At 41.3% G+C, this 287,612-nt stretch overlaps 12 protein-coding genes across 17 annotated transcripts; 3 read left to right on the top strand and 9 right to left on the bottom strand.

The window, feature by feature from the left end:
- Nucleotides 1–41,837: 41,837 nt before the first annotated feature.
- CARTPT (CART prepropeptide) lies at nt 41,838–43,423 on the bottom strand. The gene is made up of 3 exons (XM_050329074.1): nt 43,277–43,423; nt 43,105–43,188; nt 41,838–42,856 (listed from the first exon to the last, which is right to left on the bottom strand). Exons 1-3 carry the CDS (start codon nt 43,418–43,420, stop codon nt 42,749–42,751), a joined length of 336 nt encoding a protein of 111 aa, XP_050185031.1. The 5' UTR covers nt 43,421–43,423; the 3' UTR covers nt 41,838–42,748.
- Nucleotides 43,424–50,007: 6,584 nt separating this feature from the next.
- MCCC2 (methylcrotonyl-CoA carboxylase subunit 2) lies at nt 50,008–87,632 on the bottom strand. Of its 3 annotated transcripts, none has more exons than XM_050329139.1 (17): nt 87,438–87,629; nt 83,329–83,395; nt 79,929–80,013; nt 79,568–79,669; nt 78,820–78,947; nt 76,669–76,781; nt 71,617–71,730; nt 65,709–65,773; nt 64,703–64,802; nt 63,605–63,700; nt 62,350–62,422; nt 62,055–62,131; nt 59,927–59,993; nt 59,500–59,656; nt 58,604–58,718; nt 57,315–57,400; nt 50,008–50,433 (listed from the first exon to the last, which is right to left on the bottom strand). In XM_050329139.1, exons 1-17 carry the CDS (start codon nt 87,567–87,569, stop codon nt 50,316–50,318), a joined length of 1,695 nt encoding a protein of 564 aa, XP_050185096.1. In that variant the 5' UTR covers nt 87,570–87,629; the 3' UTR covers nt 50,008–50,315. The 3 variants fall into 3 exon arrangements, with proteins under 3 accessions (XP_050185096.1, XP_050185098.1, XP_050185097.1); XM_050329141.1 differs by lacking the exon at nt 87,438–87,629 and adding an exon at nt 87,100–87,150; XM_050329140.1 differs by lacking the exon at nt 50,008–50,433 and adding an exon at nt 57,070–57,151 and having other exon boundaries at nt 87,438–87,632.
- A 1,379-nt stretch (nt 87,633–89,011) lies between these two features.
- On the bottom strand, nt 89,012–144,308 carry BDP1 (B double prime 1, subunit of RNA polymerase III transcription initiation factor IIIB). Its single transcript, XM_050328905.1, has 43 exons — nt 144,001–144,308; nt 138,495–139,047; nt 137,791–137,897; nt 136,716–136,775; nt 136,233–136,373; nt 135,229–135,362; nt 134,145–134,239; nt 133,510–133,564; nt 132,678–132,821; nt 130,823–131,104; nt 130,322–130,496; nt 129,163–129,322; nt 126,339–126,415; nt 124,833–124,977; nt 124,594–124,670; nt 123,848–124,001; nt 123,340–123,422; nt 122,295–122,526; nt 121,069–121,256; nt 120,155–120,371; nt 117,941–118,128; nt 115,719–115,920; nt 114,247–114,362; nt 113,276–113,495; nt 112,084–112,268; nt 108,829–109,024; nt 107,609–107,826; nt 105,888–106,278; nt 102,940–103,038; nt 102,607–102,643; nt 102,102–102,185; nt 101,413–101,439; nt 101,209–101,329; nt 100,121–100,251; nt 99,314–99,455; nt 98,543–98,729; nt 97,219–97,279; nt 95,514–95,697; nt 94,786–95,002; nt 93,838–93,880; nt 92,741–93,035; nt 91,672–91,906; nt 89,012–91,321 (listed from the first exon to the last, which is right to left on the bottom strand). Exons 1-43 carry the CDS (start codon nt 144,306–144,308, stop codon nt 91,193–91,195), a joined length of 7,095 nt encoding a protein of 2,364 aa, XP_050184862.1. The 3' UTR covers nt 89,012–91,192.
- A 465-nt stretch (nt 144,309–144,773) lies between these two features.
- SERF1B (small EDRK-rich factor 1B) lies at nt 144,774–149,200 on the top strand. The gene is made up of 3 exons (XM_050329585.1): nt 144,774–144,907; nt 148,043–148,151; nt 148,693–149,200. The coding sequence occupies exons 1-3, from the start codon at nt 144,901–144,903 to the stop codon at nt 148,763–148,765; spliced, it is 189 nt and encodes a 62-aa protein (XP_050185542.1). The 5' UTR covers nt 144,774–144,900; the 3' UTR covers nt 148,766–149,200.
- A 1,677-nt stretch (nt 149,201–150,877) lies between these two features.
- LOC126647173 (survival motor neuron protein-like) lies at nt 150,878–155,990 on the top strand. Of its 2 annotated transcripts, none has more exons than XM_050329137.1 (9): nt 150,878–150,950; nt 151,047–151,118; nt 151,209–151,334; nt 151,616–151,789; nt 152,216–152,371; nt 153,362–153,433; nt 153,912–154,022; nt 154,685–154,764; nt 155,389–155,990. In XM_050329137.1, the coding sequence occupies exons 1-8, from the start codon at nt 150,912–150,914 to the stop codon at nt 154,739–154,741; spliced, it is 807 nt and encodes a 268-aa protein (XP_050185094.1). In that variant the 5' UTR covers nt 150,878–150,911; the 3' UTR covers nt 154,742–154,764; nt 155,389–155,990. The 2 variants fall into 2 exon arrangements, with proteins under 2 accessions (XP_050185094.1, XP_050185093.1); XM_050329136.1 differs by having other exon boundaries at nt 151,616–151,816.
- Nucleotides 155,991–158,702: 2,712 nt separating this feature from the next.
- On the bottom strand, nt 158,703–170,227 carry GTF2H2 (general transcription factor IIH subunit 2). The gene is made up of 15 exons (XM_050329138.1): nt 170,050–170,227; nt 169,861–169,938; nt 168,912–168,948; nt 168,237–168,323; nt 167,348–167,398; nt 166,827–166,881; nt 165,950–166,055; nt 164,917–165,007; nt 164,672–164,759; nt 164,004–164,111; nt 162,736–162,799; nt 161,757–161,860; nt 159,810–159,912; nt 159,501–159,540; nt 158,703–159,108 (listed from the first exon to the last, which is right to left on the bottom strand). Exons 1-15 carry the CDS (start codon nt 170,103–170,105, stop codon nt 158,989–158,991), a joined length of 1,188 nt encoding a protein of 395 aa, XP_050185095.1. The 5' UTR covers nt 170,106–170,227; the 3' UTR covers nt 158,703–158,988.
- Nucleotides 170,228–172,879: 2,652 nt separating this feature from the next.
- Nucleotides 172,880–182,355, bottom strand: MARVELD2 (MARVEL domain containing 2). The gene is made up of 6 exons (XM_050329521.1): nt 180,992–182,355; nt 179,436–179,468; nt 177,837–177,973; nt 176,816–176,987; nt 176,063–176,113; nt 172,880–175,326 (listed from the first exon to the last, which is right to left on the bottom strand). The coding sequence occupies exons 1-6, from the start codon at nt 182,063–182,065 to the stop codon at nt 175,210–175,212; spliced, it is 1,584 nt and encodes a 527-aa protein (XP_050185478.1). The 5' UTR covers nt 182,066–182,355; the 3' UTR covers nt 172,880–175,209.
- Nucleotides 182,356–198,779: 16,424 nt separating this feature from the next.
- On the bottom strand, nt 198,780–199,802 carry LOC126647047 (E3 ubiquitin-protein ligase Topors-like). Its single transcript, XM_050328903.1, has one exon. It carries the CDS (start codon nt 199,800–199,802, stop codon nt 198,780–198,782), a length of 1,023 nt encoding a protein of 340 aa, XP_050184860.1.
- Nucleotides 199,803–206,126: 6,324 nt separating this feature from the next.
- On the top strand, nt 206,127–214,748 carry LOC126647178 (uncharacterized). Of its 2 annotated transcripts, none has more exons than XM_050329147.1 (7): nt 206,127–206,197; nt 208,574–208,694; nt 209,247–209,555; nt 210,384–210,472; nt 213,115–213,195; nt 213,886–213,966; nt 214,559–214,748. In XM_050329147.1, exons 1-7 carry the CDS (start codon nt 206,156–206,158, stop codon nt 214,610–214,612), a joined length of 777 nt encoding a protein of 258 aa, XP_050185104.1. In that variant the 5' UTR covers nt 206,127–206,155; the 3' UTR covers nt 214,613–214,748. The 2 variants fall into 2 exon arrangements, with proteins under 2 accessions (XP_050185104.1, XP_050185103.1); XM_050329146.1 differs by having other exon boundaries at nt 213,886–214,006.
- Nucleotides 214,749–218,162: 3,414 nt separating this feature from the next.
- Nucleotides 218,163–220,343, bottom strand: LOC126647024 (acrosin-like). The gene is made up of 5 exons (XM_050328873.1): nt 220,273–220,343; nt 219,739–219,942; nt 219,351–219,610; nt 218,918–219,066; nt 218,163–218,438 (listed from the first exon to the last, which is right to left on the bottom strand). The coding sequence occupies exons 1-5, from the start codon at nt 220,341–220,343 to the stop codon at nt 218,163–218,165; spliced, it is 960 nt and encodes a 319-aa protein (XP_050184830.1).
- A 4,737-nt stretch (nt 220,344–225,080) lies between these two features.
- LOC126647023 (acrosin-like) lies at nt 225,081–227,458 on the bottom strand. Its single transcript, XM_050328872.1, has 5 exons — nt 227,388–227,458; nt 226,854–227,057; nt 226,466–226,725; nt 226,033–226,181; nt 225,081–225,553 (listed from the first exon to the last, which is right to left on the bottom strand). Exons 1-5 carry the CDS (start codon nt 227,456–227,458, stop codon nt 225,278–225,280), a joined length of 960 nt encoding a protein of 319 aa, XP_050184829.1. The 3' UTR covers nt 225,081–225,277.
- A 4,372-nt stretch (nt 227,459–231,830) lies between these two features.
- LNPEP (leucyl and cystinyl aminopeptidase) lies at nt 231,831–287,059 on the bottom strand. Of its 2 annotated transcripts, XM_050329066.1 has the most exons (19): nt 286,943–287,058; nt 265,583–265,689; nt 262,335–263,175; nt 260,128–260,266; nt 257,446–257,577; nt 254,758–254,878; nt 253,972–254,126; nt 253,531–253,644; nt 251,362–251,493; nt 249,297–249,428; nt 244,461–244,621; nt 241,218–241,306; nt 238,791–238,971; nt 237,902–238,058; nt 236,330–236,514; nt 235,522–235,683; nt 234,556–234,696; nt 233,532–233,613; nt 231,831–232,508 (listed from the first exon to the last, which is right to left on the bottom strand). In XM_050329066.1, the coding sequence occupies exons 3-19, from the start codon at nt 263,150–263,152 to the stop codon at nt 232,377–232,379; spliced, it is 3,033 nt and encodes a 1,010-aa protein (XP_050185023.1). In that variant the 5' UTR covers nt 263,153–263,175; nt 265,583–265,689; nt 286,943–287,058; the 3' UTR covers nt 231,831–232,376. The 2 variants fall into 2 exon arrangements, with proteins under 2 accessions (XP_050185023.1, XP_050185022.1); XM_050329065.1 differs by lacking the exon at nt 265,583–265,689 and having other exon boundaries at nt 286,943–287,059.
- Nucleotides 287,060–287,612: the final 553 nt, after the last annotated feature.

Below are 287,612 nucleotides of genomic sequence, written 5' to 3'. Positions count from 1 at the left end.
ACAGTGAAAACAAACCACAGTGAGAGGAACCAGAGGGATGCCCACTGTAGTCTTTCAGGATCACTTTTAATGAGAATAATTGCTGTCAATAAGTCCCTTTCACCACTACTTTCCCACTTCCATCACTGACTCTTCAAATTGCAGAAATGCCTAGAAAACACAGGGAGAGCACCAGAAGTAGCATTGCTAAGGTCTGTAAGTCTCCAGAACCATTTTGTTACATTCTGCTTTTTATAGGAAGCTGCAAGCCTTGAAATACATGAAGCAATAAATAATCAAAATTAAATATTGGGTATCAGCTATTTATTATAACCCCTGATCTCACTCACAGATTCATCCAGCAACTATTTATCATAGCATGTTGTTAATATATTACAATAAATTGTGAATTAATTAATTGTTTGAATTTATTTTCTCTGATCTGCAACCATCACACCTAAAGTGCTATTGACGGTACAAAACTCTGTTTACTTTTCAATTCAATCTCCATTAAAGGGAGACTATGGGACACTGAGGAAAATCAATATGTGACTGGAAGTTTTCAGTGTGACTTTAAAATAAGGACAAGTCAGGCAGGAGGAGGTATTCCTCATTCAGTCATTCCATCTGAAAAAGGAACATAGGGATCATGAATGAAGAAAACATTATTAATGATTAGTATCAGACCTAGTGGTTGGTTAAAAAGGTAAGAAAATTAGATAAGACAGAAAAATCAGGTTATTGGAAACAGAAAATATGTCACAGGAATTATGAGAAATTATTAGGATAATGTTAAGTGCACGTTGTATATTAATATTAGTTTTCATGCTTTCAGATAATACTTCTGTCTCCTTTTCTTTTTAATAGTTTAATCTACATTTCACAGGCTTTCTTATGAAACAAATTCATACAGTCTTTCACACATGCTTTTTTCTATAATTAATTCAAAATAAACCCCGATGTTTCTTTGTTACACACATATGTTTATACATATAGAAGTACATTCTATAAGTTAAACAGTGCTCATGAGGAATCTGTATCTCTAATTGCTCCTGAACACTTATTAAAACAAGAATGGCAAGGAAAGCTACAATATTTCTCCAAATAAAAATCTCACTACTTTAGTTCCGCTCATCTAAGAGAAATCTGACACTTGACATGGACTCCTTTCATTTTTATTTAAATTAAAGCAGGTCTTTGGCAACAAATACATAGAACGCAGTCAGACCCCAGTGTTTTCTAGAAGGTTCACATAGATTTACTCCAACTAGAACAAATCATGGGCATCTTAACCAAGGGTCCTTTGACTTCTAAAGGTGTGACACATTGCATAAGGAACAAGCCACCAGATGCCCTCATTTTTCAAAGATTTGCAGAAGAAAAACTATTCAGACAGGAAAGGGTTGTGTTCACCACAATTGTCTTGCATTCATATCTAGCATATTCCAATGACCTATGAAGTTCAGGTACTAAATTCTCATAGGTACCACGAAACAAATGTTTCTGGGTTATACAATGTGCTTACCTAAGTGTCCACAGCATATTTAATAAATGTCTTGACTACAATTGAATTCATTTATTTATTATATTCTTATATATTCTTATATATTCTTAGAATATCACCCACTTTTGTGTCAGTCCTGGGCCACTGTTTGAAGCAGGTTCTGAAAGCAAGCTGTCTGATGTTTATGCATCAGACCTTCATCAAGCATGTGTCTTTGTAAATCAACTCCACTGTAAATGTGGTTTTTCATTTTTTCCACACTGCAGTTTGAGAACTCAGAGCTGTATAATGATAGCACAGAATACAGACAAAAGGATGTCCCAAATGTGTTTTTCAGAATAAACAAAATCTAAATCAGTTGAAAGATCTCAGATTTCATAAGGACTATTGATTAAGAAAGTGAATACACTTTACCCAAGTACTAGTGATGCCAGGGCCGTCCTCCCATGACAAGTAGTTCTGTCCTCCTTAAACCCCTACAACCCAAACCAATTTCAAAGATTAGAACGTGCACACTAATAATTATTTCTCCCACCAAACTTGGGAGTGGCTACAATCCCGGAGATGTAATCTCTCCATTCAGTGATACAATTCTATAAATGTTTGTTTTGGCACTCACCCGTGGAAGCCACATTGATATTGAAAAACTGAATTGCTTGCTCCCACAGTGGGTGTAGACGTCACGAGACCAGTAGATTCCGCCTGTTAAAAGAGATTGCAAAATGCTGTTTTCTGTCTTTTGGAGTCACGTTGAACACAATGAGAAAATGGTAGAATTTTTTATAACTTTCACTTTAAAATTTAAATCTACTAGGGTGCACCACAATTTAAATTCTGCTTGACAGGTGCTACCACTGCAGAGGAAGTAGCCGCTTTCAAAAAGTTACAAAAACAGCATTTACTGGAGCACTCAGCTACTTTGCAGCTATTCTACATAAAATCACACTGCAGTCTGTCAGAGGAAGCAAGATAACTATCAGCTCAAAAGTATATTAGTCCTTGAGATTAGGCATTAACTCAGGTCTCAGAAGCCGTATTATTCCATTTATCACCGTTACCTTCAACTAACCCATTCCCTCTCTCAGAGTAATTGCCAGAAGGGCTGTGTCCCACAGAGGTAGCTTTATGCCCAACTAGTTCTGAAATTTGATCATTCAGTGCCACTTGGAAGATCTTTGCAACTCATTTAATGCCCAGTTTCAACATCTCCACAATCTCTGAAGGAGATCAGAACAGTTTAGTTGGACAGGGTTTGTGCATCCACATCCCTTAACACATTTGCATACTAGTGACAGTGGTAGCATGAAACTCAGCAGACTCTAAACCTTGCACTCCAACAGCTGAGTAAATATTCATGCAGTGGCCTGCACCACACTCCGTGCTGCCACAGCGACTTTGCCAGCAGCTTCTATTTCAATAGCTCAGCTCAGGTGTTTCCACAGAAGCTGCAGTGACCACAATGTAAACACACCTACCAGCCTTTCTCAGAAGTCCACTTTCCCTGAACTAACTGACATGCTCAATCAGAAGCAAACCAAATTGCACACTGATGCATAAGACTACTGTGTTTATTATAAGCCAGGCAGCTCTCTTAAGGGTGCTGGTTCCAGTTGCTCTCTGCACACACATGCACACAAAGTTCAGGCCCTGCCTTTCTCTTCTAGATTTTTAAAAACAGAGACCCAGTTCACTAAGGCAATATTCTTGAAACTGCTACTGACAATTTTTCAAACATCTGCTTCCTTTAAGACTTTGTAGAATAATCTAAACAGATGCAGCATCTATATTGCCTTATAAATGCAGTCCTTCTTTCCCAGCAAAGTTGTATAATTGAAATAAAAAACCTTCCTTCACATAAAATGTGAAGCTTCCCCACTATAATAAAGAAAAACCGCACACTTATTCTGGTCATTTTTATTTCCCTGTTCTTAAGTGTTCTTAAAGGTTCTGTTCCAAAAAATGCACACGTGTATGGCTAGCTACATGTATGTGTGTAGTCTGTCAAATTAAATGTGTGCTTAGACAACACAATTTTGAAATAGAGAGTCTGTAGAAAGAACCCTAGGATAGCATGAGTAGGCATGGAAGCACTGGTTCTGTTCTTGAGCATCCAGATACAGAATATTATTAAGGTATCAAAATTAAAAGAAAAAAAAGGCAGTTTATGCAGTTTAGATAAACTAATTCTTTCTACGTCTATCTCTCTCATTAATGATTTATCATAGCCATACCACGGGATCTCATGCTACCCTATCATTCAAAAGCCTTTCTGTGCCAGATAATTCTGTCCCTTACAGTGCAAAGTTATGGAGAGGCTCTGGGTTGATACTCTGTGACTTTTAGCATTCACATCTCTCATTTAAGTCCCATATTAGAATTTAAATGTATAACCGAACTGCTGTAGAGTAAGAAACTCCATAGTATTCAGCAAAATTCTAACTCTCTGAAGAGACAGAATGAATGCACAGAAAATGTATCAGAACTAGTAAATGTCTGCTGCCCCAGAGGCCAAACAAAAATTTTAGGACAAGAATCACGGGCATATATAGAGGGAAGATGGAGAAGAGGGAAATAATCTGATTCTTATTTCATGAAAATAAATGGAAAAGTCCTTTCTAATTTCTTGCATTCTTAAGCATCATACTTTTAGTAACATACTCCTATTGAAATTACCAAATATTAGAAACCGAAAACAAGAATATTAAATGACCTTTCTCACACAGTGCCTTTGCAGGACTTTTAGAGAGTACCTCTTCGTTTGGATGTCAGAGTTCTCCTGCTCTCCAAGCAGCAACAGGGTCTCGTTCAATGTCTGTTCTGTTACATACACCAAATTTTAATAAATATGCTGTCAGGAAATCTATGAGTAAACATGAGCAACTAACAAAGCTGATCGAGTATCACCAATGCTGAAGTCTGTGAGGTCACTTCAGGAGTAAATATGGTTGTAGGTCTGATTCTGGGAGCTCAAACTGCCACATCTTCACAATGAAGTACTAAGTGACCTTGCTCAGCCTTTGCAAGAAATCTCAGGTTTGGCTGAACAGCCCTTGAGCTGTTCCCAGCTATGGCCTTCTCCCCTTTCTGCACAAAAAGAACACTTTAATGTTTGGACACATCTGTTATGACACCCTGCCCAAAGCAGGGCCACTGAGATCAGCTCATTCTTGGCCAGGAATCACGAACAAATATGAGGAAAAACCCAGAAACAAAACCAAAACTTCGAATCCCCCAATGCCAACCATCCAAATTAAAATACAGTCTATGAGATCTGAAACCTCATTTAAGTCAGCAGCACTCCCAAGTTTTTGTTCAGCTCTGACTTAATTCATTACCCTTATTAAAAATACATGAGATAAGGTAGAAACCAATCACTTGTAAATTCCCAGCTATAAGAAGACAAGTTTAAGGGGAGTAAAGAAAAGAAAGGTGGATTCTAACTAAAAAATGCAATCTAAGCTGTCTGGATTTTTTGTGTTTTTTTGTTTTTTTTTTTTTTTTTTTTTTTGGGGGGGGGTTTGGATTTTTTTAATACTGGTTGGCTGCAACAATAACATAGGTCAAAAGTAGTCTAAATGAGATGAAACAATTTGAGCTCTCAAACAACACCAACACACTGGAGAAAAAGTAAAGGAATAATTCTAAAGCAGTGCAAATGAAGTAATCTGACACAACACTACCTGCTATATTTTTAAGCGTCAGCATTTTATTCCTTGTAGCTTTGAGAGCTTTGCCTTCATGATCCTTTACAATGCTGCTAAATCTACAACAAAAATTACTTACATATATATATATACATATATGTTACATATTCATACACATGTAGCTTACAGACATATGGAGGTGATATTGAAACTACTCCTGTTCATTCATGGACATCAAATTTTGACACTGACAAAAAAAAGACTCTGCTCAGACGTCAAAGTGCGGGGCACTCAGACTTTTATTTTTTCTTCCATTCATTCTTAAAGACAAGCCTGTCAATATTTAGAAGTGAATATAATTTTCTCAATCAAACAAGTTGTTCATCCGTTTCATGTTTCTTTGTGTAATTTTCATAATATACAAGATAATAGGTTGTTTCAAAATAAAAAATATATTTCTGTTTTAGAAAAGCTATCCAGGAAAAATCTAGTACAAACACATAAAAAGCTTTCTCCCTTTCGTTTCTACGATAGTCTGCCTAAAAATTGACATTTAGGGACTGAACAGCTCATTACTGACAATAGGCCTGGGACATCACAGAGCTTCTGTCTTTTATTCATCTAGGGCCAAGAGGAGATGACTCAATCATTTGGAAATTAATCATTCCTATCAACACCAATAAAAAAAATCTTGGGGGAAAAAAGGGTAGCCTAACATGTGTTGAAATGATGAATTGACTTGTAAATGGTCATGAATTGAGAAAACCTAACCCACATTCAATAAAATTCAAATGACGCTTCTGTACTGACTTCACATGATGACAGTAGTGTAGAGCAAAATACCCTCTCCTATTCCTCTCCACAACACCTACAGGTTTTGTGTATCAAAACAACTTTCTGACTGTTGTTAACCGATTTGCCTCTTACCTGGTGTTGCTCTCCAAAAGAGTTTTAGCTATTCCTCAGAAGCATCTGATTAGAAACTTTGTGTATCTCAACATGCTTTATTCAATGCAGTTCCAGACAGATGCAGTATTAGACAGATACAATTTAGACTGAGTTTTCAAAAGCAATCTCATAAGTTGAATGTGCAAGTGTATAATGAAGTTATAAGGTGAATAACAAATTTAGCACATCTAACTGCATACAAAACAAGGATTTTGATTATTGTAGTAAGTCCCTCTCCTTACAAATTTATTTCAGTAATAGAGAGTAAAAAGCAATCTCTAAATGTCTTTTCATCAAATGCTTGCAGGTTACACAGTCTTCCCTTGTAACAACTCACGTTTGCTAGGAATGGCTAGTACCTGAGTAGACAGAGAAAATACTTGTCCAAATAGGAAAGTTAAATTGATGTCTTAAAGCAAGGGTTCCAAGGAAACAGATCCAAGCCTAAAGACAATTAGGTCGAAATATACAAGCACTCACACTGAAAGTTTAGGAATGAAAAAATTACCACTCCAATCTACTAGAAATAACTAGAGAACGATAAATAACTTGTGCTTAATTAGCTTTCATGTTCCTAATTGAAATCACGTATCCTTTCAGTCTCTGACTGAGAAAGGACATCTCTATGAGCACACAACAGTTACTCAAACACGACAGAAAGGCAACAAAAATTTCCTTCCAGTGCTGCAAAGTATCTCACCTGCTTCTGCACAACCCATAAGGCACAGATGCAAATCTGTGTATTCTTTTTCATGGATGTCCCCTCTTATTGCTGCTTTGAGGACAGAGCTAAGAGGGAAGGGACAAACATTGACAGCAGTACAAATCCTGGGGATTCCCAGAAGGAAGCATCTGGGGACAACTATTTCCCAAATCCAACGGCTGTGCTATCATTCTGCTTCCTTCTTTCTACACCGTGAGAATCCCATATAAGACAAGCTTGATCATTGCAGCAGATCAGTCCCAGCTGTGGTATAAAGCCTGGATTTCTTCATTCTTTCCTGACCTTGATGTTTCCTGTAACACCATCTGCACAAAGCCCTGAAGGAGAGCCAGCCACGACATCCAAAGAACAATTATCAGCTTTTAGTCTGTCAGACATTCACTGGGTAGCTATGGAGGGAAAAGGGAGACCAATAAGGCACGGATACTACACTCAGACTTTTTAAAGCAGGCAAAGCCTAACATAAGCAAAGATGGCAAATTTGTTCTGTAACTGACTTGGTTGAAGAAACAGGCAAATCTTGCATGATATCCTTCTAGGAAGTCTTTGCCTGATTAAAAATGAACAGGACTTCCCAAATCAGTTGTGCTGACAGGCTGATGAAGCCCATGCAGTTAAATCAAGTGACTTGGATAAAAGTCTAGCATTCTTTTTTTCTCAAATCAGAGGGATTCCTGTATTACATGATGCCCCTTCTAACACCAGAAGGGGTCTTCTAAAACTGCCTCTGTGTCTGTGTGTGTGTGTGTGATACACACAACAGTGTTGCTGAAGTAGGGAATGCTATTTTAAACCACAGTTTCAGTTCCATACAATACCAAAAATCACTGACTTATCAATCTTATTTACTTGTTACTATTATTTTGTTGCTCATTTTCAGTGGTCATCAAGTGCAGACCAGTTCACACCAGCTATAAGAGTCACACTCTGACTCACACTATGTCAAAACTTCTGTCCCTTAAGAAGGCAAGACCTGGTTTCTGTTTTAATGCAGAAAATAGAAGTGATGTTTTTATGACACCGTATGTCCTCACACAAATTACCTGTGTTGTCTGATCCTAATCTTTCTCATTGGTAAAATGAGGCCATAATACCTACCTACTTATTGTCACTTTGTCTGTGAAAAGTACTTAAGGCTAATACAGGTGAAAGAGAAACACTGTTCCTTCCGATTTCTGCCTTCACACACTGGGCACTGGAGTTTACAGCAGCTAAAATTTCAAAAATTGCAGAAAACTGATACCAGAATTTTTCAGAGACCTGGATAGTGAAAACTTCTGTAGGACCTGTTTGATTAACAGCCTGGTAACCCACAAGTTCCTCACTGAAGTCTGTGAGGAAGCTAATACATACTCCAGTCTTGCTTTGTGGCATCTTAGCGGTCAACCTCAAACACATCATGTTACTACATTTGACACATCTGCACTATCTCCTAATGCTTCTGAAGGAGTACTGTGAAAAATGTATTTACAAGGGTTTTAAACTCTTAATTAAGAATCAGTTGGTAGATGTGAAGACGAAACTTCTGCTTTTGACCTCACTGAACTCCTTCACCTTTTAATGTAAAGCAGAGTAAACCAAATGAATGCTAAATGCTACAGCACTTAGGAGAGGCAAAACACCTAGCAGAGGGTATTAATCAATATGTGTATTACCCGAGTAGTAACTAGAAATGACACAGATCCCCTCTGAACACAGAAACAGGGAACAAAAAGGGCAATCAAGTGGCCAGCCTGTCTGCTGGCCTTTTGTCCTGCTACCCCAGATGACGAGCACTGCCATTTCTCCCTAGAAGCCCAACTGGAAAACGTCTCTTTTCTAAGCTCACAGAGGTCAAAAGTGCCTGCCTGCTATGCTATGCTAGAGAGAGAACTCTAGGATAGAGCACATCCCTTTTTGGTCATCTCTTTAGGGGCAGAGCTGGCAGCTGTTCCATCCAGTGGTTTGCCCACACTAGAGGAAGCACTGATACCTGTTCAGGGCAGATTAATGAACCCTTTGAGGAACCAGGGAGGTTCATATGAGCCATGGCCTTGTTTGGAATTGTGTCCCCTTCTCCAAGCAAGAGCCCATTTGAAGCAAACACAGCATTCATTAGTGCTTCTGAAAAGACCCCAAATTCTAGAAGCTGCAGATTTGCTAATTAAGTTTTTTTGTTGGTTTTTTTTTTTGGTTTGGTTTGGTTTGGTTTGGTTTGGTTCGGTTTGGGGTTTTTGTTTTTTTGGGTTTTGTGTGTGTGTGTGTGTGTTTGGTTTTTTTTTTTTTGGTTTTTTGTTTTTTTAGGATTTTATTTCCTACAAGAAGGGAATACTTTCATTTTAGCAACTTCTTTTATCCGTGTGGCTTTCTAGGTCTTGTTACCTTTTAAAGCACTAGAAATTTTCTCTATTTCAGGTATCCAGTAAAAAAGAAAGGAAAAGCTTCACTGCATTCCTCCTGCCATGCAAAATTTGGTAGTCAGACTGTTAGTGGTTCTTAGAAGTTGACAAGAGAACTGCCTTACACACATTTAAAGAGGGGGGGAAAGCAGGAGCAAAACGGTCTGTGTTTACTAAGTTCAATGCAATACTGCTTGTCAGGCAAGAGGCATTTCAGCCTTATTGAAAAGCTACCTTTCAGAAATCACCTGCCACTCTGCAGACTGTCAGGAGGTCTAGTTCAGATTTCCATTGCTGCAGTGAGAATTAACCCACGGAACATTGGGCATTGAGAGCTGGGTGGTATGTGCTATTCATGCCTTTGTCTGACAGGTAGAATTAACAAATTTCACAAAGAAAGTCTCTTTTACCTAGAAAGGAAAGGCAGAGAATCAAAGAGCCACAGCCAAACAAATATTTTAGCAAAACAGCCTGTACAGGGTTGAGCAGCACTTTCATGCTCTCTGTGTCTCCTCACACATCTTCCAGATTTCCTGAGGAAAGTTGTGAGTTTGCAAGTTACTCACTTTCTCTTGAACTCACTTCTTTTTTTGCATGTCTGCAGCCTCTGTGGTCTGTCTGAAGGTAAGGGAGAAGGGAGGTGGGTTGGTGTAAAGGAATAGGGAGGGTAAGCTGGCCTACAAGACACCTCATACTGCTTTTATCACCTACTATTGCCTCAAATTGGACTAGTATTTCCACAGAACTCAGGGTTTCTGGTAGAGATTTGCAACTTTGCTTTATATTAGTGTTCTGTCTATACCACACTTTTTATCACTTTCTGTTTTTCCCAATAAACGGACAAAGTGAGATATTAGAAAGAATTAATTTTTGTAAAAAAAAATTCCAGAAAAAAAATCTCATATACTTTTTTGCTAATCCAGGGATTTCAAAAATCATAACCCAATTGTTCTTTCCCTCTCCAAATCATGGGGTTAGTTTAAAAAAGCTTATACAAGGTAAAGAAACACTGTATTTTCCTTCTCAAGAAAAGTTCTTAGTAACTTTCCGTTCCCAGACATTACTGCTATTGAAATCCTTTAATATAGCAGCACAGTTGGTTAGAAAAGTGGTAGAATTTTCAGGTCAAAAGAAGAGAAATGCTCTCTAAAAAATGAATTAAAACTCTAAACAAATTTTTCTTCTCTGATAAAACTAATCAAATGTTCCTGACAGATAATTTTAATGAAAAATATAATTTAATCACATACTGAATCACATATCAAATTTTAAGGGGAAGTGAGTCCTGGTACTAGGGGATAAAACTGGCAGTGTCACAGAGTAGCTAAACTACTTATAAGTTTTCTGTACCATTCTGGGCTGCCTTCTTTCTTTCAAGGGAGACATAAAATAAAGTCAAAGTTCGTTTTGTGTGATATGTTAGTAAAACAACTACTTACAAATTACAGAAAAGTAACTGGAGAAATTTTTCCACCTGTTCCATGTTTGCCTTGCCCATGAGAAAATAACCAGAATTTAGGAACTGTGAGTGAGGTCCTTACCTCTACTTTGCATTGCAAAGTTAGTGGAAAGGGTCAGAACTGTGTAAAACTCCCAGTTTTGCCTAAGAGGACAGTGTCAGTGGCTTCCCCTGAACCGTCTCAGATCCTGATGCACAGGAGATGGATTCTTGCAGAGAATTCAGGCAACCGAGGGGAAAAGCTGTAATCTACAATGCCATTCCCTCCACCGTCCTCCCCACCCAGAAGTTTCCAAATTTGACCAGGGAACTTTTGTGTCTTTAAAGGAGGTCAGCATAGAGGGAAGGCAGCGTTCTCAGCTGAGCTGTCCCCTTCTCCCGGGCTGCTCTTTGTTTCTGAGCTGAGGACAATATCATCTTTCTACGGTTTCTGCCCAGGCACACTCCTGACACTTTGCATTACTTCAGCCAGCTCACTGTTTCTTACCTGCACAACACAGGCAGTGGGTGACATTTCAAAGAACTGTTTTCTTCCATGGTTATTTCCTTGAGTAAAAACTGTTGCATGGGTGTGAAAAAGTTGCATTAATACAAACCCACCAAACCCAGAGACTGGAATTCAGGTTTTAGAGTTTTAGCTTTCAACAGAAAAAGGTAGGAGGAACTATGTGCAGCATTTCAAGCCACAAAATGTATACCAAGATAAAGGATTCTGTCAGTGGACTGGTATGTGCTTCTAAAAATAAAGTGGTCTGGAAAATTAGATCTTTAAAATATTAGGTGGACATACATGGCACTCAGCTTATTGACATTTCTTGAAGTCAAATTCAGGTTTACAGCATAAAAATTCAGTTATCCTTTTAGTATATTCATAGATTCATAGGATATTAAGGGGTTGAAATACGTCTTAAGGATGACCTAGTTCCAACACCCACTGCCATAGGCAGGGACATCTCTAACTAGACTAGGTTGCTTAAGGCGTTATCCAACCTGGCTTGGAACACCACTAGGGTTGGGGCATCCACATATTCTCTGGGCAACTTGTTTCCTTGTCTTATCACCCTCATTGTAAGAAATTTCTTCTTAATATCTAACTTAAATTTTCACTCTTACAATTCCTTTTGTTCTTTCCCATTTCATCCACAGTTTTAAGTAGTCTTAAAGCTTTCAGGTGTTGCCAGATGGGGAGAAGGACTTACAGAACTGAGTGTAGTTTTAGTTCAGAGTTTAAGATGTATCTTTAAAATATTTGAAAGGTGAGAAAGCTGTGCTCTCACACACTTCTGAAATAAACTCAGAAAAAAAAAAAAAAAAAAAAGTAAGCACTCCTGGTCAATAGAAATGTCAGAATAACTACTAAAAAATCTCATTGATGTCTGCGAAGTGCTTTATAATCCCTAACACATCATCATATCTTGTGAATCAAAAAGCAGTTATGGTTCCAACTTTACTAGGATTTACTTAGGATTAGGTTTGACTGGACTAGGTGCATCAGTATCACAGAATGCATAGATAATAAAAAGTGTAAAATTAATGCACACACTTCTTTATAAACCCACGGAATCTGCAACCACTTCCCATTATGTATCAATTTACTAAGCATAAACAATACTCTGGGAAATTATGATATCAACACATGACACTTTGCAGCCTTGGGTTGTTGTTGTTGCTTTTCTCTTCAAATAACCCTACTGATATCTAAAAGGTATGACTATAATTCAATCATTAAAATAATTACAATGCCCCTCCTGCTAGGGGTCAGAAACTGCAATAAGCTCTCTGTACTCAACCATCTTTGCAGAAACTAACTACTCTTAAGGGCAGAAGGCTGTCTGGCATTAGTATGTACTTCAGAAAAGCACTTGGTAGTCAGCAGAGAGTCGGAAGGAAGATGGTCTGGTTTGGTGGTCCTTTTTTCTGTCCCAGAAAGTTTTGCCAAAGGACCCTACAGTTGCAGCCCTGCACGTAGAGCCAGGATATTTATAGACTACTCCTCTAACGCTATTTTTAAAGCCAAACAATTTCTGTGTTTCTCGCAATGTTGTGCTGTATTAACAATCATGATTGTAAGCAGAGGAAGCCTGCTCAACACATGTGAATATTGTTCAAACACCTGAGCAACAGCTCCCACAGCCAGAAATTAACGGAGTTGTATGTAATGCACTGACATAGGTGAAAAGGGATTTCACATGTGCTGGGCAGCCTATTCAAGCCTTGCTTGGTAATGGACTAAACTGGTGAGGGACTGCTTTTGTAACATCTATTGCTTTCATCAAGCAGAAGGTGATTAAAATTGACCTAACTTTTTGGAGTTGGTAAAAAATCTACAGCCAGTTGTTTTGCAAGGCAAAAAGTAGGAAACTAATGCCTATCTCAAGTCAGTAAACTTTCTCCTGGAAGACCACTATGCCATCTCTTTCAAAGGACACTAAGGAAAAGCACTCTCAAAGCGTGTAACTGAAAATCCTCTTAAGGAGGCACCTGAGATTTTATCTCACTGGCTGCTCCGTCAGTTTTGCGGGTTTACAATTGCCTTCTCTTAATTTCAAAAGAATGCTTCAAATTGCTGTGAGAACACTATATAAAAGAAGATGGCACTATGCAATTAAATGGGCAGAGGAGGAAATATTGCAAAATTACTCTATGCAAAGATTTTTGATAAGAGAACAAACCAGAACTGGAATAAAGAAAAATAAATCTGCCTAATCACTGCTTTGTAAAAGCATGTATTGGAAGTAAATGTAGTTAAATTTAGAAATTAGCGTGATTTTTAATTAACATCATGCTTCTCTACGGTGTATGCCTGTATTCTTCTTGGAACAAAAGCTCAGAGTTGACTATCCTGTATGTGAATGTTACTTTAAAGATCAGACTTCAAATGAGTTTTTAGCTGTTTTCTAGCCAAAACTTCCCAACTCCGACTGTGAATAAAACACTACCAGAGTGAAATCATGAGAGTTCCATTTTCCTAAATAACAGGATACAAAACCCACCTATCTCCCTGCTCCACAATATCAAAGTTCTCTACCTTTATTCATTCTCAAGCAGAACAACGGATTACTTACAAATTTTTTCACTTTGTTTTTAATCTTGCATTTCGCTGCTTCTTTTTTAGCCATGACAAGGAGCTAGGTCCAAAAATTTGGTTGTGTTTCCCAGCTGTACTTTCAGGTTGGGTAAGCAATATTTTTTTCTACATATACAAAAGCTAAGACGTTTGAGATTTAAAAAAAAAAAAAAAATCAAAATAATTGTGTTTGTCCTCCTACTATAAGAAGAGCAGAAAGTATCAGTGGTGTCATTCTGTGTAAGCTACGATATCTTGCAGGTTGCTCTAAAATAAACAGAAAGTGGCGAAAGCTGGTGAACATTCAACGTTGGAAGGCTGGTGTTTGAGATGTATGGTTTTGAAACGGTGCATACAGTAGACATATCCTTGTGGGTCTGCACGTGTATACCGCCCACGTGAACAGTGTGTAAGCCCACACGGGGAGATCTGCTCTCGCCTGTCGTCGGCTGCTGTCGCGACAGGGCGCTGTCGCGGAGGCGTTCGGGCCGAGCCGCGGTGCCGAGCGATGGGCGGGCAGGACCGCACCGTGCTGGCCCCGCCGGCAGCTCCGGGGCGGCTCTGCGGCCGGGAGGACACGATCCCGGCCAGCAGCCGGTGCCAGTCGGGTGCCGGCTCTCGGAGGGGGTGACTCCAGGCTTGGCTGCCCCGCGGGCGCCGTGGCCGCCCCCCGGTCTGGGTGCACCGCGCACCGGGGGCAACACCTGCGTTGTGAGGGGAGTGGGCGAACGCACCGACAGCGGGGCCGGCCCCGCGGGGGCGAAGCGGCGGGAGCGGAGCGGGGGCCGACGGCGCGGCGAGGCCGAGGCGCCGCTGTCGGGGCTGGCCCCCGGCCAGGCCGGAGCCCGCCCGGCCCGGCAGGGCGAGGCGCGGGCCCCGCGGGCGCGGGCAGAGCGCGGGCCGGCGGCGGCAGGTGTGAGGGGCGGGGGATGGCGGCGGGCACGGCCGCCCGCCCAGCCCCGCAGAGCCCGGCCCAGCCCCGCCGAGCCCAGCTCTCTCGGCTCTCCCGCCCGCCGCTGCAGGGACGGACGCGGGTGGCGGATGTGCTGACGCTTGGGATCCCCCGCGGGGGGCCCGGGGGGCTGCGCGGAGCCCTCAGACACCGTGGGCGGGACCGCTCTCCCTTCCCGCGGCCGGTGGCGAGCCGTGGCTGGGAGCCCTCCCGTCGGGCGGCCCTGCCGCGGTCCCGCTTGGTTTGGAGGAAAGGGAGTGCGGTGTCCCCGGAGGAGCGGCGATCTCCGACGCCGGTGCCCCTCGTCAGACCCGTGGCCGCAGGCGACGGGCACGGAGGTTTCGTGTCCCGCAGCCCGCAGAGCGGTTGCGGGGAGCCGGCAGCAGGGCCCTGCCTCGGGAACCGGCTCCTCCGGCGGGAGAAGGTACGTGGGGAGGGACACGGGTCTCCCGGGCCCGCTGTCGATAGCGGCGCTGGGCTCCCTCCCGGCCGCGGGGGTGGTTCCCCTCGTCGCCGGAGAGTCGAAAGTACTTTGAACAGTAGTTGCGCTAACGTGAAATAGTTGCCGTGTTAGCTGGAATGTGCTCGAGGAGTGACTGGTAGGGAGCAAAGAACACGTTTCCCTCACGCAAATAATGGGGAAAGGCATAAAGCCACAGGTAGACCTGCCGTGGTGCTCAGGTGTGGTTTAAGGTAAATGCTTTCATAGGGCAACTATGAAAAAAAGTACAGTTTTACAACTGGCCACTTGTAAGACGTACTGTCTGATCACATACTTAGTTACCTTTAGCCCTCTGCAGATCTCTGACATATCTGCTCCTGTAGATACTGTCAAATATTCTGCTTATTATCCGCACAAGTTACTCCGCCAGGATGTTTAGCTGAAACTTTGAATTCCAGTGACTGGAGCTGAGCTACAGTACGAAGGATTTCTGAAGGCTGTGATCTTACTGAGCAAAATCCAAAATTTTTTATTTTTTTTCTAATTTTTTGTCTATGAGCTACTTTAGTTTTGGGGGTTTTTTTTGCAAGCCAGTAATTATTCTGTGCAAGTGAGTTTGAGACATTTCTCATACAGACTTACAGAGTGCTGCTGACACTTTCATCAGATGACGTCTCTAATTCAGCAAAAAAGGTGACTGAAATCTATGAATTTTTTTTTTAATGTATTTTAAAGGAACTTCTGACCATGGTGAGGTTACGCTGCTAAGCTTAACTTCCCTTTGGCAGTGCATCAGTTTAACTCCACGATTTCATTGAGTGATTTCCCAGATCATCGTCTTTTGAATGGACAGTATGAGGTAGAAAACTTTTGAAAAGATCGGAAATGAGCCAGTAAATATTTATAATACAAATTTCTGTAAGAAAATGAAGTAAAAAACTAATTTTGTATTTGGCAGTAAATAATTGTCTGTTGAGACTTGATCTGGTAGAGTACTATGCACCCACTGGTCATTTCCACAGAGTTGGTTATCAAAATGAGCTTTGATATTCAGAGGAATTCAGCAAATACTTCATGTAGCAAAATATAAGAAGCAGTTGTTCTTGCAAATAGTATTCACAAATTTTCAAGATAATCAGGAAATGATAGTTACAGAGGGTAAAATATGTAAGATTTTTTTAAATGAAGTAAGTAAGCAGTGAACTATTACTCTCTGAATGCATTTTAAAGCTTCTTTGCACAAGACAGTACGTATACGTTACCACTTAAAATTAGTAAAAGAGAAAAACCCCCACCCCCTAAGACTAGAGTCTAATTTAAATATTTGTAGTATCTTAAATAGACACAACGTGGTTGGCAACTAGTAAGATGCCTTTTTTTCTTGAATGTGTGACTGTGTGACACAAAAGCTGTGTTTAGAAATCTGTTTATGGAGATCTGTGGAGCACAAAATCCTGTTTTAATTAACTAGTATGATTTAGGAAAAAAAAAAAGGCGTTTCTTCCTGTGACTGTGTACATGTATATGACCCACTTTAATACATGGAAAAGTTAATGAGAAAAATTTCAATTCATTGCAGTTGTTTTTGTTGTTTTTTTTTTTTTTTTTAATATAAACTATATACCTAAAATGATTCTTTCATAGGTTTCATTCTTTTATCTTAGATTTCAAAATTTCAGATAATGGTAACTCCCTGAACTTAAAAAAAAAAAAAAAAAATCAAGCAAATTAACAAAGACTAAGTTAATATATTTTCTGTTGATTTTTCTCTAGTAGACTGAAAAAGAGGAGGTAGCTCCATATAAGCAATAAAACACCATGGGATTATTTTCAAAATCCACTTAGACTTAATGTTCCCTGGGAGTAGCTGTGTACTCGTTCTCCAGTGGGCTACTGTTTAAGTGAATCTTTCTGCTGCTGAGTGCAACAAATAAAGCAATTCATTACTCTGGCTAAATCAGTCGTGCTCAGATATTTGGAGAAATTGAACTTAATTTGGAGCTTATTGAGCATAAAAAAAAGAAAAAAAAAAAAAAAAAAACCAAAAAAACCCCAAACATTTTTCTTGCGTTACTGTGTTGGTCTTGACATCAGTTACCTCTCAGAGGCCAGTTCATCTGGCCTTCTCCAGCAGTGACTGCCTAAGGAATCCTCCAGTAGAAACGATTGTTCCCTCTGGTTCTTCTGTAGTGATGCCTGTTGCATCACAGATAAATGTGTATCCACCAGTCACGCTACTTGTGCAGCCCAGAAACATAAATTTTTAGAGGTGGCTGCATTTAACAAGTTATACAAAGTGATTGGTTCTTTAACCTCTTCTGCATGAAGAATGTAATTCCTATGTGCTATCTGAACACTTTTTATTGGCTAATCATGGTGAACCTTTCCTTTTTCCTGTGATTATGCTTCAGAATTGCCAATCTATTTATTTCCTTTGAAAATTCCACAGAATTAAATAAACAGAAAATACAAGAAAATGCACAATTTCTGCAACAATTGCTGTGTCCCCAGCATATCATCACTGATTCACCTAAACTTCCAAAAACAAGTCGTATCTTTACCAGCAGTGTCTGCAGTGTGGGTCAGTGGATGAATGGGGAGAAAGGCAGTACTGTAGCAGACATTAGACAACTTTCTGTGCAGCAAACTGAAAAGGTCTCGGCCCAAAATTGGAAAAACAAAACTTGGTTTGCCCTGGAGCAGGATTAAACCATACTTAAAAGTCAGATATCCAGATCAACCCTGGTTAATTTGCAAATTTCTTTCCAGTAAAGATGTTCTTGACACAGTAGGGAGCTTTACTTAATCAGTGTTTCTCAGATCTACTTAGGAACATGCTGCTCACAACATGCTATTTTAAGAACATTTTAAATTGCACGAACACATTTGCGAGACACCTGCCCCTGTAAGAAGTTACCCAGGAATAGTAATTAACAACTTTCTTTAAAGTGCAAGGGAGAATTTCAGATAGATAGGGTCAGGAATAGTAAAGTGAAACAGCAAAGAGCACAGAATAATTGATTTCATAAGTAGATTAATTAAAAAAAAAAAAGTGGTTGTTGCAAAATCACGGAGGAATAATGATGTTTTCAGATGTCCAACTCCTTATAAGATGGATAGGTAGATGTCTGCATCATGTTTTTTGTATTTATTTGTAGCCTGGTGTAGTTTTGGAAATCCCAGTCTGTAAACTGGAAAATTATTGTTGTGACAACAATCGTTTGGTGGATTTCAGTAATGTTATAGCTAATATGAACCAGTCATAATGCAAAGGTAAGGATGGATATTGTATACCTCCCTGAGGACTGCACTGCAATAATTTCTCTTGCAACTTCTGGGCTTTCGAATATTGAGGAATCAGTGTCTGGGTCCCACACTGAGTGGAAAAAATGGGAGGAATAATTTGGACATCTGACAATCTGTGAGCTGCAGAGCAATTTATACCTCATGTTGTTGTACCTGATTTATTTTGGAAGACTTACTGGTCATTTGTTAAAGTGGGGAGAAGCACAAGGTCAGTAACCAATGCCACTATATGCCAGCAATTCTTTTTTTATCTGCCTTACCATGCAGTCCAAGTGAAACACGCGAGGTAGAAGTGACAAAAGGCATATCGTCATTCTTAACAAATCACTTATTGTGATCTGCTTATTGTCTCTATGCATCTTTTGTTAGTTATCATGACTTACTGATGAGAGAGAGAGTTTGTTACATGTTTGTTACATGTTCGTTCAGACCCAGTTGAGCCCTTAGTTCAGCGGATGATGGTGCAGTTAAACATAATTTTACGCACCAAAGTCGTCGTCATTACCATATCCCATGGCCATTCAGCATATGCATCCTACACCATCTCATACAAAGAGGAGATTTCATTTAAGGACAGTAGTAGTAACAAAGCTATTTGGATGAACAGGACCATGTTGGTAACACATGTTGCTACAGCCCATCTGCATTTTTAGGTTGTGCCTTGAGAACGGCTAATGTGTTTGAACAAATAAAGAAAGTAGCCAAGGCAAAGTAGCTCTTTGCAAATAGAGAATATACAAGTATTGGTTGGCTTACAGTTTCACAAAAGAGCACTTTCCCTTGTTGTTCCACTCAAGAATATTATCTGTCATTTATATCAAAATGTGTTCCAAGCTGAAAGGGAAGATGATTATCTTACCAAACAATGGGTTGAGACACTATTCATTACATCCCCTTCACTGTGGAAGTCTGTACTAGCAGTATACAAGATACTCCTGAAAAAAAGTTGCACCCATTATTTTCACTATTAAAATAGTGTTAATAGACTGTTAAAATTAGTCCTCAAGGGACAAAGCAAAATTTACTATGAGCTTACAGAATGCTCCGCTCCTGTTTAAAGATTGTAGAATTTCCCATTATCACTGACCTCTATACTAGCAATTTTTTTAAGATATGTTTTATTGCATCTGGCTACATATTAGCTAACTGACTTAATCAGTTCTCATTGGAGAAAGAGAAATATTCAGAGGATCTGAATTACTTCATGGGGGTTTTTTTATTGTGGTGGTTTTTTTGTTTGTTTGTTTGATTGTTTTGTCTTGTTTTGTTTTGTTTTTTATGACAACCTATTATTTTCCATGGCATAGTAATGCCTCACAGAGTGTGTTAAAAGGGCTGAATTCACACGGGAGAGTGGAACACTCTTAACCTCATTCTGGTTTCATTCACATTCTGAACTTCCAAATGTAAGCATTAGTCTGTCCATGCTTCCACCAAGTCAGTGGAAAAGTCCCATTTACCCAGTTTACCCAGAAGAATAAATTGTCAGCTGTTAACTGATGTTGATTTTTGGAGTTTTTACTGCCAGCAAGGAAGAGAGATGTTCATGTTACACTGATTTGGGATATAGGGTTGAGAAATCTCGGAATCATGTATTCCAAACTTCTTCCTGCTGTATAAATTTTTTAATCTTAAAGGCAGGTAAGAAGTTTAACAGAATTGGGATAGGCACCTTTACCAGGTTTACAAATGGCAGTCATCACTGTTCTTGATCTTCAAAAAATTACTGATTTAATTTTTTCAAAAAATACCTTTATGTTTACTCTCCTGCTTATTCATGTGAGTTAGTCTTTCATATAAGTTTGTATTCATTTTTTGATAGCAGATACAATGACTTTCTAACTAAATGAAATCAAATATATGAAAGTGTATAGTATCACTTTTAACTTTTAAAAATTGACATAATTAGTGGATTTTTTAGATAAAATTGAAGAGTTATTTGAGGAAATACACGCATCCATCACCCACAGCGAAGTTTCAAACTTGGGGCTTTAGTCCAAGTATTTTTTTAATGCAGAGTCTGACATTAAAATCAGAGGGATTTATTTTAAAAATAAGGACTGGAGGAATACTGGTGTATCTGTAGCATCGAATATTTTAGCAAGTTGTATCTGTCGCTATCCAGTTCTGTCGGATTGCATTGGAATTGTTCTTGTTTACATCTAACTCATAAGCAATGGTGTTTGGAGTTGCTACTCATGTTGCAGATTTTACTGTTGGAACACGCAAAGTGTATTGCTTAATTCTAATTGTGACAAAATGTGTATTTTATTTGTATCTGCGTAAATACGAATGTGAACGAATGAAATGAAGTTACACTTTCTTTAAACAAACTCACAGACCAGTACTTTTTGAAAGTGAATTGTTGGAATCACACACCTGCATAAGAGCCACAGCTTATTCATTATCGGGTAAAGTCACCAGTTGTTATCTGGCCAGAGCTCAGTGACGTGTAGTTAAATGCTCAGACAAACCCATTCCACTCACACACTCTAGTTCCTTGGCACTGGGGCCACCTTAGAGATTGCTGATTCTCCCAGTGACTTGGAATTCAGCAAAATCTGAGAAACTATGGCTCCATGGGATTCTTCAGTCTGGGATTTTCCAAATAATCTTCAATTTTCCCCCTTTTTTTCAGTGTACAGATCATTCCTCAGAAGATGCAGCCTGTACTATGTTATTCCCACAGCCATCTGCAAAAAGTTAGGTTTTGGGTGGGTTTTTTTTTTAAGGGCAAAAATGACAATTTGAAAAAGACCAGTTCAAAATTGAAATAATGTCCAATGCAGAGGAACAGTGTCAAAGGAGCTCAGGAAAATTTTGTTTAAAGTAATTTTAATTTTTTTTTTTTTAGCTTGGGCTAAAAAATCATCATATGGATGGATGCATTCATTTGTGGGGGAAGATGAAGGTCGGCCATATCCTAGCCTACTTCAACGTGGAGATGTAAAGATCCACAAAAATTTATACAATGGGCAATCTATTCCTTTTTATTATTTTTAGAGGCTAAAATAAAACATGCCCTAAAGAGAGCAGAACATGTAGGCCTAATAGGCTCAATTCAAAACACAATTAACTAGAATCTTTTCAACAGGTTTTGTAATGTGGCGCATTTTTTGAGACCATGCGAAAAAAATCATGTGGAATAGGTTGTGGCATAATTTCATAGGTTTTGGGAGCAAGGAAAAGAAGAAAATAATTTTTTAATTTAACCACAAGAACACCCATGGAAAACTTCGTATGGAAGAATCCTTCAGTTGCTGGAAGAGGACAGTTTTATGCAGTTAAATCCAGTCAGAATGAATAACATTTTGTACTGTAATAGGTGAATAAATACTTCTGGATAAATAATTTATAAAATTTTCCAGTGGTCCAATAATGTGGTGTGAGGGAGGAATATGTGCGGACCTTTTTAAAAGAAATATGACAAGGTTTTTGTCCATGGGTATTTCAATTGGCTGTACATTTTTCTGTTTCCAGCTGCCGCTTCTTTATTGTTGATGTATTCCCAGCTGAGAATTTTCATGCAAACTGGAATTGCAGAATCTGTTAGAAGGTGGTTGCCTGCTTATTCCTTTCATCTTCTTCCCAGTGCAGAATGTTTTCAGATTTTCAGAAATCTACCAAATGTTCTTTGGGAACCCAGTCCATAGGAGAGTTGACGTGTGCTTGCCCTAAGTCTCCCTACAAATTGGAGCACCTCCTGTTTGTTCACCAGTCCTGTAGGATTAAGTGTGTTACTCTTCATCAGCGTTGTGTCTGCATGTTGGGTTGGTCTCCTTGAAGTATTTCTTTCCTTCAAAAATTTGCTTATTCTGCATTTAATGGGAAAAAACACTTTAGCCAGTGCAATAAATGAAAATTAATTAAAATGTGATTAAGTCAATTTATGATAGACTCTTATCTATAGAAATTTCAGGGTATTATTCTGAGGAAATTAGGCGTAGTCTCTCTGTAATTAGTGAGAAAACATATTGAAATGGATAATGCATGTCAGAGGCTGCCAAAATACTTGTTTTAAAAAACAAAGATCCTTGAGGGAATGTCCCAAAACCCAGTTATATAAAGCTTCAGAATTCATTTGCAGACCTTTACATTACCATGTCTGCATAATTACAGGGATTAAAATGTGCCCGTAAGGCTGTCTGTTTTCTCCTGGTGCTTTCCGTCACACACACACTGCTAATGCCAGTGCAGCTGCTGGTTCTGATAGTGGGAGTCCTATAATAGAAGAATCTTCAGGGAGTTGCCAGCACTTTAAATATTGGATGTCTAGACCCGGAGCAGGTCTATACACAGTAACCATGTGATGCTGGGGATTGGAAGGCAACTCTGTGTTTTCTACTGCAAGGTTCCTCCTAGTGAATCAGTATCAACATTGATTATTTCTCCCTTCCTTTTTCCCCTCCTGAAAGCTTAACCTCCACTGGTCATGTGAAGTTTTGCATTTATTTCAAAATCCTTCTAAACCTACAGCTTTGCTTCAGTGAGGTGCTGATTCTTTGTCTGATTCAATAACTTTTCATAGAATCACAGAACCATTGAATGGTTTGGGTTGGTAAGGACCTTAAAATCATATAGTTCCACCCCCCCTCCTCCTCCACCAGATCAGATTGCTCAGAGCTCAATCCAGGCTGGCCTTGAGCACTGCTAGGGATGGGGCATCTGCAGCTTCTCTGGGCAACCTGTGCCAGTGCCTCACCACCGTCACAGTAAAGAAACTCTTCATGATATCTAGTCTATATCTGACTTCTTTCAGTTTAAAGCTATTACCTCTTGTCCAGTTTCAACATGCCCCTATAAACAGTCTCTCTCCAGCTTTCTTGTAACCCCTGTTGAGTACTAGAAGGCTGCTATGAAGTCTCCTGAGGGTAGCATTTCTCTCCAAGTTGAACAACCCCAACTCTTTTGGCCTGTTTTCATAGGAGGGGTGCTCCAACCCTTTAATAATTTTTGTGGCCTTCTGCTGGACTCTCTCCAGCAGATCCACATCCCACTTATGTTTGGGGCCCCAAACTGGATGCAGTAATTCTGGTGAGGACAGAGTGAAGTAGAGTCGTGGAATCACTTCCCTTGCCCTGCTGGCCACGCTGCATTTGATGCAGCCTAGAATACAATTGGCTTTCTGGGCTTCAAGCACACATTGCCGGGTCATGTCAAGCTTCTTGTACACCAGCACTCCCAAGTGCTTTTCTCAAGTGTTATTCTAAATCCATTCTCTGCCCAGCTTGTACTTGTGCTCGGGATTGCTCCAACTCAGGTGCACTTGGCCTTCTTGAACTTCAGCTGTATTTGCAGAGGTCCTCTCAAACCTGTTCAGGTCCCTCTGGATGGCATCCCTTCCCTCCAGGACATCAACTGCACCACACAGCTTGGTGTGTCAGTGACCTTGCTGAGGGTGCCCTCAATCCCACTGTCTGTGTCACTGACAGAGATGTTGAGTGGTGCCAGTCCCAGTACTGACCCCTGAGGAATGCCACTTGTCACTAGTCTTCACCTGGACATCAAGCCACTGACTACAGCTCTTTGAGTGTGATCATCCAGCCAATTCCTTATCCCCTGAGTGGTCTGTCCGTCAAATCCATGTCTCTCCAATTTAAAGATAAAGATGCTGTGTGGTTCAGTGTCAATTGCTTTGCAAAAGCCCAGGCAGATGACACCATTTGCCTTTCCCTTGTCCACCACTGCAGTAACCCCACTGTAGAAAGTCACCAAATTGTCAAGTGCAATCTGTCTTTAGTGAATCTATCTTGGTTATCACAAATCACATCTTTGTTTTCCATGTGCCTTTGCATAGCTTCCAAGAGGATCTATTCCATTATCTTGACAGACACAGGGATGAGACTGACTGGCCTGCAGTTCACCTCGTCTTCCTTTTTTCACTTTTTGAAAATGGGGATCATGTTTCCCCTTTTTCAGGCAGTGAGAACTTTACCAGACTGTCACAACTTCTCTAATTTGATGGATAGTAGCCCCTTAATCTGCCAGTTCCCTCAGGACATGCATCTCATCATGTCCCATGGAGTTGTACACCTTTAGGTTACTTAGATGGTCTCAAGCCTGATCCTCTCCACAGTGAGTGGTTCTTCATTCTCCCAGAATGTCACTGCTTTGACCTTTTGCAACTTCGCTGGAACACTTGCTGGTAAAGACTGAGGAAAAAAAAAAGTCATCATGTGCCTTGGCCTTCTCCATGCCCTGGATAATCAGGTCTTCTATTTCCTTCCAGAGAGGACACAAATTTTCCTTAGTCTTCCTTTTATCACTGATGTACCTATAGAAGCTCCTTTTGTTGCCCTTGAACATCCCTGGCCAGACTTAATTCTATCAGGGATTTAGCTTTCATAGAATTATACAATCTGGCTTCTTGGACAATTTCTCTGTATTCCTCACAGTCTACCTCTCCTTGTTTCCACCCTCTGTAGGCTTACTTTTTGTGCTTGAGTTTGTCCAGGTGCTCCTTGTTCATCCATGACAGTGTCCTGCTGATTTTGTCTGACTTCCTCTTTGTTGGAATGCATCACTTCTGAGATTGGAGGAGGTGATCCTTGAATATTAACCAGCTTTCTTGGGTGCCTCTTCCCTCCAGTGCTTTATCCCATGGTACTCTAACAAGCAGATCCTTCAAGAGGCCAAAATCTGCTCTCTGAAGTCCAGGGCAGTGAGCTTGCTGTGCACCCTCCTGGCTGTGCACCCTCCTGGCTGGCAGGAATTCAAGTATCTTGAATTCCGCAATTTATGGTCACTGCACCAAGCCTACCCTGGAGCTTCCCATTCCCCATCAAGCCCCTCTTTGTTGGTGAGAACAAATTTGAGCACAGCACCTCTCCTCATTGGTTTCTCTGTCAGTTGGACAATGAAGGTATCACCAGTGCATTCTAGAACCTGCTGAGTTGTTTGTCTCATCTCTCTGACAGGTATCGGATGGTTGAAGACCTCCATGAGGAGCAGGCCTTGTGATTGTGAGGCTGCTCCCATCTATCTATAGAGGACTCATCTGCTTGGTATTCCTGGTTGAGTGGCCTGTAGCAGACTCCCACTATAATTGTCACCTGTCCCTGCCTTCCTTTTAATCCAGACCCATAAGGTCTCAGTTGGCTCCTCATCCATCCCCAGGTAGAGCTCCATCCACTCCATCTGATCACTGGCAGAGAGGACGAAATCCCCTCCTCTTTTTCCCTCCAGTCATAGGAGCCATCTCACCATGTCTCAGTGATGGCAGTAAAATGATAGCCCTGTAGGTTCGAGTGCATCCCTTAGTTCCTCTTTATTTATTTCCCACTGTGTTCTTGTACAGAGGCATTTCAGTTGGGCCCGCAGTGAAGACAACTTTACTGGCTAGAGTGTCAGGAATTGCTTTGTAATGCTTTTCAGATGCTCTCCTGCTGACCTGCAATCCCTCTCCAAGCTCTGGGCATCTCTCACTGGCACTGGCATCAAACTGGTAGGAGTGGGATGGACTGAGGTTCTCCTCCCACAGCACCTTGAGTTTAAAGCCCTCTTCACCAGCCTGGCAAGCCTATGGCCGAAGATGCTCTTCCCCTTCCCTGACAGATGGACCCCATCAACCCCCCCGTAGACCCCATTTCTCAGTGTGAATCCCATGGCCCAAATAGACTGTAGCACCAGTCCCACAACCATTTTTTGGTTTGCCAGATTTGATTGTCCCTTTCAAATACCTTCTCTTTGACCATGAGGACTGATGAAAAAACAACCTGCCCTTCAGAGTGCCTTACTGTCACCCCCAGGGCACCGGAATCCTTCTCAGCCTGCCCTGGCTCTATCACTGTTGCTGTATCATATGAAACAGCAGCAGCAGGTAATAGTGGACTGTACAAGGCTCAGTAGTCTCTTGGTGACAGCCCTGATATGACTCCCCAGTAAGAAGCACCTCTCTAGAGAGTGTATCAGGTCAGCAAGGGGGGTAGCTCCACACCTCTCAGAAGAGAGTCACCTACTGCTATCACACGTTGTCTTCTCTTGTGGTGGTTGTGATACAGGGAGCAGATGGAGCTACCTCACTCAGCTCCAGGGTCTCTCCTGGTATGGTGGGTTGTTCTTCAATCTACAGAGTGTTGAAGTGATTCTGCAAGGGCACCTCAGGTTTCAGGGAATTCTCTTCTTTATGCATGTCCTTGCCCTTGCAAGCTTCCATTCTTCTGCATTATCATCCCCCTTCCTTCTGTGTGTGTTATGTCTCCTTTTGCTGTCTCTCTTCCCTGCTCCCCCATTGCAGTGTGTTTGAAAACTGTGAAGAGCAGTTTGAGAGTGGGAGGTGCTTTTCATGAAATGAAGTAAGCCTGTAGCCTGCTTGCTTTCCCCTTTCATATTCTTACCTGGCCATACTGCACAGAAGTTGTGTGCTGCTACTGAACTTTATCACAGGGAGAACAGATGAAGTTGGCAAGTCATGAAGAAACATGCACTATCCCACCTCTGGTTTTATCAGTTTGATTTTTCTACTTTGTCAGAAAATAGTGCTTTCAGCAGCTGGTTTGCTTTGTGCATTTGGTAGCATTTAATGTATTGGCAGATACTTAAGCTGTTGGTCTTTTTAGCTTGTAGGGTCTGTGGAAAAATCTACAAAATATACAAAACTCATTAATTATATTAGATTATTTACAGCTTCCTTTATTCTTTTACAGTAAACTTTGTCTAAAATGAGTTGTGGTCTCAATGGTACTTTACCAGCAGATTGTCAGAATCTTGTCCTGCAAGTTCCCTGTGTTAGTCTGCAAGCTCTACACATCTCTGCTTTCAGTTTTAGCAATGGATTTGTCAAATGGGATGTTAGCTTCCAGCAGCAGCCCATTACTGCTGCAAAGCATAGTCTCGCTGGGGGTTTGAACTGATTAGATTTTGGGTTATCACAGCATGCCAAATCCAGACTCTCTGGTTTAGTGGCACAGCTAGGATATGCAGCTTTGAAATAACACCTCCCTTGGCCTAAGTCCAGACTGAGCTGCAGTTCATACACTGCCCTCCAAAAAAACAGGCTTTGTTAGGATAGAAGTGATTGTATGAAACATCAGATTGGCAGGTCAGAGAACATCAGTGTTAACACACCCTGATCTTGTCTGCTGACGCTGCTGTTTAATTTAATTCTTGTTTGTTATATGCCATGTCAGAGTATAAAAACACTCTACTGATGTGAGTACACGTACATGCAAAGATTCTGCAGAATCAGATCCCAAATATAAGCAGTTTTCAATTCAGAAAAAAAGTACTGGAAACGTTGTTATCTTAAGCATATGCAGAGACATTGCAAAAGTTTTAACATAACCAGAATCACTTACAAGACATCTGTAAGAAAATGGTGAAGAAAAGTTGTATATGAATATACCACTTTCATACATATTTATAAACTAAATTCTAATGGCAGAAAGAAAGGCTCAGCAAACACAAAATAAACAAGTAAACATTTTTTTTCTGTACATCCACTAATTTTTATGAAATAAGTATTTGAAATTTACAACTTACTTTCCATTTTGAAGAATAGAACGTTTTCCCATCCTGGGGTATCTGAATGGAAGATTCTAACATAATTCACTGATCATATTCCCAAATGGCAGTTTTAAGAGCTTTTCCATAAGTTGGATTTAAAATTAATTCCAAAGGGACTCTTTTAAATGTAATGTCATTCACATGTCTTTAGCTCCGCACTGTTTTCTTAGAAGAGACTAATTGGTGGACAAACAAGCTTTCAATGGTGTGAGACAATTGTGCCTCAATTGTGTGAGACAGCTTGCATGCTAATGGTAGTGGTACTTAAAGACGAAAGTGTTACTAGAACAACAAAAGGTCCTCTCTTGTGGTGTTTTGAGATGTGATTAAGTGCTGGTTCCATAATGCTTTTTCTATTCTATTCATGTAATATGGAAAAATATGCCTTCCTATCTTCACTGCTTTCTTTGGACGGTTCTGGGTTGTGTATTGTTGAGTGACTTGATGATTGATAGCACTGTAACACCCAATGGAGTGTGCAACAACCACAGCTTTAAAAGGTTTTACCGTAACCCAGCTTCTTCAAAGGTTACTTACAAAATTTTGTGCTGCCAGGGTGTGTCTGGTGACCGTGAATACACTTGCCTTATTTTAAAGATGTTGCAAAAATGTAAACAAACAACTTTTTCTTTGCTTTTCTCCTCATCCTCAAAAATCTGGAGGGGAGTGGGGAGCGGTGGGGAACCAAACCAAAGCCCTACAATGCTGATATAGCATTAGTGGTGTCAGGTTTGAATACAGGATTTGAAAATGAAAATTAAAGGTACAGTTGACAGTTTCCATAAATGACAACATAATCTGTTCAGTAACATATGTTTGGTGTTGAATGACTGACCTAATCAGTGTGCCCTAGATAGTTACCAAATATCTTTAAACTTAGGAGACTCTGATGTTTTACCATTTTGGCTACTGCACAGCACCAGATACATGATAAGAGAAATTTATTAAAATATCCCTCCCTCTTTTGTTTAAAATAAATTAAAAGAAAACACAAACCAACCAGCAGACGGCGGAAGTGTGGCCCTGTGGGCAAAGTAAATTGCATGAGTCTGTCTCCAGTTTTGTTACTGTGGCTACCACTTTCCTCCTGAAAATATGTCTCCTTGGCAAACCTGCTGCCCCCCAAAAAAAACCCTCTGCAAATGTTTGTGCAAATGGAAATAGATTACCAGAAGGTGGCAATGTGATTTCTAAGTATGAATGAAACTGCTGATGTATTTTTGTAACAGCAAATGTTTGTGTTTTAGATCTCCTCCTTTGGCATCACCTTTCTGTTTATGTGAATCTAGGAAAAAGAGACTGACCACAAACACAGAAAATAAGTTTAAAACGAAGTCACTTGAGAACATGATTCTGCTGTGGTGTATAGGATACATCTCCAGATCGACTACCCCCTCCCTTGGATTTTATTCATGCTTTGGTAAGGAAAGTCCTGAATACCTTATTGCTTTAAGAAAAATAGTTAAGCAAACACTGTCTCTGCTCTGTAGCTGTTCTAGGCACAGAATTAAAAACTTTGCTTTTGCCAGGAATTTTTTTTAGATCTTACAGCCTAAGGGGTAAAAACCAACTCACATTAGCATTACTGTACACTGTACTGTGAGATTGATATTCAGGTGTTTTACATAACAGAGTGAAGCTTCTACCTACATTTTGGTTTTCTGTTTTAGATCAAAAATATCACAGTAGAAGATTACACAATTCGCACAGATGCCTTTCGAGGAAGTTCCTTTATGCAGAGCTGGAGGGGAGGCAAGATGTTGGCATAGCTGTTGACCTAAAAACCTGCTATGCCAACATATTGTCATCTTTCCTGTCTGTTTGCGGCAGAGGGAAGTTATACATTGTAATGGGCATTTGGAACAGCTTTAATCTTTATAGATAACTTGAAATGTCATTTCTCTGGCCCTGCTTTCAAGTCAATGTGGCATGTGATTATTAGTTGCATAACAATCAAATGAGGGGCAGGATTGACTGGATTTTTTTTTTCTTTTTGTTACTCAAATGACAAACTGCTCACCTTGCTGTGAAAAAAGTTACTGCAGAGGTGCAGTGACCTTGAGGAGACCATCAGCAGACAGGACAGGAGTTGTCTGACTTGCTGTCTGACCTATAGACCTTTGCAGAGAGACTATGAGTTGTCACTTAGCAGACTGCATATGAGTATTTCTATTTGCATAACTTTCCCCCTTCTGATTATATTCTCCTTCCCTATGTACTTTCAATGTTTGTACTTTCTGTTAAGAGTCGTCCAGTAAAGGGTTTTGAGCAACAAGAATATGGTGGTAGTCAAAAAATGAATGAACACCCGCTAAAGAAATGTTGTAGCTGCATTTCACTGCTCTGTTTCCAATATTTAATTAAGAACAACAAAACAGTAAAGCTTAATCTTGAAGAAAGTCTCATGATTGCTGTACAGGGATCCTCTTGAAAAATATGAAGTGCATGTAGCAATTTCATCATTCGTGCACTTACTCTACATAAGATGTTACCCCACAAAATTAGAGTTTCTCTTAGATAATCTAAAATTAGAAGCTTGATCAGGAGTAATAGCACTACTTTAAAAAAGTGTAATGAAGCAGAACTTGTGTACATTTGCGGTAGTTCTTTTATGCTCACAACACTTTCTGTCACTCAAGTATTGAGTTTGACCCATGTATCAAAGTACCATAAAATAGTCCATGAGAGGTCAGTTACTCATCACCATCATGCCCAAAACAGACTCAAAGTGGGGATATTACTTCAATTTATTACTAACAGAATCAGAGCATAAGAGTGAGAAGTAAAATAATCTTAAAAACACCTTCCTCCCACCCCTCCTTCCTTCCATGTTCTCCCACCTCCCCCCCAGGGGTACAGGGCGATGGGAATGGGGGTTGTGGTCAGTTGTTGTTTCTGCTGCTGCTGCTCAGGAGAGGAGTCCTTCCCCTGCTCCTGTGGGATCCCTCCATGGGAGACAGTCCTTGATGGACCAGCGTGAGTCCATCCCTTGGGCAACAGTTCTTCCCAGTCTGCTGTCCCATGGGTCACTCCTCCATGGGGTGCAGTCCTTCACCAATGAGCTGTACAGATGTTGGTCCCCACAGGAGCTATGAGTCCTACCCGGGAAAAACCTGATCCAACTTGGGCTTCCCTCTCCATGGGCTGCAGGTCCCCAACAGGACCCTGCTCCATTTTGGGCCTCCCACGGGGTCACAGCCTCCTTCCTGCATCCACCTGCTCCAGCGTGGGCTCCTCCATGGGCTGCAGGGGGGTCTCTGCACCCTGATGGTCCCCCATGGGCTGCAGGGGCACAGCTGCCCCACCATGGGCTGCACCAAAAACTCTGATCTTTTTGGTAGGTTTGCTGATGTTTAAAAGTTTAAGCTTTTAAATTTAAAACATAAGTTCGTTTTTCCAGCACTCATCAAAACTAAATGCTTCTCTGTTCAGAAAGCTCTTTTCCTGTGCTTTTCACAACAGCTAGCAGCACTGTGCCATTGACTCTTGTCTTAAGCCAAGGTATGACTGTGTTTCTGGCAATTGCAGATTTGCCTGGAATGTAATTCCCTGATGAATAGTTTCTAGGCAATAACTTCTAGCTTTTGTTCTAATAAGCAAGGAATATAGAATCACATGTACCAGGAAAGCCCAGCTTTTTAGTAACCATTTAAATAACAGGTCCTGGGTCTTTCAAAATAAAAGTTTATTCTTAGTTTGCTGGTCATGAAACAGTTTTCCTCAGAGTTTTTAGGTGTGACAGATACTCACAATATTTTTACTTACCCTCCTTTCCTATAAACTTGAAAGATTTTCAAAAACTATTTCCTTTTTTTAAAATGTATGTTGACTAAACATGTTAAACTGGAATGGTTTCTGTATTTTTGTCTCAATTTATATGCAGATAGAAATCTGTAAAACTCATAGCACCATTTAATAAAGTAGTTACTTTTTTCCCTTACTTTGTGTTTATTAAGAGGGAAGAAGTTGTTTTACACTTGAATACTAATAGATTTTCATTCTACATGTTTCATGGCAGCTCTTTCATTTTGAGCTCTGTTTGTGGTTATGTTGCTGAATTATATGGTCTATATTAGGATAAAGCAGTGACCTCAGAATAGTCTTGCAGTTATGTGCAGGCAGCCTCCTTTCATACCAAAACTGCTGCAGAACCTGAAGTCTAAGGTGTGCCGTCTCATGAACCAACTCAAATAGAATAGGTCTCAAAAAACCCCTGGAAAACTCAAACCCACAGAAAGCTACAATTTTGAATTTAAGAGGGAAAAGGTAATATAATTCCATTGGAGAGTCCTCAAGTATTTAGTAACAGGCTGAAGAAAGAGAGATGAGCTTTTTCTTTTCAAATTTGGAGTAGCATTAAAAAAAACCCAAACAAAAAACAACCACTCCATGAATCAAACACTGTTTGTCCCTCCTTCCAAATATATGTCACTGTCATATGCAAACCTGTTACTCCTACCCCATCACTTCAAGGTTTTGAAAACATGAGTATAAATAAAACAACACAGGTAAGACAAACTTGCACTTGAACTGATGTGCAGTGTTCTTAGACCTTGAAAAAATAAGGGATTTCAACAGCAGGTCATGAAGAAGTTTTGGTGTGGTATTGTCTGAAGTGGCTGAAGCCTTGACCAATTAATTAGAATTCATTACAAACAACAGCATGTCATAGGATGGTTTTGATGGGAATATGACATCAGAGAATATTATAAATTCCCAGAGATTATCAGAAGAGGCAACTTTTTAGTTATTTATTTTAGTGTGTTAAGCATTTCCTTTTGTCTGCTGCTTTAAACTGGATTTCATTCAAATTAAAAAGGATTGGAAACCAAAATTCTCATCTTCTGAAGCATTCAGAATTTTCTGAGGTTTGCTGGACTGGGACAAGAAGTTGAATTTTTTTTAAACATTCTGAAAAGCTTTGACTTAGCATTTCTGAAAAAATGCATTTCAGCTGCACCGAAACTTTTTGTTTCAGCTCCAGCTTTATATAATGCAACGTCTCAGTAAAAAAACACATAGAGCCTAAAGAGCCTAAACAATACTAAGCTTTGTCTTCAACAAACTGCATTGAAATAAGCATATTCTGTGAAGAGAGATGAGTTATGGCAAAATCTTATTATTTCTGTAGGAAGCAACTGTGCTGTAGAAACAGTATGTCTGCTACACAGCCAATAATGTAAACTGTGTCTACTACATCATAAGAAGCATAATAAGTGCACTTCAACTAAAGTATAACTGGTTTACTTGTGTATAAATGTGTGCATATAAATTTAAAATTTGTGTTAAAGGTGATCTGATATGTTCAGAAGAATGAGAAATGGTGCAGAAAAGAGCTGAGCAAGAACAAGGAAAATTATCCATCTCTTTCTTGCCAAATACAAGACTGGGCAGAATTGTAAGGAAAGGGAAGGCAAGGGCCTGGGGTGAGATTCTGACCTTGCTGGTGTCAGCATAACTGTTGTTCCAATCTTGTTTAGGATGAAGATACAGCCGTGGAATAAGTTTGCTGTTAGCAAGGTCTGGTTTAGTACATCTTTTATTTACTTCAATCCTTAACAGTGGCCAAGTACTGTACTTTACTTATCATCCTAACAGATTCCTTAGCACTTACATACTCTGCTCCTGCTTTAATACAGCAGTAGAGGGAACTTGGAGGCCTCTTTGTGTTGCGAAAACATAAGAGAGTTTGTCCAGGAGGAAAACAGGGAATGCAATATGTAATTACTCCACCAGGCAGCCCAGTGGGTGACCTTTATTAGTCATCAAGATTCAACAGAAGTTGGCCAGCTTGGCACCTGTGACCATGGAACTACACTGTGAATATAACATATGTCCAGAATAGGAAAATAGCATTAATTGTGGGGATTGTAGGCAAAGTATCTTAAGAAATAAGTGAAAGAGGAAGCAAAGAGACTGTATTTCCACTGATCCAATTATCCCCTTGTCTGGATCTGGCACTTGAAAACTCTATCTGATTTCATGTGACTACATGTTCTGTACAGCACTGATTTTACTCTGCCCTGCTACCTGATAATTGTTAACACAACTGAGATATGCAGTGAGGCAAGAAAAGGCACAGAACAAATGTTTCTGTTGTTTCGTACTGTGGTGATCATGGCACAAGTAAAAACAAACTGCTTATTTCAGTCTCTTGACTTGTCTGAAGAGCAGCTGTCAAAGTTATTCTGGAAGACAAAGGCCTATCCTCACCCAGAATAACTGCAAAACATCTTTCCCGGAGGGAGGTTATAACTGTTCTCTCACAGCACACACAGTCCTACTGCATAAGTCAAAAGAAGAAGTAGCCCACAAATGAAGCACTGAATTGAAAGCTGTTTGTCAACAGCTTGTTGCTGTTTGCTTCTTACCTTGTATTTTTTTTGAGTAAATGACAAAGGCCTACCTTATTGAGTGAAATTGGAAGTAGAGAAGACAAAAACGTGAAGTTACATCTCGAATCAAAAATCAATTTGAATCTAGGTTGACTGCTGCTAACAGTTTCTTAAAATATCCTTTTTCACAATCAAGTGATTTCTTAGATTTTTTTCCTAGAGCATACTCATGCTAGTGCTTGATACATACTTGGTTTTCAATAGCTCCATTGTCCCTAGCATTAAGTATTGTGGATGCACTTAGAACAGTTTCATTTATGGCTTCTGCCAGCTCTGTAGAGCGTTTCTGATCTTCAATAATTCAGTGATAAATTGCATTATATTTGTTATATGGTTTCTACGCTATTAAATGATTATTAAGATTAGTTACCTCTTTGAGTTGTGGGAGGTCACTTTTTATATTCGCTGCTGTATTTGTGTTCTTTTAGAACACGAAAGTTTTCCTGTTGTGAAATACATGCCTAACTGGAGAATAAGAAAAAGGGACATAATAGAGTAGGAAATGGAATGAAACTGTCTATTTACTACCATTCAAGGAGGAAGAGGTATGCTTATTGGGTAAAGACAGGACAAGGTTAATAATTGTACTAAAGAAAGTAGTTCTGCTTTCTCAAGAACAAGAAGGGACTGGATGAAAGTTGGCATGTGCAGAAGGAAAACTATTGCAAATCTCTTTCCTCTTTTTCCATCACCTGATGAAACTTGCTTATGTCTTCTGCTGACCTGTATGCACGCATGCACACAGAAAGATTTATTGGTTGATTCATAGGTAGATAAGTATGAGTGTGTGTGCACAGTAGCAATTCTGAAATATATTGCTAACAATCTGCTTAAGGTATTTTAAAATTAACACAGCACCAAGTCATTTCTTTGTTAACTTTTCCACCTCAAAACCAGTCTTCCCTGAACCACAACAGGCACAAAAAAAAGCACAACCACAAATTCCCTTAGACACCACCAAAAAAAAGAAGCTAAAATTTCTGTGAATAAAGTCCATGTTTCTTACACCCCTGTTTTACAGTCATAAAGCTGGTAAATAAATTCCTATAATTCATAAGAAATTATCATTAAAAGCATAAGATATATCTCATTACTATCTTCAAATAGTTATTATTCTTCTCCAAGTGTGTATCTGAAGTAATTTTAATTAATGTGGTACTTTTTCATGAAATACACTGGATTTACTTGATGTAACCATCGTGCGGATAGTTGCTAATCCGGGCTCTTGCCTACTCATTTATGTAGACATCACATTTCCAGGCATAATATACATAATACAGCAAATTGATGTGATCGTTTCTCTACCAAGTGCTAAACTATTTTCCAGCTATTTGCCAGCAAACACTGTGCACACTTCTCTACTTCCCTCTTCTGCTGAATTTATAGAATAGGGTATAAGAATTAATCTGTGTATACATTTAACAGTGCTTGGGTGGCATATTCTCATAATAGGGTCATAAAGCCGGTCAAAAGTGAGTAAAAAAGCCCATCCAGAAAGATATCTCCTTACACCTTTTCCATTCCAGAACAGGCGGACAAAGTTATTTCCTAAGGGAAATCTGACACAACAGCGAGAACCTGAAGTCTCACACATTTACACATGGTCCTCCAACAGCTGCTGGCTATTGCCCAGACAGGAAAGCAGTAATGAATACCTCACGTGTTAAGTTTCTCAAACACAATCAGAAATACTCAATCTGAACAAGTTTTGCCCCAGTATTTCTTTGGAGCTACCACCACCTTTCCAAGAAGCGGGAATGTTTCTCAACGCAGAGTTTATGCTGTATCTTCAACAAAAGCCAGAAAGTCTTCAGTGGCTCTTCAGATATCCAGTGCTTTACTGTTAAGGATTTATGAGACAAAAATAGCAGAAGAAATAGCACTATAGCAATGAAATGACATAAATCCAGATCAGAACATATACATAGTTTTACAGTACTGGCATCTAAATAAATGAACTATGGATGCAGCTACCAATTTATCAGTTCTCCAGCCCTAGACTGTCCTTAAAGTTTGGAGATTTTTTTGGTTGTTTTTTCCTATTTGGATTACTTCATACAGAAAATCAGAATTGCATATCGTTTGTAAATAGTTCTTGTGGAAACTACTCAACAGGTATAGAGCTTAATTCCTGAGGGAATGGCCTGGAGTTGTGCCCGGGGAGGTTTAGACTGAATATTAGAAAGAGGTTCTTCACCCAGAGGGTGGTTGGGCACTGAACAGTCTGCCCAGGGAAGTGGTCACAGCACCAAGCCTGACAGAGTTGAAGAAGTCTTTGGACAACACCCTCAGGTGAATGGTGTGATTGTTGGGGAAGTCCTGTGCAGGGCCAGAGTTGGACTCGATGATCCTTGTGGGTCCCTTCCAACTTAGGACATTCCATCACTCTGTGATTCATAGAAAGCTGCATAGTTTTGCAGTCTTTCAAAATCCTCCTTCAGAATTCCATAGTATACACTGCTCTTGTTGCACAGCAGTGATTCTCCGAGAATCTTCCAGTATGATCACCATTTTCTGTTTTATTCTATTGTCCTCTCTATGAACAAATAAGTCAGTCCAAGTATTTTGCACATGAATATAGCCCTATTCTCTCACACTTGTATCTTACGTAGAATTTTGTCGTCTTTGCAAAATGAGTCTTGAATAAGTTTTCCACATAAGAATACTAGTAAAACTAGGTAAATTTGAATCCAATTTAAATCCACAAAGCGCCAGATATAAAAAGATGCCTGAGTCTGCAGTAGGTGAATTGTAATACATATAAAATATATTCTGAAGAACATGAGAAGCAACAATAGTACTGAATGCACTCATGAGGATATATCTAAAGAAAAAAAAAATACTTCTGGCCACAATAGGTAATTCATCTCCAGGCAAAAGACTTCAGTGAAATTTCTAGACCTGTCACTATGTCATGATTACAGTCAAAAGTGATTAAGACATCTCAAAAAAGACAGCTTTGTCTCCTTAACCACAGTGTTCCTTATGTCTGTAATGAGGGTGAAGTGTTACATACTAAAAACTGTTAGATCAGCTCAGGTTAGGGCATGACATACTCAAAATTCCTGTCCTCTGATGTGTATCAGGAATACAGCAATGTATGGGTAAGAAGGGGATTCAGCCCTTACAGCCTTGGCAAGGCACAGTGCACCATCCTGGGTGGTGTGCCTTCACATTTACTGCCATCCACTGGCTCATTTTGGAGCACTACCAGTACCACTAGTGTTTATAATATACCTTCAGGAAAAAGAAAAGTCCCCTTTTTTTTTATTTTGTGTCATACCTACTGATACAAATATATCAGTTAACCCCTCTTTGATTCTGCAGTTTAAGAAGATATATATTTACCATCTTGTGCCTACTAGTCTTAAGGAAAGTTTAGTGTTACAATTTAAATAAAACAAAAAATTCTCTGTTCACATGCAGCAAGATATCTTCCCCTGATGTGCTTTGTAAAGATGACTGTTAATTCCATCAATACAAATGAGACGTGAGGTTATAATAAAATTATGGTTTGTACAGTATCCTCCACGGATATGTCACACAAAAAGTGATGATTTCTCATTTGCCTTTACGCTTTTCATTAGGGTCCTAGTGTTAGCTGCATTTTGTTTAATGCAGCAGCACATTGTCATCACTAATCTCATTTCTGTGGTCTCTGTTTGGCAAGGAAGTGCACACTGGTGTGAAGTGCTACCTGTTTTATGGAAAAATGCAAGCAGACAATTGTTAATGTTGTCTCCAAAGGAACATGAGCTGGGAGACAAGGTGGACCCCAGCACAGGCAGTGCCCTCACCAATGGGGCAGACCTGGGTGCTTGTAACAGGGTCCCAGAGATGGCAAGTAAGGAACCAGATCCAGAAATCATCAGAGGAATGCAAAGGAGATGGGGCTGAAGATACGACTGGAGTCAAGCTACAACATCAGGATGAGGGAAACAAGGTGCCTACAGCATAGGCCCAAGCTTCCTCCAAGAGACACAGCTGGTGACCGAAGGCCCATGCCTGAGCTGAAAAGGGGCTCGCACAAGTGGGGTGAGGAACTGGAGGGGGGGAATGAAGGCCCCAGGTAAGGCTGCTTAGGTCCCTGAATCCCTTTTTGTGCAGCCCCCTTCCCAGCAAGAGGTGTTGTCACACCTCTCAGAGATGTAGTACTGAAGGATGACTTGCCAGGAGTTGTAAGGGGTCACAGATCCTCCAGACAGGCAAAGTATAGCTGCATGCTCCAGCTTGCTCTATTGCAGAAATAAAATCACATAAATGAAATCCCCAAAATCCTGTTAAGCTAACACACTCATTTAGGCAAGAGGCAACTGCTTGCCGAGAATGTAATTCTGTTACAACACTGCCACCTCTTGTTCTTCTGCTTGTTTTATTTTTACCCAACTCCAGTCTGCAGGGGATCCACCAAAAGCACAAAGGCATAAAGTCACCACTACTTCTCTTAAACTAAAACCTTACAAGGAATAGCAAATGACTGGATGCAGCACTGTATTTTTCCATATGAGATACAAAAAGGTAGAAAGCTTGAAAACATCACAGACACATTCTGTCAGTGTTGACTGGTGCACAACTTTTTTCTCTGCTAAGAAGTCAATGAGCTACTAAAAGAAAGGGGGGCAGGGGGAAACAAACAAAAACCCAGAGCCCAGGCAGCAGCAAAACCCACCACAGCAGAAAATATCATGGAATTTGTCCAAGGGCTATGAAATATACTGTGTCCATGCAATGTTATCTCCAAACTCTGTGACTTCTGATGTGAACCTCAGTTGTCCTTTCAGTACTTGCCCCATCTGCCACCCCAGAACCTGTTACCCACAGAGGGATATATTTTCCAGATGCTGGTTAATGAAGAGCACTGTGGGCATCCACCAGAGACACCAAGTCTGAGGATTATGTGGAGCCTCCTGGAGAAGACTCTGCTGCAGAAAAGCAATGTAAATTTATCATCTTTGAGTTTTGACCATGTAGTCTCTAGGAAGAGGTTTGATATGTTCTAAAAGGTGGATCACACTGCACTTTCAGGTACGACATGGGGAAAGTCCACAAACAGCAAGGGGAAGAGACAAACTGGACAAACAGGTTGGGCCTTTGTCCTGCTGCTTGTTATTCAACTAACTCTTTGATTGGTTTCACTAGTGACAGAGATGGGTTTTCTGCGTGGGTTCCTTGATTTCTAGCATTATATTTCATCTTCATTTCTTTCAGGCAGCTTTGGAGAGCAGTTAAAAATAACATCCCCTTTAATTAACACTTTTTTTGCTATGCCTTTTCATGATGTCTCCTTATGTTTCAGTCTTGGTGTGTAGAGTAGTTGAGAAGGGGTGTAATGTTTTAGCCAAACCTATGAGCCCAGGAGTTGCCAGAAGCCTGGTGAGGTAGACCTATAGCAGTGGTCCCCTGGGCTGTGGGGCCAGCAGAAAGTGCTGGCCAACCCACTACACAGAAAGAAATTACCTACCAGGCGGTCTGTCAGCAGCAGGTTTGACATCTCCTTCTGGTTAGAAGATCCAGTCAAAAATAAAATTTTTGTCTTGAATTGGAGTTGCCAGTAGGCAAGCAGATGTACCGTGGTTGGGTCCTGATGGGCTGAGACTTGAGGCAATTGGAGTTTTTTTTACTTCATACTCAATAAACACATTATTTCTGAACCACAGGATTAGTCCAAACTTTCTTGCAACCCTTGCTGGTGTCTAAACCCAAGATGACTGTTCAAAAGCTGTGCTGCTTGTTTTCGGCACTCAGTTGTGTGTAGGGCCCACCTTTTCACTCCTAATTTTAGGAGTGAAAAATATGCAAATGGCAACTCTATCCTGACTGTTACAGCACAAGTTTACCTCCCACACTATTTTTTTCTTAATCTGTACAATAGAAATAACTGTAGTGCAATATGTGTCATCTGTTTAATCAATGTGCTTAGAGTCCTCAGGTTAATGCACACAACATTGCAGAGAGTATTGTCATAATGGCAGTATCATGCAAGTAAACCAAAAATGCCAGTTCCCTTAGGTTAGGTTTTAGATTTATCAGTTTGATTGTTATGTAAACCACATTTATAATTTTGAGCACTATGATCAGGCAAAACAAGAACTGTAAAATTAACATGTAACCTGAGTAATTCTTGATATGTTTTAGTCCAATATTTCATGTTTCAGTCCAGTTTTGTGTAAACATCCTTCAGTAAATATGTTACATGTTGAAACTTGGGGCTGGACAAGGTGCTGAGAAGACCATCAAACAGCCAGCATATGTGGTCTGTGCCTGAAAGCATCTGGTACCTAAATGTAAGTCCTTGTTATTGTTCGTATGGGAACCAGACACAGATGCTACAAAAAATATTTCATTATTCCACAAGAAATCGAGAGCTAATGCTTACTGTTTGTCTGGGAAATACCATAAAACCTAAATCCACGAGCACAGTTACCTGTTTGCAAAACCTGACACTTGCTTCCAGCCCTGTGAATGCACTATCACACCTCTCCCCCACAGGCCAGCAGTCATCCACAGTCACAAAACCTTTAGTCACATTTGGTTACCATCCCCACCTGGAAAATCCCACTGTTCTATCCCTGCTCACTCCATATCCTTTCTGTCTGTAAGGTCCTCCCTGAACAGTGTTCTCACCATTCGCACCATGGCCCTTGCTCTAATTTAACATTCCCCTCCTGTCCTCCCCCAACATACACAGCCCCCAGACTAGTACAACTAATGAATGGCATCACCAAGTCTTGTGGGCCCACCTGCTACAACAGCCTTCAGACTCTGGATGTTTTCAGATGCTGTTTATTTTCTCTTTCTCTGGGCTAAGAAGTGCTTGTCTCTGTCCTGGAAAATAATAACTAATAATAACAAAAGCAATACCAGCAATAATAATAGTAGTAATACTGATAAAATAATGAATAGTGTTGCACTCAGTTTCTCTGTACCTGTTTCAGCCAGAATTGCTTACATGCTTTTACTCTTCAGGAGTAAAGCAAATGTCTTACAGAAATCTCTTCTTTTTCTCACACAGTTCTGGGTTTCTCATATAAATTCCTGCTCTCTTCAGCACCAAGGATGAAACCTGTTTGTTTGAAAGAGGCATCTTTCCCCTGTGTCTGCCCATGCAGCCCCTCATCTCCATGCTGATATAAGTAACAGCTGATTCTGGCAAACACACCCGCAGATGAATTGTGATAAAGGAGAGTCAAGAAGTTCCTTCAGTGATCCACCTTTTATGGGAATCAAAAATGAAGCAACACCAGCTTATGATGGCTGACGCCCCTGCATTGCCTCCCCAGCCCAGGGATGAACTCTGTCCTCTTCCAAAGGAAAAACTGAGGTCCAAAGCCTCTGCTATTGGCCCAATCCCTCTGGGTGCCGGTGGAGAGGGAGGAACCGTCAGCTTAGCAGCACCAGAAAACGTGAACCTCGGTTTTCAGTCCTGATAGCCTGGCTAAAGCACACAATTGAAATAGTTTTGAAGAAACCCTTAGCATCTCGCTCTGAGTGCTGGGGATTCCCGTGTCTGAATTAAAACTTCCAAAACACCATAATCAGAACATTGACTTTATTAATAGAGACAAACAAAGGATTGAAACATGTTAGGAGTTTGCTGAAACACAGAGTGTACCTGTGGAGGACAGACATATTTATATACATCAGTTCATTGTAGAAATGTGAGCCATTTGGTCTAGATGACTAGGTATATCCCCAGGTAATTTGCAACGGATCCAGACAGCTTTCTCTCCGTGGTGGCTCCAGTAAAGCAACTGATTTCCCCCCAGCCCCACCCCAGCCAGGCTAGTGCCGGACCCCTGAACACCACCAGTATCTCATGCAGGACTTTCTACGGCACAGGGTGAGCACAACTGGATTTGGCCTGAAGCCAGTGGTGCAGGCAAAACCCACCGCGGGCTGCGGGCCTCTCGCTCTGGGGCGTGCCGAGCTCGGACCTCTCAGCTGCGAGGTGTTTTGGACACACACGCTTCCCTCTCCCCCATCTTACCCCCAACCACCCAGAGGAATCCCCTGGCCCCGGCTCCTCCAGCCGGCAGTGGGTGGATGTTTCCCGCCCGAGGAAGGAGCCGAACAGCCCGGGACGCGGCACGGGGCCAACCTCGCTTCCCGGCACGGCTCGGCACCACTCGGCTCTGCACCGGCACTGCAGCTCCCGGGACCGGCACCTCTACTCGCCGAGGCGCGGCCCGGGATTTTCCTGGACGGACAAAAACAAGCGGGGGAGGAGGAGAGGGAGGGCAAGGAGTGGGACGGGGGAGAGAAAGAAAACAGCTCCACGGATGTCGGATGTCACGGACGGCGTTACATGGACGACGCGGGGGCTTCTCGCTGCGTTTCTCGGGCGAAAGAGCTGCGAGAAGTCGTCGCGGTCAGCCCGGGCCGGCACGTCGGGGCGGCCAGACGTCGGTGCCTGCGCTCCCGGCGGCTTGTCCCGGGGCGTCCCTGCTTACAGGCACTTGAGGAGGAAGGAATTGCACGAAGTCCCCCAGGGGCAGTCGCAGAGCTTCCCGATGCGGGCCCCCTTCCTCACGGCGCACTGCTGCCCGGCGTGGCACTGCGGGCACCGGCCGGCGGTGAGGAGAGGGGTTCTATTCCGTTCCGTCCCGTCTCGTCCCGCCCTTCCCCTTCCCTTTCTTTCCCTTCCCCATCTCGGTCTCATTCTGTTCCATTCCGTCAAGCCTCATTCCGCCTTGTCCCCTTACTTTCCCTTCTTTTTCCTTCCCCGTCCCGTCCCGCCGCCTTCCTTCCTCTCTTCCCTTCCCTCCCCTTCCCGGTCCCTTCCCATCCCGCCGGGACACTCACCATGGGCACTTGCCCGAACTTCTTCTCGAAGTGCGGTCCCCTCTTGCTCTTCAGCTTCTCCAGCACCTCCTGCAGCGCCTCGATCTGCCGAGAGACCCCCGCAGCCCCGGTCAGATCGCGCCCAGCCGGGCCGGGTCGCGCCCCCCGCCCCAGCCCCGGCCCCCGGCCCCACCAGCTCCTTCTCCCTGGAGGCGCCGCCGCCGCCGGGCGCTCCCAGGTCTCGGGCGCGGCGCGGCGGGGCCGAGCCCTGCCCGCGGGCGCTGAGCAGCAGCGCGGCCGCCACGGCGCAGAGCGCCAGGGCCCGGCAGCTCTCCATGGTGCTGCCGCCCCGCCGCCGCCGCCGCAGCCTTTATAGCGCCGCGCCCGCCCCGCCTGCGTCAGCGCCCACCGCCAGCCCCGCGCCCCGGGGCGGCCGCGACCGCTGCCCCGCACATCCCGCCGCCCAGCGGGTGCCCCACAACGCGGCCGCCCGGGCAGGAGGCTGTCCCTCGCCCTCGGGCCAAACAGCGGCTCCGTCCCCGAGACAGAGCGAGGGGGACGCGGGCAGCCCGCCTGCCCCCTGCCCGCACCCCTCTGTGCCCTGTCCGCGGCGGAGGAACGGGTCGCCCCCGTGCTGTGTGAGTCGAGCAGGAGAGGGTGGCCATTGGGCACAGGAAAGTGCGAGTGGAGGCTGGGCTATCGGGGAGACTGGGCTGCGAAGTCCTCACGGGGATCTGAGAGGAGGGAGAGTTGGCAGCTTGTGGGCTATGGAAAAGCACGATGTGGTGGAAGAAAGAGAAAGAATGCGCGGATTAGCCTAAGGGAGTCTGGGAGGAGGGAAAGATAGAGATGATGAGCAACGAGATGATGAGGATGGGAACGCTTGAATGAGGACAGATGGGAAACAACAGGATGGGGAGGCTCAGGGCCACAGGGCAAGGTAAGATGCAGCATCAAAACACTCAGGATAAAAGTTACTGCTAATATTTCACAGAGAACTGTGAATGGTGCTTGAGACCAAATATCAGATTACAGAGCAGGTGCTTGGGGAGCATCATACACCCTGTGTGTCAAATGTAATGGGAGAGAAAAAGTGCAGTTGCCAAAAGGAGACCTATCATCACTGCACACATCTCATTCAGGCCTTCCCACTGACATTTAGCTCTGCAAGCCCAGTGGTCTTCACGTTGCTGAATACTGTCACCGAAAGCGTCCCTGGCAGGCTTGAAACTGCCCAGGCCTCACAGTCATGGCGGGGGCAGGAAGATGACGGGAGCAGCTTCCCCCATAGAGAAAGGCAGTGGTGTGCCCACAAGAACATGCAAGATGAGGGACAGTGCTCAGCCCTTTCCAGGCTCATCTGGGCCAATGCTGGGGCAAAACAGGGTTAATGAGCAGCAGCTTTGCTGGCGTGAGACATTTGGCCAACTGGCACGTGGGTTGTGGGGACAAGGAGACAGGGAACAGGTCTGCCTGTGAGGAGGCTCCACTTCCAGCTGCAAGCTCTGCAATGGCACGGGGATGTTCCTGCCCAAAAGCCAATGGCAGCAGGAACTGGGCTGAGTCTCCTTAGGTGTAGGATCATCTGGAGAAGGAAGAATTTGGAACCTCCTTAACAAAACTCTCCTTGCTCCTCATTTGTAGGGGACCTAGGAAGGGGACCTATGAACCCAATGTGAGTACAAAAGAAAACAAAACAAAACAAAAAAAAGAAGTTGTTTAAAGGAAAATTAAACAACCACAATACAGAGATGTATTTTTCCAAGTAGGCAGACAGTGTTTTAAGGGAACAAAAGGAGTTTAACAAGTCATTTCCAACAGCACTATTTTGTTTGAAGCAATAAAAAGGCTCTGATCCGACTATCACGTTGCTTGCCTCCAGAACTGCGTGTTCACCTCTTGCTGTTACCTCCTCCCACACACTCCGATTGATCATCACATTCAGCAAAGGTCTCATTTGTAATTGCTGGTCAGAGGAGAGATCCTCTGCCTGTTTGCACGAATCCTTGTTTCATTTTACCACCAGGAAAGCTAAGATTTCAGACACCACGCTGGTGGTGAACCAGTCATAGCAAAGCCCAGGCTTTGGAACAAAAACACAAACATGTGCAGGTACTGAAAATGATGGGTTTGCCAAAACAAAGTTTCTTAGGCTATGAAAAATGCAACACTTCATATGGAGAGGCAGATATATGGCCTATTCAGCCTTGATAGCAGCATCTGTGAAGCCTGACCAAAAATTCAAGCTGTATTTTATAGTATGAGGATTACTCATGCAGTTTTGAACACAGACATGCTCAGAAAACATGATTGTTTTCTTTTGAACTTGCATTTCCTGTAAAAAGCTGAATTTAATGTTAGTTAACCCCGGTAAAATTATTCTTTAACGTGGAAGCAATTACAAATTTCTGTTTCCAAAAGTGGTTGTATCTGTCTGGTTACAGACACCCACTGAACTGTATGTTTCTGCTTGTTACTGCCTGCATTACACTGTCTCTGCAAACATCACTGTCCCTCCTTCCCCATTCACCTGTTCTTGTGGACTTTGTCTCTAGCACTAGTGGGTAAAAAACCAGCAGGATAAATATCAGCAGGACAGCTGAATATTAAATAAGAGTGTCAGAAGTTACCCCGTAAGGGGGAAAAAAGGGTAAAGGTATAGAAGTGCAAGATCACTGTTCACAGTTACAAACAGGCAGGCACCTTTTGACTGTGTCAGTAACCAGTCATATGAAAGGATGTTAGGGGAGCCTGCAGCACTACAGAGCTCAGGTCCAGACAATCTACACGAAATGCCATCAGACCTCAGAGACGGACAGCCGTGTTGTACTAATGCTCTGATTCAATTTACTAATTCAAGCTTCTCACAGCTAACTTTCTCCATGTGAATGTTACTGCAAATGAGGTACAAACAGAACACAATCAATGTGCATTAGCATCTCCACCTCTAATGGATAATTTTTAAAGTCATACAGGGTATATGCTTTTCATAATCACACTCTTCCATCATGATCAATTAATTAAGTGTACTTCTAAAAGCGGGAAAATAATGGAGGTTTATATTGATGCTGCTGAGTATTTCTGTGGCATTTATGTGTTCTAGTTTTGGCTTGACACAGACATAAGAGTTGGATGGATTTTAGGATTACTAGACTGTAGAGATTAGTGAGAAGCATTTGAACAAGTGCTTTACTGAATCAGAGACATGAAAATGGACATCTGGCTTTAAGTGGATGCTTTGAGGCTTCGCTGAAAAGCAGCAGGCTTTTATAAGCGCCTTGTTAAATTGCCTTAATTTATAAACCACAGTTAAAAAAATTAGATAATATACCATTATTGGTTTTCTGAATCAAGACATCTTTGAGCAGCAAGGAAAATCTAAGTTAAATCAGAGTTCTGCCACATTTGAAGCAATAAGAGTCCAGAGGCATACTTGAACGATAACATCTATTTCAGCAGGAGATAGCAATTCATCTTGATGAGTAATAGATTGGAAAACAGCCACTAAAATAAAAGATGGGTTCTCAGAAGAGCAGTACATACACAAATGCCCACACAAATACTGAGGCTACAAACTCTCCATTAAACTAACCCCAAAATGGGTGGAAGAATAGTGGGAACAGGTACCCAGTGGCTTCCCCATTTCTGCAGGCAGAGCTGTCACAGAGACTCTGGCCACCCACATCTCATTTCAGCCATGGAAGCAGGCTCACAAGCCTTGCAATGATTGTGTTCCTGAGGCTCTACCTTGATGTTTGTTAAAAAAACTGCCAACTGAAGTTTTGATTGAAGACAAAATTGTGGCTCCCAGTGGTTCCCAGCATCTTCCTAGCTGGAATGAGAATAAAAAGAAAATGGCAACAGGTACATTTTTATGATCCATCCTGAATTCACCACCTCAGCCCAGGCAATTTGAGAAGGTAACCCCTGGTTACTGCAACAGTCTCCAGGGACACGATGAGCAGCTTAACCCACCTCATTCACAGCTTCCCATTTCCTTAGACAGAGGTGTTTGAAAACCTCAAGGTCACAGTATCGACTTTTAAACTAACGGTAGTCAAGTGCTGACCTCTCTTAAACTGACCATTGTTTAGCTATCAGAGAGAACTGGAACTAGATAACCTCTTGGCCTCTTTCCTCTTCTCTAAGGCCAGAGTGGGGCACACAGCTTAGAACTATGCTGAAAGTAAGACCCGATGGGAGCAGAAAGGTCCCCTGGAAGTCTAGAGCACCGAGTCTGATGTCGTAGTGCACCACAGCTAGTGCTCTTGATATGGCACAGCCATCTCCCTTGTTCCTCAATTTCCATCTGAAAAATCAGTGTCATCCCTGGAAAGTATCATCCTTTCCAGCACGGGAACAGATTAGTGGTTGTGATGTGCTCCAGTACTACAGTGAATAGCTGACATGTACCAGAGACGAGTAGGACAAGTCTTCATACAGTCACCCACAGCTTTCACATTGCCTCTGCCATTAGGCATATTATGCCCCTGCAGTGGCAGCTACCTTTTATTTAAGTTTCCTTGCAATTCGCTTTCACCAAACATCCATAAGAGGTCCTGTGGTACACAATGCCAATGGAAAGTGAGAATGACTGTGGTAATGGCATCCATGTTAAACCTAAGGCAAAAGCATGAGATTACTGGTGTTGGAGGCAACCTAAGAGACATGAGTGATTATTTTGAGACAGCATGAATAGATCTACTGACATCACCACACACAGTACAGGGTCCAACTCCTCGCTCCTGCTGGATCCACAGAAAACAAATTTTTCCAGCAAACCTCCGGGTGGCAAGAGGCCATCTCTGCAATCAGTGCCATCACACACAAGTGCAGTCAGTGCCTACATACGAAACACAGCACATTAACCTGCAAAAGCTTTTCCAAAGTGCAGGAGTGACAATCACAAGTGATTCTCTGAATTGCTGTTCTGCAGGGAAGGTCCCGCTCTGTAATCGCCGCTCACAAGAACATGCTGATGGGATGCTAAGCCTATGCCGATTAACTTAATTTGTGTAACGTTTCCAAAGCTAACTGTTATTAAGGTAGAACATTCCTATTTATTCAGAGACGTGTTTGACTTGGCATACATATTCAGAGGAAGAAATTTTGACAACTGTAAATAACTGCCTTTTTACACACAACAAGTGATAGGGAGTAACCATTCACAGAAACATGAATCCTTCCTAATGTATCCTCTTCTATTATTTGTATCCCAGGATTATTTGTTACTGTCTCCAACTTGGCATTATTTAATTACCAGTCTCGTCAAAAGAGTATATTTAAAGCAAAAAAATTCTGCAGAAACAGGCAAGACTCTTACAGCTTTGGGAGTGACAGATGGGGAAAGTGACCCCCATAATTTAGAACAAAAAGACAAAAAGTGCCTGAACTAACTATTAAATACAATGTCTCTTCTTACTCTAAGCCATGAACAACACTCATTTCAGGGTATGAAATTTCTTTTCTCCCTCGTCATATTTTATAAATACATATTTAAAAGCAGGGTGTTTTAAAAGGCATTCAGAAGTCCACTAACCATAAGTAATTTCACTGTACTTTTAGGATAAAGAAATCCTGGGTCTATGCCCAACATGTTCACAAATCCATGTACAGAGATGTGAACAAAAATCAGTGGCGCAAAAGCACAGCTCTGGTTGCCAGTATTTTAAACTATTACTCTCTGCTAAGTATTTATTGAAAAAGAAGAGATATTTGAGCATGACAGTGAGATTACGTGTGTGCAGACCTACAGAAGTAATCCTTCTAGAGGTGCAGAACACACCAGGCTCTGGATACCTTTAATCTCAGTAAAATGAGAGGAAAAACTGGTCTTGTTAGTGCAACATAGAGGTGTGCCAGAGACCACACAGTTTGACACATGCTAGTCTGTCTGTATTCTACATTGAAGATACCCATTCCAAAGAATTATTTCAATTTCTCTTTTGCATCTGCCTGAGACACAGCTGAGAACGCTGGTAGACAGCAGACCTTCCATCCCCTCCGTGAGTCCAAGGGGAACTCCTCTACCACACCAGCCTAGGAAGACTACAGCTAGCATCTTACCCAGGATGATCACTCCTACTGGCAATCCTTCCTCTCCCCACGGGCCAGCACAGGATAGGACCTCCATTCACGAACATTAATTGTTCTTGGATTTGACTCTTCCTGGATTTTGACTCTCAGTTGAGAATATTTCTGCCAGTGGTTATCTGGGCACCCATGGAGCAAAGCTACCTAAAATCACCTTCCTAGTCCCAGCTACCACCGTTTTAGGCACACTACTTGCCAAGCATTTAGTTTCTACAAGGTGCAACGTTCCTAAAGGAACAAATTAAATTACAGACACTGGATTTTTGACAAACATTACACTGCAACAAGCTACAATAAATAACTCAGAATAACCAAAGCATTCCAGCACCTCAATACCTTATAAGTCAGTGGATTTCAAGCTTCTGCTCTCAGTGAAGCATTGATACTTGTGGGGAGAATGCTCTTTGTGAAACTAAAATCACCATCAGGACCACACAGCAAGATGTTTCAACACCTTTTCAGCCAACCCCCATCCTCAGACATGCACTCAGCAACCTCCTCCTTCCACAGATACTCCCATACACTCCCCAGCTCTTCTGGGAAACACTAAGCATCCATCAGGTTGTCTTGTTGCTTTGACTTCAGGGAACCACATAAACCATGTTTGTTTGGATGAAAACCAGAGAAAGGACAGGATGCCAACAACTGAGTGAAATCTGTACTTTCATGCTGTGTTGAACTTCCTAGTTGTCCTTACAGCACTTCTATTTGCAAATATTGTTTACTAGCAGATACAGATTTTTTTTTGTTGGATTGCAAAAAAACATTTTGCATTTTAGGAGACATAAAAACAGAATTTAAAGAAATAAAGGATCTGAGAAACACCAAATATGTAGCACATTTTGCAGATTTATTTATATGAGATAGTATCAATGGTTTCTTGTCAAACATGAAATATAAGGCTAGAACCTGCAGTTTATTAATGCAATGCAGTTACCCAAGCACTGTGACTGTGATCTCAAATCACTATCAAAACACTGAAGCACTGTGTGACAATTAGCGAAAATAATTACAAATTTTTCGGTAAAAATAGCATTATACAAATCTTTATTTTTTCATCACTGCAACATTGTAGTTAGTTTGCTGTCCATCCCCAAATAAAGTATACAGAGGTAATTCTGACGGTTGTACTTTTAAGATCACATCCTGAAAACTCCAAATTCTGTCTTCTTCGTAGGTGCATTTAATGCTGCGCTGAGACTGAGTCCCAAAACCAGTCTTGTGTCAGCTGGATCAATAATTCCGTCATCCCACAATCTAGAAAACACACAAAAAACCACAATAAACCAATAATAACTGAAGGGAATTAACATATGCAGCCGGTAGATTTTCAAGACCGTGGAAATGGAAATGGTTATGCTAAAAAAAAAAAAGAGGAGTAAAGAGCTAAATTATACTTAAAGCTATGGACTCAATTCACCTTGACCATCAATGCAATAGGTAGGTGTGTATTATTCCATGGAATTTGTTTTCTAGAACAAAGTATACGTTTTAGATAAATGAAGAATGTCAGGTTTACACATTTCAGATGAGATTCTTAATACTTACTCATCACCTTCAAGAAAACAACCTTCTTTACTTGTTAATATTCATGTGGAAAATGACCTTCTGTGTATGACTTATCTTTTCCTATTAAGAATGCTTGCATTTTAAGGATTATGTCACATCATTATTTACACTATTCAGGTTAACTCAGAAGTCAGACGAGGATGATACAAGTGTGTATTCTTTCCTAATCCAAAAAAGTCAGAGTAAATTCCAAGTATTTCCAGAATTTCTATTGTGGGTGACCTTGGCTAGACGCCAGGTGCCCCCAGGTTGCTCTATCACTCCCTTTCCCACGTGGATGGGGGCGGAGAAAATAAGATAGAAAATGACTTGTAGGTTGAGATAAGGACATTTACTAAAGCAAAACTGAAAATTTGCACATGCACAGACAAAGAGAAAAAAAACCCCAATAATTTTATTCTCTACTTCCTCTCAGTGATGTCCAGCCGTTTCCTGGGAAGCAGGGCTTCAGCACACACGGTGGTTGCTCACGGCAGCAAACGCTGTTAATAACAAAAGCCCCCCTCTCCTCCTCCTTCTCTGTGCTTTTATATCTTAGCTGACATCATATGGTATGGAATATCTCTTTGGATAATTTGGATCAGCTGGGCTGGTAGTGCCCCCTCCCGGGATCTTGCCCACCGCAGTGATGGGGGGGAGTGCTGAGAGACGGTGCTGACGCTCTGCCAGCACTGCTTGGCAGCATCCAAAGCACTGGTGTGTTATCAACACCTGTCTAGCTACCAATGCAAAGCACAGCACTGTGAGGGCTGTTGTGGGGATGTGAACTCCAGCCCAGCCAGACCCAATGCAATTTCTTATACTTATTTTTTAATGACGTCAATTTCTGAACAACTGGAAGATAGTACCTTCCTCAACCCAGGTCTGAAGGCAATCAAATTATAAATGAGCAATTACCAAATTCCCAAGTCCCCAAAATCACCAACACTTGTAAATAGCCCCTGATGTTATCCAAAAATTAAAATCTTTGTAGCATCAGTTCTCAAGAATAGCTCCATCCTGCTCAAAATAAAATCCATGTTGAAAATCTCAGCAGGCCACAAAACTGTAAATATTGTTATTTTCCTGGCAAGATATTTAAACAAGAAAACAACATACCACCCTGCTCATTGCAAGCCCAGTCTCACTTAAACAAGCATGTACTTTAATCAGCATCTGCTAAATATATGCACAGTATCTCTGGTTAAGACAAGGATGCTCCTCCTCCATCCCACCTTTCGTAACAGAGACTTTACATTATTTTTGAACATACTTCAGTGTAGGTTAATGGTTAATTCTTTGTCTGTGGAAAATTTAAAAATATGAGAAACAGCCATGAATAGGGAGCCAAAACTGACTCTACCAAGACAAGGCACAGCCCTTCCTTTCTAATTGAAGTTCCATCTGCAAATTTCTTATTGTTTGGAGATTAATTGAAAAGAAATCTGTTAGACAAGAAACAATGTATTTTTTACTTTTCTTTAAATACTAAATGTGCCAACTTAACTCCCAAAAGGAAGAGGACTGTGAACTATACATAAATACATGCCAATAAGCTCAAGGCAGCAGCAGACACTTCTGCGTATCTCCCATCTTTGCTTTACTTCACCATTTGCTGTGAAAGCAATATCCATCAAGTCAGATACAAATATTAAGAGACTGATAACGCATGTTTTTTATTTTACAACAAGGATGTGCATCTCCCATATGATGCACAAAATGGAATTGCAGTAAAAGACCCCTCTAACAAGACCAGGCCCAAGGGTTCTGATTCATCTTAGGACCATGTTCTCCAACTAGAAGAGAGAGAAGAAGAAGGATACCCAGCTCATAAAGAATGCTCTGCTATAGCTGTGGCACTCACTGACCTGGCTGCCAGTTTCCAAGCAGCAGAGAAAGAAGTCTGGAAAAAATCACAGAAAGGTTTGGGTTGGAAGGAACCTTAAAGACCACCTAGTTCTAATCTCCCCACTGTGGGCAGGAACACCTCCCACTAGATCAGGTTGCTCAGAGCCCCCATCTAACCTGGCCTTGAACACTGCTCGGGATGGGGCATCCACACCTTCTCAGGACAACCTGTTCTAGTGCCTCACCACCCGTTCAGTAAAGAATTTCCTCAAATGTAAAAAAAAAACCCACCAAAACACAAAAAAAACCCCCCAAACCCTCTTTCAAGGCAAAAAAAAAATTGCTATTAACCCAAATTACAAATATAAGAAAACTGTAGCTCTATCTAATTTCTTCTCATTTTAGGATTCTCAGTCAGTACCTCCTCTCCATTGGGCTAATAAACCATGCTTTGGAATAGCCCCGTGCTAGTGGCTGGTGGTTAGTACCACTTCCATCTGTATGCAAGTGGCACTAACAGCACATTCTGATGCAGATGACAGACCAGAGTGTTTTATATCACGTTCCGGATAACGTGCATTGTCTAAGCTCTTGCTGTCTGGTTCCTGTGAATAATCCCTTTCCTAACTGTAGCTTGAAATTTTAATTGACAACCATAAAGATTTTTTTGTTGCCTGGTAGTCAAGCTGCTTTCATATGGTCACCCCTGGCTTCTTCTTTTTTTTGTTTAAAGAAAACTACATTCTCTACTGGCATGTAACATTAATAATTAAACTATCTATTAAAACCCCATTGCTGGAACATGAGTCACAGCTACACTCATAAAATATCTCTAACTGAGACAGTGTGAGTAAAAGAAATGAAGTCGCCAAAAGTAAAATGCTCATGTAATTCGTTAAGATGCAAACTGCTGAAATCTCTTTAGAAACCTGTGAGCAGATTAATATAACTCATTAAAGAGGGTGCTGCCTAATGACCACCATTAATTAAGACTGCTCATTGTAAAAGGTTCTAATCCAGTAATCAGTTAAAGTCTGATTAGAAAATACAACGGCAGGGAACAGTACTGACTGTACACATAGCAAATTATCATTTATAAGCAAAATTACATAAACAGATTAAATGATTAAACAGGGATATTTGCTTGTATTTTAAGATCATCAGGGTATTTTTCCTTCTCTCTCCTTATTAATGCTAAAAGCTTGATTGAAAGCCTAATGAAGTCAGGTGGAAGGGTTACACCAATCTCAGTGGACATTAAGGGTGAGGCAGACATTAAGCAAGAAGACAGCACGAGGGAGCCTCCAAACTGCTGCACATGAGCAGCAATGCAGACAACAGCCTTTGTGCCCGCCTGCTGGTTTTTTTCTGTCAGTAATGAAAAGCTGTTCATTGGAGTCTTCTTGTAGGTCTTTTGTAAGGTCCCAGAGGAGAGACCTTACAAAGCCAAGGCTATCCAGACTCAGTCTCAATACAGCACCCTGACATTTAGTTGACAGTCAACTGGTTTTGTTACCACGCTTGGAACCAGACTGGAAGCATCCTTTAGTGCAAAGGGAACAGGTTACCTCTCCCTGATTTATGGCAAATGCTTGCTAACAACCAGCTGCTGATGCTGGCTGAGAAATGGGTGGTCTACAAGGTGCAAGGTGGCTACATCCCTCCCCTAAGTACATTACTTGCTGCAAGGACTGCAATCTTACTGCATCTCATTGTTTCTGCTTAGGCAGCCTACTCCACACTAATGAAACGTTCTGAGCTATTGATCTGAGATGTTGCATAGGAATTAGACAATATTGGCAAAATAGCAAGAAATTAGGGCAGAAAACATGAGAACATCCACCAAAATGCCCAATTATCTCTACAAAACAGCAGAGAGCAATTAAGAGCTCCTAGACAATGCAGAATGCACCTACATGAATTAAAGAGTGAGAGAAACCAGCCTGGACTGTTTTGACCTGAGCCACTCACACACTCTTGTCAAAAGCCCTCCTCTGTGAAAAGAGGCATTTCACTTTTGTTGCTTACAGCCAGATGAGCTTCAGCAGGATTTCAACTCTGACATTTGACTTCATGCCTCAGCTGGGCTTATTATCTGGAGTGCAGCATTACATGAATCCCACCACCAGACCCACGCTAATTCCCAGGCAGCTCACACCTGTGCACGTCACATTTCCCTTCCAAGCTACAGGCACAGTAAGAAGCACGTAACTACCCTGCTTTTTCATCAAATGACAGGCCGCTTAGCATTAAAGCACTTCTTACTTCCTAGGCTGGACATATTCAGGCTATTTACCGAGGTGACTTCTGGATTTGCAACCGAACTTCACAGAAGTTGGCCAGATATCCTGGAAACATAAACTGCCAAAAGTTGTCCAGTAGAAAGCACAAAGCTGGTATTGAATACTTGAGTCACTGGACATTATTAAGATCAATTTAATATTTTTTTTAATGCTAGTCTTAATGTTACATGTAGAACTACTTTCTTACAGATTAGTAACTTTCAGTTGTAAATACTGACAACTGTCAGTTTCTGGAAGACGACAGGTTTTTATATTGCTAATATACTTAATATATTGAATGTTAAATAAATCAAATTATTTTCAATCTTGAGTACAAGGAGTCTGACTGTGTTTCCAGTGAACATACAAAAAAAAGCAAACGTGAAAAAAGCAACCAACTATTCATCTTCTCCTCAGGGGTAGGGATTAATTTTAAATACAGACAGTTTGACTCATTTTTTTAATGTCATTATATGAGAGGAAAATTCTTCTTCTTAAAAGCCAGTTATAAAAAATGATGACAAATGTTTTCATTTTTCCTTCCTGCCTCAGAGCTCAAGGTTTTGTCACACAGGTACTAGGCTTAATCTTTAAAGGGTAATAAAAGAGATAGCACAAAAGTTTTTAACAGCTGACATAGTTTCTCAATTTGGGGGAAACCCCATGAAATTTAAATAGACTAAAACTATTTAAAAAAAAAATCAAAACCAGTGCCACTGGGAAGTCCATATTAACAATAATTAACTATTTCACAAAAGTATTCTCATTAATTATATATAATACCCTCAATAAACTGCAACTTAATAGTAGTGGGGGTTATACACATGCATAAAACCTCGAGAAGGTGAGAATATCTATGATAACATTACCACACAGACCTCTACCAGAATCACAGAACACATTGATGAGGTCAAAACCCTCCCTTAATCTGTGACCTATGTGCTATACAAATGAACTACTGAAACATGCCTATATATGACAGCACAAACCCTGTGCTACACATCCTACTGAGAATATCTATTCCATCAGAGCAAGGCAAAATAGCAGAAGCTTCCATTTCCAGTATTCATTTGATTAAACAATAAAATTTTTACAGATTCGCCAGGTATGATTACTTCAGCTAAGTATATTCCACTATCCCAACAGAAAACAGAGTAAAAGTTAACATTAATTTCCTATCTTCCTTCAGATCATGAAGAAGGAGTTCCTCCCAGGACCCTGACTCTGTTTCCACTAAGTGTAAATTGCCTTTTTACTCCTCAATTTTATGAGCAGGTCCTTGTTCAGCCATCCATGTTTGCAGCCTGCCCTGCTTGAGTTTTTATACATAAAGCTGGAGAGCTCCTGCACTGTAAGAAAAGTGGCCTTAAAGAGCTGCCAGCCTTCTCTGTCCTTTGTACTTGAAGACAGCTTCCCCAGGGATCTCATCCAATAGCTCTTTAAACATCTCGAAGTTCACTCTTCCAAGGTTCAGCAGCCTGACTTGGCTCTTTGACAGGTTCCCTCCCATTCCTTGTGACTCTGGACTCAACCAGGGTGTGGTCATTACAGCCCAGTTTGTTTCCAGCTCTCACATCTCACCTCTGGTTGTCCTCTACACACTCCAGGAGTCTCCTGCATTGCTCACAGCCAGCTGCACTGCTTACCAAGCTGATATCTTGGTTGTTGAAATACGCTACCCTCTACCATCGCTAGCAGCTGAGAGCCTGCGGAAAATTAGCTTTTGGATACCACAAGACAAAAAATGTGCAGGACCTTTAGCACAGCCAGAATGAAACTAAAGCAGAATAACAATCAGAGGCCAAGAAAGCCCCCAGGCTACTTTCCAGAGGTATCACTGCAGAATGGCACCTTGCTTCATTAACCTAACTAGTTCCTGGGCATTAGCACAAAATGCTGCAAAGACTTCTCAGCAAACACGAGTATGCTGCACCCATCAGCTAATGCCCTGTACAACTTGCTATTACCCAATACAATCACCCACCGTGATCACGACCTGAGATTTCCAAATGGCTTCAGGTCTTCCTCAGGCTGCTTTCCCCTTTTCCACTGGCCTCTCCCACTTGCAGAATCCCACTAAAATGAATTCTTCCTAACACACATGCAGTCATTCATTAAACTGTTCAACAGGCTTTAGAAAGGTGACCACATACTACATGGGGTAGAATGATAAAAAACTTATCCAGAATAAAATACATAACATATAAACTCCATGCTACCATATCATTACTTACAGAACCAGCAGAATAATTCCTGCAAGTGCATGCTCCCCTCTGAAACAGTTCACACCACAAAGGCTGAGACAAGACACACAAAATATTGATTTAAAGCTTGTTGTTTTGTACTCCTGCACATCAAACACAATCTTTGTTTCTGATTGCTTTCTTCTGCTGTTCTTCAATACTGAGATTTAGATCCTGTGCTTACAATTAAGTTTTGGAACAGCTATTTATATGTTACCTTGCACTGGAATAATAAGGGTTTCCTTCCTCTTCGAACCTCCTAATGATTGGCTCCTTCAAAGCTGCTTCATCTGCCTCAGATAACTAAAAAACCGGACAAATAAACAAAACCAGATAAAATACTCTTTTAATATTTTCTTCTACAATGACAGCAGAGCTTTACATGCAGCATCAACCTGAAGAAACTGCCTAAATGATCTCCCCAAAATTTTTCATTCTTTGCACACAATTACCAATTTAGCATATCTGACAATAAAATTAAAATACTTTTAAAGAGGAAAAAGGAGAATAAAAATATACTTAACTGAGTATAAGAATAATTGGGGATTGGCATCTTAAAAATTACTGAAGCTACTGTATTAAAAAAGTGCTGTTGAGTTGCCTTTGGCAAGACTTAAGTAAGTCTGTGCTATTACAACACTGTGATCTGAAGTGGTCACCACTAATTCAGAAAATTTTCAAGTTTCTAACACATTTTACTGACATTAACTACAAATATTTTTCTTGAACTTCTTTTTAAGTATCAGGGATTTGGGAAATTAAGACAGACACAGATGAGGGTGAATATATTCTAACCACAGAAAGCACAAATAATGTATAGAAAATGGAACTGCTGAGATAACACGTTAATACTCCTTCCCTATTCTGATTAACTACTCATTATAAACAATTTTAAGACATCACAATAAAATAACTTCTTATGGAATCAAGGCATTAGTATAAACATAAACCTCCGTTAAAAAAATCAGCAGAAAAGAGTGTACAGAGAAACTAGAAAAGTGTTAAAAAAAACCCCACATTAATTTTCAATTAAAATGTTGAAATGAGTCAGAAACTTTTCCAAACTTCTACAGACTTTTTTCACAATTCTCAGGCACTGAATCATTTGAAGATTAACTTCTATGAAACAGCTGCCTTCAAAACAAGTGAAAAGACACTTTATTTTGACAGATTTCTCTTCCTCCTCCCAAACCAGGGAGGATCCTGGCTGCTCACCTTGGGCAGAACTAATAACTCAGTGCACAAAGGACAAAAACACGATATGGGAAACACTCCTCTTTTTAAGCAAAGACAAGGAATGTCACAAATGATCTTCACCTTTCAAAGACGCAAACAGCAACGCTTCATAAAAGCTTCACGTTTGTCAATGCACTAGGTGGCATTGGGAGAACGGTAGTTCATTGGTGTCTCACCCTCTAACACCCTTTCCTAGCTCGCAAAGTTAGCAACTCTAGTGAAAGAGTAAGCCACAATGTCTTTACTGGAAATGGAAAAAGGAAGATGTACCTGTTTTCCCTCCCTTGCTTTTTGGTCCTTAGCTATTGTAGCCAGAACAGTTGCAGCCTGTTCCCCTCCCATCACCGATATGCGAGCATTTGGCCACATATATAGAAATCTTGGACTGAAAAAAAATACAGATTAAACATTAAGGTAAGACATCGCCTCACTTTCTAGTAAAGAACTAATTCTCACTTAGCTAAGAATTCATTTTCATGCATGACAGTATTACAATACATCGTTTTTTTAAACATGCGCATTAACATACTTCAATGTTTTCAGCATTATCTTTGAAAATGCAAAAATTCTGTTCATTTCCTGTATTCAAGCACCTTAATAATTTATTTCTCTTTCTTTAGTCTCTTCAGCTCACCTCCCCAACCCCCAGGAATTTTTCTCTTAAACATTCCAAACAACTTCGTTAATATCAGGAACCTTGAAAACTGAAATTAGAAAACTACGTGAGTCATGTCCAAAGGGTCAAAAGAAAAAAATCTCTAGGGATTCTGAAACTTTACACACAGAAAGCGATAAGGATAACGGATTTTTTGCACAAGCTGGTATTCCTCCTATGAATTCAGAATAATGGACCAGCGTCTACTGCCCAGTGATTGCTTAGGACTGTATAATTTTTCCTCCAGTAACTGAAATGGGAGAAAAGGACATCAACACATTCACATGTTAGAAGGTCTCTTCTGTCACCTAATTCAAGGTGAATCATGAGCCTATGAATCTCTACAAGTTTATCAGGTTGTTATTTACTTGTGAACATATTCACTGAGAACTGCTGTTTTCCAAATAGCACAACCTCTGCAAGAATTTAGAGAGTTTTTCAGAATGGTACTTCCAGGTTATGCTCTCTTAACTTACTCCTATCTGCTGTCATAATGTGAAGCAAAACTTACCTATATGCCCTTCCACACATCCCATAGTTTCCAGCTCCATAAGAACCACCGATAATCACGGTTATTTTAGGGACGTTGGCACAAGCAACAGCAGTTACCATCTTGGCACCATCTTTTGCTATCCCTCCAGACTCATATTCTTTACCAACCATGAAACCTAAGGAATTACAACATGAAGAAAAGGCTTACCAGCTTTGTATTACTACACTGTGGTACATGTCATACTTTGTGCTCCATAGCACAGGCAGAAGAACCTCAAGAGCAAACTGTAAAACAAGGCCTTCACCAGCTGCTGACAGCCTGATTTCCAAACAGGCTGGAGATGTAGGTACTACAAACCACACAGGAGGCTTTCTAAAACATAGCCCCGAGAGTTAATGGCAAAGCCTACAAGTTAGTGAAACATCAAAATAATGATCTTACTCACCTGTAATATTCTGCAAAAACACAATGGGAATATTTCTCTGGCAACACAGCTGGATAAAATGTGTACCCTGTGGAGAGGAAAATATAAAAAAAAAAAGGAGTAAGCCACTAAAATTTGGACAACTGAAGCCACCACTACCAGCACTCTGAAGTCTGTGATAAATCCTCCCACTGAAATCCATGAGTGTCATGAAGTTTATGCTACTTCTCCTTCATCCAAAGGCAAATGCAAAACATGCATTCTCTCTAGCAGAAGTAAAAAAACTCCAAAGATGTGTGAGTTCATGGGCAAAGCAGAAACAATATCCTTAAAAAGCATTACTACTGATACTGAAAAACTAAACTGCTTTGACTCAATCAGTATGTACAGACAGCTAAACAGAGTGGCGCCTGACATCGAGTTTTGTAAGACTTCTGTAGGAGTTGTGTGTCATAGAAATTACGACAGTCAGTCAGAAAAAAATATCTCCCCATTTTCTGCATAAAATAGAAGTATTCTCTGAAACTGCAAAAGGCCCACAAGCGTTATTTGCTCTTTGTTCTGCCAATTGCTGTAACATTCACTCCTTTTCCTGAGGGTAGATTCCCTCTCTCCCCATTTTCTAGGAAAAGACCAATTTCCTAGCAAAGTTACAAATATTAGATTCCAAGCCCCTGTTTCAACTAGAAATAATCTAAATCAATAAAGTTCCTCAGGTTATTTATACACTGCTGGTAAACAAAACCAAGCAAAAAAGATTATGTAGCAGAGCAACTGAAAAAACACCTAATCTCTTCAGTATATGAATCCAGCAAGAGTTACAAAAAGAAAAAAAGAGAGAAAAATAATAAAGTATAACCTTTAGCTTGCTTTTTCAGAGAACAACATGAAGTGCATAGTGATGACCACGGGAAAAGTGTGAAAGAGCTGATTTACAAAAATGCAAAAGAAAAAAAAGGAATATTGTGAGATTATGATACTCATAGAAGCAACATCATGGACAAAGGTTTCTCTAGAATTGAAACAACTGAAACCTGTCCATCTCCTTTTACAGTACTGACATGCCAGCAAAAGTCAGCAGACAAAGATTCCTTATGTTTTTTTGTATTGATAGGAAAAAAGGTTGTAGCATTAAATTATTTAGAAAAATAATGGAAATATTAGAAATACTGCAAGAGTTATTTTCTACTTGGAAATAACTGTGTTAAAACAAATGTTAGGTGAAAACAATGTAATTTACTGCTCTCCAAGTTGAAAGTATTCTTTTAGTACATGAAACTCAATTTCATGTATTATTTTATTACAGCAATAAATCAAGTAAAATTACTTCCTTTCTCGACATCTCTCATCAATCCTTCCTTTTTTCTATAGATTCTCAATAATGATTCCTCACCCCTAGTTTGAGAAGCCTGCTAGAATAAAACTACCATATATATCTACAATTAAAAAAATTCAACTGACAGTTGTTACTTGAAAAAATAAAGAACTAAAGCAAACAACACGGACCAAGGTGAGTAAACACTCTGCCATATCCAGATACCCTCCAGCATCACCAATCCCCCAACAATCTGTAAAGGACTGTTAACTGTAATACTATCACAATAACCCTTCAGAGATGTCCTTTCATTCACAAGACAGGTATTTTGAGACAGATTTTTTGAGACAGCACAGGTTTTCACTCATTATTCTAAGCCCGTAGCAAAGCACAAAAATTAACGCTCTGGTAAACCAATGAACTGAGTACTAGAATCCGGGTTTGAAATTTTCCAATAATTAGGAAAACAATTACATTATCTAAAGCAGTACTATACAGTTCAGAGTTTAGGAATACCAATAGGGCATTTGATGCAATCAGCATGGACTTGTCCTGTAAAACCTGTAAGTTGCAGGATACTATTTCAATTGTGCTGTATTCACACAAATTCAAATGCTGTTCTTCTATTGACCTCATTTCTTCACATCAGAGAGATCTACAGAACATTGTTTCTAAAATATGGTCAATTGTGTTTATAGCTTTTGAACCTGTTTCACATTTACATGAAAAATGTGGAGCCAGATCGCTTTTATTATTTAAAAAAGTTTTTAATTTCAAGAGCAAGTTGTCCACCAGAAGTTTTGTTTCTCAACGGCAAAGAAGTTATCTGTTTACCTTTTTTGCTGACTCTGAGAAAAGAACTCCATTGTTTCCAATAATTCCAACTGGATAACCAAAAATTCTTGCAAATCCTAAAGCAGAAAGATTAATTTGTAAATTTCCACATATATATACATATACATTTTTTCCCATTGCATATAAAGGCAACACTTTCTCCTGGTAACAGAAACTGCTATTTTTCTGAAGACAAACATCATTAAAAATATTGATGGGTGAGCCAAACAGAGTGAATCTAACCATAAAACCAGTGGGAACATTTACAGCACAATTATAATATATTTCTAAATACCTGTTATTAACGTATCCCCATACAAGGCTTTGAATTCATCAAATCTACTTCCATCTACAATTCTAGCAATGACCTTAAGAAAAAACAGAAAAATTAAGTTAAATTCCTAATCCTTCATAGATTTTAATTTGTTTAGAAAGAAGAACATATAATTTAAAAGACAACCTTTCAATTTTTAGAACATTAAGCAACCCACCATATGAACAGTCTGGATGGCAGGCAATGCCCATTTACTTTTTTAAGTGTGATTTATCTATATGTTTGTAAAAATGGGATTTCAAGATTAAGAATATCCTAATCAAATAGTTAAATTATAAAGGAACAAAGTTTTCCTGATTAGTGGAATTTCAAAGAAAAACTGATACCTCTAGTTATATTAGACATTGATCAACAGACTCTCATTTATAAAGAAAAAAACATATAAAGACACGAGTCACTTTCTTAGAGATACAATTATTTTTAGCTTTGCTTGAATTTGTGACATACAAAAATAATGAAGATCTGAGCTGAGGTTTCTCTGAAATGCAAAGGGGGCATTTTTTATAAATACAGATCCACTGCTAGCAAGATATTTGCCAGAAGACACTTATTTCAACTTTAAAAAAACACAAGTCCAAATTATTCCAATACTTTTCAGAGTGTAATGTGAGGCTCAATACAAGTGTTCATCTCTTTTTCCCTTAATGCAAAGCATAAACATGCCCTAGTAATTTAAACATTTTAAGACAGGTATGTATTAAAGACTCTTGATAAAACACATACTTGTCTGGTAGTGAAAAATATGGGATCTGAACAAAATATGAGATAGGATGTGGGCTCAGATGAAGGTACCAAGGTAGATAAGGACACTAGAACTGCAGTAGAGTACCAGATACTCCATACATGGCTGGGAGAACTCTCTGGTGTGCTTTTACTCCGTAAGTCTTTAAATATTTGATCTTTCACAGGATTAACAGAAAAAGAAAGCCATTATATCACTCAGCAAGCCTACTGAATGCTCTGCCAATGTAAAGTTATTATTTTTGTCAGCTTTTTCAGAATGTTATCAATCAAACATCCTTCTTAAAAGTAAAGCCAAAAAGTATTATATTTTCAACAGGTCATTGCCATTGCAATGGATTTGGTAGACAAAATTATAAAAAAATAAGCACCCAAATCAGATGTTATCAACTATGATGATATAAAGAGTGATTTCTTGAAAGAAAACTGGGTGCATTCATGTATAGGCATGGGGATCTTGCATTAATACTCATACCTCTTTGACATCAAAATTCCTTTTTAGCTGGTCGCCAACTATTCCATATATTTCATCGGCTGGAAATAAAGGCTCTTCTGATGGTTCTATAGTCACCTACAGTGATTTAATAAAACAATGTACACAAAAAAGGAACTGTCAGTCCACATTATGACTTTGAAGTTCAAACAACAATTAATTTGCCAATTTCTTTGAGCACAGACTTCATCAACCACATCCAAATGACTATATTGGCTTGTCCTCATTTTGCATAAAGATCAGATTTCTTAAACTGAAGGCTGATAACATCATTCTCACTTACTGTTACCCTTTTTCTACTCCTGCATTTACCTTCACATGTATTCTGTTTCTTCCATGTTATAAAAATATTAAGCATGTGCTCCCATTTTCTTACTTTCCCCTGTGTCCCATAACGCAGGAATTATTCTGAAAAACTGATGAAGACTTTTGTCACACAACTGAATAAAACATCTTGCCTTCCTTCAGCTGTCTATTCACCCTCTCACATCTCCACTAAAATAAAACAGGGTCATTCCCCACCATATGCTACCCATCCCGTTTTCTACAACAAATTTCTAAACCAATACCACAGAATGACACGATTTACATCTGTCCCCTCAGTTTTGGAAATGCTCATTAATAAGGACAGAAAATGTCTGTTCAAAAAGATGCTTTAGTAGGTATCTAATTTTAAGTCCATGGAAATGATCATGTGGGTTTAAAGTTCAATTGAGCATCTTGCAAAACCAGATTAACTTAAAAGTGCAATTCTGTGACTCTGAAGCACTCTTCTAGTTGCTTCACTCTTCCATTTAAGACCAGTGATTTTATTGGGAATAATACACCTCTGCCAATGCAAAGTTACTATTTCTGTCAGGTTTTTCAGAATGTTATCAATCTTGGAATGCAACTGGATTGGAATATCAATTGGAATGCAACTGCAGAACTGACACAGTAGAGAAATCTTTAAGGAAAAGAAGTGCAACTTTCATTTTCAAAATGCCTGAAGTCATAGACAAAAAATGTGTTATATAAATCAGGCTAAGAAAAGTGTAACTAATTTCAACAGTGCAGTGTTTTCAGATTCTATACACTTACGTCTATTTTCTTCTGGAGATTCAAACTTCTTACAACTTTCCTAGCTAGATGAAGTGCATGATTGTCATCCAAAGCATAATGATCTGTTACACCAGATTTTCTGTATGGAAATAACAACAGCAATATGAATACTTAGGAAGAAACCACAAATCCGCCAATGAGAACTTGAAGTTTTAAAACATCCAAAACCTTTAAAAATTTATTTTTAAGTTTAAAACATAGATGCTACCATACAGCTCTCTGTGCTTTGTTACGAAATCACTTTAAAAATAAAACCCAAGCTCGACCTTTTCTTTGAAATAGTACATTCAAGTTATCAGACATGACATAAAATAGCAACTCCGGGAAGTAAAACACCTAAATGACAATATAAATTATTATAAGCATTGTTCAAATAAAATAAAAATTCATTTGAAATTACAAAGAAAAACATGTTCACAAAAACGGCCTGAATTGCCTTTCAAAAGAATTCTTTATTCACTTCAGTAAACGGAAATAAAAAATAAGCAGTTATTGTACAACAGTACCTAAGTTACTGTGCAATAATATCTAATTTGGTCTACTATTAATTTTAGAACTTCAAAGTGTGTGAAATGTTCTGTTTTGCTGACAAGCATTCTCTTATAAAAAACACAAGCTATTCTGATCTTGCTTGTAGTAAGTTCTGACAGTAAGATATGATATGCAATATGTATTATCAATCTCAATATCTATTACTCTATTAACAACTAGCATTAAACAGTAAAGTCCTCCATATTATGCATGATGCTGCAGTATACTATACATGTATTTTAAAATAGTAAACTAAGGAAACAGCATCTTTAGTAACTAGAGAATAACAAGGTAACTATGCTAGTCTAACAGTAAAATGATCTGTCTGCACCACATACGCACACCAAAAATCTTAATTTTCAAAATCTAAATGCAGTTAAAAAAGATCTTAAAAAAAAAAAAAAGCTGACGTCTCAAATATGGAAGAAATTACTGAGAAAATATTTCTTTAAACCTGCAGTGAAGATCTGCCCCTCCAAGATCCTCTGCTGATACCTCTTCACCTGTTGCTGCTTTAACCTACCGCAAGAAAAGGAAAATGAGCTTCAGAGTAGACACCTGTCTTGCATTAATATTTACATTGGCTTAGTTACAGTGATAAAAGAGACCTTTGCAAAATGCTTCTTTATTAACAGCATTTGCCCAGGTAATCTCCCACAGAGCATTCAAAATGGGACAACACAGAATCTTGCCAAAATTACTTACTTTCTTTGACTTTGTATCCTTATTTTAGCATTAACATGGTGTTTGGATGGACAGTTACTTAGTACTGATTTACTGCTGTGTCCACTATTAGTGTGAATACACCTATGCATCCTTTAGATTCATAAACATGCATTTTCACAAAAATTTTCTTAACAAGAAAATTCAAATGTATTTTTCTGCACTGTTTCAAACAAACAATACCTCAGTTGAAACTTAGCATTCTTCACTTTTGCTTTCTTTACACAAACTCTTCTGTGAATTTTAACTTACTTAAATATTAACCACAGAACAACCACTAGCAGTTTTTATTTTCTTAACCTTCCAGTAAACACACATTTAGTAACAATAATTTTCTTTAAAAGAGCATATCAGTGGCATATAACTGTTCAGATCAAGTATGATGTCTCCATAAAAGTACCTGGAATTACAGTCTAAATCCTAGATCTGTGAAATCTTAGACCTGAAAGGGTAATTCAAGAGTGAATATCTCCTAAAACAAAGCAATATCATTTACTGCACAGTTAAAAAAAAAAACCAAAAGACTTCCTGATGCATTTCAGCTCTACAGTAACTGCTTTGAAAAGGATTCCTTGGAAGCTGGTGAAACCATTATTCATCACACATGGACAGTACAGAGGAAGAGCACGAGACAAGGAAAGGTAAGACTATCACCCCTTCCAAAACAGACTTCAGTTTTCAAGTTTCATGTCTAAAAATGATGCACACTAAACATGTAAATATATACATATACAGATACATAAATAAGTAAATATATATTCTCACACACACACACTTCCAAACTGTCAGGTTTACAGAATTATATATAGATATCTATATCTCTTCAGCAGTAGAATTTTTGCTTTGAAATTTGAATTACCCATGCAATATGAAGGTGTGGCATTTTGATACTAATTAATGGAAAATTTATGTCAGAGACATAATTAACTTATGTCTTCATTAAACAAGGAACAGAAGAACATACTTTAAAGAGAAATTGGGAAGATTTCTTCACTGAAAGGACTATGCAGCATTGGGGCAGGCTGCCCAGAGAATTGGTTAAGCTGTCATCCCTGGAGGTATTTAAATGCATACAGGTGTGGTGCTTCAGGGACATGGTTTAGTGGTGGACTTGACAGTGTCAGATTAAGGGCAGACTCAATGATCTTTAGGGTGTATTCTAACATAAGTGATTCTATGATTTGATTATATGATTTTATTCTATGATTCCATGAAATAATTACATACATCTCTCGTTATGCAAACGGTTACAACATGTTAACTACTCTAGAACTTGGCACAAATATGAATACAGCACTGATTTCTTTCAGCACAGAAATCCAGAGACTAATTTTAATACATTTCACAAAAATATTTTTTCCTCTTTTCCACAGAGGTGAAGTATTCCTTCTTCAAATCACAGAACTGGAGCTGTGGACTCTGTCAGACACGCTGAGAGACTGTCAAATTACCTTCCCTGCTCAAAGCAGGGTCAATCAAAGAAGGTTGCTGATGACCATGTTATGACCACAAATTTTGAGTGTCTCAAGGTCAGAGACTCCACAACCTCTCTGGACAACTTGGTTTGGCACGACCACCCTTGCAACAAAAAGGTGTTTTACTACAACTAAACAGAATTTCCTATATTTCAGTCTGTGCCCTGTAGCCTTGATCTATCACTGGGTATCAGTGAGAAGTTTGGTTCTATTATCTTAACTTCTCACTGCAAGGTATTCGTACACATGGCTAGATTCACTCTGAGATATCTTTTGACCAGGCTGAAAAGTTCCAGCTCTCTCAGACTTTCCTCATTTTAGAGATGTTCCAGTCCCTTCATGATCTTCATGGACCCTCACTAACTCACTGAAGCATGTCCATGTCTTTCTTGGTCTGGAGAGCCCAGAGCTGGAGCTAGCAGTCCAAATGCATCTCAGGAGGGCTGAGTAGATGGGAAGGATTATTTGCTCCAACACCTTCCCAGGTTCAGCAGTGCAACAGAGCATTCTACAAACTGTAGTTTAAGTAATGATTAAAGTTATTTAAAGTGAATGGTTGAAGTTGTCTTAAAGTTTATTAAATTCTAACAGACTGCAAGTAAGAGCCTTGGCAAGTGGGTATTTTCAAAGAAATCCTGTTCAAGGTATTTCAGTTAGAAATTATCAGGAGTAATGAACACAAATTTCAGATATAATGTGCATTTCCCACAAGAGATGAGGCTGACATGTAGAAAAGTCTCTAGTACATAAATACACATGAATTTCACAAACTTATTTGTCAAATAAGTTTTTTTACCAGACTTTTCTTCACCTCTGAGCACAGAAAGTAGCAAATTTTCCCTTGGGAAGGAAGAATCGGAAGTTTCTGGAAAGAGATGACGAAGCCTGAGCTACCAAGCTATACTGCCAAAGATGAGGATATAGATACCTTCAGCCTGGGGAAGTGCAGAAGAACAGCCCTAAATATTACTACTATTGTGACACTTCTCCTCTTCAAGTTCTATCTGTTTACGGAGTCATTACCTACCCTGCTAAAAAGAAGAGCAAGCAAACTTCCATTTTAGATGGTGGACTAATTGTACCTGCAATTCATGTTTTGTTATCATACACATCTCAAGACTAACTACAACTAACATCAGGGATTTTCTTTCACTTCCTTAGAATGTTCTGTTTTACGCAGGCAAGTGATAAAACTCATCCAATTTTTTTTATGGAGGAAAGACATTTTGGGGAACAGAGCTCACACAGTAATGGCTACAATATCTGCTACAGCGTGGAACGGCAGTTTCTGTGGGAGTCTGAAGTAATTTTGATGCTTAGAAAAGGCAAGTAAAATATTTTCAGGGAGAATATGAAAAGCTCTACAAAACAGAAAAGCTGACAGGTAGTGATATTAAAGTTTGATCTATACGCACGAAGATAAGGATCATTACATCTGCAGGTTGCTAAGGAACAAATTAAATTGGAGGGCAGTTGTGAAGTGTTCCTCTGAAAATGGTGAAAAGTTTTCGACATGTCTAACTTCATGACACCCTTGCAGTCACTGACTTGCCTAGCCAAGTCTTCCCTTGGAGGTCACTCAGCTCACTCAGGTCACTCAGCTGCCTATACTGGCAAAAGTCTCATGTGCTACATCTCAGTAATACACATGTATGACCTAAATTTCCTTGTGAAGTTAAATGATTGCCAACCAGGACAGCTTCCTGGGTAGTACGGATATTAGCTGTCTCATGAACCTGCATAACGCTGGAGCTCGAAAGAAACTGGCTCTGAGTAAGTTCTCCAGGACACATTATTTCGTGCATGCACTGGGTCTCCCAGGATCTGAAGAACATTTCCAGCTCTAACACAGCTCCAAGCAGGAGTGTAGTCCCCAGCAGTCTTGCCAATGGACATGCCACAGCAGAAGAGCTGTCCTTTCTCGGGTTCTTTAGATTTCTTAGCTGGGCTTCTGCAACAAATTACTCTGTACCTGAGCAAGCCCCAGAGGCAGTGCTGGCCCTTTAGATACCACTGGCTTTAAGCTGATGAGCTACCCTGAACCTAGAAAAGGTCAGTACTTAGACAGCTCAGGTGCTCCTGCAACACGGTAATTATTCTTAACACAATAACCAAGCTATTAACAGTCTGCTGTAAAAAGTTCCTTTCTTTCATCACACTAATTTTCTTATCTCAATAAAAAGATATATGAATCACACAGTGTTACTCAGTCAGCCTATACTATTCTCAGCTAATATCTTCATTCATGTTTATACCACTTTTCACCAAGAAACTCCAAATACCTAAAGCGATAAATTTATAAAAAATTACTTAATTTTCAGGAGGATTTGTCTTTATACAAACAACAAGCTGAAAAAGACTAATACAAGATAAAAAGGAACAGAAACCGACATAAAACATTTGAAACCATTACTGCCAAAGGAATTCCAACAGCTAAAGTTCTAATGAGCTGTAAATGAATTAGCATTATATTACATAATTGCTATTAATCACTTCGTCTGCTTTTGCTGACTACTTTTTTCTTCTTGTCAACTTAGAAAGCCTCTGCTGAAACAATAAATTACTTCAAACTAAGTGCTTTGTTTTATCAGGGTAGACAACAAAGTATCCTTGTAATTAAAGGTGTGTTTCCCATGTCCCTGTTTTCCATATGCCAGTTACATTCTGAATTTATTTAAGACATTCTGGAACAGTAAATCACATTTCCCAGCCACAGGGAAGAATCTCTGCAGTTATGGTAAGACTTTTAGGTTTTTCTTTTAACTTCACAAGAATTTAAAAGCCATCTATACACTGAACGTTGGAAGGGAGAAGAAAAAAAAGGTACGAAATGCCAAATCCACTTTTATCATCAAGATGACACAGTGGGGAAAAAAATTCACTCTGAAGTAAAGGAAAAGAATGGAATGTAAAAATGTGCTGTGGAAATGGGAGCAATGCTATACAAATAAACACTAAATGACATTACAGGGTAAGTTTTTCATGCTTTCAATGAAATGAACACAATCACACCTTAGGAACTGGTCAACAAATAAATCTGTCAGTGATTGTCCTCCCATAGTTTAAAGGGACATGCTGTATTTTCCCAGCATCTTAAGTGGTGAAGGAAGTGAATTCCAACAGATTTCACCTCCCCACAGGAATCAGTGCAGGCAGCAGTATCTTCATTAACAATGCTGTTACCAAGTGATTTCTCCATTTAGGCCTGCTCAAGTTGGAAGGACTCTGGAGAGACACTTGATTTGCACTTGGCTCTGTCACATAAAGTCTTGTAACCAAAACAGAGCCATCGTGCTGCCTCAGAACAGTTTATACAACAGGACAAATACCTGACTATTCCAAAAAAGCAACTTTTTCCAGTCATGATTCATTGAGACTGGAACAGTTGTGGTGGGTCATGCTCTAGTTGGTAGTTCTAGCACTAACGTTTATTACTGTAAATTCATTTCTTCTCATGAAGCTTGTGTTAAATAATCTCTGTCAGCAAAGATTATTACTTGTACCAGTATAAAACTGAGCCTACACTTGAACATATAGCTGTTTCTGAAATAATAAAATCCCTTCAAGCACTCCTTTCTTTTGGAACCAAGCTACTGTAATTTTAAAGCTCTCTTATACTGCAGTATTTTGCAGTCACAAATTCCACTCCAAGTTCCACAATAAAGCAAGTTTTAATTCACAAAAGTTCTTCAGGTCAGTTTCCTTAGAAACAATTTCCTTACTAAGAAAGTAAGAAAACTATGACAAACTCCATCATAAGTGCATCTCCTTTGTCTGGAAAACAACATAAAATATAGCTGATCAGTTATGCTTCTGAAGTTCTCTGATCTTGATGGCTGTATTTTTTTTTAATCTCACGTCATACCTAGAGACTACAAAATTAAATACAGAAACCACTTTTATCATTTAAAACATGCATAGCGATCTAAAAGCACTAAAAAACACCTTAACACAGTCCGACTTACATATATACATCTAACAGACAGAAGAAATTTATTTTAGGATATAAACACTCAGATATACTTTGCAAACTAATCTACAGAATATCTGGAAATATCTCACCAAGAAATGTGACAGTTGTTTAAGCTCTACAATTATCACAGCACAATTTTGGGTGGAGTGGGGGGAGGAGGGCTATGTCACTAGAAACTTATGTGTTCTTACCAGTGGTGGCCCTCCCAGGAATATTGTTCCCTGTTTGCCAACAATAATACTTTCATCAGCCATTGCAGGTACGTATGCTCCTCCTGCAGTACAGGATCCCATGACTACTGCTATCTACAAAGGAAAAAAAACCCCACAAGTTAATGAATTGTTCAACCCTTAAAACCAGCAAATGTTTTGTACAAATTTTTCTCTGCGGGATTATTTTTGCCTGATAGAGCAAGTTATTTTATGTTCTAGATTTTCTTTAAAAAATAGGGAATGTCTCTAGTGTCTAGCAGTCTTTCAAGCTCTGATCTTCAGGCCACCCTGCTGGAAAATTGATACATGATGTACCACAAGGTACGTACATGATATGTTTGAAGAGACACATATTCTACCATGAAATTTGTTTTTACTGATGAATGGTAAAAGGTTGAAACCCAGAGGCTGTTCTTGGTATTTACGCTTAAGCCAGAGCTTCAGTTGCTGCTTACTGGCATAGTTTCACCAATGTTAATACTCTTTGAAGGAAACTCCTCACATCTACTAGTTTATAACTTTAGTTCCTCAATGGATCTACTAATTAACTCTGCCTCTTCAAGGCAGGAGTATTTTGTTACAGGTTTCAACAAGAAAAATCTCTGCTTCATCCATTTGCCTAATTTTGACACGAGCATCTCCCTAATGGACATCTTCTACCAGTAATATCTTTGTGATACTGTAACAAAACTGACTTGACCCCAGATGTGATGAATACTATAACATCACACGGTCACGAAAGTGAAGTTTCTCACTTAATTTCTCCTTCAGGAGAACAGCTCCAAAGACCCTTCCAAACCACTTGTAGAGTGGAAGAAAAGGAATACTCATTGAAAAGGTAGACAATAAGAAACACTTTTTTTCACAATCACACACATACATGCAAAAAAAAAATCTAAAAAACCTCCAGTAAATACTGTTATTTTATGTTGTTTCAAGATATTTCTAAGATGACATCAAGTAGTGTTCTGTGTTAAACAATAATTTAATGTTTGCCCTTAAAAGAAAACTGTACACAGAAAAATGACACTTCCAAATCACATTATCCAAATCTAAAGCAGGAGTAAACGAGCTATGTTGACCTGCTATCATCAAAGCAAACAGCTTTTTCAGCAAACAGTTTCTCAAACAGTATCTTTAACTATATTCAGTCACATGATTAATCTGCAGTATTTCTGTTGTGCATTCAATAAATAACTCCTGGTGAATACAAAAATAACCTAAGTCTCTAGAAATGGGAGAAACTTGGGCGACAAAGGTTAGTTTGATATTTTTCCCCAGGATTTGTGTTTTTTTCCTACTCTTAATTTTGCCGTGCTTATTTTGAAAAATGTGCCTGCATTTAAACTTTAACTCGGGTGTTATTTTTTTCCACCATAAAAAATGGAATATGTATATACTGGAAAAAATAAAACCTACCCGTTAAATAGCACAACTCCAAATTCTCAAATAATGTCTTACTTCTCAACTTCATTCTCTGAATTATGGCATAGGAAATTATTGGCAGGTGCAATAAAAACCAAGAGTCCTAACTGCTCATCCAGTATTTCATATCCACTGATCAGGTTCCCATTTTATCCATGCAGCATATGAGTGTGAGAGAACTCAGGAAGCAGCAAATGAGAAGCTAATCACAGCTTTCTGATTCACAGCCATACAGAAAACAACACAATTTAAACTGTATTAGGTGTATAACAAATTAGTCACAAGTAAAAGTGGAGAGGGAAATTAAAAGTACCATCGGCAACTGGAAAATAAAAAAACAAAAAAAGCAAGCACTTTAAAGGGCAAAATTGAGAAGAGCTAATGAACTGATAAAACAGACCTTCAGGCAGGTCACAACACAGAACAGCAGGTAGAAAACAAACAACATCCAGACTCTCATATCAGAAGAATTAACCAGAGTGGAAATTAAGAGAGAGCATAACTTCCCAACTCCTATTTTCTAATGAAATATTCTCTCAGACAGGTAAGATGGGTCTAGCTACCACAGTCAGTTACCACAGGATCAATAATAAATTTACAAATGTTAATAGTGCCTTTTTGGAATGAAACAAAGGATAGATCCATCTCCCAAACAAAATGCACCCTTATTATATCCTTTAAATAAAGGAAGTATTTCAGTAAAACATGTTTCCCACTCTTCAATAAATATTTAGAGAAAGATAAACTCTCATCATAGAGAGTCATGCCTAGAAAATTTAACTTTCATCAGTGTTGTAACAAAGAGAAATGTGTTTTATTAAAAGGCAAATCTTTCTTACATTTAGGTTTTATTGTATAGGAGAATAATTACTACTAATACAACACTATATGGTAACTGAAAGAAAAGCAAATTCAACTTTTTATGGAACTTTACACATACATTAAATATGTTTCAAGATATTCCAGAAAACACCAGTATGACTTTAGGGCCAGGCATTTCTAGAAAGGTCCTGCCTCACAAACATCAGTAATTTCAGCCTTGCAAATTGGGTATACATATTCATCTTTGACATAACATCTAAAAATCATTACTCTTAAGATCATAAATGAACTCTCTAGCAAAAATAAGGTTTTCAAAACTTCTCCTAAAAAACTTCTCCATCACCTCCTCCTTATCACTTTGTGACGATCTCTTTTGATACTTGCTGTTCTACAAAAACACTAGGAACAATTTTAATGCCACGTATAAATGCACAGGACTACCTAGATTAAGCAGGAACTCTGCAGGATGACCAGCTTATAAAGTGTCTTTTTTCCTAAATATTTTTGCTCTAACTAAACACTGCTCTTCTCTCGAGACTTACCTAATCACTACAATTTCTCTACTGCTATTATTGGAAAAAACTGCAGAATGTATGTCACACCTCCTAAAACAGATTTAGTGTGTTGTTAGAATCTTCAGCCTTGGATTTCTCTGAAAGCAATGGATTTCAGGATTCTTTGGCAGAGGAAAAGATGGTTGAAGATGTGAAGTCTGACTTGCTTCCAAAATGTGCCAAAAAGGTTTCAAGGTAACAAAAAAAAAAAAAAAAAGGAATTTTTAAGCATTTTTCCTTAAAAATCCTGCAAAGCCAATGTACATAGTCAGATGAAACACACGTATCCTTGACTGGTGCTTATGCTTCACTCTGATAGGAAGTACTGGCTTCAACTACCTCCTTCCCACATGGAGAAGCTCCTGTCTAATGCCCCAGTGGAGTCAGTTGTGCAAGTGACTGGAATTGCATCACCCCAGGTCCCCAGGGCAGGTGGAAAAGAACACTAGATAGTGGGGTTATGGTGGGTTTTGTGTCATAGCACTGCCAGGGGTACTGGGTGTGTGACAGCCCATCCTCAGACAACGTGAGGTGAAGTAACTGCTATGACCCATAATTTAGGAGAACCTCAAAGCAGATTGCAGGCACCCAGAAATTAAACTGTAACTCAGCCCTTTGGAAGGACAATAACTGGCTTTTCCAGGCTTTCAAAATATGGTTGAGAATTTCTTTTTCTTGAAAATAAATATTGCCATCTCGAGTTCCACAGTATGTGTGACCTAATTCTCACTCAGAATAGATTTTGCTGTTTTTATTGTATAGGGAACAGAAGTTGAAAAATTTTTTAATGTTCTTCATTCCTCAGCTCATTGTAATTAGCCATAGGTTAATCTGTAAGGATTGTATATGTCACTGTCAACCCCAAAAGGGAACCTGGATTTATGATCATAACTTCTTTTTGCTCTGAGCACTTGTAGATGTCCATAAAGAATGCAAGCTTCAAACAATACCTTTTTTTTTATTGTTGCCATTGGAAAGTTTTTTGTACTTTTCCCTGGTAAACAGAAAGAGTTCTGCAGGATGAAATGAACTTTGCTGTGAGTCAGTGCTGCAAGTGGGAAGCTGTCTGCTCTCCCTCGGGATCAAAGAACACTAGTTCTGAGAACTGGCGTTCAGAACTGGAAGTTCTGACAAGTCCATCACAATTTCCCTTTTCTGACTTGTATTAAGGACTGCTGCTGCAGTCTGTCTCCTTCATGTCAAAAAAAATACAACGAGATCTCAAAAAGATGACAAACTAGGATCACCAAAGGTAAGGAACACTTTCTGCAGGAAGAACAGCTAAGTAAGCTTGAATTTTTTTGGTCTGCAGAAAGGAGTATGAGACAGGCATCGGAGGGGTCTACAGAACCATATGAAGAGGCCAGGAGTTGACTGATTAGACAGCAATTCTGTAGGAACTACCTGGTTGTTTGTTTTTCTGCAGTGTTCCTTTATTTGGGTGAGGTTATCTCCAAAGACCACGGATTCCTCCCTGGCAGCTTCTCACAGGTCCTGGCTGACAATTCCCTTACAGTCTTTATCCTGCTACCTGCCCTCCTCAGCTCCATTGGGACCTCACACTCTGCCCTCTACTTTCACCACAGTCATGGCTGCCCATCAGCTGTCACATCCTCAAACACTTTACACTCTTCATGAGTAACAGATCCAGAAGTGCACTTCCCCTAGCACACCCCCTACATCAAACAATTAATCCCTACGTATTCCTGAAAGAACCATGACATAAAATTGCTTCTAAATCCAGAACTGTGACTTACAGTCATTCTATGCATCAGAAAACTAACCTCACTGTTAGGGTAGTTTTATCATAAAGCGTATCAGTGTACAAAAAAAATACATAAATATATCCATACCCCTATTAGTTGAAAGTATGTCTCATTTACCAGCCATCATCAAAGGGGTCCTCACCTTTACAACACTGATGCAGGATAATCAACTCTTCCAAGAGCTTTCCTAGTGCTTCCTCAAATGGCCCTACATACCATGCTGTCAAGTCCATTTCTCTCCTACTCCAACACAGGAGCAGGTAAGTCAGGTCATTAACACTAAGAAAGAAGACAGTTTCTCCAAAATTATAATGACTTCTTGTGGACAGTTACAGCACTTCCAATGCCCAGGTTAGCACAACACAGTGCTGCCAAAAATAAAGCACTGGTACAAGCCTTGAAAACAGATAATGGTAACAAGCATGAAAATTAGTATATGTAATTCTTAGGTAAAAGCAAATTACCTGTGGAATTCCTTGAGAGGACATGACTGCTTGATTATAGAAAATACGGCCAAAGTGATCTCGATCTGGAAATACTTCTGCTTGACGAGGTAAATTTGCTCCTCCTGAATCAACTAGAGTGAACAAAAATATATTATAATATAATAAATAATAATGGCCAGTCTTCACGAGCGAAGATCCGGGGAAGGTCTTTCCACCTTCCAGCCTGCGCATTGGATTTTTTAGGTGAGACACAGTGTGCGCGGAACTGAGCCCACCCTTTAATCCTAAGGTTCATCTGCCGGGGCCAAGCGAGCTTGGACGGTGGCAGCGAGGTCCTTAGGACGTAGGTGGGTTGCCTTTAAGGGCTAACGAGCCCCACCTGCCCGGGAGTGGCCCTGACCGGGAATCGAACCCGGGTCTCGGCGGCGATAGCGCCGCACCCTTACCACTAGACCGCCAGGGGCTCCATATTAACATGTCTTTGAACAGTGTTATATACTTAAGTTGTTGGTAAAGTTATTTAAAAAATACAGCAATTACTAACACTACACATATTTCCATGAATCTAGGTATGTTAGGACATTCTTTGGGGGAGGAAAGGGAGGGGAGAAGAAAAATAGCAAACACTCCCTTCCAAAATCACATCCATCACAATCATTTTCATGGAAAATAAACTGAGATGTGCTTAAAGATGCAGTTGTGCCTCCCTATACAAACTTTTAAACTCATCTTAGTGTAAAACTTTTAAACTAAGAACACTTTCAATGTACAATTGTAACTCAATTATTCTATTGCAATTCTGTCACAAGTTCCAGAAAAAAAGCAAGACTAACCACTAGTGAGTTCAAAAGGTGCAGCGTATGTACTTTCATACCTTGATTACACTTCATACCGAAGACCTTAAACTATCTTTAGGAAGATTCATTTATTATATGTCCCTGCCTTATGATGTGCCCTTCAGCTCACAGGTTTCCAACAGCAGCTACCTCTCTACTCCCAATTACTGAAAATACCTCCTGTCATGAGATGTATCCAGAGAAGGATACAAGCAAAGTTTCTTCATGTTTTTTAACAGCCAAGATAAAATTTAACCCTCCCCTTTCCTTCAAGACTCCTTCTGTGGCAATGCCACAAAATCTACACCCCATGTCCCTGTATCCACCTCACGAATAGTTTCAAGTTTGCACTTCTCCTAATCCTTCTCTTGGTATTATTTGCATGCCTGGCCTGCCAGCAGGCCAAGACACTACAAACTCGAACACTGTACAGGACCTACATTTATTTTGACTTTTTAACCAGTACAAGCATCCAGACTGGAAAACTGATTACTGCCCCTCTGCTGCTTTGTCAGCTGCTAGGCTAAGCCAAATAGACAAGGAATAACCCACCCTACTTTTATTAATGGAGACAGTAGAGGGGTCTTTCTCCTCTGATGCTGACGTACATAAAATCCACAGGAATACACACTCTCTTACCACTGTCTGTCAAATTTGAATGAAATTGGCTAATAAGTTCAAAAGTTATTAGATTGGGAATTGAGGCTGAAACCTCTTGGATTTGTACAAAAACAGGCTAAGAAAATACAGCTGGTAATATACTAAAGATATTTGGTACTCTGATCTTAATCTTTAATAAAAGTATACATACATAACACTTACAGGAAGGTCTGGTTAAATATTGATGTAATAGCCTAAACTCAAACCGAAAAATAATATACAATTAAATTTCTACTTTGGTAAAATTAATCCCAAATTCTAAAGACCTGTTGATCTAAACTGTTATTGAGGCTATTTTTATTTGTTCGGCATGTTCTCTCATACAGCTACATGCTCCACCAAAATGTACTTTTTAACTGGAATTTAAATTAACTGGATGAGACTACAGGAAAGATTGTTCCTTCACTACAGAAGGAAAAGAACTAAGAAAGAAGTTATACAGTGTTAACAGTTACATCTGTTATCTTATGAACTCAACCCTACAGCAGTGCAGAAGATAGTGCTGAGAACCTATAAACAGTTAAGATGTGCCACCGATCTGTAGAGGTAACAGAGCACTAATGAAAGCAGATTTGAATATGTGTGTCTAAAATACATTCTTGGTTAGTCAAATCTGAGGAAAAATGAGCTGCCCTTAACACAGGACATTTGCTATTTCTGCAACAGGACTTACCCAAATAAAGGCAAGGGAGATGATTTTGCATTGCAATTTCTTGAGCACGTAAATGTTTCTTAACAGTGATGGGGTAATAGGTGCCACCTTTGACAGTTGCATCATTAGCAACAATCAAGCATTCCACTCTAAAAATAAAACAAGTTTATGAGAGAGTAAAATATTTCTAATGAGTAGGTATGTATGTTGTTTAAGAACTCCAACATGCCAAGGACTCTTGAAGCCCTGATGCTCTAAGAGAGCTCTTCTCACCTGTATTCTATCAACTGCACTCTGTAACAACAGCCTCAGAACTAAGATGCCCTGTTCCATTATGCTGTATAGTACCATAATTAATTTCAAGAATAGTCTTGGAGGTGCTTTGAGTAAGCAAAACTACTTTTTAGACTAAAATAACCCCCTGTTTTTCAAAAATTCTTTACAAATGCACTAATCTCTTTCCTTCATTGCATACCAGAAACTCTATATGTTTTAATATGGGATACACTAAACACAAATAAAACAGAACCACAAATAAATAAACCCCAAAACAACACAGAAAAAAAAAACCCTAACAAAAATAAACTCACTTTCTTTTAGCCAAGACTATACTGAGATACCAACTTTGTTGATTTTTTGGGTATCAGAAACGAAACGCTAAAAATGCTAACAGATTAATATTGGAAACTGAGTAAAATTACACCTTTTTCTCTTTCAGTAATGAAAGATTTTCAGATCATCAGTAATGTAGATGACTGGAAGTTCTCACCCAGATACTCGTCCAATGCCTGTGATAATGCCTCCTGCAGGTACCTCCTCATTTCCGTACAACTGGTAACCAGCAAACTGGGAAAACTCCAAGAATGGAGAGCTGAATAATGACAAATAAAACAAAATTTTAAAAACTAATTGGCTGTATTTGCCATTGGATCTCACTTAAAGGGTTAAACTTTTAAAATTATGTTTGTGGGTTTTCTTTTAAAAAAGAGATGAGTATGTCAAAGAACACCTCTTTGTTAAAACAGTGTTGTTTGCCAGTGCTTATGGAAACTAAAGAGTAAGGAAGTTTGTTGCAGTATTTACCTGCAAAAGAGAACCTGAAGAGTTTAAGAAAAAGACAAAGTACCCACCCAGGATCAATAAGCTTGTCAATTCTCTCTCTGGGTAACAGCTTTCCTCTTGATGTGTGAAGCTTACGAGCTTTTTCTCCACCTCCTGTGATATAACAGTAAATTGTCACATTTTCTACGGACACACATAGATAAATCACCACTTATATTAAAACTTAAAATGGAAGTGCTGACGAGTTCCCATTTTTTGGAGCACAGACCTTAATAACGAATTTAATAAATAGTGGGTTTCACTTCAAACAGATTCAAGGTATTGATAAAAATGCTTGCTTTTTAGAACGTACTCTATTTCCCCCCTCATTTTTAATGGTTAGTCTCAAGGTGAAGATTTTAATAAACATAGTTGTCTGAAACCTTCCCCCACTTCTTGGCAACAAACAGGAGGGCAGAAAACACACAGAGATAAAAGCACAGCAGTAGAACTTCAGAAAATACTATTCCCTAAACTGATTCAGAATAGCTATACTGAATCCGATCTTGAATGACCCAATACAATCTAGATTAATTTCCTTAGATCATGCCAAAACTGTAAGTGGAGTTTAGACACATAGCATTTAATATCAAGTTTATATTTGTTTCATTTCAACCCTTCACTCAAGGTCATCCTAAATCATATCTTTCGCTCTCCAGAGCCTTGTGTCATTCGATACTTAAGATTTGTTGACACACCTCATCCTCTGTATAACAACAGCTTGTACAAACATTGTCTCTCTGTGTAGACAGATCACTGATTCACCTCATCACTCTAAAATTGTCTCCCTGTCCAAAATAAAGAAGGGGCTATTTTGCTAACATTTCTCCTGAGACTCCAGGATTTCTCTGTCAGCTAGGTATCACTGAAACAGAGCTTTAAGCCTACCTTTCAAGACCTTTCTCCCACCCCACCTCGTTCCTTGATCACTATGCACATCTTTTCCCACCCATCAAGCATGCCAGAAGTCCACAATTTATTTCCAGTTCAGCCTGTTCATTAGGTCTGTATATCCAGCCTAAGCCTAAATCCTGTAACTTCTTTCTGTACAAGTTTCTTATGATACAACCCCTCATATACACCCACAGAGCTAATACTCTCATCCACATTTTTAACATCCCACATCATAACTACCTTTTCTCTGACCAACATCTCGCCTTTCTCCTTTGCACTGAGTGATGTCGCAATAATAATTTTCATCCTGGGACTTCTGTCATCTCTGTGCACTTCTCCTCTTCACAAATGCTTACTGCCCAGGCCCTGTAGCCAGTGTATCAAACTCTCCTCTTCCAACATCAAGACACTCTAACTTGCACTAGCCTCTATTCTGTAGAATAAGAATAAAGATATTGTACATATCCTTCAACAGTATTCAAGGTAAGTAACTAATTCTTCTCATATATTTAAATGATAGGCAAAGCAATTTCAATCAATACCACTCAAAAACATGTATTAACATCCTGGTAGAGCCCACTCTGATGGAGGAAAGATGAGGACTAAGTTCTTGTCCCATCACTGTGTAACAGGCAAGAACAGGCAAACACGCAGCAGTGAAGAAGGCCATGATCATTAGTTCATGAGCCACACACTGAATTGCCACCTTCACTGCTGTGTGTTTGCCTGTTCTTGCAGTTTCTGCACCCGTAAGAGACAGAGGCAGTCCATGGGCTTCAGCACCTCCTCATGAAATCCTGGACCTTTTTTCACAGCAAGTAAGAAAAAGCACTAAGCACAAAATCTTAACTGTGCTCCATTCCAAAGTTGTAAAAGAAACTGCATTACATAAGAAACAGTATATGAAAAGACAAACCAGTATCATGATAGTCACAAGAAGGGGAAAATTAAAGCTGCATGCTCAACCTCTGGCAGCATAATTAAGCATTTATAAAGCATTTTCTCTTGCTGTCTCCATTAATTACATTTAACTATAATTCACTCAGGTAGTCTTACAAGTCAAAAAAAAGAAACACAGATTTCAATCTTTTAAACTACTACACACTGGCTTCTCTTTGCCAGCACAGCTACAGCCAGGAACTTTTAAAAGAACAAAGTGAATCCCCATCCTTTTTCGAATGCATGGGGAAACACAGTCACAAAGGATAAGGAAAAGGTAGAGCACCTAATGCCTTCTCTGCCTTAGTCTTTACCAGACCAGATTTCTCTGGATACCCAGTCCACTGAGTTGGAAGAGAGGGGCAGGGAGCAAACTGAAGACCCTGTAATCCAAGGGGAACTGAGTAACAACTTGCTACACCACTCAGACACACACAGGTTTATGAGGGCAGGTGGGATGCACCTAAGGGTACTGAGAGACCTGGCAGAAATGCTCACAGAGGTACCTTCCATCATTTCCCACCAGTCCTGGATAAACAGGGAGGTCCCAGTTGACTGGAAGTTGACCAATGCAACCACCCATCTACAAGAAGAGGCAGAAGGAGGATTTGGGGAATTACTGGCCTGTCAGTCTGACCTCAGTGCTGAGGAAGGTCAGGGAGTAATTATCTTGAATGTCATTACACAGCACATAGAGGAAACGCAGGGAATCAGGGCCAGCCAGTGTGGATTTAGCAAAGGCAGGCCCTGCCTGACCAATCTGATTTCCTATGACAGGGTGACCCACGTACTGGACGAAGGAAAGGCTTTGGATGTTGCCTTCAGCAAAGCCCTTGACATGTTTTTTTTGCCACAGCATTCTCCTGAAGAAACTGTCTGCTCATGGCTTGGATGGGTGCACCATTCACTGGGTAAAAACCCGGCTGGACAGCTGGGCCCAGAGAGTGGGGGTGAATGGAGTCAAATATAGCTCATGGCTGGTCACAAGTGGGGTTCCCCGGGACTCAGTTTTGGGTCCAGACCTGTTTAGTAACTTTAGCAACAATCTGGACAAGGGGATCAAGTGCACCCTCAGTAAGTTCACAGACTATACCGAGTTGAAAGGGAGTGTTGATCTCCCGGAGGTTAGAAAGGCTCTACAGAGGCATCTGGACAGTCTGGATCAATGGGTCAAGACCAATGCTGTGAGGTTACAAGGCCAAGTGTCAGGTCCTGCATTTGGGTCACAACAACCCCACAATACGCTACAGGCTGGGGAAGAGTGGCAGGAAAGCTGCCTGGCTGAACATGAGCCAGCAGTGTGCCTAGGTGGCCAAGAAGGCCAGTGGCATCCTGGCCTGTATCAGCAATAGTGTGGCCAGCAGGATCAGAGGAGGGACCATGCCTCTGTATGTGGCACTGGTGAGGCTGCACCTCGAACCCTGTGCTCGGTTTTGGGCACCTCACAACAAGAGTGAGTTACAATCCAGAAAGTATGTTGTATCTGAATCAAGTGATTCATGAGCAACCGTTACAGGGGAAAAAATTACAAAGAACAAAACTGCTTTTTGTACCAAATTAAATGAGTTTGGTTTTTTATTTAAAAATCACACTTACCTAATCTGATTTTTTCTGCATGTTCTTGCAGTTCAGCTACCAGTGCTTTCATTCGTTCATAATTTTCCTGAGTGGGGAACAAAACAGAATTTTAAGTTTAACCAAGAGTGACTGTATTAATATTTAACAAACAAACACAGAAAGACTAACTTATATTCCAAATCTAATTTTACCTTGTTAAATAATACCTCTGTATTGTCTTTAAAATAATAACATTTCTACCTATGTATTGGTTTCTCTCAAGCATTTAATAAACATGCTTCACAAAAATTCAGAATGTCTTAGGACAGTAAAAGAGTAGTTCTGAATTTAATAATGTAAAATAGAACTAGTCATTACAGAGTTCAAGTGCTATTTTTCAGACTTTGTTTATTCTTTGTATAGGTTGGTTTGCTTTTTAGATCTAATTACATAAAAAATGTGGATTCAAATTAAGTGCTCTTATTTCTCTTGTAGCAAAGGATGAATGACCTAGACCAAATGGAATTTGGTAAACACTTTTTTGATTCTTCTTGTTTAGGTTGAACACAAAGATAAAACAAAGCTTCTTTTTTTTTTTTTTTTTTTTTTTTTTTTTTTTTTAAACAGTCAGGTCTTCTTGCCATTATATCTCTAGAAAAAGAAAGACTCATAGCTCTGAATATGAGTGATCCAGTACTGAGCTCATCATTTCTATCAGAATTATCCAAAACTCTGTGTGCTCATTATAGCAGGGCTTTTTTCCCAGTTTCTGAGGAATTTGAAGGTATTAGTCAAGCTTAATTTGTTGGGTTTTTTTGCAGACATATTAAGAACTATATTACCTTTTTGACAAATGTAACTGCAATAAAAGGACACGGTGCATAAAAAGATCATATTGCCTTGTCTGATTCTCATTTAGATTATGTTTGAGTCTACTTTGACAGAAAAAAACACCTGGTGACTCTTTATATTCACGTATACTTCAACTCTCAGACCTAAGGTTTCCCCTAGAAGCCACAAATGTTGCAGTTAAGGCTGTTCAGGCACTGAAAGGCACCAAGATACAAAACAGAAAGAAAATAAAAATATGTACAGAGGGACCTCACATTCTAACTGTTTTAGATACCTAGTGACTTTCAAAAGAACTAATTGTTACAAATAGATTTAAAATACTCTACTGAAAGCTAAAAAACATACAGTGAAAATAGGTCTGAGCAATTTTATCAGCTCGTATACACAATTAATACATAAAGTATTAGAGGGTATTCAGAGGCCATCCATTAAGATCAAGGTAACTGAAACACTGAAGTCCAACTCTTGTACCTCTGCTGGCTCTTGGGAACAGGATTCCCCAAGTACAAATGAAGTGCCACTCGTGGTACGGCTCACAGCCTGCACTAGCATGAACCACCAAATTGCTTGCCAACACCAAACACGGCCAAGACACTGGCCTTAGCTAACAAAATCTCTCTCATGCAAGGTGATGCCCGCCTGCAGCCCCAGCTACGGGGGACACAGTTGGTGACCAGCCTCCTGCATCTCTTCCCTCCATTCCTTGTAAGGCTGTAGCAGTACGTCCATCAGATTATTCCCCTTTCAATCCATTTCTTTTGACGCTCGATTGCCACTCTCCCTGCCCATCCACTGCACAGCTCCAACACCTAACTCTACAACCGTTTCTCTTCCTGCTAATCTCTGAAATCGCACTGCAATGACCCACAGGCAGTTTTACACTGGCACAGGATCCCAAAAAGCCAAGAACAAAACAAGTTGCAGTTTGTTATCTTGACTGTGCTGCTCCTGTGACAGACTATGGACAGTAACTTGCCACACAACCATGTGAAGCACTGAAGAAAACAAAACCTGCCCTTCCCAAAAGACTCTTCTTTACAAACTAACTTTTTTTCCCCTGTGAAAAATCTGTATATCAGCCATTGTAATTTCATACCTCAAAAAATCTGCAGTTGTCACAACCAAGTGATACTATTGTGTGGCAGCATTCAGCTTGTCTAGCAACATAAAATGTTTTCCCTGTTTGTCCTTGTTTATTTAGTTTGTTCTCTCCAAATACACTCACCTTTTGCATACAGTACTGAGCTTAAAAACTCTCCTTTAACACAGAAAAAAAAAAAAGTAGCTAAAAAGGTAGAGGATATTAAAAGAGGAACAGCAATTGCAATCATAGGCTTTTTTACTAGATTCTTAATTAACAACTCATTGTAGCTACTTTAGCTACTCTACATGAAAAATTGTGAAAGATCTTTTTAGATAATCTATGAAAAATACTGTATACACAAACGTCTGCGTTGCTTAAATTCACTTAACCTTTATCATGATCTTCCATGCCTTTAAACAAAACACAACATCATTATACTTTACCAAAAGGATGATGTTTTGAAATAATTTTGAATACACAAAGAAAAGACTCCTCTCAGAATCAAATGTGCTAGTTCTACCATATATTTGTGGGCTCTTCATTATTGTCATTAATTAATGACAAAAAGGCCAGTGAAGTGGCACCAAGTTCTTTCTGGAAGCCCCAGTAAGGGCTATAAAATTCTGCTGTTAACATGAGGGTTTCTAAAAATTTTAATGCAAAATCCAGAGGTGAAACCTTGATTAATCTTACAGTTACTCCATAAGCTAAATCAATTACCCCTACACTAGCAAAGTGGCTCTAAGAGCTAATCCCCGAAATCCCCAAATAGACTTTCCTTTGTTTCCTAGGATTTAGACTCACTCACTTTTAAATTATCTTTTTTATCTATCTGGTTTGAAAGACAGTTTACATTACGAAGGCCAGCCTGTCTAGCTGAATTCACAGCCAGAAAGGCAAACATTGGCTAAAGAAGGCAAGACCTTCATCACTATCTTATGTTTGCACTGTACCACTTTCAGATGGTTAAGCGCCTCACAGCAGGGACCTCAGCATTTTGTGTTTGCAAAGCACTACTTGCACTTACGTTGCTCTATAAATTATTTCTACCAAATACTAACAGTATTACCTATTTTACCAAGCCTTGCTTTCCTTTTGAGGTTGAAAGGTACACGGACACAAATATAAATCTAGCAACAGCTGAGATGAGTAAACACCTTTATTAAAATACTTTTTTTGGCATGAAAATACGAATGTACACACGTATATATGTATATACACACTTCATATACATAAGCTTTGTATGTACACACACACACACACACTCTGAAAGTTCACAGGACTTTCAGTCCCCTAACTTCTGTCCCAAATTTAGTTTCAGCAGAACAAAGCACAATATCAAAGACAGAACCAAAGGAGTTATTTCAATAAGAACACATGTTGTCGCTTCACCTGCTGTTTGACACTTTACTTGGAACACACACGAAAATAAATGCACGCCCTCCAATCAGTTTTGGTCCATACCTAAGGCCATGCTTTTCTCAGCCTTAGTGTAAACACGATTTTTATCTGAAACATGATAATGTTAATAACGCCCCATGAAAAATGAACTTATACCAGATACAAGTTCTGTTCTCTGTTTGTAAATACAACTGGAAGTACACCTAATCCTCCTCCTCAAAAGATGATGTTTATGGAGGCATTCATCCATGACAGTACAGCTATTCCACCGACTTCCAACTCGGGAATCAATTTGCAAACACAAGGAAACATCCAACTTTGAAATCATCAGGCTCCATCCCCGACCGCCTGCAAACTGCCCGTCTCCACCTCAATTAGCACGGCATCGATCAGCTCAAAACGCAGCAAGTGCCGGCCTTCTGATTAAAAGAAGCGTAAAAACACCCGTGACGAGGCTGACGGCTGGCACGAACCTGCGTTCATTCTACCCGGCACCCGCACGGCCGGGCTGAGGGAAAGGAGCACAACTTCTAACTCTGAGTTTGAGCGGCGAGAGGCGGGATCAGGGCCGGCTCCCCCCACCCCCGCCCGGGGTCACCGCGGCCCGAGGGGCCGCCACGGGCTGCCCGAGCACCAAATGGCCGCCCTTCGCACCAGCCACTCCACGGCGGCCTCCGCCCGCTGCCCCCGCCCTCCCGCGGGCCCCGCTCTCCCCCGGGAGCGGGGGAGGCCGGACCCACCTCCTGGGGCCGTCCGGGGCTCCCGCACCGCCCGCCCCCGACTGCCACCGCCGCCGCCCGGGCCGCCGTACCTGGTAGAGCGCGGAGCTCGCATCGGGGGGCGACCCCACCGCCGCCACCGCCTCGCCGCGGTACCCGCGGGCGAGCAGCGGGCGCAGCAGCCCCAGCCAGCGGCCCGCGAACCGCGGAGCGCCCACCAGCATGGCTGGGCCGGGCCGGGCCGGGCCGAGCCGAGCGAAGCCGAGCCGAGCGGGCCGTCCCAGGCCGCGCCGCTGCCGCCACTCCCCCCGCCGCAGCCAATGGGCACGGCGGGGCCGGGCCGGGCCGCGGGGCCTGTGCCCGCTCCCCAGGCCCCGGGGGTGCCGGAGAACGGCCCTTGGAAGAGCTTCGCGGCCGATCACATGCTTGTGCGGCCCAGGAGAGCCCCTGGGCCTTCTCAGAAACTTTGTTATACGGGAATAGGGACAGAGCTTTTTAGAATCCAGACCGCTTTGGTCGAGTTGCTTCCTTGTTTGAATGCTTTGCTGTTCTCCAGCACTTAGTTTAACTTTGTTTAAAATCAAGGCCGTTGTGAGATAGAGATAACACCGGGCAGTCTGATACCAGGTAAATCAAGTGCTATTCTAAAACAAACCCATAGGAAGGACTACAGTGCCCCTGTTAAGCCACATTCAGCTAGTTACTGCCAGGTCCGCAGGTCTGTATGCAACCCTGGGTGTTGCAGCCCAGACTTCAGCCTTTCCTTTAGCCCACACTTAGAGAATCCCAGAATATGCAGAGTTGGAAGGGACCCACAAGGATCATCGAGTCCACTGCTGGCCCTGCAGAGGACCATCCCCACGAGTCACACCATGTGCCTCAGAATATCACCCAAATGCTTCTTGAGCTCTGTCAGCCTTGATGCTGTGACCCTGAGGAGCCTGTTCCAACACACAACCACGCTCTGGGGCAAGAACATCTTTCTAATATCCAGCCTAAACCTCCCCTCACACAACTTCAGGCCATTCCCTTGGGTCCTATCACTGGTCATCACAGAGCAGAGATCAGTGCCTGCCTGTCCTCTTCCCCTCACAAGGAAGTTGTAATTGCAATGAGGTCTCCCCTCAGTCTCCACTTCTCCAGGCTAGACAGACGAAGTGCCCTCAGCTGCTCCTCATATGGCTTCCCCTCAAGGCCCTTCACCATCTTCATTGCCCTCCCTTGGGCACTCTCTAGTGGCTTCATGTCTTTCTTATTTTTGGTGCCCCAAACTGCACACAATATTCTCCAAGTGCAGAGCAAAGTGGGACAATCCCCTCCCTGGACTGGCTGGTGATGCTTTGCCTGATGCCCCCCAGGACAGGGTTGGCCCTCCTGGCTGCCAGGGCACTGCTGACTCACATTCAACCTGCCATCCACCAGGACCCCCAGGGCCCTTTCCTGGCACTGCTCTCCAGCCTCTCATTCCCCACTCTGTACATACTTCCAGGGTTGCCCCATCCCAGGTGCAGGATCTGGCACTTTCCCCTGTCGAACTTCATCTGGTCGGTGATTGCCCAGTCCTCAATTTGTTGAGGTCCCTCTGCAGGGCCTCCCTGCCTCTACCTTACTCTGCCTATGAGCATTTAAAAACTGCAACTGATATTCAAAGAAATGGAAACACAAGTAATAGAAAATAATTTATTCACATAATTTACACAGAGAATAGAACTACTTTCCTTGAAACAGAAAGCTTATATGCAATGATACAGGGTGTCAGACAACTCCTATGCCACATCTTTGTAAAAATGCTACTCAGAAGCATTGATATTTCACCAATATTTTCTTACATCCTTCATCGTTCTAGAACTTTCATATACAAAACAGAAAACAAAACTGACGTCTATTCAAATTAAAATTGTTCTTAAAAAAAAAAAATCTAACAAAGTGCATGGAATTTACTGCAAGGAAAGAGAAAGCATAGCCCCAGTTAACAATTCAGATAAGGCACCATGAATCTTAGTAATGAAATAGCTGATTTTTTTCCCCTATTTGTAATCTGAATGTAAGCTAAATCCTATGCAACTAAATGTAGAATGGTTATCCCCTCAGTACTCAGAAGGTACTCACAGTAACTTTTTCATAGACACTCCCCACAATTCTATTTTTAGGCTCTATGAGTGCAAGTGATATAAACATGCCACATGTATCAGGAAATAAGTAAACACTTGCATACTGAAAATAATATCTACAAGATATACAATACATAATTTTATGTATACACAAATCTATTTTATAATGTACAGTAAGACTATTTAGATAAACATTTCAAGTTAAATGGATTAGGCAAAGTACAAGATACCATCTGAACAGAAATTGTTGGTGCTTTTGGAGGGTTTTTGGGGGGGTGAGGTGGGTTGATTAAATGCTTCCAAATAAGTTACTTCACACTGGGATCATTAGTCCCTTTTCTATCACCTCAAGGAATACTGCTGACAGTGACATTTCATTGACAAAGGTCTGCTAATATATCAGTTTGCAGTAACATTAGCATTTATATTTTTCCTCACAAAATTTGAAATAACTTCTGAAAAAGGTAAACATTCTTGAACTCCCTCAAGTCTTTCAGAATTAACCACATACTTATTTACCTGCCAGTAAACAATTACCCAGTTAAAAGCTGATGATAGATTTCGATTTCACTTTCATAATAAATAATTTATTTTGCAAAAGTACCTGCTACTATTAAGTAACAGGAGAAAAATTTAGACTATTCAACTCTACACACTCATTCTTGTGCAAGCAGGAGTTTCCATAAAGTAAATACTGAATCTGTCAGTGACCATCTGACACTTTGACACTGCATAAACCTCATTACCTCATCATCTTGATGAGGTAAGTAAAAAACCTAAAGCTACACTGGAATTTTATAGCAAGTTTCAGTACAAGTAGACATGTAACATGAGAAAACCCTTCAAACTGAACTGCTTCAAAGCAGCAAATCCTCATAACAACAACATCGTATAGTCATGGTTTAAATCCAATCTCTTTGCGCTTCTTTGCACGAAGGAAACCAAGGAAGTCAGCAAATATAAACACCTGCATGTAAAACCAAGGAAAAGAAATGGTATTGATCGCTTTGTTTTCCAATTTAGAAGAAAATTAGCATTTATACTAGGGAACATCAATCTCTTCCTCCCAGTGATGAACGCTGCAAAGATTACCTCAGGTTAACATGTTTTAGTAAATTGTGTTGTCTAGTTTTCAATTCATTTTTAAGGAACTAATCTCACTGGGCTTTTCAGGTTGGGGTCTTTTAATTTACGCAATTAAAAACTCTTAAAAAAATACGTAATTTGGAGATTCTAATAAAAATACCTGCAGTGCTTAACGTATCTACGTATTTATCACAATACTTCCAGTATTTGCATTCTGATCTTCAGAGATTTCACTATACCTCAAAGGTCCATTCCTCCTAACATAACATACTTCACAAAAAGAAGTAAAGAACTTGTATAGCCAGTACCAAAAGCTTTAGCATTAAAATGCAAAGGTATATTCGTTACAAGATTAAACATTATTTCATTGCACTTTTCTGTGAGACAGTCATGGCAGCATCTAAACAAGTGAAACTACAGATCAGCAGTCTCTGGTATGGTCCAATGACATCACTGTAGTGGTTTAGAAAGTGTCAACATTTTGAAAGTATCCAGGTTGCTTCAGGAGGAATCCATTTCATCTTTATGGTATTAATTAACGACAGCATTATTGGCTGACAGTAAGTGTGGCAAAAAATGTCAGAATAAAAAAATACTCTTTTCTTGTTGCAGTATATCCTGTAATCCTAAGTTTTTACGAAACCCATTTACTATTCTGAATCATCCACTTCCATAAAGATGTCACTGAAAAAATACTCAGAGATCCTAGTTGGTTCTTCTTCCTTCTCTTGATCTTTAGCACAAAGAGGTGCCTTCTCAGATGAGTTGTTACTTGGAACCTAATAAAACAAGAAAAGATTGCTCTTAAGAGTCTTAATCTCTATGCAAGTATAAATATATTTACACATATACACACTGGAGCTTCCTATTTATGTAGGAAGTTTCAACAAAAAACCCTCAGAGTTCACTGAAAATGAGAAGCAATGTCACAAATGGGATACATGCAGAGAAGGAACAACTTAGCTCCCTTTCAAGTTTCTTAGACATGCACAAGTCAGAATTTGTTCACGGGAGCGGGTATCTCTCTCAAAACATGAGCGCTATGTGTCCAGCTACCCACTCCTGAAACAACTAATTTGCTGTTCTTCACAGCTCAAAAATGCAGGGGTGTTCCAAAGTAAACACATACCGTAACTGCAGCATCAGCAGCTACGTGCTCATATTCCACAGATGACGATGTAGAGGGAAGGGAACAAGATTCCCTGTCACACTTAGTGGAGGGAGTAGGTTTCTTTAGATTTCGTTTTGGAGTCACAATTCGAGGCTTTTGGATCTTCCCCCTATTTCCTTTGGTGTCTTCTGCAGATTCAGAACTACTTTTTTTGCAAATTAAAGATAAAAATCCCAATGGTTTTCGTCCACCCCTGTTCAAAACAAATACAGTCAAGATGTCACAGGATTGCTCCAAAGGAAGATGTAAATAGTATTGCAGGACTCCAAGTCATTATACAGGAAATAAAGTTTACAAATCAGGAAATAAACTTTAGGGCAAGGATTCTGATGTTAATGCATCATTATCCATGGCTGTGGATGCCCCAAGTACAAATAGCCAGTATTGGTACTCACACAGGCAAAATGAAAAGGAAAATGAGAGGATCAGAAGAGGACAGCACAGCACCACAATCCAAATCAGTGAGCACGGGAGCAATAGAGAGCAAGGAATCAAACACTTAAACATTATAGAAAGGTATATTTTAAAAAGTCAAGTCAATGGATAGATAAGAGGAATATCTTCTAAGCTGCCACGACTGAAACTCCTTTGGAGAAATGACACATTTTAAGTTAGTCCTAAAATCCAGTGTGCTGAGTCCTATACCGGTAACAAATCTTAGTGGCAGCACAAACACCAAAACAAGTGGATGGGTATATATCTCACAACATAAGACTTGCATAAGGAAAACAAAAATTGTCCTAAGTCCCTATCATAGCCAGTGGATGTCTGCTTGACAAGAGGCATCTGTCAAGGTCTAAACAGACACACAGCATGTCAGCAGCGTCCCTGGTTGATATGCTCATTTAATGAGTAAAATAATTCAAATTTCAAAGCAGACAGTTTGATCCTTTCTAACTTGCAGGAGAGTATAGATACTGTAACTTTTAGCCACATAGGTCACAAACAATGATACTGATAAAATGCTCCACATGGAAACAAGGTTTTTTTACAGAACAGGCTAACAAAAACATTATTGCATAAATACCTGAGTAACGGAGTTTTTGAAGATGATGCTGGGCTTCCAGTATATTCCAGCTGTCCAGACTCATGCACACACTCCTGCTTTCCTTGTCCACTTATTTCTGCTATTCTGTTAGAGGTTAATCTAGACATCACCTGCTCTTCCTCTTTGGGTGCTGAATTTTCAAGTGGTGCTTTCCCTAAGTTCCCCAAAGTCTCAAGCTGGCTTCTGTCAGCGAGTTGTGACATAGACTCAGACACCAACACAGAGGTAAGCACTTTCTCCTTTGCTGAAGGCTCTGTTTTTTGAAAAGGATTCCCTGTAAAAGGAGTTGAGAGTCAAAGACTTCTGTGACTTATCTTCAGTGATAACGTAGGAGCCCAAAAGGTGCATGTGATATTAAGATGGCTTGCACCATTGCAAGAGAACAGCTGAATTTTTGTTTGGGTTCTTTTGTAGTTTATGTTTTAAGTCGCCAGCATTTAGATTTTACGGCATGTTCCTCCTCCTCTCATCCTTAACAACACACCATAGAGCTTAGTAAAATCATCTCACTGTTTAAGCTTCTACAATTTCCCTTTGAAGTCTTTTTCAGGGCCAAAACATAGTTCTTCAAGCCCTTCACTGGCTCAGATCATTTAAAATTGCACTGTCAGCAATTCTTCTTTTTCTCTAATTTTTCAGAGAGAGATTAAGCTTTCAAAAAATTAATTTTTTTTTATTTAGAAATGCAAAATAATAAAAAAATATATTATTTGGGCATAGTGTGGTTAAAATGCCAGTTAATACTTTTGATTGCTAGTGTTCTCCAACAGGTGGAAATATCTGCTTAGCAGAAGATAACATGTTTAGTCAAAAAAAACCTCTCAAATTTCACAAACAGACAACCTACAGCAATGTTTTTAGAACCATTATGAAATCAACAGCCAGTTATGGTATCTGACATATCTAGTTTACAGCAGAAAACATGCAATGGTGGTATTAATATAGTAGCAGGAAGGAGTTTCTACTTTTATGTTAGATAGTTTCAGACAGGAATATTTAGCATGACAACCAGTATAAAACTGTGATGTAATGAAAACATTCATTATACTTTAGGTTACGAGTTTAAGTTTACCTACCAGAAACTATCATTGGTGCATCTGTGGATTTAATTGAATAACCCTGTATTTAAAAAAGAAAGAAAAAAAAAGATATTTCCTCTATTGCTTTCAATACAGAAAAGACAATGAAAGTTGACAAACTTGTATCACACATGATTCTAAGAGTTCTAAGAACAGGAGTGAAACAAAAGACAGTACAGCATCATTCATTACTTAACTCATTTCCTGAGCAGCTTTTCCAAGTGTTCTTATGACAAATGACTTGACAAGGATATCAAGACAAGAGATCACAAGAAGGAAGAGGACTGTAATCCAGTCCTTCCTAGAAAAGCTCTCTGAATCATGTGGGGAATTATCGCCCATTGCTTCACCAAGGTACACTACACAATCCTAGCCTACTCACAAAAACCAACAGCAGTCATTGCCACAAGCTTGGTCATATTATAAAAAGCACAGAAGGAAGCTGGAAACACGTTAGCCACCTTTCACTGGCAGCTTGCTTTTCAAAACTAGTACCTGCTGTGTCAAAAATTGATAGGAACATATCTAACAGCTTCTTCATGTAATAGACATGGTGCAGAATCTCAGCATCATTCAGTGAACCTAAGCAGTTTGTCAGTCATCCAATATACCTCTAGAGTTTCCCCTCCTGCAATGTCATTGCCAGAAAGGCTATGCTGAATGAACCAAATAAGACATATTCTAGTCTGCCTAGTAGGAAGTCTAATTAAAAAAAGCCTGAGAGCCCACAGATTCTCAAAGAAACTGGTACTAAATAAATGAACACCCAAAAACGTTTGTAGAGTTCAAAATTAAAAGCTATCTATGGGTGTTGATTTTCCTTTAAGTTGTATAGGCACTACATATTTAAGCAAGTGGCACCATTAACAAATGAACTCATTAAAATGCTGTATTATTGTTATGCATTTACGCTATGCATGAAGACTCACCACACTTTGATCTCACCTTACAAGTGGTTTCCAAGGTATCTTCCACTGCATCAGCAGACAGAGTTTTCTTTGCAGTAGGAAAATCATTCTCTTCAAGCTCAGCAGCTGATCGTTTCTGAGATGTCTGCAACTTTGGAACATGGTCTACTGATGCACTCTCCAGTTGTTTGGTTTCCAAACTGCTGTTTAAAGGTGTAGCAACTTCACCAGCTGCAGTTGTCACGGATCCAGTGCTGAATATATAAAGTCATTATTGTGACTTTACAAGAAGTCAGAATTTACTTCATATAACATTTCTGTATAGAAGCTACACATGGATCTGTGGTGATACTCCTTCTTGCTTATTGTCAAAATTAACTTCAAATGTACTATTTACTACCAAGAAACATTTCGTTGTGCTATCTTGAGTTACAGTTTTTCTAGTCATAATGGAATCTAGTTACTTTAGTTGTTCTACCTGAACTCCATTGGATCCTTTCATAAAATGCAAAAATACGGCAACTGATTAAATGCCCTAGAAAATGCTAAAATACAGTATTATTTATAAGCACAGTTGAATCCTCGCACCCTGTATGATCTCAAAAGACAACAAGACATACAGGGAAGCAGCAGAGGCAAGGAAAATAGGGTAAAGCAGAAAGGGAACAGTGAGACAGAACATGTAGTTCACATGCGTACTGCACATTCAAGGAACAATCAAGGTATACAAAAGATGTTCACTTTGATCAAGAATAAAGCATTTACCTTTCCACTTCAGTTGTGTTTGTTTCACTTGCACTTATTGGACTGATAAGTATTGGGGCTGGCAGTAACGGCTCTGAAGTTTGTTCCAGCACAACAGATGCATCAAACCCTGAGTCAACTGGAATTTCCACCAATGTTAAAACGAATGTCTGTTCCTCCTCTGGACATCTACGATCATCGTTCACTACCATAATTTTTTCAGGGGAATAAAGGAACATAAAAAAACTATTATTCAAATTTGAAATTACACTGTTGTCTTCATGCTCTTCCTACATGGTGTAATGAAATTTTAGGCACTCATTTCTCCATGGAAAAAGGCACAGTCTGCTTCCTTTCTCCTTAGATGAGATATGCATCATCACCCCTTGGAGCCGACTCATTGCACTGGAGTCCTGATTACCATTCAGAATAAAGAATATTAAAAATGTCTGGTAGGGATGAAGCTTTATAAATGGGTGTTCCAGCATTAAAGAACAATTTGCAGTTTAATTAAACTCATGTCATGGTGGTCAAATGTCCCTCTCTTTAATTGCAACTATCAGGTATTAAAAGTTGCTTCTTTAAATCGCAGGGGTCTGCTGCTTTGGAGGTAAACACAAGGATTTTTCCCCTCATTGTGGACTGGCAGAGAAGGACCTGAGAAATATGGTCTTGAATTCAATAAATGAAAAATAGAAATAATTGAATCAACAGATAGACATTAACAGATAACTGCCAACTGCCATCCATTAGAATTTAAGGAGAGAACATTTGTATAGTTTAAAAAACATGGAAAACAACAGTGGTACTCCATTACTTAAGACAGCTCTCATTGATGATGTAAAGTTGTTATTCCAACCTCAACTCGCTTTGGTTCTTAATCTAATTAAACATGATTTAAGATGCTTCATCCCAAGATCCTGGCAATAACAGCATAACAACAGATGTCTAAAAAGAAGTATTACCCCTATCCTTTGCACAAGCTCATGAGTTACAGCTTTAGAGTGCAGTTTCCATGCAAAGCAAGTACTCTGTGCTTCTGCCACAGTGACTATCCCATACATTAGATAAACAGTTGTTTCAGGGAAAAGCAGACATCACCTTCAAAATTTTCATCACATCAACACTTTCATCACAACACTTTCATCAGTTAGGCATTAATCTGTTGACTCAGTACAGCTAAAGAAGGAAGTCTGATTGTCTTCTTCCTTACACTTCTCATCTTTCCCTCCTGCTCCACACTTGCACAGTACAGCCCTCCTACTCACAACTCTGACAACAGCATTCACTTGGTAACTTCATGAGCAATGGTAGCTCCCCAAACCAGTGGAGAACTGCATAGTTTCTCTCCCTTTGGCAAGTTCAGTTTTTGACAGGTGAGTCACAGCTTCCTAAAGGGCTCTAAAAACTGCTATACCTAGTATGAGGTAAGCAGGAGCTCAAGGCAGGCAGAGGGAGCAAGAAGTTTCCCTGCCAGTGATATTTAAACTTAATGAAGGGCTGGCCATTCCAAAAGTTCCCAAGTCTAGCTTGTGGTAACAAAACGTAACAATAAGAGGCTAGGCAGGGAACGTCACTGTGCTGTGGGTCATTATTTTTGTTAATGAAAATTGATTGAGTGATCATGTCAGTGAAAATATTTAAATTTTTTTGTTCATCTTTGCATACTGCAAGATACACAAGTGTGGGCTTTTGCTAACTAACTTTGAATATTAGCACATTATACCTGAAGTTTCTTCTGTGCTGCTTATGCACTGTTGTTGAGCATCCTCAGCACAAGCTTCATTCTAGAAACAACACAGTTGAAATAAAACAACTTAATAAATCCAGGAAATAACTCTAGGAAACAGGAAAGAAACAAGGCATGTCAAATGCTCAAGAGCAATAAGAAAAAATCTAATCACATCATCATAATTGCATTTGTCAGCTTTCATTTCTAGCTGTTCTAAGTTGAAGGATATTAGCCTGACAAGGACAAGAAACATTGGGGAAATATAAAATTTATATGCAGCTCATTATCTGTATTGATGGTTTGTCAAAATAAATTTATACTTCCTACAGCACAACTCTGTCAGAGATGACTCACACAATAAATTGTTCAGCGGCACTAAGGAAGCAAATTCCTCCAACCCTTACAAAACCACTCAGTGCCAAAGAAAAACACCAAGCTCTGCAACTCATCTCTCCCTTCCCTTTTATGGCTTGTCCCTTTGCTAAAAACAGGAATAATCTACTGCAAATTGCCTTTTTTTCATACTCTCTGCCAGTCCTGTAAGAGCCAAATCATTCTTGTACCTTCTAATATGAAATCAGTCTTGACGCAACAGGTTGCACTGGTGAAACAAGATTTTATGGATCAGCTGTTCCATTGTAACTGCATGTTCATTGATCTCAGATAACACTAAAAAACCTGAGGCAATTTAGAATGAACCTTTCTCTCACGAAGAAATAAGATAATTCTCATTTATACTAGAACAGGGATACACAAGCCATTGCAAAGAAATGGATGTGAAAGACACACTGTTTGTCCATAATATATAAAATGATAATATACATTATATATGTATATGCAAAATATGTATATGCAATATTATGCACATAAAGCTCTTAATTGGGTTTTAAATAAATAAGAAACAGCATAACAAAAGATGCAGTTTGTTTTAAACAAAGCAAATGAAAGCAACAATGAATATGCCGCATCCAAGCAGTAACATTTAAACTTAATTTTAATCTAAACAAATACAACAATAAGAGGTCACAATGAATAGTTACAGGAATCCTAGGTAACTTCTTCCATCAAAACTTAAAAATTGCTCAAAATTTTGCCAATGTGCATCACTTATTGCTGAAATGGTCTGAACAGTTTGCAAAGAGTAAGTTTGTCTGAAAGATTGTTTGGTTATGCCTCTGAAAAAAGGCAAGTTTCATTCACTTCATTCACAGCTCAGGTACCAGGTCTTTAAAACAGGTGAATACATTTGCACTGAAAATCTTTTCCTCTCCAGAATTATAAAAACTGGACAGTTCTAGACTGTAATTAAGTTCTTTACCTGAGTAAAGTTGATTGTGCATATATTGCGCTCAAGAGGACAAGGATTTTGCTCAGGAACTTCATCCACAGAACTTTGATTTGGACAATCCTCTGGTCCAAGGTGTGATTTTTCAGATTTTGGTGATGCAGTTACGGGTCTTAAATCTCCTGAATTTCCACAAGCATCTCTCATCTGTTTTTCTGCTCTGTAAGGTATATATCTATTTAATTTGAAACCAAATTAAGATACACTGTGCATGTGCTAAAATCTGTTTTATGATTTATTTAACATGAAGCATATGTAGGTACAGAGAAACAAGGCACCTGTTTAAAAACTACCTCGTTGAACTAAACAGAATGCATAATCTTGCAACAGGCCTACATGAAGTATTTCAGAAAAAAAGCCTCCGTAACTCCACTAATGGAGACCTCCCTACTACAAGCACAGCCAAGGAGGAACCCTTACAAGCTCATTAACATTTCCAAACTGACAAACTTTCTAACATTTTCTTTCAGATGCAGTTTTATGGAAGACAGTTAAGCAGCAAGGTAATTACAAAGTTCTGGAACAGCAAATATAAGTTCATGTTTTACCTCCAAAATCTGTAGCACCACATGCAAAGCAGAAAAACCTTAAAAATTGAAGTCTCAACTGTACACTATCTGCATAAACACACACAGTGTCTGTAAGCACAGTTTCCATCCCAGTTGCACCCTACACCTGAACTTCAGCAGCACATTATAAGAGACTGCAGGAATAAAATCATTATTAACTGCTGAGACTTCCTACCTCTCAGTTTTGTCTACTTGCTTGTTAAGCTCCATACTCTGAGTTGCAAAATCATGAAGAACTGAAGAATCATCTGCAGCTGGTCTGATCTGTTCTAGTTCCACCTTCTGCATTTCCGCAGTACCACTCAGGATTGTAGGATCTAAGATTTATAAGAATAAAAGTCAAAAGAATGGGTTTTTTACCTGCATATGTATATATATTAATTTACTTTTTACATAAAAGCTTGCATATATTAAAGCTATGTATACGTGTAAAAATTTACATACTACAAAATTATTAACCATTTTGCTGTACATGTGCACATGTCTATTTATGTCTTATATAAATAAGACACATACACATATCTCATCTTGCCTTTGGTATGTTTTGCATTTTGCCAGTGATAGGAAGATAATTAAAGAGTTTGAAGAACACATTTTTTGTAACTGTTTTAAGAATAGGAAAACAGTTCTTTCTAGCTCCTCTTCTACTTTTAATAGAAGGGAAAGATGGTATTAATAGAAAAGGGTATACTGTATTGTGCTGTTATTTCTGTAATTTGCCTTCCAGTAATTGAAGTCCTTTCCATGTACTTTCAGACCCGCAGAGAAAAACTGCTACTCAAATATCATTTCATTTCATACTGAAAGGTGTACTTTTGTATAAAACTATACCACAAATGAGTACCCCATATTACAGGGGTGATTTATCATCTGTGAACACGAACAGAAAGCGAAGACTCTCTGCTCAGTTTCATTTCATGAATTGGTACCAATCTATCTGAATAAACCATTTTCAGAGCCTTAGGATAAGAAACAGGCTTACCAGCTTGAATTTGCTCTAGTTCTTCCACAAGTACATTTGCGTTAAGTAACTTCTGTGTTGTGTTTTCACTGGACCTCAATACTCCAAAGGCTGGCTCAGGCTGCAGGAGTCTGTCTCCTGTCAGTTCCATACTATTCACCACAGGCAAGTAAAAAGAAAAATGCCATCAGTACAGTTCTTGAGTTTTGAAAGTTAGTGCAGAGAAGATAGAAGAGATATGGAGTAGATCAGACATTGAAGAGCTGACATACAGTCTGCAGTTGCCAGACGAGACAGAAAAGTATTTGGCAGAACAAAAAATAAAAAATCATCTGGGAATTGATATTACAAACTAAGGTGTTCCCTACCCAAAGGAAAAAAAACCCACCAAAACCCAATTGAAATATTTAAATAACAGGAGGAGATCAGAAATCTGACCATGTGATGCTAAGTTCTGGTTTAATAATATAATCAAACTGGACAAAAAACATCTCAGATTATTATTTTTCAGAGTCATAGTAACAACTTATCCCACAGTTTGTTCAAGCAATCAACAAGTTATATAGTCTTTCAAATAATACATGATCACCAGCAGATTTTTTTTTTCTGAAAAAGTGTCCCATTAAGGTGTTTCATCATTCACAAATGCAAAATTATAAAAGCTAAACCTAAAAACCATGATAGAAAATCAACTGGTTCCTTGCCATCCCTTTGCTCTAAGTCTTTGATCTACATCCCACATCAGGAGTGACACTTAAGAAATTTACGTTGGCCTGATTGGCTGTAGAGAACTTTGGGAAAATGAGCTTGGTAATTAACAATGATCCAATATAACTTAGTCTGAATAATCTTTTCTCCCCCATCAGGGTAAATTTAATTTCAGGAGCAAAAAACAAGTTCTGCATCTCCAAAAGTACATCAAAACATCTCATGAAAATCATAAGAAAGACCAGAAAGGTTTTTGCAGATTACATACCAAATTACACAAACTGGGAAACCTTTACTAAAGCAAGGCCGCTTGCAGTTCAATAAAAATGCCAGAAAGAACTCAGCAAAAGTAAGCAGTGTCAGAGGATTTCTCACTAAAGAAAATGAAGTGGTAATTTAACCTGGTGTCAGTAGCATCCTTCTCTGAATATTCTTCTATGCCAATTCTTGTGCCAGTGCTTTGATTCTCTACAGTGATGTTGCTTCCATCCTCAGAAGGCAGCAATTCCTTGGTAGAAGTGTCTGAAGAAAGTAAATACTGACTAAAAGTTCTGTATTTTTTTAAGTAGGCAAGTAAGCAAGGCTATTACCCATGTCCAACTCACCTTGAGCAGGTAAGATGTGCGTCCGTTCTGGTTATAACAACAAACAGAATAGAAAAACATGATTTAAAACACTCAGGTTTGGCATTTATATACAGCTATATAACTTCAAACTTCATTTAACAAAGTTTGTATTTTCCAAGGATGCAAATTCAAATCCCAGATAAATGCAGCCTTAAGTACACACTTTTGATAGTAAGAACACAAAAACTAACATATAAACAATGAAAGCAGATAATAAATTCTTAATAAAACCTATAAAAAACTGGAATAAACTTAGGTAATTTCAGGTGGTATCTAGTTAGGGAGGGGGAAAAAAAAAGCTATGCTTCATGTTAAAGGTCTGAAAAGATCACTGAAGGTTACAGTCTTTTAAGTCTGATCCCTTTCTTTAGTCCAGTTTATGTGACCAGATAAATTCAAACAAGTCCTTCCTAAAACAGGTCTCAGAAATATCTTTCTAGCACAGTGATGCAGTTGGCCCTATCCAGTAGAGTGCCCTGATTTTTTCCAGCCAACCTGCATTGGCTAGACTCCCTTTGTCTTACAATGCAACAGGACTAAAAGCATAAAGGTTTCTTGACCTCCTGCTAAGTAGCAACATGCAGAAGAGCTTTGCAGCCACTCTCCATCCCTCCTTAGGCAGACCCAGAAAGCACAAGCAAGTCTTTGTCCCACAAATCAGATCATACCTTCAGGGCTTGTTTTTAACTGGAAATTTGGATCACCCATTGCAAGTAAAGTCATAGCAGCCTCAGTGCTTCCGTCGTTAATTCCTGTGAAGTTGTTCACACACATTTAAAGTCGAAAGGACATTAACCAGAAATCCACTAAGCCATATTCGAAAAGCATTTGACACTACCACCAAAGTAACGAAGTAGGATGTTTTTTAATTGACCTCATTTGTAGATCAAAATGCTTGCAGACAAACAGCAATTCTCATCCAGTAAATTCAAATTACTGTAAAAACACCGAGCAGCAGCGTGGCTGCCTTAAATGGTGTATTGGATATGGGTGGGAAGGTGTTGGCAGCAGGGGCACTGCCCTGGACACAGCCAGTTGCAAATGACTGCCAGCAGGACACAGCTGAACCTGTCAGCCAGGATGGTGGCAGCTTTGGAAAACATATTTTAAGAAAGGGGAAAATATAGATATAAGTTAACAGGAAACAGATGAGCAAGATCGTTCCATACCTACCTTTGTCCGCATCTGGATTTTCATGTATGGTAGTTTCCTTAAACACAAAGAAAACCAATATCAAAGTTCTGTATAAAATGACTCCACAATTTTAATTTAATGCCTACAGGCAAATTCTCTGTCCACAGGTTACCCTAGCTTTAAAGGGTAACAATATTTACCCTTTATGGGAACTAGTTTTCCCATAGCTGTGCCCCTCAATCTGTGTGGGACTAGGTTAATAAGCTACACTGTTACATGTAGACAGAGCACTATGACACTGTTGAAAACAGCTTTGTATGTACCATGAAACAAACAAACACAAGACAGTCTTACAGCTGTTGAGGTGCTTACTTTTTCTTCCCTCTGTACTACTGGATGGATAGATGCATGAGACAGACTTTCAGCATCAGTAGACACCTGCACTTCTGGTACATTCACAGATATTTCGAGCTGTGAAAATAATTTTAAAAGTATTTCAGTTCATCAGACACAGAAGAAAATCTGTCATATGCAAAGTCTTATAAAACTCATCAACAGGTCTTCAACATCTAGTGGTACCCTTCCTAAAAATCATACCTTCTGACTTGAGAAGGCCCCAGTGGTATGAACTGGAGGCAGAACATATAGTGCTACTTGTAACTAGTGGAAGCATCAGACAACTTAAAACCTTGTTTCCAGTTGCTCATTACTTCACCGAACTCAGTTACGTGGTTGAGGTCTCTCATGATGACTATTTATCTCAAATGGGCTTTGTTAGTTTTCACGCTTTTTCTGCTTTTTATAACTTTTTATAAAAACAGTTCACCCTTTTTCCAAAGTAAGAGAGGGAGTAGACATACCCATACACAAAACTCACACACCGTTTTACCTAATTTTTTTTTCCTTCTTCTTTATCCCTGTCTTTTCACTGAGAACTTCAGACATTTGACATTTTCAGAAATGGGGACTTGAAATTTGACAGAAAGGTTACAGTATTTCCAAGTAGGTTCTTATGAAAAACACTGTTCAATCTGGGTTGCTTTCAAAAGCTTGCACTTTTACAGATACTTTCTACTGACCTATTTAAATTTTATATCAGCTGAGTTCTCAGGTATCTAACAATATCCCTCACTAGTGCTCATGCCTCCTGTGTGCGTTAAATCTGGAAACTTGATTGTCATCCCCACACATAATATATATTCCCCACTTTGAAATCTAAGATTCAGCAAAAGTTTCCATGCAGCATCTCTGTTTCCCATTGTTATTCTAAAGTCTCCCTTGCTGTTTTGACTGAGCTTTAAATTCTCCTGTTGTTTCACCCACTGAAAGAAACAGTGCAATTGAGGAGACCAAAAAAAAAGCAGTATCTCAATGGGAGAGGAAGATGAGTAGCAGTAGTAGCAAGCAAAACAGCACTAGTAAGTAAAAAGCATTGGAGTGAATGGAAAGTAGTGATGGCACAGGGGAAAAAAAATAGAAAAATGTCTAAACCTTTGAACATAATCCTTTTCAAGGCCTTGAAGAGAGTCCACTATATCCTCAACAGTTCCCCAATGACAAAAAAGTATGCCATTTTCCCTCTAGTGACTGATGTAAGAAGATACAGTATCATATCTTGCTTCAGTCTTATACGCTCAAGCTTTAATACTGTCTAAGGGTCCAAACAAAACACAGGTCTGCACCCTAGGCATTAAGTTTCCAACTCTACAAATCGTCCGTGAAAGTGTAAAAATATATAGCAATTGAAAAAAACTAACAAATATGTAGGTGGTCTCTCATTGACAACATCAGGGACTGAGATCCACTGATCTCCCCGTGCCAGACAGAGCAAGAACATTCCTGAATGGACTGCATCTCATGGAGGACCCAAACTGTAGCACAGGCAAGGAGTGGAGTCCACCACATCGTCAAACTCTAAGTGGGAACCAAAGCAACAAGGGCTTGAAATTTTAATGAATATACATTTAAATGTTTTTAGCCCATTATCTGAGTTGCCCATTACAGTAAGAAGAATATGGATCAAGGGAAGACAAGCCTTACAAGAAACCAGGCAAGTGCAGCTCTGACTGATCTGACAGGGCTTTGGCACCCAAAAACTCAACACAACATGCCATGTGTCCTGAGCAACCACATAATACATGGAGCCCAAGGTATGGACTAAATAACTCAAAGGACTTTTGAGGGACATTTTAAGGTCGGGGGGCAAGGCACGGACCAAGGGAATTATAGCCATGTATTTATCAAAAGAATAGAAAGAGAAGCTGTGGCTAATAAAGATGTACTGGATAGCATAGCATGACAAAAACGGTATGAAATACAGGGTGAAATTTGTACTGGGTGTGGTTGGGATGAAGTTAATTTTCTTCATAGCAGCCCACACAGTGCTGTGTTTTGGATTTATAACTACAACAGTGTTGGTAACACACAAGTGTTTTTGTTATTCCTGAACAGTGCTTGCACAATGTCAAAGATTTTTTTCTTATGTTTTTACCCAGCCAGGAGGCCGGGGGTAGGCAAAAGGTCAGGAGAGCACACAGTAGGGCAGCTGACCCAAGCTGAACAAAGGCATGTTCTCTATCATATGATGACATGCTCAGCAATAAAAGCTCAGGGAAAGGGGACAGAAGAGGAGAGCAGTTGTGGTTACAGCATCTGCCTTCCAGAGTTACTCTTACACAAGACTGAGGCCCTGCTTTCCAGGCAGCAGCCTGACAACGGAAAGTAATGAACAAATTCTTTGCTTTGCTTTTACATGCAGCTCTTGCTTTATCTGTGCAACTGTCTTTATATCAATATAGAAAGTCTTCTTACCCTCCCTTCTAATTTCTCCTTGTCCCATGAGAGAAGGGAGTGAGCAAGCAGCTCTGTGTGCCTGGCTGCTGCTCAGGTCACCCCACCAGACAGTTAAAGTTTCTCAGCAAGGGGGGACACAATATACAGAAACATTCCCTCATACCCTCATTTACTAATGTTCAAATATAAAATTAAAGTGCTCCATTTGATCCATGTGGGGTCTCAAAACACATGGTAAGTAGGCATGATAGTTTGTGGCATATTCAATCCTAATAAACAAACTGGAGAGCACCCTGAAGACCTACACACAGTTTGTAAATGTAACCACATAACTGGACTTCAGACTGATGCAGTATTAAGTTCAAAACCTAGTGCATGTGCCAAGTAACATCCCTACTACTCTCAACACCATTCTTAAATAAAACTGAACAGGGATAAAACCCAAATACTCAGAGATGCAATTAGAATAAAAGGCTTTTTAAACAATCAGAACAAAAGTACATATGCAGAACCCAGCTACACAGTACCTCCTCCATGGTTTCCTCTATCTGAATAGGAATAGGTTTTGGAGATCGAAGACCTACAGGAACAAACACCGGAGCCTTGTTCACTTCCTCAGGTGCAAAGCATTCATCTTCATCATCAAGTTCAAAGTCATCTGCCTCCTCATCCTCCTCCTCTTGAGAAGCCCGGAGGGTGACAAAGGTTGTCTTTGAACTTCTGGGTTCCTTTCCAGATTTCTTTCTATGTTTAGTTTTCAGACTTTTGCCTCTAGTACCACTCGGTTTAGCTTCTTGCCTTTGACTCCCCTTCTCACTGCAATCAGCCTCACACTCAGAGGCAGAAGAAGAAGCAGTTCTTAGCTCCAACACATGTTTTGGCAGTGCTATCCGTTTTGATGATCTCCTGAACTGCCTTCTAAAGTACAGAACAAAAGCAAGTTTATAAAACAATGCAGTCCAAGACATTCTGAAGAGAGGGATACTACAAATCTAAACAACTGCTATTAGGAAAAAAAAGGAAAGAGATCACTATAATCAATAATGCAAACTATTTCATTCTTAACTTATAGTGACAAATAAGGATTTAATCAGAAATCCTAATTTCTTCAGGTATACATGAAGTACTGATTGTAAATGCATATTAAGCAGTTTCAGAAATCTGCACAAACTTGTAAGACACAGAATTCTTTGATTAGAAAAGGATGAATTAATTTTCATTTTGAGGGATGTCACATACTTTTTAAGTCATGGGAACATTTCCAGTTCTCTTTTGCTAAAGCTACACCAGAAACCCTAAACTATGATAGTTTTGCTGATCAGACTCATGTCTAGCAGCTGGAACTACTCATCTGCTCTGGTTTCTCAGCCAGCAACTTCTTCAATAATCAGCTGCTTACTGTTTCCCTCCTCAAAATCACGGGCACAACCACTTTTGAGTACCCAAAGTAATTACAAACCTCCCCCAAAAAACATCCTCCTTGGTAAACTGCTGGGGAGTGGAAACAAATGGCAGCAGAGGACACTCCCAGCACAAAGTTTCTGTTTAGGTTAATCCCACAATTAACCTGTACAAACTGGGCCTGACCAATAAAACTGTGATGAAATGCCTGGTTACAGGGATTGGGGGGAGCAATGCGATATGAGACTACCTGGCTTCAGGAAGGCTTTCAACACCACCTCTTACAGCATTTTTGGACAGAAGATATAGAGGACCTTATCAACATCAGCAATACCACGTCAGGTGTGGTTTCAGGTCCCCTGGTTTAGGAATGATATTGAGGAAATAGGGTCCAGCAAAGGGCACTCAGGATTGTCCTGAACTTGTGGGACATGGCTACAAGAAGAGGTAGAAAGAGCTGGGATCCTTTACTCTAGGGAAGAGAAGGGCTAGGGGTCCACAACGACGTGGTGGGGGAGTTACAAAAATAACAGGGACCAACTCATCTCAGTAGCAGCAGATAATATACTGTACCAATTCCCCCAAATATGGGTACTTCAAAGTCCTCCCCTATAAAATCAGGAATTCCTGTTGAAACCATGGGATGGATTGATGAGAATGCTGGCTGTGTTTATTTTATGAGAGTACAGGCAGGGTAAGAGACACTGGGGTATCTGCATACATCTGGTAGAGTTCAGACGGAAGACACATGGACTGACATGCTGCAGGGATTCAAATAACACACTGCAGAACTATGGCTAATAATTACCAATTGGTTGAGTTTACAAACCAAAATTAGTTGTTTTACCTTGTGAGATCGTCTGATTGTTTCTCCTCAGAGGTAGAAAGCTGAAAATCATCATCTTTTTCTACTTGACTCTCACACTCTGAGGATATCTCTGGAGACTGGAGTGTAATATTCTTCCTGGTTCTTTTATAAGATGTTTCTTCAACATCCTCTGTAAAACTGTGTTTCTTTGTAGACTCTGAGAAGGATGCAGCTTCCACTACGTTACTGGAATTTTGCTGAACAGAGGAGACAATTTCTATCATAATGTGTGCCAAACACCACTAATTTTGGTGACAAAAAGATTTCAAGAACTAAATCTGAGGTTCTTGAAAACATGCCCAGTTGACATCTCTGATAACTTAGGACATGTTTCCTCATTGCCTTTAATTTTGCCTCTATATCTGTGGTGTAATTTGCTGAAATATCTATGACGCCTGAATTCCCAGTGCTGCTAGTAGTTAATAGACCAAGTCCATGCTCAATTTATCAAGAGCAACAATTTTTTAGAAGCTGGAAAGATTAATCATTTTCTAAAACTAGCTATTAATTTAAAGAACAATTTGCAGGAAGGAAAAATTATTTTTTTCTGCCTTGGGAACAAACTAGGAAGAAAATACTGCCAGCATTTAAATATTATTTGACATATGCACAGGCAAATATAGCAGCCACCGTTCTGTAAACTATGGAAACTTGCCCAAAATAATATGTTAACTACAAAATTTCAGTCATCCATCTAGAAAACAGGGAACAGCAAAAAAACTTGATTTAGATATTGCAGCTTTAGACAGAGAAGAAACTAGACTGGACTAACTTAGGCCTATTGAGCAAATTTAAGCAAAAGGTCTGAACATTTCACACTCATTTTAACTTAGAATTATATTTACATAAGTTTTAGGTAATATTTGATGTTAAGACAACTGCCTCAATTTCCATTGTGCAATGAATAAAAACATTGAATTATTAACAGTGTTAGCATGTATTTATTATAATGCAGAATTACGACCACATAAACAGCAGAACTTAAGGAAACAGTGTACTTTAAATATTTCCACAGTTTTGAGATTCTAAGTCCATTTAGAATCCACATAATTTCCAGTAGTGAATTTAAAAAATATATATCAAATAATCATCTCAACCTTTCCCAGTGATATATTGGATTTCTGTGCCATCTATGGTTCTGAGAACTTAGGCAAAAGAATTGAGGTATAATTGGCTCAAAACATGTGATCAACACTTACCATTGATACACCTGTTTTTAATAACACCAAACATTCTCCTTCATTTCTGTTCCCAGTGTTGTCCTCTTCTTTGTTTTCACCTTCTTTAGGATAAGCCCTTTTCCTAGTAAGTCTCATTACGTCTGACCTTGGGATCCCATGGAGTTCACTTGCTCTCTGTTCACTTTCTTCTCCAGAACTTAATTCATCGTTGGACCTACAACAATATATTTCAACTTTTACTTCTGAGGAACTGCAAAATACACTCTACAAGCTTGCCTACTATGCAAAATCTAAGACTTCCAGCTAGAAATAAAATTGGTTTCTGGATATTTATTCGTTTAGTTGGTTAAGTCTAAAAACACATAAAGGAGGAAAAAAAACACTGCAAAAAGGGGATAATTCGTCTGCAGCAGTGAACTTTTCTGATTGCTTTTTTTTGGGAAAAAATTTTTGGAAGAAAAACAACACTAAGAAATACTCTGCACTAAGGTAGAGTAGAAAGTTTCAGCTATACCAACATAGGTTTCCAAAATTAAGCAGCCAGAGAAACATTAATATTCAGTAATTCCAATGCTCAAGGCTCTACTGTTTTCAAACAGGATAAAATTCTTACGTCTTTTCAAGCACATTCAGTTCAGTAAGACAGAAATCTCGGGCTTCTAAACTCATGACTTGGAAAGTGGCAAAGAGAATCCAGGGAACTACAGTCTACTCAGCCTCATCTCGGTTCCTGGAAAAGTGATGGAAAAACTAACCCTGGAAACTACTCCCACACACAAGAAAAAACAGGTGACCTGGAGTATTCACAATGGGGAAGTCATACTCAACCAACTTGACAACCTTTTAAAACGAAATGACTGCCTTGATAAATGAAGGGAGAGCAGTAAAGAGTGTCTACCTTGACTTCAGTAAGGCTCCTAACCCTGTCCAACACTGTCTCCACTAACATCCTTGTAAGGGAGCTGATGAAACATGGACTGGATGAGCAGGCAAGGAAGTGCACTAAAAACTGACCAAAGTGTTGGGTTCAGAGGTTTGTACAAATGGTACAAAGTCCAGTTGGAGACCAGTAACCAGGAGTGTACCCTGTGGGTCAATGCTGTGTCAAATCCTGTTCAACAGCATTCAACACCTGCAGGGTGTAACCTCAGCAAATCTACAGATGAGACAGATCTGGAAGGAGTTGCTGAGACACCAGAAGAGTGTGCTGGCATCCAGAGGGACCGGGAGAGGCTGGGAGAAAGGGGCTGACAGGAACCTGAGGAAGTTCCACAAGGGAAGATGCAAAGTCCTGCCCCTGGGGAGGAACAACCCAAGGCAGCAGCACATGCTTGAGCCAAGCAGGTGGAAAGCAGCTTTGCAGAAAAAAACCTGGGGGTCCTGGGGGTCTCAGAGTTGATAAAACAGCTGGGCTGCATTAGGAGGAGCATTTCCTGGAGTACTGACCAGTTCTGGGCTCCCCAGTAGGAGAGACATGGACATGCTGGACACAGCCTGTCAAAGACTCTTAAAGACAGGGAAGGGATTGAAGCATCTCCTGGAGGATGGAAGGCTGAAAGAGCAGGAGTGGTTCAGCCTAGAGGGAAGGCTCAGGGGGATCTTCAATAGCTACCTAAAAACCTAAAGGGAGGATGCAAACACAGCACAGACAGGCTTTTTCTAGTGGTGCCCAGTGCCAGGACAAGAGACAATGGGCAAAAAAACAGAACACAAGGAGATTCCTTTAGAGTGTCAGAAAACACAGTTCCACTGTGAGGAGTACCCAAGCATTGGCACAGGCTGCCCAGAGAGAATGTGGAGTCTCCATCCTTGGCAACACTGCAAAGCTGTGTGGACACAGTGTTGGGCAACCAGCTCCAGGTGGCCCTGCTTGATCAAGAGAGTTGTACCAGAAGACCTCTAGCAGACCCTTTCAACTCCAACCATTATGGGTTGAACTATGGGAGTCTGTGAAATTCCACCACCACAGAAGCCATGAAGACTGTAAAGTAAGACCCTTGTCTTGTTAGCACAAAGACTGTGGGATATGATTTCAATGTAAGTTACAGAAGAGATTTTAAGCAGTTTCTGACACAGGTGGGAACCAGAAGCTAATTGTAGAAAACAGCAAAAGTAAATTGATTTGAGGCTGCTCAGTATTAGTTAAGACGGAACAAAAAGGTAGCTTATAGCACAACTCAGAACTGTTACATGTAAATGGCACTATCTGTCTTGTATTGCACATATGTAAAAAGAATACCCTCCACCGAGAGAGTCGGAACACTGTACATCATTGTAGGAACTCCTAATTCAAATTACAACTGAAAAGACTTGGAATACATCTTAGACAGCAAGTTCATTTTATGTTTCTCTACTTACCACTTCTCAATTACAAGTGAGTGCAAAGGGCACTGCTCAGTCTTTGGTTCACATTTGTAGTGCACTGTACCCTAAGAATTTATTACTGAGAAATTCAGACAGCTAAACTATGATTACTTGCTTCTATTTTCATCTGCAAAGTCCCTTATAAAAAGGGAAACAGCTTTGAGTAAAATTCTGTTAAAACTCTTCTATTACTTAAGGTTGCCACCTAGTGACTTTCACAGCACATAGCATATAACGACCAGCACAGCTCAGAGCCTACACTTCCGAAAACAAGTGCTGTATGGAAACAACTGGACAAATGGACAAACTTTCTAAAGGACTGTTGTGGTTTAGCCCTAGCTGGCAAGTAAAGACCGTGCAGTCGCTCACTCCCCAGCCGTGGTGAGGAGGAGAACTGGAAAGCAAAAGTAAGACTTGTGGGATTAGATAAGAACAGTTTAATAATTGAAACAAAATAAAATATAAAATAATGAAAAACAGAGAAAGTCAGACAGAGAGGAATAAAACCAGGAGAAACAAGTGATGCACAATTGCCCACTACTTGCTGACTGATGCCCAGACATTCCCTGAGCAGCAATCACCAGCCCCTGGCCAACTCCCCCCAGTTTATATAGTGAGCATGATGTCGTGTGCTATGGAATATCCCTCCGGCCAGTTCAGATCAGCTGTCCTGGCTGTGCTGCCTCCCTGCTTCTTGTACACCTGCTCACTGGCAGAGCATGAGAAGCTGAAGAGTCCTTGACTCAGGGTAAACGCTGCTCAGCAACAACTAAAACATCAGTGTGTTATCAACATCATTCTCATACTAAATCCAAACACAGCAGTGTACCAGCTACTAAGGGAAAATGAGCTCTGTCTCAGCTGAAACCAGGACAAGAGCTTTTATACTCTGTCAAAAGGGAACTTTACCTTGCTGTGGTACTCCAAATGCTTCCTATAGCATCTGTACATGGACACTCTTCTTCCTCTCCCTTGCTGGGGCAGTTTGGTGACTTTTTAGAAGAACAGAGCATTTCTGATTTCATACTTCTTGAATTTATGTCTGGATTGTCATTCTTGGCCAAATCTCCCACAACTAATACCTCTGTGTCATCCTTAGATTTGAGAAAAAACCAGCAACAACAGTATTAGCATAAAATAATATCACCTGTAAAATAAAGCATTGCAAATTATGATCGAGCTGTTAACCTGAGACAAAATTTTGCTTAAAAGCTTTCAAGTAGTGTCCCTGGTTGGACTTGGCTCCCAGCCATGTGCCTGGACCACAGTGAAAAAAACCTTCTCCTCTCTTTGGACAGACCAAACCAAACTGAATTCCAAGTAACACGCATTTATATATATATTTAGAATTATATACACAAGATATCATCTCGCAGGGAACCCCCCAAAAGGGAAAAAGAGAGGGGAAAAAAGGACAAAAAACAAATACTTCCCTCGAGATAGCAGAGAACCGCACCAACAACTACCAGCACTATCCACTTCTCAAGGCCAACAAGGAGTACTAGACCTCCCTCCTTCGCCCGGGCAGAATGACAGCAAAGAACCTTTGCTTTCAGTTTGCCGGAAGAAAAAGAGCGAGAGCTTCCTCTCCCTTCTTGTTTATACCCTTGTTTACATAAAAATCGTATGGAATACTGGGAGCATGGCCTTGGTTCCTTGGTTACAACCTGGTTACCAAGGAAGGCCTGGACTCAAAACCACTACAAGTAGTTTATGACACCATCAGTGTTTCTTGTTCTTCTAGGGAAGGTATTTAGCTAATAAAAATAGATAGTATGACCAGTATAGTCTTTCATGAGCAGCCATCAAGGAGCTCAGAAGAAAACCAGCAACAGAAATATGGTGTACAGGTACCTATTTCATGTATCATAAATACAATTGAAATGTCAAAGTTTAAGTAAAGTCTTTGGATATCTTATCAATGAGTCACTGACAAGATTTTGGAACACCTCATAGCAGGGTGTAAATATTGAACAAGAATTCTTACTAGTCCAAAATTAATGGCTGCATCTACAACAAGTTATTTGGATGTTTTAAAAACAGGTGGTGTGGAGCCAAGCATCAGAAAGTATAGCCAGAAATATATGAACAGAATTCTCACTGTTGAGAGTGGTTTTTCAGATTCTTCTGCCATGGACTGTTTCTCTCCTTTATTCATTTCTTCTTTATCTGGAGAAGAAGGTTTTTGTGCTACTGGAGGTTCTTTTTTGCTATATGCTTCTTCTAGGTGTGGTCTAGTTCTTAGAGCTTCAAGTCTTATGAACTGTTCTGGTTTCTGAGCAACCAGCTTGCCTTCCTGGGAGGTGGATTTTTCAGCATTGCTGAATTAAAAGCAAAGAAAGAAAACAAAACCAAAGCAGAAAAAAAAACACAGACAAAAATTATGTCACTTGACTTCGGCTGGGAGGGAAAAAAACCACTTCTGCACTTACTAAGTTTTGAATCAACACTTATACAAGAGGGTTAGAGATTGATGGACTGCTTTCTTTAAGATCAACAAAATTGTATTTTCAAATACTTATTTCTCACTTACGGTTAAAACTGGAGAAAGATGAACAGAATTTCTTTCTCAAGGCATTTTTAACATTAAGAAATAAGTTGTGTTGCTAATCATACCAACATCAGAGTATCTGCAGTCTAAAACACATTTAAGATCTTACTTTAACTAGAGGAACAGCAAAATAGAAGAGCACACTGGGATCAGTGAAAGACAAGTTTCTGACATTTTGCAAAATTTTTTATGTGTTACACGTACGATTGCTACTTATGCAAATACAAATCCAATAATCAAAATGCTTGGTCACGAAGAGCTATGAGGTCATACAGATCAAGTATGTACCATATAAACAATGATGAGGTCACATAGATCAAGTATGTCCCAGATAAACAATGTCAAGGAGTTCAGCTCAAAAAAAACGTGCTCTGAAAACACTGTGTCTATAAGCACTGAAAATTAAACTTCAGGGAAAGACAAAAAAACAAAGGAACAAAAGAACTGACATTTGCAAAAGTGTCTTATTATGTACCAGACAAAAGCCTTTCAAATGTAATTTTGCTAAACTCAAACCTCACCTGCTTTGTTCACATAAAATGTTTCCAGAAATAGAGGGCACCTGAGGCACCTCCTGCTGTTCGTGTTCCTCTCTGCTCAATACATCTGCTTGACACAATACAGCTTCATTTTCACCCTTTGATTTACAGTAAAAGAAGCATGAAGAGAAATAGAAACAAGTAAGCTTCGAGAACGGACATATATTTTATACACAAAAATATAATCTGTACTATTTTCCCAATTAGAATAAACATTAGAATCATGCTATAATAATTAAATTTATAGGTAAAAAGTAACAGAAGGCTTTGTAGTTCTGCACTACCCAGAGTTAAGCTCTTAAATACAATATGCACCCAAGCATTAACGGTAACACTTGTCCTTTGAGCATTCAAACAACTCTCTATTATATAAAGCACTGTAGAAACAAAATACTTCAGCAAATGTAAAACCCTTGAAAACTGGACACTGCAGCACAGACACACCCAAGCCACAGCAACATAACCTCAGATCCAGAAAGCTTTATTAAGCTTTACTTCTGTATTTGCCACACTGCTTCCACAAAGGAGCCACTGAAACATATCCTTCACCACTCCAGGTCTGTGACAGCTTTATTTGTAAGCAGGAGCATCAGACCTGCTGTTTCTACAGACTTGCCCAGCACAGAGTAGATTCACTTGCATGGTTCACAGGTTAGAACAGCCAAAGCTAGGGATGAGCCAACACTGTGGCACCAAGAGGAGACGACAGATGTAGCAGACCCGCAATCCTCTTGGGAATGCAGCACACAAGGTTCAAGAACAACACCAGCTATAACCATTCCAAAAAATGAGTCACTCTAACAAAGCTTAGCTGTGTTTGAAATGAGAGGCAAGTCTACGCAGATATGCCTACATCCATGACATGATTCATGTGCAATCCACAAAATGGTTACAGAGAACTCATTGCACCATAATGGTTCTTAAGGATTTCAACCCCTTTTACAGTCCCCAGCAAAATGTCTGTGGGGATACACAGTGTAGGTGAATGACTCAAATCTACCTGTGTAAAGGAGTATCAGGCAATGCTGAAGCCAGACAAAGCTAATCAAATTGATAAAACTTTTTTTTTTTTTCACAAAAATAGCTATGCTTTGTCTTCACTTGATACACTGTACTAAATTCCTAAACACAGACTCGATTAATCCAAACAGGAAAGATAAAATGAGCAAAAAAGCTAATTTTTATGCATTTTTGTTGTAGAGTTTATATTAAGCATGCATAAAACTTTTCACTATCATGTAATCCAATCAAAATCAGATCCTCACTTTACAGAAAAAAATACTAGTTAAAGCTGTAGACTTCAGTGACTTTATACATGCAATACCTCTACTTGCCAAGGTTTGGGAATTTTATTCAACTAGTATATTGTTTCAGTTTCAGGGAATGCAACTTAAATGTTCTAATTTAACTTCATAAAGCAGAACTTGGAAAGCAAAGCACTTATTAAGACTTACAATGGCAGTATTGGCAAACTCATCTTTCTGCAATACTAGGTGCTGTTCTTCAAGTTTTGTCTTCCTCGCACTTTCTGATAACTGTAACTCCTTCTTTCCAACAGCTCTTACCACGTTTGGCTTGCACCTCTGGGAACTGCTCTGCACTAACTGGATAGGTGGAGGAGGTTTTTGTTTACTTTCTTCTTCAGTGCTGTTTTTGCTATCAATGCAAAGTTAGATAGGGAAAAGAAAACAAAACTTAATACAAAAGCATGTTACAAAAACAAATGCAGGTTCACTGTTTTTACATATAAACAACACTGAGTTTTTAAGAGAAACCATGTAAATTTAAAGTTCTGCAGAGTTTAAGTTACAAACACAACATTTTGTTTCTAAGAAAATTTCAAAGCATTGGTCTTCAAACTAGCTCCACAACATGCACTGAAGGTATTAACTTATTGACTACTTATGACAATAAAGGCATAGAAATTTTCACATGGTTTCCCTAATAAGCAAAATAGTATTTCTTTGCTCACATGAAATGAATTTAGTCTTCAGATAACAAACCAGTCATAAAATGACTTCTCATTAACCACAGAATCACAGAATATGCAGAGTTGGAAGGGACTCACAATGATCATCAAGTCCAACTCCTGGCCCTGTAGAGGACCATCCCCACGAGTCACACCATGTGCCTCAGAATATCACCCAAATGCTTCTTGAGCTCTGTCAGCCTTGATGCTGTGACCATTGCCCTGGGGAGTCTGTTCCTGTGCTCAACCCCTCCCTGGGGGAAGAACATCTTTAAAATATCCAACCTAAACCTCCCCCCACACAACTTTAGGCCATTCCCTTGGGTCCTATCACTGGTCATCACAGAGCAGAGATCAGTGCCTGCCTGTCCTCTTCCTCACAAGGAAGTTGTAATTGCAATGAGGTCTCCCCTCAGTCTCCACTTTTCCAGGCTAGACAGACAAAGTGCCCTCAGACACTCCTCACACGGCTTCCCCTCAAGGCCCTTCACCATCTTCACTGCCCTCCCCTGGACACTCTCTAATAGTTCAATATCTTTCTTATATTGCAGTGCCCAAACTGCACACAATATTCAAGGTGAGGCTGCCCCAGGTCAGAGCAGAGCAGGACAATCCCCTCCCTGGACCAGCTGGTGATGCTTTGCCTGATGCCCCCCAGGACAGGGTTGGCCCTCCTGGCTGCCAGGGCACTGCTGACTCACATTCAACCTGCCATCCCCCAGGACCCCCAGGGCCCTTTCCTGGCACTGCTTTCCAGCCTCTCATTCCCCACTCTGTACATACTTCCAGGGTTGCCCCATTCCAGGTGCAGGATCTGGTACTTTCCCTTGTTAAACCCCATCTGGTTGGTGATTGCCCAGTCCTCAATTTGTCAAGGTCTCTCTGCAGGGCCTCCCTGCCTTTAGGAGTCAGCAGCTCCTCACAGTTTTGTGTCATCTGCAAACATGCTCAGTATCCCTTCCAGTCCTCTGTCCAAGTCATTTATGAAGGTGTTGAAGAGCACAGGGCCCAACATGGAGCCCTGTGGAACCCACCAGTGACAGGTCACCAGTCTGATGGCACCCCATTCACTATAACTGTCTGTGCTCAATATCTTTACTGAAATCCAAAAGGATTACATCAACTGGCTTCCCTTGGTCAGCTAGGGGTGTTACCTTGTCATAAAAGGTAATCAGGTTGGATAAGCAGGACATTCCTGTCATGAAGCTGTGCTGGCTGTGACCAGTGACTGCTTTGTCTTTATTGTGTTTCTCAATATCCCCCAGAATGATCTTCTCCATTACTTTACCAGGCACTGAAGTGAGACTGACAGGCCTGTAGTTTCCAGGGTCCCTCTTCTTGCCCTTCTTGAAAATTAGGACAATATTTGCCAGCTTCCAGTCAGCTGGGACCTCTCAAAATTCCCAAGATTGCTCAAAAATCATCAAGAGAGGTTTTGCAATGAGATCAGCTCTTTGAGGATTCTAGGATGAATCCCATCAGGCCCCATAGATTTTTAGGGATCCAGATGAAGAAGTACAACACACACAATTTCAGGATCGACTGGGAGTTGTTACTGGAATTATCACTAGTGTCAAAACTCTAAGAACTCAAACTTTGAGCAGTATTTTTATTAGATTATCTTTGCCAGTAAAGAATCCATTGGCAATTTCCTTTTAAAATACTTTCATTATTACCGTTAGGAATCAAAAGTAGCTAAGACCTTACCCTGCATCAGTAGCTGAAATGTCATCTTGGTTAATATCAGGTAGACACAACTCAAGTTCACCATCCTCTGATCTTGAAGATGTTTTTGGGGACTTACAACTTGGCCTCTCAGAAACCTCCTGAGAGTGAAGTGACATCTCCTTTCCCAAGGATTCTAATGGGTTTAGGACTTCATATTTTCCTGTTTTCTGAAAAATGTAAACACAACAACCAAAACAAGTCATGATAGTAAACCCAACAGAGAAATTAAGATGTCTATGAAGTTTAGTACTAATCACACACCAAAGTGTTTCCTGGAAAATTGTCATGGTTTTGCCCACCGGCCCATCCCTGGGGCTGAGGATGGTTTTGTCCAAGTGATTTCCGGACAAAAAACCAATCAAAAAGTTCAGTGACGCCTTTGCTAATTACATCTTTAAGAAAACGGAAGAGAAAGTTGGTGGCGCAGTTGAAATTAGGGGCAGCAGCCATGTAGAAGGGTAGCGGGCCCGAGGAGGGTCAAGGCCCCCTCCTCCCCGGCTTGGGCCGGGGGGGGCAGGTGCAGCACTGAAGCCTCCCTTCTCTCTTGTGAGAGAGTGAAGAAAAAAAAGTTTAAAAGACGAATTGCTTAGACGAGAAACCGCTGCAGAAGAATTCCAGCCATGAGATAACAGAATTTTCAAGGTCAAAGCTGCAGTCGCAGGAGAGAGAAGAAAAGTTCAAAGGGGGGAGAGCTGCTTTTTCTCCCTTTCGCTCTCCCTCCCTTCAGCAGGGTAAAGACTGAAAAATAAAACCCTGCCACTTGTAAATGTTTGCTGGGGTGAAGAGAACCCCATGCAGCTCACAGAGGAGCTTGTGGATGCACCAGAGATTTGTGACTTTAACAGAGAGAAAGCCTTATGCTGGAGCAGGAGCGGCTCGGATGAGGCAGAGTCCTGTTAAAGACTTTGTGACCCTCGAAGGGACGATGCTTATGCTGGAGCGAGACGGCTCAGATAAGCTTAGGATCTCAGTGAGAGATCCATGCTGCTGCTGTTGAAGATTTATGACCCTGACGGGTATTAGAACCTACGCTGGAACACAAAACGGTTCAGGTAGGGATGTTGGGATCCATGTGTGGGATCCATGCTGCTGGTGTTGGAGATTTGTGACCCTGAGAGAACCTACGCTGGAGCAGAAAAACGGCTCGGGTAGGGATATTGAAGATTTATGACCCTGAGGGGAATGAGAGAACCTACGCTGGAGCAGAAAATGGCTCAGGTGGGATATTGGGATCCGAGTAAGGGATCCAGACTAGACCCATGCCGAGAAGTCAATCAAGGACTGTTCTCCCATGGGGAGGGACCTCCATAGGGAAACAGGGGTGAACTCTTAAACCATTATCCCCTGTAACCCTGTGGAAGAAGATCCATAGTAAGCAAGTGTCCCCTTGCAAGCCTATGGAAGGAGACCCTTCAGGACCTGGGTAACCCCCAGCCTTCGGTTTTAGCCAAGGAGGGGGGTAGGCCCAGCCCTGGAGGCCAACACAGAATGAGAGAGAGATAAAGGAGTTCCAGCTGCGACGAAAGTGCTGCAGAGTTACGAGAGAGAGAGAGAGAGCTGGAATTCCGAGAATGGAAAAGGACTGCTTCTCCTCCTTGGACTGATATAAAGGGAGGTGGGGAGAGAAGTATCTTCTGTAAATACATAATACCTTTTACTTAAGTAGAATTGTTGTAAATATAATTCTTTAGTTTTAGCTTGTTAATAATAAATACTCATACATTTTTTTTCAATTCAGTCTCTTTTTGTCTGCATAAACCTTCTCTCAACTAATAGTAATTGTATGGGGGGTGTAAAAGAAAATTGAGCCAGGACAAAACCACGACACTCTGTAACTGCTCACTAACCATTTCTTAATCTTTCCAGGACAAATATACAGTTTTTATTTTAAACTAAAATAGCTTCAAATCCAGATTCCTTCTTTGCCATCTTGTATTAATTCTTTCTTCACTGTCAACTCTACAAATCTACCTTGGATCAGAAAGACATTTGGACACCTAAGAAGAGATATAGTCATCTTTTTCTTCTCACATACAATGAAATGAAAAGCATAGAAGTTTTCATGTATAAAATTTTAGCTTTTGAAAAATTTGTTTAAAATCTTTTTAACCTTGTATTTTTTTAAATCATCAGTATTTCATTTCACAAACCCAAGGGCTCAAATATAACGTAACAAAAAAAAAAAAGCCTCACATCTGTGTCAGGAAGGATACTACATTCAGTGTCACACTTTGTCAAACTTTCTGCCTTGTTGGTATCTTTTTGTAATACATCTTTATTATTTATATCCAGCACTTCTTTTCTATTAGTTGTCATTCTTAAGTTTGGCTTTGGTCTCTGGAATCGACTCCTCAGTAGCCGAGCTGATGATACAACAGTTTTCTCCCCTTCCTTCTGAGGATCAGATTTCCTACAAAAACAAACAAAAGAGCAATCAAAGGCATGGGACAACATGGCATACTTTTATGCAGCTCTCAGAGCAATAACAAAGTTACTGACATGAAAAAAGATCCAATAAAAACACAGCAATCACCACCAAAAGCTTGTGTATCTGATAAATAGGTGAGCGAGGATAAGATACAAAAAGATGCCTTTCCAGAACAGCTGCAACTTTCAGTTGAGATCTGGAAGACAGGTTGAGACATTTCAAGAAGATAGATACATATTTTACAAATGCCTTTGCCTAACCATGTTTAAAGTTACTCAGTAGACTTAGAGAACGCTTGTGGTTGCTCTTTTTTTTTTTAAGAGACACTTTATAAGAGGAAACCAAACCTTGTACTCAAGGGTTTATATAAACACATTTGGATGCATTGCTGTGGCCAAAGCGGAAAGGACAACCACAGGAACTGAGCATCATAAAAACATATTTATTTGAAAATTAGGCAGATAGTCTAAAAGATGAAATTAACATCCAAGAGTACATAAACCTAGTGGCTTTCAAGCCCTTGGAGTTTTGTTTGTTGAAGTCTAGCATTGTCTTGATTGAACTTCTCATTATAGATATAAAACTTGTTTCTAATGCTGGAGTTGGTAAAATTGTAGAACACTTAAGAGATATTGATGGCTTTGACCCATCTCTTCTCTCCATTTTAAAAACCCCTTACCCTGTATTGAAATCTGAAACCTGTTCCAAGGCATCTGACAGCCCCTTTTCACTTTCGCACTTTTCTGCTTCTGAGGACTTTTCTTGGAAACACTGCCTTGTAGATTTTGAGTTCATCTCAGAATCTGTAGAAACATCCCCTTCTAACATCACACTGCATGCCTGAGTGTCTTCAAGAACTGTCAAATCCTAAAAGGAATAAAAGTTTCACTCTATTAAGATGAAATATTTGCTTAACCACTCCTTTAGAAGAAGAGGGGGAAAATGAGAAAGTTTTAGGATTTCTTACAGAAACACCGAGATCTCTTTCTCTTGTCATTCAACTAGTATCAAATATACTGTAAAATTCAAAAGTTATTTTTCTTTCTGTTTTCTTTCTGAAGTGGTTTGTCTTCCACGACAACTTTTTCTTTGCACTTCTTTTTTCAGATCCAGTATCAGAAATACAACAAAGTGAGACATAATTAATCTATATATGCTGGTTTTGCCTGGGGTAGAGCTGATTTTCTTCAGAGTGGTTAGTATGGGGGTCTCTTTTGGATTTGTGCTGAACACAGTGCTGATAGCACAGAGATCTTTTTGTTATTGCTGAGCAGGGCTTACACAGAGCCAAGGCCTTTCCTGCTTTTCATATTGCCACACTGGTGAGGGGACTGGGGGTGCATGGAACGCTGGGAGGAAACACAGCTGGGACAGGTGACCCAGACTGACCAAAGGGATATTCCAGACCATATGACATTATGCTCAGCATATAAAGTGTGGGGAATGGTGTTTGTCTTCCCAAGTAACTGTTACACACAACAGAGCCCAGCTTTCCTGGGGATGGCTGAACACCTGCCTGTCCACAGGAAGCAGTGAAAGAATTTCTAGTGACACTTTGCTTGTGTGTATGGCTTTTGCTTTTCCTATTCAACTGTCTTTATCTCAGCCCATGAGTTCTCTAGCTTTAACCCCTCCAATTCTCTCCAAAATCTGCTGGTGGGGGAGTGAGTGAGCAAGCTGATACTTGGTTCCTGACTGGCGTTAAATCCGACACCACAGAAAACAGAACCCAAGTGCAAGCACGAGGAAGTTTTATGACAATTTAGTTTAAGCTGAAAGAATAAACAAAGCACGCAATGGTTGTCCTTACAAATTATGTGGCATGTACCTAGATCTTTGTTACCAAAGTCTCCTACCAACGACCCAGCAAAAAAGTGTGCCTAAGCAACTGCTCAAGAAACTTACACTTTTGAGGCAGGGATCATTGCTTTCATCTCTATGGTGCATAACATCTTCTTCTACTTCTCCACCTTTAACTGTCTTCTCTTCAAGATCTTTTTCATCTATCAGTTCTTTTTGCCTTGCAACAGTTCTTCCTAGATTTGGTTTTGGTCTCTGTATTCTGCCTCTCCTTAGAGGTGCAGGATTCAGCAAACTCCGTTTGCTGTCTTCTTGTAAACCCACTGTTTCATTAGACCTGGAAAAACACATAAGATCCATGAATTACATATGAAGTCTGAAAGTGGGAGGAGAATTAGAGAAGTGGGTTTTTTTCCTTTGTTTTTAGAAACAGTTATTAACATACACAGATCTAGAATGTATTACTAGCTTCTTGAACTAATTATCAAATCTAGTTTATCTCCCGTCATCCTCTTCAACTATCTCCCTTTAAAAAGAAAGATTTGAGTGGTTTTTGTTTGGTTTTTTTGTTGCCGTTTTTTGCATTAGGTTGTTGGGGGAGGGGGTTGTTTAGGTTTTTTTGGAGGGGAGGGACAGTTGGCTTTTTTTAAATTTTACTTCTTACAATCTCTTCCGTAAAACGTGTTCCTCCTTTTACACTACAGCTGCCAATTCTCCACTGAAAAAAATACAACACTTTATAAATATGTGCATTAAATTACCCACATGTTGGATTTTTTTCTCATCCTACCTGACACCTACCAGTTAACTATACTTTGAGAACAAACACTGCTATTGTTTAAATACTTAACCACTGAAACAGATGCATTACAGTAAAGTTAGTAGCGAAGGCTTGTTTTAGTTTTCAAGGGACTAAGTTTTTTTTTCATTTACCGTGACTGATTTTTCATTTAAAAGCACCATTTTAAAAACAAAAATGCTTAATCGATGTTTCATGCATTAATAAAGATTCCTATTCTTCCCTCAATTTCTGTCTCATTGCAGAAGTTTTTGAAGAAATTTCTATAAATACCACACTATGAAATACTACCAGAAGGGATGGCATATTGCTGGAGAGCAGCACATACCTCCTCATTTTTCTCATACTTACTGAGACACTGTCTCTAGGACTTGGTCATCTTTTTCTGCAGCTTCTTCACTGGTAACATCAGACCTATTACTTTGGTCAGTGTTCTGAACAGAAATAGAACATCATGATATTAACTCTCTTACATTTATGAAGTGCAGCATTACCTGACTGACCAAGATAACTGTCCACAGCAGGAGACAAAACAGATTGCTTATGACAAACATATACAGTTATAGGGTACATTTCACAGTCAGAGAGGCTCAGCAAAAACCAGATCGAACAACTAAAGCTGTATTTGCTGTAGGACATGTTTCTGTAACAAGCTCTCAGCACAGCAGAGGTTTCTAAGCAGTATCACACTGTCACTGTAGGCTAAGTAAGTGGCTAATTCCTGGTCATACTCAGAGGCAAAAAAAAAAAAAAAAAAAAAAGAAAAGAAACCCCCCCCAGAAAGATAACATTACTGTTGCATCCAGTAGTAGCTTTTTAGTTAACACATTATCTCCAGTCACGTTATTCTATTAAATACCTTTTCAGCTTCCCCCTTAAGCTGTAGATGAGACATTTTATCATTTCCTGCATCTTTTTCAGGCTCTTCTTTCCTTCCAGATGCTCTTGTAATATTAGGTTTAAATCTCTGTCGAAATCCTCTAACTACTGTCTTTACAGGTTTTTCTGGTTCTCTGCAAAAAGGATCCAGAACAGTGACATTTACTCCATAATATTCAATCCTATGTAATATTCAGTGACTTGCACAGCTTTCTCTACTGGAATCCAATTGTCTTCAGAAGGATTTGCCCAAACTTAGGCACGTTTCTTCACATGAGAAACAAACCTTGTTTAGTCTTACAGAGCATGGAAACTCAATTTATCTACCTATTAAAAAGAGATTAATTTTTCACACAGCAGAGGAACTTACCTAGACTGCATACTATATCTGCTTCTGCAAGTATCAGAAGCAGAGCCTTTACCTGACAACTGAGGCTGGGAGGAAAGCAAAACCATAGTTATCAATTCCCACAATTTCCCCTTTCAAATTCCAAACACAGTTGGTACTTCATAAACTAATGCTTTCCTCAACTTTTCAGAAAAGATGTACGTATCTTCTACAATAGTGCCACCTGCTATCATCCAAGAAAATGCTAAAGTCAATTTTAAGATTTACATTAAAACTTCACTGTTACTGTTGTTTTTTTGTAAGAGCACTACACAGAACAAGTTAACAATTATATTTGGTTAATTCCAGGAGACTGGAGAAGCGATCTCAATACTTACTCAGATTCATTATCCAAATCTCTGTTCTCCAATTCCGTGGCTTCATTTCTGTTTCTTCTACTGTCCTCCTCAGAGCACTGGAATTGAGGCCAAGAAATATTGCCCTTTGAGAAGTGTGCAGATACCTCAGCAGCATTTCTCAAAACACTACTTATAAGACTGTATCTGGTCCACAGTATCTGCCTTGATGAAAACAGTATCAAGAACATAAAATATTAAGTAATGTGGCTCCCTCTGACCTTTTCATCTGCATTCTCAGGGTTTGGAGAGGAAGTTTCAGACTCCATTTTGTCTTGTGCTGCTGTCTCCCTCCTTCCAGATGACCTCACCAAATTGGGTTTAGGTCTTTGCAAGCGCCTTCTGTCTGCTGACTTTTCAGTTCTCCTTAAGACATAAAAAGAGGTGGTACAGCTGCTTACCAAATACACACTTAAAGTCTTATATGGTCCAAGATGTACTTCAAGAGCATCACAGACTGCACGAGTCAAGACACTGCATGCAGCATGAGAATAAACAGAAAAAAATTTTCAATTTTCTGGTATTAGAAGACAAGATACAACTTTATTGAAAGAGCATCAAATAAACCTTAACAACTTTGCTGGTTGTCACTGGAATCTACTTAAAAATACTTGAAGAAAGCGTTTCGTGCCATTAAATAAATAGGAACACTTCTTCTCCTAGGGATTCACAATTCATGTCAGTGTGAACAGGTTTACTGCTTTTAATAGAATAAACAGAAATCTGCTTTATATACCAAATTTTCTATTTGCCTCTCTTGTCCCTGCAAGCCATTTCAAAGCTATCTCAGTCATGGAACAATGAGCTGCTGTTTTCAAACACCTTGTCCTACTGCCAACATCCACACGTTACTGAAGAACGGGGTACACACATCACTCTCTGTGTCCTTAACAATTGCAATGGTGTGTCCAGGGATTCACACACTGACAAAGCCCTATATCTTATCAAATATCTTCAGATTGGGAACTACTACTTCTTCTTATATTCTTCCTAGAACAGGAAAAATAAAGTTTTGATGGTCTTTATCAGAAGAGCCCATCCAAATGGGAAAGACAGAAGCATGAAAACCACGTTAGCATTAACTAGTAGCTCATCTCTAAATCACCTTTAAAAATTATATCATGGAATAAGAAAAGGAAATTAACAGGAAAACTTAAGGCACAGACTTTTTTAAACACCACTACTCAGTGTACAAAACAGTCACAAAGATTAACTCATAAAGGAGTGCAGGTTAAGACAGAGACACCTTGGAGTATCTTCAACTCTTGCACTGAGCTTCAAAGAGCAACGGTGTCCAAATAGGAAGGAACAAATACACCAAAAACATAATGCATACAGCTAATAAGCTCTGATGGACAATTATGAATGTCAAAGAATTCAGTGAGGCCCTTTCATTAAAAAAACAAAATCCACTTTCATAACCAAGCTTCACCCAAAAAACAGCAGAAATTTATCTCTTGTTCTTGATGACTACAGATAGGTTGTATTTCTTTTTCTGAACTTAGTTAAGTCTTCCTCCCTGTTCCTATCTAACGTTTCAGTCTTAGTTCAAGGAATTGCTTCTCAGTGATCAAAATTTCTATCAAAAAACTTCACCAAATACAGAAAACAAGTTATCATGATTTCTGTTCTAGTTCACCCCGCTATGGTCAAGCAGAATTATATGCAAACTGAGTAGACACAGGTTTATTTCAAGTACCACTGCAAGGTAAAATAATTGCACTTACATGATTTCAGACTGAGAACCACCTTCTGATGCAATTTGCTTTTCATCTGGTCTGTGTGAGTGATGGATGTCTTTGTTCTGAGTAAGAAAAAAAATGTTTTAGAACAAAAACAATAAACATAGAACTTTTGCTGTAAAGAAGAGTAGAAACAAGATTCCTACAATGGCTGAGGTTGAAAGGGTCTGCTAGGGGTCTTCTGGTACAACTCTACTGGTCAAGCAGGGCCACCTGGAGCTGGTTGCCCAGCACTAATCCACACGGCTTTGCAATATTGCTGTCTGAGCTGTGAAGTGGCTCCCAACCAACTGCCTGGACCACAGTGAAAAAAACCTTCTCCCCTCCTTCCCCCTCTCTCGGACAGACCGAAAAGACTACACAAAATCAAAAGAACCCAAATCAAACTGAATTCCAAGTAACACACATTTATATTTAGAATTATATACAAGATATCACCCACAAGGAATCCCTCAAAAGGAAAAAAGAAAAGGGGAAAAAAAGGGAAAAAGGGACAAAACCCAAATACTTTCCTCTAGATAGCAGAGAACCGCACCAACAACCGCTGGCAGTATCTGCTTCTCAAGGCCCACCAGGCGCACTAGGCCTCATTCCTTCGCCTGGGTAGAATGACAGCAAAGAACCTTTGCCTTCAGTCCACCGGAAGACAGAGGGTGAGAGCTTCCTCTCCCTTCTTGTTTATACCCTTCGTTACATAAAAATTGTATGGAGTACTGGGAACATGGCCTTGGTTCCTTGGTTACAACCTGGGTACCAAGGAAGGCCTGGACTCAAAACCACTACAGTTGCCAAGGATGGAGACTCCACATTCTCTCTGGGCAGCCTGTGCCAATGCTTGGTACCTCTCACAGTGGAACTGTGTTTTCTGACACTCCAAAGGAATCTCCTTGTCTTCTGTTTTTTTGCCCATTGTCTCCTGTCCTGGCACAGGGCACCACTAGAAAAAGCCTGTCTCTGTCATGTTTGCATCCTCCCTTTAGGTTTTTAGGTAGCTATTGAAGATCCCCCCGAGCCTTCCCTCTAGGCTGAACCACTCCTGCTCTTTCAGCCTTCCATCCTCCAGGAGATGCTTCAATCCCTTCCCTGTCTTTAAGACTCTTTGACAGGCTGTGTCCAGCATGTCCATGTCTCTCCTACTGGGGAGCCCAGAACTGGTCAGTACTCCAGGAAATGCTCCTCCTAATGCAGCCCAGCTGTTTTATCAACCCTGAGACCCCCAGGAGCCCCAGGTTCTTTCCTGCAAAGCTGTTTTCCACCTGCTTGGCTCAAGCATGTGCTGCTGCCTTGGGTTGTTCCTCCCCAGGGGCAGGACTTTGCATCTTCCCTTGTGGAACTTCCTCAGGTTCTTGTCAGCCCCTTTCTCCCAGCCTCTCCCGGTCCCTCTGGATGCCAGCACACTCTTCTAGGGTCTCAGCAGATCTGTCTCATCTGTAGATTTGCTGAGGTTACACCCTGCCCCACCATCCAGATGATTCAGGAAGGTGTTGAATGCTGTTGAACAGGATTTGACACAGCATTGACCCACAGGGTACACTCTTGGTTACTGGTCTCCAACTGGACTTTGTACCATTTGTACAAACCTCTGAACCCAACACTTTGGTCAGTTTTTAGTGCACTTCCTTGTCTGCTCATCCAATCCATGTTTCATCAGCTCCCTTACAAGGATGTTAGTGGAGACAGTGTTGGACAGGGTTAGAAGCCTTACTGAAGTCAAGGTAGACACTCTTTACTGCTCTCCCTTTCTTTTGTACTTTCTTAGACAAAGAATGATCTTATGGGGAAAGTTTTTGGTAAGATATTAGGAAATTCTACATGTTAGTCTTTCCCTAAGGCAACAGGCAAGTTATTTGTTCTTTAGACTTTTAGATATGACATTCCAAAAATTACAATCAAGCTGGGATAGAATAATTATCAGGGGAATGGAACTTTCTCTGTATGAGGAGAAATGTAAAATTAAAACTTTTCACCTTGAAAACAATATTTTTTGAGAGAAGAAGAGATGGCATTATAAACAAGAATAGCTTGGAGATGATGAACAAGAATATCATAAAGAAGAACAGGAACCTAACAATGGAAGTATAGCGCATATTAAACTACCAGGCAGCATGCTTAAAACACTCCAAAGAATACCCTTTTTTAATTAAGTAAATAATTATTTCAGGTGTGGTATGCAATTCATCACAGAAGTACAGACAGATGCAAAAAAGCAGCTAGGCAAAGTCATGAGTAAGTGGTGTATCAAGGGCTTCAAAATAAACTAGACACAATCTCAGATGTTTCTAAACTGCTGGACCTGATCAGAACACAGCTGAAGAAATATCATTCAATCTTGGTCAAGTTTCCTGTATAACTTCTGGAACACCCAATGTTCCAGTACAGTGGACAAGAGTTTATAGAGGTTTCCACTCTGAGACAGAATGAACAACTTAATGCTCACCCCGCTCAAATCAGTTTCCAACATTGTACTAGTAAGCATATGGCAGCAAAATCCTGCTCCAAGGTTTAACTGTTCATATTGCACTGCTTCACTTCTGGATAATTAAACTGTTCTGCTATTCTCTTTGTCTGTGACATAGGTCAAGCATGCACAGTATACTCTCTGAACAAATTCAGGTTAACAGATAACCCATTAAACCCAGCCAAACTGATAATATCTCAATTTTGGTGATATTCTTAGAGCTGTTGACTTTTGTCCACCCAGTGGTGAAATCATCACAAAAACAACCAAAAAAAAGGCTTTGATTTACAAACCCACTTCTAATGATAATGGACAAGGTCTTGAGAAGGACTACATTAAAAATAAAAATACCTTTGTTTCTCTAGTTTCTTCAGATTGCCTTTCTTGGCTTCTAAACTTTGAAACTGGTAACTCTGAAATCTGACTTTCCTGAGATGTATCATCTCTCATATCTCCAGTTCTCGGTTTAGCTGATTCCATTTCTAATATAACATCACTGACATCTTCAAAGCTGAAATAAATAAAAGCATACAGGAACAATAGTGTATTTTTAGGGAAAAAAAGCTATTACTGTTTACAGATAGATCAAGTTACACAAAAAAACAATCCAATTTTGACATAAGTACTCGCCTTTCAGAGAATCTTACAAGTTTTAGTGATATTTGCAGAATAAGAGCTTTAAAACAACTTTCTACTTTTGCATTGCTACTATAAAATGATGTTGAAATCTGGTCTGATTATTCTAGACCAGATTGTTTTTAAAAACCAAACTTTAACATGAACATTGTATGAAGAAGCTTCTTTCCTCTTATCTTTTGGGACCATCTATACTGAGTTCAAAGGCAAAATAGCTGTTCCTTCACATGCTTCTAATGAGGTATTAAAGGACATTGTTATTTTATACAGATTCTCAGAACCTTTAACCACAATACAGCTAAAAACAACTAACATGCAAGACTCTCAAGTCACACTCACAGGTTCATAATGAATTTTTACATTTACTGCTTTCATGTACATCAAGTTTAATAAACAAACATTCACTTTCTTTGTAGTAAAAGTATGCCCAAAATTGAACCAAACAAAAGCTAGCCTCCCACGCAGATTCCGCATAAATAGTTGAAGTAACATTCCTTTTCCACATGAGTCATTTTTTTAAAAACAGCTGAACTTTTCAAGCATATAGCAACACTACTTAGCACCATTATCAAACAGTGCTTGAATAGAAGTATTAGGAGTTAGGATAAACCAATGGTCTTCCTAAACACTCAAAAAAAATGCAATCAGTTTTGGAAGTGACTTCATTATTGACGTACATCAATTTTGCAAGTGCAGCCCATCAGGGCAGAGAATATTTTGAGGGGTAAAACAAAAACAGCTTACTAAAACCCGAGACAGTTCTCAGAAACCGAAAACCTGCACACTCTGTGGCAGTTAACATGAATAAATAAAACCAATATTAAAACTTTTAACTCTTTTTTATTTAGCCTAAGCTTTCCATTATAAACATTACCTGCATAAATCAACACAATCTTCTCTCTCCATTTGGTCATTCACTGGTAAACAGGACTCTGATCTCTCTTCCTCTGTAACAGCGGTTTCATCTTGTTCTCCTTCAATAGCACAATCCAGTTCTTCTCTACAGGTAGTATGACTATCATTGCTTGTATCATGTACCACTTTTTTCCCTGATAATTAATAAGAATTAAATCAATTTGGACATTCTGCGAAACATCTTAGAATTCCAATTCTCAAATCCTAGCTGCAGTGAAGAAGAGTTAATTTAAAACTAAAAATCCCAGTAGAAAAAGACCAAGTGTTAAAATCTGAGATAACTGTTCTCAGCTAAATTAGCGTTTAGATTTAGTAAGAAAGCTGATATTGAAAGGCATTGTTCCACAACCTCGGAAGATACATCAGCAATAGAAATCAAAGAACAAACTCACATTTTTTGAAGTTCACAATGTCTTTATATAAAATTTATATTGAATGTTTGAGCATTTTTGCCTCTTACTTTTATTAGAGGATTTCCCTTCTTCAGCAATTTTTGAAGGGACAGATATTTCTTCTGGAATATTCTCTACCTCTTCTTCAAGATCATCTTTTCTCTTCTTCTTTCTCTTCTTTTTTGCTAATGCTTCTAACACAGTCTGTTCTTCTGCCTGTTCAGAAACGCCCAAAGATTCCTCATTCTCTTTCTCAGCCGTCACACCATCTCCTTCTGTTTCTTCATCAGAAATTATGGCTTCCTGAAGTTCATCTTGATCATTATCAGCTTCTGTGCTGGCAGCTTTTGCTGCTGAGACATTATGGTTCCTGGTTAATAGACTGGTGGAGTAACACACAGGTATTTTTACCAGCGACATCTTGTGTATTCATACATCACTGCCAATATACTTGCCAGACATATGAGCAGCACCATGAGAAGGCAGTCACTGACTTAACAGAAAAGCTTCAGCACAGATTAACTTGAACATTAAATGCAAAACACATTCTGTACACAGGACACTTCACAGGGGGAAAGTCAATATGGGATGTAAAGCAAACGCAGTAAATGTTACTGTTCCTGTGCTTTTTAGCGGGTTACACAGTCACATTTGGGTTCAGGGAAAACAGACACTGCTATTCCAGAAAGAACTATTGTATCTCTGCACAAAGAGGTGATGATGGTTGCAGAATATATGCCATGAAAAGGTAATTTTTTACCATGAAATATTTTGCAGTTGATTATACTTACTTACACAAGAAAGCTTAAATATTATCTAGCTAGTAACTGACAGGTTATTTTCTGGGTTTAATGAGATTCTAAAATTCTCCTTTCTACCATTTTAAGGGCACTTTGTCTTGATCCTGTGATTACGTAGAACATAAAACACCAAGAACCCTTTCTTGTCCTTTTCATTACTCTTAAAGGAACTTGTTCCCCTATAATTAAAAATCCAAAATGCAAGAGAAGTAGAAAAGCATACTCACATTGCTTTACACACTAAGTACCTTTAACCTACAATGTACAATAAACTGTACAAACAGAATTTCTCTATATGGTTGTAAGTCCTAACAGATGGGATATTTTACTTAATCAAATCAAAAAATCAAGGCTATAGAAAAGAGCAACTATTTCAACTTTAATTCTTAAACAGTGATTTTGTTTCCTAGCTAGCATCCCCTTTAAAAAGGTTGTTCACTTGTTTGTCACACAATACCACTTACAAAAGAATGGGTCCTTACAGAACAAACAAGTGAACAACCCCACAGAATTAGCACAGTGTTTATGAAATGGTGTCAGTATAACTGTTTTTAATCTAGGTACATGGGTGAAAGGTCCTTTCCCAGGTACTAAAGTAATAAGACACTATTACAATAATTAAACATAATCTGTATTTTGCACAGACAAGAAAGATAAAAGAACTTTTGTAAGACTCTCCGAAAAGAATCACACCCTTCAGATTTAGGAGGTCAAACTACTGTTAACAGACAAACAGAACCCTCAAAAAAGGAGGGTTTTAAATGTAAGACATATCTAAATTAAATCACAGAAGAGCTTGCCAAATATACAATTTTGGCTCAAGGATTCTACAGGTGAATTCATTAGCACCTCACAGAGATACTTATCAACTGGTAAATCAGAATGTCAGTGCTTCACATTGTGCAAGAGCACTGATTTCACTGCAGTCTCACATTTCTGCTGTTAGTAATTATTACTATCCCACACATCAGTAAACTATGCCTGAAAAGTTATACTAAGAAGCTAAGATCCTCTTGCCCCATCCAAAACAGAGAAGGAAAAGATTCCCTATGTGATCTTTCATCTAGCAGCACATTACTGACCACTGTTCTGTAATGCCATCTCAAGCATCCTTTTAAAGTACCTTTTGACTTCTTCCGAGGCCTTGGTGACTTCTTTTCCCTTGGCTTCTGGCTTTTAGCAGTCTTTTGCTTCCTCTTTTCCTCGTCTGCTAAGACCTTCTCAAGCAGCTGGGCAAAGAATTCAAAATCAAAGGGTCGTTTTTCTTCTATCAGATTAAAGCAAAGAAATAGAACGGAGTTCAAAGTTGATGATTTTTTTGAGTTTCAGCTTTGTAAAATGATCAGTGGTACATGACATGATATTAAAAAGCAACAGTTATATAAACAGAGAGTTCTTTTTCAAAATATTTTCTGTAACACTTGAGCAGGGACTAATGGGGATATAAAAGGTGACATGAATTATGGTAGATTGTTTTTAAAAAAAAAACAAAAAACAAAAAACAAATTATAAAACTAAGTAGTTCAGAAAACTTAAGACCTAACAAATACTCAAATTGTATCATAGTATCAAAAAATATATTAACATGCTGCTCTAGGATATATGTACCTCATTCAATCAACAGAAAAATTCTTAAAGAACTCTCAAAACAGTTTACAATAAATAACTGTGCTAGAAATTCCTATGAATCAGAATTATCTTCAACTGAATTTATATAGGAAAGTTTATATTAATCTTGTTAAGCAGACATCTAAAAAAGACAGAAAATAAACCTTGAGATTTTTACTGTGAACCATGCCTGTCATAAAAATCTAAGATTCCACAGTTTTTGGACTCACTTAAGAGCAAAAACTTTCTTATAATTACTTCAAGCAAGGCAAAGCACAAAAATTACTGTGAAAAGAGACTACCATTTAATGACTCATTGTAGGGTGGGGTACATTTACTTTACTTACTGAAAGCTTTGTCTATTCTCCATCCATTAGCTTTCTCCTCACGTTTGAACTTGTTCTAAAAGCAAACATACAGTTGTCTTTTTCATTAAGACAGAAATGCAATAGTATGTTATACAAAATGGCAGATCAAGATAAGCCTTCAATGCAAGCCAACTAAAGCTGTTGAATTTACATACACTCACAGAACAAAAGGTTGTAATTATTTTTAAAATGTAAAATCTGCCACCAGTAGATATCACCAGTTACACTTCTTTTATTACTTTCAACACCTTTGTCCTGACTTTCAACCTGAGCAAGGTTTGAAATATCACGGACTTTCCCAGCTGTATGCCACAAAAGAAACAAGGAAGACCCCCACCAAACAGCCACTAATGCTTATCAGCACTCTTCATTCAAAATAAAGACAAACTGTGTCTAACTATGTTAGATTTACTAGATACACGGATGGAAATTCAACCAGCCAATTAATGTTTCAGACACTTACAACCTCTTGAAACAGGTATTAGAGGAAGCATTACTACAGAGACAGTAGCATCAAAATTATCCTTATTAACAGAGGAAGCATGGAATGCAAATGAGAAAAAGAAACATAAAACCAGATGTTTAATTGTTTTATTGAGTGCTTTAATTTTTACCTTAATTTCTGCTCTGGCTCTGTGAGGAAACAGCCGCCCAATCAAGGAGAAGTCTGTTCCCACCATGCTGATAGCTAAAAAGAACATATCTGTTTCTAGAGAAATAAAAATAAGAAAAAAAAAATCATACACATTTAAGTATTTACTAAACCACTCTTCTTGCTATCAGAAATAAAAACACCTTGTAAACTTAATGCCATGAGATCAGTAACTTCAAGGTTATCTACTGTAGGTGCAAGTCCAGGTGAGCTGGAGTATGTGTGTTATTTTACCTACGTACCTCTAGTAACACCTGCTGAATGAACTGTTGACAGAAAGAATTGTCTAATCTGTTAAAACTGCAGGGTCTGAAATACATTTTGTAAAGCCAGAAAATCAAAGCTAACCAATCCCCAAATTGTCAATGTCCATTTTTATTGTGAACACAAGCACAAACAGAAATCAGAAAAACACCACATAAAACACCACTGTTACTTAACAGGAAAAGAGTGCACAGTCAATTCTTTCTGAAAGGAGCATAGTGAATTCTGAAGCTAAATTTTTCCATCTACACGTGTAAAAAGTCCTTCTCAACTGTAAGAAGTCTTACATGGTGTTGTCAGCCTAGAGATAATAATCAATTCACAGTGGGAGTAATAAAAAACCCACAACCCACCCACTCATAAGAACAGGGGTCTATTTGCACTGAAATCAGTCCAGAGATACCTTCTATGACTAACTCCTGCCCAGGCTGGAATAATCAAATTAAGAAGTACTAACTGTTCTATATAGAGCTCATATAACTGTACACCAGAATCCAAAACTATGCTTTTGATAAAGCAGACTAGCATTTTTCATCATCTAAACATCCATGACAGAAAAAGTGACAGGTAGCCTATGTATCATAAAGCACTGGATTTCTTAAAAATGTCAATTTTCACAGTAAATATCATAGCTCTTCTTAATGTAGGAGTTGGGAGGGTTGACACTACATGACACATAAGTAGACCCATTTACTCCACTGGGGAAAAAAAGAGTATAAAGCATAGGTGGAAAACTAAGACTTCTCTGCAGACTTGAAATTTCAGGCCAAAAATATACTCACCTTTATTTGACCATGGTTTTGTGTAAAAACTTTTCCTGAAGCTGGAATATGTAGTTGTAGAGCCACGCTCAAAGATAGGATCATTTTCTTCTACAACACATGGACCTTTCGTTCTTAGAACTTCTACAGTTAAGCTGGAAAAGCAAACACACAAAGCAACTTATCTGAAAATATTGCTAAGAAGACACATAGTAGATGTTTATAAGACAGATATTCAAAGTTTTCATGGCACAAGTGAGCATTTGTACTTTGTAATTAACTTTAATAATTACATTAACATGTATTTTAATGGGAGCATGCAGCTGGAAACCACTACCCTACTCAGACTGTGAAAGTAAATTTGCTTTTTCTTTTTTAAAAGCTATAGTACAGACATAATAAAGTATCTAAAAAAAAAAAGACTTCTTAACATTCAAGAAATTTATTTTGCAAAACCATAAGAGCCTCCCAATATCCTTCTAGAATGCTTTCAAATTCTTTTACCAGGCCTGTTCTACCCTTTGACTAAATCTCATGCTAATAATACTTTTGTGGAACTCAATAATTCAATAATCTACTTTTAAGAAGTCATATGCTAAGCAGAGTTTCTGAAAACACTGACAGAACAAAGTAGCAACATGCAAGATGCAAAGCTGGAGCAAATCATACTGAAAACCAAGTAACAGTAAGCAGTTACATGTTAACTCTAAGAAACAAAACGTCAGCTAAATAGAAGACATTTGAAAGTTTGACAAGTCCCCCGTGTTCATTCCCCATAATGAAATACATCTTCCTCTTTATCTCCTTCTCCAAAAACACTTCTTCTAGAGTCTGCCACTGCTGAGCTGCAGAGAACTGCTGCTCCTATTTTGCCACATATTTGCACTGTCTCCTAAGTGCATCTCAACTCTAAACACATAAATACACTCCTGCTTGCTCCAGGCCAAAGTAGAACTGTTCTCTATCCCCCAACTAAGCTGCAATGCAGTATGTACTATCCATGACACAGGCACAGGATTTGTTACCTTTCTTCATCCAGAATAATTGAACCATCTTCTGCTACTTTCACACGAGGAACTAGAAGTGGGCCATCCTGACTCTCCTCCCCATTCTCTTCTTCTTCCTCCTCCTCTTCTTCATGATCAAGAGTACTTTTCTCCTCCTGTCTACAATTTTTAAGACAGGGAGGAAAAAAAAGTTTTGAATTGCTGCTCAGTATGCCAGACATACAACAATTTAATGAACCACTCAGCAATGCAACACATCAACAAGTTAGTCAATACACAAACTCTGAAACCTGCTTTTCATTCTATTGTAAAATGGAAATATGTAAAAATGTAATACTGAAAGAAAATGTTATTTAACCAGCCTACATTCCCAAATTACAATTTCTTATAAACAAGGGCTGTGATACTGAAACATTAAAAAAATAGACTTACACTGTATTACCACAGAAATGTGGGGTTTTTTAACACCAGAAAATTTTTGACTACACCACCAAGACTTACCCTCTCATTTGACTCAGTGTAGAATTTTTTTCTGTTCTCTTTTCTTCTGCCAATGAAGACCTGGAATTTCATAAAAAGCTTGAGATGATTGTTTATACAGATACATTTCTGCTTGATTCTACAAACCTGGCTTTTACCAGATAATGGGAAAAAAAACACAAAGCTATTTTTTTTTTGGTCCATTCTTTGTATCACATCTAGACTTAAATTTAACTAAACAACCACTTAATGCCTAATGAATTTTGCTCCTTCTTGTGCCAGTAAGGACGAAAAAGACATTTCAAGCAGTAATCCATTGTAAGAGTACAGGGAATATAAGAGTATCTTGCTCATTACCTCCTGAAGGACTACTCAGTGTAAAAGAAAAAATAATAAGGAAAATGATCAATAAAACACCTAAACACACAAACATTAACAAGCAGGTGATAACAGACAGTACCAGAAAACTCATCAGCTACCAAGGCAAAGAACAGGATTTGGATAACCATACTTGTATTTAAGTTATTGCTTTTGGCAGCTGCAGGAAAAAGGCCCTGCTTTGCCTGTGGCAGTCTGTGCAGCCAGCTGCATTAGTGCTCCCTGTCTCTGTGCACCTCTGGGATGCTCACTCAGCCTTGCTGCTGGTGAACATGTAAATAGAACAGCAGCTACATCCATCCAGACATAATATAAAGACCTCGCAGGTCTTGCAGTGCATTTTGCACTTCAGCACCTGGAAGGAGAAATGCTTGGCTTCCTGAGTCCACTAGACCTGGCAGGCAATCATAACATCCCTAGCAGCCATAACTAAAAATCTCACAGCAGGTAATTGGAAAAAAAAAAAATTAATTCTACTATTCTGTATTTCTCCAGAGATAAATTAATACTTGGGACAGGTTCATGTTTGTGTATTTCAACAAGTACCCTAAGCTCCATTCTCATTTCTGTATGAGGACCAAGTAGATGTGAAATGTCTAGAAGTTTTTGTTACCATTACAACAACACTGCATCTGTGCTAATACTCCAGATTTAAGTATTAGACAGGTAGAAAAATAATTCAGCCTAAGGAGAGAGAAGAAGAAGAAGTCATACTTACTTCATAGGATTGTTTTCCGGCAGATAGTATATCAGGTCTCTCATGGTCATTTTAGAACGATCTGGTGGAGAACGCCCTTCAATTATTGGAGGCCTGTGTTTCAACTTCTTCCATAGCAAAAATAAAAACAAACCCACTTAGATTCACCCTGGAAGTACTTTATATTTCACAAATTAATATTTGTGTTTGTTTATAAACCCCATTCAGGGAGCTCTGTTGTTAACACACACCTCCAAGGACCAAAATAAGATTATATTAAAAGTGTCCCTTTGTCAGGAGGGCAGAGACACCCTTTCAAAGAAATTAAGTAAGTTAAAAGTTATTCAAAATTACAGAACTCTGACAATGATCCACTCAAAAGAATATGAGAAATACCAAATGCAAGCTTCTTACAGCACACTTCTCTACTTTAGTACCAACTGTGAAACTTTAAAATTGGAATGCTGACTATAAAATAATACTAGGTGTAATGTCAAAAAGATCTACGGGTCAAATGAAGCAATACACAATTTCTGGTGAAATTAATATTGTTAGTGGACAAAGTTCTACTACTACTCCTTCTAAACAGAATAAATGCATCACAGACTACTACACTGAGCAGCTGACGTCCACCAGAAAACACTGTCACAAAGAGGTGATGTACGCCAGGTGAATCACACGCCCTGCCCTTTACAGACCAGCACTGCTCAACACAGAGGCCTTACCATCCGCTCTTTCTTCAGCTCCTCTTTAAGCATTTCTCTCAACTTCCGAGCCTTGAGGATCCTCTCACGGTCAGAACACATTCGTTTGTCTTTTTCAGGAGAAGGTTTCGCAGGCAGCTTTTCCTCCTGTGTTTGTGATCTTTCCTGTGTTGGTCTCTCCTTGAGGGGAGAGGGTACATTCTTCTGCAAACTATCCTCATTTTTCTGAGCAGCTACACCTACAGATTGCTCTTTATTCACCGATTTTTTTAGTGGTGAAAACTGTGGCACTTGTGGCACAGGTGTTTTCTTCTCAGGAAGCACGGGAGACTTTAAAGAGCTTTCAACACTATTCTTTTCTGACATGGGGGAATCCTTCTGAAGTGAAACACTGCCATCAGGAGCCTGTGCTGTTCGCCTCTGCAGTTTTGGTGCAGAACGCAGAGCAGATGAAGGTCCAGCTCTGGGTTTGACAAGATTTGGCATGGTGGAGATCCGTTTTCTTCTCTGTGTAGGCATCTCTGCAGGTTTACTACCTTCCGCAGCATCACTGGAACCATCAGCCTTGTCATCGCTGGAAAATTTAAGAGATTACCCTAAAGTACTTTATGGTGACAGATTTTTTACTCTTACTTTCAGGGTATGTTTATGGGCCAATCAGTATAAGCCCTGTGCTACAGGAAAATTGTTATACACAGAAAAAACCACACTAGAATCAACCTGTAGCTGGTACTTCTTCATAAACTAATCAGCTATAAGAACTGGCATATTATTTTCTAATATTAATTACTCATCAACTAGCCTGCAACAGTAACATGTCCTCACCTCCCACTTCTTTTTTTTGGAAGGCTCTCTCTTTTGAGCTAAAAATACCACTACAATAAAGCTCTGTAACAAACAACCCACATAACACAGGTGATATATTAAAAACATTTTAATGAAGCTGTATGCAACAAGCAGTTTGATGATTTTTATTACAACAAATGTTAACATTCCTCTCACATACCCATTTGCAAGCAGATGACATGTAAACTGTGAATTCCAGAAAAACTTTGGCAGTCAAACTGGTTGCTGCTTACACTTAACATGCCAACAACTCTTAGCTTCCCTGGAAAGCTTTCTTATAGAAGTACTTTTCCCACCATTTATGCCGAAATCATTTTCAAAGTGCAAGTAAAATTGCCAACAATTACGATCTTCCCAAATCCGCTGACTCCTCCAGAGTTCAGCTTCGTGGCTGTTGCTCACAGTAAGACTGCAGTAAAATTATAACTGAGTCATAAAGAGGGTTTTTTTTAATTTTGCATTGGAACTATGCCCTGCTTCTGTATACGAGGACAACCACACCCATAGTTCACTTAGACATTTTCAAAAATGGTCAGGTACAAATTTCAAAAATGCCTTTCAGGGAATGTAAGGAAAACACAAACATACTGAGAAACTCTTCTGAATGCTCTCCAGCTATTACCTGTGATTCAGGCAAATGCTGCAACATAACGTGTTTGCATTTAGCAGCCTCTGTTAAATGGCTGAATCAATTTGTCCCACACTGTGAGTTCATGCACATTTCTAGTACACATAACACCCTTGTGCAAGGAATTTAGAGGGCTTATCACATGGTGCCTGTCTGTCTGTTTTGAACGAGATCCTTGCAAGTTCCTTTCAACAACCTCATTTCTTTGTACAGCAGGAGACAGTGGAGAGTAATTCTCTCCTTCTCCATACCACCTGTGTTTTGTGGAGTTTTTAGTCAGTGCCACATTGGATTTCTGAATAGTATGAAAAAATTAAGAATTATCTTATGCTTTGAAATTTTTCACTTCCCTGATAATTAACAAAACCCATTCAGCATACAGAAAACAAAACAAGGTAAAGTAACCAATACTACAGACACAGATTTCAGCAGCTGTGAAGGAATGCTGTAATTTGGAAGAATAAATATGCAAGACATTTTTACACTTACCTTTACTTTTCTTGCACACTACACAACACACACATTGTGTTATATGTCATCAAATACCTCACCCAGGAAATCAAATCGTGGGACTTCCTTCAAATTCACTCTTCCTCAGAGACACCCAGGCAGCCAATTTCTAAAATGCATCACCTAGGGAGGTATCTAGAGTTCCCCAAAAAAGCTAACACTGTTTGCTCTGCAAAAAATCCCAATTTTTTGTCTCCTACTTGGTTGTTGTACATCTTCAAAAGCAACCAAGAACTTTAAGAGCCAGCTTTTTAGTGGAACTTGGGGTGACCAAACATGGCAAGGAAGGGTAATTTAGAACTCTCACTCGTGCCTTTTCTGCTTGCTCCCAGGACTATAAGTTCCCTTGGGATTCTCCCAGCATTTCAAGTTGGATACCACCTTCTCTGTCCAGCTGAGTTGTGGAACCCACCATAGTTCTCCAGTGGTTCACAGGTCTCTTCTTCTAAGAGGAACATTTTCCAAATCCTCACTTCTCCAAAGAAGCTCACCCTTAGACATCCCACACCTTCCAAAGTGTTGTCAAACTGAAGAGGTTTGCACACCACATTCAACATGAACAATTTTAAAACACTTTTATATCTCTTACAACTGCTCTATTTTTTTTAACAGAAGGGCATGGTTTTGTGGATTTGTAAGCTCGGGTGTTTTTCGAATTTATTAAGAAAAATATTTGATGTGCCCATTATTTAGAATCACAGAATATCCTGACATAGAAGGGACCCATAAGGATCATCAAAGTTCAGCTCCTGGCCCTGCACAGGACCATCCCCAAGAGTCACACCACGGGCCTGAGAGCTTCTTGAATGGTCAGGCTTGGCGTTGTGATCACTCCTCTGGGGTCTGTTCCAGTGAACCACCCTTTGGGTGAAAAACATTTTCCTGATATACAACCTGACTCAGTTTTATGGTGTTTCCTCAGGTCTGTCACTGGTCACCACAGAGAAGAGATCAGTGCCTGCCCCTCCTCTTCCCATCACAAGGAAGTTTTAACTGCCATGAGCTCTCCCCTCAGTCTGCTCTTCTCCAGGATGAACAGACCAAGTGACCTCAGCCACTCCTCATACAACTTCTCCTCCAGATCCTTCACCACCCTTGCCCTCCCTTGGACACTCTCTAATAGCTCAATATCTTAGTTACACTGTGATGCCCAAACTGCACACAATATTCAAGGTGAGGCTGCCCCAGGTCAGAGCAGAGCGGGACAATCCCCTCCCTGGCTCAGCTGGCGATGCTTTGCCTGATGCCCCCCAGGACAGGGTTGGCCCTCCTGGCTGCCAGGGCACTGCTGACTCACATTCAACCTGCCATCCACCAGGACCCCCAGGGCCCTTTCCTGGCACTGCTTTCCAGCATCTCATTGCACAGTCTGTCTGTATATCCAGGGTTGCCTCATCCCAGGGGCAGAATCCAGCACTTCCCCCTGTTGAACTTCATCTGTTGGTGATTGCCCAGTCCTCAATCTGCCAAGGTCTCTCTGCAGGGCCTCCCTGCCTGTGAGGGTGTCAGCAGCTCCTCACAGTTTTGTGTCATCTGCAAACGTGCTCTGTATCCCTTCCAGTCCTCTGTCCAAGTCATTAATGAAGGTGTTGAAGAGCACAGGGCCCAACATGGAGCCCTGTGGAACCCACCAGTGACAGGTCACCAGTCTGATGTCACCCCATTCACTGTTACCCTCTGTGTTCAACCCGTGAGCCAATTGCTCACCCACCACATGGTGTGTTTATCCAGCTGTGTGCTGGACAGTTTGTGCAGAAGGATCCTGTGAGAGACAGTAGTGAAGGTTTTACTGAGATCCAAAAAGATTACACCACCTGGCTTCCCTTGATCAACTGGGTGGGTCACCGTGTCATAAGGTTATATGGCAAAGGTGTGATCAGAGTGCCTTTCAGAACGGTACCAGTACCTAATTTTCAAACCTGACGTTATATTCCAATGAAGCACTGGTTACATTACAAATACAAAAGTCTTTAATAAATCTCCTGAATCAGCAACAGTATCGCAAAAGTGAAAAATACTGAGAATATTTTCATTTAAGAACAAAGCATCAGATAGGAAAAGATCCAGTAACATAATCTTTGTAACACATGAATTTTATAAATAAAACCTCAAAGAAAAACATCCTTAACGCACAATGCAAAAGAAGGGAAGATGTAAGATACAAGCTGAAAAAGAGGCAGCATGGGTTTCCTAAAGACATGCCATGCCAACTACTTTGATATCAGAGTTTCTAGTCACAAGAAACAGAAGACTGAAAGACCTTTTCACACTAATATAAAGGACAAGCTTCAACCAAAAGAACAGAAGTATACATGAAAGATGCAAAACCAACTACTTAAAAGAAGTGGCAAGGTTGTTGTGAAAAGCAAATGTCAGACTGGGGAAATTTCCTGAAAAGCTGGTCTATACTGGTTTTGGTGGGGCCAGAGTTAACCCCTTTCACAGGAGCTCATCTGCTGTTTCAGATCTGTGACCACAAGAGCACCGACAGCCCACCCACGTTCCAGCTCCTGCCGAGCAATGATTAAACAGCACCAAGGTCTCCTCTCATGCTGCCCCATGACTGAGTAGACTGGGGATGGGCAAGAAGCTGGGAGGCAACACAGCGGGGAGAGCTGACCCCAAATGACCAAAGGGATATCCCACACCATGTGGCATCGTGCTCCCCAGCAAAAGTTGGGGAAGAAGGAAGAAAGGAGGACATTTGGAGTTAGGACGTTTTTCTCCCCAAGCAACTGTGACACATAATGGAGCCCTGCTTTCATGGAGACAGTAAAATACCTGCCTGACGATGGGAAGTGGTAAACGAGTTCCCAGTCTTGCTTTGTTACTCGCACATCTTTTGCTTTATATATTACACTGACAGAGGAGTTCTTGCACTTTTGCCCTTTTGATTTGCTGCCCATCCCATGGGAGGGGGGAGAGGTGTGATGAAGCAAGCAAGGGTTTAGCATCCAGCCAGGGTTAACCCACGGCAGGGAGGTCCTCAAGGACTGGTCCTATGACCAACTTTGCGCTTGTATTACAGTAAAAAGCGCTTAAAGAAATGAACGGCGGAAAAGGAAAAATGCCAGAAAGTCTTCTCTCGCTAACGCGTGGAAAAGCGAATACAAAGGAGGAAGCGCTGCAGGAACGCAGAATCAAAGTCAGCCGCTCAAGGAGCACAAGGAATTTCTGCTGCACGCAGCAAACCGGGGCTCCCGGCTGCTGCCAGAGCCAGGAACAGAGTGCCAGACCGCGCCGGGCCCCTCCTTCGCACTCTTAACTTACAGAATCAATTAGGTTTGAAAAGACCTCCGAGATCATCGAACCAAACGTACGGCCAAACACCAATGTGCCAACTAGACCAGAGCAATAAGCGCCACTTCCAGTGTCCCAGGAGCTCCGGGGGACGAGCCCCCAGACGCAGCCGGGGCGGGGCACCACAGCCCGCGCTATGGAGAGCCCCCAGCGCCGCCCCGGCCTCCCCACCCCGCGCAGGGCGATCCCGGGCACTCGCGGGCCCACACGCGGCCTCACCGGCCCGAGCTCGGCGGGACTCACCTCTCGGTGCGCCGCGCCTCTGCCGCTCCTGCCGCGGACCCTGCTCCGCCCGCCACCGGGGAGCCCGGGGGCTCCGGCGGCTCCGCGCCCGCCCCGCCAGCGCCGGTGGCCGTGCCGGTGGCCGTGCCGGGGGCCGTGCCCGGGGCCGTGCCGGTGGCCGTGGCCGGGGCCGTGCCGGTGGCCGTGCCGGTGGCCGTGCCGGGGGCCGTGCCGGTGGCCGTGGCCGTGGCCGTGCCGGGGGCCGTGCCGGGGGCCCTGCCCGGGGCGCGCACGTTGGGCCGCACGGCGAGCCGGGCCCGCCGGAACATGGCGGCGCTCCCGGGGGAGGCGCGCGCCCGCCCGCCCGCGCGCGGCCCGGCACTGCCGCGAGCCCCGGCGCCTCACGCCGTGCCGCCCCGGTGGCGCGCCCCAGAGACGTCATCGGCGTGCGCCGGCGGGCGCATCGAGGAGGGGCGGCGAGGGGGAGGGGGTAGAGCCCGTGCGGGGAAACGGACAACGGCACCGAAACCGCCTGTAACGGCCGGGAGATCCAAAGACGCTTCACTCTTCAGGCCAGACGTCCCTAAACTGCTTCCCAGGCACTCGCTTGGCCTACCATGACCAGCTCGTTAAACAGAGCCACTCCCCATCTCCCCCCATGCCCCGGCCCGGGCGGACGCTCCGCGGTGACCCCGGGACCCTCCCGCCCTCAAGGGGCGGGGACGGCGCCGCACAGCCCACTGATTGGGCCGGGTGCGCGCGGCGCAGTGACGTCAGCGGCCAGCGAGGTTTCATAAGGGCCGGCGGCGGCGGGTGGCCCGTCAGACGGTTCCGGCTGTGGGAGCGGAGGAGTGACCGGCCAGGCCGTGGGGTGTCGGTGGGGGTGTCAGTGTCGGTGGTGCGCGGCCTGAACGTCTCGCCATGACCCGTGAGTGGCGGTGGGGTTCAAGGGGCTGGCCCGTGGTTCTGTCGGGGAGCGGAGGGGGCGATGGGACTTGGGCCGCTCCCCGGTTGGCTCCAGGCCTGGGCGCGACCCCGAGGGCGGCCCAGCCGGGGTCGGTCGGGGCCCGGCAATCAAAGGCGCTTGTGGTGCCGCTGCCGTGTCTGGGTCTCTGCGGGCTTAGCGTCCCCTCCTTAGCGAAGTCCTGCCCGTAGACAGTGCGTGGGGCGCTGGGGCTGAGGCTTCTTGCCAGCCCTGCCGCCGTCTGGAGCTGGAGGCGAAAACATCCTCCCCCGCCTCCCGGCGCGGCTGTGCTGCGGGGCGGGACGGAGGAATAAAGGTGGCGATGGACTGGAACAACAGCCACGCTCCGCTTCAGTCCCGGCTGCCGCCCAGCAGTGGAAATAAAGGGCTTTTATATCAGTGCTGAATGCTCAGTACTACACTACTTAAGTTGCGGTTGCGAAGGGGTGGTTGAAAGGGCCGCAGGACTTGGTAAATCATCACCGTGTTCAACAGCAGCGTTGTTGGGAGACCCGCTCTAAAATGGCGGAGAACTGTGAACCGAGCCCAGGATGCTCTCTCTGGGGCTGCTCCTGTGCCTCCTGCGCGTTGTGCTTGGCAGGACAGAAATTGCTTATATTTAACTGAGGCTGTGCTTGCAACACTCGGTTGCTTAAAAAAATACACAATTTTGAAGCCACTCTGCTGCAGGAAGCGCAGCTGAAGACCTGGATCATAAACAGTTTGTGCACAGAACAGATTTTGAATGTGAGGAAGTGGCAGGTTTAGGGCTCTTTTTTTTAAATTTTTTTTTCCCTGGAGTTGGGAGAGCAAGGACAGGTCGAAGTAAGGCATTTGTCTTGCACGGGCAGGCAGGGTGAGGATGCTTTAGGCAGAGGTATAAGCAGGAGGGGTGTACTGGCCTTTACAGGGTAGTTCATGCTTGAATTTCGCATTACAGAAAGCTGAATTGTCTTCTGGTAGAACAATTTCATGGAAGATTTAGGTTGATGTTACGGAATGTAGAAAACAGCACTGGCTCGCTTGAAGCTAGGGATACTCATTGAGCATCCCAGGTGAAGTGATGGGGCCAAATAGTCCTTGGAAATGTTTACTTGGAAGCAGGGATGGTACACGTAAATTTCTTTCCAGATGGTTATTTGGTCTTCTGTGCTCTGTGTGCGTTCTGTATTGCTCAGCTTTTTTACCTGCTCTGCTTTGCTGTGCAGAAGTGACAGCCAGGCTTTTCAGTGATGCCACTGTGTTTAGCTCCTAAGTATACATGGAATAACTGCAGAGACCATGCACGGTGTTCACTTGAGAAGGAAGGAAGTGCCTGAGGTTAAGGGTGAAGGGTGATTGCTATATGAATTCTGGCAACAGCAGTGTGTTTTGACTTCCCGTCTTTTTTTCATGGTAGAAGATACTTGATTATTTTTTTTTTTTTAAGCACCACAGAAGAGTTCTTTTGTTGCTGCTGAATCGTTTGTATGACGTTCCTGCCTCCTGAGCACCACAAAATCCAGGAACCATTTATAGCTTGGAATGTATCATCTGCTCATGAGTCATCAAGTTCTAATCAACACTGGTGCTGCCAGAGATAGAGAGCTGTTTCACTTCAGTCGCTGAACAAACAGCTGCCCTTCTTCTAGATAATCTTTGGGGACAGGATAATAAGGAGGATGAGCAGAAGTTCTCTTTGCTTTCTCAAAAGGTAGTACCTGATGTCCTGTCACAGATGAAGCGTACCTTCCAGGGCAGGAGCAGCCCTCAGGAAGTAGCAGGCATAACAGGCTGTTTTCACCTGGGCTTCTGGCACCTCTTACTGGCAGTACATGTACTGTTGTGAAGAATGCACAAAGCCCTGCTTCTGCAGGGTAGCTCTTGCCTACTTGTTGGCATGGCAGGTACCTTTGTCAGCTCAGAAATGGGGTGAATATAAAGCTATGGATCATATCAGCAGGTGGCTGTTTAAAATTGACCTAGTCCTAAACTGCTTCCATATACCAGAAATTACAGGCACGAGAAGACTGGAGAGATTTCTGGCTTCAAGGTTGAACGATGGCATAGGTAGGCTGGAGAGAGACCAGAGAGACACAACAGAAATTATGGGTAGATGGAGTTTTCATTTTTGAGCACAGAAAAATATGCTCTGTATTGTTTAAAAGCACAAGTGGTTATGCCTAGCATATCTGGAACACTTTGAGTCCAAAAGGAGGAGAACAAGGAGAAATAGCAAGGCAGTGAACCAGTTCTGGCAGGTTAGAGCAGACTAGAGCTGTAAGGAGGAGAATTCTGAGGAAAGATTGCCAGCTAATGCAAAAGAGTTTGTAACTGTGATGGCTGTGGCCATTGCCTGGAAAACTCTGAGTATTTAGATGGAGGGTTTTGATGTCATGCCCTCAGGAACCTTGTCTGATCAAACAGATTGCATGGCCTCACTTGTTGGCTGCTCATGGGGTTGGTAGTCCTGGGGTAAGTTGTCTGTTCCCTGAAAAGGTGTTCTCTATCCTGACAGTGATGTGGTTTTGTGTCTTTATACTTATATATATATAAATAATGTTATTCTTCTCACTTTTGTTGAAAGTTATGCTAATCAGTTGCTAAGGCCATGCTAAAGTACAGCACTTGATTTCAAATAAAAATGTCTTTTGAGGTCACGTCTTCAATAGTATTTGAGTGTAATTAATTTTAATGCTGTTCTTTCGGTCTAGAATTAATTTGTAAGCTATGTTGGATGCTGGAATTTGAGATGATGACTCTTGTTTAGATGAGTTACTGATACCATTTTGTCCAGGCTGTTGTGCAATGGTCTTTCTTCAGTCTTATGGCAAATTGCACTTTATTTCTGTACGAAATGTTAAAATGAATTTTGATAACTCTTGGACATGACCTATAGAATTGTACATGTGAGAACTAACAGGCTTTAATTTCTCCCATTGTGCACCAGAGGGGAACACTGATGCAATATGCAGCTCTACAGATTGTGCCATACCACACCACCTTTATAACAGACTTTTACACAGGGGGGAAAAAAAAAACCAAAAAAACACAAAAAAACCAAAACAAAAAAACCAACAAAAAAACCCAACCACCACCAAACTGTATTTTATCTTACAGGTGGGAACCAGCGTGAACTTGCCCGCCAAAAGAACCTGAAGAAAACTCAGGAGATCCACAAAGGCAAAAGGAAAGAGGATAGCTTGTCTGCTTCTCAGAGAAAACAGAGGTGAGATCTAGCAAAGTTGAGTGAAATGGCTGAGCAGAGAAGGAGGGGGAAATGGGTCAGAAATAATCCAGTGTCTTAGCTGAAACAGCACTTAAGTACTTTGCTTTGATTCATGGTCCAGTCACGTGCCAGAGCATAAACCATGGATGAAGTTTTGCTCTATCTGCTGTTAAAAAGGGTTGGGTTTTTTTTTTTAAGTCCCATAAAGATTTTCTTTCTTTTGAGCAGCTTTTTGCCTGGTACAAACAGGAAAAGATTGCGTAATGCTTTCTTGAAGACATTTGATCTATTGTGTCCTTTACTTCTAAAACAGAAAGAATTATATAATGTCTGCTAATCAGGTAACTTGTCTGCCTTCTGGCATGCAGAGAAAAAACACAGGGTAATAAAAATAGTGTGCTCATGGCTAACTGAGGAATTCTATTCTAACCTTTTTCTCGTCTTGAAGAGGAGGCTACCAAAGGGCAAAAATAAACTGGAGGAGACTCTGCTTAGAAAAACTGTGAGCCAGTGTTTGATATCCAACTTCTTTTCTTCACAGAGACTCTGAAATCATGCAGCAAAAGCAAAAGGCAGCTAATGAAAGGAAGTCTCTGCAGGCAGGAGCAAAATGAGCTGCCCCTATGGATAAGACAGAGGGCGTCGACGAAGCAGAAGGGCCTGGAAGATCAAAGATCATTTATAGAAGTGTTCGGCCATTAAATGATTAAACATTTATTGTGCAGAGTTGTTCAACTAGGATTAGTGTAGAGTATTTTCTGGTTACCATAGGCTTAGTTGTCTGGAGTGCTGTTTCAAAACTGACTACACTCTTCTGCATGTGTATGAATAAAAGTACCAAGCAGTAACTTTACTCCAGCTTTTGCTGCATTTGTTAGTTTTACTTAATGGTTCCAGTAACAGGATTTCTGAATATCTGTGCAGTTCGACCAGATATGGTTGTCTCAGTTCCTGAAAGTACAGCTTCGTTCAGAATGTGCTTAACTTTACAGAGGTCTGAACTGTAAATCTCATCTTGAAATATTTTTACAATAAAATGTTGCGTGAAATACTGTCTAACCTGAAGTGGTTATGCTTGGTAGTCAGTGGATTTCTAAGAAGTTACCAAGAACACAAGGAATGGATAATATTGTGGATAAACACAGTACGTGTATGTAAGTATAATATAAATAAAGTTTATAACAAATGCATATTATAAGCAATATCGCATGCAATGTAAGTCTGCACTATAGGCAAAGTTGCCTGTTGAATTGCAGACTTTGTTGGTGTATAAAACTGACAGAACCTAGTGCTGATACTAACTTTTAGAGAAGCTGCAGGCTTGATATTAAGTGCAGTGTCAGCAGCTCTTGAAATTGCTGCATCACTAAAACTATTTTAAATTAGTGTTTAAACCTGCCTCAGGAACAAAAGTTGGTGTGAAAAAACTCAGCCCTTGGTTCATAGGCATGCTTGAGTGTACTGTGTGCTGACTAAAGGAGAACAGTTAGGGAAACTTCTCTATCTAACCATCCAGCAGCCACTCTGGCAGTCACTCTCACACCACCTTGAGCTGAGACCAAAGCCCCTTCACAGCTACACACCCCTCACTCACACGGACCAGGCTCCCCACAGCAGAGTCTCAGACGTCCTTATCCTTAATATAACCTAATCTTAGGTGCAGTAACTAAATAACAAAACAGCAGCTCAAGCTGGAGACTCTGAGGAGGGACTCTGAGCAAGGGAAACCTTGGGCTTTTATACCCGCACAGTCTACAGGGAGGGGAAAGTCTGGGGGTGCTCGACTGCTGCTGTGTCAGTGTCTGGTCCCTGGCTGGGCCACAGGTACCTGTGCAGTTCCTGGCCCCTTGCCTGGAGATTTTGCCACCCAGAGCTTAACCTGCAGCTCCACTGCAGCTGCACACTGTGCTAAATGTGCTCCTCAGCAGCTGTTTTCAGTCTCTAAAGAGAAAACTTGGAGGCCTTTGCTTGTGTCAGCTCTATCATATTTAGTGCATTTGCTGTTTGTTAACAGGCCCCTGACACAGCTTGAGGAGAGCTGGAAGGAAAACGTGGCTGGTTCTGGCACCATAATACCTACAGCTGGTGAGAAATTAAGCAAGTTCACAAAATTTTTAGGGTTGGAAGGGATCTCTGGAGATAATTCAGTCCAACCACCCCTGCCAAGGCAGGGTCACCTAGAGCAGGTTACCCAGGGATGCGTCCAGGTGGGATTTTAATGTCTTCAGAGAGGGAGACTCCATGACTTCCCCGGGCAGCCCGTTCCAGTGCTCTGCCACCCTCAATGCAAAGTTCTCCGAGGTGGAACCTCCTGTGGGCTCGTTTATGGCCTTTGCTCCTCGTCCCTCCAGGCACCACCGAAAAGAGTCTGGGGCCACCCTCTTGGCGCCTGCCTTTGAGACACTGAACTGCACTAGCGAGGTACCCTCTCAGTCGTCTCTCCTCTGGGCTAGACATGCCCAGCGCTCACAGCCTCTCCTACGAGAGATGCTCCAGACCTCCAATCATCCTTATGGCCCTTCGCTGGACCCTCTCCGACAGCTCCTTGTTCCTCCTTGCACTGAGGAGCCCAGCACTGGACACAGCAGGAATCCCCATTCTCGCTGCTCCTGGGCTCGGACCCGCCGCGGTGGGTGCTCCCCCGCGGTCCCGGCGCGGTCCCTCCTGAGGCGGGGGCGGGTCCGGAGGGCACGGGAAGGGAAGGGGAAGGGGAAGGGAAGGGAGCGGGAGGCGGGGCCGGAACCGGAGCCGGGCGCGGGCATGGCGGACGCGGTGCTGTTCCGGCGCGGCACCGGCCAGGTGGGGAGCGCGGCGGGCGCGGGGGCGGGAGCGGGATAGCCGGGATAACCGGGATAACCGGGATAACCGCGGTAACCGGCGCTGTGCCCTCCGCAGAGCGACGACTCCGACATCTGGGACGACACGGCCCTCATCAAGGCCTACGACAAGGCGGTGGCCTCCTTCAAGGTACGGGGGATCCGCGCGGCCGGGGCCCCGCTCTGGGCGCTGAGGCCGCTGGATTGGCGTTCACTGTTTTCCTCCTTTCTTTTCCCGAAGAACGCCTTAAAGAATGGGGAGTGCTCGGAGCCCTCAGACAAGCAGGAGCAGCGCATGGTGATAAAGAGGAAAAACCATAAAAAGAACAGGAATAGAAAGAAGAGCAACGCAGCGCCTTTGAAACAGGTCCGCTCGCCTGTGCATGCCGGTCGTGCTGGCGCTGCGTGTTGTCCTGCTCTGCGGTGCTCAGAAGTAGCTTCTTCAGCTTGGCAGTTACATTTTGGGGTAGGGGTGGTAACATTATAAACTCTTTTTTGTGAGTTACATTGAGCTATTTCACAAAATACAAAAAAAACCCCACCGCACTGTAGGTGGGCGTCACCTTTCTCGTGGCTGGGACAAAAAGCAATTTTAATAAGAGGCACCTTGTTGGTGTAGGTATTGACAAGAGATTGCTTCTGTTGCAGTGGAAGGTTGGTGACAGGTGCAGTGCTGTTTGGTCTGAGGATGGCAATCTGTACCTGGCAACTATTGCCTCCATCAACCAGAAGAGAGGCACGTGTGTTGTCACTTACACGGGATACGGGAATCAGGAGGAGCAGAACCTGTCTGATCTACTTCCTCCAGCCAGCGATGAAATAGTAAATGGGACGGGGAATTCTGGGGAGGTGAGGGACGCTTCTTCATTCTCGTGTAAAGGAAAGAGAAAACGGGACAATTAGCTTCTCTCAGTATGTCTGGCGGCACTGCTGGTGCTCAGAGAGAATCGGTGCACGATTCTGTTGTGAACAGACACGAGCTGATGGAAGGAATGAAAGGGTCCTTTTACTTCTTTAACTCAGCATGAAAGAGAGGGAGGGGACAACAAGAAATTCACTAAGGAAAGAAAACATAGCTAAAATGGTGAGCAGATAAAGTTGTGAGATTATAAAATCATTGCTGAGTAGGACTGGGAGGGCTAGGGAGAGGGAGGGATGTGAATGGGACTTTCCAGGCTTTTCCACACTAAAACTGTCAGCTGTGAACTCCTGTTTAGTGCATTTCCTAAAAATGTCTTGGTCTTCTAGAATGAAAATGAGACTCCATATTCAACAGATGAAAGCGAAAAATCTTCCCAGTCACCTCGAAACAAAAACAACTGCACAAAAGCAAGATTCTCCCCTCAAAACCTGCGATTTCCCACACCACCACCACCGCCACCACCGATCCCAGGCCTGGGAAGGGTAAGCTCAGCCTTATCTAAATAATTCACATACCACTATTAAGCCTGGTATTGTTGTGAACACTGAGACAGTAGCATTATATTTATAATTGTCTAGAGTTCAGTTGGCCGCATTTCGAGAAGGGATGTACAGATATGCTTGGTAGAACCTGTTGGTTTGTCATTTTGTGGTACTCTGGCTACAGCGTAGCCCTTTGCAGTGCAGTCTAGTGGGGAAAGCTTTCTGCTGCCTGGGTAACACTTGCTTCACAGTTGCCATGTGACTTCCAAGAGGGAAGTTTCTCCCTGGACTGGGATAGTGCTGTTGATGTTTTAAGATTTCACTTTTTCTAGTCAGTTGGTATGTTTCACAACGTGGGACTTTGAAGGCATCAAAACTGATGTCCACATGTCAAAGAACCTTTCAGCTGTAGCTTCTCTACTGAGTTATGAGGGATGGGATATTGATACACCCTTAAATTTTCCTGTGGTGTAGGAGTCTTAAGTAATAGCGCAGTTGAACTCAGCATTATGTTTTCTAAATATTATTGTTTGGGCAAAATTTCTTTATAAGGTTTTGTTTTTTTCCTTCATATCAATAGATTTGTGTCTAAGATCTTTTTTAAGACATTCACCAGTGTAATGGAATTTGGTCAACTTGTGCCCCAGCCAGACAGGAGAAATTATCTGTTTCCCTGTGTGCTTATTAGATATGTTTCTTTCAATGACAGTGGAACGACTGACTTCCATTTAGGAAAAGCTTTTTAAAAATGCTTGTATTAAATAGAGCCCTGTTTCAGCCCTGTTTCCCTCAGTGACACGTGTATTGTAGGCTGTACTATTCAAGTCATGGACTATGCCACAGAAATAGCTACTGGGTGTATTTTCATTAAGTTGCTGGGGTGTGTTGCCTTAAATTTAAGGTATGTGAATTGCTTCACGTAATTCTCTTAAGTAAAATACTAATACCCCAGTTTCCTTTTTAATTTGTTTTGGTTTTTTTTCCATGTAGCCTGGATCAAAATGCAAGACACCGCCATCATTTTTATCTTGCTGGCCGCCGCCTTTCCCAGCAGGACCACCGGTAAGTGGTGGGAGCACGAGGAAGAAAGGTGTTGGTGATCCCAGGTTTTCCCACTGAATGTGCTCACTGCCTGTGTTTTCAGAACACGTTTGTTAGAGCCTGTATTTTTCACGTGTAAGTTACAATAGTTGCACTGATCTAACGCACAAGGTCTGATTTGCATTCGGTTTTGCTGCAGTGAAGCTGTTGGTAAGAATATCAAAGGGAAAATTATTTGAAGAAACTATACCTTAAATCAGTGGTATTTCCCTGAAGCAGATTATATTTCCCCCTAATAAATTTGTGCACAAGCAACAGGAATCCTGTTTCTCCCAGGCTATGGAAATTACACGTGTTCAGAAAACATCATCTTATTTTTCAGAGAACACAGGATATGTTCCTATTTTCCAGTTTTATGTTTCAGCCTTTTGGAATTGGTTGCTCTCTAACCTGAGGTGCACCCTTTTGAAACAAAGACATTTCTTTTGCGATTTCTTAGTTGATTCCTCCTCCACCACCTATGAGGCCAGACTGTCCTGAGGACGACGAAGCATTGGGGAGCATGTTGATAGCCTGGTACATGAGCGGTTATCACACTGGGTATTACCTGGTACGTGCCACTCTTTGTTTTGAAGCGTCTTTGGAATTTTGCTGCTGCTGTTTGCAGCAAAGAGTTAGATAGGGAGGGCTGTTTTTTAGATCTCTTATATTAATTTACAATTGCTACGTTTAAAGCTGTTTTGTATTGTTTAAGTGTTGTTGTTGTTGTTGTTGAGTAGGAGTCACGTGAGCCAGTATGCATTTGGCATTTTTGCAGAGACTTTTCATGAGTAATTGTTTCATGTGATTGTGAAGGCCCAGCAGAAGCTGTCACTTGTATTACTGATTCATATTTTCCTAGGTACACTTAGGAAGAAAGAAAATGAGGAAGATGGAAAGGGAGGGTTTGATGCCATAGGATATCTTCAAATGACTAGTTTGGGGATTTCTTGTTTCAGGTTACATGTAATTGTGGATTGCTTTAATCTGCTTACAATAGAACAAGAAATACATACTTGAAATTATTCTGTAGAGTGGCTGATTATAAAGAACACATGTAGTTTGGCTTCTGTCCTTTTTTAAACTCCCTATTCTGCTTTCCACAGAGAGTTAAAAGCTATTTGTGATTCGTGAAGGACTGAAAAAGATTGTTCAGAAATACTTTTGTTCTGCCACTCAAGTTTTTACTTCCATGTTAGCAAAACCAAGATTATCCTAAATTGTATCCTGTAGGGTTTAAAGCAAAGTCGAATGGAAGCAGCACTGGAGAGACAAACACATGCAAAATAACTGAGTATCATCATTGTTCTGAAGTAAGTATCACAACTTTGTGAAGATACAGTAGTTTTGCATTCTCTTCAAAAACCCATGAGCTTTGGGACCTCCACCTGCTCTTAGAGCTCTCTACAAAGACTGCTTCTGCCAGTGTTAATCCCTTCTTTGCTTAGCACCTGTGGAATAGTATTTTCCCAGCTAAAATGAAGAAAAGTATTTATTGCTCTGATAATAGTTTTAACTACAGTATCACTCTACATCAGGATTAACAGTACAGCTTATTTGAATCATTAATAGTTAGTAGTGGGCTGTTTTGGAAACAAAGGGTTGTAAGTGAAATGCAGGTTTTTTGTCTGTGTTTCCTTACATAGCCAGCAGATGTGTAGCTAAACTGTTTTCAGGACAAGATCAGCATTTCAGTTTGATATTATTGAGCAGTTCTGTTCTCATTACTTCAGTGCCCGTGCTTTTATTTGGAGTATTTTCATGAGATTTCTGCAGTATATTGTTCAGTTCCTTATAAAACAAAACTGTATTCTCTTCAGGACTTGTTTTCTGATTTTCCTTGACAAGGTGTAATTTCTCTGTAGTTGAGTAATTCTTCTTTGTGTGTTTAAAAAGGAAGAAGCTCTCCTATACTAATTTCTGCTTCTTTTTTAAAGCCAGGTACAAATCTTTCCCACTGAGAGGTGTGTATCACTGTATCACTGACTGATGGTTGATGGTGAAGAACAGAATTCTATCAAGACAATTAGTCATAATGTTTGCTTAACACTCAGCTGCCCCTGTTAATGAGTAAAGAAATAACTTAAGTAACTTCATTTACTAGTAAGTAAATGTACCTTGAAATGAGCCATTTAAGACCTCCAGTCAAATGTATTTAGCAAGGACTGCAGCAACAAAGTATTTTTTACTTCCCTGAGACAATTTCAAGTCTTCTTACCACACCATAGATTTAACCTTTTCGATCCCACGTGGTAGATTTCATTTACCTCTCACCTTAACACCTCTTGTATTCCTCAGACATTTTGTCTGAATGACAGCACCAGAACCTTTGGTTATGGAATACTCCTTTACAAAAGAGAGCGCTGTGGCAGCAGTGTGTGTTACAGTGCCCACAGCTGGCAATGGCCCGGAAAACAGTGCACTGTCATAGCAACAGAGGCATCCTATGGGTCTGATTAGAATCATGAACATGGCAGCGTTATTCAGAAAGACCAGTTTCTTGTTTCGAGTGCTTGTTAATAAAGTTCTACTTTTCAAACTTTGTGGTCTGGTTTTGGGTGGTTTTATTTTCAGCTTCTGTAGACATTTGTTGGTTGGATGAAGGGCTGGAATATATCAGAAAGTCTTGCCATGTTGCCTTTTCATGAGTACCATTACTAAAAATAAATTAGGAAAAGCAGACTGTCTGGATACTGTAATTGGTAATACCATAATTATGGACAGATTTCATCACTTACCAGCTAGGGCTGAATGCTACTCTGCAATTCTACTCTTGCAGAGTAGAGGTGTAGCCACAAAACTAGGCAGTAATTTAGTTAATGCCAGTGATTTGCTTTTCAGGGAAATACAGGCCTCAACGTTACTGCATTCACTTCCTTTTCCTGCTGTGGTCAAGTGTCAGAGAATCAGTTTTCCCACAAATTAAGCAAAAAGAGAAAAACTTATTCATAACTTAGCTAAGCAACTTTGAAGGTGTTTTCTTCATTGTTTAGCTGAATTAAGATTGATTGCAGTGATGCAAAGCTTCTGTTCTGTTCATTGCTGAAGAGGCACAACTGCCCCCTCCCTTCCATGGAGTGCAGTCCTTTAACAGGGTGCTCCAGCATGGGCCCTCCACAAGGTCACAAGTTCTGCCAGCACACCTGCTCCAGCAAGGACTCCTGTCTTCAAGGGGCCAGAGATCAGGAACTTCCTATAGGTGCAGGCTCTCCATGGGCTCACAGCCTCCTTCAGTCATCCACCGGCTCCTCTTGTTGAGTCCTCTTTCACTCACATTTTAATTTATACATTATTAGCACTTCCAGTCTTGGAAATTAGTTATGACCATTATTACACATGGCAACTTTTATTCCTGCAAGGAAGGTAAGAAGTGGAAGAAAAGGAGGGCACTGACCTTTCTGAAGTCCCCTGCCCTCCACACGGCAGCACACTCCATCTTGAACACTGCTGCAGTTGTATCCCCAATCCCATCACAAGATATTTTGGTCTTTTGTCTCTTCCTCAACACTCTATGTCCAAAACCTTCAAGAACTACAAGAGTTCCTCACAGGCTTGCTAATAACCTCACTGACTAACTTATCTTGTGGCAGATCCAGTAAATGGGGAAATAACAAGAATTAAAAAGACTGAAGCTTCCCAGAAGCAAAGGAGACCTGACAGCCAGTGAATGCCAGAAAAAGAGAACAGATGATGGGAAAATTCCCTCCATGCTGTTTTAAATACACAGGACACAGCTGAAATTCTTTATGCATCAGAGAAATATTGGCCCTGATTTTTCAGGAGCTAGTCTGAACTGCTCTTCCAATGAGAAGGGTAGGAAAGTACACACCAAATTATTGCTGTGACCACAAGCAAGTAATGGAGTATAGGCCCACAACTTCTCGACAGCTTCTGCTTTCAGAAACAGAAGCTATGAAGGAGTATGTTATTTTGGTATCTAGTAAGAGAAAAGGCTAGAATGGATTTGAAGTGTTCAGGCAACACTCTTTTTTCCATTAGGAAATGCTGATTGCAAAGATGAAGATATCAGCAGAAAAAACTGTCTCAAGACACTGTCACCAGCATCACAATATCTTGAGCTGCTCAGGGTATTAGTTTGGCTTGGAATGGCCTCCTAGACCCTACCAAACCCCAGGGCTATGTCCTTTTTCTGCTAGTTTTTGAGGACACCCTGAGAGTAATAGGCATAGCACAAAGGCTTTACAGGGATTTTTTGACTAAGCACAAAATGAAATGCAGGTGAAGAGTCATTTTTCTGCCAACACAACAGAATGACTGCCTTCTATCCAGCCTGCAGGCATAAATGGTAGAAAAAGCCAAGAAAGAGCTATGTTCACAATTGAGAATTTTCATATTTAACAGACTTGAAAACTGCCTGTGAGAACTGAAATGTAGCATGTATTGTTTGTGTGTGAAGAGCATGAAAAGCGGAGCTAACTTAAGGTAGAGGTCTGAGTTTTTTGCTTGTTTGCAGTTTTAAGATTCAGTGGTTATACTGCCATTTCTAATCTGACAACAAAGCTCGCCATTAAAAAAATTAAGTCATATTTCATATACATCCAGAGTAACTCAGCCACTGATGTATTTACAATCATAAGATGACGAGAAAACCAGGTGTGACCTACTGCTGCAGACACTGCACCTGTAACCTCTTCCTGTGGTGTAGCACATGACAAGAGTCTTTTGATGTTCGGATAAGACCACACACTTCCCCTTCCCCACCCACCTTACTGTCTGTTGCTCTGGGGGTTTAGCAGGAGAGATGATGATGTGCAGTCCTGTCAACTCACTGTAGCCTCAGGACCAACAGCATCTCTATCTTCAGTACTGAGCCCATCAAACACTAGTTTGTATAAATCCAGGCCTTGCCCCTTCGCAACTTCCTTGGCTTTCAGCAACCTCCTACAAGAAAGTGAAACCACCCAACTGCAAACACAGCAGTAATAGAATTCAGTCAGCTTTGAGTTTCACCATTAAAACCTAAAATGTGTTTTCAGCACATTTGTAACAGCTGTATTTGAGCCGTCTTACTGAAGGCCAAGGTGAATACCCACAATACTTGAAATTAATATATGAAATATCTACCAATTACTTGCTCAAAAACTTCTTTGTTGAATCCTTGCAAAAGAATATTTTGATATGTAGAACTGCACCATCCACCAAAAGCAAAAGCTTGTTAACAACAGATATCTGAAGCATACTTTCAGGGCTTCTTTTTGAACAAATAATGAAACAAAAATGAATCACCACATTATCATAAAACCCAGTTTTATCACTTTCACATTTAAAAATATACACATTACCCATAATAACAGCTGGAAAAAGCCAGAGATTTTTAGACAAGGACAGAGAAAATAGATAGAGGTAATTTAAGAATATATTAAAAGTAATAAAATCATTAAAACATTATGATGCCATTGTTTGTCCCTCTTTAACCACCTTGTTCTGAGATGCGTCAGTTAAAATGATGGCTGAATAAACAAAATTTAATTCATGCAAGACTGACATAAATACAACAATTTCTCAAAGATATGATATCATACAGATATGGGTGCAGGATGCTCGTGAATACAGCCAGGGCAGCAGTGCAGAGAATCGTGGACAAACAGGTCGCATTCCACACAAAATGCATTCTGACACACTTTACATACGTAAACCTGTGTGGAAAGGATAGAAAAACAAGTCAAAATATTAAAAAAAGTCACCATCATAGCACTGCAGTAGGGTAACAGTTGTGCCATGAAAACATGTTGTTGACATCACTGAAACTCTGAAACACTGGAAGTTTCTAACAGCAAGTATATCCACAGGGCTGAGCTTCCAAATGGCTAAGAGTGGAAACTTCTTCATTCAGCTTCCTAGGAAATCCCTTCCCACACTTTTATAGACTCTCCAGTCTAAAAACCATGGCTCTTTAACACAGAACACTAGTTAACCATGACATTAACTTCCACAAACATTTTTCTGGTCTTAAGACAACTATACTAAAGGATCATCTCTACTTATCACACCTCTCAATGCAAATTCCAAAGCAGCTCAACATACTTACATTTTGGTCTTTCATTTCTCCGTGGCAGCCTTGACAATACCTGAAAGCAAAATTGTATTATTTTAACTGAAAAAAAAAGCCAATCAGTGTTTAAAAAGATCTTAATCATAGCAACAATTCATGGCAATTATTTCAGCTATTCAACTGAACTCAGATAACTGTTCATGGGAACTACAAATATTTCTTAATGCCAGAGGTGCCCAAACCCACACAAACATTCAGTGCTCCATCAGCAAAGAAGCTGCTGCCAGCTGTTCTTACTTTGGTGACAAAAGAATTACGGGATTCAGATAAATATGATTTGCATACCGTTCCCCCTTGTATTCTTCCAGTGGAACTTCCTGGAATGCATCCAAAGGAAACAAGTGATGGTACGACCGAGCCAGGTGAGGTGCAGACACCAGTGTAAGACCTGCAAATAAAGAGACATCAAAATTATTACAAGGGAGGACTTACTGAAAAGCTTTTCTGTATAAAATACAGTCAAAAGGAAAAAAAAATATTTGAAATTACCCAGTGGTTCAGAGCTTTCAGGAATTCAAAAAATTAAAATTATTTGTTCCGTTAGCTTCTATAAGCCAAAGCTGTAATCCTTTCCAGCTTTAAATCCTAATATAATAAACAAGCAAATTGCTCAAATTTCTACTGAAAACATTTAACTCTGTCTTTAGAAGTACATTTACAATGCACAGTGGTACGAAGCTCCTCTTTGGCAATGATGGTTCTGCTGTATCGCACCACCAGTTAAAATGCTCCACTGCAGCCTCCTGTAATACTGCCAAAACCATGCCATAGCCCTGCATCAGCTAACATAGGTCTGCTGGTTTTAACAGTTAATTTTCTTCACACTAACAAGTACATGGCTGTGTTTTTGGATTTGTTCTGGGAACAGGGTTGTTTTCCTTACTGCTAAGCAGTGCTTACACAGAGCCAAGGCCCCTTCTGCTTCTCACCCCACCAGTAAGTAGGACTGGGGGTGCACAAGGAGTTGGGAGGGGAAACAGCCAGGACACCAGTCAGTGCCCCAGCTAAAGGAAGGGATATCCTACACCATATGGCATCATGCTCAGCCTGTGAAGCTGGGTGAAGGTGGAAGGGGAAGAACGTTCAGAGTGATGGTGTTTATCTGCTCCCCTCACTGTTACACGTGATGGAGTCCCGCTTCCCTGGAGACTCTGCCAGTGGGAAGTGGTGAATTAATTACTTGCTTGGCTTGACTTGCATGTACAGCTTTTCCTGTATGTATTACACTGTCTTATCTCAACCCACGATTTTCTCACTTTTACCCTTCCAATTCCCTCCCCCACCCCACCAGGCAGGGGGGAAGGAGTGGCTGTGTGGAGCTGAGTTGCCAGCCAGGGTCAGACCACGAGAACAGGTTAGCTGGGGCACGGGCTGGCACAAACGTCTCCATCACTCACTCACGTGCACTGTGAGCATCTGAGCTCTTGTTCTGCTGATCCCTGCAGCTGTGGAGAATCCACTGCTGGTGCACAAGACTTCTCTTTTCGCTACTCCCTTGCTGGAACCAAACTCACTTTTGTATGAAAAACTTGAAATAAAGCTAGGATAAAGTGACCCAAAACTGTAATTATTTCATCCTCTTGCCAAATACACACATCCTGGTAATACCTACCACGTTTTGGTCATGTGCCTGTAGAAGCTAACAGGACAGCTCATTTTAGTATTAATAATATAAAACATGCTAATTCTCCCTCCCACCCTCACTAAGGGCAACAGGGGGAGGAATCATTGGTTGCACAGTCCACTAACATTTGCAAGACCAAAGAGCTTCCATTTACAACTCTACAGCCTGCCATGTGTCACTGCGCAGCCTGCCCTTGGGTTCAACTTGGAAATCTTCCATTCACATACTCCCGGAGGTTGGAGGTCCTCTGCCTTTTTACTCCAAAGCGTTCTATCTCCACAGCCTGGCATCGAGGAGTCTGGAACACTGGTGTGCCTGTCAAATCTTGATTCTTGAGAAATTACCATTCACATATGGATCACCCTTCTTCCCTGCTTTGCTTCAGGGCTTTTAGTTTATAACATTATACCAGGGTATATGATACAGGTTTACAGTTGCAAGTATATCCTGAAAGTCCCTCGTATGAAGTTGGCATCCCAGGTCACAGGAATGCCAGACTCTTAAAGCAGAGCTGGCTTTTAATTCCTAAGTATAGTTGAATTTTTCTACCCCTTAACAATCTTACCACTAACTCCTACTTCATCCACTCAGCTCTTCTTGCTACTTACCACAGATTTTGCATTCCACAGGAAGCTCACAGTATTTGGCTCTGCACTGGGGACAAAAATACCCACCCAGTGTGAGACCTGGCTCACTGTTGTTTTCCAATTGCCTACAGTAGAAAGAAACAATTCAGTACCTAAGAGATAACACCATACTACTACATAACTACAAATACTACATAGTTTTCCAAGCAAATAATTTAAAGTTTCAGTAGATCGCATGCAACAGTTCCATGTGTGTCAGAAAGCAACTGACACGATCATGAGATATCAGCAACCAAATTTTCTCACAACAACAGAACAAAGACCAAATTTTCTCACTTAAAGGCGCCAATGTATCTTTAAAAAATAAAGTTATGAGTGACAACTGCATTGCTATTTCTACTTTGGCACAAAAATATTCTGTATTGACTATAAGATGCATGTTAGTGTACTTATTCTTTCAAACAGCAGACACTGTTTCCTTCTGAGAATTCAGACCCACATCAGCCCTGAAAACTATGATTCTTTTTATTAAGAAGTGCTCAGGTACAGTAAACAAAAGGCCTCTATTTTAAGCTGCCCTTCAGAGTTACATTAGGAAATAGATAAAAAAGTACTTTATTCAGATAATACCCTTCATCCTAATAATTTTCTTTTATAATGATAATACCTAAATCAAGAACTGCACATAAAATTGTCAGTAATTACTTTAATAGCTTATAGCACCCTTGTATCCTAATCATTGTACAACATAAATAAGCACCATTTATCATTTTCCAAAAATTTAAATGCAAAGTTTAAAAAGTATATTTAACAGAGGTAACTGTGGTCACATACAGGATGAGCAAATGAAAATAAAATATCTGCTGAGAAGTCACAAGACATTGCTTGCTATTTTTTCATGTTATTTTGCAATATTCTCACTGTAAGGCAGATTTTCTAAATGTGGCTAACTGACATTGAATTCTTATCAGCTCATTGACTTCTAATTAACTCTACTTACACCATGCTAAAGGAAGGTTTTGCATCCTGATCAGATAGGGAAGCAATAGTATGCTGAGGAAAACCTGAAGAGAAAAACATATTAACATTATTATTACATATTAACAATTTTACACATGCAAGTAATGTGTCAGTTTCATACTTCAGTGGAGTAGTTCAAAGACTATTCTAAATATTTAGGCTTATCTCCTTCTTGTTTGTTTCTTATTACAGTAGAAATAACACACTCTTACTAGGTACCAAATTCTCCCTAAAGGTCTCTACCTACATCCACACAACCCTGAGTATACTTTCCCCAACTGAAAAAATGTCTTTTCATAGACTTTGTATTAACTGAAGCTCACTGGAACCCCATTTCTGAAGAACAGTGAAAAAGAAAACTACATGCAATGGTAGGAAAGCAGAATAAGCAGCACACAAATGTTCACTTAAACAATGGTTTCGAATTAAGGGAAAGTATTTTTTTATATGCAGACACCAAGCCTATATTCACCTTCCAAGTGCAGTATGTGACAGATGAGACTACAGCACATTCTGGAGACTGTAACAGGGACCTTTCTTTCTACCACTTATTTTTTACAGCTCATGACAAATGGACAGTTGGTTCTCCCAACAGCTCCTCAGGCTTTACCTATAACAAGTAAACCTCTTCAGTATTTATATCTACACATAAAAATACAAACATCCCTCTCTGTGAAAGGGGTGGATCAAAGTCAGAACTCAGTGCTCTACTTTGTGGCATTATAGTTCCTATTTTGGTTTAACTTCAAGCTTACATTTATCGAGAAACACACTGGGAGAAAAGAAGGTACCTATTCTACTTGCTGAAAGAACATCACAATAGTGCTCCTCACAAATATGTACTACATGGCTAAACATATGGCTCTTACAGTCAATTAGGTTATAATAGTTGTCTTCTGCAGGGAAAAAACAGGGAGGAACAAAATAGTTTTTCATCCTTCATTTCTAAGTAGTACACTTATAACAGGTATTCTACAAGCAATATCATTCCACTTTATTATTATTTCCAACTGCTGTTGAGTGATTTCTCTTATTTTTTAGTTTTATTTAACGCTGACTACTTTGCAGGAACAACATCAAGAAAACTTGTCTTTATTTAGCAAAATGCAAGTCAAAATGAAAAAAAAAACAACAATTGCATGATGTCTTTATTAAGCATCTTACTATTTGTAAGGCTTTAACACAGAAGATACAAATAAATAGACAGAGTAGACCTTGTGGTCGGAGTTTAACAAAACTGTACCATACCCATTCGAATAAGGGAGCACTCAGAACTCGAACTGGCAGGTGGAGGACTAACATGATGCATCAGCAGTTCCTTATAATGACCTTCATCTAAAATCACGTGGTATGTTCCTGTCACAAAGAAATAAATGCCTCATTCCCAGGTTATCAGCAGATGAGAATACAAACATATACTCCAAACGACAGAAAACAAATTAAGGAGAAGAAATAATTTATCCAAACCTGTTCCTAAAAACTAGCCCTGTTAATGCTACTGAAACTGACAAGTTTTAAATTTGGTAACATCAGAATGTTAAATTACATATGAAGGCCCATTGCTTTTTTCCCAACATTACACTGTAGTAATGATATTGTAAAAGTTACCACTGCAGTAATTAATATCAACATGTCACATTGCCTAAGTTCCACACCACATAACTTAATATGGAACAGTAGTTTTGAAAATATATCTATTTCTTCCCTCTAGAGCTGCAGCTACCAACTCATAATAATTTCACTTACTACTGTGTATTTCGTAGATTTAGGAAACCCTTGAATTTTCTGCCAGCACATTGGAAAACATTCATCCTTAAATATCAAAATGCATTTAATGAATTTTATAAAACATTAGTTACTTAATTTTGATTTTGAACTTGTGTTAGTAATATAACTACTAAACTTCAGATACATACCACCAGTTTCTCGGGCAAGTACTGTACAGACTCGAACTTCAGCACTTAGTCCGATGACAGATACTCTGATCTTAAATGCTTTTAAACACTTTAAATAGAAAAAGAAAGCATGCTCAAATTCATGTGCAGAACAAAAATGAGTAAAAAGTCTTAAATGAAAATTAACTGGTGATGACACTGCAACTGTCTGTTTTTACTCTAACAGCTTAGATGTTCAATGCAGTAGTCAAACTGCAATTCTGTACCTTAATTAGATCATAGATGTTGGCTGGATCACATGTTGTCAGGCTGCTGAAAACTACCAAAATCTCTCTGCTTGTATGTCCTGGCATGTGCCTAAGGAAAGTACATAGTTAATTTACTGCTGCACACTAAGCTACCTATATGATAATGTCTACAAGGACTTTAATGCACTGAAGTCATAAGATGACACAACATGAAGTCCTCTACAAATTCTAATACCATCCTTCTCTGAGCACCTGAATTTCGCTTTCCATAAGCCAAACCTTTCCAGTACTTAAAATACAGTATTTGATTGTGTAGTTGTTATCTAACTGTTTGCTCTAATGAATCCCTTGTACCTTATCCACGCTCTCACAGGTAAAATTTACCTTCAAACTACCCACACTACAGCAAGTCTTCTGACTTCTTAAAATAAAAATCTCTAATCAGTTTATAGGTGTAAATCCATTAGTCTTAACTACTTTTGGTTCTTAGTTGCAAACTCTCTTCCAGTTATCATTAAAACGGTTTTTTATGACACTGACTACTAACTTTGTTCTGTCAGTGTTTCTACCTACAACCTTTTGTTCAGTCTTCCAAACTGGGATACATCTCAACACCTTACACAGCAAAAAACTGTTTTAAATCTATCCCATGTGAAAATTTATCTTTCTAAAGAATGCCAAAACTCCTACAAGATTACTGTGACTCAGTGGTGCTTCTTCCCCTGTTTTCTTATCATGAACCCCTAACTCTGTCCTCTCCCATACCTCAGCCCTCCAGTAAAAAATAATTATGCCTTTCATTACAAAATCTACATAGAATCATCTACTTGGTTTCAAAATACTGTTGCATTTTATGAGCAGCAAACCTCTAAATACCAGCTTCTGCACTACCAGCATATTTAACTTGTTAACAATTCGTATTGTAAGATAACATAATCAAAAACTCAAGTCAACATGATGCAGGATGCTCCTCAGAAAAAAGTTCTGTCTCTGCCTCTCAGAAAATTCACAATCACAAAGAAAATATAAAAACCTCCATGTAAATACTAACTTTAAAGTCTGCATGGCCAAATTTAGGGAATTATATAGAGAAGGCTCTCCACTGCAGTTCATATCCACTGCTTTCTTCAGAGCAGTTACGTGCTTTTTTGAGTTTCCTGTAAGTAAAAAAAAAAAAATCAATTCAGCTGACACAACAAGTTAAAAAAACTGAAATATTTAACTACATATGCAATGAAGTCTACAACAAGTTATCAACCTGTGACAAAAAACTGTCTATTTTTTCATTAGAAACTGATATGCCAATCAGAATGCAGAAAACAATAAAACAATGTATTAACAGAGAGACTTTTACTCTATAGGCATCCAGTTGTTAGAAACTTCAGGAAGCCAACAAAATAAAATCACTGTTGTCTATCATTAAGTGGTCAACATGAGTGCAAAGTGTCTCACAAAGCGTTTCAGCAAAAAAAGAGTTTAGTTTATTCTGTTATCCTCAAAGAGCTGTTCCAAGATTGCTTCATCCTCAATTTTTTCCATAAAGTCTGCTTTATCTCTGAAGTCACAGAGACTGCTGTAACAGTAGGAAGGAACCAACAAAACCTTGCTTTTAACATCTGATCAGATCTCACAGAACACACAGGTGCCATAACATACAAAATTAACAAACACTATACGGTGAAACAAATCATATTTTATCAGTAATCTGGACAAGACAGTGGCAAAAAGCACACAGTGGTGCTTCTAGATCAAAACAGATCAAAACAAAGACTATGATTTCAGATGACATGCAATAATTTGTCTTTTAAAAATATGGTAATATCACTTTCAGCAGTGTATCAGGTAGAACTTGTAACATCAATGAAACAGATAAAAACATCTCCAATTAAAACAAACAAACAAACAAAAACCAAAACTAAACTCTCTACCTGAGAGTTCTGTCATTTTTTCAGCTCTTTTACTCTTGGTTACAATTAAGCCAATCTGGAAGAGGGAAAAAAAAAAAGTCAAAACATTTCTTACCAAATTTTAAAATGAGCTTTTTATTTAAAATATTTTTGCTATATTTGCCCAGTACTTCTTTATGGATCAAAATTTTTTAACCATACAAGTCCGTACAAGTTTTCTTGTAAGCGTAAAAACAGCAGCCCAACATGATGCATCAGTTAATACAAACTGTGTATTTCCACACTTTTGCATAAAAAGGAATCTTTGAAAATTCCAAGTGTCTGAAAAAAAAATATAATCAGGTCTTCTGTGTCAGAACTGATGCTAGGAATAACAAAAGAGACTGGTTCTTATTTTCATTAGTTTAGGCAGAAACGAAAGTTTCACTAGATGGGATGGGAGGGTACACATAAACAGAGAACAGTTTACTAGATACTGTTAAAACTTAAAATACTTTTTAAAATAGCTTTCTATTACTTGTTTCTCGCATGGTTGTACATACCTGACTAATGGGATTTTGGTCAAAGTACTCTTCAACAAAATATTCCAGTAACTACAAAAAAAGTTAAGACTGTTAGGAACTAATTACACTTTTATTCCACATGCACTAAGTAGGTGATATCTGCAAAACACCTAGTATAATTAAAGAAAAAAAAAAAAGTTGGGGAAAACAAAACAAGGGAATGAGACAATCTTTTCTATTTTTCTTTCACCCCAGCCCTTCTCCTTCATCTCATGTTACCAATGCAATGCAGATTTCATAAACTTGTCCCCCCTTTTACTTTATTCACATCATATGTTCAAGTTCCAGACTCCTGGTGGTTCAAATGGAGGTTTCCAACACACCACAAAGCACCAATCTGTACAAAATCATTACAACCCAGTATTTTGTGCTTTAGTGTTATTAGGGAAGACCATATAGTACCATATGTACGCCATTCAAGTCCCCCATGCCTGAAACACCAATCCAATTCAACTCCTGACTAACATCCTTTCAAATCAGAATTCATTAAAAAAAACACAAAAAACTGAAAGAAAAAATATAAACAATTCTAGCTGTACAATGAAAACACGTCTGTTCTTCTTACATCCCCTTATTATGGGCAACAATTAATTTCCAAACACTTTTCATAAAGGGTCTTTCCCTCACATGTCCTTATAAAGTGCTTTCACTGTACAGAAGTACATGAGCATGGCAAAATAGTGTCACACTACTCAAAACACAGGAAAATCACAGGTTAGCAACAAAAGCAAGGGGGAAAAAGCAGGGACGATAGGAAAGCTGAGGCTATGCACATAAAGGAGACTACAATTCTTTTAAATGCAAAATGCAGCTGGGTTTATAGAGGAACAGTGGCTCAGTAAGAGAACACTTCTGAGTCCAGAAATACCTTCAAAGTGCAAGTAAGTCTGTTCGGTTTTAAGTCTTGGTCCTCCATCGTTCTTGATCCGTCAACAACCACATAAAGGTGACGCATCTGCATTTCCAGCATAAGTGAAAATCACTCACAGAATACATCCTGAACTGAATTCTTTATTCCATTTGCTTAAAAAAGCCACTACTTCCTCCCTCAAACTGGGAAAATTCAGAATGTTGAGCAATGCAATCAAGTGAAAAAGTAACGCATTTGTCCACTTTTCCTTCAAAATGAAAAAGAAAACCCAAACCACCTCTCTTGAAAAAGGCACACTGCTCTTTTCCTCTCAAGATAAGCTGCAATACTTGCATAGCTGGAACCTTCATGTTTTCATCTGAAAGTCCAGCTCAGTGTTGGACTAAAGCAACGTTGTTATTTTACAAGCTGTTTCAGTTACACCTGTTTTTCATGCGATCCCCACTGCAAAACACACCCCACGTGCCCAACCTCTGAATTCCACCTCTGAATGCTCATGCTTCACATTCACCCTGCCATGGAGCAAAGAATGTTTTAAAAAAAATACAACTGGTGGGAAGCACAAGGTTTGGTCTCAAGCACGTTAGGTCAGCAGTCTTTCAGAACAGGAACAACACCTGTAGTCCAGCAGCTCTGGACCGAGGACAGAAGAGGGTGAAGATACCAACATACCATTCCAAGTCGAACTTGTCCATGGTGTTCATAGAGTCTATCAAAACACAGAAGGACTTAAGTAAGATGCAAATGAACAAATGGCCCCTAAAACAAAAGCCCAAAACAAATCCTGAACTAGACTTCTGCCCAATATGCAGCAGTTAACAAACTGCGGACACTTATTTACACTGACAAATCCCACAACTCAACCCCAGACTTCTAGCCTCTCAGAAAGCAAATAAAAACTATTTCTTACTACCAGGTTTAATGAAGCTCTAAAATTTTATCCAAATTTGAATGTTTTAACATAACTTGAAAGCAAAAGTTGGATTTTTTTTTTTTCTGGTAATTTTTCTGAAATTTGAAATAGAAATCTGGTGCCATGATACCAAACCCCAGCTTCTGTTGTGACAGGAGAAGGGGCAACATTTTTAACTAAAGCAGAGTGGGTTTGTGTTAGATATAAAGATGTTTTTATGATGGGGGTGGTGAGGCACTGGCACAGGTTGCCCACAGAAGCTGTGAAGTTGTAGATGCCTCATGTCTGGAAGCTTTTAAGACCAGGTTGGATGTGGCTCTGAGCAGCCCAGTCAAGGGGAAGCTGTCCCTGCCCCATGGCAGGCAGGTCGGTACTGGATGAACTTTGAGGTCCTCTCCAACCCAAAGCATTCCACAACTCTATGATTTGCACGTTTAAAAAAAAAAAATGCTGGAGGATTCCTCTAAGCTGCCCAGATTGTGACTGCAGCGCTCTGCACAGTGCTCCATCAGATCAAGACCTGCAGCTTCCATAAACCTGGGGCATCCGGCCTGCACACACTCGGTGCTTAAAGTTAAAAGTTCATTTTACAGTTTCTTACGGTGCAACAAGAAGTAACCAGGAAGCATGAAGGGGTAAGGACACAAAAACCCACTTTCAGGCTGATCAAGCCGGGGTTATCTGCGGGCCTGCGGCCACGTAAAATACCTTTTCCTCTTCGCCTTGAAGAGAATGTCATCGATGGTTGCTTTCAACGACCCGGATTCGTCTTCTTTAAGAATTTCCCTACGCAGAGCAGAGTGTTAGCGAGCGGGAGGGAGATTTTTTTTTTTTTTTTTAATTCTCTCCCCTTTCGCCAGAAAGAAGGTGAGGGAGGGGAACGGGGGACGAACACACCATGTCCTTTCGTAGCCTCCTTCCCAGCGCTTGGTCCGCTCGGGTTCGTCATCCATCTCCGCGGGAGGCTGAGGCGGCTCGGCGGGCCTGACGGGAGACGAAGGGGGCTCGGGGAGGGCTGAGGGGAGATGAGGGGTGCAGAGGGGAGATGAGGGGTGCAGAGGGCACTCAGGGGAGCCGCGGACACCGCCAGGCCCCGCCGCCCCGCACACGACCGCCCCTCCTTCGTCTCGGTGCGCCGCCAAACCCTCCCGGCCGCCGCCGGGGCCGCGGAGCGACCGTTCCGGGGCCGCTCCCTCGTGTTCGGTGTCTCGTGGTTTTTTTATGTTTTGCATCCGCCTAAAATAATTCCGAGCATCCGTCTGATGTCACCGAGAGTTTCCATTTCGTAAGCATCGCTGTGAGGAGCTAAGCTCTGGCTGCTCCGAAGAGCAACCCGAAAACTCCAGGGATGCGGTGGCAGCGCGCCAAGACCGGGTTTCAGCTCTTCAATGGCAGGAAAGGTGCCGAGCATCCGTTTCTAAGGGGGCTCAGTACGTCACCCTGCATCCAAGTAAGACAATAAAGAAGGGGAAGAAAACGTGTAAACAGCAGTAACACTTCCTTGAAACGGGAGCAGGGAAAAAACTTGCCACTTCTGCTGCACCCTTCAGCCCGTTGCGCTTGTCGGGAGAAATCTACAAGGGAAACAGAAGTGAAATTACTTTTGCTTTCGGTTAAACCATGCCTGGGGAAAATCCAGAGTTTTTTAAAGGAAAGCAATCTGCTGAAGACAGGAAAAAGGGGGATCTTTTAGTCTGAGAAGCCAGGGTTTGTTTCTTGGAACTGAAATAGCCGTAGTTTGATCTACTCCCATTAGAACACATGCCATCCTTTCTTTAGGAGGAAAATGTCCAAATTATAAAACATTGAAAAGGAAAATTGCTGCCATCTGACAATTTTAATAGGAGAGAAATGAGACTTCTTTCAGAACAGGGGTATTTTTTATTGTCAAGGCCAAGAATTTCAATACTGGACTGGAATATAGGATATAAAATTTTGTAGATTATGATTGTCCAAGTGCTTGCAATTCCATCACAATTTTGAGATTTACAAACTAAATACTGGATACCTCCTTTTAGAATTTCAAACCAATTAGGTTTTTCATTGCCGTGAGTATTCTGTCATGGAAGCTAGTCCATCTATTGTGCTATACAAACTTTTGGGTACATTTATTAGGTACTGCTTTACCTGGCCTGAAAAAATGTACAGTTTGATTAAAAGTATGCAGATGTTGCCACAGTTACCTTGATCAAGGATATCCAGCTGTTTACAAAGACAAAAAGGAAAAACAAACAAACAAACAAAAAGGTCCAGTTTGGAAACTATTAAATTTATTCCTAGAAACTGTAAGTCTCTTGCGTAATTTGCTTTGTAGATCTGTGGAGACAGGAAAGCATTTTGTAAGGATAAAGGCTTCTTATTACACACAGGGTCTGAGGATAGGCTGTAATTGGAAGCAGACACTACATGCCCATGGATATAGGACAGTATTACTTGGTAAGATTCAAATACATGTTAACGACACCTTCTGCAAAAATCCAGTCACACGCGTAAGACCACACAGACTATTAAAATGTACATGCAAAAATGCAGAGTCACAGAGTTGAGCCCAGAGACTCTGCATGAAGAGACTGAGGTGATAATCATTTAATAACTTCAGCTTTGTCTGGAGTACACATTCTGTTCTTTCAGGGTATCAACAGACCACTTGCCCTGATAGCTCTGATGGTAACTAATTTTTAATTTCCTCCTAATTTCTGTCTTGCTCCAACTTGCTTCAGCTCCCAGCCATTTATTCTTATTTCATTAATTTCTTTGATAGATGAAAATGTTTCTTAGACTAGTAATTCTCCTGTGGCGTGTTCAGAGCATTGTTGCCAACTGACAGGCTGAGAGAGTGCGGAGAAAAAACTCCAGGCCAGTTTAGTGTGTAAGATCAGATAAAATGAGCAGGTCCTTTAATCAGGCCCTCAGGCCCAGGGGAATACATGCAACACGCTCACACCCAGGCAGTGGTTCTATGGTTTTATAATAAGGTCCATCCAATCCCAGATTTATCCACCCCCTGGTTCTGCCCCGTTCTACTCCCCGACAAGCCCCTTTGGGAACTGGGTCTGGACTCTTTAGGACCCCTTCTTCCTCATCTTCATCTTCTTGGAGCTCCTCCAAAGTTCGGGGCTTGAAAGTCGCTTTGTCTGTTGTGGTATCTTCTTGTTCAGGCCCAGGGTGCAATGTTCTTAAATAGAGGTGTTTTCTACAGCTCTACTTTGAAAAGACGTCTAAACATGCTAAAGGAACTTAGAAAGTTCAATATAAAATGAGGTAATAGGGTTGGGTATTTGTAAACTACTGTGCTAAAGGCTAAGGGATTATACCGCTACATTAAAATCTACACTTACTGTACAATTGACAAAAAGCTAAAAAAATCTGAAAAGCTCTGAGGCATCACAAGAAAGACCTTTTTCAGTTCTCCATTGATAGGTTAGAGCAAAACCAGCTGATTGTATGCACCAAAAGTGCCTTAACAGACCTGAGGCCCCTAAGAGATACAGAACTAAGCAAGTAGCTTACTGTAATGGTTGTAACATGTTGCCCTGCTGCAACCTAAGGATGCCCTGCATGCCTTGGGATGGTAACCTGGGAAGTCCGCTGCTAAGGTAAATAAATGCCTTCTTGTGAGGCTCCATGCTCAGCAAGCCAATTGCCATGCATTGACTGATCCTGTTCGGAACCCAAAAGCAGTCAGGAACGAGTATTTCTCTCCCCAGCTTCTCTCTCCCAGCTTTTGGAAAATCCCCTTGGCCACAAGGGTGGCATCTTTCTAGGAAACATGGACCACACCCAGTAACATAGCTATCCACATACAGCTGTCTCCACTTGGTTTATTCCCCTGTTCCAGCCACAGGCATGGTGTTCCGTTTTCCCAGCTCCTTTGCTGGAAACTTTGCAGGAAAGGGGAAGCACGATGGTTCTTCACAGGTTGGAGACACTGTCTGAGGGACCAGGAGCCAGTTCCTCAAAGACTGAAGCTCAAGACCACTGTAAAAGAGAGCCTGGGGCTGGATGTCAGTGTCCTATGGAAGGAAGACCTATTAAGGGTGCAGACCATAAATCTTCCAAAGAAAACATCACACAGCTTATTTTTAGGACTTTATGAACACCAGCTGATCCTTAAAGTTGCGTTCATCTTCTGTAACTGATGCAATGCCCACAACTCTCACTGAGAAAAGAAAGAGAAAACTGGATGTACAATGAGAGGTCATTTATTTAGATTTTGGGGATTTGGACAAGTACCTCTCTTACAAAGAACAGTTTAACAAGTATACAGCGCAGCAGGTATAAGAACTTGGCCCATCTCCTTTATAAGGTAGAGAGATTTCCTGTTTGAAATTAATACAAATTAATACAAAACCAGAGAGAGAGGCATCTGAATAGAGAGGGAGAACAAGGCTGTCATCTGATTTCAGACTGATGAAAAAGTTGAGGCACCTTCGAGGTAGATGGGACTGAAGGTTTTCAGATGAGGAGGTGCCAAGTTTTCCAATTCTCTCAGTGTTCCTATGGTGTTTTATGCTATTTACTTAATCCACCAAAACTCTAGCAATTAAGTAGCTACTAAAATTGGAATGTCAGCTTCGTAAGTATGAAGGTGGGTGTGTGGCCATCAGGACTGCAGTGTGAATGACAAGGGCTGAGAAGTCAGAAGGGGTTTAAGTGTCAGACTGAGGTATGTTAACAGAAGTGAAGGACAGAGGTAGTACTACCATGACCATTCTGAACTGGAAACGGCTTTCCTGATGTCTTTCCTTTAAATTAAGGCAGAAGATAAAAACTTTCTTTTAAAGAAAAAACGATCACTAACAAAAATTTGCAATAACCTTAATCAGAGCAGCTTTTTCTAACAAAATGTCTTTATAAGCAATAGAGTAATATGGACGGGGTTTTTATATTAAAATACATTTCAGAACAGACAAATTCAGGTTATAAAAAACTGTACATAGAAACTATCAATGCTTCTAACAATTTTAGTACGTAAAAATAATTAACAAAGATGTGAAAAAGGATACAAAGTTTCCTGGCTTATGAAAACATCTGCACATACAAACCTATCCCCATGATAATATCCCCAAGAAAATATAAAAATATATATTGAATTTATGTCGATATGCTCTGCAAAGAATGTTTGTTAATACATTTTACCTGGCCTTAAAAATGATACTAACAGTTTATACTTTGAATTAATTAATTTGGCTTAACTCTCTGAATGCCAAGTTCACGGACATCTGCTGCCTAGACCAGATGTCCTGTTACTTGCTAATGAAGAATAAAGTGTTTTGCCTTTAAACACCTGTACTCATCATAGCATGACCCAGAAAAGGCATGCAGAGCATAATGACCTACAGCAACACTAATGGGACGTTAATGCAACTCTCATCCTGTATCTCTATTCCTTTAAGGCCGTGTATAAATTTGTTGCATAATCTCTAAAGAGGGGAATAAAAAAAGCAAACCCAAGTGCCCCTCCCCCAGTTGCTTAAATAGGAAATTATTTTTCATCTCTTGTTGGGTGAAATTCAACACAATTTCTGGCACACAGTACAGCACTTGGAAATACAATACAAAAATTCTTATTAAACTAGCTCCTGAATGGCCAAAATTATTCAGTATGATTAAGCACTCCATCAAAACCCAGACAGAAAGAATAGCTCAAGTCTTCCTGATATCATTAAAAGTCACTTACAAATAAAATCTGAAATTGTTAACAGCATTTCTGTGCAAAATTTCCACGTGGTATTTAGAACTGCTTTCTCTGGCGTACTTTGCAAGTTTGCAAATACAGTATTTTCAAATAAAGCATTCATATTAAGAGGCCAGGATTTCCACTAATGAAAACAGAAATGTTAGAAGAGGTTTTCTTAAGTTATCTGATAACTTCAATTACACTGATTTAAAATTGGATCTTCATACAAAACCTACCAGTAATGTACAACATCTAAGTAAGAGACAGAATGATTAACTAATCCCCATAGGTGTAGTGTTCTGGGAGTAAATAAATAGGTTAAAATATGCATGTCGATTTAAAAAACAGAAAATAGTATCCATGAAGTGAAGGCATAGCTAAGTTTCTACATTCCAGTTCATAACTTTATCATAGTCCTGAATTCGTTGTTTTATGTGAGAAAGCTTATTCTTTAGATATTCACAACGCTCCTTTTTCTCCAGAAATGCAGGATCCTGCCAAAAATATAAAAACCTTTACATTAATATATAACGTTTTCATATTCTTCTAAGAATAGTCTATTATCAATTATGTTCTTGACAAAGGATAGTACGTAAATTGTCTCCCAAATTACACTTTTTTTTCCCCTGGACACAACTTTTTATGTCCTGCTTCCCTTCCTTCATGAAAGGCTAGAAAAAGATGTTCTGCTTTTATATGCTGTAGTTACTTAGTAAACAGAGCAGTTTTAAAACAGAAATCTGCAAATATAAATCTCATCCTACTACATACTTTAGATTTTATAAGTGTGCTGTAGTAAGTGCAATAAATCCCCCCCCCACCCTCCCAAAGCTATGAGGTTATGTTTTCTGTTATCTGTTGGCTGTGTCAGTCAGTGAGTATCAATGAATCCCAAATGGATCCCAAAAATAACTAGTCTGCTGAGTGCAAAATGTTAAGAGATGAAACATACTCTCAGAAGATGAAAATGCTAAACTGTTTGCTTGTAGTTTAGTTTTTTCTTCCACATCTGGCTTCTGGAATCACTATTCTCAAAACAGGTTGCTGGCAGGAGTGTGTGGGTTGTGTCCTAACTTTGCCAAAGTTTTAGAAGAGAAAATACACATTGCCCTGACGTATCTACAGATACCCTTAGCTACTGAATTGTGCCTAGTGTCCAAACTGTTGGCTATTTACATTCTCTTTGCTATTAAATAGATTCACTGGCAGTGTAAATCTAAAAATACTTACATTTTTTTTCCTCTTGTATTCTTGCAGAACTTTTGATATCCTTTCCTGTTCCTAATGAGAGACCACAGATTTTTAAACACTTTGAGTATGCTCCATATCTTCATGTAAGTTCTACAAAATACTCATTAAAAGCAAAATTCTCATTTTATCCACACATTATAGTTGTAACATTTCAGTTGTAAATTTGAGAAATAGTGGAAGTATATTATTATTATTATTATTATGGCCAGTCTTCGCGAGCGAAGATCCGGGGAAGGTCTTTCCACCTTCCAGCCTGCGCATTGGATTTTTTAGGTGAGACACAGTGTGTGCGGAACTGAGCCCACCCTTTAATCCTAAGGTTCATCTGCCGGGGCCAAGCGAGCTTGGACGGTGGCAGTGAGGTCCTTAGGACGTAGGTGGGTTGCCTTTAAGGGCTAACGAGCCCCACCTGCCCGGGAGTGGCCCTGACCGGGAATCAAACCCGGGTCTCCGCGGTGATAGCGCGGCGCCTTGTGATTCAAATGTAAAAGTTACTTGTATGAAACAAGGAAATTTAAAAAAAACCAGAGAAACAGGTATATGTCTTAACTACACCTTGGTGTTCTTAACTAATGATCAGACAAGATGTCGCATATACGGGAAAACTTTCTCTCCCACCAGGTCACAGCCAGCCCTACAAAACAGTGTGTCCTAGCTAAAGATGGTCAGAAACTACCTAATAATACCACCTAATACCACTGTTTTCTGTGAGCCCATTTCACAGGTACTTACATATATGCTTTCAGGACGGTGGGGAAGCTGTTTCAGCAACGCATCCAGCTCATCAAACTTTTTTAATACAGCGTGAACTTCCACAGACAGTTCTTTATACTCAGCAAATTGATCATTGAACACGGCTTTGTACCGGTCTCTCATTTCATTTGTTTGAATTACTGGGTATTTCCTTAAAATAAAAATAAAAAAAAATTAAAAAAGTTTTCAAGAACTAGTTTTAGAGATAGGACTTTTAAACAAACACTTGGACCCTTCACCTTGACAGTGTATTTCTGTATTGTTCGCTAATCTCACAACCTGCTGAAATCTGCATGCCTGTAAAGCACTGAAATCACAGAATGGCTGAAGTTACAAGAGACATCTGGAGGTCATCTGGTCTAACCTCCAGCTCAATCAGGACCACCTAGGCCAGGCTGCCCAGGACTGTGTCCAGATGGCTTTTGGTATCTCCAAGGATGGAAACTCACTCTCTCTGGGCAACCTGTGCAGACCTTCACAGTGAAAAATATTTTCCTAATATTCCTCCTGGGTTTCAGTTTGTGCCTTGGTCTGTGGCAAATAGTATAAAAATTAATTTATGATCTCCAAGTTTATCACAGGAAGGTTTCTCCTCTAAAAAGGAGCATGTTACAGATTTAACACTTAGGAAGTACAAGAGTAGTCAAACTACAGGAGCTAAAAAGGCAATTTCCCCATGTATTTTATTTTTTACTATAACATCTGTATGGTGGCCTTTTGTTCCTTTAATAGTTACTGTACTTGCTAGATGATAACTTTCTGCTTTAACATTTGAGGTGTGTGTGGGTTTGTTTTTTCTATTAAGATTCTTTATTAATCATTACTGTTTTGTGCCACTGATACCAGCCCCCATCCTCTCTACCTTTTAACATTAACTTAATAAAGCATCACAGCACATGCATGGCATAGAAACCACAAGTGTATATATGAGAACTGCTGAGTGAAAAACATCATTCAAGTATTATCCATTAAGTTGGTTCACCAAAGTCAAGTCACTTACGCTAAGTAGTCTGGCATCACTATAGGTTTAGGAATGTGGCCAGCAGGTATATGACCATTAAGGAGTTCTGGTTTTCTTTCCACTGACTTAAGCTGCCTGTAGCTGACTTCTTCTCTTGGTCTGTCATCACCTTCATACTGCTTTAAAAGAAAAAGAACTTGTTCTTAATGAAGTCAATTTTACATAAACCACACCATACGCAACTCATTTGGAGACAGAGATACAAGTACCTAGCAGCAGTAGAAGCAAATAATAGATAGTTCTTATAGCCCTTATTGTAATTAGAAAATGGGTAATGAGTTACAGTAATGTTTCTCACACAGTATTCTTCCTCAGTTTGTCCTAAGAGCAGTATCAGTGACAGATAAATACTTCTTTGGGTTTGGAAAGATTCATTTGCCTGTCTTAAAAATACAATTTAAGGAAGATTCTTTGGATATCCATCTAATTTTTGAATGAACAGGAATCATTCAGTTCTCTGGACTTCCCTTTTCTCTTTGTTTCCTATTAAAAGAATTACAGAATATGCCAAGCTAGAAGGGACCCACAAGGATCACTGAGTCCAACTCCTGACCCTGCACAGAACCATCCCCAAGAGTCACACCGTGTGCTTGAAGTATCATCCAGATGCTTCTCGAACTCTTCTGGGTGTGGTGCTGTGACTATTTCCCTAGGGAGCCTGTTCTGTGCCCAACCACCCTCTGGGTGAAAAACCCATTTCCAATATCCAACCTAAACCTCGCCTGACACAACTTCGGGCCATTCCCTCGGGTCCTGTCACTGGTCACCACAGAGAAGAGATCAGTGCCTGCCCCTCCTCTTCCCCTCACGAGGAAGTTGTACACTTTGATGAGGTCGCTCATTGGAACAGTTTATCCCTTGATCCAGAAAAAGAAAACATGTGCAGTCTTGTTGGAACACATAAAAAAGGATCCTGATCCAGTACCGAACAAACAGAGAAAACGGTGTAGGAAATTCACAGTGTCTACAGGAGACATTTAAGACTGAAATTAATACACCATAATTTCTCTGGGAATCGTCATGTCCTATTAAGATCCCATAGAATCTTTGCAGCATATGCAACCACACCTTTGTGTGGCAGAACCAGTCACACTGCTGATGCTCCAAAACCAGCAAGGAGGTCTTTGGAGCAGTCTCAGAAACACGGGAAGAAGCTCAGCTCAGGAAGGACCTACTGTGCTTCCACTGGCTCTCCTGCAAATGAAGCACACAGCCGGGAAGAAAGAAAGTCTAAAACCTACCAGACATCTGACCTGCTGTTTTAGTCATGTCTGCCAAACCCAGTGATAAATGCTACAGAACATGTCACCTTGTAAGAGAGGGTAAGAGCACATTCAGAGGCAACCCTTGGATCTGCTATTTACAGTCTGTTTTATAACTTAGCCTTATGAGGAGTAACTCCTTTACAAGCTTCATCTGAATCTTCTGCGTAGAAGAATGATGAACTCAGTTAAAGAATTAAACCTAATCTCTTCCAAATCAAATAACTAAACAAACAAGTCAATCAAACCAGTCACAAGAAAAAGAGTAACAATTTAGAATTACCAGTAAACAGAAAAATAAATTCCCACTTCCTACCTTATTTTCTGGAACAGAGGACTGTGTTTTCATCTATAAAAAAAAAATATTGAAAGGACTACGTTTTATTTTCAGCAAAAATAGTATGCAAAAGCACAGACTTCTAAAATCTTGACCTTTTCAAGATCATGCTGCTTAGAGAACTACATTTATATTTAAGTAGGAAGAAATTTACCATAAGAGTATTTTCAGACCCATTGCTTAAAAGACTGTTTAGGAACAGTAGAAAGAAAACAACCACCCAAACCCCAGAAGGAACAGCTTGCAGGAAATACTCCATCCACCTCCCAAGCTCCTTTATTATTTCACATTCCAGCCCACGTTAACTCACTAACACTCTGCACCCTAATTCATTGAGTAGAAAACACAACAGTGCACGAACCGGTAGCTCAACCTGCAGCTGTTTTGCACAGCACTCTCCAATCCTAACCTCTATTATAAAAGCATTCTCTTCAGAAATACTTAGTAATAGGAGTAAAAGAACTTGGACAGTAACAGTGAAGAATGAACGAACACCTTCTGTGTAACTCCAGCAATCACCTCATTCTTGCACGACATATTATAAGTAGCTTGAAAAACTTTTATGTACTTTTTGAAAGGAAGGTCTGAGTTTTATGCAAGATGGTGGACTGGGAAGCAGTGCTGGAAGTGCTGCAAAAGAGTACGCAGTCACAGAGCAGAGGAAATGCAACTTTAAACTCACTTTCTCCTACTAATATCATTTACATGCTGACTGCTCCTTAAGCTAGGCTTATGTAGGCCTCACGTACATTTATTTTTATGTTATATCAAATCTTAACAATTTTTTAAAGTGTTTTTTTTTTTGGTGGTGTTTTCACACGAAGGAAATTTTACACAAATGACTCTGAATTCTCTAATTAAGAGTGTTAAGTCTCTGCTACTATAGTTTATCATTAACCAGATGCGTATTGAATGTTTTGCGTATGGTCAAGACCAGAAGTCAGGCAAAATACTTGCCCTGAAAAAGATAAGGCTGACGGTAATGTGACACACCGAAATCTAGCCCACTCTGTTATTATTTTCTGATCACTATTGTAAGGAAGGATGAAAAGAAGTAGCTTGGAGTTTCGTTTGCAAAGTAAAAAGTATTTGGCTTTCTTACACTTATTCACACTAGCACTTGATGCACTGAAAGCACAGTTTTAAAATAAATACTAGGTGGCTTTAAGCCTAACCCTGCCGAACAGATGAACAAGCACATTGTTCATTTCTTCCTTTGTTTGGAAAATACACACCAGGAAATAGTTCATCAGCAGACTCAGGAAGAGAGCCCAGTATTACAAAGAGAACAGAGCCAGGATGAACTATTAAAAAAAAAATAAATAAAATGTCCAGGAACTTGGGTCTGACATCTTAAAAGGTCTTTGATCTAGCAGTCTCAAATAATGTAAGACTGGTTAAAATTCTCCCTCAAGGCTATGGACCTGCTGCGGAGAAGACACCTGATACGACTCCATCTGCGACACGGTAAGACCTCGCAAGTGCTCCCCATCACGCCGTACCCAGTCGACATAAAATGGTAACTAAGGACTTACCTCCTGTTCCATTAATTCCCTGTGCCTCCTAGCCGCTTCGTGCCTCCATAACTTTAGAGAAACCACTGCGCTAATTAGATAGATGATCACCGTGACAAACAAGAAGATGATTGCTGCAGTCTGACCTCCTTCCACACGGCAGAAAGATGCATTTATCGGCGTCTTAAACAACTGGTAGTAGCAGAGCCCACCTCGGTTGGTGTCGTTTACGTACACTATGGCAGCCGACATGTAGAGGAAGAACGAGGCCACATTGATCCCGAACTCGGTCAGAGGCCACCAGTTGGAATCAAGGAGGATAGTCCGGTAGTACATGGACATGCCCAGCACCAGCAGCACTATCGTGACAATCCACGCCACTCCCGCCACCACCAGAACGAAGGGCGTTTTGGGTCCGCTGTAGGAGTATCCGCTGTAGGCGCTGCCCGCCCCGTATCCGTAGGGCTGCGAGTACCCGAACATGTTGTACCACTCGTTGTCCTTGTGCACGTAGGCGGTGACACAGGCGAAGACGGCGGCGCCCAGCAGCAGCTCGGCCACGCCGAGGATCCTGAGCAGCCCTGCCCAGGACTTCATGTAGGCGTACCGCTGGTGGTACTCCTCCACCCGCTCGCTGTACGTCTGCCCGGTGCCGGCGCGGCGCTCCAGCGAGCCCAAGGGGTCATCGGAGGGCAGCATGGCCTCGGCCTCCTTCCGAGAGTTGTAGCTCCCGCCCGATCCCCCGTAAGGGTCCCTGTAGGAGCCGGGCACGGCTTTGGCCCCAGGCTGCGGAGGGCCGGGGGAGGCCGGCGGCGAGCACTCGACCCCGTCCGAGATGTACCTGATGTCGGAGGCCGTGCTGTCCCAGCTGGAGCCGGGCTGGCGTCTCCCTTTGAAGAAGTTCTTCCACGAGTCCGGAATGAACCGCCGGACCGGCTTGAGCTCGGCCGGCTCGCTGGGGCCGGGGCTGCCCCCGGCGGGGCCGAAGGGCGGCTGCAGGGGCAGCGGGGGCGGCGGCAGCGGGGCGGACTCGGGGCTGGCCCCGCGGGGCAGCGGGGACCGGCCGGGCCGCCCGCCCTGCGAGCTCCGCGACATGGCCGGCGCTCGGCCCGGCCTCGGGCGCTCCCCGGCCCCGCTCGGCTCACCCGACGGGAGGGACCTGCCGCGGAGTCCGAAGGGCAGCCGGCGCCGGGCGGGGCACAGGGACGAGACGGGCGGAGGAGAAGGACGAGCAGGGAGGAGAAGACGGAGGAGCCGGGCGGAGGAGAAGGAGGAGAAGGGCGAGCAGGGCGGAGAGCGCCCACCGGGCGCAGCCCCCCAACACCTGCACCGCCCCGGCGGCCTCACCTGCGGCGGCCCCGCGGCCTTCGCCCGGGGAGGCGGGAGCTTCCGGGCGGGAGTGGCGGGACCGCCCCGGCTGGGAGCGACGGGAGCTTTCCCGAATTCCCGGTGCCGGCGGGGGCGCGGCCGGTGATCCCGCAGGAGGGCTGAGCGCGGGGGCCGCAGAGCCACAGAACGGGGCAGGTTGGAAGGGACCACACCGGGTCATCTGGTCCAACCTGCCTGCTCAAGCAGGGTCAACCCCAGAGCACATGGCAAGGATTGCATCCAGGCAGTTCTTGAGCATCTCCAGTGAGGAAAACTCCACAACCTCTCTGGGCAACCTGTTCCATTGCATGCTCACTAGCCCATAAGAAACTTCTTTCTCATATTCAGGTGGACTTTGCAGTGCATCATTTTCTGTTTTTTGCCTCTTGTCCTATTGCTTGGCACCACCAAGAAGAGCCCGATTCCATCCTGTTCCCATGCAGCCTTCAGATACTTACAGGCATTGGTGAGGTCCCCTCTCAGTTGCCTCTTCTCAAGGCTGAACGGGCCAAACTCCCTCAACCTTTCCTCATAAGAGAAATGCTCCTGTCCCCTCATCACCTTTGTAGCCCCTCCACTGGACCCCCTTGAGTAGTTCCTTGTCTCTTTGGCACTGAAGAGCCCAGAACTTAACACTCCAGATGTGTCTCACCAGGGCTGAGTAGAGGGACAGGATCACCTGCCTCCTCCTGCTGGCAACACTCTTCCTAATGCATCCCAGGATCCTGACTGCCTTATTGGCCTCAAGAGCACACTGTTGGCTGATGGACAGCTTGTTGTCCACTAGGACCCCCAGGTCCTTCTCCACAGAGCTGCTCTCCACCACGCCAGCCCCCAGCGTGTGCTGGTGCTTGGGCAGCACCTGGCGCAGAACCGGCCCGGTGACAGGAAACCACAGGGAGCCGAGCAGTCTGTTCAGACAAGCCAGCACCACTGTTTCCCCATCATTTGTCAGTCAGGAGATATAGGATAAATCCACTGTGCTGCACCATTGTCTTCCGCAGAACACAAAGCGCGTTTTACGTTCACCTCAAGTACATGCAGCTGAGTACAAAACAGCATTAATTCAGCAGGAGTTTTGCTTACATTGTTAATATGGGCTATCAAATTTTTTACATTACATTTCAGTCTCTTTTTTTCAGAAGGCTTAAACTTCCAAGTACAGATTCTTTTCTTTTAAGGTATAAATTTTAATGGAACCTTCAAATGCTCACAACTTACCAAGTGTGGACTCTGGAAACACACTGTACAATTGCTAAGTAAATAAAAATGTGTTAAAGAGTGACACTAGCTGCAGTCTCTTTTTTAACTGTATTAGTCTTAATTTATTGTTGCCTCTTTTTATAAATATGGGTAACTCTTATGGCTCATAACAGGCCCACGACTTAATATCCAGCTTGGATCTGATCCTGGCAAAGTTAAGGGGAACTGAGGAAACTTGTCTTGAAGCTGATTTGGCCTTCCAGCCCCTCTACATAGCTAAGGCAGTATTTCTGTGCAGAACACGCTCTCTTTAGCAAAGCCTGTTGTAGCATGTTAATCTGTTCTGATGAGTGAAAGGCCGATATTTTGTTACATTCAGTCAGTCTCCTATTCCTCTGTTTTTAAATTGTTTTCCTCCATGGTTGCCTGAGCTGCAACCTGCAGAGGCTGAGTGCAAGGATGTTCATTTCCACTCCATTGGCTGAAAGTAAGAAGGCATCTTTTCTACTCATTTGCATTCATTTCACTCTTCTCCATCAGTACAATCATACCCATAGTATTCATATCAGCAGGGTAAGTAGCAGTTAAGTCTGCCACTCCAGGATCTTTATCAGTAAATGTTTCAAACTTTAACCTGTAGCAGTAACGTAAGCATAGCAACGGGAAATTACCATGGGAAAAAAACACAAACAAACACAAAAGGCTGTCTTCACACCACACAAGTGTCCCCCTTCACTGATGCTCAATAGATTTCAAACTTTCTGCCAATATTAACCTCTATTCAACACCATTAATTCAAGCCTTACACATTCTTTTCTTACATAACTACCATCAGTATTATGTTTTGTAGCTCTGTGCACACCTTACAGTTACAGGTATTTGTACCCAGAGCTCAACAGTACATGGGAACCCAATGAGAATGCACAGAATATATGAAAGTTCCTCTCAGATAAAGCTTGAAAGGGTATACACCCAACTTATTAATGCAGATACGAAAGATTTAACAGTATTTAAATGTATGCTTAAAACAAAATTTATGGCATAAGGAGCTCTACAGTTATTTGTAAGGTTATAAACATTTTTGCACAGATTAGTGTGGTGGGTTGACCTTGGATGACAATTTTATTCTCAGTTAAATATTTTAGTTTCTGAAAACCAAAGATTTTATCCAGATCTCACACTGAACAAACAGACCTATGCCTAGGTCAGACAATGCCTAGGTCTCAGTGGAAGAGAAAGCTATACAAGGGTTAAAAAAACAAGATTGTAGTTAAAATGTTGCTACTAACATTGTAATTCTATGTAGATTTGAACTGAAAAAAGTTTTAAGAGCCGAACTATAAAATAATAAGGCTACAGGTGAACGAAGATGTCACATTACACTTGTACTCTAAAGATGTTCCTGTATTTTCCTGTATATTCCTTAATTTAATAAAAAAGGTGTTCTTAAAGAAAGTAAATGTCAAGTTAACCTCCCAAAATATCTTTATTATTGGCTTCCCAACATCTTGGATAAAATAAATCTGACCCGAGAAAAATAATCACCAGTATCAGACTGGGTAGATTGCAATGCACATGGAATTAAAGACACAGGAAAATAAATAAATCATATGTTTAGTTAAGTGGTCCTGTTTATGTTTGCATTATTTTGGATACTGAGTTAATATACATTTGAAGTGTTTGTTGCATTTGCATTTTTTATTTACATATCCACATTTACAGACTGCCTCTAAAAAATAACAAATCCCTACTGTCCATCAGCTATGTATTTATTATACAGTTACTATTACATATCCTGAAAAATTAGTTAATCCAGATAGTAAAGCCTTATTTAAGGCATAAAGCTTTTAACTACAAGTAATTAACATAGCAAAGGGGGCCCAAGATGTCTGAAAAGTGTTTTGTGGATTACATACCATACACAGTAATCACCTGCTAATGGATTGCCTCATCTTACACAATTTTTTAAATGCACTGCAAACTTTTGGTTTGTTTATTTTAGCTGGGAAAAGCTTCAAAGCCTCTAGAGTATGTTGATAACAATTTAAAGGAATCGGTAAGGAATGAGGATCTAGTTAATACACTCTGTGGGATTTCCAAAAGGCTTCTCACCAAGTCTCCTAAAAGCTTTTTAAAAAACCCTTAAACCTTAAAAGAAGTCTTAAGCCTAAAGAACGACTTAAGAGCAAAGTCGGATAAATAATTAACAGATAGGAAATGGGAGAGGGGAATATGAGTTAATGGTTAACTCCTGCAATGGAGGAAAGCTGCCACTGCAGTTCTGCAGAGATCTAGAGTGCTAGGACCTGGCCAATCTAGTACATTCCTAAAAGTAACCCTGTGGAAAAAAAAGGGTAACTGTGAGAAGAAAGAGACGAGCAACCTTGCTGATGATTCTAAGTTAGACAGGCTAGTAAGAATGTGGTCTGTCAGACGAATTGTGCCAGGACTTTATGGGACTGAATGACAAAATAACAGCATGATGGAATTAAACATACACAAATACTTGAAATCCATGCAGTAAAAAAAAAAAAAAAAAAAAAAAAAAGAAGGAAAAAAGAGAGAGAGAGAAGAAGGATTTTAAATACTGCAATGTGAGGACCCTGACTCATGTGTTTATTAAGCATCATATATGTGTCATTTCTTGTGGGACAGATACCTATTTCATTCTTAAAGTTACTTTAGTTTTGAAAATGTTCTTGCTGCTGTTTCTAACTGTCTCAGTCAACACAGGCAGGCACCCAGAACAACCACAAACTCTCAGTTAGAACAAGAAGAATAAATTTATTGGCATTACCTTTCTAACCAGGGGATCTCCAAAGCAGCAGAAGCACACAAGTGGAGATGACCCCTGCAGGAGGATCACTGGCCTGCTGTTCACAGAGGCTTATCAAGAGTTATTCCCACTGCAAAGTTGCTTAAGTGATTTACAATCCTCCTCAAGAGTCTTTCGATTTTTAATCCGTTTCTCCCAACACAAACCCAACAGGAGGGCTTGAATCTTGGCTACATGACTAAAAGTGTATTTATGTACCACCATACATATATACCACTTGTGGGTTTTTTAGTTAGGCAAATTAACATTTTGTGTTACAAAAATGTATCATTATGCTAACTGATTAAAAAAAACAAACCCAAAAACAAACAACTACCCCACAACTAATTGCAAGAGGTGCATTCACTGGGTCTGCTAACATAGCATGGTAAGGCAATAGCTCCATCTAAAGACGCTCTGGCTGTAAAAAGCACCTTGAAAAGAGATTTTGCAGCAAGACAATTCTCTTGGTACTGAAAGGGGGAGCCAAAACACCAAAACAAGAGTGAAAAACCTGCTAAACCATTATTAATGTATATATTCTGTTCAGTGAAAAGCAGCAAGATTTTTTTAATGATAGCTACACACAAGCTGCTGAAGAATGAATCCAGAAAAGAGATAAGCAGTTATAGTTAATATATACAGATCATAAATATGGTGAATCCCCTCATTTTTGCCTTCACTAGATATTAAAGACTTCTGAAAATTTTTATCCTTTGATTATACATTTCACCACCAATGCAGACTTTTTTTCTACACTCTAAAAAAGCATTTATCCAAATGTAAAAAAGTGACAAAGGCTTTGGTATCTCATGAATGAGCTATTTTTGATAAACACTTAAAAACTGTTAAACTTGCATGACAATTTAGTGTAGTTTAAACTGCACAAGCTTAAACTTACCCTTAAGAATATTTTGCAGTATTTCAACACTATTTTCTTCTGCATGAACTTGGGATTAAGACTCTCCCAAAAGTATGGAGAGACTAACTTGGACACAGAGAGCAGGATTTGTTAGAGGCCCCCAATTTATTTTTCCATTAAAGGAAAACCACAAATGTACCTCTTCAAACAAGTATTTTTTTAGAAGTAGCTTAGAGTGAAACATTTGACAAGTTTAGCATTGAATGGAAATCTCATCTGTACTACTTTCTTCTCTTAGAAATCTATGTGCAACATCTCCCTCAAAGCATCATGCATTTACCTTTTCTTTGATAAGGAACGCCTGGGGCTCACAAAAGGCCAGGACCCCATTCCTGTGTGGCAGTGGGCAAAAAACCCTGAGCAGAGTGGCAGGCACTGGTCTCTCCTCTCTGGTGACCAGTGACATGATCTTAGTGAACAGCATGAAGCTGTGTCAGGGGAGGTTTAGGTTAGGTATTAGGAAAAGGTTCTTCACCCAGAGGGTGGTTAGGCTGGAACAGGCTCTCTAGGGAACTGCACCAAGCCTGTGAGAGTTCAAGGGGTGTTTGGACAAGAGCTGGCAAGCAGGTTTGGAGGCACTGCTGGAGAATATTTTGTTATTGCATGGTAGTTCACAGGAAGAACAGCTCTGGGTAATCAAGAACCCACAGCTTCCCAGAGGAAACAAAGATAGAATGGATGAATTTAGGTGCAGTAACTGTAAAATGGCATCATGCTCAGCACATAAAGTAGGAGGAGGAAGGAGGACAGGCAGTTATGGTGTTTGTCTTTCCAAGTAACCATTATGCATGATGGAGTCCTGCTTTCCTGGGAAGGGCTGAACACCTGCCTGCCCACGGGATTCAGTGAACAAATTCCTTATTTTGTTTTCCTCATGTGCGCAGCTTTTGCTTTACCTGTTAAACTGTCTTTACCTGAACCCAGGAGTTTTGCAACTTTTACTCTTCCAGTTCTCTCCCCCTTGCCCCGGTAGAGGAATGGGAGAACAGCTGCGTGGTGTTTGGTTGCTGTCTGTGGTTAAACCACAACACCACCCCATCCACTGCCACTCTCACTTGCCCACAGTGCCAGGTCCCTCTCCCTTTCCCAACTCTGTTATGCTTCTGGAAGCTGATAAACCTGGCCCGCTGTTGCACCGGTGCTCCTCAAAAACACCTGTGTGAGAGCCTGGTCCCATAGATGCAGGAAGGAGCTGTAGTGGTTGTCCCTTCAAAGCAGGGTACAAGGGCTGCAGAAGACAACCTTCTCACTGCTCCGGGAAGATCAGGATCCATCACCACATGGAATGTGCTGTCCCATCAATTGTTCTCTTCAGTGAGAAAGAAAGAAAAGAGAGTTGGAAGAGAAAGTGGAAAAGAGAGAGAGTAAAGGAAGGAGGGAGGGAGGGAGGAATCAGTGCATAAGCCAGGTACTTCCTGACTTCAAGGGTCAGCCAAGGGCTCAAATAAGGAGTTTCTTCCATGAAGCACATTCCTTCATGCAAGCGTAGCTCTTCAAGGAGCATCAAAACCACGTTTTCTTTTGCCAGAGCTAATCTCCTCTGAGTGCTGTGACCAGCCACAGTGCTCTAGTTATCCCTACAAAGTGCTGTTTGGATTCAGAGAAGCTGCGCTCTGAAGCCCCAGTGCCCTGTACCCTGGAAGGGCCATTGTCCTTTCAATGACATGGCCTGTCATGACTGGCTGGGTCAGGAGCTGTCCCTTCTGTTCCCTTGGCCACTGAGAAAGGCACTGCAGGGAGCAGCATGTTCATTCCATCTGTACACAGCCACCATCAGCCTTTGTTTGTCACATTCTCCTCTGTAAATGCACTGCTCCTGTTTCGTTCAGAACCTCTTCCCTCGTCGTGGTTGCAGGAGGATTTCCTGGAGGAGGAGGTACTGCCGACAGGGCCCTGGGGCTCCGCAGAGCCTTGGACTGTGGAGGGTCGTGGGGTCAGGGACAGGCCCCAGGATAAGGGGGAGAAAGCAGCACCAGTGACTGTTTCAGGGAAATAGCAATTTATTTCCTTTCTCTTGAATAAATACTTGCTGGAGCCCTGCTAGTGCTGCTGCCGGAGCGGCTTCTTGTGTGGCTGTGGGAGCCGTGGTGGACACAGGCCCTTCTCTTCCGGGGGTGCTGGGGCCCCCCATGTGAGCAGACCCTGCCTTGGTTGGAAGTGGAGGCTCTGCAGTTGCTGCCCTGGGCAGAAGAACCTGCTGCCTCTGCCTCCCCCAGCTCCTCGTATGGCTGCACTTGCTCTGCAGACAAGGACGCAGAGGGGGGACCGCCAGTACCGCTGCAGAAGGCGGCTTGTGAGGTGCTGGGTTGGTTCTCCATATCAGAGCCAGCAAGGCTGCTCGCAGGAGCCATAGAGGAGGCAGGATTTTCCCCCCAGGAGCCAGGAGAGCTGGCTGCAGGGTTGTTGTCCTTTTCCCTACCAGTATGGGATCTCAGTAGTCTCTGGGCCTCTATGCTGCACCTGTACCTGATGACACTGATAAGGCCATAGACCAGCGGTGCTGTATATCCCTCAAGGACAGGCTGTAGCATCTGGAACAAGACCTTCCCATCTAGACCACAGAGGCACAGGACATGCAGGATGCAGCCTTCTGCATTCTTTGCCAGCCACCATTGGGACCCATATATTGCTTCCAGTCTTTGACACAGCCAGGGCAGCACAGGGTCCAGAAGATGCTTTTGTCCTTGGAAGAGTTCTGCCCAGACCTCAGGCAGGAGGCCACCCACAGCCTCTGACCATACAGTCCTCTGCTGAGCTGGGGACAATGCCCCATTTGGAGAAGATGGTGGGAACGGCACAGGGCCGTGGGGGCTGTTTTCGGCCATGGGGCTGGGAGCTCTTCTCACCTGGCTGCGGAACTCTGGCAACTCTCTGGAGGGTATGACAAGACACTGTAGATAGTCATCTTCTTCACGCACAGAAAACCTGACAATCAGTATCGTTTTGCTGCAGACTGGGCACGCTGGTTTCCTGTTTGTCCAATGCATGATGCAGCCCAAGCAGAACCGGTGGCCACAGGGCATCGCGTAGGCGGCATCCTCGTGACCACCGTGGCAGATGGGGCAGCTCCACTGTGGGCCTGTCTCTGTGGGCCTGTCTGTACTCCATGGAGAGTTCTGGGGGCTGGAGGCCCTACTTTCTGAGAGGTGCTGGGGCCTGCTAGGTGAGTGTTCCCATCCCTGACAAGGAGCAGCAGGATTGCAGCTGCTGTCCTGGGAAGAGGAACTTTCCCCCATTGTCTCCCCCTGCTCCTTCTGGGGCTGCACCTGCTCTGTTGGGATGGGCACGGATGGGTGGATGATGTGGAGGGCACAGAGGGCAGCTTCTGTCGTGCTGAGTTGGTCCTCCATGTCAGAGCCTGCAGGGCTGCTGGCGGGGGTTGGGTGCCAAGTGCAAGACCCTCCTTGGGAACTGGTGGAGTAGGAACTGGCCTCAGGGCTGTTGTCCTCCTCCCCAGCAACATGAGAGTGCAGCAGCCTCTGGGCCTCCTCGCTGCATTGGCCCTCAATGATGCTGAGGATGCCATCAACCAACTGTTCTGTACATTGCTCAAGGAGAGGCTGCAGCATCTGGAGCATGACCTCCTTATCTGGACCCCAGAGGCACAGGGTGTACAAGATGCTGTTCTCTGCTCTCACTGCCAGCCACCATCGGGACCCAAATACTGCCTCCAGCCTCTGGCGCAGCCAGGGCAGCACAGGGTCAAGGAGATGCTCCTTTTTTTTGAAAAGTTGTGCCCAGACCTTGGGCAAGAGGCCACCCACGGCCTCAGTCCCTGCAGCCCCCTGCTTAGCTGGGGAGAGTGTCCACTGTGGAGAAGATGGAGGGGACCCTGCAGGGTGATGGCAGTTGTTTCCATCCAGGAGGCCAAGAGCTCCTTCTGCTTGGCTGCTGCCCTCTGGTGACTCCCCAGGGAGTGTGATGACACACTCCAGATACTTTTGCTCCTGCAGAGAAAACCTGACAGACTCTATCAGTCTTCTGCACAGTGGACACTCTGGTTTCTTCTCGGCCCAGCGCAGGATGCAGCCCATGCAGAATTTGTGGCCACAGGGTATCACGTAAGAGACACCCTCTTGCTCATCATGGCAGATGGGGCAGCTCCACTCTGTCCCCATGGCCCTGCCTGTTCTCCTTGGCAATTCAAGGAGTCCTGAGAAGCTGCTCCCCATGGCTGACACTACTGAAGGCTTTCACACACTGCAACAAAATGGAGAAAACATGGTCCCCTGCTGTACCAGGGAGCCCCTGCAGGGCTGAAGAAACACTGGCAATGGCTCTGTGACTGGCACCGGGAGCTGATGATGGCAGGCCCCAGGGCACCCCTCGGCACCAGGAGAAGCCTCTCTCAGCCCTGCAGATCTTGCAGACATGCTTGGCAGAAGTTCAGGTCCTGCCTGCCCCTAAACTAAAGTAGTGATGGGTGTGAAGTCACAGTCTACCCCTGCTGACATCACAGTCCACTGCCAGGTGACAGTACCTGGTGACATCACAATGGGACATCCAGCCCTGGAGCACTCCCACCAATGTGGCATGTTGGAGGCCACCTTCTGTGTGTGTCCTGGCTGATCCTCAAACATAGTCCAAATTCATCTCTGCAGTGATATTGACCCTTGTTACACTTGTTTTTACATGAGCACATAGGCCTTTTTCCCCACCGTGATTAAACGAACTCTAATTGGTCTTCAGGTTGCACTACACATCATTAAACAAACAAACAAACAATCAAAATATTTAGCATTCCCTTCAGATGGGAATGTGATTCTTTAGATATGGTATTTTCCTGCTGACAGGTGATCCTGACAGCAATAGGGTCCATGCTTGCAAGTACTTACACATGTAACTAATCCATTTACTGAAATCTTTGCACAGTGGTAGTAGGATTTGATTAAGTGCCACAAATCTTTATAGGAGTTTTTCAAGCAATGGTCCAGTTCTCAAACTGAATTGCAAATTAATTTGGTGTTCACCAGAGAAAACTTCTGCAGCAAACTTGACATCACTCTCTTAAGTTTAGAATCATAGAATAGATTGGGTTGGAAAAGACCTCCAAGATCATCAAGTCCAACCCCTGATCCAACTCTAATTACTATATCATGGCACTAAGGGCCATGTCCAATCTCTTTTTAAAAACTTCCAGGGATGGTGAATCCACCACCTCTCTGGGCAGGCCATTCCAATGCCTGATCACCCTCTCTGTAAAGAATTTCTTCCTAACATCTAACCTAAATTTCCCCTGGCAGAGCTTGAGCCCATGTCCCCTTGTCCTGTTGTTGGTTGCCTGGGAGAAGAGACCAACCCCCACCTGGCTATAACCTCCCTTCAGGTAGTTGAAGAGAGTGATGAGGTCACCTCTAAGCCTTCTCTTCTCTAGACTAAACAACCCCAGCTCCCTCAGCCTCTCCTCATAGGACTTGTGCTCAAGTCCCTTCACCAGCCTGGTTGCTCTTCTCTGGACCCGCTCCAGCACCTCAATATCCTTCCTGAACTGAGGGGCCCAGAGCTGAACACAATGCTCAAGGTGCGGCCTCACCAACGCAGAGTACAGGGGAAGGATCACTTCCCTGCTCCTGCTGCCACACTGTTCTTGATGCAGGCCAGGATGCCATTGGCCTTCTTGGCCACCTGGGCACACTGCTGGCTCATGTTCAGCCTCCTGTCAATCAGCACCCCCAGGTCCCTTTCCACCTGGCTGCTCTCCAGCCACTCTGTGCCCAGCCTGTAGCGCTGCAGGGGTTGTTGTGGCCAAAGTGCAGGACCCGGCACTTGGCCTTGTTGAACTTCATCCCATTGGAGTCAGCCCAACTCTCCAGTCTATCCAGGTCCCTCTGCAGAGCCCTCCTGCCTTCTGGTAGGTTGACACTCCCTCCCAACTTGGTGTCATCAGCAAATTTGCTGATGATGGACTCAATCCCTCATCTAGGTCATCGATAAAGATGTTAAACAGGACTGGGCCCAGCACTGATCCCTGGGGACACCACTGGTGACCGGGCCGCCAGCTGGATGCAGCCCCGCTCACCAGCACTCTCTGGGCCCGGCCTCCAGCCAGTTCTTAACCCAGCACAGAGTGCCCTGTCCAAGCCATGAGCTGCCAGCTTTTCCAGGAGTATATTATGGGAGACAGTGTCAAAGGCTTTGCTGAAGTCCAGATAGACACATCCACAGCCTTCCCTCATCCACCAGGTGAGTCACCTGATCGTAAAGGAGATCAGGTTGGTCAAACAGGATCTGCCTCTCCTAAACCCGTGCTGGCTGGGTCTGATCCCTTGTCCATCCTGTAGGTGCCGTGTGATTGCACACAGGATGATCTGTTCCATAACTCTGCCAGGCACCGAGGTCAGGCTGACAGGCCTGTAGTTACCAGGGTCAGCCTTGCAGCCTTTTTTATGGATTGGGGTGATATTTGCCAACTTCCAATCATGTGGGACCTCCCCAGTGATCCAGGACTGTTGGTAAATGATGGAGAGCGGCTTGGCAAGCTCTTCTGCCAGCTCCCTCATTACCCTAGGATGGATCCCATCTGGTCCCATAGACTTGTGAGGATCCAGGTGGCTCAGTAAGTCACTAACTATTTCCTCCTGGAATACAGGGGGGCTATTTGGTTTCCTCTCTCTGTCTACCAGCTCCAGAGGCCAGTTGCCTTGAGGGCCACCTGTCTTACTGGTAAAAACTGAGGCAAAGTAGGTGTTAAGTACCTCAGCCTTCTCCTCATCTCTATTAACTATGTTTCCCTCCGAGTCCATCAAAGAATGGAGGTTTTCTTTGCCCCTCCTTTTGTTATTAATGTATTTATAGAAGGACTTTTTGTTATCCCTAACAGAAGTGGCCAATTTAACTTCAAATTGCACTTTTGTATCCCTGATTTTCTTTCTGCATGATCTAGCTGTCTTCCTGAATTCTTCATCAATGCAATAAATACCTTTGAAAAGCAGGTTGGATGTCCCCAGTTTGAATTTAAGAAGCCCCACAGCATATGAAAAGTGAAAGAGCAATGTTTGCCCCAGAATTCCTGTTTTGCATTCAGGGGAATAGGACTGGCATCCAATGTCTGTGGTTGAGATCAGTGCTGTGTCCCTTTGCTGCAAGACCAGGAAGATCTCTCCAACTCCACAAGGTTTCTAAAATTGTTGCACATAGAAAGGAATCAGGTAGAGCTTGGGGTGTCCTTTTCCTCCAGGCTCAAGAGCTGATAAGCACCGGAGGGACCCCGAAGCTGCAGAACCCCAGGCAAAAATTGGCTTGCTTGAGACACTCTCTGAACTGCTGCCTGAAGACAGATGAGGACAGGCGATGGTCTGCCAAGGAACTTCTGGAGATAAAATGCCAAGCGGCTGCAGGGTGCAAATACCAGGGCTTTCTCATCTGAGACTGAAGTCCAAGGCATCAGATGGGCCTCCCTCCTATTACTCCCCAGACTTGGTGCTTTTGAAATGAAACTTCCCTAGAATCCTAGGCTGGTTTGGCTTGGAAGGCACCTTTCAAGGTGACCTAGGTCAGGAGCCCTGCAGTGAGCAGGGACATGGCCAAGTAGATCAGGTTGCTCAGAGCCCTGTCCTACCTGACCTGCAATACTCCCACTGATAGGTCACCTACCAGCTCTCTGGGCAACCTGGGCCACTGTTTTCCACTCTCCTTGTAAGAACTTTCTTCCTTCAATCTAATCTGAATCTGCCCTCTTTTTGTTGAAACCCATTTCCCCTTACCCTATTGCAACTGGCCCAGTGAAAAAACATACCAGGTTGTTGTGTCAGAGAGGAAGCTGCAGATCGGGCCTTTGGCTGTCCCTGCTGAAAAGGAAGGTGTCAGCCAGCATGGGAGGGGCAGGGGATGGAAAGGTCGACAGTGCTCTCCCTGTAAGCCAGAGCTCAGTCCCTCAGCACTCAGCCACTTGTGTCAGTGGTTTGCAGAACATGGGCTCAAATTCCTTCTGGGGTCAACATTTCTTGGAGGGATTGGAGTTTCCCGAGGAATGCCTCATGCTTCTCAAATAGCTGAGGTCTTTAGGGAAGAGGAACCTCAGTGAGAATTTCGAGTTTCCTGCTTGAGCCTGTGAGGAACTGGCTTTGGGAATTGAAGTGTCTTTTTCCTTTGGGCAGCATCTGTTTGTAACATTGGCTGCGCTGACCTCCAGCCTGACACCTCTGATCACTGCAGAGCAGCAGCTTATGGCAGACTGGAGATTTTAGGGTTTCAAGATAGCTTTCTTGTTGTTATTGTTTGCTATTTGTAGTTTGCTGTTTGTTGTGAGTAGGAGTTAAAATAAAAATTCTCTAAAACCTGAACTCCACTGGAAGATTCCCTTCCTTCTCACGCTGTGAAAAGCTCTACCTCTGCTTCTGAACTGTCAGTTGTTTCTTAAAGATGGAAAGACCCATCTATGGGGCTTTTGGTATGGATTGGACCTGGGAAAGGTCTGCCTTCATCAAGCCCAGACCACAACATTCTGTGAAGATACAGCCTTTCAGCTGTGAATACAGAGTGTTTGGGCTCTTGACCGTTGGATTTGTCTCCCCAGTTGCAGTCTCTTGGCCTGCATGAGAGGTTTACTCAGCTGAAAGAGCAGAAAGGTCAGTGCACATGCTCTGAAAGGGCTCATCTGATGCACAGCTGTCGAGAGCAAGGTGTGGGTAGAGCAGGCCCAGTCCAGTCCAGCAGAGCCCTGGCAGAGCAGAGAGTGGGGGTCTGGGAGGCATCCACCAAGTGGGGGGACCTTGAGCCTGTGCAGGAGTAGAGAAGGGCAAAACGGGGCAGAAGGGTGCTGCTCCTGCTCGTCCTGTAGCTCCAGGGAGAGGTTGGGAGTGTCTGCACCACTCTGGGCAGACACTGGGCAGGGAATGGGGCTGCTCCATAGGCTTGTGTGCAGTTGAGTGTCCTTTGGGGATGTGAGTTCTGCCATGGGAACTGAGGCGGACACGAGGGAGGGACAACTTGTGCAGTTTAGGTCTGCAGGAGTCACAGCCTCTCTAAGCCCTGCACACACCACAACTGATGCAGCTGCCCAGAGAGAGCTCAGGTGATATCACACTGCCATGCTGCCAAGTTCTGGCCTGGTGCAGAGGATATGTCTCCTCTGTGCCTGCCCCAGCTTCCCAGCTGCCCATGGATAACAGGTATGAGGCTCAGCAAGTGGAACCAAAGAAGGTGGAGGCGTCTGCTGGACATGCAGTAGAGTGCAGAGGAAGCAGTCCAGGAGGTTCCTGGTGTGTGTGGCTGAGAACTTCCTGACACAGCTGGTGAGTGAGCCAAGTAGGGAAGGTGCCCGCTGGACCTGCTGTGGGTGAACAGAGAAGGACTGGTGTGTGATGGTGTTGCACTTCAGATTAAGCTTTAAACTGCCCAGAATAGATGCATTTTTTATTCAGGACTTTTTAAAAACCTTTTGGTTCATTATAACCTCTAATTAGCATCCAGAGGAAGAGTCACACACTCTTCTCTAAGAGAAATTCTTTCTAATTTAGTGAGAAAAATAAGATATTTTGGCAAAAGGTTTTTACAGGAGTAAAATACCACCAAGAAAAAAAACCATTTCATTAAAGCATTCAACACAAAGACTCATTTCACAGGAAAGACCCACTAAAAACAATCCATATACCAGCTTTAGGAAAACCCTAACCCTAACCCTAAACCCTAACCCTAACCCTAACCCTAACCCTAAACCCTAACCCTAACCCTAACCCTAACCCTAACCCTAACCCTAACCCTAACCCTAACCCTCCATTTTGTTCATAAGCTCCAGGAGCCCTTGGCCTGTCATCTGAATTCCAGGCTGGCACTGAGGGCTGCCAGGTGCCTCAGGTTGGTGTGACACTACCACAAATGGGAGGGAACAGTGGTAACTGGTTCTTTCTAAAGGTTGGTTCTTTCTAAAGGTTCTTTCTAAAGGTTCTTTCTAAAGCTGGTTCTTTCTAAAGCTGGTTCTTTCTTTCCTTTAGGTGCTGTGTGCTGCCTGTCTCATTTGCCCAGCCCAGCCAAAGACCTGGGGATCAGATACAGGCACTGCTGCTGCTCCCACTGAAGTTAGCAAGGATTTTGTGCTTGGTTCCCATGACAGCAGAACTGGTGACTTCAGGATCAGATGCTGATAGTGCTCCGAGTCCCAGGGCCAGAGGGTTCCCTCTGCTGCCTGGGTGTGTGAAGGGAGGGAGCTGTCCCTTGTCATTCTCTGTCACGGCTGTATCTGTCAGAAGTGGGTCAACACAGGAAACAGGAAGCATGCAATTGTCTTCCATCTGTACCTGCTGAGATTTTTGGCCTTGGAGTTTCAGGGGCACCAATGGAATTGCTTTTGGTCCCTTTGTGTGTCTCTGTGTTAAGCAATGCTTCTAAACCCACCTGTAACACAGCACCAGGGGCACCAACAGGTCAATGTCCTTCCTGTGCTTGGGGTCCCAGAGCTGGATGCAGTGTCCCAGGTGGGATCTCACCAGAGCACAGGGGCAGAATCACCCCCATCATCCTGCTGCTCACACTACTAGGGATGCAGCCCAGGACACAATTGGCTTTCTGGATTGCAATCAAAACTTTGTTGAACATGATAAGGTTCCCATGGGCACCTTCTTGAGCTTGTCCAGGTCCCTCTGGACAAACAGCATCCCGTTTCTCAGATGTGTCAACTGCTCAGCTTGTTGTCAACTGCAAATTTGCTGAGGGTGCGCTCGATCCCACTATGTCCTTGATGAAAGTATTAAACAGCACTGGTCCCAGTACAGACCCCCAAGGGACATCACTTGTCACTGATATTCATCATGAAACTAAGACATTGACCACCACCCTCTGGATGTGCCTGTCCAACCAATTCCTCATCCACTGAAAAGTCCACCCATCAAATCCATCTTTCTCCCATTTAGAGCAAATGGCATTGTGGAGGGTGCTGGGTTTGGGTTTTTTTTGGTTCGTTGGTTCATTTCAGTTTTGTTGTTTATTCAGTTTTTTGACACACACCTGCAAGATCAATATGTATTATTAGTGTCCATATGAGCAGTGTTTCCAGTATTATCTCTTTCTCCTCTCCCCAGTTTGATGCACCTTTCCTTTTCTTCCTGCCCTTTTTTTATAATGCTCCTTTCTACGTTAATGCATAGATATTTTTCCTCCCACTGATTAAATGAACTCCTATTGGTTGTATCTTCAGGTGGCACCTTTTCTCTAACTGTACATTATCAAACTGTACGTTCTTCACTAAAGCCTTAGGCAGAAATTGTGTTAGGCATGATTGGATTTTTTTCCCTTTCTCGTCACAAATGCCTGATCAGTCTTTCACTCACCATGCCACAGGAAACATCACCTTGATGCTTCTTCAGAAGCTCTTCCATCACCACAGCTGCAGCAGATTTCCTGTGTGAGAAGGTGCTGCTGAAATGGCCCTGGGGGCCCTTGGTTGATGGTGAGGCATGAAGGTCAGGGAAAGGGACCAGAAGGGGGAGAAAGCAGCACCCAGAGACTTTGCCAGGGAAATAGCAATTTATTTCCTTTTTCTTGGCTGAAGAGTTCCTGGAGCCCCGCTAGTGCCGCTGGCGGGGTGGCCTCTTGGTGGGCTGGGAGGAATTCTGGAGGCTGGAGGCTCTCCTCTTTCGGCCACGCTGGGGCTTTCCAGGTGAGTGGTTCCTGCCCTGGTCAGGAACAGAGAGGCTGCAGCCCTGACCAGATGGATCAGGCACCACCACCACCTGCCTTGGCTCCTCCTGGGGCTGGTCCTGCTCTGAGGGCATGGACATAGATGGAGGGCAGCTGGAATTCCCTTGAAGGTTGGTCTCTGATGTACCAGCTTCCTCCTCCACATCAGAGCCTGTGGGGCCACTTGCAAGAGTCTCCTTCCAGGAGCTAGTGCAGCTGGAGCTGCTGGAGGTGGTGCTGGCATGATAGAAGCACAGCAGCCTCTGGGCCTCCTCACTGCAGTGGCTGGAAATGACATCAATGATGCCATGGATAAGTGATGCTGTGTGCCCGTTGAGGAGAGGTTCCAGCACCTCAACCAAGACCTGTGCATCTGGACCGCAGACACAGAGGCCATGCAGGATGGAGCTCTCTGCAGCCTCTGCTCGCCACCACTGGTCCTGGTAGACTGCTGCCAGCCTCCGGCGCAGCCAGGGCAGCACAGGGTCCAGCAGTTGCTGTCGCCTTCGGAAAAGTTCTGCCCAGACCTCAGGCAGGAGGCCACCTATGAACTCTGGCCCTGCAGACCTCTGCTCAGCTGGGGACAGTGTCCCCTGTGGTGAAGACAGAGGGGACACCACAGAGTCATCAGAGCTGTTTTCAGCCAGCTGGAAAGGAGCGCTCCCTGCCTGGCTACTGTTCTCTCTTGTCTCTTCCAGGTCTGTGATGGCAAACTGTAGATAGTCCCGTTCACTCCGCTCAGAGAACCTTACAATCTCTATAGGTCTGTGGCAGAGTGGGCACCCTGGATTTGTTTTTGCCCACCGCAGGATGCAGCCCAGGCAGAACTGGTCATGGCAAGGCAGAGCAGAAGCCACATCATTCCGAGTGTTATGACAGATGGGGCAGCTCCAGTTCATCTTTGTGGCCATGTCTACTTACTGTAGCAGGTGGGGAAGAGCTGAGGATCAGGAGCTGCTCCCATGTGCAGGCACACTCGGCAGAAGTCCAGGCTCAAAGCTCTGCTGGTGCCCAAATATAAACAGAGAGGGATGTGATGTCACAACCCACCACTCAGTGATGTCACAACCCACCACTCAGTGATGTCATCCTTCTCCACCACCTGGTGATGTCTTAATGGGAGATCTGTCCCTGCATGCCCTTCATGCTTCCACCTACACACATCTGGGGCTACTGCACCTCCACTTTGCACTTTCTCTTGTCACCCATGTCTTTGGTTCATCACTGCTGTTTCATGTCAGTCATCAAGGCCTTGGCTGTGTCTCCAGTTTAAATAGCAGCTCATCATGGCATTTCTGTGGACATCCCTGTGATTTTTTAGATGAGTTTTGATTCCTTATTTTAAGCAAGATTTATGCTTATAGATCTGCTGATCCACACTCAATTTGATTTCTACTTTTGTCCCACTAAGCATTTCAACACTCTTATGAAGCCACAGTTGTTTCTGGCATGAAGTCCTGAAGGAAACATGCTTCTGGAAAAGTTGATGTGAGAAGGTAAAGGTGAGTAAGAAATTCTCCCTCAGCACCAAGGTCCTTGAAAAAAAACACTGAAAGATTTCCACGTCAACCTGCTAAGTTTTAATGCTTTTGAATGTAGAGTTGTCAGTGAATTGCATGTATTTTTTTTCTTGTCAATACTCAAAGACTCCTTATACTTTAATGAGGTTTTTATACTGTCCATGGAGGTGTGTGGGTCTAGCCATAGATATTAAGACTTTCCATTGCTTCAGCTTATTTACAAGCATTATGAGTCATTTGCAAATGAAATGTAAAATGATAGGTGGAACAAGTAATAAGAAACCACAGCTATATAAATTGGTATTTCTCTATCTGCTTGGCACAGAAATTCTCAGTGTTACTGTGTGAGACTGTTTTCCTTTGGGAAGAGGAGCTGTTGAATCTACGATGTGACACTTATAACTCTTGGTGGTGGCTAGATAAACAATCCTAGAATCCTGGAATAATTGCTGTTGGAAAGGACCTTTAAAAGTCACCTAGTTCAACCCCCCTGCAACAAGCAGGGACATCTTCAACCAGATCAGGTTGCTCAGAGCCCCGTTCAGCCCGACTTTGTCTGTTTCCTGGGATGGGGCAGCCACCAGCTCTCTGGGCCACCCATGGCAGTGTCTTACCACCCTCACTGTAATAAACATCTTCCTTATGTCTGATCTAAACTGACCTCTTCTTCAGTTAAAACCATTACCCCCTGTTCTATTGCAATAGACTCTGCTTAGATCAATAAAATACTCCACAAAGCTTAGCAGGTCTGGAGGGCTGAGGACTCAGGCTGAAGAGTCATAAAACTAGAAGAGGAGTCACCAGGATTCCAGCAGAAAATGCCTTCAGTTCCTGAATCATCTGCCAAAGGGCTGAGTTTTCACCAAGATCCTTAAGATCCACTATGGAAATAATCAGAAAGATTCTTGACCAAATCTAGGACTCCCGGGAAAAGTAGTTAAAAGATGTACAGTGTGGGAGCAATAGAGTCTTTTTGAGAGGGGAGACCAGGTCAAACACCAGAAAAATAATGACCTGAAGGAACAGATGTTCAGCTGATATTCAAAAGAGTCAGACCCACAGCCTGGCTCCCTTCAGAGGCCTTTGGCCAAACCCTTCTACACTCATTTCCACATTAGAATGATGGGACTTTGGCTGTATTTCTTCTGCTTCCTTTCCCTCCTACTTTCTTTAGAAGTACAGAATTAGACAAACAATAACAAATATAAAAGTTGCCTTTCCTGATAAACTGAACACCCCAACAAAACAAGTCTCTTGCTGTGCTTCAATCTTCTCCCTCTTTAGCCTGCGGGAATTGTTTCAGCTCATGATTCAACTGGGCCAGGTGGGCAGTAAAAATTAGTGCTAGGAAGGTGTTTCTCAGTAAATGCATTCTTGCTTTTATATCTGACAATTAGTGTAAAGGGGAATGATTACTACAAAAGCTCTTCTCAAAACATGGATAGTTGGGTAGATAGGTAGGTAAGTAGGTAGGCAGATAGTAAATATATATATGCTATTTGTATATATAATCAAGGCAGAGATCCAATGGCTACATCTAAAAGGAAAAAAAAATAAAAATCATACAGTAACATCTCAGTTCCATGTTATCATGAAGGAAAATAAGCAGTATTTCAGGAAAGTAATAAAGCAGTGAATAGACTTGGGGCAAATGAACATTTGTGTTAATATGTAGACGCACAACAGGAAAATTTTACAGATGGTAGAGGGATGCATTATTTAAATACTTTATCCACTTTGTTTTCCCAAGTCACTGGTTCTTATTCATACCCTCCTCAAAATTCATTAATCTGACACCACTGAAGGCAATGGAGTCAACTGAACTCTTCATGGGGAAACTGTCATTAATGACTGACCCAACACACGACTCAAAATTATTTCTGATTTAATTCTGTTTACTCAGTCCGATACTTTTCCAATAGATTTGCTTTAGTGGACCTAAGATTCCTTTTGCAAATCATTTTATGCTCCCAAAACTGTATTGGTTGATCAGTAACATTTTTATTCCACTGAAAAATAAATTAGAAGTAAAATACTTCCACTTACCATTTAAGTTAAAATGTGACATTATGTGTGCAATTTTAAATGAGGCACAAAATGAGCAGGTAAAAGCCTAGTGCATCAACAGCATATTCATGTGCTTTAACAGGCACCAGAAGAGTTGTCCATGCATACAGGCAAACTTAAATGGGAAAGAGACAGCTGCAGGGTGTCACAAAGAAAATATTCCTCATCACTTTCTCTTTGTCCTTCATAAGACCATTTTAAGGCCCCTCACCTTTGATCTGGTGAAGGGAATTAATGCCATATACAGCTAAGAGTGCTTACTGAAGTCATGACAAATTAATTCCCTGTTAGAGGTGATGAAATTGATTTTCAACGTCCCAGCCTGTGAAGCAAGATCAGTCACTTGAGAGAGCAGCAATGGTAGCAGCAAAATCAGTAGCATGTGACAAAGAGGGTGCATCGAAGCAACGACAGCATATAAAATGGATTGTTGGAATCAGAAAAGGCTCAAATGTGCTTTGGATTTCATGGCTCTGTAGGAATGTACAAGGAATGGGAACAAATTCCTTGCTCCAAGTTACTGTTTTCTTGGAGTTTCTGTGCACACACCCCCACATGCACAGGGATATTGTCCAAGATGAAGATAATTGCAACTGGTCATGTGAATTAGGTGCCGATTGTTTTAACGAAGACAGACCTTTTTTAGCCATCTTGCCACTTTCACAGTTGCTTGCACTGCAATAACCAAAATAGAAGGATATAAATTTTGCACCTGGCCTCTGATGACTGTAAATAACCAGAGTCTCTGATAAAATAAAGCAGAGTCACTGGTCATGCTAACAAAACATTGCAGTTCCCCTTTGAGCTTTGTCGTATCTGTTCCTTAACACAAATGGACTTGCTGGCAACCAACATGTTGGAAGTGGTTAACACAAATAGATTGAGATACCACTCACCATTTGCCCCACCAGACTAGCAGGAAATACATAATCCACCCTCTGGGCTCTCATATCCTCAGTATATATGTATTTTGTCAGAAACTGCTGGAAGACCTAATTTAAATCACATCTTGTTATTTTTTTAGTAGCTCAGGAAAGGGAAAGCAAGTAAAAAATGTTGGGGAGAAAATATCTGTAAGCCATACCAACAAAAAGGTCTGACCCAGCTCTGTCTAGGATCTCTGGATTAGTTTTCCTTATTCCCTAGGAGCAAACTGTAATCCAGCATCAAGCACTGAAGAATGTCTGTAGGATGTTCCTCCTGACAAATAGTTCATCCGTAATAAGAAGCGAAAAGAGACATTTTTCTCTATTACCAGTTTTACTTGCTGGTACTATCCTTATCTCCTATATAAAAGTGATACAGAATATTACAGAATAAAAATTCCAAATAAATAAATGTACCTTGGTTCTCTGATGCTGTTCTAGCTATGGTTAATGAAATATTACTTTACTTGTTGTTAATTGGTAAATTACTCCAAATTTTCTGCATCACATGCAATTTTACATGCAACAGAAGCATGGCACAAAGGCAAGATCTACTTGAATCAGACTGAATGAAGCACTTGATATTCCTCACCCCAGGATATGACAATATAGAATCATAGAATCGTTTTGGTTGGAAAAGACCCTTAAGATTAAGTCCAACGATAAACTGAAAACCCAAATGCAAATCCAATTATTTAAACCTTATGGTTTTTTATTTAAACCTTCCCGTCTTCAGGGAGGGAAAACACCTTACTTTCAGAGGTACAGGACAAATGCTTATGCCAAGCATGATATCCTGACAGCAAAAGAATGAAGGAAATGTCCGGCTAAAAGTGGGGTATAATAGGAGTCTGTCCTGGTCTTCTGTTTAACTAGTGGGCAAAGTGAAGGAGAGCGACGTGAGGTTTGCTAAACTGGGGAAGAGGAGGAGGGGCCAGTCAATATGTGCAAGAGCAGGCTGCCATCCACAGGGACAAGAACAGACGAGAAGTTAAAAAAAAATCCCATCAAATTCAGCAAGGATGAAGGGCCAGAATGAGAGCAGAGATTATCCCTTCCAGTTCAGCACTTGTCAGACCACAAATGGGTCCTCTATCCACGGACCTGCACCTAGGTCCTGACCCACAAGTCAGCAGAGACATTGGGAAAACGGAACAAGTTCAGAGGAGGCCACCAAGACAGTGGGGCTAGAGCACTCACCCTGCAAGGTGAGGCTGGGGGTCCAGGCCTGGTTCAGTCTGGAGTCAAGATAGCTGTAGGATGTCTGAAAGCACCTCGAGGCTATAGGGATGGGATCAAGAGGCAGAGGCCAGGCTCTTCATGGAGCTGCCTGGCAGGAGGTGATGCTGGCACCATCAGCTGAAACTAGAGAGGTTTGGGTTGGAAGTAAGGCAAAGTTTTTTCCCTACAAGGACACGGCGGTGGAGTGAGGGCCCAGAGAGGTTGTGCTGTCTTGGAGGATTTCAAACCTCAACTACCTAAAGTCCCAGGCAATGTGGTCTGTCCAGATGAACGTCTCTGCTTGGAGCAGGAGGCAGATCTTCTGATTTGCCTTCTAGCCTGAATTATTCCTGAATTCTAAGGAAAGAAAAGGGAAGGGAAGGGGAGGAGAGGGATAACCCAGACTGTGTTACTGTGTGATGATATGCTGCCCACCAGTGTGCATTACAGGCCATGCCATATCCTGATTTAGCATCGTGGCAGGCTGCTGCTTCATAACCTTTGCCTTGGCAACACCGTCTGACATGAGATATTCCCGGTGACAATATTCCCAGTTTACAGACAGCCTCAGGGAGAAAACGGGACTAGAAAACCCATGGGTCAAAGTAAAGTCACGGAGACCGCATGGGTTTGCGGGATGGCAGCACCGGGGGCTGAGGGACGGCGAGCAGAGCGCGCTAAGGGACGGTGGCAGCGGGGGCTGGGGGAAGACGGCAATGGGTGCTGAAGGACGGTGGCAGTGGGTGCTGAGGGAAGGCGGCAGTGGGGGCTGAGGGACGGCGGCAGAGTGCACTGAGGGAAGGCGGCGGTGGGCACTGAGGGACGGTGTCAGTGGGCGCTGAGGGACGGCGGCGGAGTGCACTGATGAAGGCGGCAGAGTGCACTGATAGAAGGCGGCAGTGGGCGCTGAGGGACGGTGGCAGAGTGCACTGATGGAAGGCGGCAGAGTGCACTGACGGAAGGTGGCAGAGTGCACTGATGGAAGGCGGCAGAGTGCACTGATGGAAGGCGGCAGAGTGCACTGACGGAAGGTGGCAGAGTGCACTGACGGAAGGTGGCAGAGTGCACTGACGGAAGGCGGCAGAGTGCACTGACGGAAGGTGGCAGAGTGCACTGACGGAAGGCGGCAGTGGACGCTGATGGAAGGCGGCAGAGTGCACTGATGGAAGGCGGCAGAGTGCACTGATGGAAGGCGGCAGAGTGCACTGATGGAAGGGCAGTGGGCGCTGAGGGACGGCGGCAGAGTGCGCTGATGGAAGGCGGCAGAGTGCACTGATGGAAGGGCAGTGGGCGCTGAGGGACGGCGGGCGGAGCGCAGCGCCCCCCTCTGGCCTCGCGCCGGGGGGCGGGGCCGGCGCTGCCCGCGCGCCTCGGCCGTTGGCGCTGTGGCGTTGCGCGGCCGCGCGCGCCCCCGTGTGTCGTGACTGTCGCCGACGGCGGGCGATGGAGGAGCCTCCGCCGCCTCCGCCGCCCGCCGCCGCCAGCCCCGACCCAGCTGACCTCGAGGCTGCGTTTCAGGCTCTCGAGGAGATGCTTTCCTCGTCCCACCCTGAACTGGCTGCGTTTTTGGAGGTGACTTCGGCGCAGCGGTGCTGGGGGTGTGCGCGGAGGGGCTTTCGGTGTTGTCACACGCCTGAGAAGAAAAGGCGTCTTTAATTAGGGGTTTGCTTGTTAAATCATTATTTTAAAAAGAAGAGGGAATCAGAAGTATCCCGCGTTAATGAACATGAGGCGTGTTAAACTCTGTTGGCCAAGTTTGGCTGCACATTCTTACGTAGTGCAGGTGCATTTATAGTGATGAAGTGCCAGCTTTTTAGGTAATAACATACTGTCTTTGGCCTTAAATCACGGTGTATTTTTGCCAAGGATTTTGTTTGAAAATTCAGAGAAAGGATTTTTGTCGGAAGTTCAGGGAAATGGTTAGCTTGAGTTATTAACTTCCTGTTTTCCGTGGAAAATGCAATTTATGAACACTTGGTTCTTCAGTTAGCATCGTCAGTTGTTTGTGGTATCCTGCAGGTTGTGATTGTCCTTTGCTCTACCTGTGCCCGGTCCTCCCTGTTTACAAAACTGTAAGTCCCAAGTGCAGTGAGGGGCATGGGAGAGGTCACTCCCTTGTGGCACCGAATGCGAGCTCTCCTTCTTTTGGCTTTGAACACGAAAGAAAAGCAAGAGGTTCTCAGCATCTGTTGCTGCTGCACAAGGTCTGCCTTGCCTGTAGGTGCTCAAAATACCATGTTGGCGTATGTGCTGAAGCTACAGTTTGATTGTCCTCTCAGTGTCTTGTTGCCTTCAATAAAGTTCCTAGCCGGGAGATCTAGATGGTGCAGACTTCCTGGTATTGGTCTCCACCTTGCAAAGAGTAGTCATCTTCCTCTTGGCTGTCACTCCAGAAAGAGCTGTATATTCCAGCCAAACCCCTGCAGAGCTCCAGCCTGGACTAGACTCTTCTGCTCAGTGCTGCGGAGGGACGGAGCACCTCCTTTTGCCAGTGCCTATGGAGGTGGCAGGACTCCTTCCTTAATGCCTAGTCAGTGTATTGTCTTGCTTGCACTTTGAACTTTTGGCAGTTTTGACAGTTTTTGAACTGCACTTTGAGAGGTATATCTTTTCCACTGTTGAAGGCTTTTGGCAATTGGGGTCCAGATTTCCTTGTTAGGAGCAGAGGGATTAAGTGTGTGAGCCATGGAGTTGTTGGGTAGGAGGTGTGCAGCCTCATGACTTGCATATTTCGTGAGAAGGACGATGTTGGTTCTGGATGTGAAGTGGGTAAAGACTTGGGGCTTTTTCTGTGTTTAAGAGCAATTCAGGGACTATTAGGCCTTTTGCTTGAAATATTCCCTCTTTTCATTAGAAATTTCCTTTGTCTTACTCTTGTGCCTTCCCAGACTTTCCTGGAGAGTTCTGTTTCTGTACTGGCACATATCTTTTTGTGTGTTACAATACAGCTTTGCCAAAGAATGTCTCTGTATTTCTATTAATATGCACAGGCATTGCCTTTTGAAATATCTAACGTTGAGTAAGGTCAGATTTAAGGTGAGGAGTGTGATTTTTTGAAACTGCCCATGTCTTATTACCAAGTTTGATGCCCTTTCATCTTCTGTAAACTCACACCTACCAGTTTTCAAAGCTTTCTATTCCTTAATAGAATGAAACATTGCAGGCTCTGCTCAATCACCCATCTTTAAGATACTGTTGGATAGGCTGTTCACAGAAGAGATGAATGTTCTTGAACAGGTAATAGTGAGAATATCTTTATGGCTAAAGGTAAATTCTAGGTACTTAACTTTGTGTCTTTACTTCCTCAGTGGAGTAAAAACCTAACTAAGTTGTCTGACTTTCTGGGATTTTTTTAACCCTATAGATCTGTGTCATGATCATGGAAACACACCCATCCAGTAAATGGTTGCCTGCAAAATACATACGGAGTGGTAGCAGAGGGCTCCAAAAAGCAAGCAACACATTAGAATTGAATGACTTAGCAAATGAATGGGGTAGGTTGAGATTCCCAGCCAGATATGTGTGGCTCAGGTGTACAGTTTTGCACCACACAGCCCTTTGCAATGGTTTGAACAAGATGTCTTTTTAACAATACATGTGTTGGTTACCAAGAGGGCACCTAGATTTCTTCTGGCTTGTTTCCTATAGCAAGTGTGTAGTAAGTGAGGCCACAGTGCAGAGTGTGAGAAGATGTACTCTCGCTTGGTGTATTCTAGTTTTCTGATTTCATGTTTTGATTAAGAGGACACTTTATGAGAGCTTGAGTTTTGATTTGGCAAACTTCTGATTTAAAACACCACGTAAACTACCACAGCAGTGTTCACATCGTGTTACATGTCATTTTGGAGTGGAGAAGAACAGTTATTATTGTGTCCCTAAAGAGATTACAAGAAAATACTGAATGATCTTCGTTTTTATAACTTTTTTCCTATTTGTTTTTCTTTTAAGGAGAGTATTATGGGTCAGTGTGAGCCTTCAGGAAGTGAGCCTGTGAGTGTCGCAGTAGAAGAGAGAGCTTCACCTGGCAACATGAGCTGTGGGAACAATTCCCTCGAGCCAGAGGGCCCCGGTAAAAAGGGAGTCTGCATGTTTTTAGAGATGACTGAGACAGCTACTCTGAGCCTGAGCCTGACTTTTAGAGAAAGGGGAGAGTGGAATAGTCAATCCAAAAACTGATGGTAGAGTTGGAGGAGCTGTTGCTTATATCAAAGGGTAGTTTCTAGATCCCCAATAACAGTGCTAGTTAATAACTCAGCTCACAATGCCCGTCAGTTTCACCCATTTAAGAGAGGACCAAGGTCTCTTTGTCAGTACAGAGAAAGAACAAGGCTGGAGTTTTGCTTGTGAGATGTGAATGTCTCTGTTCTGAGTTCTCCTGGGTACCATTTGCAGTGCTAGTGCTGCAGCTTTTATTGGGGTAGTTCAAAACCTGAAAGTTTGGAAAACTTGGAAGAATTCCTAAATGTTCTTTAAACAGCAGGTCTCAAATTCCCAAGTGAGAGCCTGTCTCTCAGGCTGTGTTTTATAATCTCTGAGAGAAGGAGAATTGCTAGGTGTGCTGCCAAGGGAGACGTACACACAGAAGGACCAGTAATGACTCAGTATTCCTTTTGCTTCCTAGACGTCCATCTGCTGTACCTTTCCAGAAGGGCTGCTCTGCGTGGGAGGAAGCTAGTGAGGTCCAGACCTGGGCCAGCCCTGGCAGGTGCTGATGGCTGCAGCTCTGCTGGGCCATGCCCTGACCGTTACCGTGACCACCACGAACTCCTTGTAAACCTCAAGAGTCTGATGAGGGCCCACATGGAGAAGCTGGCAGCTGGCGTGGAGGTGCCCAGCCACTTGCCCAGCCACTTCCAGCAGCAGTTGGGCACAGCACCGAATGGGGACCTGCTGCAGTCACCCTCGACCCTTGGCAAGGCCAACAGGACCGGTGAGATGCAGTGGTCCGTGTGGGGCTAGGATGGGTTTGAGGGTGGCATGGCATTTGAAAATTGGCACTCCCCTGATGGAGAAAGGTTACCTCTCCTTGCTGGTGGCTGCTCAGTTCAGTTCACCCAGTATAGGACAGGGTGTTCTTCAGGAAGGCATATCTGCTGCCTGTAAGCACAGGGAACGTGGTTCATGTGTGCCCCAGTCTGACTGTAGGCTACAAGATAGTCTCTGCTGTACAGTGCACTGAGAACATCCCGTCCTGCTCCCTGTGGAGCTGGCCCAGCCCTGCCGAATGAGATGTACTGCTCCTTGCCCAGCTGTAGGGATGCTTAATTGAGTAACAAGTTGTAGTAAGCTCTCACTGCGTCTGTGTGAGATGGTCATGTGCAGGGTCAGCTGTAGCATCCTGTCAGTTTTGTGCAAAGAGGAAAAGACCTGGAAATAAGCTTTCTGTCAGCTGTCTCCTGCAAAGGAATTGCAAGCTAGACATGTTTTCAAGAGGACTGAATGGGTAGGTGAGAGCTAAATAGACAAGTTACTTGTTTTTGAAAATCGTTGGGAAGACACAAAAAACTGCGATTATGAAGTTTCTATGTGTGTGTATATGAAATTTACAATCCATATTTTTAGTATCTGCACACATCAAGTAGAATACATGTTTTTTAAGATGAAGAAATCAGTCGTCAGATCACTTGGGAGGTAAGAATACATTTCTGGAATTTAGTCCTCTGTGTGATTCATGAAATGTTTAATCAAAGGAAGCAATGGAGCTCTGCGTAACAAAAACAGGTTCTGTAAGCCTGATGACTGTGTTGAATTCTTGCAGCCACACTGCAGAATTGTTCAGTCCCCAATCCTGTGACTGGCAGTGCTTGTTCTGCAGCTTTGACCAACACCAGCAGCAGTGATTTCCAGGTGAGTGGAGCATTCTGACATTCCAGGAAAGTGGAAGAGACTGTATGAATGAAGTGTAGGCTTATAGCCTTCTGTAATAAAGGAGCTAAACTCAAATGTGGATCCCCTTGAGATGGTGAAAGTATTGTGGTTGACAAATATCTATTAAAAGAAGCACTGAAGAGGAGAAGAGTAGTTTTGTCATTCAGGTGAGGTTTCAGGGCATCAGCATAGTGCGTGTCCTCATCAGTGGAGTGGTTTTTTTCTTCAGAAGTTTTTTGCTTGACTCCACCAGAATTTGTCTAGTTAACTAGTCTGTGTTTATCCTTGAAGAATTTCTTTACCTGGACAAAAAGAGTCTTTGATATTCTGAAAAGACTGGGACACAGGTGCACTTTATTTTTCCAGACAGCTTTCTACCACCCTGAGTTTCAATTGTGGATTGAGAAAAACTATGGTGACCTTTGGAATTGGCTCAGTCTCAGAGATGTCTTGTTCAAGAGAACTACAGTACTTACTATAAATTATTTATATAATTCCAGTGGAAACTACACCTTATTTGGAGGGCCTGGCTTATCAAATGGCAAAGGATTGGATGTAGGCTTCCTTTTCTACTACAGCATAATGTATATCCTTTGTGGTTTTTTTTCTCACAGAGGACAAGCAATGCAGTTTATACTTATTTGTGTTAAAAAAGGTTTGATCCCTTATCCAAGCTCCATCATACAGTTTCCTGTCATGTAAATATCAACCTTCGTCTTATATTCATGATTTTTTTTTTAGATACAAGTATATCCAAGAGGACTGGGTTATGGCACAATAACACGTAAGGATAGAAATACCCTGTGGCCAGTAAGGCCACTGATACTCTAGTATTTCTTTTTCACACGGTGCATCTTTGTCCTCTCACTTTCATTATAAGCTGCTTTTCCATCCAGGATTTGAGGATCAGTCTGAGTGATGGGAAGTCACAATAAAAGGACCTGTCTGTCAAACAGCTGAGATCAATGTTTGAGATGGCAAATCATTCCAAAGTTTTCCATTTAGTCCTTGCAGTCCCGGAAAAGCTTTGTGACACTTAACTTCCTGTGTACACTGTGCTGGTCCTGTAAGTGAAATACCTTCTCTTTCACCAGTCTTGCTAAATGAGGTTATTTTCATCATGAGCTCCAGGAACCAGCAAACTATTAAGTCTTCTGAGACCTGACTCTGCAATCTTTTATCACAGTTCATGGTTTCATTTCTGCCTCCCTCTAATCCTTGTCTGTCACATCTTCTCTAGATAAACTAAAAAGATGTCAATTGTAACTTGGTGGGGGCACTTTTTCCTATTGGTGTATGAGGTCCTGTAATGTACCCAAGAAGATAATCTGTGTTATAGCATCTTCAGGCTGAGGTCCCCTAAGAAGAGGCAGAAGAAGTTGCAGTGTTGGTTGGTTGGTTGATTTGTTTCTATCAGGGATGAGCTCATCCCTCGTCGTTGACTTGGTGACCTGAATCTTGCTTAAAATCCTGGCTACTTAAGACAACAGGCAAGCAATGCAGCAAAAGTGAAACATCTTATTAAACATCATATTTAAAAAAACAAAAAACAAAACAAACAAAAAGCAACCAACTGAAAACAATGCAAAATGAAAGGAACTGTATTTAAACATAAATCATAAAATTATAAAGGTGGCTTACCTTTAATAAAAAGGATTTGCTTAACCTAAATTTCTCAAACTCCAGCTTTTACCTTTCCCTGCCTTTTCCCTGTTGTCCTGAGTTTGTGCCTATCTTCAGGCTGGCACATCTCCATGAATTCACACTAGGACTTGACTTCATACCCAGCAGAAAGGGTCTCATCTCTTTGTGCTATTCCCTTCGGGGACTTCTGATGTTCATACTGCTGGGAGACCAAGTCTTTCACCAGTGTTTTATCTGCTATGGCTTTCTTTATAGTAGGTGATTCTGTGGCTTCCTATTCTCTAATTTATTAGTCTGTGGAAGAAGCTTTTTATGAATCATTACCTCAGCTAGAAAGTCTGAGGATAGTGAGGCACTAAGGACTAATCCTTCATGTTAAATCTCTTCCAAAGTAAGATTGTATTTTACATATACATCCATTTCTGTTCAACACCATGATATGACTCATCTTTGTCAGAAGGAATTACCCTTCCAGAGACCTTCGACTTTGAGGCATCTCCAGAAGAAAAAGCAGTCCAGACACTAGTTGTTAAAATAGGACTAATCTTTTCACTAGGGTAAGATTTGCTGGTTTTGAAAAACTCTTCTTGTCTTCTTTCCACTAGAATGTTGTTTGATTTATATGAATTCTACTAACAAAAGAGGACCCTTGGATTACTGACTGTGTCCTGTCAGCTTGTAATGGCAATGAAATGTTTTAGTAGCATTCAGACCTACTCTGTGGTGGCAAAGGTATTCTTGGGAATCACCTCTTGGGAGGGTGTGTATGTGGACAACTACTTGAAGACAAACAAGATGTTATTGGCAGGGAACTGTGTTCCTCCAGTTATGTTGTCCATATGTACTTTTGCAGTATAGGAACCTTTTCCTCTCACTTAAAAATCTTGCGGTTTGTGATACTTTTATATACAGCAGGAACACTGTGGTTCTTAAAGAAGTGAAGGCAGGTAGATTTCCTCTGTCATTTTCTGTCACAGGGAGAAGTCAGACTTGATATTGCGTGTCAGCTGCTGGAGGAGATGTTATCATGCAATCCAGAAGTGGCTACTTTTTTGGAGGTAACTATTTGATAGCAACGCTGGGGTCTGCACTGAGAGAAAAGGCTTCTTGAACTAAGCTTTTAATTGACAGTGAAGTGTTTGCTTTGTAGAGCAAGACTGAAGAAAGAACAGGGAATGAAAAGGTATCCCACGTTCTTGAGAATGGGACGCATTAGCCTGTGTTGGCCAAGTTTCAGTTTGGCTTTCAAGTTTTCATTTTCATGGGAAAATTACATAGTGCAGGTGCATTCATGGTGATGAAGTGCAAGCTTTTTAGGTTACAATATACTGTCTTTGATCTTAAATCATAGAGTATTTTGAGGACTGCCACTTAAGGCAAAGATTTTTGTTGAAAATTCAGGGAAATGGTTAGATTGAGTTACTAACTTTCTGTTTTCTGTGGAAAATGCAATTTATTAATATTTGGTTGGTATAAAGCATATTCCATTTGCTATACTTTGTGATATCCTGCAAGCCGTGATTGTCCTTTGCTCTGCCTGTGCCTGGTCCTCCTATGTACAAAACTGTAGTTCTCACATGCAGTGTAGACCATCTCTGTGTAATGTAAACCACCTCAGCAGTGTTCACCTTGTGTTACATGTCATTTAGGAGTGGAGAAGACAGTTATTGTGTCCCTAAAGAGATTACAAGAAAATACTGAACAATCTTCGTTTTTAAAACTTTTTTCCTATTTGTTTTTCTTTTAAGGAGAGTATTATGGGTCAGTGTGAGCCTTCAGGAAGTGAGCCTGTGAGTGTCGCAGTAGAAGAGAGAGCTTCACCTGGCAACGTGAGCTGTGGGAACAATTCCCTCGAGCCAGAGGGCCCCGGTAAAAAGGGAGTCTGCATGTTTTTAGAGATGACTGAGACAGCTACTCTGAGCCTGAGCCTGACTTTTAGAGAAAGGGGAGAGTAGAATAGTGAATCCAAAAGCTGATGGTAGAGTTGGAGGAGCTGTTGCTTATATCAAAGGGTAGTTTCTAGATCCCCGATAACAGTGCTAGTTAATAACTCAGCTCACAGTGCCCGTCGGTTTCACCCATTTAAGAGAGGACCAAGGTCTCTTTGTCAGTACAGAGAAAGAACAAGGCTGGAGTTTTGCTTGTGAGATGTGAATGTCTCTGTTCTGAGTTCTCCTGGGTGCCATTTGCAGTGCTAGTGCTGCAGCTTTTATTGGGGTAGTTCAAAACCTGAAAGTTTGGAAAACTTGGAAGAATTCCTAAATGTTCTTTAAACAGCAGGTCTCAAATTCCCAAGTGAGAGCGTGTCTCTCAGGCTGTGTTTTGTAATCTCTGAGAGAAGGAGAATTGCTAGGTGTGCTGCCAAGGGAGACGTACACACAGAAGGACCAGTAATGACTCAGTATTCCTTTTGCTTCCTAGACGTCCATCTACTGTACCTTTCCAGAAGGGCTGCTCTGCGTGGGAGGAAGCTAGCAAAGGAGAGCCTGTGAAAATGGGCAACCTGGGATACCTCTGTATATAGTTGTATTTATAGATGTATATGGTTGTAGGTATATGGATATTTAGATAGGTATATTGATATTTGTGTATTTACGTATAGACAGTACAGTTGCAGCAATCTGCAATAAATTAAATTTTTTAAATTGAAATTGGTATTGGTAGATTTATATATAGTCAGCAGGCTGTCTGCCCGTGGCTCTCTCCCAGGCAGTAAGAGCATCCTGCTCTGGCACTGGGAGGTCAGATCAGTCCCCCGGGTGGAAGGGATGGCAGAATTACTGCTACCACTCTGTGTCCTCCTTGCAGACCCTGAGAACCATGGACATCATGCTGGAGGCAATGGTGCTCAGCTCTCCCTCCTCCAGAGTCGACAAGTTGCTGCAGGGCAGCTTTGAGGTCTGGCCTGTGCAAAGAGTGCTGTTCCTCAGCCTGGGTGGGAGGGGTTGCCCACTGCTGGGTGAGTGGTCCCCAGCCCAGTGCTACGCAGGCAGAGCATGCTGCACTTGAGCTGTCCTTAGTGTTGTGTGGTCACCAGAACAGGAAATGTGCCTCCACAAAGGTGCTGCCTTACCTTCATACAAACTCCCTTTTCTGGGTTGCATGATTGGTGTTTGAGGCATTGCAATGCATTAACTCCTTACTGCCTGGCTTTCTACAGTTGCTCCATAAAACCAATTACCGTTTGATGGGGGCAAAAATCATTCTTAGGGCACAGAGGACAGTAAAAGACTTTGCATTCTTAACGGCAGGGCAACATCTGCACTCTTTTTTTTTCTTTCTCGTGTTTTTCTACTACTGTCTTGCACTTGTAGCAGACTTAAGGTGTTAGACACCACTTTTCCACTGTAGATGGTGCCAATATCTGAGTGAAGGCATAGAGCTGGACAGAAGGCCATGTGATGTTAAATTCTTCCTAGCTGAGTTTGGAGTGATCCCTGAGTTCAGGGGTGCTTGAGCAAAAATCAAGCCAGTAGGATTTTATAGAATTTGCATGTAGAATAGCTTCAGAGCAGAAAATACAGACCTCTTTTTGTTGCTGACATGTTAAAACTTAATTCAGCTTAATACAATTCAAATTAATATAACATATAAAATTTAATGTAACTCAGATTTAAACAGATACAACATAAATTTACACAATTAAATTAGATTTTAAACTAATACAGTTTAATACTATGTAATACAATTTATATTAAAGTAATACAATTTAAATCATTCGGTGTCTGGCCACCCAGCTGACCAGCGCCTTCTTTTTCTGTGGTGGGATATCAGCCTGTGGCGAGATCTCTTGTTCCTTGGTGGTGCTGCCTGGTGTGGGGCACTTGGCCTGCCTAACCACCCTCTCTCCCAGTCATGGCAGGAGGAGATGCCTGGCAGCAGCAGCAAGTGAGGAAGCAGTGGCATGAGCCCAGCCTTCTGCTGAGCAGTCTCTCAGGCACTGGGCAAGCTGCAAGGGAACAGGATGGGAGTTGCATGCGGTACTGGAGACAGGGCAGCTGCTGGTGCTGTGGGGATATCCTTATACCCTGATCCTTCTTGCTTGGCACTGATGAAGCAGTGGGCAGCTGTGAGGACCCACTGTGGACCGACGATGGGCAGGTATATAGGGCAGATATGCCCTGTGCCTGGATCGCAGAGATCCCAGATGCTGACAATCCCAGCTGAGGATCCTGGCTGGATACCCGTGCCACCCACCATGTGTGATATGATCAACGAAAAAGCCGTGAGGTCACAGTCAGAAGATCATCTCGTTCCAACCTCGTCTACCATGGACAGGGACATTCTCCTCTAGAGGAGGTACCACAAAGCCCCATCCAACCTGGCCTTGGAGACTTGCAGTGATGAGAGAGTCCAGCTTTCTATTCCCTGGTGCACTGTAAATACACACACGTGGAAGTATTAAACACTGGCAGCATTTGACTGCTGAAGAGCTTACCCCTTTTTCCTGAGGTACAGCACACCCTGAAGGCTAGACTGTCATTTCAGTTACACACAATCAAGGAGCTGCTCTTCTTGATGACCAAGTTCCAGTTCTCTGAGCTTTCCTTTGATGAAGTTAAAGGAAGACCAAGGAGCTGGAAGGTTCCTGCCCAGACACCCAGAGTCCAGTTTCCAGTTCCCTGGTGTGCTGTACACACATACACACACAGAGACATCCCACCAGTCAGCAGCCTAAGGCTGTGCATTTCCAGCTGCTGGCCCTAAGACCTGTAAGCCCCTAGAACCTGTGTTCCCTTCTTCCACTGCACCCTTGGCCTCTCTGAGCAGGCACACTTCCAGTCCTTTTCGCCCTACTTGCCTGCCTGTGCAGCCTCATTTTGCAGGTGCCAGCCTGGAGAGGCCTTGCCTGACACAGGAGTGGGGCTGTGTGGCGTAAGGGATAGGGTTAAAAGTTAACAGAGAATAAGAATTACAGAAAAAGACCCAGCTACAGTTTCTCAGAGGAAATAAGATCACAAAGATCTGAGAAAAACCTGATAAATACCTGGATACACTGAAGAATGGAGTGATCTGAAGACTTCACAGCCCCTCTTCCAGATATGCTGCAGAAAGGGAACTCTCTGACCTGTGCCCATTTATCCAACAAGAAAAGTAGATGCTAAGGACAATGCCCCAAATTTAGCAATTATGACTAAAGTCACTCAAACCACACCTAAAACCTGAAGAAACAGTAGAAAAAGAGATTGGAGATGGGGAGACATTTGAAGGAATTTCCATCTGAACTGCTAAGGTCAGCTGATGAGTTGCACTTGGCTTCCTTCCCCCTCCTCCTGTCCAGGGACAGCTCTATTGGGTGAGAAAACTTAAGTTATTTGCATTAATCGCTGCTTTTAAGAACTAGAACTTGTTTCGTGGTCACTATAGGTATTAGTAGATGCTTTAGTGTTAGAGCTTGTGTTTGTGCTTGTTTTGTGGTAGATAGATTGTTGCAAATGTATTTTTGTAGCTAGACACTATCACCCACAACTTATAAATATTTACCTATCGTGATTTGCATTAATAGAAAGTGGTACTCTGTAAACTGTTAGAGTGAGTAGTTTATAAAAGGTGCTGACGGTTTTGTCAATGGCAGAAAAATATGTGGATAAATCTGCTGAGGGATCCCCATGCTGCTGGCATAGCCACCCTAAACAGGGTAGTCAAGTTGCTCTCCTATCTTCTGAATCTGTTCAGTGAAGTTCCTTTCTAATTAGGGAAGCTGACAGACTAATCAGATGTTAAAGGTTTTCGATCTCCCAGGGGCAATAACAAATAATATTTTTCAGGGATTAGGTAAATTCTCCTTGGGCCCCCCCTTCTTTTAACATGACAAATTGCAAAAGTGGTTAACTGTGAAAACAGACAACTTTATTTCAACAACAATTAGGTCAACGTCAGCATTTGCGTGCACAGAGAGGAGGAGCATGGGCAGGACAGAACAGGCCTTTGGCACCAGGGCTGCCTTTGGATCAGGAGGCATTGTCCCAGAAGGAAGTGGTTGTGGCTCACTACAGCCTGCACTGCAACCTGTCCATCCCCCTGCTCAAGCTGGTTTTGCCTTTAGGAACTTCAAGAGCTCCTTCAGCAGATCAAAGAATTGCAGCAGCTTCTTCCGTGGGAACGGACAGGGCACTGGAATAGGTGCTGCTCCTGAGCTATGGCCTATTTTTTTCATGATCCAGTTGTAGAAGTACTGAGTGGAGATAAAGACTGAAGGATTTTTGGGTCTGGCACAACCTATTGCCCAGCTGGTCAGACCAACTTCCCAGAAGAAGTCCTCTTTGCTATCTTGGCAGATGAGAGGCCCCCCGCTGTCACCCTGCAGCAAAGCAGAGATTAAGGGAGTGTTGAGTGATCCCAAGTGTCAGCACGTAGTGCTGGCTCCTTTGCTCTCCCAGCCCCTGGCAGAGCTGGATTCCTGGCAGAGCAAAGCTCTGCTCAGGTGCTGAAGCCTCCAGAACCATGGCTGGGAGCAGGGTTACGGGCCAGTAAGGTAGGGCTCTCTGTCCTCTGTGCTCAGTGATCCTGGAGGTGTGGAGAACGGATGTTCCAGGATTGGCATCTGGACCTCTAGGCTGCCAAGAGCACTAGACAGGCTCTCTGGGCAGAGGGCCAGGCAGCTAGGACAAGGGGGGAATTGGACAAGGACCCTTGGATTGGGAGGGGGAGGGAAGCCCCAGTGGTGATGGGGCCTCAGGGTTCAGAGGGCAGCTGGCCAGGCAAAGCACACACTGAACTGTGTTTGGGTAGTGCTGCCCACACTGCTGGGGGCTGAATGACTCCGAGCACACTCCTCACCTGGCAGGTGCTCATGCCACCCTCTGGGTAACCAGCACACAAATTGTAATCTTTGATTCTCCCTCCATACCAGTCGCTGCTGTTGCAAAGCCGGGTATCAATGAGGAGCGCCCCGCTCTGCTTCAGGACAACTGGGTTTGGACCTAGAGCTGTGAACAGAGAGAGGAATGAGGTCCCAGCAGCTCCTTGCCCATTGCCCTGGCCTGTCTGGGGATGAAGCCCTTCCCTAGGGCTTGGCTCTGCCTCTGGAGAGGCACTGGAGTGCTGTGTCACTGGTGTCTGTCTTTGGGGAGGAGGCTTGTCCCATCCCTCCAGAGGCAAACATTTGGCAGCCCAACCCTGGTTTTGGCCTCTGCTGTCAGGAAGCCCCACCCCTCTCTGCCCAGTGTACCAAGCTTGCCCTCAGGGCACAGGTCCTTTTTGGGGAACTCACTTTTTGCATAGGTGTCACCCCAGCCAGCGATGTAGCAGTTTTGAGACAACACCCTGACGGTGGGACCCGGCAGACAAGCGAGCTGAATGGAGGGGGTGCACTCCATGGGCTGCTTCAGTTCTATCACAGCGATGTCATAATGCATATAGCCATCGTAGAGCTCGTGAATGTACACCTTCTTGATCCGACGCACTTGCACGTGAGGACCCATCTCACCAATCTTGGTGGCCCCAGCCACCACAGCCCACTTAAGGAGGGGACTGGAAAGCAGATGGAGAGAGGGCTGAGAAGAAGCAGAGCCATGTGCTGTGGCAGCCCAGCAGTTCCCTGCCTTCTGCTTCCCAAGGCAGAGAGGAAAGCAGAGCTATGGGGCAGTGGTTCTCCTTACGTTGTGCGATTCACGAAGCAGTGAGCAGCTGAGAGGACCCACTTTGGCCTGATGAGGGTCCCTCCACAGACATGCCTAGTCCATTCTTCTGTCAATAAATTCCGAATGCTGACTATCCCAGCCCAGGCTCCGATTCCTGGCTGGACATCAATGCCACCCACAATGCGCGTGGTGGAGCGCATGGGCCAGAGCCCGCAGCTCTCTCTGTAAGCAGAAAGTCATTACTGTTCTGCTCCAGGGCTGGCTGCTGCTCAGGCTGAAGGGCAGCAGGATGCCCTCCCCACAGGGCGCTGGTTGCACGGCCAGCAGGGCCAGGGGACGCCGTGGGTCCTGTGTCCCTCTGCTCCTGTGTCTGCTTCAGCCCCGGAGATGAGCTGTGCCGCAGTCTGAGTGCGGGCGAGGTCAGCTGAGGCTCCCACACGGGGTTTGGGAAGAACTGGTGTAGCCACAGCGGACGAGCGGGCACCCTAAAGCTTGCCCGGGCTCCCGCCCAGAGCCTGGGGCCACTTACCCTGGGGCCCTGGGGCCACTTACCCGCACTTGCCCGGTGTGCCGTGCGCGGCCCCGCACAGGGCCAGCAGGAGGAGCAGGCGCAGCAAAATCATCGCTGCCAGCGACACAAATCAGCTGGAAGGACTTCCAGCGCAGCTGCCAACAAAGTGCTCGCAGCGTTCGAGTTGCCCGCAGTGCCCTGAGCCCCGGGGCTGATGTCACAGAGGGGCTGGTTCCATGATCTGGGCACGGTGGTGGCCTCTGGAGGTGGGGGGAGAGGGGTAACGTAGAGTCAGAGAATCATAGAATAGTAGAGTCATCTGGGCTGGAAGAGATCTCTGAGATCACCAGGTCCAACCCTTGATCCAACACCTCTATGGTTACTAGACTATGGCACCAGGTGCCACATCCAGTCTCATCTTAGAAACCTCCAGGGATGGAGAATCCACCACTTCCCTGGGCAGCCCATTACAATGGTTGATTTTCCTCTCTGTAAAGAATTTCTTCCTAATATCCAACCTAAATTTCCCCTGGTAGACCTTAAGATCATGCCCTCTTGTCCTACTGCTGGTTGCCTGGGAGAAGAGACCGATACCCACCAGGCTACACAACCTCTTTTCAGGAAGTTGTAGAGAGTGATGAAGTCACCCCTGAGCCTCCTCTTCTCCAGGCTAAGCAACCCCAGCTCCCTCAGCATCTCCTCATAGGACTTGTGTTCAAGTCCCTTCACCAGCCTGGTTGCTCTTCTCTGGACCTGCTCCAGCACCTCAATGTCCTTCCTGAACTGAGGGGCCCAGAACTGGACACAGCACTCCAGGTGTGGCCTCACCAGTGCTGAGTACAGGGGAAGGATCACTTCCCTGGTGATTCTTTCACCAGCCTTTCCAGGTCCCTCTGCAGAGCCCTCCTGCCTTCCAGCAGATCAACACCCCACCACCACCCCCAGCTTAGTGTCATCTGCAAATTTACTAATGGTGCACTCAATCCCGTCATCTAAACCATCGATAAAGATGTTAAACAGGACTGGGCCCAGCACTGATCCCTGGGGGACACCACTGGTGACTGGGTCCCAGCTGGATGCAGCCCCGTTCACCAGCACTCTCTGGGCCCTCCAGCCAGTTCCTAACCCAGCACAGAGTGCCCCTGTCCAAGCCATGGATTGCCAGCTTTTCCAGGAGTATGTTATGGGAGACAGTGTCCAAGGCTTTGCTGAAGTCCAGGCAGACACATCACAGCCTTCCCCTCATCCACCAGGTGGGTCACCTGATCATAAAAGGAGATCAGGTTGGTCAGACAGGACCTGCCCCTCCTACACCCATGTTGGTTGGGTCTGATCCCTTGTCCATCCTGTAGGTGCTGTGTGATTGCACTCAGGATGATCTGCTCCATAACCTTGCCAGGCACTGAGGTCAGGCTGACAGACCTGGAGTTTCCCGGGTCCTCCTTGCAGCCATTTTTGTAGATCGATGTGACATTTGCCAACTTCCAATTGTCTGGGACCTGTCCAGTGAGCCAGGACTGTTGGTAAATGATGGTGAGTAGCTTGGCAAGCTCCTCCACCAGCTCCCTCATCACCCTAGGATCAATCCCATCTTGTCCCATAGACTTGTGAGGATGCAAGTGGCTCAGCATGTCACAGACTGTTTCCTCCTGGATTACAGGGGCCTGTTCAGCTTCTTATCTCTGTCTATAAGCTCCAGAAGCCAGCTGTCCTCAGGATAACCTGTCTTACTGTTGAAGACTGAGGTGAAGAAGGTGTTAAATACCTCAGCCTTTTCCTCATCTTTGATAACTATGTTCCCCCCCATGTCCAATAAAGAATGGAGGTTTTCCTTGTCCCTCCTTTTGCTATCAATGTTACTGTGGAAAGACTTTTTGTTATCCTTAACAGAAGTGGCAAGATCAAGTTCAAACTTTGCCTTTGTCTCTCTAATTTTCTTTCTACATGACCTAATTACATTCCTAAACTCTTCCTGAGTAGCCAGACCCAGACCTATTTTCCATAATTGTAAAGCTCTTTTTATTTTCCCCCAATTTTCTTCAAAATCTTCCTGTTCAGCCAGGCTGGCCGTCTTCCCTGCTGTCTTGCCTTTCAGCACACTGGGACAGCCTGCTCCTGTGCATTCAAGACTTTCTTCTTGAAGCACGTCCTTCCTTCTTGGTCCTTTTGTTTTCAAGGGTTGTTTCCCAGGGTACCCTCTGAACCAGTCTTCTGAATAGGCCAAAATCTGCCCTCTGGAAGTCCAGTGTAGAGGTTTTGTTGATGGCCCTCCTTGCATCCCTGAGTCATAAGAGCCACAGAACCGTCTGGCTTGGAAAGGACCTTAAAGGTCCTTTAGTTCCAACCCCCAGCCATGCCAGGGACACATTCCACCAGACCAGGTTACTCAGAGTCCCGTCCAACCTGGCCTCGAAAAGTTCCAGGGATGGGGCACGCACAGCCTTTCTGAGCAACCTATGCCAGTACTCTACCAATGATAAAAGCTTTTACTTGTCATCAGAAACTGGTACAGAATTTGTGGCAACAACAACAAGAACAGAAAGCCCCAGACTGGGGTTTTTAAAACCACTTTGCGACACTGTTTCCATCTGCCTTGCTTGAGACAGGAAAATCAACTAGTTGCTTTAGTTTTGAAAAGAGCTGTTGGATTTTTTTCCGACTACCAGTTAATGAGTAGCGCTCACCAACAATGGCAGGGCCCGCCCCCTCGTTTTTTTTGCGGGGTGGTGAAGGCGGGAAGGAGTGAGGTCACACGCAGAAGGGCACGGGAGTGGGGAGGGTTTTTTAAAAAAGGCTGGCGCTGCACATCTGGGCCTTTTCCTTGTATACCTTCCTGCTCGTCACCGACGGAGCTGGCAGCCACCTCTTTGTTCTCCTGTTCAACCCCCAAGAAGGAGCTTTCTCTGCCTGCCACTGCCGTCGGGGCCGGCCCCAGATCCTTGCTGGGCATTGCTCGCACCACTGGGATAAGCCGCCGACCGTTTTGGAGCGAGGTACCTGCCCCAGCCCGCCGGTGCCCCACATCAGAGCATCTCCCTGCGGTGGCTGCCTGGCCCCCACCGCCCACCGCTGCGGACTGCTGTTTCCCGAGCTGGGGAGCCCGGAGCTGCTGATGAGGACCGTGCCCATAGCCCTGGGACTGGGGGGAAGCCCCCTGCACAGTTTGCCGCCTGGCTACCATCGCTCACGCGGCCGTGAGCGGCTGTGGAGCCGCCGGGAGCAGCCCGTGGATGGCCCCGGGAGAGCCACGGCGGTCGCCACCTCACCTGCTAATGCCTTCCTGCTGCCTGCCAGTGAGCCACCGTACCCCTCGCCTCCCGAAAAGAGCGAGCAGCTCTTGCTTGGGGTGGTTTACAGTTACACGGAGATGGAAGCAGGACTTTCATTTTGAAAGCTTTGGTTACGGTATTGTTGCTTGTTTTGTTTTATTATATATATATTTTGATAAAGAGCTGTTACTTTCCTTTTCCAAACCCTTTTGCCTGAAGCCTCTTAATTGCAAACTCATAATAACTTAGAGGGAGGAGTTTGGGGTTTTTTCTTAACCTGCCATCCCTAGCAAACATTTTTGTCTTGCTGACCTAAACACTAAGCAAATGTAGCAGTCTCTAGGCCTAACCTTTTTTTGGTGGTGTTTACAACCTAACTATGAACTACTCTAACTGAACGTCATTTTCCTTTAAGGGAAGGAACTGGAGCCCCTTCAGGGTTAAGGCTGCTTCTTTAGTTGCTTCCATTTGACTGCTGAAGAGCTTACCCCTTTTTCCTGAGGTACAGCTGAAGGAAGACAAGGCTTCAGAAGAGTTAATCGAGTTAAGAACTCCTTATCTCCCCTCCCCCCACCCCCTTTCTGTATTGCTCTAAGGAGATTTTGTTCTGTACAAATTCTGTAGACCTAACCCACAGGTACATTGCACAAAGAGCCCAGAGGTAATAAATTATAGCCAAATAGGCTAAGGTAGACATTTGAATAGGTGAAATAGGCCTGAAGCCAAGGTTTTCTTCAAGCCTGGAAGAACAGAACATGAAATAATGGAAAGAACAGAAGGTCACGAAGGTCACCTGATGATGAGGAGTAAATTCGAGACCCCATGAGGAAGTAAAGGCAGGGTCTACCACCAAAATATTCCTCAAAATAGAGACCACACCTCAAACTCCACCCTGACTCCACCTGCTATGAATATTGTATTCTAATGATGCAATAATATGAATATGTATGTAATTATGTTGTAATCATTGCCAAAACTGTATAAATTACTCATTCTGACCTAACCAGCTCGGAGCCTGTTTTCCCAGCAATAGCTGGCAGGCTGCCCAGCCGTACAATAAATACCTGCTGTTTTAAGGCATAAAATTCTGCATCTAAGCAGTTTCTTTTATCTGCCTTTTTGGGCATCACAGCATACCCTGGGTGTTGGACTGTCTGTAACCTCAGTTACAGACAATCAAGGAGTTGCACTCCTTGATGACCAAGTTCCAGTTCTCTGAGCTTTCCTTTGATGAATTTAAAGGAAGACTAAGGAGCTGGAAGGTTCGAGTCCAGTTTCCAGTTCCCTGGTGTGCTGTACACACATACACACACAGAGACATCCCACCAGTCAGCAGCCTAAGGCTATGCATTTCCAGCTGCTGACGCTAAGACCTGTAAGCCCCTAGAACCTGTGTTCCCTTCTTCCACTGCACCCTTGGCCTCTCTGAACAGGTACGCTTCCAGTCCTTTAGAGGGACCCTTTTCCATTATTCCCTTTTGTGCCCTTTCCCTTTGCCTGCCTGTGCAGGCTCATTTTGCAGGTGCTGGCCCAGGGAGGCCTGGCCTGACAGAGGAGACTGAGTGGGACAACAAACATGGTTAACTGTGAAAATAGGTAACTTTATTTCAACAACAATTAGGTCAAAGTCAGCATTTGCATGCACACAAAGGAGGAGCATGGGCAGGACAGAGCAGGCCTTTGGCACCAGGGCTGCCTTTGGATCAGGAGGCATTGTCCCAGAAGGAAGTGGTTGTGGCGCACTACAGCCTGCACTGCAACCTGCTCATCCCCCTGCTCAAGCTGGTTTTGCCTTTAGGAACTTCAAGAGCTCCTTCAGCAGATCAAAGAATTGCAGCAGCTTCTTCCGTGGGAACGGACAGGGTGCTGGAACAGGTGCTGCTCCTGGGCTATGGCCTATTTTTTCCGTGATCCAGTTGTAGAAGTACTGAGTGGAGATAAAGACTGAAGGATTTTTGGCTCTGGCACAACCTATTGCCCAGCTGGTCAGACCAACTTCCCAGAAGAAGTCCTCTTTGCTATCTTGGCAGATGAGAGGCCCCCCGCTGTCACCCTGCAGCAAAGCAGAGATTAAGGGAGTGTTGAGTGATCCCAAGTGTCAGCACGTAGTGCTGGCTCCTTTGCTCTCCCAGCCCCTGGCAGAGCTGGATTCCTGGCAGAGCAAAGCTCTGCTCAGGTGCTGAAGCCTCCAGAACCATGGCTGGGAGCAGGGTTACGGGCCAGTAAGGTAGGGCTCTCTGTCCTCTGTGCTCAGTGATCCTGGAGGTGTGGAGAACGGATGTTCCAGGATTGGCATCTGGACCTCTAGGCTGCCAAGAGCACTAGACAGGCTCTCTGGGCAGAGGGCCAGGCAGCTAGGACAAGGGGGGAATTGGACAAGGACCCTTGGATTGGGAGGGGGAGGGAAGCCCCAGTGGTGATGGGGCCTCAGGGTTCAGAGGGCAGCTGGCCAGGCAAAGCACACACTGAACTGTGTTTGGGTAGTGCTGCCCACACTGCTGGGGGCTGAATGACTCTGAGCACGCTCCTCACCTGGCAGGTGCTCATGCCACCCTCTGGGTAACCAGCACACAAATTGTAGTCTTTGATTTTCCCTCCATACCAGTCGCTGCTGTTGCAAAGCCGGATATCAATGAGGAGCGCCCCGCTCTGCTTCAGGACAATTGGGTTTGGACCTAGAGCTGTGAACAGAGAGAGGAATGAGGTCCCAGCAGCTCCTTGCTCATTGCCCTGGCCTGTCTGGGGATGAAGCCCTTCCCTAGGGCTTGGCTCTGCCTCTGGAGAGGCACTGGAGTGCTGTGTCACTGGTGTCTGTCTTTGGGGAGGAGGCTTGTCCCATCCCTCCAGAGGCAAACATTTGGCAGCCCAACCCTGGTTTTGGCCTCTGCTGTCAGGAAGCCCCACCCCTCTCTGCCCAGTGTACCAAGCTTGCCCTCAGGGCACAGGTCCTTTTTGGGGAACTCACTTTTTGCATAGGTGTCACCCCAGCCAGCGATGTAGCAGTTTTGAGACAACACCCTGACGGTGGGACCTGGCACACAAGCGAGCTGAATGGAGGGAGTGCACTCCATGGGCTGCTGCAGTTCCATCACAGCGATGTCATAATGGATGCGGCCATCGTAGAGCTCGTGAAGGTACACCTTCTTGATCCGACGCACTTGCACGTGAGGACCCATCTCACCAATCTTGGTGGCCCCAGCCACCACAGCCCACTCATTGAGGGGACTGGAAAGGAGAAGGAGAGAGGGCTTAGAAGAAGCAGAGCCATGTGCTGTGGCAGCCCAGCAGTTCCCTGCCTTCTGCTTCCCAAGGCAGAGAGGAAAGCAGAGCTATGGGGCAGTGTTTCTCCTTACGTTGTTTGATTCACGAAGCAGTGAGCAGCTGTGAGGACCCACTCTGGCCTGATGAGGGTCCCTCCACAGACATGCGTAGTCCATTCTTCTGTGTATACACTCCGAATGCTGACTATCCCAGCCCAGGCTCCGATTCCTGGCTGGACATCAATGCCACCCACAATGCGCGTGGTGGAGCGCATGGGCCAGAGCCCGCAGCTCTCTCTGTAAGCAGAAAGTCATTACTGTTCTGCTCCAGGGCTGGCTGCTGCTCAGGCTGAAGGGCAGCAGGATGCCCTCCCCACAGGGCGCTGGTTGCACGGCCAGCAGGGCCAGGGGACGCCGTGGGTCCTGTGTCCCTCTGCTCCTGTGTCTGCTTCAGCCCCGGAGATGAGCTGTGCCGCAGTCTGAGTGCGGGCGAGGTCAGCTGAGGCTCCCACACGGGGTTTGGGAAGAACTGGTGTAGCCACAGCGGACGAGCGGGCACCCTAAAGCTTGCCCGGGCTCCCGCCCAGAGCCTGGGGCCACTTACCCTGGGGCCCTGGGGCCACTTACCCGCACTTGCCCGGTGTGCCGTGCGCGGCCCCGCACAGGGCCAGCAGGAGGAGCAGGCGCAGCAAAATCATCGCTGCCAGCGACACAAATCAGCTGCAAGGACTGAGGGCCCGTCGCTTCCAGCGCAGCTGCCAACAAAGTGCTCGCAGCGTTCGAGTTGCCCGCAGTGCCCTGAGCCCCGGGGCTGATGTCACAGAGGGGCTGGTTCCACGATCTGGGCACGGTGGTGGCCTCTGGAGGTGGGGGGAGAGGGGTAACGTAGAGTCAGAGAGCCACAGAACGGTCTGGCTTGGAATGCAGCTCCAAGGTCCTTTAGTTTCAACCCCCAGCCACATGCATAGACACCTTCCACCAGATCAGGTTGCTCAGAGTCCCATCCAACATGGCTTTGAGCAGTTCCGGGATGGGGCATGCACAGCCTGTCTGGGAAAGCTGTGCCAGTACTCTGCCAATGATAAAAGCTTTTATTTGTCATCAGAAACTGCTACAGAATTTGTGGCAACAACAACAAAAAGCCCCACACTGGGGTTTTTAAAACCACTTTGTTGACACTGTTTTCTTGCTTGAGACACGAAAATCAACTAAGCAACTCTAACAGCCTCTAGGCCTAACCTTTTTTTGGTGGTGTTTACAACCTAACTATGAACCACTCTAACTAAACATAATTTTCCTTTACGGGAAGGAACTGGAGCCCCTTCAGGGTTAAGGCTGCTTCTTTAGTTGCTTCCATTTGACTGCTGAAGAGCTTACCCCTTTTTCCTGAGGCACAGCACACCCTGGGTGTTGGACTGTCACCTCAGTTACACACAAACAAGGAGCTGCACTCCTTGATGACCAAGTTCCAGCTCTCTGAGCTTTCCTTTGATGAAGTTAAAGGAAGACCCAAGGAGCTGGAAGGTTCCTGCCCAGACACCCAGAGTCCAGTTTCCAGTTCCCTGGTGTGCCTGCCTGTGCAGCCTCATTTTGCAGGTGCCGGCCCAGGGAGGCCTGGCCTGACACAGGAGATTGAGTGGCACTGCAAACCTGGTTAACAGTGAAAGTAGGCAAATTTATTTCAACAATTAGGTCAACGTCAGCATTTGCATGCACACAGAGAAGGAGCATGGGCAGGACAGAGCAGGCCTTTGGCACCAGGGCTGCCTTTGGATCAGGAGGCATTGTCCCAGAAGGAAGTGGTTGTGGCTCACTACAGCCTGCACCACAGCCTGTCCACCCCTCCCTAGCATGCCTTTTGCTCCAGACTGCCCTTCTTCAAGATGCTGGACTTGAGTGTGAGATGTGGCTGGTTTTTTATTTTTCGAATTTAGTAACTCTGATAATCCCCTTTCCCATCCTTGGTTACTAAAGGAAACGAGGAGCAAAAAGACTTCAGTTTGCTCCTGTAGTTCTCCTTTAGGTTTTAAGGCATAAATGTCCTTCATGCAGCGCTGGCAGTGGTATTTCTGGTAAAGCGGGCATTAGCTATCAACCTCTGGTTTTTGCAGAGAAAAATTAAGTTTTCCATGGAAAGTGTGCTTTCACCAAGGGAAGCTTGAGCTTTGTTGAGCTGAAGAAGCAGCTTCACCCTTACAAGTTCTTGAGGGCCTTTGCTGTTGATGGCCATATCCTATGGCCAAGTGAGACCTGCACATGTCAGATTTGGAGACTGAAACTCGCTGTGGTCAATAGCTCTTTTTTTCTTTTATTATTATTATTTTTTATTTTATTTTTTGGGGGGGTGTTGTGGGTTTTTTTGTGGTTTTTGTTGGGTTTTTTTGTGTGTGTGTGTGTGTTGTTTTTTTTTTCCCCCTGTGGTCTTTTTCCTTTTTCCTTTTTTTTTTTTTTTTTTGGTGTAGTTTTTTGTTTGGTAGTTTTTTTGCATTTTTGCTTTCATACCTGGGGACTTCTGTTTGGGAGTCATGGGCTTGGTGTAGAGTTCAGTAGGACAGGCTAGAGCAGTGGCACAAAATGAAATCTTTTGGCCATTCTCAGCTTCCCTTGATAGCTCATTTGCAGCCCCACAAAAACCAGGGCTCTGTGATTGCTCTAGCTCTTAATCCTCTCCCACATCATGACAAACCTAGCCAGAGCTCAGCTTCAAAACTGACTCACCAGCTAGGGCTCTCACACAGGAACAGCCAGGACTGAAAGCTTTTGGCCCTCAGCTTCCCTTGCCAGCTCGTTCAAAGCCCCACTAACACTGGGGCTCTGCAGCTGCTCTGCTGCCTGACCCTCACCCACCACCTCAGCCTCACCCAGGGTCCGGCTCCAACGCACACCCCACCCACCCAGGGCTCCCAACAGAAGCAGCCAGGACTGAGAGGTGTTGGCAGTCCTCACCTTCCACTGGTAGACCCTTCACAGTCAAACTCACAGTGGGTCTCAGTGTTTGCTCTTGCATGTTGTAATGGTCACCAACATGATCACAACCCTATGCGAAGCACAGGCCCACCCCAAACTCTGCCAGCAATGGATCCCTAGAAAACGTGGCAGAGTCTAAAAGCTTTGGTACCCCTCACCTTTCTTTTGCAACTCCTTTGCAGCCCCACAAATACTGTGGGGCTCTCTCTTGTTGTACCTGTGTCTAATTCTCTTGTGTTAACCCTTATCAGACCCCAGCTCCAACAGGGAGCCAGCTATGGCTCTCATTTTTCATGGTCTAGGCCAAAACCTTTTGAATGTCCTCATGTTCCCCCTGGGCTGTTCCTTCACAGCCCCACAAACACTGTGGCTTTGCTTTTTGTCCTGCACCTATGGCTAAGCTTAACCCTCTCACTTATCCTAAAAAGAACTCAGCTAATGGGACACCCAAGTCTCTCTGGTAGCATTACCTTACCTTACCTTTCACAGCCCTCCTAACCCTTGGGTTCTACTCTTTGTCTTGCATTGCCACTCTTTTCCAGACCCTTACCCTGCCCTAAGCCCACGTCCAACACGAGCCTTGCCAGCAAAGGCTGTCCACCATGCACCAGTCTTAGTACCATTTCAGTACCAATTCAGTACCAATTCCCAGTATACTCAAAAAGGGAGAACCACATTTAAGCATTTCTTATGGAAAGAGGACTCCTGTACAATTTTTTTACTAAGGTTGGAGACTCCACGACAGAAAAATAATTTAAAAACCTCTACAACAGACACACTGAAGTATGCATATGCAACTAACAGTAAAATTAAACAACCTCCCCAGTCTTCCAGATTTTCTTGGTATACTTTGCTGTCTAAAACTCAGCTCCATACTATTTCTTCATAATTATCACTAAAGCATCTGAATAGTAAATTTTTAAAATTCCACAGCAGAAATCAGGAGGAAGATGGGATCCTCTTCCACAGTTCTGATTTTAAATTTTGTAAGACTCAATACTGTGGCCAGGGATTAAGTAAAATGTGTATGAGGAGACAGAAGGGACAGAAAAGTGAAATTTTACTACTGACTTCTCATTTAATTTAAGAAGTGACCAGGAAGAAAAAGATTACATATATTTATATGTATATGTATATACATATATACACATATACATATAAAAATATGCAAAGATGGAAACAATATTTCTGTAAAGATCTCAAAGACTTAAAATAAAGGAAGGATCAAAGCAATAGCACATAACAGTACAAAAACTCCCAAGAATATACTTGATTGCAATTCTCATTCCATAATTTAACAACAGTTCGAAATCTGCTTGCATGAGTCCACAGAAGACACACTGGTAGTGAAATGAATAGAACAGATCTCTGGATACAAAGGTATGTTTACTCTTCCATGTGTTGTATATATATGCCATACTTAAAACATTTTCTTTTCACTACTTTTGAAAGACACAGACTGCACTGCAGGTATTTTGACTTTCTAGTGTAGCACAAGAGAGTTTTAGTTCCCATTCTGTAAAAGACTTCGAGGATTTGTCTCAGAGGATTTTTCACAACATTAGAAAAGCAAATAATTAAAATCTAAATTAGAAGCTTTCCTAAAGCTAATGTCATGAAGAATGAGCAATGTTCACAAATTATACTGTGATCTGCAAGTTATCAGGCAATGAAAAACCAGAAGTTTACATAAATGAAGTGACTGACATAACTATTAATTGCAAACCCCCTGCAACAAGGAGTGAAATTAAAAATCAGTAGTGAAAAGGGCATAAATCAGTAGTCAGTCTAAGAGATGAACCAACCTGGAAAAAGTGCAATTTTGTGCAGCTGGTCAGAGACCAATACAGCAAAATCAGTTCAAGATCAGTGATTCGTGATGAGATTCTCAAAACTATCTTGATAAATTCAGAATAAAAGTTCCAAGGTTACATTACTGCCTCTGGAAATCCTACCTCTGAAAACACTTGGTTCTGCTATCTGTGTCTTCTTCTCCAGACTACTGTCCAGCCACTTTATACACCAAACTGTATACTATTAGCACAAGATTTATTTTCACATGTGTAATTCCTTATGAACACCATGAAAATAAAAAGTCCAAACTTAAATCAAATTGGAATTGCATTTATTTTGCCTCAGTTGTATAATTTTTAAGATTCACCACTACTTATGTATCTGAAATACCATTTTGTCTCACAATAGCTTCTATATCTACAAATGTGGAAACCACATACAGTTTTGCATTAAAAAAAAAAAAAATCTACTGCTCAATGAGAGTCTGCAAAGAAGTAATAGTTCATGGTAACTCTTTCTTTCTGACCTGACTGTCAATACTGACCCACTGCTAAGAAACTACAACACAACTCCAAAGGAAAGGATGTGAGTTTCACATATAAAATTATATTTAATCTTTTGTGCAGACATTTGGTCTATAGATGAAAACCATTTCAGGGTAAATACTTACATATTGCTCAAAAACGCTTCAAGGAAAATAACAATTTATTTGAGACATGCCCTGAGCTATCTAGACTCCGTAATAGTGCAATGTTTGCAGCAGTGATGCCTGATTTCCCCCTGGCTTTTGCAAAAGAAACACAGTAACTGTTCACAGAGCTCCTAAATGGCTGACACACCACAGTATTATGCGCACTACAGCAATTCTTCCAGCTTTGCTAAGTTCCTCTCCATCCACTGGATATTGAGTTGAATTGTGTCAATTGCTTCTTTTACACAACGCAGCTGAGAACTCTCCTCTGACTTTGACTCAAAAAATGACTTCACCTGCATAGCAAAAGAAAGAAAGATAAAATTTTAATTAAACTCAATACTGGCCATACAAACATGTTCAGAAGCAAAGGTTATATATATATATATCTATATATATAGATATATATATATTGCAGGAAATCCATTTTTGAGAATCATTTGCACCTACGCAGTAAGCAAACCTCTCAAAGGAGATCCCAAAATGTAAGGAAAGCATTTCTGAAGGATACAGCAGCGGTAACTCATTTGGTTTCAATAAATTATTTCAGCAATAAACAGACATTCACTTAACAAATTCCTCACAAAGCCAACAGACAATACTTAAGAGTTCTGAAAAGGAGTCCTGCTCTGGTGACAAAGGAACTGGTTGTTGCAAGCAACCCTCTTCAGCATTCTGGAATGGTCCCCACATCCACTCATCATTTTAGCTGTCCATGCTAACACTTAAAACACTATAGATCAAACCACAAACAACTACCTCTACCAAATTATCTGAACAAAAACATTAGACTAAGTCTTAAACCATTCTTGACATATTAACTTCAAGGCCTTGCTAGGGAAGACAACAGAGCTTTCTAATAGCTATTAACCAGTTCTTAGCCAATACTCAACTCCTGCAATAACTCCTTGGTATTGCTGATGTTAAAAACAGCACGAAGAAATTTTTACAGCACAGTATCACATTCCAGAGATGCAGAAAGCATACCTTGTTTGCAAAATCTAGACCAAAACTGTACATGGATCAAATATTTATTTTGGGAGACAGTGTTCCAGTGAACAGGAAAACAAAACCATATAAACCGGTAACTGGGTTCAACTCTAAAACTCGACTCTGTCACAGACTCAGTAAATAATCTCTCATGTGTTTATGCATATATTTGCCATGTGTGAAATAGGAAAGCAATAGACGCATGCATCCTTGCAGAGGGGCCTCAAGGATATGAAAAACAGCTGAACATGCATTTTCCTCGTCCCTCAACTGAATGAAAACAGCATTGGCACTGCTCAAAGACCCTTCTGGTAGATTAAGCCACCAACCTCAAGTAGATGCGGCTTTGTTGCAAACTGAGAAGTTGACCAGCTAATGATATTCTGGATAGTATATGAGCCTAGGTGGAACCTGAAAGACAAGCAAATATTTTTATATAGGAGAGACTTTAAGATGCAGGTTCAGTATACCTACACATTGTTTTCTATTTCTATTTCTCCTTTTTTGTTTAGTAGTGGGAAATAATTAGAAGCACAAATTCAAGCTTACATATCTTATTTTTCAAAAGAAATACACGGAACTTTAGAGCAAAAGCCATGGAAAACTGACAAACTCTTATCACAGATCAAACAGTAAAGAACTGAGGACGCAACACAATGAATACCAAGATCTGTATTTTGTGGTATGTGTTCCAAAGCTCTACAGTAATTCAACCTGTAACCAGGTTTTGTTTCAACCAAAGTAACTCTTTAACTTCATAATTAAAGAGCTTGATAGAGCAGAAATTTTCATTGACTGGAAGCTTTTTTAGCAATGTAAAATTGTTTCAAGTCAAAGCTGAGATTTAGACAGAGAGGTTCCCACTACTGTTAGCTTTTTGAAGACTTGGGAGCCAGCTCTTCTGCTGGGTACCCTTCAAGTTAGGAAGAACACGTATTTCTGAAGCAAGTGAGATTTTTGGTTATTTGGCTTTGGGAGTGCTGTAAGAGGCACAAAAAATAAATGCTGAATTAATTCCATAAGTCTGCTTTTAAATACATTTGATCCACATAAACATCCTGCAACTAAAACAATCACCTTAGAGATGGCAACCTTTCAAGAGAAATTGAAATCAAGATTGTGTAGAATTACTGTGGGGTTCTAGGAAGCTCCAAAGTCCCACCAGCGACTGGTGAGACTGCAAAGCTTATGTGGCAAGTTTAATTTGTAAACTCAGATTTAAAAACGTGATTTACAATTTTAATACGAATCTTCTTACATGAATGCAACTATTTATTGTCTTATGCTGGAAAGAAACCAACAGGTGCTTTTGCCACTGTGAATTTGAAGTTTCAACTGCATCAAAAGCCTTACTTTTGTGTAAGCTTTTCCCAGTTCTCTTTGACAAAGTCCCAGGCCAGCAAATATCCAGGCAAACCCTGGCTAACAGTTCCTATGATATGTGAAAGCTCCTGTGACCTGATGACTTCTCCTTCGAGGCTGTTCTGCATTAGCCTAGGAGACAAAGCATATGAAAAGAGAGAGGAAAAATAAAATTAGTATTTTCAAATGGTTTTTCTAATAGTTCTCAATTAAGACAGAAAAAGACTACATGATACATCAAACAAGCACCTTCTGGCATCTGGAACACAGCAATGCTACATTTCATAACAACTGTACTTACTTAGCTTTAAATTCCAGAAATCAAGAGTGACCTTACCTCTAAACCAACTATCTGAATTTTCATAGCTGTTGGAAAAAGTGAAATAAATTCTAAAAGCTTGTTAAAGAAAAATAATATGTTGAAAAGTTAATAGAGGAAAGCTGAAGAATAAACTAGGAAAACTTGGTGTCCTCCATGCAGGATTGAGATTCAGTCTATAGAGGGGTGTTGGAGCATAATGTAAAGTCAATTTGCATCCAAAGAAAGAAAAAAAGAAGAGCAAAAGACATCAAATAAAAAAAAATACCCCAACCAGTTATTATTTTGGTCATAAAAATATACCAATCTTTTAAGGCTCTATAGAACAATCTGCATTTTTTAATTGTACCAAGAAATCTGAAATTTTGTGTTACTGGTAGGGCAAAGTCTTTGAGTTATATTTTTTTTCTCTTAATGCATATTTAGAATTTGGTCTTTTGTGCTGCTGTTACATAAATTATTTTTAAGTGAAAAATATCGATTCTTCATGTGTATGGAAGCCTGTGCAAAACATGAGGATGGGTTTTCTTTAGCAGTCAGAAATTTTTTCAACAATAGAGAAAAGATAATGTACTTTGCGAAGAAGATTTTTAATGCTTTTAATTTACACAGCATACAACTTTTTGTCTCCTTCATACCAGATCAGTTTTCTGGCATCCTCTGTGCTGGCCAAGGCTTCAATCATTTTGCTTTTCTCTGCTTCAGAAACTGAAGAGGAGTACATCTTTAGGAGGAATTCCCAGCCATCACTAGTTTTGGCTCCAACTGTAAATATGGCTTTCATAACATCACTAGGCAGACTACAGGGAAAAACAAAAGCAACAAAACAAACAAACAAAAAAAGGGGACATAAAAATGCTCATCTGAGAAAAGAAGGAAAAGAAGTCACAAAATTAAAGGATTAACTTGAAATTTAATTCTTTAGCAATTGTTAAAGTTTGCTGGACTGAATTCATGCTGGTCTAATACTTTTACTCATTAGGAAAAAGAAAATTATGCCAGTCACATGAAAACATGCTCAATTGTACAAAAACAGAGTAATTTTCTATGGCTCAAGATGCACATGAATCCAGAACAGAATGAATTCTGAAAGATAAAAAGGTGTGCTCTGACATTGCTGCTAAGTAATCCTCCTTCATTCAGCATGCAGCTTAGGAAATGCAGATGGAAGCAATTTGTGGATGCTTTTGCAGTCACACTTCAAGAGAGTGGAGACAAAGTCTAGCACAGTGTCCCTCTCATCTTAAAAGAGCAATCATTTTTATGTATGGAACAGTAAAAGACAGAATGAAGTGCTTTATCAATACTCGTGGTGGTGGTGGTGTGGTGGTTTGTTTTTTTTTTCTGATTGTTCTATTTGCTGTGGTGTTCTCCCCCAATACAACAGCAGCAATCAAACAGGAAAACAGACAGATAAAAGAACTTGAAGCTCAGTTTTTGTGGTACCTTACTGTTCCATTGGACTTCATCCACCTCTCAAACATCTCTGTGGCCGTTGTTCTACAGTTTCTTATATCATGGGTGCAGGCAAAAGCTAGCAGTGTCGAGCGGAGTTCTCGTTCAGACAAGGTCCCATCATCTGTCCAACGCTGTTGATCGATTTTATCTCCAAGTAAGTGCTCTATCCTATGCTAAAAGAGGAGAAAATTACCAGCAATAGCTAATTCCTTGAAAAACGATTTTCTACACACAAAATTAGTCTAAAAAAAAAAAAGAAAAAAAAAAGAAAAAGTCAAAATTTAGAACTTTGAAAGCTAAACATGGTAGTTTTTCATCTGTTTATTCCAATTTAGACGTGCCTGCCATTCCTTACCTGTAGAAAGTATCTGATACCACACAGATCTGAAAGATGGGCAAATGGAAACTGAAGACTACTCTTCAAGCCACGGTTCAGACTTGCTTGTAATCAGCTCACCACCTCAACTAACTACAAGTTCTGTATGTTTAACTGCTTTTATCTTCACCAAGTGACAGTTAATAATACCTTAGGTTAGCACAAAGAAACAACTTTTATCTACCTACAGGCTGAGCACCCTTCAGTTTTGCAGTTCTGCAACTTGCCAAAACCACAGTCAGGCGTCCGACCAGCTACCACACCTCAGCTGAAATTACCTCAACAGACACTGCACTGCAAACCACAGCCAGCTTGGGCTGTTTATCACAGCAGACGCGTAAAACCTTTGAAATAATTCTAAATAAGGAAAATTGTTATAACAGTGCTTTTTATTTCTTATGTTTCCTTAAGTATTCACTAATTATCCATACCTACCGTAAAGAAAAAAACATCTGGTATTTTATCTAATAACTTAATAATTTTCCTTACAGGGTACACCCCTTTACTGACGTTTTACAGTGTAAAGCAGCAAGGAGCATTTTCAACCAGCAGATGAATATAGAGAAGAAGCTTCATAATAAAAAGGTAAACAGAGAAATGAAAAACATTCTCACCAAGAACTGAGACTGCAGTATTGATTTCACTGCTAAGTATGTAACACTATATGGTATTAATCTATCACACAACTGGAATGGTACAATGACAACCATTCATGTATTCCTATTTTTACAGAAAATAGTTTTGTTTTTTTTCCCTGCCTCTACACATAGCGATTAGATCTCTAACCACTCTAATATTTGTGGATAACTTTACTGTACAAGGAAAATGTCATGGACTCTGTCGAACTACGTATCTGTACTACACCGATCTTTATAGGCACTGTAAGATAAGCCCAGACACCACTGTGTTCCCACTGCACTACACTTCCTACAAAACGTTTTGGGACACGTGGGTATGGTGTGGAAATGGGGGGAGGGCAGGAAGGTAGTCCAAGAAATGTAGCATTTCAGTAAGAGATCATTAACAAAAGCAGGCAAGACTGGCAACTCTCCAGAATCCCCATCCAACTTAGTGAAATTACTGTATACATTCAACAGTCAACACTTAAAAAGATAATGTAACTACATCACACTGCATCACAGCTAATTATTTCAAATTACAATTTACAAAAAGCTAAGACATACCATGACTCGTGCTGCCAGTTGTTGTTCACCCTTTTTGTCTAAAAGGTTGTATATGTGACTCAGCTGAGACAAAGCTTGTGTGAGCGGTGCAGCGCTGCTCTCCTTGTTAAGGTAATCAATCAGCTCAAAGGCCGTTTCCAGAGACGCTCTTCCTAGACTTTGGGTCAATTAAAAGGAACATGTCATGGATTATAAAACAAAATTGCTCCCTGAAACAAGATCAGAAGTGATGCTTTCTACTACATTAACAGAGAGACAAGTGAATAGAGGGAGTGACATAACAAACGATTTACATGTAGAGGTTTTCACATTTTAACTTCAGTAAGATTGCAGAAAAGCAGCAATAGCTACTAACATGCCTTCAAGTGTGGCAATGATGTCTAAAAATGTTTATCATAATATCAGATACAGGTAGCACCTTCCAAAGAGATCATCCAGAATGCTCAGTCTCACCTGCTCTGACAGTGGTGGTGAAAGGCATGAGAGAGATCCAGGAAAAAATTGAAGGAAAATAGCTTACTTTTCTAAGTGGAGCATTAATTGACAGAGTACAGAAAAAGAGTCTGCTAAGCAGATGATCACTTACTAAAGAAAAGAGTGTCTTCCTGAAACAGAACCTATTGTGTGGTTCTATATAATGCAAATAAACAGATCATGCTATAAAACACAGGCAGATAATATCAGGCAATATCTAGTACCAACAGAGAAGCATCAGTGAAAGAACTTGAAAAAAATAGTAGTGAATGGTGAACAGTTCCAATAAAGGTAACAAAGACTGAATTAAAAACTTTTCTACAGCAGTTGTCTCTAGAAACTAAACATGATCTTCTTTGAATTCAAAAAAACTTTAAACACATATTTAATATGTTTTCCAGTATGCAAGTCTCACCCTGCAAGGCTGAAAATATTGTTGATCAAGTTGGCTCTGTCTTTAGGACTCAAAGCAGTGTGGTTTTGTTTCAACAGATCAGTGAGTGTTTTCCAGTCTTCAGCATAGTGTACCATGTAATAGCCATTCATGTCCACATTGAATTTTATCCATTCCACCTCTTCTGGAAGTTCAATGACAGCTAATGGACAGACAACCAGTTAGCAGCAGAAACAAATATTCAACAATTGTTTGTTCAAATCCAAGTCTATGAAACAGACTAGATCCAGAGAGACAATAAATTCTTTTACACCAACTATTTTCTCCTACTATGACGAAGGAACAGACAGTACAGAGGTTTCACAAGAAGGTTGAAGAATTCCAGGTTGTATTTCTTTCTCCTTCTTCCTCCATCTGATTGAATGAAGAGTATCACAGCCTGCCCTGTGTTGCATCCATGCAGGTAATTACTTGGTGCAATAATTTTTCTCCTGTCCAGCCCTTCTTTCAAACAGCCTCATCTCTCTTATCCACTTTCATAGAAATGCAGATACAGATATCTACACTCACACACAAAGAGCAGTTACATGTATCATATAAAGGAGGGGAGAAATGGAGATGGCCTTAAGTAGATGAAAGGTCACACTCTAATTTCTGAGTCAACTGGACACAAGAAGGGAGGCTTTTGTAGAAAGTTCTTCCTTTCAGTTGATTCCATAATGACTTGCAAAACCATCAATTTGCACAGGACCTACAAGGCCTTTGAAATTTAATAAATATTCTACACCAAACCCTTTTGTACATCTCTCCTACTCTCGTATCCTCCACATCCAACTTTCTACAGTGAATGAGGAATTCTTATGATGAACATGAGACTACCAACAGGGCCATTTAAAGTGAAACAAAAATGATGAAATCAGGCTACTTACTTACTAGTTCTAATAAGATCAAGAACACATTCAATTAAAGAGCTTTGTTTTTCCATTTTGATAACTCGTAACCTTTTTTTTCTAAAAACTCCATCTCAAATGAGAAAGAATAGCTTAAAGACTTTGTAAAACTAACGTCAGAATGACATAAAGCAAAATATTTACCTTATTTTTAGCATGTCTAATGTTATTTTAGAGGGGTGGCAGTTTGTAAAAAATCAGTAAACAGTGAAAATGCCAAGATCAACTCTAAGAACTTGATTTAAAATTTGTGTAGTTTTATCTCAAATATTAGAGGTGTGAAATAGGTTTATGAATTAAATATAACTCCCAGTTAAATGCACTGCCTAGTAACTTTAATGGTGCAGAGGGATGGTGGGGAGAGAAGAAAATACATCATTATATGCAAGGTCATGAGTCAGACCAGCTTCAGTCAAATGCAAAAACCTATGTATGTCAGTGGAAAGAAATCACAGAATTGTTTGGGTTGAAAGGGACCTTAAAAATCATCTAGTTCCAACCCCCCCCACCTCCTCCATTAGAGGAGGTTGCTCAGAGCTGGTCTTGAACACTTCCCAGGGATGGGGCATCCACAACTTCTCTGGACAACCTATGCCACTGTTTCACCACCCTCAGAGTAAAGAATTTTTTCCTAATATCTAATCTAAACATGCTCTCTTTCAGTTTGAAGCCATTTCCCCTTGTCCTGCCACTACAGTGTAAGTATCTCCCCATCTTTTCTTGTAGGCCCCCTTTAGGTCACCCGCAGAGCCTTCTCCTCTCCAGGCTGAGCAAACCCAACTCTCTCAGCCTTTCCTCACACAAGACTGCTCCATCCCTCTGATCAACTCTGGGGCCCTCCTCTGGACTTGGTCCAACGCATCTATGTCCTTCTTGCGCTGAGGACCTGAGTCAATGATTTTAGCACTACATAAAAGTCTATAGTAATGGTTCATTCGGTAAAAAAATAAAACAGGGCTGAATAAAAGAGGTCCCATAGACTAGCAATTTAGGATTGAAATCAACCACTGCACCAAAACCAGAGCGTGTATGTGAAAAGATCTAAAGGTTTCAACTTCAACAACAGCATTCTCAAAAACCTCGTATGTTCCAGATACAATATTTTCTTACACAATTAAATAAAATGAGTAGTATTTCAGAGGAACTACATTTCCTGAAATTTCCCCAACCTGGCTGAGCTACTCTCACATTACTTGCTCTCTAAAGGACGTAGAGTTTGAGAGATTTTCTGTATGCACCGTGATTAAAAGAGTACAGGCTTTTACAAATTTCAAACCTGTGCTACTGTTCCAGTTGCTGTCATTTATTTGTACACATAATGTTATAGGGAACCACCTCTCTAATGATGACAACATCAGCAGTGCCTGCCTCCAGATCTTTGGAATTATTTTGCACTCTGTATGTACTCACCTTCAGTCCTTACACAAGGGTGTGCTCAGAAAAAACATAAATCTACAACACTTAAGTTAACTTGCTACTAAAGCTTTAAGTCACGTACCTGACTTTTGATCCAGTAAAAATGCATTAGTACAGTGGGTGAAGTTGCACCTACTTGTTACGTAAGTGAGAGGAATATGCCACAGATAACTGCAAAGGAAAACAAACATTTACTGACATATTACATACATATTATCTGTCTGGAAGGGCTTGGTTTTTTTTTAACTTAAGCATTTTTATATATAATGCTAGAACCACTGAATGCTGTGTAAAGCAAAGAAGTGCAAATCTCACTTGCATAATCAGAATACAATAAATGAAAAAATGCACAGCATGAACAGCAATTATTTTTTTATTCCCATCATGTTGAGAAGAGGGTAAATTTCACAGAACACCTTGGGTTGATTAAGTGACCTTTTATGGTTGTCTAGTTCAGCTCCCCTGCAAGGAGCAGGGACATCTTCAGCTGGATCAGGTCACTCAGAGCACCATCCAGCCTGGTCCTGAATATTTTCAGGGATGGGGCATCAACCACACCAGTGTTTCACCAGTCTTCTTGTAAAAATATTCTTCCTTATATCTAGCCTAAATCTACCCTCTTTTAGTTTAAAACCATTAACCCTTGTCCTATTGCTACAGGCCCTGCTAAAAAGTACATCCCCATCTTTCCTTTAGGTACTGAAAGAACGCAGTGAGGTCACCCTGGAGCCTACTGTTCTCCAGGCTGAACAGCCCAAACTCTCTGTCTGTCCTCAAAGAAGAGGTGTTCCATGCATCTGATCAGTCTTGTGGCCCTCCTCTGGACTCATTTCAACAGGTCCATATCTTTCCTTCACTGAGGACCCCGGAGCTGGATGCAGAGTTCCAGGAAAGGGTCTCACAAGAGCAGAGCGGCAGAATCCCCTCTCTTGCCCTGCTGGCAACGCTGCTTTTGATGCATCCCAGGACACAACTGGCTTTCTGGGCTGTGAGTGCACACTACTTGCACCACTTCTCCCATCTTCTCTGCAGGGCTGCTCTTCATCCCTCAGCCTGTACTCATACCAGGGCTTGCCCCAGCCCAGCTGCAGCACCTTGCACCTGGTCTTGCTAAACCTACTGAGAAAGTTTGCCAAGGACACTAAGCTGGGAGTAGTTGTTGACTCCCTCAAAGGCAGGGAGGTCCTGCAGAGAGACCTCAACAAACTGGAGGGCTGGGCAGTCACCAACTGTATGAAGTTTAACAACAAGTGCCAGATTCTGCACCTGGGATAGGGTAACTCTGTGTATGTACAGACTAGAGAACAAGATCCTGGAGAGCAGGGAAGCCAAACAAAGGGTGGCTACAGTCACTTCACTTCTTCTGCCTGGAGGAGACTGAGGGAAAAGCTCACTGCAGTCTACAACTTCCTTGTGAGGGAAGGAGGAGGGGCAGGCACTGATCTCTTCTCTGTGGTGACCAGTGACAGGACCTGAGGGGATGGCATGAAGCTGTGTCACAGGATGTTTATGTTAGATATTCTAAAGAGGTTCTTCACTCAGAGTGTTTCTGGGGACTGGAATGGGCTACCCAGGCAAGTGGTCATAGCAGAGTTCTAGAAGCGTTGGGACAACACTCTCAGGCACATGGTGTGATTCTTGGGGTTGTACTGTGCAGGGCCAGGAGCTGGGCTTTGATGATCCTTGTGGGTCCCTTCCAACTCAGGAGATTTTAGCATTCTATGACACCTCCTGAGGTTCACATGGGCCCACTTCTCAAGCTTGTCCAGTCCCTCTGGATGGCACCCCTTCCCTCAGGGATATCAACTGCACCACTCAGCTTGGTGTCATCTGCAAATCTGCTGAGGGTGCACTCGATCCCACTGTGTACATCACTGATGAAGATTTCCAATCACACCGGACCCAATAAGGACCCCTGACGGACAGCACATTTTCTAGTACTTCTTTCTCAGTTCCAGCATGCTAAGTAGCTTGTCCAAAATCATATGGACAGGAAACTTCTGGCTGTATCAGAAATTCATTCAGTATTATTTTCACTTCAGTCCAATGTTCTGTTTTCCTGAAATTTTACAAAATTTTATTAAAAAAAAAAAGAAAAAAGAAATGATTGAAGTACTAGACTCGAATTCCAAATCATGGTAATATAAACCATAATTAATTGCACACCACAAAGGCTTTCTCTGAACTGCAAGCTGGAAGAATAAATGCTAAGGAGGATCAAAAAGATAATAAGGACTTGGCTCTTTAGAGAAAATACTTTGAGTGGGATGAAACAAGTTGCACACATTCATTTAACTTTGACAGGGACCCCGTCTGTGTATGACTCATATGTAATGCTCTTCTTCAAAACCTTTTCATGCACGACCCAAATTAAGATTAACAAGAAAAGAAAAGTTACTAAGCCTAACAATCCTTCCCTTCTTCCATTACCTTTCAACCACACATTGCTTTTCTTCCTCCACATATAAAAATAAAACAGGGTCCTGTAACTTCCTACTTTTCAAGAAATAAATGTCCTTCACAGGCCTAGCTTTCTGCAAGATGATACAAAGGACTCAGCTCCTGTTAAAACTGCAAACAGCTGAATAAGACTAGCAAAATCCCAAAAGGATTCACGTTTGCACATTTTAGTTTGTTATAAAACACTGTTGAGGTTCATGATGTAAGTTATATTTGTAGCAAACTAAATTTTAAAATCAGCAACTGCCACATCTTTGCTTCTTCAGTATTTGCATATGTACTTCCTGTCGGGTTTCAGTACAATGGATATTGCCTCTGTTATACAATCAGGCATTTGTTGTCATGTGGTACTGCCATCTTAACATTTTGAAGCCAAAGCAGCTTTGATTCTAGCTTCTCTATCCTCCTCTAACAAAGCCCAAGATGTGAACTGAATTTTGGCAGGAAGCAGCAGAGGCTCCAAAGCAGGGCATATGCATCTGTAACTTATATAAACTTCGGCAACCTGCCTTCCTTCACATTCTCGTTATTCACATAAAACTTTCTTAAATTACAAGAAACCTTTACCAACAAGATCTGCCTTTGGCATTAAAAGCCAATTCATTATGTCAAGCTTTAAAGCTTCAGGAAAGGAAACTCAGATTACAAAGGATGTCACAGACTCTTACCAGTTGCTTGGGTGGAAACAGACATGGCCCTTCAGGCAGGTATTAGATGTGTGAATTTCTGTGCCAAATTCTCTATTATTACCTGCCTTCAAAGAAAACACTAAAAGCCCTGATTACAAGTGAGAAAGATGTACAAGATTTAAGACAGATATCTGCAGCTGGTTTCAATGGATAAAAGGCATTAAGGAGGTAATAACCTTGCATCTGATGTCCAATTTTCCGGTTCCACGCGATACAAAAATTTCTCTTGTTGTACAGAAACAGTCTTTCCCTTTCGGACAACCGTGACCAAAGGAAATCCTTTATGCAGAATCCAAGTCTTCATCATTTTTTTCACATCTAGCGTTCCATTGGTAATCTGTAAAAACAACCACAACATAACAAGAAAATAGCACATGGAGAACACTTACTTCTTTCTTAAATTACCAATTAAGTTGTAGCATGATTTTGCATCTGTAAACAATTTGACAGTGATCTTGTAAATTTCATAATTCAATAATTTTATTTTAAGTTGAGGGAATCCTAGTCAAGCAGTGGAAAGACAGATTGGAAACACCAGGTAGGTTGAACTGGTATGTAATAAGCGTGGAGAGAATGTTACAAAATGGAAAGTTACAGTAAGTTCCCAAGCTCCCTCTTACTCTTCCTCATTCCTTATTGTTATGATGACATTATGTGACTATTTCAGGTTGCAAAATCTTCTTTTAATTATGAAATGAGTAACAGAAATTGAAATTAAGTGACAGTGTTTGTACCACAAAAACTACATACGCTTTGGAACTCTGTTTTTGGTTTGGGTTTTTTTTTTTTCCCCCTCCCACTTAACAGCATTTGAATAGCTTAACCTTCAGCCTTTTCTAGTCTCCCAGGAACTGTTTGTACTACAACATCACCATTAAGGACAAGTACTTCATAATGTCTACATATTTCTTTATTAGCAGAGATCATCATACACCCAGAAAAAGATAGTATGCCCCCTAACTTGCAAAAATATCGTTTAGGCTGAGCTATCAGGAATACAGGAAAAATATTATATCATTATTCAAGTTACATTTAATTTTCACCAACCTCTACTGTGTCTTTCTATCTAGTTTACCTCATTGGCATCTTACTGCACACTGTTCTCTGTTCAAGCCAGGAACAACATATAGAGTCCAACCTCATGGGAAAATACCACCTTATTTATGTAAAGAACAACTATAAACTTCAAATAGGAGTTTTAATTCCAGGGAAGCAACTCTCTATCAAAAGCTCCAAATTCAGAGAATTTGAAAACTACATGTTTTTATTTCATTTTTTACATACTCCCCCAAAACCACTCTTGGCTAAATCATCTTTCTCTATCTTATTATCACAAGCTTTAATTGTTACTACATTAATGTTACCCACTGTTCATTACCCAAAGGCTGGCAGAAAGGTTTGTGTCTAATCTGTACAGAGACATCAATAAATTTGGAATTTGCTCCACTGAAATAATTCTACTCCCATATAGAATCCTTCTCAGTCACCTGAAATTAAACCAAGTATTAGAAATATAGGTGTATAGTCCACCTTAGCAACAATGTATAGACAATAATTTATTTTATTGACATCTCTTCTTTGAACAGCACTTTCTAACTCCAATGAAAGCAACACAAGAAATGGATTTCATTCTTCTTCCTTCTAGGTAAGGTATACTAAAGTTCCCCTGCCGTATTACAGATTTTTCTTTTATTGAGCATGCAGTTTTCTCATCTTCACTACAACTATGATTGACAGGGATGGCTTCTGTTCCATTTCCACACAGGTTAAGACTTAAGAAATGATTGTGCGTTTTGCTGTGCGAAAAATTCATGCAAAAATTTATGTTCAAAGAAAACGGCACTTCTATGGTTTGAATTTTCAAACTCATTCAGTCTAGGCACAGAGCAAAATGTGAGCAAAAGGGAAAAAGAGCCAGTCAGTCTGCTGAATATCACAGATTTGTTTTTACTATTATACTATAAATATGGGAAACAACTGAAAAGCATACCAACTACCTTGATACATGATAATACTAATGGTTTAATTGTCACAAGGAAGACTCAGTGATGTAGTACACTTCTAAAACAGAGAACAATCAAGAAGTCCAGACAGAGTTATGGCCTCTTGAAAATGAAATATTTTTGTTTCTTTTTCTTTCTTTTGGTAAAACTTTAAGCAGTCCTGGGCACTGGCTAGAGTCCAAGGGCACTAATAATGGTATCAATCAACTCAAAGATCAGATAGGAGCACAGTAGTTTGTGTCAGCTACTCACTTTCATCTAGTTCCTATAATTTTCATTATTCAGGAATCTACTGGGGGAAAATATTAATAAGAAAAAACTCTTTACCCCGTTCCTTAAATGGATGGACTTTTCATACAAGAACAGTGAAAATAATCAGACATGAAGCCTGCCTAGATTTTACTGTTCATCAGGAGAGTCTGGCTCAGAATTTGACGGGGAAAGACCATGAGAAAGCAAGGGGAAACTATGAATTCAAGGTATAAAAGGAAAAATACCAGGACAGAAAGAATACCAAAACAAAGGAACATGGACAGTACATTTCGGTAAATTAGGAGAGGCACCAGGTGAAAACTGGTGGAAAGAAAGTAGTGCAGAAAATTTGGCACCTTCTCAGGGAAGCAAAAGTAATAAAAGCCCAAATGTAAACTAACCCACTGCAATACCACAGGGGATATGAAAGTGTAGGTTATGTGAAAACACAAAATGAACAGCACTAATACTCACATGCAAAAAACCCCACAAAATAAACCAGACTCAGTCACAAAATGACATGTATCCAGAAAAGGACAGAGGAAAAAGCAAACAACTGTAAGCAGAAGCAAAAAAACATATAAAGAACCAGTTGGTGGACTCCTGCACACAGAAGGGTAACTTCCATCAGATAATGCTAGTAAATTCCAGACGCCAGCAGGAATTTGGTAATTATTAAATGAGCACCAAATACAAAGGGTTGTTTCTCATTAAAATAGGAAATACACACTGAGCTCTGACACCAGATGTTACTAAGTCTGCTGAGTGTGATTCACTTAGCAATGCTAATACAGGTGGGTGAAGCAATCCTAGAGCTGATAACAGTTACTTTTCACTTTTAAAAAATGATAACTGAGGTTGCAAAAGACTGGAGAAAGAAGTCTGCTGAGTGTGCAGAAAAGCTGAAGGTATCCCATGGGCAAAGAGTAGGGTAATAATAATAAAACCAACAACTCTTCTGAGCCAGGGAGACCGTCAAAGCAAGTAATCTGAAGTTTGAGGATGACTCCTTTCCTATGGTGTACTAACATTAAAGTCCTGCATCTAATTACAGTTAAGCTCTCACATTAATTAAAAGTAAGGCATCTGTGTGGTCTCCCTAGACACTCTGTGTGGATACAACCTTGTGGTGTGTTCTCTATGCCTGTATGACTGAAGATGGCTGGTCAGGAAGCTCCACTTTGAAAGGCTGAGGAAAGTCTGTTTTGCCTGATAAAAATCACTATGCCACCAGAAGAGTTCTCTGTCACAAGAGAGTCACAGATTGATACCAGTAACAGTCAATCACTAGCTGGCAAACTAATGGCTGATTATGAGTAAACACACCTGTGACAGCTGACAATAACTAAGAGACTCCAGTTCTGCGGAAATTCAAATATCATAAGGTAGATGCCAAGAATCAAAACAAAATAATAAGTTAGTATCCTGCCTAGAATTCAGCTTCTGTGAGGGAACCTCACATGTATTTCAGAGATTTTAATGCTTCCCGTGCAGTGTACACAGACACAGTGAAATCTGTTCCCTTATACAACTAGCTTGACACTCCCTGGGTGTACTCATCAGCTCTTGCTTGTTGGGATCACTGTTTCTCTTGCAAACATTCACTCCCTCTTGCACACTTCCCCTGTTCCCCTCTTCCACTCTCCCTCCCTCCTCCCCCCTCTCCTCCTCATGTCCTAGCTCCCTTGAACTCTTCTGCCCTCCACCCCTTCCTTGCTCTCTCTACCTTCAACCTCTCTTCACAGAATCACAGAACCATTCAGGTTGGAAAAGACCTCTAAGATCACCAAGTCCAACCTATGACTGAACACCACCATGTCAACTAAATTACACCAGTGTTTCTTCCTGAACACCTCCAGAGACGATGACTCCACCACCCCCCTGAGCAGTCTCTTCCAATGCTTAACCACTCAGTGAAAAAATTCATCCTGATGTCTAACCTGAACCTCCCCTGGCACTGCTTGAGGCTGTGTCCTCTTGTCCTGTCACTAGTTGTCTGGTTGACCCCCCCCGGTTAAACCCTCCTTTCAGGTAGTTGTAAAGAGTGATAAGGCCTCCTCTGAGCCTCCTTTTCTCCAGGCTAAACAACCCTAACTCCCTCAGCCACTCCTCGTAGGACTTATCTTCCAGACTCTCCACCAGCTCCACTGCCCTGACTCACTCCAGCGCCCCACGGTCTTTGCTCTCCTCTGCCCAAGCCCTTGCCTTCCTGAGCCCTACACACCCACTTCAAAATCAGACACAGCCTTTGCCTGCCTAGCAGTTTGAGAGCAGCTGAACTAAACTGCTCCCTACAATCTGTTTTCCTAAAATTCCAGCACCGCTTGTTGAAACAGAAGCTATCACTGAAACAAAGTTAGAGAGTAACCCAAGATCTTTGTGGAGGTTGGGCTCAGGCTATAGCGTGAAAGCAAATTTTGTCCTGCATTTGATTACTTTCACTCTGGTCTTAACACACTACCAACGTAATTCTAGAGAGTACTGACAGGTCCACACACGTGGATATGCATTGTACACGCATGCACACCCACTCAAAATGCTTTTTCGGGATGATACTCACTATAGTCCCTAGCAGCTACAGGGATCTCCATATCTATATGACAGAACTTTGGAATAGGATGAGCAGAAACTTCAGACTTGCAGTTTATTATCCTATTTCTTTCATAAGCAACGAAATAAATAAAAATTTATGACACTCATACAGAAATTAAAAAAAAAAAAAGGATAAAGAAAAGAACAGTGTGCCAAAATCCATACCTCATTCATGCTGTCCCAAAAGTCATCACTCCGAGCAGTTCCATAGTTGTGATTATGCAAGTATACCTCAATGCCAGCTCGGAAAACATCCTTAGTGAGATAATGCTTCAGCATCAAAAGAAGTGAAGCCCCCTGCAGGGAGAAAAAAAAGAAAATAAATTAGTAAAGTGAAGTTACAGAACCATTTAAAGCATCTCCATATTATAGCTATTTCACAGTAGAAGAATAACTCAGAAGCTAAGAGATTTTATTCCAAACAATATCATTTGAATAATTTCCTTAAACTCAGTTATTATTATTTTCTATTTCTATTTTTTTTTTTTTAATATTTAATAAATTCCAAATACAGTTAAAAAAAGACTAATACAGCTTGAAAATTTTTCTCAGCTGTTTTGGAAAAAAAATATTTTAAAGGCTCAGATTACACTTACACAACAGGCTCATTGAACCTGACATTTTTTCTATTTAACATCATCTGAAAAACATTGCCTTCTTACTGATAACTCTCTTCTAACTGCCCTTTTTCATTACCAATACTCATCTGTACAGTAAAAACTGCACTTGTGAGACAGTGTTTAACAGTCATATGATCTGCAGTTATACCAAAAACCTGAAAGTAAAAGAAAAAAAATGAGATACACTAGGTAGGCTGGAGCTGAACTGACCAGAGAAGGACAAGTGCATTTTGACAAGTGTTTAAAATGTTTTGTAAAAAAAAAAAAAAAAAAAGTAACTGAGTACTTTCAATATCAAAAAGGCCATGAATTGTTCTCACACATTCCATAATCAAGTTCTGGAATTTCAGTAACTTCTTAACTGAAACTGGAGCCTGCCTGGTTATTCACTATTATTGAACTGCAGGAATAGCCCTTACTGTACTTTTTAATAATATGGTCATATTTTCCTCTCCTTCATGCATCCATGCTTAAACTACAGCTCTGCCACTTTGTTTCTCTTACTGTCCTATCCTTACAAACACTGTTGTTGCAGGTGGATTTTGTTCTGAATTTTTGTTTTTGGGGAACATTTCCATTCAAATTACATAGAGAAGCTTCAGTTGGGCCACCAGGTAAACTGAAAATCACAGATCTCTGTTCTTGTAGTTCACAAAACAGAGTCCAAAATAAACGGAAGCACATCGCTATCGTAGGCCTATCTGGCATCTCAGACTACTGAAGGATGCCAGACAACATGTGTTGATCAGTTGAGACTTGCAAAGAGAAAATCAGAGGGGACAAACCAAGACTGTCATGGGAACTGCATTCCACCAAGCAGATGAAGAGTTAGTATTTGATTATTTTCTTGTAAACACTAGCTGTCCCCATGGTTTCTAATTAAATCAAAGCATAAGATAGCGATGGAAAAAATGTCAGCTAATCCAAAACATACAGAAGGCTTTTCTCCTACACTACCAAAATCAGGGGACACAGAATATAAAACCTGGGACAGTGTGAATAAAAACTTTGCAAATACATGTATTTCTTCTCTTATGCATTTTTATGTGAGGCACTGTGAAGTTTCAATAACATAAGCCTCACACACAACCCTCACTAGACATTAGAAATAACCAAGTTTCAGACAATCAGGACACGCAGTAAAATAAGTTTACATTTCAGAGGCAAGCCTCCCGTCCAGGAAGTCTCTAAAATACTGGAACTTTTTTTAAAGCAGGGAGAGTATAAGAAGGAGTGGTTACTTCAACAAATGTTTTGTCGTTACTCTTTTCTTAAGCATTTGTTACAGTCTGCTACAAGAAAAAGAAGGTATGTCTATCTGGATATGTTGCTTCACCTACTGGGTCCCCTCTTACAGCTTCATGAGTATAATGTGCTGAAGCATTCACCAAGATGTTAAGTAAGAACACAAATAGACACACATAATATTTTCCTAATTGAAAGATATGTCGATGCTCAGAAATATTACTGAGAAATCCTGCATTGTTTGTGCTAGGTGTAAATAACGCCCAAACATTTGCCAATACATGCCCACTTCTCATGATTCCACATTCATGTTTTCAATAGATGATAAGACTACTTTCCAAATATTTCGAAATATTTTTAGTTACCTTGATATAAGAAAGTGCATCAAACATTTCTTCTATTTGCTCTGAAGACTGAACAGCGGAAGAGACTGGATGTGAAGAATTCAAGGAATCCTTCATCATAGCCTTGAAAATTAAAGTAAGGAAATCTTCATCCTAGAAGAGAAACATCTATAAGTATGCAGAAAAGTAAAAGTTGTCTCTGCACTGCTCTTCCATTGCTCTATGCAGCAACACCATTATCAGAGGTAGCATTTATAAAATCTACTGTTTCCCTGCCATATTTTAAGAGCAGAATCTCACTTTTGAGTTTGAATTATTATTCAGGTCCTTAAGCTCCTGTCTCAGATTAATGCATCATTGGTACTGGACTAAAAAACCCCACACCTTCTAAATAAGTGTGTGTCACATTTCAGATTTGGCTCACCAGTGTTTTCTGTTCATTTACAGGACACAGGGAATACAAAAGCATGACCTTAGTATGTTTTCAGCATGAAGTCTAGGGAAATTACTCACTACAGCGGTGTCTGTGAGAATATAAACAGCACCAAGTGATTACCAACGTCTCTTACTTCTTTTCTTCTAGATGAAGATATTTGAATTTTATTTTTACATTGGTACCAGAACAAGAAAACCCCAAACATTGTAAAGAAGCTGATTGTACCCATATTAGTTGTCATTAGTCCATTTTATTTCATCAAGACAAGCAAACAATTCTCTATGCAGTAAAGAGTTATAAAAACTTAAAAAAAAAAAAAAGTTAAAAAATTTAAAATCCATGTGAAATACAATAAAAGTAGTTTTTAAAGTTGAAAACTTTAAAGCTATTCTTGAATGGAGAAGTTCTGAGTGATTTTTTTTTTATTTTTACCGAAACACATTTTGGCACCATCAAGTGGTGAAATGAGATATTGGTGAAGGCACCTTATCAGGCACCTTTCAGAATGAAGTACACAGGTGTTAGATGTGTCCTTGTTGAAAAAGGACACTACTTTTGTGTCCTGCCCTCAGCACATATGCACCCAACAAACAGAATGGCCATATAAACATACTTCTAACGACAATCAAACTGAACAACCAAGCCAGGCCAAATGAAAAACTTTTGAAACACCCAGTGCTGAGAAAGAATTCTGCTGAACCCTATTAGCAATCCAAGTTTTTTAATACTAACAGAGTGATTTAAGGACTCAAAAATCACACTTATTCTGAATTCTGAGAAGAACACACTCTATCAAGCAGAAAACAGTCAGAACACATCAGGTGTTTAATTCTATGACTAATGCAAATCACATAAACACACCCAGGAGTTGATTTCAGGCGCAGGTATGTCCTCTCCTAGGAGATACCTTTAGCCAGAATGCAAAATTAGTCTCTCCACTATCCCTTCCATTTAGTTCCACTAATCTTTATTTCTCTGTCTGTCATTCTCAGCGACAGGAACGCTTTATAGCAATAGCTGGTATTACTTCCTTGGAGAAGAAAGGTCAAGTTTCAATCCATCACATTTGCCAGAGTCTGAAAATCTAGGTCACTTAGTACCTGAATGAGTTTTTAAAAAACCACTACCCTATTATATCATAAATATTCTACCCTTCAGCCATACAGGTAAAACAGAAGTGCCTGTGGGAGCAGTGGTGGTTTGTACTACTAAGAGTAACTCATTGCTATCAGAATTCTCTGTGGGGGAACCATCTGACACTTTACTACCAGGTCTGCTGACTTGTGAAACCCAAACTGACTCCTACAAAAGCAAGTACCACCATGATGGAAAGGCAGGAGTTACTCCAGCCATATTTAGTAACCTAAAGCTTCCTAAGTCTATTAGGAAAAGTAGAGGTAGACAGACTTGGTCGACAAGATGTTTGGACTTGTTTATTAAAAATTTTAAGACACCTATATTATACAGACACCTACACCTTTTAACACCCGCTACTTTGCACAGAATGCTTTAACCCACACTAAGCAGCAGACTCCAGGTAGACTACTAGCAAAATAAACCAAAAAATGTTTAAAAAGTCACAAAACCAATGTATCCTTCTCAAAGCCACTTTCAACATAATGAGAGTGCCAAAGTGAAGATATAGCATGATCCCCATGGTGCCCACCGTGAATACAACTATCAATGCTTTATAGGCAGCATTAAAAATAGGTAATAGTGAAGGTATAAGTGTAGTTATTAAAGAAAGTACTTACTGAATGTAATTCTGGAAAAATCTCCTCCATGGCAAAGTATTCCATGAAAGTGGCAAATCCCTCATTCAGCCAGAGATCATTCCACCACTCCATAGTTACTAGATTGCCAAACCACTGTGAAAGACCAAAACCATCATTATTTTCTCAGAATTAAAATCAAATGAGTACACTAACACTCCACCCATCCTCGGCCTTATCTTGTGGTAAAATCAAGTTCAGTCAAAGCCATGGTAATGTTTCTGCAGGAACAACTCCCGAGGTAGGTCATGACAGTTGCTCTCTGCCTGTTGTGCTGCAGAAAATACACATGCAGGTTTTCTGAACAGATACAGTGCACAACCCAGCCACAGTGAGGGGAGGGGTGAATTTAAGGACAGAATTGCGCTTTAAAAAAAAAAACAAACAAAAAAGGAGAAAACAGTAACCTCCCCAGTCTAGTACCTGATGGGCAAGTTCATGGGCTATCACTGCAGTTATTAACTTCTTGTCCCTTGCTGAAGAAGTATTATTGTCAAACAAGAGTGTTGTTTCTCGGAAGGTGATCAAGCCCCAGTTTTCCATTGCACCGGACTGAAAATCAGGAATTGCTACCAGATCTGGAAAGGATTTGAAAGAAGTCTTTGACAACTGCTTTGTTAAAGCAAGCCTGTCCTTCAAGCCTACATATTAAATCACATAATCAATAAAAACTTTGTTATTTAAATCCTGTGGTGTGAACATACACTCGCAACTCAAGCAAAAAGCCCACAGATTTATAACCGTGCTTCTCTAGCAGTACTCTGGCACAAGAAACTTAAAGCACTCCAGAGGCACTGCCTATGCATCCTGCATGAACAAAAGTAACAAGGAAATGGGGGGGCTGCTACTAAAAGTAGTGTCTTAGAAGACTATATCTGGCTATCTTTCCAGTCAAACTAATACATGCAAAGAAGTCAGGATCTTGCACTTTTGAACATGGTTCACAGGCTGAGAATTATCTCACTACCAAGATAAATTCATACAGAATTATTTCTTTGATGCTGTTTATGTACAAGCATAAGCAATCAGGTTCCAAAAGCTCACAAAAACTTTCCAACTTGGGACTCAGTTAACACTTGCACTCAAACAAGTAATCATTTTTAAAAATTATTTTAATAATTTCATTATTACAATATTTTTTAAATGAAAATTTACATGCATTTTTTAGGTCAGGGTTTCTTCTTACTTTTAAAAAAACTCAGAACTTACCTAATTTTTCGAGAGGGTATTTCATTAAAAAATACTTTTGATAAAATTCCAGAAGTTTCACTGCTGTGTCTAGGGCATACCCTACTTGGTTCAGATGCTGCGGTATGGCATGGACAGACACCTGGTCCAAACAGAGAAGAGAAAAGATTTTGAAACACATAGCTACAGATGATTTGGAATTGAAAGAGGAGCTGGCAGGAGTTTCTGAAACAAGCAGGACACAGTTTTTACAAACACAAGCTGTCAATAAAAAGCTAATTTTTCTTGCTAAAGCTTATTAACTAGTCAAAATACAGGCACAGTGTCTAACTGACCAACGTGTATGCAAGAACAATTCACACACAATTTACTCACAGTATCCTAGAATGCCCAAATAAGGACAACATAAATCTAGAAAAGTCCTAGAGAATCAGAAGAAGGATGTAACTCAAATAAACAGGATGTAAACCAAACTCTGCATACCCAAATAAGATCAGAACAAACGTTACAGTTTTTAGTGGTGAAACACTGTGACGCTGTGCCCGCTCAAGAACTCAGGTCAGGATGACAAAAGAAGATGCTGAAGGACCAAAATAGGACTTCCAATAAGGGTGTGACTATGTAAAGCAAGTGAATGAATATGTGTTAGGTGAGAGTATCTAATGAATATGTAAACAGTACGGGTAATAAAAAGCACTGTCTGTCATTTGCCATGTTCAATTAGAGGAGCTATCCTCCAAACATCCAGCATGCTGAATAAAGAATGCCCTTTTTAACACCTACAGACTGGTCTTAAAAAGTTTGTTTCTGTTGCTTCTCGGTATCACTCTCATTATGGTAACACCAGTGCAATCTGCCAGAAATTCTCTCAAGAAATTATAACTGGCATAAAGCTCATCCATTCCCCTATCTAAGGCAGGGCCACATCAGACACGATGTAAGAAGCATTCACAAAAACGGAGAGGTTATAGTCTCCCTCTAATCATGTTATATCAAGAAAACAACTTTGATTAATTAGGTTACTTGTAGACTGGGGTTTAGGATGCCCTCTTATATGCAAATACAAAATTATGTGGAGATCAATTTTCCAGTTTCATTAAAAAAAAAAAAAAGTCCCTCTCACTATGCTACAAATTAGTAAACAAATGACATTTCAAATAGATGCATAAGGTGACCATTTTGTTTTTGAGTATGAATGAAGCACACACAAGCAAGAATCTAGTCTAGTGTTCCTGGAGTACAAAAGTATTATTAGCTCAACATACTAAGCTCAAAACCAAAGTATAAAAAATCCCCAGAATCTTACGGAGTTGAGAAAAGCAACTTTACTTCAACTCCAAGCTGTCTTAGAGCATTCATGACAATAAACTTGCTCCACGTGAACTGCTTAGCTCAAATTCTTTTGAATCTCCCAGTGACAAATTGCTAGAAGCATTTTGAGTATGTACTTCATGGGAAATTTCATTATATGCTCAATTTTTACTGAATTCCTTGCCCTGCTAGACATTGCTGGCAACAGAAAAATCTACTAGCTAGACTCTGGCCTTAATTGGTATGATCATTCTTATTCTCCCTTCAAGCTGGCAAACACTCTTAAGAAGTTAAAAATATTCATAAATAAAAATAAGAGTAAACAAGTAAATACATTTTTTTAAAAATTAAGACGTATTTTTAATAAGTTAAAAAGCTTTTCACCTCAAAGAACTGCTTATATGGTTTTACCAGAATACAGTTCAAATACTGACCTGAATAGCAGCCACAAGGAGGGGGGGGTGGGAAGTTAAAACAGTCTATTCCGTTCAGCTGTATATAGAAATACTTGTCTAAATGAGAATCAAAGCCTATTGTCTAGCATCTTTACTTGTGTATATAGGATTAAAGTGAGGGCTGCTTCTTCTTCTGCAGTGCTACTAGCACTATTCCCTCTGGCTCTTTCTAGATAAATGACACTTCTGATACCTCACCACAAAGGGAAAGTTCCTGCTAGAGATTCATGAAAGTCGTTGCTCACATGAAACTTCTGCACTTTCTAAAACAAGATGAAGATATTACCATGTTTTCTCTTTAGTCACTCTAATTGCACACACTGTAGAAACAGATCATATCCTTGCAAAGCGCAGAGATCAAACAGGACCAAATGTCTGATTTTTTGAACCTTTGGAAAAGTGAAACCTCCACAATGAAGTAATTGCATTTAAGTAACTAGACACAGATTTAAAGTCAGCCTAAATTTGCTTTACTGCAGGGTGCAGGTTTGTTAAGGTAGGTTATCTTTGCTGGTACAGAAAATATTTGTGGCACTGCTTGAAACCACATGTAGGTGTTCCTGTAAACTGTAATGTTTCTTTACATCCTCAGAACAACCCTTGGTTTGCATGACACTACTGCTCACAGATGAAGCAGTGAAACTAAGAGTTTAAAGCTTCCAGCTCTGAAAGCTCTTAGGAATTTTACATTTTGTAAATTTCCCCTGTTAACAAGAGCTGACGCTGAGACCCCTTGCTGTAAAAATATTCACACTGATATAAGGCCTGAACTCAGTTCAACTTACAGTATGGGGCTTTTGTGCCCTACCTATGATGAGTATAACAAAGAAAATATGTAAATTTAAAAGAGACAGAGTTTGCTTGTTGGTTTGGGGATGTTTTTTATTTCGTTTTGGTGGGCTGGTTGGGCAGGCGAAGCAGAAAAAGTGAAACAAACACATACCAGGCTTCCATTAGTTTCCTGACTGATGTTTTTCAAGTCTGCAACAACAAAAGCTACTAGATAGGTGCTCATCTTCAAACTCACAAAAAATTCATCTTGAACAATTCCATTTGTCACAGGTGTAGTGGCTTTCTGTAGGTGAAATTAAATATTATTAATGCAGGCAAAAGAACAGTAAGACATACAAGGAATCAATGTTAAATAATTCATGCTAGGAATAATTTACAGGTAAATTTACACAATATTTTCATATTTTGGTTATATTTCAGTGGGACGGATGATACTTATAACGGTGTAACAAACATAAGAAGACAAGAAACATTTAAGCCTACCCAAAAATTATTCATCAAGCTTTATTAGGCAGTAGTAGCAAACAACCACACTGTTGGAGAAACAATGAATCTTATTTAATTCACACTTAAACGTCCCAGTATAATCCAAAGTCAACATAAAGACTTGCATTAGTTCAAGGGAGCTCTAGGCTAGATCAGAGACACAGTTCAGCAGAGTCTCCTAAAAATACTGGCATCGCATGAGTTACGTATTTGTCTCTTCCCAGAAGTCTCTTCAAAACTAGGTAACCAGACACACTCATTATTTTAAAACAGAGCAAAATACCCCTCACATGCACTCTCAAAAATCAAAAGAAATTGCATTTAAAAAGACTGAGGAAAAACCTAGGATTCCAGTTAGCTGAAAATACCCAGCTTAAACACACACTGTCAAAAGTAACTGTGTGCTCACTCTTCTGAAGTAAGATACCATAGTTTATCTCAAATTACTTTCGGTGTGCAGGTTTGCTTTAATATTAGTCCTAGAAAAGCAACCTATATGCCTTAAAGTACTTTTCTACCTATTCCTTCACAAACATAAAATAGAAAAAGAATAAAGCAAAATGTTTGAAACCACTGTAGCGCAGAATAGTAGAGGTCTGGAGAGAGAAACGGTAGAGGTCTGGAGACAGAAGTGGCAGTTCATAAATTCTGAGACTTCATATATGATTTTGTTTTCAGAAACCACAAACATGTAAAACCCAGTAACAATAACCTTAGTTTCAGACAAGATCATTTGAAACCAAACAATGATTTAATATCTAACTGCTACTGAAAATTTAACTGTCAGCCTTAAAGAGAAACAGATGTTTAAGCCTGAAGATACAATCAATACAATAATCTAATCTGACCATTGCACATGAATAGAATGCCATTGTTTAATTCCTCTAGTAAATTCATAAATTTCTGCCTTTTATTGCAGCTTTGGTGTCATAAGGAGGCAATAAGCTGTTTAAGGAAATCTACTGTGGCTGCAGATTACTTGGTCCAAAAAAATCAGTTATCCTAATCTAAAAAAAAAGAAACAAAACCAACCTACCAAACCCACAAAAAGGTAACAACATAATACACAGTTTATAGCAATGTCTGCTGCAAGCATGCAGGAATGGTAAACCATCATTTAATTTCTGCACATGAAGATCTATAGGAGATGTTGAAAGGTGCTTTGGCCACTTGTCCACTTCCTAGCAGAGGAGAGTGAGCAAGCACCCTTCCCCTGTTTACATAAAATAGAAGAGTGGTCCACCAGAGCCTGTCTCTCAGTGAAGAAAAGAACAGGAAATAAAGTGCTCTTAGTCCTGGGTGTAAACTGAAGTGCTGCAACTCTGTTAAAGTAAAGAATCACCACAAATCCAGGAACGTAAACGTTTGTACACTGTGAAAAAGATATTATTTCACAAGGTTGCAACTATTAGCTGGGTTTTCAAAAACAAGGTAGCTGCTCAGTACCTGAGCTATCTGGACAACTTTCTGGAACACAAGCTGCACAGTGTACATGCATGTCCCACCAACACCAGGGTTCATTATGGGTTAGATCAATGTCAGTATTGAGTTTCTGTTGGGTGACAATCGGTGGTAACATTTTGATGAGAGAGGACTAATTCACACAGTCTGAATAAATTAGGCTTCTATAAAGGTTTGTCCAAAGGCTTAATGGCATAAAACATCATCATAAAATTCAGATATGCTCTTACAAGATTTTGCCTGAAAAGATCTAGTTGAAGGAATTTCAGACCCCTCAATCTGGAGATGACTCTGTATTCACACTTCACTTCCCCTTGTTCAGGCACAGAAGCATGACCTTCAAGATCAGGCATGTCCTTCAGAGAGTTGGTGCTAGTTACACAAGCTACTGATAAAGACAGTCCAGTACTCTGCACACGTGCAGTACCAGCAAAGACAGAAAACTCTAAAGGAAATCTTAAGGCCAATGTCACCACCAACAAAACTCCTGCAAAATAACAGCTCGTTTAATTTAAATTCACAGGAATCCCTCAGCCATTTAACTGTCTGACGGCAACATTCTACACTGTGCACTGCATTGAACAGTTGCTTTCTCCAGAAAAGTTCAGGCCTTTGAGACTGGAATAAAACATCTCTTTCTAAGTCACACAGTTTGTGGCTTATCCGCTCAAGTCCCAGAATCACAGAATGTTCTGAGTTGGAAGGGACCCACAAGGATCATCGAGTCCAGCTCCTAAGTGAACAGCCCATACAGGGGACTGGACCCTTAACCTTGGCGTTATTAGTCAATGCCCTGGACGTTGATGCAACAAAAACACAATCAAAAGCAGTTAAACAGATTACCTAGGCAGCAGCTCTACTAGAATTACTCTACAAAAGCATGTACCTTTGGCATGTTTGACAGAGTGGAAAGTTTCTCATCTCTTTTGATCTTGATTAAAAAAGTAGCTTTAAATGCAGGTTCATCAAAGCATGGAAAAGCAGACCTTGCTGCCAGAGGTTCAAACTGAGTTGCTGCAAACCACCTAATGGGAAGAGTAGAGAAGAGCAAAATAAGAAATATGGAAAGGCCTAATGGAGTTTATTTAAGATAAAATAGTCATTTCTCTCCCGAACCTTCTGAGAGCTTGTTGTGGAAGCAGCAACTTGAGTTGTAAATTACAAGATTGGTCCAGTCAGAATAAATGTTTCATTAACAATTTTTTAAAAAACCAATACTGTATTTATCTGAGGAGTAATTGGCTTGGTTGATTTTTGCTTTCTGAACAGAGAATACATCTGGAATAGCACAATTACAGAACAATCACCAAAATATAAGCCAGCCAGTGTCCAGAAAGGAGGAACAAAAAGGAGAATGAAAAATGAAGTTAGAGAGCGTGCTCACTAAACAAGAGTTTTGAAACTTCAACAGCAGATAGGGCTACAAGGAAGCTTTTTCATCTAATTGCCATGCCATTTCCTGTAGATTATCCCACAGTTCAACTAAATGTATGCCTGCTCCCTGTGCTGGATAGAAGATGGATTCTGTCTAAGTTCATGCACTTGTCTCTAATCCAACAGTTAAGTCATATCACAAGAAGACTTCTGAGAAGCCACTATTTTTATACTGATTAGCTGCAGAAATTATGGCTTTTGATAGAGAGCATCTCTGACTTCTGCACCTGCAAGAGAACAACAGGAGTTCACCGAGAAGTTTACTAATGGAAGTCGTGTATTTACTGGAGCTAAATAGCAGAGAGAATTCACATTGCTTTTTTTTTTCCCCCTTTTTGTTTTCTTACCCTATTACCAAGTTACCCACAGGTTTTTTGGAGGTTTATTTGTTCCACACCACGACTCCAACATTTTTGGACAACTTTTCTGAGAAGGCACACTGTTGACAATTCATAAGACTAAACTCCATGCCTGCTTTCAACTTCTTACTCTTCTCTTCCTCCTGACAAGTTGGTGGAGTTTCACCCCAAGACTTTACAGTTGAAAAACAAAGAAAAAAGAACCATTCTGCATAAAATTATAAATAAGGCCCAACTTACTAATTTTTTATTTTGTTTCTGGCAACAGTGTTATTTTGGCATTTTACAATTTTTTATATTTTTGTGACAGTATTAAAAAAATCTTCAAAAGAAAGTAAAACTAAACTAGAAGAAAATACATTTTCTAGCAAAATCAGCTTGACAGCTTGACTTTTATACAGAAAATGCAGTAACAACAGAGGTTGTCAGAGTAGTCTGCATTTGTAAAGGCACAGACATCAGGCACACAGAGACAACGCCTCCGCAAATAGAAGAGGCAGGCAAGGCAATGGAAGTGATGACAGCAGCAAAGAGTTATCTGAAAAGGATTTACCGAAAAGCATACAGGGTAAAAACGTGCTACATCCTGTTCATGAACAAAAGTAGGTAGCATTCGACTGAAGGGGGACCAAAACTCAAGAACTTACTCACAGATCATGTTTTTCTTCTGTGAACAATCACAACATTCTCTTTTTACTACAACAAGTACAACAAGAAAAGAAAGCTTCAGCTACATCAGGCTACAAAAAACCCCACAGTTTCAGGAAGAGGCCAATGAATGTGATGTTTCCCTTTTTTCCAGTCACCTGGAAAAGGCAGCCTGGCTGCCATGACTTTTCAAATATGATTGAGAGTGGTTTGGCAACAACATCTGCCAGTTCCCCTAGGACTGTGCAATGCATCTCATCGAGGCCCAAGGACTTTTGAGTGTTCTGGTTCCTCCAACGAACCTGAATCTCCTCCTGTAATGATGGGACTTTATTCCTCCAGTCCCTGTCTTGAGACTAAAGGACTTGAGAGATGTGGGAAGAATTTCCCAAGAGAAAAACTAAAAATTAAACAAACCAAAAGCCATGCTACAACTACCTACAACCCCTACGCTGCAGTACATTTCACTGTAGGAGAGGCTGCCCTGACTTAACAAATTCATCCATGAAAGACATTTTTCAGGCAGATTAAACATTGATTTTTCTCAATAGAAATAAGCAGTATAAAATGTCCAACAAAAATCCCAACCCTTTCTGTTATCAAAGTACAGTCTAGAAGTGACACAAGAGAGAAGCTGCATTTGAGGGCATACCTTTGCTTAGAATCCTCATCCTTGTACGAAATTTTGTAAAAGCCATAATAGGTGTCTGATAAATTAGATGAATATTCTATGTTGATAGTATAATTCTGTCCTACAAGAAGAGCCTCTGGAGTCATGACTGCAATCTGATCATGCAGTGGATATTCCAGGAATTCAACTGGCTTTGCTTGATCCCCTTGTGCTGAAGTAATGGTTGCCTTGGTGATATTAAGTCCTGAGCTGTGAAGTACAATCTTCTGAGTTGCCTGGAGGATGCTGACCACTATTTTTACAGAGCCTGCAAATTTCAAAGTAGTTAGGTTTGGCTGCAAGACAAGATCATAATGCAGTGGTACAACATCTGTAGGAAGTCTAATTTTTGCCCATGGAAATACTTTTCCATTGGTTGCCAAAGGGTATATTAGTTCCATTGTGTGATTTTTTTTATGGCAGCCTTCTTTGGTAAAGGTACATCTTGGAAGAAGATAAATCACTATTATTAATGAAACTGCAATCACAAAAACAACTGTGCAAACCACCATGGTCCTCACAGAGGGCACTGAGCATGATCCATTTGGATTTTGTCTATATGCAGACATGTTATTCTGCAGATCTGAGCTCCTGTTCATGAAGGACATCCCCAGCAATTTTGCTGATGACTCATAATCCTCTTCATCATCGTCCATTTCATGCTCTCCAAGGCCACGCACCAAGAGACGGGAGCTCCTCGGTTCATATTCCACTTCATCAGGCTCCAGGGGATGTAAACAAGGCTCTTTTGCCAAGTCAACCACATCGGGCTCCTCTTCAAACATACTGTTTTCAATCATATTCCTTGGTAACTGAATCCGATCTGAAAAAGAAATAACCATATATATTACATCATAAACCAAAGGCTTGAGCATAACACCTCAAAGATACTTTACTGAATTACAGAATGGGAAACACTTTTACAGCACATACCACCAAGAATCTCTTCAATTTTCTCTCCTAGGTTTGCTTCCAGGAAATATTTCTCTGCTTTTCTGCCTACTGCAATTTTGCTTTCAGTATCTTCAAAAGGACTCCTTCCCTTGTGCATGACTGCAAATGTCCTGCACCGTAACTGAAGATCAGCTAAACCGCTGCAAGGACTCCCAGTTCACTGAAGTTACTGTCTTGGCTGCATTTCCTCTGACCCAATAACCTATATTTGTATTTGACTCAATTACTTGAGCTGGATTATTTTTTTATGTTGCAGGGTAAAGCACAGCAGCAATATAGTCCTAGAGGTGTTTCCAAATATGCTAGTTACTATGTTCCTCAGCAGAGGAGAAAATCTGCCCGTGTGTTGGCAGCCACACAAATAAAATATCCATTTGACATTTTTAAACTTCATTTTTCACACACGTCTCCAAAATTATAAAAATATATTTCTCACATAAAAATAGCAGTATAAAAATTGTAGTTCAAATTGACATCTTCATATAAAACCTAGCCTGTATAATCCCTTAAACTACCCATGCAGCTAGGAAGCCAAATCAGGGCAAATCAAACTGCTGGCCTCCATAACATTTGTCCTTAATAGATAACGAATCACTGAACATAAGTAAGGAATTGAAATTCAAACCAAATTCTAAAAGCATCAGATACTCTCATATAACTGCATGCAGGTGTATTTTAATGAAAATTCTGACCACACTTGTCACTCTTTATGTAAAAGTTTATCTTTCAGCTAACCTGCTCAGTGGAAAGTGGAAAAAAAATAAAAACGCTGTTGGAGAGAATTTTGTATGGGGAATGCAACATGGACGTCCAAAAGTAGCTAACTCAGGAGCAAGAAACTTTGTTTTCATACTCTTTTTACTCCACAGCATGATAAACAACATAGAAAAGATGTTGTTTGGCTTTTATGACACTGTAGAGTTGACCAGAAAGCAAAATTCAAATGGAAAAGCTACCTGTATGGTGATTTTTCTGCCAAAAGCTCAATGAATCACATTATCAACTTTTTGGGGCCTCGAAATTACAGTTAATTTGAATTATTCTCCTGTTACAGTTCTATCTAAGGGACTAGACAAAACCTTTGTTCAATTGCAAGGCTTCAGAAATGAAACTAATCTTTCACACATGCAGGCCTACTGCCAGCTGAACTACTACCCCATCACACCTCTATCTTCCACATTCTGTGTTTTCAGAATGACAAAGCTAAATTTTCCTTTGGATCTAAACATACTGAAAAGTAGGTTGACTTTTATTAATTTCTGATAAAAACGTACATTTTGCCAATCTATATATAATTTAGAATATGAGTGTTCCTGTAATACATTATTTGTTTTATTTTGTATTTTATAAAAGTCAGATTTCTATACGGCTGAAATTCTCAAAGGTGAAAATAAAGCATCTTAAAGAAAAGATGGCAAGAATATTTTCAACGCAGATATACAAGAGTCCTCAACATTTACTCTAACATGTAACGAGACTTCCTATTTCAGGCCACAAGCTCAGAAAACTACAGTGTCAGTAGCTATAACACTGAAAAGGCCTTAAAGTAAGAAAAAAAAAGAAAATAAAAAAATCCTACCCCACAAAATTCAGTAAGAGAAAGGTGCACTAGCCAATCTGAATAAGAAATATGGAGATGCCTGAAAGCAGGGAGTTGCTGGAATTTGGATCTACTTGCCTATCCTCTGTCCCGCTGGAAACATGCTGCCCTAACTAGGAATAGCATTGTAGGGTCACAAGATACCTGAGGCTGGAAGGTTATCTACTGCAAGCTCTAGGCAAAAGTGCTTCTGAAACCTTCTGTCCCTGTGGCCTTTCCCACTACAGTGCTCAAGTGCCAGCCTTCAGGCTGCAGCTGCAGGTCAGTGGCCCAGCACTATGGTCTCTACACTGCACTCCTGTGTCAGACTGGAGGCCACAGAACACAGAGGATAGAAAGCTAAGTTAAGTTACAAATGAAAGCACACAAAAAAACCTAGGGGAGAAGAAAAGGTGTAAAGACAAAAGTACTGTGGGACAGAAGCTCTTTTACAATTCCTCTACCCAGGAACAGTCTATCAGGAATTCATTATACTGCTTTTAGCAGAGGTATTTGATTACTCCCCTCAGCTGGTTGATTTTGAAACCTGCAAATAGCTTCAATGAAATCTGAAAACAGAGTCAAGACCAAATTTCAAGTCCCAATGCCACCCCACCCCAAAACAACCAGCTGCTGGTGGACAACACCCAAATCCATTATCTGTGATGTAGATATAAAGGCAGGTATTAAAACTCACATCTTAACCACTCCAAAAGGTAGCAGTCAATCAGTACACAGCTCCAAACACAGCCATGGCATGTGCTGCTGCATGGCCAGCAAAATAGGTAGAAGACAGGGGAGGCACTGCAGAGGGAAGGAGGAGAAAGATAAAGTGCATAAATCCAGCAGAAAGTAGGTTTCATCAGCTCTGCTGCTCATAGAACAGTTTGCTTTTTGAAGAGCTTATTCTCTAATAAGTTTCTTCTAAAGACAACTATCTTAATATTTGCAAAGTTACATGCAGGCACTAACAACTCTTTTAGTAAAAAAGAATTATACAAAAAAGATATCAATAACTAAGATAGAAAAGTTAAACTAGAAGTTAGTTTCAAGACAATTCACAGGTTTAATACCTAAGAGACATTAATTTCTAGAAAACAACAGTTTTAGTCAATTTCTATGGAAGTATTTGGAAAAACTGGAAGTAACCAAAATCCATAAAACCTTCTTGCAGGTGAAGAGCATCACCAGACTACTACTCTCCACTGAAAAGCACATTGACAAGGTACCAAAAAGTTACTAGAGCTATTTATGCTGACATATCCATTCACACAAGCACAGAAATATTTTTATAATTTTCTTTATTCATAGAATACATTTTCTGAACAGAACCATGGCAAATTTGTTCAAAACTTTTACAGTTCAGTAACTGTAAACTTCCTGTCTGGTTCACTGGAATTGATAACATGGCAGTGTGAGTGAATTGAACTTTTAAGACATTATCAGTTTTAACCTGTGGGCTGCCATAGTAGGAACTAAAAAGCCCACAGGAAAGGGAAAAAATAGTATTCTTAAACTGAAACAAGCCACAAGGAATAAGCAGCAGCCTGAGGAGCATGATTGCAAGAATCACATTTCACTGTCATCTCTCATACCATCTATGACCAAAAGGCAAACATTCCCACTGTAAAACATAATAAAAGCACATTATTGCAGATATTCAAGCAGATCAATTCCAATTCCAAATATAACACACGAAAAATTTGTACAACTGCAAGACTAGGAAGCTTAACCTGTAAAGAAAGGTACATGGTTCCAGTGAACTACCACTGTCATACCAGAGGTTGCAGGTGCGTTTGTGGTCACACTAGTCCACAATTACAGAAGCTAAGATACCCTACAAAAATTATCTGTCATCAGGCATGGCAATATGAATCTAAATCTTTGCTAAAAATAAGCTTAGTGTAAGAGTGAACAAGGAGGTAAACGAAAAAAAAAAAAGAAAAAAAAAGAGTCATGTGGTTGAATCTTGTTGCTCCCTAAATGGCACTAACAAAATTAAGCCAGATGTTTAAAGATTAAATCTTAAAAACACCCAAATAAACGTGATTTTACGCAATTCTTCTACAAATCTTTAATCCAAAAGTTAGAGATTTTCAACATCTTCCCCAGCACATACCTATTATCCCATCTACAGAGAACAGTGTGAATACTCACAGCTTAGAAACAATCCTGAGAATAGATGTGAGGTTAAAAACTATATGACAGACAAACCCAGAAAACCAATCCTCCCCACACTGAAAAGCTGAAGGAAGGCAGACATTTTCTCAAAACGGATTGTTCTGAAAAAGTTTCTTCAGAGCTGCCTCCTGCAGCAGAGATGCCCATAAACCTATCTCAACATACCTCCTAATTTCTGGTAATATTCAGGGGATCGTAACAGGCTGGGTCTGTTGTTTTCTCTGAAGAGGACAGACTGCTTAGATATGAACTTCAAATGCAGTTTGCACCGAGCCACCAGTACAATAAGCTGTCTGTATGTACTGCATCCTCTGATAACCCATGATCCCTGCAGTCATATCTGGTTGGTAAACGGTGGCATGACGCAAGGGCACAAAGGCGAGGGGTTAATCAGACCAAGCTACACAGCTTGCTCCCACAACACTTACGTTTTTCACTCCTACATCCTTGCACAAATTAGTCTTTTAAGCAACTTGGAAAGCAATTTACTACAATACTCAAGCTCAGTATGAAACGTGATCATGCAGGAACAATCAGATGTTGCACTAAAACAGTCTGGCATTTGCTCCAAGTATTTATTTTGTCTGAAGAGCTCCATTTTAATTAATGAGGAGAATGTAAGCTTTTCCCTGAACTGTAAAGGCCTCAGGCAACACCACCTACTCAATTTTAGTATGTGCAACAATGAAGTATCTTAAGATGTTTTGGTTTGGGAATCCATTACAAATATTCTCTAAAATACAAAAAATTATTATTCTTTTATATTTCAGAAACAGTATCTTCCTCTAATGCTACTGATGCCTCTTTTTAATTTTAGAAGTATGTACTTTTCCCTTGCAAAGCAAAATAAGTAATCTCTTGTCTATCAGGATTTGTGTCTGGGCATTATATCTCAAAATGGAAATCTCAGCCGTCAAAATTCTTATATGACTCTAAGTGGCCCCATTCCTCAAGTTCATTCCTTTTTAAAACATATGCAGAAAATGCTCAAAGGCATTTTTTCCGACTTTCTCTCTTCTAAGAGGTTAAAATAAAAAAATCCTATTAGATGCAGACTGTTGCCACTTTCTGATCAGCACAGTATCATCTTTAAATAGTGAGTAAATATCACACAGTATTTTAACTGAAAAAAAGGTTAAAAGAATTACAGTAACACCTGGCACTTTGTAGCAACCAAAGTCCTACTGCAGATAATAGGAAACTTTCTATTACTCTGGGGTAACCTCGGAGTAAAACTACTGGGTAACAAGCACCAGCAGATGTAGCAAAACCCAAGTCCAGACCAAAATGTGCTGCATAAAGTGGTATAAAGTGTGCTGACCAGCTGGGGTAAAAACTGATTCCCACTCAATGTAAACTTCTGCAGTTGCATATAAACAATGGGAGAGAAGGTACAGAGATACTCCTGCCCAAAAATCAGACAACTCTGCCTGGTGGATCAGGAAAAAACACAGAAAAACTGTGAACCAAGTACCTGTTTTGCTACCAACCAACTCACTGATAGTATGTCAAAGAATGATTCTGTCCAGTGATTTCAGGAATAGCTACAGGTGTTAACAATGCCATTAGCCATTAAGAGCCACAATACTGTTTTGTATACCTAACTTTTAGGACAAATTTGACAGCAGCGGCCTTTTTATTTTCACAGAAGCAGCTGCTGACAAACAGCAAATTCTACAGATTTTATTAAAGTCTAGTTGCTTTTGCTAAGGCCCTCCAACATTTCCAAGGGCAAAAAGACAAATTTTGACATGGATTTTTTCCCTTTAAAGACACATTTTATCTTCGTGTACTTGTTTTAATGCCACCTCACACAGAAGTAGCAGTGAAACACAAAATTTTGGCACAAATAGTAAGCTCAGGATATATGATTCCTAATATATGAACGAGCTTGCTACCAGGATGGTAAAGTGAGTTTGGGGAAACGATGCCACTGCACACAAATACTGCCCCACACAGTCTAAAACCAAAAGACCAAATACTCCACTGTTCCTTAAGAATTGGAAAATTACTTTTACACCCTTAAGGTTTACCAAACAGCATAAAACTCTTTGTTTCCAGGACTCCAGGGAATGATTTGAAGCACTTATAAGCATTTGCAAATACATTGTGTATGACAGATAAGCACAGTTCAAGCAGAGAGCTGTATGCTTTTATGTATGTATGAGTCACCTATAAAAATAGTAAGACTGGTTAGAGTACATGGAACCTGATCTACCCTCTTTTATTGGTCTTTGGGACTAGTAGGAAAGGAAAGGAATGTGATAGTGAAGGCTAAAGCAGGTCACTGATACACAGCCATGGATACAAAACTGTCAAAGGCTACTTACTGCTCTTGAAGTTACTTAATCCTTGTCAGCAACTAACATTATGTCACATGGAAAAGCCCATGAAGGAATTTTGCAGAAATAATGACACATGTGAAGTCACTGCACTGCCTCATATCAAAAGCACTATATTCAGTATAACTATGTTTCCAGAAAAAAAGAAGAAAAAACAAAGATTGAAAATTAGATATTAAAAGAACCCTTTAATTAAAATTTATATTTTGCTTAGTGAAATAAAAGTTTCCCATTGTATCTGAAAAAAAAAATTGGAAGCACTTCATAAATTAAAAAGAATGTATTATAGCCATGAAAAAGGTATATAAAATTTTTCTGCTATACTTGCACTGTCTTTTAAGAGGTAACAGGATCTGTGCAGCTGACATGCAGATATGCCACTAGAAATTTTGCAAAAGCTGTACCTGCTATAGAGTCTGTTCTTTTAGGGAAAAGATAAACATGTCATTTATTCATCTCTATTTATGAGAGAGGAAACCAAAAATACATTACTTAGGTTAAAACAGTGAAGTTTCTCACACATACCTCATGTCATCAGTCCTGCCAAGCTAGTGACCAGAACAAGATGAAATATGAGAGCCAATTAAAACCAGATGTACTTGCATGAATGAAAGAAGGAAGAAAACAAGCCATAGGAAAACAGTGTAAGGAATATTCAGCAAGTTTTCAGAAATACTATGGGTTTGTTAAGATTAAATCAATATATAAACAGATATTTGTTTCTATATAAATTTAAAATAAGCTAACATTTTAAATGTACAAGCCACTAGAAAAAAAATAGCTCTGAAACATGGCAGGAGAGGAAAGCTTGACTTGATGGTAGAAACAAAACTGTAATTTTTGACATTAAAGATTCATCTAAAATGTGTGTAAAGACATTTGAGGCACTAAGGATTTGGAAACACTATTAAGGGATTACACTTTTTCTCCTGAACTGTCTGTCCCCAAATCTGTATCTTCAACCTCAAAAAAACAAAGGTAAAGAAAGAGAAATGTTTAATACTCAAAATCTCTCTGAATTATCCTGACTAAAATTTCAGAAGTGTTACTATGGAAAAGAAACATAGCATAGCGTTTTCAATCACCCTTTTTCTAAGCTTGGGTTTTTTCAATTTGGCATAAATTCCGCATTTAGTTAATCGAAGCAATAAATCTATTCATTTACGATGAGTTACTTAGTAAAAATATAATTTAAGAGATTGTAAAAATTAGAACTACATATGCCAGTTCTGCTCCACTAATGATAGTTTACCAATGCTTAACAGGAAACAGATCAATCTCCACAATTCCAAACTGTCAAATATTAACATTATTACAGAAGAAAGAAGAGAACATTCACTCTTATTTGTGCACCCCATGCTGGATTCATCACTTGAGACTTGCTCCAAATCTTGACCTTATTCTCAGCCAAAACTATGCTCATCGTTATTGTTTCTGCCTTGGCTGAGACGAGAGGAGAGAGACAGGCAGCCCAAAAGGGAGTGCCAAAACACAGATTCATTGTCACAGCTGCTGAAACTGGCACACAGAGGCATTTTGAAGAAAATTTTGATTCTAAATACTACACTGGAAATCCAAGAGGTTCCTCACTAGAGGCTGCAATTAAAGTCATAGTTCCAAAACACACTAGTTAGAGTTTTTATTACTGCAAATCAGGGGGTTTTTAATAAAAAAATAGAGTTTAAGTCAATGGAAATAAGAATGCCCAGTAGTGAAGATAAATACAACTTGCTATGCATTTCTTTTTCCCAACAAACAAGTAACAAAATGGCCTTGACTTGCAAAGAGGCTTAATTGACAACTGAAGATCTAAACTGGTAGCCTTCGAAAATGCACACTTAAAAAATGAGTTGTTAACATTTTCTTAGATATAAACTTAATATTTTTCTAAACCAAAGATAAAATAAGGCCGAAAAGTTTAGTTGATGCTGTTTATGAATTGCATAATCTGGTAAGATAGAATGGAGTTTCAAAAACGCAGCAGAGAGGGAAGCAACTCAACTGCCACTACATCCCACCCTACTTAACCCCTTCAGCAAGTGAAATAAGACAAAAAAGATAAAAACCCAGAAACGACAACTTAGAAACTTTACACTATTTTATATCAATAGTTTAGTGGAAGATCAATAAATAAATACTTTAAGAATAAAACTGTTTTTCTTGGTCTCCCCTTTTTATTTAGGCATAATTCAAATGCGTACCTATCAATTATGCCCTATTTATATGCTTATATCATGAGATCTTTGGCACAGGATTTGAACACAGAGATGACTATCTCTCTATTAGGTGACATCTGATTTTTCCCCCACAAAATTCTCAAAGCCTACAAATAATTAGCACTGATTGATCCCTGGTTGTACGTGCCAGTAACTGCTCAGTCTACAAGTGCTTAAGAGCAAGAGAGCTCCTGCTATCAAAAGCCTTTAAGCTCTTCATGAATGTTTGGATGCAGACTCAGAGCTGCTTTCTGAGTTACTGCAGTTTCAAAAGCTGATGATCAAACCAGAAATAACCTCAGTTCTGTAATAAGGCTTATGATAGACTGCTTGCTTAGGCAAATCATTTTCACTTCATGATCTGAACAAAATTATACCAGAGACACTTGAGTCAACTGGCTAAAAGCAACTATACTGGTAATTAACCTTTAAATTGTAATTACCTGTTGATGCAGCATCAGCAGCTGTGAAGGGAAAGCTAAGCTTTCTGAGCACTGAATATAAATATGAAGGCTACATTTAAAGTCAGCTACAGCAAACAGATAAACAGACCTACTCAAATGCAGAAGTGCTGGTCATCTTAATGGCCAGTTTATGGCCAGCCCAAGAGAATGGCATGGAGCCTCTCAATCCACCTGTACTGAGTACACAGAAGCTTCATTACCTTCTGACACTTGAAAGGAGACCTCCTCCCAAGTTATTCATGAAGTAGAATTCCTTTCCAACTGTGCTGAATTAGAGAATTAAACAGTAGGAATAGAGTACTGACTGGAGCTATGTAGTCCAGTTCTTACTGTCACAGACAACCAAACAAATTGATGGTTGATCTAGAAACTTCATGTGCAATTCAATTCTCAAAAAAAAGGGAAATAATATGAATTTGAAACCAAGCCCCATAACCCCTTTACATTATCTTAGCACTACCTTCTATTTATTTAACTTATTACTCATTACCTCAAGGAAAAAGTCTTCAGCATCCAACCAAAAAAAATAGTGCAGTGGAAATTAAATACTCCGTAATGTCGCCAATGCAAAATACACTCTTCTATAGTTTATTTGCTAGCAATATTCCATGCTCAGCATGGAATTATTCCCAGAACTGCGGGTTCTACCTAGCAGCCATTTTTTAAGGATTTAGATTTGTCATTTTTATCTACTGTTGATTGTTGTGGTCTTGTGCCTGAACTTTCCTGGATGAATTGTGTACACTGTGATAGTCAAAATCAGTACACAATGGTTGCTGCAGGTAGAAATTGGGCCAAGAAAAAAGGCAGACATTTTACATATTTAGCAGAAAATAGTGTTAAGAACAGTCAGTCAGGCCTGTGCTTATAAGAGAAGTGTTGTATGAATGGGTCCATCTGAGAGGTGTTTATTTTTGAAAGAGCATGATATTCATTCATTGCTTGCTAATAAGCTCTTCTGGATAGAAGACAGTGGTGAGCAAGCAGCATTCTATAAATCTGTGCCCAGAGTATAGAACTTCAGAAAAAATTCTGACAGGTTTAAAAGAAGTTATTTCATTTGGTTTACAAAATTCTCTGATCTGTCTGGGAATAACAACATTCCTCTAAATATTTTTGATCTTATTTTAACTACACTTAGAAATATAAATTGTTCCAAGGCAATCCTTGGCCTAAATGTTTAATATGGCCTGCAGGTTGGGCTGCAGTGAGAGTAGATCCCTTCAATGACAGCTGTTGAGTCAAAAGTAGCACTTAAAGGTTTGAGCTAACTGAACACAAAAGGCTTCTAGTGGTTAAACAGGCCTTGATGTTGTAGAATAAGTACTACAGATTTATCTTTACAGAAGTGTCCACAGTCTGATTTCTGAAAACTGCCAGTGCAGACAACAGAAAAATAAAATAAGAAGGCTGTGATTAACAACAGCTTGTTTATGTTACCAGCTCTCTTAAAGACCTCTCTCCTATTTTGTAAAACAGAGGTTTAAAAAGAGATAAGGCTGTTACGTGATAATTCAGCAATGACCTTTTCTGAGATTAATTATTTTGAATCTCAGCAGCCCAAGTGAAAACAGCATTTCATTGGCACACTCCTCTATGCAGCAGATATTTTGACTGCCCTCAAAATTTCTTCCAGAACAGTAATTATTTTGTCTTGTGTTTGTTGATTCTTCTTCCCTGGCTGACAGAGCCATGGGCCTGTTCATAAAGATTTCTGTATTTATCAGTTCAAATTCATCACATATGGGTAAAGAGTGGGTTGTTTAAAAGAAAAAAGAAACAAGCAAACAGAAGTCTGAAATTAGTTTGCTGCTGAAAAACAAAAGCCACAATTCAGAGGCTTGACAGGCAACTTTGTCATTTGCATGCCCATACCTGCTTCTCAGAGAGTCTGAGTTACTGTGTAGGCTTAGGGTCAAAATATCTAAACAAGTGTAACTTATAAATTCACTTAAGGTCATGAAAATTTCTCTGGAAAAAAAAAATTGATGATCAGTTTTTCTTATGATAAGCGGTTTTTCTTAACAGGAATAAAAACAAAGGGTAACTTTTGTTCAAATTATGACCTCATCAACTCTCAGACTCACTGCTGTATGTACATGATGAAGGAACTCAAAGCAGTATACAGATTTAATGTTTTCTTTCCAGAAATTAAATTCTTCCTTGATTAAATCTGGTTTGGGGTATTTCTTTTCCTTTTGCTCTATCAACTGCTAAATGAGTCTAAATTTAAGGGAGATGAAATAATAGTAACAAATTTAGGGCCAAAATTCTGAGTTATTCAATGGTATGACAGTTCACATACAAACAAGATAAAGAATTCCCATTCTTTATATCAAATGTCAATTACACATTCTGGAGGGAAAAGAAAAAGAAAACAACATCAAAACACTAACACAAACCCCAACTAAGAAAGGAAGAAATTTTTCCATTTACTTTGTTTCTTTACAATGACCCTAGGTGGGGTTAGTCTCTTCTCCCAAGTAATAAGTGACAGTATAAGAAGAAATAGCCTCAAGTTGCATCAAGTGATTTAGATTGGATATTAGAAAATATTTCTTCACGAAAAGGGTTACCAAGCATAGGAACAGCTGCCCAGGAAAATGGTGGAGTCGTCATCATCCTTAGAGGTATTTAAAAAATGTGGATGTGGCGTTTAGGGACATGTTTTAGTGGTGGACTTGGCAGTGTTGGGTTAATGGTTAGACTCGATGATCTTAAAGGTCTTTTCCAATCTAAACAATTCTATAAATTAATTGCTTACTGTGGGAATTTTTAATATTAGGTATAATTTCTATAAATCTGACCTAATCAAGTACATTGCTCAATTTGCAGACTTTATTTATTTCCTGATGACATACTCTATTCCCTGCTATTCAAACCAGTAAAGCATCACATAGTGAACATCATTGTGCCTAATCCATCTCCTAATTCACCACTTTCTCTAGTGGAAAGATACATTATCCTCTCACCACATCCTACCATTCCCTCCCAGACACCTGTGTTCAAGATAATGCAGACACTGCTCCATTTTCCATCCTCCTCTTTGTTCCTTTCAGAATAACAGCTCTTGGACATCCTGCTGCTGCTACCCAGAAGATAAAATGATTAAAAATGTAAGCAAGCTCTTCCTATTTCTCCCTCTGAGCACTATATCCACTGATATACTGTAGGACTGTATTCCTATTTCCAAGAGCAGTTAACACAGGAATTAGTGTAGTTTCTTATTCTGGAGCCCGAGATGGTCACAAATTCTTAACTAGTTCTTTCCTTACTTTGGTTTCCAAGCAAAGATTTAGGAGTCACTTAACTTCAATTTCCTCCCCTCTCTAATTGCCACCTCTCCCTTCCCTGTCACTGCATGTCTTGTCTTGTCATAGCTTGAAAATAAATGCCTCAAAATTTTGACTGAAGCAATAAAAAAACCATTAAAGCGGAAAAAAGTACTTCACTAACAAATATTAATTTTAAAAATAGTTTTGCTGTTTTTCTAAAATACCACCCAAGAGAAATTATATTGGTTTTCTTAAATTTTGGCTACAGGCAACTGATTTACAGCATAGTCAGTAAATAATTCGCATTGCTTTTTTCATGCTCTCTGGGACATAGAAATTCACTTGCAGAAAGAGCAGAAGGGTACTGGCACAAGCTCTTGACGATCACGTGCAAAGCCCCTGAGTATACTGGGAAAACTAACCAGAATCCTAACTAAAACCTCATGCTTTCACAGGTCAGGCAAGCAGTAATATTTTTGGTTCTGTCCTCCCTCCCCCAGAGGAAAGAAAGTATAAGGGTGAACCTCAAGAAAGAAGTTACATTTATTCAGAGTCTGCATGAAAGAAAATCACTCATCTGAAGTGATTTCTGGCCCTGACGCTTACAGAAAAACTCTATGCAGACAAGCTGCTTGCATGGATCTTAGAGAAAACAAGCATAACTCCTTAAATTCCAGATATATTCAAATCTCTGAGTGTACACATTTATGGGAAAAAAAAAAGGAAGAAACTGAAAATTTACTTAAGCAATCTAATTTTTGAAAGAAACTGTACCTCGTTAGTGGAACAGTATGTAAGTAAAACATAAGAGTAAAACAAGTAGAAACCTTCATATTTTCAAAACTCAAAACACAATTGCACGTTGTAGAAGCTGTAATTTTGGTAACTGTATCAACACTTCAGTATTGCATTACACTATTTCTTCTTATGGATAAGTGTCAACAGGCATATCATACATTAAAAATTACAGAATTCAAGAAAACAGTAATTTTTTAAAAAGTTGGCTTTTAATTTTAAAAATCACAGGAACAGAGAATATGCTGAGTTGGAAGGGACTCACAAGAATCAAGTCCAGCTCTTGGCCCTGCACAGGACCATCCCCAAGAGTCACACCATCTGCCTGAGAATATCATCCAAATACCTCTTGAGCTCTGTCAGGCTTGGTGCTGTGACCACTGTCCTAGAAGCCTGTTCAGTGTCCAACCACCCTCTAGGGGAAGAGCTTTTTTCTAATATCCCACCTAAACCTCCCCTGACAACTTCAGGCCATTCCCTCAGGTCCTGTCACTGGTCACCATAGAGAAGAGATGAGTGTGTGCCTTCCTCACAAGGAAGTTGTAACTGCCATGAGCTCTCCCCTCAGTCTGCTCTTCTCCAGGATGAACAGACCAAGTGCCCTCAGACACTCCTCACACGGCTTCCCCTCAAGGCCCTTCACCATCTTCATGACCCTCCCTTGGACACTCTCTAATAGTTCAATATCTTTCCTATATTGCAGTGCCCAAACTGCACACAATGTTCAAGGTGAGGGTGCCCCAGGTCAGAGCAGAGCAGGACAATCCCCTCCCTGGACCAGCTGGCGATGCTTTGCCTGATGCCCCCCAGGACAGGGTTGGCCCTCCTGGCTGCCAGGGCACTGCTGACTCACATTCAACCTGCCATCCACCAGAACCCCCAGGGCCCTTTCTGCAGTGTTGCTTTCCAGTCTCTCATTGCCCAGCCCGTATGAACATCCAGGTCTACATATATGCCATCCTAGGTGCAGAATCCAGCACTTCCCCCTGTTGAACTTCATCTGTTGCTGATTGCCCAGTTCTCAATCTGCCGAGGTCTCTCTGCAGGGCCTCCCTGCCTGTGAGGGTGTCAGCAGCTCCTCACAGTTTTTTCTCATGTGCAAACGTGCTCTGTATCCCTTCCAGTCCTGTCTCAAAGTCATTTATGAAGGTGTTGAAGAGCACAGGGCCCAACACGGAGCTCTGAGGAACCCACCAGTGACAGGTCACCAGTCTGATGTCACCCCATTCACTGTTACCCTCTGTGCTCAACCCGTGAGCCAATTGCTCACCCACCACATGGTGTGTTTATCCAGCTGTGTGCTGGACAGTTTGTGCAGAAGGACACTGTGAGAGATGGTATTGAAGGTTTTACTGAGATCCAAAAAGATTACATCAACTGGCTTCCCTTGATCAGCTGGGTGGGCTACCTTGTCATAAAAGGAATCAGGCTGGGTAAGTAGGACTTTCCTTCCATGAAGCCATGCTGGCTGTGACCAATGACTGCACTGTCTTTCAGATGTTTTTCAACATACCCCAGAATAATCTTCTCCATAGCTTTAAAGTGAGACTGACAGGTCTGCAGTTTTTGTGGTCCTCCTTCTTGCCCTTCTTGAAAATCAGGACAACATTTGCCAGCTTCCAATCAGCTGAGACCTCTCTGGATTCACAAGACCACTCAAAAATCATTGAGAGAGTTTTTGTGATTACATCAGCTAGCTCTTTGAGGATTCTGGGATGAATCCCATCAGGTCCCATAGATTTGTAGGGATCCAGCTGCAGCAGCAGATCCCACAGAATTTCAGGGTCGACTGGGAGTTGAACATTCCTGCAGTCATGGTCACTCCAGTTAAGCTCTGGCTGCATGAATTTTCTCCCTACAGTAGCAAAGCAGCATCTCTGAATTCGTCCCATGTCAGTTGACCTTGCTTCCAGTGGGCATACACCTCCCTTTTTTGCCTTATTTCCAAGAGAAGATCCCTGCTCAGCCAAGCCGGCCTTCCGCCTCGCCTGCTGGACTTCCAGTATGTGGGAATTGCTGCTCCTGTGCCCTTGGGAGGTGATGTTTGAAAAGTGACCAGCACTGATGGACCCCAGCACCTGCAAAAAACATTTTCCCAGAGGACCTTATTTACTAATTCCTTGAGCAGCCTGAAGTCTGCTCTTCTCATTTCCAGAGCTGAGGTTTTGCTGGCACTTTTCCTCCTCCTAAAAACGGAGATTTTAAACTCAATCACTTTGAGGTCACTGTCCCAAGAGGCCACTAATATTCATTCACAAGATCTGCTCTGTTGACAAGATCAAGGAGGGCACCTTTCTGAGTCCAAAGTTGTCATCCAGGTTTTTTAGGTATCTTTTGGCCCAGGTTGTACATTGTAGCCAACACTTCATGAACCAGATTGAGGGATCCTGTGAGTGCTGCTTCCTTCAAGTTTCGGCACACCATCCCATCGCTCATCACTGGCAAGCCTGGTTTCTTTTCAGCATGCAATGAAAAAAGGTACCTACTTGTTTGTCATTATTATTCCTTGTCATATCAGTTTTGTTCCTCCTTCTATAATGTGAATTACTTCCTGCACTGCTATACTTTGGGCTCTTGCCAACTCATTCATAAAAAACTGTTGTGTTTGGAGGCAATGGAGAAAAGCTTATCTTGTCTTTTCCAGCATGCTTGTTCAGCAAACAAAGTGTATATCCACAAACATATTAGTTATGCTCAGATTCTGATTAAACGTTTCCTTCTTCTCTACTGTGCCCCCGTAATAGTTCCATGCATTTTAAATTCCTTCAGAGCAGGAAAATAAGCTAATTCTATATACAAAAATTATTTGCTGTTACTAAAGCAGGAGAGTACACAATGTCATTCGTGTAATTTCAAATTAGCATCTATCTACAGTAAGAAAACATGTAATTATAACCTTCACTCAGATGACAAACAAGGACACAACTAGCCTGTGGAATTTCAGGGAAATCAGTAAGTCCTACTGGAAAGCACTCTGCACTCATTTCACCATGGTTTCACCTATGACCTTGAGCTTGTGCTTTGCTTGTGTGTACGCAGCTTTTGCTTTCCCTATTAAATTGTCTTTATCTCAGCCCACAAGTTTTCTATCTTTTACCTTTCTGATTTCTTCTCTCATCCTGCTGGGTTGGAGTAAGCAAGAGACTGCACAGGGTTTAACTGCCTGTCAGGGTTTACCCACAAGAAGAAAGATTAAACAGAATTATTACTTACTCATATAGTCAGTGCATAAGGGTAATATACAGCCACTTACAGGAAAGCACAAATATTTGAATTTAGAAATAAAAACTTTCATGCTTGTAGTTATTTTAAATGTGTTAAATCTCACTTCTAGAACCTTTGCAGAAGAAAAATGTTTCTAAAAAAAACATAAGTTGGGCTGCTAGAAGACAGATGTCACCACTTTCTCTCTAAAATTACTGAATTCAGAGGAAAAAAAGGATATAATTGAACATAAAAAAAACCCCAAGAAATATTAGGTAGTATGAAGTATTGCTATGAAAATCTAAATCTTCCATGTGACTTGCCTGCTTTTTAGAGATAGAACTGAAGCAATAGATAGGCTAACATCATGTCCTTAATTCCCAGGATGCTGCAAGATTATATATGCACATTTTTAACAGATCAAAACCAGACATGCATGTTTATATACTTTTCTACACTGAATGCAATCATTTAAACAGAAACATGAAAGTCTCTTATGCTTCCTGTGGATAAAGAGCCTAAACCAATATTTTCTAGTCCTTCTAATATTATCTAGGTACCAAAAAAAAAAAAAAAAAAAAAAAAGGCACACACTGACTCCAGTAAAAGAAAACAGGGTCTTTTTGCTTTTTGTAGTCAACATCTACACGCAAACAGTTTTCATGACTCTGTTCAATTTTAATACAAGTTCTTACCAAAAGACAGGCAGTACATACAGTCTGCTCCAGACTAGAAGTACATCCTAGTGACAAATGCCACTTTGTAGGGGTTTGATTTCAAGAGACAAATAAGGTTAAGACAAATTGTAATCTAACTGGTAGAGTTACAAGAATCTGTATAGTTAAGCACATTACCATGGTTTCCACAATTAAGTCACATGGTATGGACCAAAAGCCTACTAAATAGATGCTGATTAGGGGAAAAAAAAAAAAAAAAAGCCCTTTTTTCCGTCAAAAAAGACATTTAATTATAGAACATGGGTTTTTAGTTTCCTGTTTTCAATCTTACCAAGGGTATGTTTTGCAATTAAAATCCTATAAAATGTTTAACCACAGGGGTCTAATGAAAAGGCCTTGAGCCATGGAGACATGCAGGAAGTTGTCTCTCGAATTTCTTGAACTACTGAACTCCCATATTCAGAACTCCTGACTATCCTCTTCAAAACATCTATCCATCAGTTTCATTGCTGATAAATACCAGGTTCATCACAGCTGAAAATACAAAACATTTCTCTATTGGTGTCCAGTCATTCTAACAAAAAAATTTTTGAGAGCTTTGTGAAACATCTAACAGATTGTCAGGTATGAAACCTGATAGACTGCATACAACTCGATGAATGCTTAGTCTTTCCTTTTTCATTTTAAGCAATAAATTCATAGAATCATACCTTCTTCTCCTGAGCAGCCTCTGCTTCATAGCTGGTATTTCATCTTACAGAAACAACCATGTCTAAAGATTATTGCCTATGACTTGCAGCGCTGTAAATGTCATACCCTCTTAACAGAGCAACAATACATCTACTTAAAGTTTTGTCAGTCTCATGATATAATAAGACAAAGGACAGAGACAGAAGTGGTAGCATGTGTGCGTGGTAGCTCAAGAAATACTGAGATCTAAACTAACCAGGTATTACATATTAGCTTTGAAATGATCTTCATTATAACCACCACCATGGGGGTGTGGTCAGCTCAGATATCAGACACTTTTCAAAAGGTCCCTTGCAACACAACCATTCTATGATTCACACCTATGAATATTCACTTGTGCCAAAAGAGACACCAAGGCCTCTTTTAATATCTCCATCCATGATAAAAAGCACAAATTTTGACAACAAAACCAAGAGCTTATGCATGCTGTATTCACAGCCCCATTTTCTAAAAACCCACTCTTTTTTGTTCTCTTATAATGTTTTACAGCTCAGAAGTAACGAGGCCCCTAAAGTATACTGAAGTTCTTGGACTCCCATTAACACAATCCGTTGTTTCCAGAAATTTAGTTTTCAAGCACGAAATAGAGTTACAAGTGGTCCTATTGATGTGTTAACAATTCATTGTTATTGTAGAAGAAATTATCAGTTTTTATACAAAAAGAAAGCCTTAAATAAAAAGCCCTAAAGGAATAGATGAATCAGGCACATTCTTAGTTTTGAACACAACTGGTTCTCCATAAAAGTCAACAGCACTGATGGAAGAACTGTTACACATGAACTCCAGTGTTTACAGAATCTATTCCTTCAATGTCAGGTTGTCTATAACCAAATAAAAGTTTTCTGCACTCAGCCATGCTTACTGAAGTGCAGTAAAACAGACTCCTCCAAACATCTCCTTGGGAGCTCTGAAGGTAAAAAAAAAAAAATCCCGAAATCAAAATCCACCTTATTTCCACATAAACAAACAAATGACCAAAAGTGTCAGAGCATATGTCAATGGAATCAGGATTCCACTTTTTCACTCTTCACTAGAGGTAGTAAAGAGGACCATCGGTGCACTAGACTACTACACATCGTGAACAATCCAACAGAGGAACTGGGCTCTGAGGTCTTCCTTGAACATCTATTGTAAGACAGCACGATGCAATAAATCAATCATCAGCTGTGCCCTAGGGATGCAAACTGGGCAGAACCCAAACCACTGTATTACTCTGAAATTCCTGTCTCTTTAACCAACTGGATGAGGCTCCCACAGATGTTCCCTGTCCTCCTCCCTCCAAATTTCCTTCAAAAGTTCCCATCTGTCCTCCTCGTTTCTTTCTCGCAAGAAGGCACACAATCTTTTTGTGATTAGTAGAATTTTAGGTTAGTATATTCCGCTATTTAAAGTAGTATCATAAATAGTCAAAACACAACTATTAGAAGGTACGTATGTACTCCTTAAAACATTTACAGGCAACTAAAACCCAGATCACACAAAATTCTGGTGTATTTTAAAAGTTAATTTGATGTTATTTTAAGTTACTGCTGGACAGAAGTCTAAGCATCATAGAAAAAGGAATAATAATGCTTTCACTCATAAAGACATCTTAATGTTTTTGCTCTTCTATGCAATCTTTACTTTTGTACTTAATGAAAAAAAATATCGTTCTGCCGATCTGGAAATTCACTGAATTCTTTTCACTCAAATCACTGATTAAAGGAAGAAAAGAAAAGCTTTTTTCTCTGAATTCATCACTACTGAAATCAGAGGATGCATTAAATAAAGATAAATTCAATTTCTTATTCTTACGTAATTATTAAACCAATGCCCATCAAATATACAAGTGGAATACTAATTCCTTAGTGGAAAAATACTAACAAACAATCCATGGTGAACACCTATACTCTGATCTTCAGACACTGTTTTAAGTTACTGAATTCTCTTTTGAACATCCATAGCTAGACAGGGAATTCACAGAAATGTACGAAAAGCAAATACATACCCAACACACTGAGAAAACAGGTTTCTGTTTAGCTTAGCTGTCACAGGAACACAAGTGCAGATGCCATAACATGGCTTTGTGGAAAATACCATCCAGCAACATGCACTTGAACAATACAAAACTCACATTTGGGAACAGATGAAATCAGCAGTTTTTTCTGTCAGTAATATTTGATGGGATACGCAAAATATGGGTGGGGAGAAAAAAAAAGACATTGAGAACAGACCTCTTAGATTTTTTTTATCCACCATCTTACCAAAAAAAGATTACTCAGTCTGTTGTTCAGGACTGAATAAAAACCAGCAATCCTTCTGCTCCACGACACAAGAGTATACAAAATTGGCAGTCACGGTTTTGCCTGTTGTACCCAAGAGACTTAGGCTATGCACACAGAATATACTCCTGCAATCTCCAATACATTTACATACTGAACAAAACTAACACAAAGACAGAAAACATTTTGGAATTGATGGGTATTGGCTAACTTGATTTATTTCTACTTAAAAAAACCCTCAAACAACCAAACAAAAACCCCTACTTCTTTCCATGAGAGTCTTTTCTTTATTTTGTTCATCAGTTCAGTCATGTAATTAATATCAAAGATTCCATTTGTTGTGTATAAAAAGGATAAAAATAAATCAGGGATGTCAGTGAATGTGAATGTTATTTGTATTTCAGCAAATCATCAAAAGTTATCCCTTCTGCAGTTGCATGTTCATGCATATCACCTATTTTAAGTGAGGAATGTGTAATAGCTCACTTCTACCTTTTACTTTCATCTCAAATGGATAAGTTCCAGGTTGAATGCATTAAAAAGGAGATGATGAAATGATCTTTCAGAAACACATGTAATCTACAAAAAGGCAAAAGACTTGCAAAATAATTTGTGATAAGGTCCAAAATAGAGGCATCCCAAATGACATGACATACTCCCCTTATTTCATCTTTTTAGTTTGCTTTGGGTTTTTGTTTGTTTCATTTTATTATAGTGAAACTGTTGAAGTAAAAAATGACTAGACAAAATTAACATTGGTCATCAATTTGCTGTTTCCAATTCAGAGAAATTTGAGATCATACAACTCAGGGGGAAAAAAGGATATGCAACAACAAAGAAGACTTACATGCACTTTTAATTAAACTTTGGTTATTAATTTCTTGGGAAAGATCTCAAATTAAGAATATTTGTGTAAAATAACGGAATTCCTCACAAAAAAATAAAAATCTTACTAGTACCATTTCTAAAACATTTACTAATTTATAGCATTCATAACATTTCAGGGGAAGTTCAAACTGGGTATTAGGAGAAGGTTCTTCATTGATAGGGTGGTTGGTCACTAGAACAGGGAATTAGTTACAGCATCAAAGCTGACAGAGATCAAAGGAAGTCTAGATGAGATTCTTAGTCATATGGTTTAGTTTTAGGTAGTCCCATGAGGAGCAGGGAGTTGGACTCTAGGATCCTTATAGGTCCCTTCCAACTCGAGATATTTTATGATTAACTCAGTTATTCCAGGCCCTAAAAATAAATCTTCAACTGACTATTATTCCAGAGATACAGACCTCACATATTATCTTCAACTGAACTCCAAGGCAGTAGGGAAGGCATAGCCGAGATCTCTCCACAGAGGACCAAAACCCCAGCACAGGGGTGAAATCAAAAAAAGAAATCTTAAGTATTTTTAATTAGGTTATCTGAAGACTTCCACTGGAGAAACTAGCAAAACAGTATAGAGCTCAGCACACCCAGTAGCATTTCAAGGAAAGGACAAGGGTTTCTTTAACTTTCAAAATGCATTATGGGTGTATTTTTTCTTTTATTTATGGAAAAGAGAAAAAAAAAACAAAACACAAATACTGAAGTAGAAAAACAGTGATCTTCCATATCCACTTTAGAGCATCTGCTGCCTTAAAAAGACTATTTAAAGATATGTATCCATTCTGATGAAGCATTCTACTTCAATAAAGTAAAACAAGAAATTGTCTTACTGCCAGTTTTACAAATCGGCATCACAGTTCTCAACTGAACTGAAATGCTTCTGGAAAATCTTAAGATCCAGTCTGTTCCCTCTGTTTTACAAGGGTAAAAGCCCTAAAGAACACAGAGACCTACAGACATAATATTGTAAGATACTGTAAGATAGACATCTTTTCCTCTGAATTTACACAGTACTTTACACAGGAAATCAACACCCAGACTCAAAAACAGAACTCATTACTATGGTATAAGACAAAACAAACACCCTTTCAGTTTTTTTGAAAGACTTGATGTCCACAAGAGCTTCCAGACCACCAGCCACAAAAATAAAAATTCAAAAAGCCAATAATGTAAGCAACCTCTTCAGATTTTAGCAGGTGCTACTGAGTACCAAACATGTCTCAAGATCGTCAAAAATAAGGAACAACATCTCTATTCTAATATTTGCATAATCTCTGTAGTGTCCATTCCAGCACAGCCAGCTTTCAGAAGAAATTTATTGACTTGACCAGCTTTAACTACAAATTTTCTTCCTAACAGTCTCACCATCACCTCCAGGCTTTTCACTTCAGGGAACACAACTAGAAAGCTCTGTCCATAAACATTGCTTCTCAGTGCCTTTAAGCTGCATGCTCATACCCACAAGGCCATTTCTTCCAGTTGCGTGGAGCTGAATTTTCTAAATGTTTTCTTGCACAATGCAGTAAGAGTATTATAGACTTCTAAAGCAACATGATGGTTGTCTCATCTAAAGAGAACAGACTTAGCAAGATGACTTAAAAAAAAAAAATTCTCCCCCAAACTGCATTACTATTAAATACAAGGTCTTTTTACCACACAAATAGGAATGCAGATTACAACACTGTGACTGAAATAAGCTGTAGTTGAAAGATCTCTTACTAAGGCCTGGATTAACTACAGAACCAAAACATCAACTATTTGTACAAACTGTAATTTTAACATAAGGGGAAAAAAAAAAGGAGGGAAAAAGTCTATCTTGCTAGTTAAGCCACCATAATATGCCCAAAGCTCATAACCTTTAGATTTTTAACAGCAGTATCAATATAGGGAATTTTTAGTGCAACTTAGAAAGGGAAATCATAAGGCAATGATAATAAATTTACAGAATCATAGAATGGCTTGGGTAGGAAGGGACCTTAGAGATCATCTAGTTCCAACTCACTTGCCATGACACAGAAAATTTATTTTTTACTGCATGGAGCTTTTTATACTCTGACTTGTCAGGCCTCTGAGGAGCTAAAATATAATGCAGCAAACTCTGCCTGGTGTTTTAGCAATGATTATCCAATATGCAAGTTACTTAACAGACCAAATCCCACCTGTAACAAAAGTGTTGTGCTTTCAACAGGAGGGCTGTTGTTTTACCCAATGTCTAGTCCTAATTCCATATTTGGCCATGGTCTTGAATCTAACCAAACACACTTTCGTTTCAGTTTGATCTGAGAGCTTCATTTCCTCCTTCTCCGTCCTGGACGGGTAGAAGGAGTTACTGTCAGTCGAGGCAGCAGCAACACGGACTTCTCACGGCTTCATTTCAGACTCGGGCACGGGATGCACGCACAGGGGTGTACCATGATGTCAACAAACGCTCCCGTGCTCTCACCTCAGAGCATATGCAACCACGCCGGCATTTCAAGCGCTCCTGTCAGCGCACGGGCAGTTCTGAAAGCCGCGAGCACCCCGAAACATTATTTCACACACCCCAGATACTTCTGCATTCTCGTTTCCCCTTTCGCTCGGTGGGAGGAAACGCTCTGGCGAGAGTGCCCCGATCAGGAAAACGCCATGAACAGCGAGCGTGGCTCCTCCTTCCCATCAGTCACGATGGCTTTGGCACCCCAGACGCCTGTAAGGCTCGTCCCCCGGTGCAAGGCACGGCGAGCGCACACCTTGGTGCACAAGTCGCCCCGGCCCCTCGGTGTCGGTAAGACCGCGGCCGGGCACTGAGAAGCGCAACAGCGCCGAGAAAGAGGGAAGAGAGAGCGCCTCCTCTCACCTCTCTCGCTAAAGGCACCTACGCCTCATTAACCAAAACTAAACCTGACCTGAGGCAATTTTCAAGCCGCGGGGGCAGCACGACTGAGAAGCCTCTCCCGTTGCTCTTGACGCGCCTCCACCGGGAGGCCCCGCGGCTCCGCTCGGGGCTCCGCCGGCCGCCCGGGTTACTCACCGCTGGGAAAGGGCTCCATCTTCCTCCCCGGAGTCCGCTCTCAGCCCCGGCGAGGCGGGCAGCGACGCGGAGCCGCCAGCAAGGGCGCTCACTGCTCCTCCCGCCGCCGCCGCCGCCGCCGCATGCTCCCAGGGCGGGCACAGTGCCTGCCCACCGCCAGCCCCGCCCGCCTCGCCCGCCCTGCTCGGCAGCGCCAGCGGGAGACGGAGCTGGGCCGACCGCCTCCCGCCGAGGCCTCCGCGCTCGCTTCCTCCTCGGCCGCCCCCTGCACCGCCTCCTCCTGCCGCAGGGACTCGCTCCTGCCCGGCCGTGCCGCGGCGGGCGCTGCGGGCGGACGAGGGAGGGAGCGGGAGCTGAGCGCTGCGGAGGGGCCCCGATGCCGCGGGGCCGGCGCAGCTTCGCCTGCATCTCGCAATTTAATTTTTATAAATATAAATTTTTTTAAAAAAAATAAATAAAAATTATTCCCGTATTTGTCGGGGGCTGGTTTGTTTTTTTTTTTTTTTTCCCCATGCAAGAATCGAAAGGCACGACGGGCTGTGTGAAATACACGTCAAATGAGGCTAAAGAGGAAAGATTGGATAGAGCGTTTCCAGGAACCGAACGCAAGGGATCAAAACATACAAAAGCGAACTTGGGTTTTGTGAAAGAAAACCGTACGTGGTGCGTA

Source organism: Myiozetetes cayanensis, unplaced genomic scaffold (assembly GCF_022539395.1).
Source record: "Myiozetetes cayanensis isolate MyiCay16 unplaced genomic scaffold, myiCay2020 scf4, whole genome shotgun sequence".
Taxonomy (NCBI): Eukaryota; Metazoa; Chordata; class Aves; order Passeriformes; family Tyrannidae; genus Myiozetetes; species Myiozetetes cayanensis.
The sequence above is the reverse complement of the archived record's forward strand: the minus strand, read 5'-3'. Positions and strand labels throughout refer to the sequence as shown.

Bases quoted from the DNA above. Each gene is read 5' to 3' on its own strand.
- CARTPT (XM_050329074.1), bottom strand. From the start codon at position 43,420: ATGGAGAGCTGCCGGGCCCTGGCGCTCTGCGCCGTGGCGGCCGCGCTG. The intron at 43,189-43,276 runs GTGGGGCCGGGG...GTCTCTCGGCAG, and splicing joins CCTCCAGGGAGAAGGAGCTG to ATCGAGGCGCTGCAGGAGGT. The intron at 42,857-43,104 runs GTGAGTGTCCCG...CGGTGCCCGCAG, and splicing joins AGTTCGGGCAAGTGCCCATG to TGCCACGCCGGGCAGCAGTG.
- MCCC2 (XM_050329139.1), bottom strand. From the start codon at position 87,569: ATGCTGGTGGGCGCTCCGCGGTTCGCGGGCCGCTGGCTGGGGCTGCTG. The intron at 80,014-83,328 runs GTAAGTGTGATT...GTTATATCACAG, and splicing joins TGCAGAAAAAATCAGATTAG to GAGGTGGAGAAAAAGCTCGT. The intron at 50,434-57,314 runs GTAACATATAAA...TGTGTTTTCTAG, and splicing joins CCTTATTATTCCAGTGCAAG to ATTGTGGGATGACGGAATTA.
- BDP1 (XM_050328905.1), bottom strand. From the start codon at position 144,308: ATGTTCCGGCGGGCCCGGCTCGCCGTGCGGCCCAACGTGCGCGCCCCG. The intron at 132,822-133,509 runs GTAAGTAAAGTA...TTAATCTGATAG, and splicing joins GAGAATAGACAAAGCTTTCA to AAGAAAAACGACCCTTTGAT. The intron at 101,330-101,412 runs GTGAGTTGGACA...TACTTTCTTCAG, and splicing joins GCACATCTTACCTGCTCAAG to ACACTTCTACCAAGGAATTG.
- SERF1B (XM_050329585.1), top strand. The intron at 148,152-148,692 runs GTGAGATCTAGC...TTTTCTTCACAG, and splicing joins GCTTCTCAGAGAAAACAGAG to AGACTCTGAAATCATGCAGC.
- LOC126647173 (XM_050329136.1), top strand. From the start codon at position 150,912: ATGGCGGACGCGGTGCTGTTCCGGCGCGGCACCGGCCAG. The intron at 152,372-153,361 runs GTAAGCTCAGCC...TTTTCCATGTAG, and splicing joins CGATCCCAGGCCTGGGAAGG to CCTGGATCAAAATGCAAGAC. The intron at 153,434-153,911 runs GTAAGTGGTGGG...GCGATTTCTTAG, and splicing joins CTTTCCCAGCAGGACCACCG to TTGATTCCTCCTCCACCACC.
- GTF2H2 (XM_050329138.1), bottom strand. From the start codon at position 170,105: ATGGATGACGAACCCGAGCGGACCAAGCGCTGGGAAGGAGGCTACGAA. The intron at 164,760-164,916 runs GTACAGAATTGC...TTCTATTTAAAG, and splicing joins ACATCTATGATCTAATTAAG to TGTTTAAAAGCATTTAAGAT. The intron at 164,112-164,671 runs GTATGTATCTGA...TCTTTGTGACAG, and splicing joins ACTTGCCCGAGAAACTGGTG to GAACATACCACGTGATTTTA.
- MARVELD2 (XM_050329521.1), bottom strand. From the start codon at position 182,065: ATGTCGCGGAGCTCGCAGGGCGGGCGGCCCGGCCGGTCCCCGCTGCCC. The intron at 176,114-176,815 runs GTAAGTACCTGT...GTCTCTCATTAG, and splicing joins ACCGTCCTGAAAGCATATAT to GAACAGGAAAGGATATCAAA. The intron at 175,327-176,062 runs GTAAGTATTTTT...TATTTTTGGCAG, and splicing joins AATACAAGAGGAAAAAAAAT to GATCCTGCATTTCTGGAGAA.
- LOC126647047 (XM_050328903.1), bottom strand. From the start codon at position 199,802: ATGGCCACAAAGATGAACTGGAGCTGCCCCATCTGTCATAACACTCGG.
- LOC126647178 (XM_050329146.1), top strand. From the start codon at position 206,156: ATGCTTTCCTCGTCCCACCCTGAACTGGCTGCGTTTTTGGAG. The intron at 209,556-210,383 runs GTGAGATGCAGT...GAATTCTTGCAG, and splicing joins TGGCAAGGCCAACAGGACCG to CCACACTGCAGAATTGTTCA. The intron at 210,473-213,114 runs GTGAGTGGAGCA...TTTCTGTCACAG, and splicing joins CCAGCAGCAGTGATTTCCAG to GGAGAAGTCAGACTTGATAT.
- LOC126647024 (XM_050328873.1), bottom strand. From the start codon at position 220,343: ATGATTTTGCTGCGCCTGCTCCTCCTGCTGGCCCTGTGCGGGGCCGCG. The intron at 219,943-220,272 runs GTAAGTGGCCCC...TTCTGCTTACAG, and splicing joins GGCACACCGGGCAAGTGCGG to AGAGAGCTGCGGGCTCTGGC. The intron at 218,439-218,917 runs GTGAGGAGTGTG...GCTTTGCTGCAG, and splicing joins GTGGCATGAGCACCTGCCAG to GGTGACAGCGGGGGGCCTCT.
- LOC126647023 (XM_050328872.1), bottom strand. From the start codon at position 227,458: ATGATTTTGCTGCGCCTGCTCCTCCTGCTGGCCCTGTGCGGGGCCGCG. The intron at 226,726-226,853 runs GTAAGGAGAAAC...TCTCCTTTCCAG, and splicing joins TGCTTCGTGAATCAAACAAC to TCCCCTCAATGAGTGGGCTG. The intron at 226,182-226,465 runs GTGAGTTCCCCA...CTCTGTTCACAG, and splicing joins GGGTGACACCTATGCAAAAA to CTCTAGGTCCAAACCCAATT.
- LNPEP (XM_050329065.1), bottom strand. The intron at 244,622-249,296 runs GTATGGATTTTG...TTGTTTTTACAG, and splicing joins TTTGGGACAGCATGAATGAG to ATTACCAATGGAACGCTAGA. The intron at 235,684-236,329 runs GTACCACAAAAA...TTTTCCCTGTAG, and splicing joins AAGTCCAATGGAACAGTAAG to TCTGCCTAGTGATGTTATGA.